The following is a 229,816-nucleotide window of genomic DNA, read 5'->3' on the forward strand; positions in this document are numbered from 1 at the left end:
GAGATCGCCAGTTCGGATCCCGGGTGCAGACATGGCACTGCTTAGCAAAAGCCATGCTGTGGTAGGCGTCCCCCGTATAAAGTAGAGGAAGATGGGCACGGATGTTAGGTCAGGGCCAGTCTTCCTCAGCAAAAAGAGGAGGATTGGCAACAGATGTTAGCTGAGGGCTAATCTTTCTCAAAAAAAAAAATGTTTTTCTTATTCAACCTGTGCCAAGACGTGTGTTCTAACATTCTTCTCTGATTTTAATAGTTACTTAGTATTGAGGGGTTGCATAATTTCACACTTCTGTTGCTAAATATCTTATGCAAACTAGATATGTCAACAAAATAGATATTTTTTCTGGCAATGCAGGCTAACAGATCTTGTTTCGCATGGTGGTGTTTTTCGGGGGGAGAGGATGAAATTTTAGGGAGAGGCTAAAAGGGTTGCTGACTGCTTTATCCCTAAAGTGGGGTCTAAATTCACTTCCTGTCAAACCTGCGTCTGCCGAGTGCAGGAGGAGAGCTAGGGCGTTTCTAATGTCACTTCGAGTTCTCACCATCTGATTCCTCTCTTAGGATGAACGTGGGACGCCTCAGGACCGGCAGGAGGAAGAGCCAGTGTCAGAAACCAGAATAGAAGTAGAGATTCCCAATATCAACTCTGATTTAGGAAATGAATTATACTTTGTTAAACTACCCAAATTTCTCAGCATAGAACCCAAGTAAGAGGCCTGAGGAAAGTTTTCTTTCCCAAGATATTTAATAAAAATATGTGGAATGTAAATTTTTTTCTGACCACGAAGATGGGAAACTTCTCATGTAACTCTGAAAAAATAAATTTAGGATGTGCTGTGGTGGAAAAATGATGGATTACTGGTGTGAGAGAGTTAATGCTAATAATTCTTCTAGCATTTGGCACCTTCTCATAAATAAACAGACATCACAGCTGATGAAGATATTTTTCACTAGTGTAAAGCTAAAAAATTGGAAAATGAGAGTGAGAAAGTTTGCTAGAGAAATCACAAATGTTCCATTGTCAATCTAGAAAAGACAATGATTTTGGACAACAGAACAATGTTGGTGGATATTATTCACAAAGGTGCAGGAGTACAAGCTCTTGTGCAATTAAACATGACACTTTTCTTAAAAAATGTGGAAAGATAGATCATGTGTCACCTGTATTTTAGAAGATGTATTTCATCAGACACAGAAGATTTTGATTAGTAGTCACATTTGGATTTCACTTCAGGTGATATGTTTTAAAATCAAATTTCAAGAAAGTACAGTAATTTGCACACTGCCTTGAAGTTTTACATGAAGTTATTTGTCCACTGTGATTTTTTTAGCATCTTGGTGCATGTTGTAAAGATTATTTTATAGTATTAATCATAGTCATTACTAAGTATGGCTGATACGACATTAAAAAACAATCTTTAGACCTTTTGATCCTCAGTATTATGAAGATGAATTTGCAGATGAGAAAGTGCTTGATGAGGAAGATAGAACCAGGTTAAAATTAAAGGTACCATTCCACACTTTATTCTTTTTTTTCTTTTAAGTTTTTCTTTTTATCAAGTGAAACACAAGGATAACAACTTGAGATGAGCTTATGAAATGCTCTTTTATGTTGACTATTCAATCGACAAATGACTGTTTAGAACAAGGCATTAAATGTCTTTTCAGAATACTTCGTTTTGCAGTTGTAGTTTTTCAACAGAAGTAAAGATAAAAATTCTTGAAAATTGTTAGCTCCTTCCTTCAGGATAAATGAGCGTGTGGCTGAGTATATGGAGCAGCCTCCACGTTTGATAGTGGATAGGTCCAAGCACCTTCCCACAGCAGAACTATCTCAGGCTCTTCGTGGAAGTTCAGAGTATGCATGAATAGAGGCCTTGTAGTTCCACGGTCCCTCCCGAGCAGGCCTGGGATGGCAGAGCACTACCATTGCCTTCTCAGGGATGTGCCTTCTTCATATGAGCCTCTGCCCGGGCCCCCAGTGGTGGCAGTGGGCAAGATCCCTGTTTATCCTCCTTTTGTGATTTGGAGTTCCCTATCATGTGGGTAGGGTAAATTTGAACTAAAAAACAGGGCAAAACACAAGTCTCAGGTTTTAATTTGCTATTAATTACTTAATTGTTTCTTCTTTTTTTTTTTAATTTCATGCCCAGAGCCTCCCTGTCTTACTAGGCCAATGGGCACTTTTCAGTCCTTCTGTCACTGGGTTCACACCCCCTCAAGGGGCCCTGCGATAGGCTGAGGTCTCCATCTTAAATGCCCACCTCGTGTGGACCCAGAGCCCGATCCTCTCTCCTATGGCGCTCCTACTGTGTCTGATAACCCTTCCATCCTGCACCGTATTTAGCTTCTGTTTCCACTGCCATGAACTGGAGCTCAGAAAAGATTTAAACAAAATGTCTGGTTAGGTCAGCCAATATCTCTGGGTATTTGTAGTAGGAGGGTTTCAGTGTTGCCTACTCAGCTATTTTTTTTATAAGCTTATTCTATCACGACCTGTGAATTCTTGGTACATGATTATAAGTCACTTGAGGGAAAAAAGAACATGCGGTTGGTTATACTGCTTTTCTAATGCCTTTGTGTTTTGAACCAGGTAGAAAACACTATACGCTGGAGGATGCGCCAGGATGAAGAAGGCAATAAAATTAAAGAAAGCAACACTCGGATGGTGAAGTGGTCAGATGGAAGGTGAGCCCAAAATGCCTGCAGAGGGTCAAACTACCCAGAGCGAGGCTGGGGAGGAGTGAAGTTCTCTCCGTAGGATCTTACTTTGGGGTCATCTTTCGGTAAAGAATTGACAAAATCCAGGCCTCTCGCATTACCTGGGAAACTTGAGAGAAATAGACAGGGTTGAGGTCACACTGCTGCGCTGGTGGGAGGCTTTCAAAATGGACCCCAGGCGTGATCAGGTTCATGGGGTCTACCTTATTGGGGTGAAAGCATGGTGTTAGATCCCAAAGTTGAGCTATTTGATATTATAAATTGATGTTTTTGAAAACAGTTTCTGTTTTACTAATAAAGTGGTAGAGATTGGGAAAATGACAAAATTCTGTTTGAAGTTGACAGGAGGATGGATTTTACCACCTTTTACTTTGAGGGGCGAGAGGCTGGTTATTGACAGTGTCTTTTCTTTGTCTTGTGAGTTCAGCACAGGGACAGTGTCCTGCATTCCACAGCGTCTTAAGTAAAGCTAACAGGGTGGAACAGAAGCTGTAGGATTCATTAAATATCCAGCCCCGTAACTGAACCGTTTCTCATTTCCAGCCTGTCCCTCCATCTGGGCAGTGAAGTGTTTGATGTCTACAAAGCGCCACTGCAGGACAATCACAGCCACCTGTTTGTCAGAGAGGACACTGGTCTACAGGGACAAGCCGTGTTTAAATCCAAACTCACCTTTAGGTAAGCATTCATATTGACTGGTTGTGCCTTGCCGGTAAAGAGCAACAAGGCAGAGAGGTTGTGCCAAATGCCCCACTCAGCCCTGGTGGACGTAGTGTGGAGGTGCGGCTCACTAGGGACCACGGTCTGGTTCCCATACTATCTTTTCCCCTTTACTACACGCTGCTGTTCCTCAGGGAGCCAGTCACGCTATCAGAACCCACCTGAGACCGCACCATGAACCAGAAGCAGGTGTCTTGATGTACATTGATCAGCGCACCTGGTAGGAGGCCCAGAAGAATCGTCTGTGCCACTCTGCTGGTCGGCGTGTCCCTTCCCTGTAAAGAAATCTCCCTGGGAAGCTGCCGGCCCTGAGAAGGCTGCGGTGTGTGCACGCAGTGGAGGAGAGGGAAGAGCTAGCTGATGTGACAGCTGTGGCCTGAGCCCAGTGCTGCGCGCATCCGCATCTGTGCTGCGGCCCCTTGTCTGCGCGCTGCCCGCTCCCCTTCTCCGCAGGGCCTCCGTCTGAGGGACCCAGCGCTGCCGTCCTCCATGCGGCCTTCCTGGAGGAGTGGAGCCCTTGAGACGCTGCACCACTGTGCACAAGGTTTCTTTTCGGGGTCAAGGAAATGTTCTAAAATCAGATTGTGGTCGTGGTTGCACAACTTTGTAAATTAAAAAAAATCATTTCCTTGTATGTTAAAAGGAGTGAATTTTATGGTGTGTGAGTTATGCTCAGTAAATGTCTTGGTCTGTCTTAGAGACTGTGGCGAACAGCTCCGAGGCTGTCTCCTTCTGTTTGTGTAAGCCTCAGCAAGAGTGTCAGTCTCACTCGCTTTTCGTTTCCTTATCTATAAGATGGAGATAATAACGTTTACCTCACAGGGATGTTGCCTCAATTAAGGCAAATAATACAGAAAACGTCCTGTAGTGCAGAGACTGGCACAGTGAAAGCTGCTCAAATCCACCCTCTTAATGGTTCTTCTAGAATCGCATCCTGCAAGATCATCGGTTCCAACCATGCTTTTCTGCACTGTGTGCCGTGCTGCACACTGAGATGACATTTGACTACCCAGCATAACTTACCCCCTTACGTCCCATCTCTCTGGCCTGGGCTCTCCTGAGGATCATCCTTTCCTCTCTCTGATGTACTTAAAATCCGCCTTCCTTGAGTCAGGAACCAGTGCTTTTTGCCCTGGGGCCTCCTGTTCTGTTATTGTCCCCCTGGGCTGTCATGAGGTACCCCTGCTACTGTGACCTGCCTCCTTGCTTTGACCTTCCAATTTTATTCAGACTCATCTTTAGCTCTTAACTTGTGCCTTCCGGCCTCTGCGCTACCCTCACGGAAATGAGAGTTCATAGCCCTTCTCTTCTCTCTCTGATTGCAGTCAGAGGTTTTCCTTGCAAAAGACCTTGCCCCTGCCACCTGCCTCCGCCTTCCGTTGCACTCCCACCTCACTGCCTCAGCTTTCCCCGGGACGTGGGGCAGAGGGAGGAACCTCTCGGGGCACCAGAGAAGGAGGAAGGTGCAGAAGTGCCAGGACCCGTGGCTGTACCTCCCTGCTCTGCTCAAGGGGAAGTGGTCCTTATCCATGGATGTTTGCTGTTGGGATGGATGACTGCCTCCAAATGTTCTGAGGAAACAGTGAGAGATTTTTGTCCATTCCCTGGCAGACCTCACTCTACAGACAGTGCCACACACAGAAAGATGACCCTGCCACTTGCTAATAGATGCTCAAGGACACAGATTAGAATCTTACCAATGGCCGGTCCTGATCCCGAATGCCATCGCACGGAAATGATTAAGGTATGTTGGCTAAGCTTTAGCCTGGGATTTTTTGGGATATAAAGAGCTGTGCTTTCCAGAATATTAACTCACCATTTCTTATTGCCACAGCCATTTTATTTCTTGTGATTATCAGGGAGCTCAGTTCACTTTCTAAGTGTGTGGTTAACCACAGTAACGTCAATGGCTGCTGGTGAGATATAGCAAACCAGACATGCAGCTGCTGTCTCTCCAATCTATGAGATTTCAGAAGAAAACTGATCATTTAAAAAATGTAACTTTTGACAGGTATCATAAAACCTTGTTAGCCAGATAGGACGTGATATACAAAGGTGAAAAGGACATTCCTGACTCCTTCAACGCTGGCCTGCCTTGTGAACCCCAATGTGTGGAATGCCAGGCAGATGGAGAGAAATGGAGTCTACTCTGGGTCTCAGGGAACCCCTGCTGTCGTCAGGAGCCATGGGGTGCTCTCTGGATCACGGGGCCCAGACAGGAACATCTGGGCACCATGGTAGTTTGGTGGAACCTGGGCAAGTCGGGTGTTATCCCGGGAGAGAACAGAAACGGCCTCCCTCAGGCGTCCGCTGGGCATGGTTGGCCTTCCTCAGGCTGGTCGCTGCTCTCTGGGCTCTGAGTGGCCGCATGGCATTCACTGCAGCTCTGGAGGCCGGGCCTGGGCCTGTTCTGATGGGCGGTGAGTGGGAGGGAGCCTCTGCCGCTTCCCCCGTGTGTTGCCTTCACACTTTGGAACTAAACAAGACCGTCACTGCGTGTGGTACCAGGTGTGGAGTGGAGAGAAGTGGGCTCTGAAGACAGGAAATAGGTGGTGTCCTGGGCCAGGTGTTTACGTGTTCTTGCTGGGAAAAGTAGGTGCACGTGGGCGCTAAACTAGTTCACTTGTGAAGTTAAATAGTTTGTCTGCTTCTTTACAGAAAGAAGAAGAACGTCTGAGAGCTTCTGCTCACCAGGAGACAGTCCATCCGCGGGCGAAGCAGACCCAGCAGGGGCCGAGTGTCCCCTACCAGGACCCCAGCAGTGACGAGGAGGAGGAGGAGGAAGGCGACGAAGCCGTTAAAAACCACGACCCAGGGGAACTCCGAGGTGAGTCGGGTGGAGGTGCCATGTCACCTCAGGGCCGCGGGCCCGCTCTTGCTCTGACAGGCTCTGACTCCCTGCCTGCTGTTGTTTACTTGGGACAACAGTACATTTTCATTTTGTTGTTGTTTGGGCCACTTTCCCACAGAAAAACTTAGTTGGGAAAGTAAGGCACCTGCAAATAAAATCAGTTAAGTAATTTATGTCCTTTTGGTGGAAAATATGTGATAGGCAGTTTACCTGCTTGCATAATTAAGGACCCAATATTTAAACTTTGTAGTTTTTAAAAAATGTGTGCATGAAGCTTCTTGGGTATTTAAAAGTGATCACACAGTCTATCTGAGAACAAAATCAAATTTAAGTCATTGCAGTATGTCCAAAAGTTATACACACCTTCTCATCAAAACTTAAAAAAAAAAAATTGTTGGCTCCTCTAGGGCCCACCTGGTGGTGTAGTGGTTAAGTTTGCGTGCTCTGCTTTGGTGGCTTGTGGCTCCTGGGTTCAGATCCTGGGAGCAGACCTACACACTGCTCATCAAGCCATGCTGTGGCAGTGTCCCACATACAAAATAGAGGAAGAGTGGCATAGATGTTAGCTGAGGACCAATCTTCCTCACCAAAAAATAATAATGATAAAAACATTATTGGTTCCTCAAGGAAAAATGTATGGTGGAAAGTAACAATATTCAGCAGAAGAAAAATTCAGGAATAAACAGGTCTTCATCTTTGAAGGTCAATCTCATGTCTCAGGTTCCTTTGCTTTCAGACAATCTTGAAGGACCAAAAAAGATAAGGCTCAAAGATTACTGAGAGCAAAGAAACTCACCAGTGATGAGGTAAAACCAAATTTATTCCATTCTAAGGGATTTGCCCTGTACCCGGGAGCCAACTCCTGGAATGCAGAGGAGCTCACAGCTCAGGGACACAACAGATGTCTACACATTTCGCTGAAACTCAGTGAGATAACTGCAGTGACAGGACTAGGATGGTCCCTGAGGAGGGTCTGACACCCGTGCTCGTGTGGGTGTTGGAAGGCTGTTCGGAGAAGGTGACCACACTGGGTGTTGAAGAAAGTGTTAGCACGCAGGGTACACTGGCCAGGGTGGGCATGCCAGGTGGATGGAAAGGCCTGTGAGAGAAGGCACAGGGCCCTGACACACCAAGGCCCCACTGGAGAAGGACAAACAGTTCAGTGTGGCAGAGCGAGGGGTCTGTCTGGTGCATCGTGGTGCTGGGAGTCTTTATTGTCTGGATCCAATGGTAGTTGAGGGTTATTTTATTTCTATGTCATTAAGATAGTTTTCCTTTAATTATTTCCTTTTCTACTTATAAGACCACAAGGGCAAAGAAATTTTAAGTCTCATTAGACATGAATCACCATTATTGCCCATGCGTCGTGTTAAGTCACTCAGCGCTTCACCCTGGGTTTCAGAGACGGCGGCGAACGTCGCAGTAGCAGAAATGTTCAATTACGCATTGGTCACCTGTGTAAGAGAGGCATTAATTTTTCATATAAAAAACTATATTTAAAACTTTAAAAGCATCCTGAAAAAGCACACAGAACACAAGCAGTCCTTTTTGAAAATGGACGGGCTCTAAAATATGGAATTTTAGGTAGAGAAAGTCAAGTACTGAGCAAGCAGAGGAACGTGTCTCAATTCAGATGCTGGGAACGTCAGTCAGCAGAGTGAGAAGGCCTCATCCCTTGGGCCCGGTCGCTCGCTGCCTGGCTTCTAGCGACAGTGTCTGCGGACACGGGTCACCGCTGGGGGTCGAGTTCTAGCAGGCAGGGCTGGCTCCCCGTCAGCTCAGAGCGCCTTGAGCGAAAGTTCCAGAAATTTTCCATATAAATTTTACACCTTCTCTATTAATCTTTTCAGGTGGCGAGCCCTCCAGAAAGAGGAAAGTGGAGGGGGAAGAGGAAGAGGACGACTGAGGCAGAAAATGTGCCCTCACTGGATATCTTGTTCTCAACAGTTTGTTTTAAAACAATGAAATGCCTTGTTTTGACTGAAATGAACTGAGTTGCTTTGGCATCATCCTAATTGTGAATAAAATATGTTCAGAAGCAAGTCTGTGGTTTAGAACATCCATTTCTCCCAAACGAGAAGTTTATTTTGATAACTTTGCTCTGGGTCTTCGGGGTTCATGCATTCCTGCTGCTCTGCCCTACCCTGTCCCCCTGGCCCCGCCCAGGTGAGCTGAGGTCCAGCTCAGGTATGACCTCCTCCAGGATGTCCTCCCTGACCTGCCTAGCTGGGTTTGGGGTCCTTCTGTGCTGTCATCTCCGTTGGCATGGTGCTAACTTTCCCGTGACCACATCGCCCTGCGACTTTGTCAGAGCAGGGCAGCATGGGAGGGCTGCCTGGATGCGGGGCGCTCTGCCACGTGCTGCACAGGCCTTACCAATTCTAAGCCTCAGAACAACTTGAGGGGCAGGTGCTATTATTCCCATTTTACAGACGGGGAAGCTGAGGTTTAACAAACTTAAGACCTCTGTCCAAAACTTTTTCTTCTCAAGTGAAAAAACAAGCATTTTTGAGACAAGGGTCAGGATCTTAGATGCACAGCAGTCACAATGCTGAGAAGGTACATCAGTGACCTTACAGAGAAAGACACCCAAAATACCCCCGAGTTATCAGGAGAAGAACAGTGGGAAACCAAATACTAGAGGTGACTGCTAGCTTTGTGGCTGGCGCAGTAGCAGGAACCTAAGAGGGCACTCTAGTCAATGTCTACTGAGCGAGCAGACCAATGGTCTAACCTTGGGCAAGTTACTCTACTGCTCTGAAGTCAGTTTCCTCGACTCAGTGGGGTCTGGGCTTGACCATGTAAATCCTTCATGATTTAATGTTTATACTTTACCTCTGAGAGTTGAATACTAATTAGACATGTTTTTAAATATGTTTTATTGTTAAATAGAAATGGTCAAAGAAAAAGAGATGGCCCATCATCTCGCCACGCAGAAAACCCAGATTTAAAGTGTATTTCCCTCCCTTTTATACTTTTAAAGTGTAATTTTATAGTCGTGTAGTAAACACATCCATAATTAGCACCAGCTCCTGAAAAGCAAGTTAGACGCATCCAGGACACTGCGAGGTACGAGCACAGTGGGATTGTGAGGTCGGCCCCCCTCATGGGGGCTGCTGGCCCCGAGGCTCTCCTCCGTCTGCAGAGGGGACAGGGGTGGGCGAGTCGGGCTGGGACCGCCAGGCCCTCAACCCTGCGGACAGGCGGGAGAGCGAAATGTGTGAAGGACAAAAGATGTTTGGTGATTTCAGACTGACTTGTCGTCAGCCACCCCGATTTTTTGGTACCTAAAAGAGCAAGGTGTCACTGGGCTAAGCATGATGGCACCGTCCCCATGGCCACAGTTGCTGGCACCACATCCACTCGGACTCATAGGAGCTGGAGTCACCTGACAACGCCAGCACCTAAGCCTGAGACTCACCCAAGGGGACAGACAGACATCAAGGCTTCCTGTACGTGAATGTACGCCCAACAGCCATCTTCGAAGGCCAGCCAACATTAAAGACTCACGGGGAATTTCTTCATTCCTTTGTTTCAGAACTCTAAAGATTTTAAATTATTTGAACTTATCTCTAAAAGTTTCCTCAACCCCATTACACGTTTCACTGATTTTCTCTTTCGGTTGGTGGGTATGGCTGATTGATAAGAGATGGCTTCGCTTTACTGTAAGAATAATCTCTAGTCCGTTGGCAGGACTGGCTCCCATCGGGTCGGGAATGGGCTGTATGACAGGAGCCGTTTCTTCACATTTGTCGGTTCAGTTCAATTTTGTGGACAGCCCTGACCGAGTGCTGATGGTATTAGATCGAACCATACGAAATTACTGTTTTTATGGGTAAAATTATGGTCAAGTATTGACAATTTTATATGGCTTAAAGGGTGGGACAGAATAACTCAGAAATTAATAAGCTTGTTCTTGAAGAGCTATGTAAGGAATGAACTTCAGAACGTAGGAACTAAAGGGATTTTTCAAAAAGTCCAAGTGCATAGGATATTTGATAAACTTTATTGAAATTATTTATTCCAGTATGAAGTGGTAAGTTCTAAATGCCAATAGTACATATTCTTCAAAAGGAACTTCACTGTGTTATTATGAACCAGGTTAATAATATTTTGTAATATTTAAATATCAGTATTATAAAATTCACTGCTTTTATATTTATAAAAACTGAAAAAATAGAGCATTTACAGCATTTTGGATATTTTAGCATTAAAAAATGTACTTAAATACCTGATTTCACGTGACAGAGAAAGATGCATTGTTACAAAGGTGATTTTCAACATAACCAAACATAACTAAAACCAAATATAATTCATCCAAAAGACTGGAAAAAAATTAAGTGGGCATTTATTTGAAATTACAAAAGTTTTTATGTGTGTGCAAGTGTATGCATGCAATTTTTTCTTACAAATTTTTACAATTCTTAAGCAGATAAAGCTAAAAAGTTGTAACAGCTGAATCAAAAACTTTATCTTTTTGAGTGAAGGTGAAATTTCAACTCCCAAAAATTGCCATGCATACCCACCAAGGAGAATCCAGAATTTGTTCTTAAACCTTACTCTCTGAATGTGTAACTATGGGCTACAATATCTGACAGAAAAATTTTAGGCCAGTCAATTGCTTTGCAGCAATGAAAACATCCTGACAGTCTGTAGAAAAGAGAATTAAACCTTACGTGTGTGGACTCTAAGGGTGTCTGATTACCCTAAAATTGTATGAGCTTGTACAGTGATGTTAAGAAAACATGGCTGGTGGTGTTTTACAATCGATTCTTTTCTAGCCACTAGAGTAGGTGTCCTAAGGAAAATTCTGTATATGTCAACCAAGACTAAAATACTCATTAATGGCTTACAAGTCGTTTACTTAGTAATGTCTTTTTTCCTAGGTAAGCCCTAAGATTGGCTCCTCTGAATGATCAAACTGCAAGTTAGAGTTTAATAAAATGCTCCAAATGTTTTATCATAAAAATTTTCCAATTTGTTTAGTTTTTCTAGGGGAGGATTTAGCGAACTGAATTATAATGCAGAAAAATCAATATGACACAGGAAGAATGACCAAATTAAAATGACAGAATATAAAAATCTTTGCTTATAAAGACAATTTTCTCAACCTAAAAATAATCAGTGAAGAGTTTCTTTGTTTGGTAAGCAAGTCTTATGATGAGAAATATCTAGAAACCGTGCTCAGTGAGAGCTCATGGAGAAGCCGGTTCTGTGGACATTCAGATCCGAGCGCGCACAGCCCTGGCCTGAGAGCAGCAGCAGGAGCTGCCCCGGCTCATGCACATGTTTGGGTCTCGCGGGTGCCATGTCTTCATTAAGACTATTCAAAAGTGAAGGGGCCTTGAGGGCATCAGGCTGAGCGAAATGTCAGACAGAGAAAGACAAATACTGTATGATCTCCCTCATATGAGAATCTAAAAAAACTGAACTCATAGAAACAGAGAACAGACTGGTGGTTGCCAAAGGCGGGGGTGGGGGGGTGGGGGGGGGGCGGCAGTGGGAGGTGGGGGCGGGTGGGTGAAGGGGGTCAAAAGGTACAAACTTCCAGTTACATGATCAATAAGTCGTGGGGATGTGATGTACAACATGGTGACTATAGTTAATACGACTGTACTGTATACTTGAGAATTGCTAAGAGTGTAGATCTTAAAAGTTCTCATCACAAGAAAAAAAAATTTTTTTTAACTATGTGAGGATGCTGACTAAACTTATGCTAATCATTTTGCAATATATACATATATCAAATCATTATGTTGGACGCCTTAAACTAATACAATGTTATATGTCAATTATATCTCAATAAAAGTAGAAAATTTTTTTTAAAAAAGTGAAGTGGCATTGTAATGAAAGAGCAAAGTTGGACAGTCCTGAACTTGCAGAGAATGGAAGTTGCTGTGGACTCTAGAAAAACCACGTTCCTCGGATCTGCTGGGAGGCAACGGGGGTTCGTGAGTTTATGAGGAAAAAGTGAGGCAGCCCTGGGAACTCAGAGCCGAAAATGTAAGATTTTATGAAACCTTGTGAATCTTTTCATCTTACTTTAATGGCGGCAAGGGTTAAATATAATGGACAAGAGAACATGACTAACATTTTATCAAAACATATTTTTTCTTTTGTAAGTTTTATTATGCCATGGGATCCCCTTTTTAAATGAAAACACACCAGATACTTCAATGAGCAAACAATTCACAAAGTTCTATTTACATGTAACTTTTCCAGAGCACACCTACTGTGCAAAGCAAGTGTGTGGGTTATTTCATTCAAATCACAAGAATTTGCAATTTAATGACCAAGATAATTCTCCCTGAAATCTCTAACAACCTGCTAATTTTTTTAAACACAAAATGTTTATTCGGTCTTTTAAATGACAGGCACCCTTAGAAAATGTATTTCACTTTAGATTTCTACTAGGTTTTAGCTACAAGTCTATAGCACCAAAATCCATTTTAATAATATCAATATTAGTTATTAATATTGATTTTTAATACATACAATTTCATGTAGATATACTGGAAAAATGAGAACTTCAGACAAATATGAATATCAAATTTTATAAAATGGGAAATTAAAAACAGCAATTTAAAAATGGAAAGAACATTCTTTGATTAGATAAGCAGATAAGTTTAAGTTGATTAGACTACAAAACTTAAGGTCTTAGAAAATCTTTGGTTTAAAAATCAAGACTATTTCACAACCCTAATCTATTATAAATTTTAGAGTGATATAGAAATACTGAAAGTTATAGAAGGTTATAAGGTGCCAGATTTTTAAAGATCAAAGTAAACACCAGTTTTCTCCCTTGTAATTACAATTCTTGAAAGATTTTCTGTACTCAATTGAATGAATGTTCATCTTTAAAGTTATTTATGAAGAAATCTTTTCTTCAATTATATAATGAAGTATCGTAGCTCAGAACTGGAATGGTACAAGCAAAACATTCAACTTCTTCACACTTTGATAAATAATAAGTGAAAAAGACATTATCAATAAGTATGACACAATTCTAGGGAGGGTCCCACCTACTTATTCTTAAAAAATTATGAGAGGAAGGGGTAACATTACTTAATTTATTGACTTACAGGACAGTGCAAGCAAGGAAGCCTTGCTCAGTGTGTAATGGAAGCCTTACAGACCTGCCATACTCGCTCCCCACCCTGCTGGAACCGTGCAGTCTCTAAAACCAAGTGCATTTCCAAAGCTGTATGTGAAAAGAAGAGAGAGAGAGAAAGAGACACTTGCTAATTTGAAAAAAAAAAACAAAACAAAACCAGTGACCTGTAACTGAAAGGGAATAGTGCAAAGTCAATCTTTGGCCCCTTTAAAAATACTGGATACTGATTCAAAAAAACAAATACACCCAGTTCTTATGAGGGCAGCGTTTGCCCATTAAGAAGGCTTATTACCGTCGTACACAAGAAGGTGCCTAGCTCATTAGAGGAGCTGTCCAGCCCAAGCTGAAGGAGCTGACATTTTGTAATTCAATTTCATAAAAGTTTTTAAAAAATTGACAGCAGACCTCTCCCCTACTCCGAAACAAGATTCTTCCCTCTAGAAAAATCCCCCTTGTAAATGATACAGCCAGGACTGAATTTTTGAGGCCAGGATTACTCAGATTCCTTCCCCCTACCCCGGCCCCAACTTCTGTAGCCCTGAAGCCTCTGCCAGCGCCTGCTCCAGGGGCCGCCCTGAAACAGGGCATGAATACAGAGGTCCAAATCCTCTCTTGCCCTCGGTTCTGGAGGCAGTCTTCCCACCCGCTGGTCAACTGTCCCCTTATTTTAATACTTTGACCAATAGGAAGATAACTTTTGTTATGAGAAATTACTCTTATACAATATGGGCAAAAAAGTACAAGATGAAAGGAAACAGATAATAAAAATGAGATTTATGAACAATAACAATTTCCTTACTGGTTGGAAAATTTGTAGTGAGTGGCGATTAAATACCGTTTCAGGAATTCTGCATTGCATATGGGAACTTCCCACTATACTGTGCAACACTTAATTTATACTCATGGCATTTTCTAAGTTACTTCACAGTAACCATCAGTTTAAATGACCGTTTTGCATGCTCCTCAGACTAAAACTCCATCGTGTTTATTATCTTTGATTTCATGTGTTTAATAACAGTTTTCTTTTCTCTTTTCCTCTAAGGAACTGACAGTTGGCTGTATGCCTTTTGCAGGCAGGGAAATTGCTTTCCCACTCAGATGCTCGTTCTATCAGCTTTCACAAAATTACTAATGCCCACATTATTCAAATAAAAAACTGTGATAAATTTAGACATACGTATACTTTTGAACAAAGCATGGAACCTGGCCAAGCTGACAACTTTGTTGAAAACAACTCTAGGTGTTGCTGAGACACATTGACAAGGGCAGTAACCTGGAATGTGCAGAAGACCCTTTTCTCTGTCCTTGAGATCTGCTTTTCCTCCTAAACAAATGACCAGATTTTGAGTCATCTGTTTTAAAATTCTGGTATTTTGCTTTCTGGATGGAAGCAAAAAGCACACTCTTGCCAAGTTTGTGTGTTCTAAAACATGGAAAAGTCTCCATGTCATGGAATAAGGAAAGCTCTGACGTGGCTTGTACCTAAGAGGTGCAACAGCAGTTCTGACATCCGCAATGTCCCTTTTTGATTTAAAAAAGATTGGTCCTTAAAATCTTCATATTATTCTGCAGAATGCAATTCTACAATTGCATTTTTTTAACCCAAGACTCATGATAAATCATTCAATTAAGCTAAATTAAAATTGATTTTCGCAGAAAGTAGAAATAATGCTTTAAAATACAAAATATCATCTACTTTTGATTTTACAATTGGAAACTGGTAACAACTTAAACTAGAAAAAAGATACATGTAGTTTAAAAAAAAAAAAGAAAAAGAAAGATTTCCAGTCTTTTCCCTTAGACCTAGGAAAATTTTACATCTGCTATCGCCAACACAAGCCCTCGGTGACCTTTCGAAGTCTTCCAAAGACTACAGCTTGGTGGCATTTATTGGTGGTCTCCTTCAACTCGTCTCTTGCGAACTACGAGAAAAATAAAAGAATGTTAGAAATCCCTGTTAGTTTGTACAATGTTAACTTGCTTGTAACAAACAAGTTTCTGTATAATCCAGTTACAGTTGTACAAAAATGAAATGTCCGTTTCTAGTCCACATGGCCATTAAAATAAAAAATTCACATCCTTGGAGAAAAGGGAACCCTCATCCACTGCTGGTGGGAATGCAAACTCACGCAGCCACTATGGAAAACAGTATGGAGATTTCTCAAAAAATTAAAAATAGAAATACCATACGACCCAGCTATCCCACTACTGGGTATTTATCCAAAGAACTTGAAATCAATAATTCAAAAAGATACATGCACCCCTATGTTCATTGCAGCATTATTCACAATAGCCAAGACGTGGAAGAAACCCAGTGCCCATTAATGAAGGAATGGATAAAGAAGATGTGGTATCTACTTAGAGCAGAATACTACTTAACTATAAAAAAGGACAAAATCGTGTCATTTGCAATAACATGAATGGACCTTGAGGGTATTACGCTAAGCAAAATAAGTCAGAGAAAGACAAATACCATGTGATTTCACTCATATGGGGAAGATAAACAAACACATAGAAAGGAGAATAGATTGGTGGTTAACAGAGGGGAATGGGGTGGGGGAGGGCAAAAGGAGTAAAGGGCGTATGTGTATAATGACATGAAAACTAGACTAATGGTGATGAACATGATGCATTCTATACAGAAACTGAAATATAGTGATGTACACCTTAAATTCACACAATGTTGGAGCCAAGGAGGTGGAGCAAAATGGCGGGGTGAGCTGACCCAGGACTCTCTCCCTTCCAAAGTACAACAAAGGACTGAAAAAAACACCTGAATTTTAGCTAATGAACCTAATGCCAGGACTCAGAGACCTACAGTATCAAAAGACAGAGGACGGAGCCCCTACTGCCCACCTCGGAGGAGCTGGAACCGGGTAGGAGAGAACACCGCTCCATCCCCTAGAAACCAGGATTGCTGCGTGGGTCCGGGAAGGAGTGGGGGAGGGGCTGTGTGACCAGGGGATTGTCTAGGACTCCTGTCGCTGGTACAGCGGAAACCTGCTGACAGGGGAAAGCTTCCGTGCGCGGGGACCTCATAAACCCAGGGCCCCGGGAGACCAGAGAACAGAACTGATCGAATCCAGATCAGTGTGCGAGAGAAGCCACCCGTGCCCCAGCAAAGAGCACTGGGTGCTGCCATCTTGCCCGAAGGCGGAGAGCTCAGAACGTGTGGCATTCGACCCCCATCTAGTGGCGACAGGCTGTAACTGCAACTGAATTCTACCACCATGTGGAAAAAACCATCTAGCAATTTATAAAAGCCCCAGACCAGAAGGAAAACAATAAAAACATAGAATTAAGTCCTGAGGACTTGGAATTAGGTAAACTAAGTGAAAATGAGTTCAGAGCAGCTACAATCAAAAAACTCAATGAGGTAGAGAGAAAGATAGAGAAACAAGCCGAGTTCTGGAGTTACTTCACAAAAGAGATTGAAATTATAAAGAAGAATCAAACAGAATTACTAGAGATGAAAAACACAATGGACCAGATAAAACAGAATACAGATTCCCTGAATGCCCGGGTAGACTCCATAGAAGAGCAAATTAGCATAATTGAAGATAGACAGGCTGAATAGCTCCAGACAGAAGAAGAAAGAGAACTAAGGATTAAAAGGAATGAGGAAAGTATTAGAGAGATAGCAGATTCAATGAGGAGAAAGAATTTAAGGATCATAGGAATTCCCGAGAACGTGGAAAAGGAAAATGGAGCAGAAAGTATGCTTAATGAAATTACAGAAGAGAACTTCCCAAATCTAGGGATTGATGGAGAAATGTGTGTAGAGGAAGCTTTCAGATCTCCTAGATTTGTCAATGTAAAAAGACCTACTGCAAGGCATATAGTAGTACAAATGGCAAAAATGAATGATAAAGAAAAAATACTCAGGGCTGCAAGACAAAAGAGAATTACCTACAAAGGAACCCCCATCAGACTTTCAGTGGATTTCTCTGCAGAAACCTTACAAGTTAGGAGAGAATGGAGTGACATATTCAAAGCTTTAAAAGATAAAAATCTTCAGCCAAGAATACTCTATCCAGCAAGAATATCCTTCAGATATGAGGGAGAAATTAAATCTTTTCCAGACAAACAAAAGTTAAGGGAATTTGTAACCAAAAGTCCTCCACTACAAGAAATCCTCAAGAAGGCTCTCATACCTGAAAAAAGAAAAAAGGGAGAAAGGGGTCACAAACCACAGAGTAGGGAGACAGATAAATAGAACCAGAATAGGATAGCAAATATTCAACTGTAGCATTAGGATAAAGGTAAGGAAACTACCAAAGCAAAGACGATCTTATCACTCTAACTACAAACTCATAACACAAGTTGGAACAAGAAGTGAAAATAATAATTTAGGAGGGGAAGAGCAAAGGGACTAAATTAGTCTAGCCCAAGTAAGTAAGAGACCACCAGAGAATAGACTATATTATACATGAGATTCTAAATATAAACTTCAGGGTAGCCACTAAACTAAAAAACAGAACAGAGACACAAATCATAAATAAGCAAAACTCTAAGAAACCCAGCTTAAGAAATTGCAGTATCAAATGGGTAGGATAAAGCACATAGGAAGAGAAAAGCAGGAAAGCCAGATAATGAGCAACAGATTGACAGCTTTAAGTCCACATGCATCAATAATCACTCTTAATGTAAACGGATTGAACTCTCCAATAAAAAGACACAGAGTGGCAAAATGGATTAAAGAACAAGATCCAACAATTTGTTGCCTCCAGGAAACACACCTCAGCCCCAAGGACAAACACAGGCTCAGAGTGAAGGGGCAGAGGACAATACTTCAAGCTAATAGCGAGGGGAAAAAAAGCAGGTGTTGCAATTCTTATATCAGACAAAGTGGATTTCAAAATAAGACAGGTAAAGAGAGACACATAGGGACAATATATAATGATCAAGGGGACACTTCATCAAGAAGAAATAATGCTTATAAATATCTATGCACCCAACATAGGAGCACCAAGGTTCATAAAGCAACTATTAATAGACCTAAAGGAAGATGTTAAAAACAACACGATAATAGTAGGGGACCTCAACACCCCACTCACATCAATAGACAGATCATCCAGACAGAAAATCAACAAAGAAATAGTGAAGCTAAATGAAAAACTAAAACAATTGGACTTAATAGACATATATAGATCACTTCATCCTAAGAAAAGCAGAATACTCATTCTTCTCAAGTGCACATGGAACATTCTCAAGGATAGACCATATGTTGGGAAACGAGGCAAGCCTCTACAAATTTAAAAAAATTGAAATAATAACAAGCATCTTCTCTGATCATAATGCTATAAGGCTAGAAATTAATTACAAGAAAAAAACTGAGAAAGGCACAAAGATGTGGAGACTAAACAATACACTACTGAACAAGCAATGGATCACTGAAGAAATTAAAGAAGAAATCAAAAATACCTGGAAACTAATGAAAATGATAACATACCACACCAACTCATATGGGATACAGCAAAAGCTGTATTAAGAGGAAAATTCATTGCAATACAGACACATCTTAACAAACAAGAAAAATCCCAAATAAGCAATCTTAAACCACACCTAACTGAACTAGAGAAAGAAGAACAAACAAAGCCCAAAGTCAGCAGAAGGAGAGAAATAATAAAAATCAGAGCAGAAATAAATACTATTGAAACGAAAAAGGCGGTAGAAAGGATCAATGAAACAAAGAGCTGGTTCTTTGAGAAGATAAATAAAATTGACAAACCCCTAGCCAGACTAACAAAGAAAAAAAGGGAGAAAGCTCAAATAAACAAAATCAGAAATGAAAGAGGAGAAATAACAACAGACTCTGCAGAAATACAACGGATTATAAGAGAATACTACGAAAAACTCTATGCTAACAGAATGGATAACCTAGAGGAAATGGATAAATTCTTGGACTCCTACAATCTCCCAAAGCTCACTCAAGAAGAGGCAGACAATTTGAACAGACCAATCACAAGGAAAGAGATTGAAACAGCCATCAAAAACATCCCAAAGAATAAAACCCCAGGACCAGATGGCTTCCCTGGGGAATTCTACCAAACTTTCAGAGAGGATTTAATACCTATCCTTTTCAAGCTATTCTAGAAAATTAGGGACGATGGAACACTTCCTAACACATTCTATGAGGCCAACATCACGCTGATACCAAAACCTGATAAGGACACCATGAAAAAAGAGAACTACAGGCCAATATCACTGATGAACATAGATGCAAAAATTCTAAACAGAATTTTGGCCACCAGAATTCAGAAATTCATCAAAAGGATCATACATCAGGATCAGGTGGGAATCATACCAGGGACACAGGGATGGTTCAACATCCACAAATCAATCAACGTGATACACCACATCAACAAACTGAGGAATAAAAACCACATGATCATCTCAATAGATGCAGAGAAAGCATTTGACAAGATCCAACAGCCATTTATATAAAAACTGTGAACAAAATGGGCATAGAAGGGAACTACCTCAACATAATAAAGGCCATATATGACAAACCCACAGCCAACATCATACTCAATGGGCAAAAACTGAGTGCCATCCCCCTGAAAACAGGAACGAGACAAGGATGCCTCTATCACCACTCTTATTTAACATAGTACTGGAGGTCCTGGCCAGAGCAATCAGGCAAGAAAAAGGAATAAAAGGAATCCAAATAGGGAGGGAAGAAGTGAAACTCTCACTGTTTGCAGACGACATGATCTTATATATAGGAAACCCCAAAGAATCCATTGGAAAACTCTTAGAAGTAATCAACAACTACAGCAAAGTTGCAGGATATAAAATCAATTTGCATAAATCAGTAGCATTTCTATATTCTATAATGAACTAACAGAAAAAGAACTCAAGAACACAATACCATTCACAATCGCAACAAAAAGACTAAAATACCTCAAGGTAAATTTAACTAAGGAAGTGAAGGACCTTTATAATGAAAATTACAAGGGTTTTCTGAGAGAATTGGATGACAACATAAGGAGATGGAAAGACATTCCATGTACATGGATTGGAGAATAAACACAGTTAAAATGTCCGTTCTACCAAAAGCAATCTACAGATTCAACGCTATCCCAATCAGAATCCCAATGACATTCTTTACAGAATTAGAAGAAAGAATCCAAAAATGTATATGGGGCAACAAAAGACCATGAATTGCTAAAGCGATCCTGAGAAAAAAGAACAAAACGGGAGGCATCACAATCCCTGACTTCAAAACATACTACAAAGCTACAGGAATCAAAACAGCATGGTACTGGTACAAAAACAGGTGCACAGATCAATGAAACAGAATTGAAAGCCCAGAAATAAAACCACACCTCTATGGACAGCTTATCTTCGACAAAGGAGCTGAGAGCATACAATGGAGAAAAGAAAGTCTTTTCAACAAATGGTGCTGGGAAAACTGGAAAGCCACATGTAAAAGAATGAAAATTGACCATTCTTTTTCACCATTCACCAAAATAAACTCAAAATGGATCAAAGACCTAAAGGTGAGACCTGAAACCATAAGGCTTCTAGAAGAAAACGTAGGCAGTACACTCTATGACATCAGTATTAAAAGGACCTTTTCAGACACCATGTCTTCTCAGAGAAGGGAAACAATAGAAAGAATAAACAAATGGGACTTCATCAGACTAAAGAGCTTCTTCAAGGCAAATGATAACAGGATTGAAACAAAAAGACAACCCACTAACTGGGAAAAAATATTTGCAAGTCATATATCTGACAAGGGCTTAATATCCATAATATATAAGGAACTCTCACAACTCAACAACAAAAAATCAAACAACCCGATCAAAAAATGGGCTGGAGACATCAACAGACATTTCTCCAAAGAAGATATATGGATGGCTAATAGGCACATGAAAAGATGCTCATCATCGCTGATCATCAGGGAAATGCAAATCAAAACTACACTAAGATATCACCTTACACACATTAGAATGACAAAAATATCTAAATCTAATAGTAACAAATGTTGAAGAGGTTGTGGAGAGAATGGAACCCTCATACACTGCTGGTCGGAATGCAAACTGGTGCAGCCACTATGGAAAACAGTATGGGGATTCCGCAAAAAATTAAAAATAGAACTACCATACGATCCAGCCATTCCACTACTGGGTATCTATCCAAAGAGCTTGAAGTCAGCAATTCCAGAAGTCCTATGCACCCCAATGTTCATTGCAGCATTATTTACAATAGCCAAGATATGGAAGCAACCTAAGTGCCCATCAACAGATGAATGGATAAAGAAGTTGTGGTATATATATACAATGGAATACTACTCAGCTGCAAAACAGAACAAAATCGTCCCATTTGCAACAACATGGATGGACCTTGAGGGAATTATGTTAAGTGAAATAAGCCAGTTAGAGAAGGATAATCTCTGTATGACTCCACTCATATGAGGAATTTAAACATGTGGACAAAGAGAACAGATTAGTGGCTACCAGGGGAAAGGTGGGGTGGGGGGTGGGCACAAAGGGTGAAATGGTGTACCTACAACACGAACAACAAACATTAATGTACAACTGAAATCACACAAGATTGTAACTTATCATTAACTCAATAATAAAAAAAAAATTCACACAATGTTGTAAGCCAATATGATCTCAATACAATAACTTTAAAAAAAAATTCGTATCCTTCATCACTGTCATCTACCTGTTGAAAACTGAGGAGCTTCAAAATGGGAACTACATGCCCTGAGCTCCCCTGTGCCGACCCAGCAGCAGTTGTTAGAAATCTAGAACAGAAAGGTCAACAATCGCCTTCGAGGCATTGTGCCTGTCTCATTTGTTTATTAAAGTAATTTATACTTCCCTTAAAAAAATGACTAATAAACTACTGTGTGAAATTTTGAAATGACATTCAGGCAGCTGGGATTAGAAAGTATTAAAGTAACTATTTGCGTGCTCTTCTGATTAGGCACTACGAGGTATTTCCCTAGTCTGTGAAAGAAGATAGTAAAAACGTTTTTGTCATTTTTACAGGCAAGGGACTTGCTATTGCTCTCCAAAATTTCCTTCTCTTGTCTCCTACGAGATGAACCGGTGCAGGGCTCTGAGAAAACCACAAATACAGAGTAATGAAAGTCTCAGACCCTGGCAATGTGGCGAGGTCACACTGGCCAGCGTCAACTTCAGCTGCCAGAGGGGCTAGCCCCCTCGTTCAGCTGATGAAGATGCGTGTCCATCTGAGGCCCCCGCCTCCTCAGGAACTGGGGACCCAGAACCACTAGGCTCACTGGCAGCAGGGCAAGGCCTCCAACTTCAGGATCTTGCTACCTTCCCTCTCACCGATCAGCCACACAGAGCATTTGCTGAGAGCCACCAGTCAGGCCTCCTCAGTGTTGTGGCCAACAACTATTTACAGAGGACAAAATGCACCAGTTCTGGAGTCAGTGACAGAGTGTGAATCACGGTTCTGCCCCTTTTTTGTAGTGTGTTCTTTGGTAGGTAAGCGAACCTCTCTGAGCCTCAACTCATCCTCTGTCATAGGAGAATAATGACATCTGTACCTCACAGCTGTGCAATTAAAGGCACGACATGCTGCCTAGTGCAGTACTGAGAACACATGAAGCATTCAGTAGAGTACTCAGCTTCATCACCCACCACAGCAGGGCTACGGGACGGTCAAAGGCCTGGTCAGCTATCATCTGGGGATGAGGAAAGCCCATTTAGCTTTTATAGAGGTTCTGCATTTACGTGTTATTGGTTTTGACACTCTTACCAGTAAGTTCCTCTGTGTAAGTTAGATTGTTGGTCTATTAATTTTACGCTCTCTTCTGTCTATGGAAGCGGTAGGAAGGCAACTGCCTTTGTTCAGCCTGAACTGGCTGTTTAACAGAGGAATGAAAAGCCAACAGGTGCACTGGCCCCCGGCCAGGCTGCAGATGCTCTGCTCTCCCGCTATTCTGATGCTGGCTTCTGTTTGTTGGCCTTCAGAAGCTGAGCCCAGACATTCAAGTGATGTGCACGAAAGCTTGTCCAGCCACTGGCTGGGTGCTAGCTAGAAAATACAAACCAGGAGGACTAAAGTATCAAGTTCCCAGGAACAATTTTATACTTATCAAATTAAGTACACCCCTGACTCTAATTTTGGTCCATGTTAACAAAGAACAAGTTTCATGTGTTTATTGAAATATTAAGGGAAAAAAATCAACTGGAGACTTGAGTCCTCAAATACAAACCTAATTCTTGTATACAGATTTCTGAAAAACAGAAATAACTGAAAGACAAAACAGATAATTCTTAAGGGAGAACATTTCTAAGACAATTTTGAATTGCAGAAGGGTTTGGATGTTATTGGCAGGCCATTTCAGATGTTAAAAATGCATGCTACAAAAAAATACGTGTTATAAACAAGACCTATAGGACAAACGAAAAAGGTGTAGAAAATTGAGTAAGAGGTTAGCAAGTGTAAAGATAGTAATATGAGACTCGAAGTTCAATGGCATATTGCATGGGGACCATATAACCTCTTTGCTGTTATAGCTGTGACGCTTCTTAGCTGGAAAGATGGTGAGTAGGTACGACTATTTCAATGAATAGTTGAGGCTAAGAAAACAACAGGAGAGGGAGAGACGTTGTCAGAATCAGAACACTAAAGATCTGATACGGCCCCATTTGCAAGGTGAAGAAAAATTATATGCCCAAGAAATTCTGTACAAGTTTCAGGTCTTGTTCTTTGATCTCTCTTTCTGGTGACCACATATTCAACTGCATGTAAGAAAACATGGTCTTCAGGCCCGCCCCCTTGATCTATAGGCAGAGATCAAAGCGTAGGGCTGACAAACAAGAATCAACCGGAGGGTGCTGTGAGCACGACACAGCAGAAGACGGGGCAAAGGGCCACTTCCAAGTCCTCTTTCTCACTCGGTGCCTACTCGTTACCTTCCAGCAATTCCTCAGTTCCCCCTCTAGAGGAGAGGCTTATAAATGTGGCCCATGAACAATTCTTTGGCAATTTCTTTCCAAAGCCCACGCCACCAACATAAGTTCTCAATGCTTCATGATCAGTCAACTGCGAGTCAGTCCTAGCTAACCTCACATCCTATCACTAGAGGAGTAATGAGAATAGTTTTCTTTTAAGCATCACTTTAATCATGCATTCAGTGGCCTACAATGGCTCTCAAATGCCTCCCACGTAAAATCCAAAGAGATCTAAGTTCTTTACCATGAAATTTTAGTGCCTTCTCCCAGCGTCCCCTCTGAATCTGCTGACAGCACATTTTTATTGTGTTAGCTTCAAGCAGCAAGTACTTACTGAAAGTTTATTCTGGAGGAATGTTTTGCTATGAGAGATAGTTCTCAAAATCTGGAGGCTGTCCTCAGCATAGAAATAACTTCCTTGCTCCCAAATTTGAGCTTTTATCCATGCAATTCCCTACTCCAGGAATGTCTTTATTTTCACTTCATGCCTGAGACCCACATCTGAAAGTCTAGTTTGGATCAGAATGAAACAACTTGGGGGGGGTGGTGGTGTCTAGAGAGTTCTCAGCACCAAGCTGTTTGCTTTCTCTCCATTCTGCTTCATGTCAGACCACAACTTCTGCAATGTGGCCTCCCCATCCTCGATTACGCGCTGCCGTGGACAGCTACTCCACTGCTCAGTGTCAGCATAAAGCAGCCTAGAGAGAGTTTTCGTCTGTCCCCTCATCTTCCATCTGCCAAAATCTCCCTTGCTCATTTCTTTTCTTACAGAAATCTGGGCAAAGTGCCTGCCACGATCAGCTCAGCAGAAGAGCACAAATGCTGTGGTCTTGCAAAACTTGGTGTCCCTGTCGCTGACATGGGCTCTCACTGTGCTGCTCGTGCAGGACAGCTGCTGGGAGGGACAAAGGTGTCACAGACAGTGGGGGCTACAAATCTGTGGGTGACATCCTGGGAAAGCTAAGGCAGTTTCAGAGGAGAGGAAAAATGGAGGATACTTCCGGTTTAAGTTTACGGCTAATCAGTTACCAGAAAATTGTAACTTTGAGCAGAGTTCAAATTCCATCACTTTCTTTATTCACTTAATAAATCTTTAAGTACCTCCTACTGTCAGGCATGGTTTTAAAAGCGTTGTGGATTCAACAGCTAGTTCTGGCCCCTGTCCTCAAATAGCTTGCAGTCTTTGAAAATAAATAATTACAATGAGGTATAACTTACTAAGTAAAACACTATTCTAGAGCCAGTAACCTATGTGTCCTTAAAACTTTCCAATTATTTGTCAAGTTCAGCCAGACGTGAGAAACATTGCTCTACAAAGCAAAATTAAATACGTGAAGGAAAAAAACAGAAGTCGAATAGTGACCCAATACTAAAACAATTAGCATGACTTTGCAGACTACCTCCAGAATCAGCAATACACTGAAACACACCAGTTTTCTCTTTTAAAGAGCAAGAGGCTAGATTCTTCTATGGGAAACTACAGTCATCAAAGGACAGAAGGGGTTTGAACTAATACTTTTCACAGGGACCTCAATTAAAGAATGGAGCTGTATTTTTTCTGCTCCAGAAACCTTTAAAGAACACAAACTCAAATATGGCTGAAGCTTCAAAGAACTGCATCACTTTGAAATGTTCCTCCCTTTAAGAAGTGTTATTTAAATTCTTGTCTAACTGCATCTTTTAAAATATTTCAGGGACAATCACCAAACTTAACTGAAGAGTCAATTTTTAGAAACAAAATGATAAGTATCATATTCTTTAATTCAGCCTTTGCTGGAAAATTTACTTCCAACAGAAGCCACAAGCCTCAGCAGTTCAACAGGACCCATGAAAGAACGGGAAACTACCGCCCAAGACGCCAGCGGAGAGAAGAGCGACACAGCGCAGCATGGCTGTGGCAGGCACACAGGTAGGCACGGCCAACATGCACGTACCACTGACTGCAGGCCTTCAGTTAAAACGATGCTTTTCTATATTTTATCGTATAAAATTAAATTTCCATCCACCGTTTGATAAAAAGGGCAAAACACTTTCCTGTAAATGTTGAAATCTTTGTTTTAATAGCTCCGAGGGGTGAGTTGTAACTGAGAACAAGTATGTGTTATAGGAAGGATTTGTTACAATGTTTGTTGTAGAAAAACGTTTGTTCACTGAAAACTGTGTTTGTGACAGGGAACAGATTTTACCCACTAAGTAATAATCACCAGAACCTCACTGAAACTGAACTGTAATTCAATCAGTATAAGAAGAACCGTGCAGGTTTCAGAAACCGAGGCTGAGTAACCGCTCTCTGTTAAAATTTATTTTAAAAGGACAAAAGGTCTGTCCTATACAGTAACTTAATGAGACAATTCAAAAATTCTATTTGATGCTGCATTTCTTACCTAAGTCGTTGTTTTTCGTTATGGCATTAGCTGCCCTGGTTCGGGGTCCCTGCTGTGTAAACTGATATCCAAATTTAAGGATATTTGTATTTTCCTCAAGCATCTTGGCCATTTCCAATTCTACAGCTGTCCCCAACTGCTGCCTCTGGAATAATTAGAAATAAAGAACAGTGTCAATAAACTAGATCAAAACATTTTTCAAGGTAAGTCAGAATAAGACATTCAGGTACATGCTGATTCTGTTGGTCTTTTTTAGATTTTCCCAAATTTTACAACATTCATAAAAGAAACAAAATTTTAGAGTTCGGTATATGATCATACAGACATCAAAAAGTGTGGATCATACCACTTCATACCCACAAGGATGACCATCATCAAAAAGACAGACAATAACAAGTATTGGCAAGAATGTGGAAAAACTGGGACCCTCAGACACACTGGCAGGAATGTAAAATGGTGTAATTGCTTTGGAAAATAATTTGGCCGTTCCTCAAAAAGTTAAACACAGAGTTACCATATGACCTAGCAATTCTACTCTTAAGTATATACCCATGAGAAATGAAAACCTAAGTCCATATAAGAACTTGCATATAAATGTTCTTAGCAGCATTATTCCTAACGTTCAAAAAGTAGAAAGAACACAAATGGAATACAACATTACTCAGCCATAAAAAAGAACAAGTATTGATATATGCTACAACATAGATGAACCTCCAGAACATTTTGCTAACTGAAAGAAGGCAGACACAAAAGACCACGTTACATAATTCCATTTATATCAACTACCCAAAATAGGCAAATGCATAGAGACAGAAAGTAGATTAGTGGTTGCTAGGGGCTAGTGGGATGGGTGAGTAGGGAGTGACTATTAATGGGTATGGAGTTTCTTTTTGGGGTGATGAAAATGTTCTGGAATTAGACAGTGGCGATGGTTGCATAACTATGAAAATACTAAAAACCTATGCTAAAAATATTAAGTTAATATTCTGGATCCTCAGGTGTCCCCTTATCCCTTTTCAGGCCCCCACCTTCCCAAAGGGCCCCCTGGAAGCCCTCCTCCCGCCCGCCTCCTGGGTCCCCACGCCCTACACAGCAGTGCGGGCTGTGCTTGGTCAAAGTCACCGCTGGAGAACACAGACCTGATTGTCAATCTTGAGCTCGGCCAGGGTTTCATTATCTCTTAAAGCATCAATCAGTGCTAGGATCCCAGCACCTGTAATAAAGTTCGACTCCATATTTAAGCTCTTCAAGTTTTTGTTCACTCTCAGCATATCTGCAAAAGCCTAAAAATTAAAGAAAGTATTTGGAGATTAAAATTTGACCGCACCATTATACAGTGTACATGCCATAAACAAATATACTAACCAACATAACTGGCTTAATGTTTCTCATTAGACTGTTTTAGTTTGACACTACCTCACAGGCCGCACATGTATCTACTTTTCACATGTACCTGTCACAATCTTTAGATTTTTTTGTTGCATGTAATTCTCTTTGTAACACTCTCTACAGCTAGTCACGTTCTTAAGTTCATTCATACTCTACTGCATGCTTCCTCCTCCTGTCTCTCTCAGACTTTCTCTCAGTTTCTTTGGAGGACTAACTTCATCAATGTCTCTTTGGAACATCTTTTCTTACTTGGGTCCGGCTGCAGCTGGGTTACCGTGAAGCCAAAATGAGGGTACATTAGGGACTAATTTCCAAGGCAGAGACCAAAAGGAATGCCTGAGGCAGAAGGCCAGAAAAGATCACAGATAACTAGACCTACAAGAGCACAAAGACCACAGAGAAGAAGGGCTAACTAAATATTAAATTCCTCAAGGGTTGTATGTCTTCAATCTGCTCCCATTACAGTTCTCACAGGGTATGGTAGTGCTAGGCATTCAACTCAGTGCTAAATAAACACCATATTAATTAATTAACAGATGCCTGCAAGTGAGCAGAGGGAGAAGAGGCGAGAGAGAGAGGGGAGGAAGAATATGAGTGCGAGTTTATATAAAACAGCCCTGTTGAGGGGTCAAAAGCAAGGTCAAACTCCAGAAAATACAGGTAAGATCAAGCCTAAAGGTAGGTCAAGATAAAGACAGGGCGGGGTCGGCCCCATCTCGGAGTGGTTAAGTTCCTGCGCTCCGCTGCGGCGGCCCAGGGTTTCGCTGGTTTGGATCCTGGACGTGGACATGGCACTGCTCGCCAGGCCACGTTGAGGCAGCGTCCCACATGCCACAACTAGAAGGACCTGCAACTAAGATATACAACTATGTACCAGGGAGATTTGGGGAGATAAAGCAGAAAAAAAAAAAAAGATTGGCAACGGTTCTTAGCTCAGGTGTCAATCTTTAAAGAAAAGAAAAAAAAGATAAAGGGCAATGGGGGCAGGGACACTAGAAAGAACTTGGGACAGGTATCTACACACCTGTACTTCCTACTGGCGACAACCAGCTATGTGGCCTGGAACAAATCCCTTACCCATCCATCTGCACACACATTTATTCAGATATTACTGATGGCCTATTATTTGACAAGTACTGCTCTGTAGATTCAGAAATAAAACCTACAAGTCCCCGCCTGATAGAACTTACATTCTAGTAGGGGCCGAGATAACGAACAAGTAAGAAAATGCAATGTCTGATGGTAAAAAAGGCTATGGAGGAAGAAAGGCAAAGTAGAGTAGATGGGGAGTGCTGGGGGTAAGGGTGGGGCTGCTATTGTACATGAAGGGCCGGGAAAGGCCTCACCAGAAAGGCTCATTCATTTCAGCAAAGACTCCAATAAAGTGATGACGTGAAACCATGTATAATATTTTTAGGGAGAAAGTTCTAGGCAAGAGGAACAAGTGTCGAGGCCCTGAGTTTGGAGCATGAGTGACATGTGTGAGGAGGAGCAAGAAGGCTGCATGGGTAAGAGTAGAAGGAAAGGGCAAGTAAAGGAGAGATCTGCTCAGGGAATGCCTTACGAGGCCACTAAAGACTTTGACTTTTACTCTTAGTGAGATAGGGAGCTGTGGAGGGTTCTGAGTATAGGAAGGAGGTCATTTAGCTTAAGTTTTAAAAGAATCACTTTTGATGCTGTGTAAAGAGTTGGCTTTGGGGTGGGTAAGACGGAAGGAAGCAGGCAGCTCAAGCGGGAGGCTGTTGCAATAATGCAGATGAGAGAAGATCGTGGCCTGGACCAGAGTGGTAGTTGTGCAAATGGTGAGAAGTGGTTGAATTCTAGAAATATTTTGAAGACAGGGCTGGATATACATTTAAGGTTGTGAGAAAGGGAAGTCAAGGATGACTCCAGTTTTTTGGGCTTAAACAAATGAAAGAATAAAGCTGCTATTTAGTGAGAAAGGAAAGAGTGTGAGGGAAGCAGGTATGGGATAGAAGCCAGGGGTTTGGCTTGGGACGTTGATTTGAGATGTCTGTGAGGCATCCAAGTAAAGCTGTTAAGTAGGGAGCTGGACATGAGTAGGAGTTTAGGAGAGAGGTATGAACTGGAGATAACGACACAGGGAGTCACCAGCATATACAGACAAGAGGCAGCAATAAAACAGAATGAGATCACCCAGGAAGTGAGTGTAGATAGAGAAAAGAAGAAGGCCTAGGACTGAGCCCTGGGCCATTCCAATGTTTGGAGACTGGGGAGATGAGGAAGAACCAGTGTAGGGACCAGAGAAGGGATGTCCAGTGAGGCAGGAGGAGAATCAAAGGGAGTGATGTGCTCAAAGCCAAGTGAAGGAAAAGGTTCATACCATCACTTACCCCAGGGATGCAAGGGTTGACTTAATACAAAAATTAATCAATGTAATATACCATATTGCTAGAATAAACGACAAAAACCACATGATCATCTCAACAGACACAGAAAAAGCATTTGACAAAAATTCAAGATGACAGATACACAAATGGAATCCTCTGCAGATGTTAAAAGAATGATGCAGAACTGAATGCGCTAAATGAAAAGATCTTTAAGATATGCTGTTGAGTGAAAAACTGAGTTGCAGAACAGCACGACTCCATTTATATTTTTAAAAATTCATAGGAAAAAATATACATAAAAGGGTAGGACATAATGAGCTAAACATCAATCGAAAAAAAGGAGTAAATCTTGTTCATAAAATCACAGTTTAGGCCCCTCTGTAACATACCTTGGTACGTAGTCATAATTTCAATATTATCAATAGTAGCTTACTTACAACAGCAACGGGGTCGTTGCTCCGGGTGGCTGCAAGACTGAAATGTTTCACATGTGTGTTGGTTTCCAAAGCCTTCGCAAAATCTTTTAGGGTTGGAATTGGGATATTCTTGAAAGACAAATGATGTGGAACATTATTACATTTTAGTTTTCAGGAGATTCAGTCCATTAATCAAATATATTTGTACTTACTTTTTTTCATTAAAATGTATTCAGAAATTACATGAACACACAACAGTTAGTCTACAAATGACAACAATTCAGCCTCCCCCATATCTATTTGACTTCTCCATTATGGTACGTCTGCACAAACTGTTGACCTAGAGCAGGGTATATATCACCATTTCTAGACTATTTAGGTTGAAGAAACTCTCACTATTCAACTTTTCATTATTCATAATATAAAGAAGTCAACGCTTGAGTGTTCAAAGTGGACCCACTTTTCTACAAAGAGAGATGGGGGAGCCCACCTCTAATGAGGGCAATTACTGAGGGCGATGAGTTATTGTTCTTAGTCACCTAATTTAAGCTACATGGTACTCAGAGAGATTAACCCTACACTACTTGAAATGTAGAAAGGTATAGTTCTAGAAGGCACTAATTTCTTCCTTTTTTAGTACCAAGACTTCAGTTCCCTGTAGCCTGGTTATTTTCAGATCATTACTGTTGATTCAGAGACAGAGATATATGAGGACCTAATTTTTAAAAAAAATGAAGATTAGTGATCAACGAGGGATATTAGCTTTCCCAAGGCTTTCTTTCCTCCACGTACAGGAAGGAACGCTCATTAAAGGAGCACAGAGGTCTTATTCCCTAGATTCTTGTAATTCAGATGCTCCCTCTACACCCAATTCAGACAAATCAAGATTTAAAATGAGGAATTTGTAATGAAGCTATGATACAATGGCCAATACCCAAGAGCTAATCTGAGATTACCCTTTGGTAATTAATTACCCCTCTGCTCTCCTAACTCATTTCTTCTTTATTTACTCCAAGGAAGCGTCACATTGTTTTAAAACCCAATAAGATCCAAGAAAGCCCACTTTTAGTGGTTTATTCAAGATAAATGAAAACGTATGTTCACACAAGACATATGACTGCGTGTGGATGTATACAGTGGCTTTCTCATAATCATCCCAAACTAGAAGGAACACAGAGGTCTACCAACTGGTGAGTGGAGAAACAAATTGCAGCAAACCCATACAACAGAATACCACTCAACAATACACAGGAACAGGCTACTGACACACACAACAACATGGATGAATCCCAAACGCATTATGCTAAGCAAAAGAAGCCACACTCAAAAGGCTACGTACTGCCACGTGATTCCATTCACACGACACTCTGGAGAAGGCAAAATGATGGGGAAAGGAGACACTTCAGGGGTTGTCAGGGGCTGGAGCTGGGGGCAGAAAATGATGACAAAGGGGTGTGACATGTTCTATATCTGATTGTGGTGGTCCTTGTTCAACTGTACGCATTTGTCAAAGTCCACAGAACTGTAGTACACTAAAAAGGGAGAATTTTACTATGTATAAATTATACTTCAGGAAATCTGATGGAAAAAATGAAACCCAAAAGACTGCATGCTGTTAAAAGCAGGCAGTACTCTGGAAGCCAGAGATTTACGCTGACAGCCTGTAGGGTTTATATTTTTATATGATACTCTTTAAAAAGCATGTCAGGAAAATACTACAATACTTTAATTTCTATAGTATGAAGGAATCTATGTTGGCATACTGTTAGGAGCAAAAACTTTACAGCCAAGTAGAAAGAATCATATGATATGAAAACTGCCCAGCTCGCATCCTAGATCCAACTGCCTGAAAGCAATTCGAAACTTTACCACGTGCCTAGCACACCTACCTTTATGTTATTCAAATTAACTTCAACAAGACGAACATCATTTTCTTTAATTCTCTTTAAACTCTCTTCAACGTTGGTTGGATTTGGGGGCTCATCAAATACTGGAAGAATCGTTTCACCTTTTACCACATCTGTAGTGACAAATGAAAAGAGCAAGAGTCTCACTGGTTGATACTACTACAGTGGCTGCATATATTAATGTGGTAACACATAGAAGACGTGTGCACACACACACACAGTAGAACTTTAAAAGTTTCTTCTCCACAATTTCTAAAAGATCTTTTATGCATTAACACATATACAAAGCACTCAAGTAAAATTTAATTGAACATATACCAAACACACTTCAACAATTCACTTGTTTGCAATGTATCAGCCTTCAAAAATAAATATTTTCACTACCTCTTCGTGTATTAGAAGATATCTTTACCACTAAAATAGACTGGATAACATGAGCTAATGATTCCATTGATTTTTAGCAATGTTTAAGATAAAGTTCTAATATGATCGAATCCAACATCTCCTTTCATTTTCTCTGAGATTTGATTAGTAACACTGTAAAGGCAGTAAGAATCACAGACGTGAAAGAATCCAGCCTCGATGAGAAGAGCAAGGTGACGGAAGGCCACATGACCGCCTCCTCTCATGGGGAGTACTGTGCAATGGGGAGACGGGGAGGACTAGCAGGAAGAAGAGAGGAACAGGGAATGGGGAGGCAGAGAGGTAACAGTGCACAGAAGAGTGACTGAGACAGAAATGCCACAAACTGATGCCCTCCTTCCTCCTACTCCCAATCCTTCACCGTACATCCTATCCGCACACACAGCTGAACACAACCACGCAAAGCTGAAAGAGGACCCGGAAGCCTTGACCCCCTCCAATGAGATCCAAGTGATGCGCTTTGATGTGTGTGGAGGTCTACGAATACCTATACCAGGCAACCTTTTAGGGATAAATTTTCTGGGGAGAACATCTTTAGCCTCAGATGTTTCAAAGAGGTGAACGGCCGCAAAAAAGTTAAGAGCAACTAACACGGAAAGACTGACAGGGTCACTATCTGGCTTAGTTCTTCCCTTCTGCCCTCCTCTAGCTTTCAGGAGCAAAGTTCATCTTAAGACAAGGTAAACTGACACTCATCCAATCAATTCCCTCTTAGAATACTGTGTTCTTTTCAAATATCACACATGTGCACTCGTGCGCGCGCACACACACACACACAGCATTCTGAGATCAACTTGGATGAAGGTCTGAAAATTATTTTCCTGAGGACAATTGAAAGATCTTGATATATTTAGCCTGGAAGTATATATTAAAAGAAAGTATGCTTGCTGTTTTCTGATTTATCTTGTAGAGAGAGAAGAGAGAAAGTTCATGTTGTTCTGAAAGGCTGGGTTGGAACAGGTGTACCTTGCCAGAAGGCAGAATTTCATTCAAAACAAGGAAAACCTTCCTAACAGAGCTCTGCTAAAAGGACAGGGGGGCTCCCTCTCACCTAAGTTCAGCAAGGCAATCTTCTTCTTCTTCTTTTTTTTTTGGTGAGGAAGACTGGCTCTGAGCTAACATCTGTTGCCAATCTTCCTCTTTTTTTTTTTCCTCTCCCCAAACCCCCAGCACATAGCTGTATATCCTAACTGTAAGTCATTCTAGTTCTTCTAGGTGGGATGCTGCCACACCATGGCTTGATGAGTGATGCGTAGGTCCCTGCTCAGGATCTGAACTGGCGAACCCCAGGCCTCCAAAGAGGAGCACGTGAACTTAACCACTTGGCCATGGGACCAGCCCCAAGGCAATCTGCTTCAAGACGGTAGATTATGAGCGTTGGCAAAGAGCTTCCTCACTGAATGGAAAATTGAGTGTTTCCTCAATTCTAAATTTTATAAAACCAAAAGCTTTCTTTCCCCTCTCCACAGAATGCATGTATTTAAAGAGCCTTGCTCCCTAATGAAATAATGGATCCAGTCAACAAATGGTGCTGAGACCATTAAGAAAGGTTCACAGGGAACTTTAAATGGAAGGATCAGGCTATGGACATTTGAACCCACTGATCAATATTAACACATTCCCCACAGAGGAATGACCAGACGTGATATGCTCCTAATGTGATTCAATCACCACCTGGGAAGCAATCCTGCCAAAAACCAAAAACCAAAAAGCCGCACCTGAATCTGATCAAGCCTCTAGAAAGTAACAGTTTACAGAAACACGGGAGATAGGGAAACATGTAAAATGATACCACAAGGTTGCAATCAGCCAAATCCAGAAGGTAGAAAATTCTACATGACAAATAATCCAGTCTCTTCAAGAAATAAATGGCATGAAGAGAGCAGGAAAGAGGTTGAGGAGAACTCTTAAGAAATTTAGAGGAACTGAAACCAAATGACAACCAAATGCAATATGTGACCCATACTTGAATCCTGATTTGAACCAACCGACTGTGAAATGTTTTTGAGAGAATAGGGGAAATCTGAACCCAGACTAGTTATTAGATGATACGAAGGAAGTATTGTTAATATTTAGGTTTGATAATGGCATTGTGGTTAGGTTAAAAGAATAGGCTTTATTTGTGAGAGACACATATGGAAATATTTATGGGTGAAGTAATACAAGTGAACAGGATTTGCTTTAAAATATTCCAGGAAAAAAAAGTGGAAGGGGTGGGGAGGGAGGCAGACAATGGATGAAATAAGGCTGGCAAAATGTCAAAAACAACTGAAGCTGGGTGATGAATACATTATTCTCTCTCCTATGTAGGTCTGAACGTTTCTGTAAAAAAAATAGGGAGAATGGCCAAATTATAGAACATTCATAAAATGGAATGTTATACAGATGTTTGAATGTGGTAGGTCCATATGTTCTAATTGGAAACCTGATTTATTGCTAAGTGATAAACTGTAAGGCATGGATTAAGGTCCTCACTACTGACTTTGTGTGATACTGAAGTTACTTACTTATTCATTCTAAAGCCTCAGCTCCCTCACATGCAAATTACGGATAACAATAACACCTATTTCATAGAACTGTTATGAGGATTAAATGAGAGCAATTCACATTCAAGAGCTGTGTACAGAACATGGCCCAAGTCAGCATTCAAAAAAATCTGCCAATAGTATTGTTACTGACGAATTAAGTTGCAAGAAATATTTATCATATGATCCCATTTCTGTAAAAAACAAAAGACTATTTATGTATAACATGTATACATATATAAGTTTGTACAAACATGGTACAATGTCTAGAAGGATCTATACCAAACTGTTAACAGTGAGGGGTGGGGGAGGGGGTACAGGAGCAGAAGGCACGTTGTCTGTGGATAGAAACACTTTTACTTCTGATCTTATACACTTAGGTATTGTTTAAATGTGCCACAAAAGTATGCATTGCTTTGGTAATTTTATAACATCCTATGAATAAATTTTTTAAAAAGCTTTGCTTTAGGCTATTTAATACTTGGCATCAACTAAAAGGATTAGGAGCTGAACAGTTCTGAGGTTTTTCCTGAATCTGATTTTATAATGTAGTTAGTCAGCACTGTTGTGGATTTCTTGAAAATCAGCTAACATTGAAAATAAAATGTCAACAAAAGCCAAGTCTGATTAGCTTTTGTACTGTTTAACCATCAGTATTGTTCAGTGAGGTGAGAGTTGTTTCTATTACATTCGCTGACACATTAAGCATAAAATATTCAATATTCTATTTGCAATGACTTTCTATGCCAATGTCATCTAACTGGAATCTGGGTTTCAACTATATATACATAACATTTTGTATGTATATACTGAAGTTTATATATAGAGAAAACAGAATATGTTTAACAAAGGATTGAAATTCACAAAGCATTGTAAGTACTCACTCGAAAAATGTTCCTGGTCCACACCATTACTACTTCCCACTATAGTACAGAACTGTGTATTCGTTATCAAATTGTGCATCCCAAGAATAGCTATAAATATAGAAAAAGAAAGTTATTTTTCATTTCCATCAGTTTTAAACATAAAGAATTAATTTTAAAACCAAATTTTCTATCAAGGATTTTAACATTCTCTGGACATTTTCCTACTTAATAAAATACAGATTCTGCAGCCAAAAAAAGGAGACAACATGACTAAAAACCACCTACAATCTCTTTCTCATCAACACCTTGTTATTTCCCCCACATTTCTGAATTTGGATTTCCTTGCATTTCTGAACTCAGACACACAGCTGGAGCCAGCCTAATCCTAAATTAAATCTATGCTTAGCTCCCTCTAGTGGCTAAGACAGAAAATTGAAATGATCTATTCTTGTTGATCGTTCTTTTCACAAGGCTTTTGGGAACATGATGTGACAAAAGGCAGATTTTCAAATTAACCTTCACGATTTTTACATCTGTTAACTTTCATATTAACTTACATTCGTATGTCAGCTGGGAGTAGAATACTAAAAGCATAGTTGACTTCTCATATTTAAGATTAAAGAAGCATCCCTCAAAAACAACACTTAGGAAAAACAAATTTGGTTTTGGTTTTTGATGCCCTTTTTCACAAATAGGGCGGAAGCTACAGTATGCCGCATCTTGGGGCTACAGTATGGCCCATTCCACGCTGATAAACGCACAACTTACAAATCCATCAGTCCTCGGCCTCCCAAGGAAAAAGACACCTGCTCTGGCTGTGGTACCACACCTTGATTGCCCCTTTCCAAAGAATCATCACTGCTCCTTTCAAACATGTTAGTTCTTGGGGTTACCTGGTACTAAGGTCTCCCCATGCAGCACATTTTTCTATCTAGGAAAATGGGTGTGTGTGGAGGTAGATGCGGAGATACTGGTCTGACGATGATGAAAATAACAGGGGGGTTTGGAGTGTTCCATATACACTTCAGGAAAGTTGGGAAAGTGGTGAGTACAGCTCATGACTGACAGCTGCATCTGCTTTCCAGTTACCCATCTTGGGGTCTCCTGATAAAATGGGACAGCAGTTGACCCTGGAGACCCTTTTTCAGTCCTCAGATGGGACAGCTTCCAGCTGAGCACCGGCTGATGAAAGATTTTTATACACTTTCAAATATGGCAACATGGAGAAAGATGTCAAATAATACAATAAATTCCATTAACATAAAAATTTTGCCATTGAGAGAACTTAAAGAAATGAAATCCTTTATGTCAGATCTATAGAGAAAAAAACAAAGTCAAATATGGGTCACTAACTCAGTGGCACTTCGCCAGGCAAAGGAAGCATCTGTATAACGTATGTAGGAGTGTGCTGGTGCCCGCTCCCCTCCACACTCACCCACAGATTAATTTGATTTAAGAGATACCTGCAAGGTCACACAATTCTGTATCAGAAGCACTTGTCAAAGCTTCTTCTAATTCCGGATCGAGAGAGACTTTTTCTTCTGTAAAAGTCTGTATTGGTTTCTGTTTAGGGATAAATATTTTCCCTGTAAAATAAAGCAGTTTATTAATTCCACTACTATTGCAATCAACTCATTACCATTTTACTCTAACAAAAATTATTAAAAATATATATAATTGAAACTGAGGAAAAAGTCAAGATAAATAGCTACAATAATTTTGTTTCATCTTCGATATGTATTTATAAGTTTCTTGGGCAATACTTTGCCATACAAGTTAGAACAAAGAAAAAAATCAACTGAGAAATTTTCCTACTTGTGGCAATAAAAATAGGCTCTTTTGGAGTAATTATGAATTGCTCTACAAATACTGAATTAAAAGACAAAAGAAGGAATGAATTTAAAAAATCTACAAAACTTCAAAGAGATTTAAAAAAACCGGAACCTACTTTCTTATTCTTAAGCAACAAACTCTTATGCTCACTTGGGAATAGCAGAGGCAATTATGATTCCAGAAATTCAAGTTCTAATTGCAAAAAAATTCCTCTATGTCCTGCGTGGTATTCTGAAACTTTTGATCACTGTTCCCCAAAGCCTCAATGAACACTAACAAGATTATCTGTTAAGAAATTAGTTATTCCAGAAACCTAAAATCTTTCTTAGGTGCAAATCAGTATTTTATTACCATATGTTCCATGCAAGATTGACAACACGAAGGAAAGGGAAAAGGTAATGATGCCACTGCAGCGCAAGCCCACCAAACAAGCACACGGAGCAGACGGGGGACTGAGACTGCCTCTGGGTTCTCTCTCTAGACAGGTGACAATTCTCAGTAAATGAGCTCAAAAGGCCTCCATATGGATTCCCAGAAGTGCCAATTATTTTCTCTTCTGTCAGGAAACAACTAGGGAAATATGAGAGAATATGTGGCCTGATGAATCTATGGAGTGCTCTATGAAAAGCAATGTTTGTGGGCGTATGAGGAGCGCATCAAGTGTGTGCACTTCCTGTTCAAGGTGAATATCAATCAGTGCAACCATACGAATCCATCCACAATACAGACTGCTCCCAGGAATCTGGCCGAGCTGGTCAAGCATGTTCTGCTAAGTCCATATAAAGGATCGTAAAATTTCTGATACTCCATTTTTTATTTTTAGCATTTCCATTTTGTTCTTTTTAAAAAAATAGTTTCTGCGTCTCTGCTGAAATTCTTCATCTCTTCACACATGCTGTGCACCTTGTCCACCAGATTCTTTGGTATTTTTGTCATAGTTATTTTCAAGTCCCTGACTGATAACACTGACATCTAAGTGATGTCTGAGTCTTCTATTGACTATTTTCTTGACTTAGGGTCACATGTGTCATAAGAAATATGACTGTGTGCTGGGCATTTTGTATTAAAGTATAGCAGAGAGTGGAGGAAAGGATATTTATTCCCAGAAAGGAGCTTGCCCCTTAGGTCAGGGCTGAATCAATATGCTCCACAGTTCAGCTGAATCTGGGCTTTGCTGCAACTTTAGTTTGATTCAGCTCCTCATTGGCTTCGAACATTCTGAGGGCAGGATCAGGACTCTCTCTCCAGCACGGCCTGGCATTAAACCCTCATGAGGTTCTGGAGATCTCCTGAGCTTCTTACCTTTTCGAACTGTGAAGTGGGAGAGATTTCTTCCCATGTGTAGCCCAGGCTGCCAGCTCTCTGAGGGACTGGGGAGCTCTCTTTGTTTTCTGGTCCCACCCCCTGAATTTTAGGCTTTGGCAGATCTTTCCGCCCCACTCTTGCCTTGTCTGCTCTCCACTCTGTGAAGTTGGGGATGCCCCGGGAGGGGTTTCTCTCAGCTCTCCTGCCTCTCCCTCAGTTCTCCCAGCTGAAAACCCAAGCCTCAGGAATTTCCTCTCGGCTCTGCACCATTGCCTCTGTTCTTGGAGTAGTACCCGAGCACTAAGGGAAGACCTGTAAAAAAGAATGGGGGGTAGTGCAGTCTCACTCTCTCTTGAGGGCTGCACTGTCCAATATGGTAGCCGCTACCACATGTGACTATTTAAATTAATTAAAATTAAAAATTCAGTTCCTCAGTCACACTAGGCACATTTCAAGTTCTCAACAGCCACATTTGGCTGGTAGCTACCAAACTGGTTAGCACAGATATTGAACAGTTCCATCACGGCAGAAAGTTCTAGGGGACAGCACTGGTCTAGGGCTTCTCTGGATTCTAATCTACCATGCCAGCCCATACATGGTCATTAAAAGTTTGTTAGCAGTTAGGCTGACTTCGCCTTCCTCCTCTCTATGGTGGTGTTCTCCTTTCCCCTACATTTCAGTCAGGAAAGAGAGCAGGAGTGGATCGCCTTTCTTATGGAGGGCTTGTCACCTTGTGGAGTCATTTTAGGTTTTATCCCTAAGCACTCTGACAGTTTTTTTAAAAAACTATGATTATGCACTTAGACTGCTTGTTTCAGCATTTACAGTGAGAATAATAGTCTCTTGCAACTTTCTAGATCTCAATCACAAGTCTTTCTGGTCAAGCATTCTCTTATTTAAAAAATGGCACGTGGTCAATCCACAACCTATTTGAATTAGTAAGGACATTTTTACCTGTATATAACAGAATATCCAATTAAAAGTGGTTTCAAGTGGTGCTTCTCCAGCTTTAACGTGCGTCTTACTCACCTGGCGATCTTACGAAAGTACAGACTCTGATGTGGTAGGTCTGACATGGGATCTGAGGTTCTGCAGTTCTAACCAATCTCCAGGGGATGCTGATCCTGCAGATCCACAGACCACTTTAAAGCAGCACGTGTTCAAACTACACATTTTTACGATCCCAATACGTCCACTGGTAGGTGGCTGTAGGGTGGTTCAGCAGCTCAATGCTGACATCAAGGATCCAGGCTCTTTCCATTATTCTCTCTGGCTATAATCAGCACGGAGGCCTTTGATTCTCAGGCCATCAGTCTCAAGATGACCTTTGTAACAATAAGTATCAAGTCTTCACTCAAGGTCAGGACAGGAAGGAAGGGCACTTTGTCAATTGTCAACTTTTATAGGGAAAACCGTCCAGGAGATTTCTCCTCGGGTCTCATGGACCAGCACTGGGTCACATGTCCATGCAGCTAGGAAAGCAAGCATCTGGCGTTTTCAGTCTACTTCAGGGATGGGTACTGCCGGTAAGGAAGAAGGGATTTGTGAACTGTTGCTGAACAGGCAACCATAGAGCTTGTCCCAGTCTTGAACCAGATGAAGGCCACTCTGTGCTCCCCTAATTCCCTGTGCATTCACTATAGCTACACTTACACATTCCGCACATCTGTCTTCTGTGAGCTTTTCAAGGGCAGGGTCCATGTTCTGTTCATCTCTGCATCCTTGCCTAGCACAACAGTAGGCAATCCAATTTGTCGAATAAATAATTTGGTGATCACCTCCACTTCAACTGCCTCATTTTATAAAATATAATTTAAATGCTCTGGTTCAAAGTTACACAGCAGAGTTAACACTAGAGCACGGATTCCTAAACTCTTAACCTAACGCTTCTTCCAATAAACTGGTGGTTTTCGAACTTAACATTTTAGCAGTGGACTTTTCCCCTCCAACAAATACCTATGTAAATGGTGGTATGCATAACTGATCTCCTTAGTACCAAATTTTGGCATTCTGATGATTATTAGATAATCTTTTATTATCGGTTCACAGACAAAGGCAAACCCAAATCATTACATCCTAATAATTCCATAGAACTTTTCTCAGTGGTTGATATTACCATTAAAGTGGCATAGAATCCAGGTGGCACGACTTTAATTGCTGTTTCAGGATAATTACACTTTCCTGAGTTCAGTCTTGCCTGCATTTTTCAACTGTCTATGGCAGTCGTTCTAAACATTGGCTGCACATCGGGTTCACCTGGGGAACCTTAAAAAAATTCTGACGTCCAAGTCCCACCCCCAGAGATTCTGATTTACTTGGTCTGGTGTGCTATATGGAGCATCTGGATTTCTGAAAAGCTCTCCAGGGATTCTAATGCACAGCAGCCAGGGTTGAGAACCACTGGATTATGCTATTCACTTACTAAACAAAACTATACAAGCTATCAAATAGCTGCCTGTGACTTATTCTCGGGACCAATGGAATCTAAAGCATTATAAAAATCTAAAATGTTTATTTTTGTAATCCTCATCTACATTCCATAAAGGCATTGTTCAAATCTAATTTTTGCCCATGCACAAACTTTTGCTAATACTTACAAATACAAAATGAATCTCATCAGAGAAAACAACAAAGCAAAACACAACAAAATGTTCAAGGGCTCATGCAAATTCTTCTGTGATTATAGAATTTTGCTCTATTTTATATAGCTTTGAAATAGCTGGGTATTTCACCTGGCACTCCTCTTTATGATAATTTCCCTGTATGTAGAGATTTTTATTGTAGAGGTATTTAGACTATACGATATTATGCTTTTAACAATATTAAAAGTACTTCATATTTCTTCATGGTCAGTTTAACACTAACACACTATCTGTGCATATACAAAACCTAGTTATAGAAAGCTAAAAGCAAGGAAATTAGTTTTGTAAGAAAGGATAAACTAGGCAGAATTAAGTTTAGTATTATGAGTACAAAACCTAAGGAGCTCTCCCCAAACTGATTTATAGATTCAAACAATCCCTTTGAAAATCTTAGCTGACTTTTTTTGCAAAAGTGACAAGGTGATGCTGAAATTCATATGGAAATCCAAGGGAACTAGAATAGCCATACAACCTTGACAAAGAAGAACAAAGTTGAAGGACTCACACTTCGCAAATTCAAAACTTAATACAAAGCCACTGTAATCGAGACAGTGTTATGGTGCATAAAGGAAGATATTTAGATCAATGGAATAGAATTGAGAGTCTCGAAATAAACCCTTATATTTATGGTCGATTGAATTTCTACAAGGGCACCAAGACAATTCAATGGAGAAAGAGCTGTCTTTTCAACAAATGGTGCTGGGACAACTGGTTAGCTACAGGCAAAAGAATGAAGTCAAACCCCTACCTCACATCATACACGAATATTAATTCAAAATGGATTATAGACCTAAATGTAAGAGCTAAAACTATAACATTCTTAGAAAAAAACCTAAGAGTAAATCTCCATGATCTTGAGTTAGGCAATGGTTTTTTAGATATAACATCAAAAGCACAAGTGACAAACAGAAATAAATAAATTGCACTATATAAATATATAAATTGGACTACATCAAAACCGAAAACTTTTGTGAGGTAAATGATACCATCAAGAAACTGAAAAGACAACCCACAATGGGAGAAAATCTTTTCAAATCATACATCCGATAAGGAACTTTTATCCAGAATATATAAAATTTATCAATAATAAATGAAATGACTGATTGAGGCAAATCAATAATTTTTAAAAACCCAATCTAAAAATGGGCAAAAGATTTGAAGAGACATTTCTCCAAAGAAGATATATAGATGTCTAATAGCACATGAAAAAATGCTTGCTATCACTAGTCATTAGGGAACAGCAAATCAAAGCCACAATGCATTATTATGCCTTTACATCTAATAAGATGGCTACAATCAAAAAGACAGACAAGTGTTGGTGAGGATGTGGAAAAATTGGAACCCTAATACACTGCCAGTGGGAATATAAAAGGGTGCAGCCACTTTGGAAAACAGTTTGGCAGTTCTTCAAATTGTTAAACATAGTTACCATGTGACCCAGCAATGCCACTCCTATGTATGTAACCTATATACCCAAGTGACATGAAAAATCTATCTCCACAACAACCTGTCTACAAATATTCATAGCACCATTATTCATAATAGCTAAAAAGTGGAAGCAATCCAAATGTCCATCAACAGATGAACAGATGAACAAAATGTGGTATATCCATACAATGAAATATGATTCAGCCATAAAAAGGAGACAAGCATTGATATGTGCTCCAACGTGGATGAAACTCCAAAACATTATGCTAAGTGAAAGAAGCCAATCATAAATATATGTTGTATGATTTCAATTATATGAAACGTCCAGAATAGGCAAATTTAGAGAGACAGAAAGTAGATTAGTGGTTTCCTAGGGCTGGGGGAATAGAGTGAGGAATGGAGATTAAGTGCTAATGGGTACAAGGTTTCTTTTGGGGATGATAAAATGTTCTAACCTAAAGATTGTGGTGATAGTTGCCAAACTCTGAGAATATACTAAAAATTGATGAATTGTATACTTTAAATGGGTAAATTTTATGATGTGGATTGCATCTTAATGACAATGTTCAAAAAACCCACTAAAAGGCTAATGTACTAAATATGGGCTTTTCTGTCTTCCTGAGTAAAATTTATAACTGCTCCCTAAAATGTAAAGAGAAAAAAAAGATAATTTTCTGAGACACATTGAGTCAGACAGCATGCTTGTGCTTCTTAGTCAAAATAGCTGTTTTCTGAGAAACACATAATTAGCAAACCGCTAGACTGATTCCATATAATGGAAAATGCCTTTCTAAATGTGTCCTAATTCAAGTTAGTCTTATATCAGTTAGATTTAAGTTAAAAATCTTCATGACATGAGATGCTGACAACTATAATAGATCTCCTTTATAACGGTTAGTTTAGTTTGTGCTCTCAGTGTCTTGCAGCATGAGTGAAATGTTAGGCTTCTGTTAGATATAGAGGTATTTTGTAGGGTGGTGTGTTTGTTTTTGAAGAAAGTAGGGAAATGCACAAATTTGACACTACTTTTATCCAAAATCATCTATTAACAAACTTATTAGTAGTTCACTTCATTATGATCATCTTGATTCTGATGTTTTTCTTTTTAATCACGGATTATTTATTTAAAGAAAACTCAATCTCATTCTGATAAAATGATTTAATATATAAAAGGAACTGGCATCTTGTAAACATAATAGATATGCATTAATTCTTTGTTCTTATTTCCCCTGGAATTTCCTGCATGTGTGTGTGTGTGTGTGTGTGCCTGTAAGAGAGAGACAGGCAGAGACAGAGAGAGAGACAGAGACAGGTAGAGAGACACAGAGAGAGTTTTCCAAAACAAACAACCCAAGAGATTGAAAACTACGTAGTCTCAAGTATCCACATCAGTGGTTCTTCAACTCAGGGAATGAGGATTGCCTAGACATGGATATTTTTGAAAAAGCTCCCTAGGTGTTTCTGATTCTTATCTACTCAGGTTGATAAACACTAATCTGTATAATCATAGTTCTGACAAGATTAGGATGAGTTATTCTGGACTGATTAATTTTACTTTTCTCCTTGAAATACGGTCAAAAAACCCTGACTTATAACTTTTAATTTTTGCATTTATTTGAAATAACATAATGTCTAAGAAAATAGCTACTCATTTTTATCCTTCAGTAGACAGCATTCTCTCAAATGACTTTAATTTCCTTATTTAACATAGCAAAGTCCAAAACTGGAATTTTTAAAAACTGAAATTAGAATTCTTCACATTGTAGCAAAATAAGCAATGACTAGATCAGGAAAAAAAATCTCTCAGACAAGTATGAAATGATGTGCCCACCCCCTCCCCCCATAGTGAAACAAGACAAACAGAAAGAGGGCTATGACTTTCGGCTGCTAAGAACGTTAAAATAGTTCAGTAATGTTTCTGAAACTATAAAATGGCAGCCTAAGGAAGTAGAAGAAACCAAGATAGGAATTCATATAACAGTACTTAAATGCATGGCACTTATCCAAACCCATGTTTGTGCCAAGAGGGGAAAAAAAAGAATATCTTGCCAACATCCTTGTTATCGCCACAAAATCAGTAAGAGGCATCGAGAACCATGTTAACGATTTTATTGCCAGAACCTTTCTTCACTGGTCCTTCTCTCTTTTCCTCTGATATTAAGTTACAGCTACTGAATATGTTAAGAATTATGTTAATCATAGATAATTCTTGCTGGAAAACTAAGGTAATTGTGAACAAATAACTTGGAAAGCATATGAGAAATCCTTAGTTTAAGGCAATCCAGTTAAATTCACCTTTATTAAGCAGGGTGGGGCATGTGAGGTTCACGGGAAGGAAACTCCAGGGCAGTCCTTTCTCAGAGAGGGGAAGGGAGAACAACACAAAACGCATAGTTGGCTCTAGCCCCAACCCCCACCCGGGGCCAACAGGGAGACCACTTCTGCAAGGAAGGGAAGAGCCCCGCCTGGGTGAGTCAGCAGCTCCAGTGGAATCCGCTGGCACACCTGAGTGCAGTGAATGAGGTGCAGCTCGGCTCTGGTCCATCCACAAAATAAGGGACACCCAGGAAAGAAACAACTTAGGCTAGGTAAAGAGGTAGTGTGATATTAGAAATGGGCAGGAAGCCTCCTGACACAGCAAAGCAAGAGGAGAGTCAACATGAAATATTAAAGACTGGGGCAAATTATTTCCCCAGTGTCAAATCCATGGCAAGGCTCTATGCCTTATCTGCTTGGAGAGAGAATATTCAAGATACATAAAAATATGATAGGAGATAATAATCAGCTATAGAGTCAGCACTCTGCATCTTCACTATCCTCAAGAATGAGAAAGAGGTGGATGAAGACTCTCCATCTTTGTCTTGGTCTATCCTTCAGTTAAATATTTTGCAAAATTTCAAGGAGAAAAAGGTAAAAAGCTTCCCAACATTTTAATATTACATCTTCAAGTAAAAGAAATGTATACTGGGATTATGTTATTGTTTTAATTTTCTCAAACATTTAGTTTCTCAACATTCTGAACATAGTAGATTCATAGGAAAGACATTTTCTTTAACTTTTGCCAAGATTACTCAATACCATGATACCATTCCTACCATGAGCTCATTGGATTTACACGAACTTAACAGATGTATATCATGGATTCCATTGTAAATAATGCACTTAAAAACAATCTTTAATAGATCTTTTGTCAGCTGTGCCTTACTAGCTGCCTAATTCCTTCTTTTTGCTGTTAATAAAACTACACCATTAAAAGGAGGACATTTACTAGTATAAAATATTCCCCCAAATGTATCGAAGACATAATGCCTTGAGCTTCACTTAATTAGGATTAATTCCTCCTTCTCAGATGTTTACATATGCTTTCAATTCTGTAACAGGTATAATTATAAACAATCATTTCACAAATCACAAAGTGAAATTACTAATCAACTCTCAAGTGTTCTTAGTCTGTCAGGTCTTTTTCAAACATTTCGAGATGATCTAGAAAGTTAAAATTTGGCATGAGTATACAGTTTTTATTCGAGGTCAAAAGGAAAAATCCTGAAATATCTAATTTTCAGTTTTATGTAGGATTCCCTCTGTCATGCCAATTCTATGTGATTTTAGCTCCAGAAAGAGGGTGTGCCTTCAAGTGAAAGAATAACAAATAACTAATCGTCATTTGATTAGTCTCAGAATATGAGATAGTAGTTGACTTTAATGAATGCATAACTATTCCTTTCAGTAGTTCCCAATTTTTTGCTTAAAAAAAAAATGAGCAGTCATCTGATTCATCTTTAAGAATAATTTCCAATGAGATCACTAAGTGATTTTGGCATATAACTTGGAAGGAGCTCAAGGAACTAAGTGACATCACTACAAAATTCCCTGGCACAGAAAGCTAATACTGCCATCAGTACTAAACTCCGAGACCAGATATCTTAGCATGAAAGTGATTTAGTTAGAAACCAATGGCACATTTTATAGGTTCTAACCAGTCCACGTACATCAAAAAAGTATAATTCTTTTATTTGTCAACAGAGGTAGGTTTGCAAACTGTTTTATGAAAAACTAGGAGAACCTCTACTGTCTGGAAGGGCATCCTCAGTATAAAAGTATACCGCCTCTGAAATAAGCTATTAAGTAAGAAATCTGGGGCTTGACCCTGGTGTTCAGGGTAAAGGGTCATGAGAGAGGCATCTTAAAAAAACAAGCTTCTAAAATTTCAGAGCTAAGGAGGGGATTCACATTTAGCTTAACTGGGAGGTATGCTAATAAGATGGAGACGAATTATTCTGTCCTTTGGAATGTGATCAAGATCTTGGGAATGAGACCCAAAGAAGGAAGGCATATTAGTGACTAAAAATAATCAAGACTAGGGGCCGGCCCATGGCCAAGTGGTTCAGTTTGCGCACTCCGCTTCAGTGGCCCAGGGTTTCACCGGTTCGGATCCCAGGCGCGGACATGGTACCACTCATCAGGCCATGCTGAGGCGGCGTCCGACGTGGCACAACTAGAAGGACCCACAACTAAAAATACACAACTATGTACCAGGGGACTTCGGGAAAGAAAAAGGAAAAATAAAATTGAAAAAAAAAAAAAAAATCAAGACTAACTGATTTAAGGATGAAAGCCTAGGGTGGAACTGAGAAGACTGGAGCTGGCTTTTAGCCTTATATCAAAGGAGAGCTCTACAACCAAAGTTCTCTAGTCGTTGAAGATGAATTTGCCCTTCTTCAGGTCTACGGTACTGTAACATGGCTTTTAAGGCTTGACCCCACCCAGGCTGGGCTGGTAGTATCTGCTTCCATCACCTGGATTGCTGAGACTCAAAAACTCATCTCCACTTCTGAACCACTCCTTCATGGCAGAGAATGGAGATGGCTTGTTTGGTAATAACTTCATCACATGATCCTTTACAAGGATTACACTGCAAAGGATTTTTACAGTGATTTCACCATATCCGTTAACAAATTTGATCCTCACAAAAACTGTATGAAGCAGACAAGGCAGATACTCAGACTGTATGATTCCATTTATATAAATTTGAAAACAGGCAGAACTAACCTATTGTATTAGAAGCTATTATGGTGGTTACCTTCAAGAAGAAGAAAGAGAAAAGTGACTGGAAGGAAGCATGACGGGACCTTCTGGAGGTGCTGATAATGTCTTGAACTGGGTGGTGATTACCTCTGCGTGCTTGTTATATATAATTCATTGGTCTGTATCCTTCTGACCTGTGTATTCTCTATAAGCACGTTACACTTCAATACAAAGTTCATTATTTTTAAAAACGCCATGGTCTTAATCACTACATCATAGCTGCTCGTACATAGTATTTAATAGGCATATAGAACTAAAAGAGGCAGTAAAAATACTCAATGTATTATAAAAAGAAAACCACTGATTGTGAATGCAAAATTACCTGCTTTTTAATTGAACTACTTCCACTTATTTCATTTCCATCTAAAACCTAAACTAAGAAAAAAAAAAAAATTACAGGCCGGCCCTGTGGCCAAGTGGTTAAGTTTGCGCGCTCCGCTTCAGTGGCCCAGGGTTTTGCCGGTTCGGATCCTGGCACAGACATGGCACTGCTCATTAAGCCATGCTGAGGCGGCATCCCACATGCCACATCTGGAGGGACCCACAACTAGAATATACAACTATGTACTGGGGCGATTTGGGGAGAAAAAACAGAAAAAAAAAAAAGAAGATTGGCAACAGCTGTTAGCTCAGGTGCCGATCTTAAAAAAAAATTAAATATATAAAAGGAAATAAAAACTATTATACAATAGTTAAGAATATGGCATTTCCCCCTTATTGTCACTCATATTCTTCACCTCTATTGTTCCCCCCTCTGATATTTTATTTCCCACAATTCTTCTCTACCTCCTCTCCTGCCTCCTCTAATCTTCCAACATCTTTTCCTAGGGAACTGATTATGAAACAAGAGCATCGCGGGAAGCTCCCCAGGTCATCTTAGGACACATGCAGCTCTCTCACATCACTTATTTTCTCTGCTTGTCCTTAAATTCCATATTTTTTCCTGCCATCTCTTTTTCTCACATCTCTCTCTCTGGTTTCTACCTCCATTTTTCTTCCTAATTATACCCCCAGGGTCCACCTGGAACATACATAATAGTAAAAGGTGGTCAACTAATATTTATTCTCATCAAATTATGTTTTCCTATATAAACAGGACTGAAACTATGAACACGGTGTTATAGGTATGGCTGTACAGATGGAAATATAGCCAGTATTCTTTTCTATGACAAATACTGAAGAATTGATGCTTTGCCTACCTTTGTGATTCTCTACACTTCAATAGCATGCATTGGTTTTCAGTCCTTTTTCCGGCCCCACACATCTGAGGGACATGTCACTCCCATCTCGAACAGTCATGTGATGGTTAATTTTATGTGCCAATTTGGCTGGGCATTGTGCCCAGATGTTTGGGCAAATATTATTCTAGATCTTTCTGTGAAGGTGTTTTTTAGGTGAGATTAACATTTAAATAAGTGGACTTTGAGTAAAGCCATAATGTGGTGGGCCTCATCCAATCAGCTGAAGGTCTTAACAGAACAAAGACTTACCTCCCCTGAGCAAGAAGGAACTCTGCCAGCAGACTGCCTTTGACTTGAATGGCAACTCTTCCCTAGGCCTCCAGCCGGCTGTCCTGTCCTGCTGATTTTAGACTTACTAAGCCTCCACAATCACATGAGCCAATTCCTTAAAATAAATCTCCCTCTCTCTATACACACACACATCCTTTTGGCTCTGTTTCTGTTTCTCTGGGGAACCCTGACTGATACAAGTAGCTAAGATGGTGATGCTCATCTAGAGATGAGGGGGAGAGGGGTTCTACAGAAAGAGCAGAGGGGTTGGGGATGCCAGACAATTTTGCAAAGGCCTGATGCAGACCTCGTAGAATACCCACTCAAAAGTCATTCCCTAGCCTTCCTCTAGTACAGAGGCCAGAACGCTAAAACAAATTTTCCAGCTTCCCTTACAACTAAGGGTAAGGTAAAATTTTATCAACTAAGGGGTCATCACGTGACAGAGTTGTGGCCAGATTCCTGAGAAGGGCTTCCTTCCTAAATAAAAAGCTGAACTCACCAGGAGAAAGCACTGTGCTCTACCTGTCTCCCTGCCTGGACTACTGCGGCCTCAGATGTAAAAACAGTACGTGGAAGAGCTGCTCTTCAGCTCTCCTGCTGCTGCCACGGTTCCTCGGTGCTCCAGGCATGACACCCCAAACAAGAGTGCGAGCGGAATCTGGCTTCTTAGGCCAAGCTGTACTGAAGGCTGAGAAACTTAACCGGCCTCACCTAAGTGTTATTATACGTGGAACTTTAAAAGACACAGCTGTACTCAGTCTCCACGGAGGCTACCTGAGGTCAAACTCTGCAATGGGAGGGACTTGGACTGAGAAATTTCCCAAACGCGATGACTATGAAGCATTGACGATTCTAAGTGTGAATTAGTACGGAAGGCTGTAGGATATCCTTTAAAGAGTCCTTGAAAATAGGGCCCGAGTTTTTTATGGCATTCCACTTTAAAGATAGGAGTTAGAACAAGCAGTGCTTCTATATCACTTGCATCCTGTAACCCACGAGTGAATTTAAAAATTTACCTCAGCACACTTTTAAATTGGTTACAGTAGAGAACTAGAGTGCTATATAAAATCACGGTGTAAGAAAACCTCACTAACAAATCATTAAGAAGGATGTTCTTGGCCAAGTTGATGAAAAATGTAAATGAAGTGCCAAATTACCTCACAAACTTTTTGAGTCAACAGTGTCATAATCTTTAAGGCTACCAATGATGCAACTCTAAAAATATTATTTTCTCCAGATCTACCCATAAAAAGAAAAATCAAGTGCTATCAAATAATGACTTCAAAATTCTGTGTTTACCTTTTTTTTCCCCAGTGTAGGGCACATAGTCTTCCCTGTCCTTATGCTCCAACGCTTCCTTCTCCAGATATGAAAGGAGGTGTTCTCTATCAAACGGCCCTGTGGCGGACTTTGACGTCTGGTTCTTCTGCCGGAATCCTGCAGGCAGAAGGGCATTCTGCCAAAGAGAATGAATCAGCCATTATGGCCACCAAGAATGCCAACGCTATATGCTTCCCAGATTACCCATTTAAGAAAGAATCACAGACTGGAAAGTGATACGGGCATTAAACACTTTGTTACAGGATTTTAGGGCAGCAATGGAAAAGTGTTCCAAACAAAGCTTTTTTTATTAGGTAGAATTCACTTATATTATTAAAATAAGCACATACACATTTTCTTCAGAAAGTATTCTACTAGGAGGAAACACTCTTTACTTTTTAAATGTCTTGGGATGGTAACAAAAAATAGTTTTCTTAACGCTTAATAACTGCTCAGCATACATGTATATACAGAAAATAATTCTATTACAAAGAATGTTAAATGACTGTATATGTCATATTCCTTCATAATGACTTCTATTTCATTGTAAAGACTTTCTCATGATAAAAACATGTATACCATACAGTAGGATATCAGGAGATTAATGTTTACTTTGTCTTTCAACACAATGTGAAAGGTTCAACTTGTATGTGTGTGTATGTATGAATACATCAGCACTGGGACATATTTGCAGCAACCACTGTCATTGCTCTTCATGCACCAAGGCATCCCGAGATACAGCAAGGGCTATGTCTCTGGGTTTCCACATGGGTACAGTCTTGTTTGAGTGTATGGAGTGACTGAGAGTGGGGAAATGGTGGGAAGTAATGGATTAAAGTTGTCTCCTGTGGTCCCTACTCTCTATTTTCACCAAGCCCAGGAAAAACAAGTGGTGACTAGACAATATGAGCTCCATCCTTTCTTCAAAAGCCAAAGAGGTGATCTTGCCTTGTCTCACTATTCCTAAGTATTTCTTCGCTTTGAAAATGGGAGGCAGCCAGAGAAGGCACACAAAAGGGCCAACCCTCTTTTGCAACACCTCCCAAGATTGGCAGTGATGCTGAATCTCATGGAGGTTATAATTTTTTATTATAAAAGGAGATCTTACATAGACAATAATAATAGGAAACTTTCATTTTATAACTAGAAAATATGGCACTTTAACTTTGGCCATTTGCTGAGATCCATAATAATTTTCATTAAATTTGCTTTCATGTTCTCCTCATGTAATAATTGTGTGCATTACACAGAAAATGCACCTATAAAGATGAAACACAAAAGAGGTCTGTTCCTAACCCTTCATCAAGAATGTTTTTCCGGGCTGGTCCTGTGGCCAAGTGGTTAAGTTTGCGCCCTCTGCTTCAGCGGTCCAAGGTTTCGCTGGTTCGGATCCTGGGTATAGACATAGCACCACTCATCAAGCCATGCTGAGGTGGCATCCTACATGCCAAAACTAGAAGGGCCCATAACCAAAACGTATACAACTATGTACTGGGGGGATTTAGGGAGAAAAAGCAGAAAAAAAAAAGGATTGGCAACAATTGTTAGCTCAGGTGCCAATCTTTAAAAAAAAAAAGAGAGAATGTTTTTATAACACAGAATTGTCTATTGATATTGTCTATAAAAAAGAAACACAAGATTTCTACCCACAGACTTTGAAATCAAGGTAAGAACTACACATGAAGAATCCATTCCCAATCAACCATCAAGTCCTACCTATTTTCACTTCCCAAAAAACTCATTAGTCTGTTTACTTCTCTTCATCTCCAACGCCAGCCATTCTCTGGTCCAAACTATGATCCAGGCTGGCATGGAATATTACATGAGCCTCCCAACTATTCTCCCTGGATCAGTTGCCTGATCCCCTGCTCCCACCCCACAATCTGTTATCCTAGCCTCATCTCACTCACGCTCTCCATTCTAGCCACACTCGCCCTTGTTCCTCCCTTGTGCTTGCCATAGACTTCCTTTGACCACGAGGCCTTCCTTCGAATGCTTTGCACATCCTTTTTTCTACTCATTTTTCAGACTGCAGCTCCATTCCCCCAAGGGAAGCTTTTTCTGACCTCCTATTATATGCTCATATTAAAATGGCATGATTATTTGATTAATGTCTAACTCCCCTCACTCCTACCAGCTGCATCACGAGGGCAAAGACCACATTTGTTTTGCTCATTCTCGTATCCCTAAGCCTAGCATAGTACCTGGGCTCTATAGATTGTCCCCCAAACATTTATTGAATAAATATTTGAGAATGCTTTTAAAGAAACATTCTCATTAAGGAAAATTAATATAAGTTACCTTCCTTCATCATCAATAAAGCATGTATGTACGTACTCCTATTTCACGGTGGTAGTGATGGAATTGCACCATTTCACCTGCCTGCTCAAGCCCATGTGAAACAGACAGGTTTGAAATGATATGTTAGCTGGAAACCTGGCTCCCTGAATGCAGCCTCTGACCACAAAATAAACGACAATTAACCCGCTTTGGAGGCTACAAACCCACGAATCAAGCATATATTAGAATCAAGGTATATATTACAAGTGTACCTTAATTAAGTTACCGGATCTTAATTACTTAACAAACAGATAAAAATCTAATTTAAACAACTGCCACTAAAAAATACATGTTTCTCCCTTGCAGTGGAGTTTCGACATAATAATATAGTCCCAGCCTTGGAAATGAAAAAATAGCTTTGTCTAGGTTGACTGTGTCTTGGAGATAGAAGTTTTGAGAGAATGCAGTCAGTTAGCAAATAAATATCCTGAGTGCAGCAGAAGGAAAGTACAACAGCCCTCCAAAATACAACAAGGCTCCAGAGACGACTGTCCCCTGCTCTCCTCTTAGCTCCCCTCGGAGACTCTGTCAGTGCAGTGGTGCTTCTCAGGCTAAAGCGCTGCTACTATCCTTGTCTCTTCTTTCCTGGTCCTTCACTGGTACTCTTTCCAAAAACTTCAGCCAACCAGTAGCACGCTGCCCATAAATATCACCCTTCTTCTAGTCTCAACTAAGAGTATCTGAGGTTGGGGGAATTGCAGCTGGGGTTGGGGAGCTGGCAAAATACATCCAGAGTTTAGAACGCGAACCTCCCCATACAAGAAGCACACCACAGATTTGTATGTAAGAAAATATACACCACCAACATTTAGATGTACAGCACAGTGCGTACGCTAAAAGGGGACTAAGTGAAGTTTAATAGAGAGACCACAGGACTCCACCAAGGATTGATCAGGCAGTGAGGAGTCTAGTCTCAATTTCTTCCCTAATTGTACTGGAGGCAAGTCACCTAACTTCTGTTTTCCATCTGTAAAACAGAGGGCAAGCACTTGATCAATGTTTCTCTACTAGGGGTATTCCCCCAGGGGACAATTGGCAATGTCTGGCAACATTTTTGGTTGTCACAACTGGGGAGAGAGGGTATCAATCATGTTTTTTACTTTCTGTATTTTCTGATGCTTTGGCATCTTGGGGGCCTTGCTAATCCCGGAAAGACTCCCCTCCCAGGACTAGCTAATTCCTAGGGATAGGAAACAACACCGCCTCCCCTCCCCCCGCCACGCCCCCACCACTGGTGTGCCTTTCCTATGAAAACCAACCAGTCCAGAACCCGTACCTCCTTTCTCCTTCACAGACCAAGCCAGTATTTGCCCTGCCCTAAATCACCCAGGGCCAGGTACTGGACATCTAGACATTCCTCCTGTAGCCCAGAACCCACCGAAATTATTCAAACTATCCAATCCTAAATTTGCTCACACTTGCCTATCCTGCCTTGCCCATTCCTTCCCTCAGAAACCACAATAAAGGTTCTGGGCGACACTTGCTCCTCACCCCTTCTGCTTCCAGACCAACTTGGGTGCTTCCCCTTGTGGGCCTACACGGCATGGTGTACTTCCTGCTCTTGGGAACCATAAGCAATAAACTCTTCTTTCAAGGCAGTTGTCTCCATGTCTGTAATCTTACCACACCTGATTAAAACAAAATCCACGGTACACTTTAAAACAGGTGGGAGGCCGGCCCGGTGGCACAGCGGTTAAGTTCGCACGTTCCACTTCTTGGTGGCCCGGGGTTCACTGGTTTGGATCCTGGGTGTGGACATGGCACCGCTTGGCAAAGCCATGCTGTGGTGGGTGTCCCACATATAAAGTAGAGGAAGATGGGCACGGATGTTAGCTCAGGGCCAGTCTTTGTGAGCAAAAAGAGGAGGATTGGCAGTAGTTAGCTCAGGGCTAATCTTCCTCAAAATAAATAAGTAAATAAATAAATTAAATAAATAAATAAAACAGGTGGGTGTGCTATTGGCATGTAGTGAGTACAGGTCAGGGATGCCGCTAAACAACCCACAATGCACAGGACAACCCCCACAACAAAAACCAATTCAGCCCCAGATGTCAATAGCACCAAGGTTAAGAAACTCTGGACTAGATGAGTTCTTATGCTCCTCGCAGTTCTACAATCACTTTTTTTTTAAATCTATCTTTTTTTTCTTTAAGATTGGCCTTGAATCCCAATGATATTCTTCACAGAAATAGAAAAAAGAATCCTAAAATTCATAGGGGGCAACAAAAGACCCTGAATAGCCAAAGCAATCCTGAGAAACAAGAACAAAGCTGGTGGCATCACAATCCCTGACTTCAAAATATATTACAAAGCTATAGTAATCAAAACAGCATGGTACTGGTACAAGTACAGACACACGGATCAATGGAACAGGACTGAAAGCCCAGAAACAAAACCATACATCAATGGACAGCCAATCTTCGACAAAGGAGCTAAGAGCATACAACGGAGAAAGGAAAGCCTCTTCAATAAATGGTGCTGGGAAAACTGGACAGCCACATGCAGAAGAATGAAAGTAGACCATTATCTTTCTTCATACACAAAAATAGACTCAAAACGGACCAAAGACTTGCAGGTAAGACCTGAAACCATAAAACTTCTGGAAGAAAATACAGGCAGTACACTCTTTGACATCAGACTTAAAAGGATCTCTTCGAATACCATGTCTACTCAGACAAGGGAAAAAAAAGAAAACATAAACAAGTGGAGCTTCATTAGACTAAAGAGCTTCTGGAAGGCAAAAGAAACCAAGGTCAAAATGAAAAAACATGGGGGCCGGCCCTGTGGCCGAGTGGTTAAGTTTGCGCGCTCTGCTTCAGTGGCCCAGGGTTTTGCCAGTTTGGATCCTGGGTGCGGACATGGCACCGCTCATCAGGCCATGCTGAGGCAGCATCCCACCTGCCACAACTCGAAGGATCCACAACTAAAAATACACAACTATGTACCAGGTGGCTTTGGGAGAAAAAGGAAAAATAAAATCTTTAAAAATGAGAAAACAACCCACCAAATGGGAGAAAATATTTGCAAATCATCTATCTGGTAAGTGGTTAATCTTCATAATATACAAAGAACTCACACAAATGAACTACAAAAAACCAAACAAACCAATCATAAAGTGGGCAGAGGATATGACCAGACATTTTTCCAAAGATATACAGATGGCCAATAGGCAGATGAAAAGATGCTCAACATCGCTAATCATCAGGGAAAAGCAAATCAAAACTATACTTAGATATTACCTTACACCCATTAGAATGGCTATAATCACCAAGACAAAAAACAACAAATGTTGGAGAGGTTGTGGTGAAAAGGGAACCCTCATCCACTGCTGGTGGGAAGGCAAACTGGTGCAGCCACTGTAGAAAACAGTACGGAGATTTCTCAAAAAATTAAAAATAGAAATACCATATGACCCAGCCATTCCACTACTGGGTATTTATCCAAAGAACTTGAAATCAACAATTCAAAGAAATTTATGCACCCCTATGTCCATTGCAGCATTATTCACAATAGCCAAGACGTGAAAGCAACCCAAGTGCCTACTGACTGATGATTGGATAAAGATGATGTGGTGTATATATAGACACAGACACACACACACAGAGTGGAATACTACTCAGCCATAAAAAAGACAAAATTGTCCCATCTGCAATCACATAGATAGACCTTGAGGGCATTATGTTAAGTGAAATAAGCCAGACAGAGAGAGACAAACACATATGATTTCACTCATATGTGGAATATAAACAAACTTATGGACAAAGAGAACAACTTAGTGGTTATGAAGGAGAAGGCGGATGGAGGGTAGGCTACAAGGGGTGAAGGGGCACACTTACATGGTGTCTGACAAATATTAATTTCACAATGTTATAAACTATTATACCACAATGTTATAAACTGAAATTTCACAATGTTATAAACTATTATGACCATGATAAAAAAAAAAAAAAGATTTATTGTCTCAAAAAAAAAAGGATTGGCCCTGAGCTAACATCTGTTGCCAATCTTTTTTTTTTTCTTCTTCTCCCCATAGTTCCTTCCGGTTGTGCTGTGTGGGACGCTGCTCAGCATGGCTTGGTGAACAGTGCTAGGTCTGTGCCCAGGATCCGAACCAGCGAAACCCTGGGCTGCTGAAGTGGAGCATGTGAACTTAACCACTTGGCCACGGGGCCGGCCCCCTCTACATCACTTGATTCACATAGGTCTAATAGGTTGAATAGCCTGTAGAAGATATTGCTGTAACATGATCAAAACAGCACTGTTAAAAAAAAAAACAAACAAAAAAAACAGCACTGTTACTCTGAGTTATCCCCCAGACTTAGGTGTACTGAAAACTTTTCCTTATAATAACAATTACAGTTAAGGGTTTTGATCTTAGTACAGACATTATTCAAGTGCTGAAGTAATGCTGAGAATTCGAATATAATTCTCAATAAAAATTCAAAAAACATTCCAGCGGGAAATAAATGTGTGGTAGTAACAAAAACAATTTTATTGAAAAAACTCTACTTCAATCCTTAAAAGCCACTAAAAATCAATGTCTCGGCATAAAGAAACGTGGTTAAAGAAAAGAAGTCTAGCAAACCACCATTGCCTTCAGGTTAAGTAGCCATAACCTTAGGGTTCTCCCCTTACTGCCTCCCCTCCCCGTATACATACCAGAGAATAACAATTCAAGGGTCAAGGGTCTCTACCTCAGCTTTGTGTAATTTATAAGACAAATAACATCCACTTTGAAAATTAAAACATATATACATATATTCAGGTCTACTCCACATGGATTGCAGTATTGCAGAGAGTTTACTTAGATCTATTCTACCAATGACTAGAAAGTTAGTCAGTTTGGTGAGCATCTTTCAGAAAGGTAATAATTAGATTTAAGGTCACAAAGAACCTTTTAGAGACACTCTACACTGCAGCCATCATGGTACAGAAGCTCTGAAGAGTCCAGAGGTTGACATCCAAGAGCTGATCATCTGCATTTTACTAAGAATGCTCCTCCCTTCCCAGACAGAAAAGATTTCTTATAGGACAGAAAATTTCAGGAGATGTTTGAAAATAAGGATGCTGGAGAAAATAGCTTAGAACAGGTATGCCAGTAGAGATAGGGAGGCAGAAGTGGGGGAATCAGGGAGGGAGACAAAGTTCATTTGGATAAAGAGGAGGAGGGGATGGGCATGCCAGGGAAAAGTCATGAAAAAGCTAACTGCTCAAAGGCAGCGACTTAGTTTCAAAGGGTTTGAAAAGTTACTTCATTTCTCTTCATTAGCTAGCACCTACCTCAGGGTCAAGATCATCCAGAACAGTCTCCAGTTGTTTCAGTTCCATTTCTGAGAGATTCCCAAGGAGCTCATCTTCATCCAGGTCCTTGTACTTTTCTAAGTCTTTCCGGAATGGTAGCGCCATGGTTTGCAGTGTAGGAAGTCACTTAACTTTCACTATTCAGTGCAGTGGGAAGTGATTTCTATTTCTTAAAGCTATGGAGGAAAGAAACAAACATATTTAAACATTAAGTCATCTCCCTCTACTTAGATCTATTATTAGGTTAAATGAAATGTAATTTCCATGTGTCGTATATTCTTTGACCATATATCCACACTACCCTTGTCTATGGAGCATTCAACACCTTTACCTTTTGTCTTTCGTTGACAGAAACAACAAAAAAAGTCAATTGGGAAAAAATAGGGGAGGAAAGACTAAAATTCAAATCCATTAAAACACCTACTTGGTAGAATTGAGAATTTCTGGTAACAGTGTTAGGGAGAGTGAACCTATAATATGTGTTTTTAAAGGAAAAAATACAGCATTCTGAAAATGTTTCAGTGAAATACTCAAAGCCAGGCTGGGAGATGTCACCCACGCTGACTGGCAAGGTGGGTCAGGAGGGTCCGACTACAGGAGAGGACCTTCCCCATTTCTTCACCACGTGGGTCTCTCCCAGACAGCCATGAGGTGACTCGACCAGCAGCATCTTTGCAGATAAAGTAGGACTATTCTATAGGAAAGGAGACTTAACTCAAGCCCCACCAAGAGCGTGAAGTAAAAATAAAGTATCTCTATAAATTCTAGCCATATACGTGGATCATCTGTTCCATAAAATGTTCCTATGTGAACGAGAAATAATCCTTAGACCCAGAGATTTGGCTCAATTTTTCTTGGCTGCAAAACACCCAGTTCTTCAAAGTTCGGATATATTTTCTTTACTACCCCCTTCTCCCGAGTTTTCCCAACTTAATATTTTAACTCATATATTTTCCTCCTCAAACCAGTAACATTTTATGGATCCCTTTATGTGTTTTCATCTTCTTAGAAGAAAGGAAGGTTCACCATAGGGGTCCGACAGCTAGTGATTTGACTAGCAACCACCTGGGTCCAATAACAAGCAAATTAACAGAATTGTGCTTCTGCAGACGTTAATTGCAGGCATCCTGTGTAACTGCCCAAGACAGGTCTGGCTTACACCTGTTCTACTTGGCATCTCATCTGGTTAGCAATTATCCCGGATTTTGGGGGTTTTTTATTTTTGACAAATTATCATTGTCATTATTTAGTCTGGTAAATCCCCACTTTTTACTTCCAACTTTAGGATAGTAAGCTTGCCAAGTATCCTGAGAGTGTATTTTTTCAATTAAAAATAATAGAGTCTGCAGAGAAGATTCAATAGAAGGTATCAGCATTTTCAAATATACTAACCATAAAATGCAATTTTAGAGAAGGTGGCAGACATTTTTAGGGGAAAAAAATTAAAAATAAGACTATTTTGAGAAAATAATCCCTTCATAAAAATACCAATGACATGGTATTTGAGACAGATAAGGGTAAGAAATTGATAAAAGTATATGGATATGTACCAAGAGTAATTATTTAGCTTATGCTATTTTTTAATGATTGGACAATCGATATAAAAAGTTTTTAATGTGGTTTAATATTTAGTTTTGAGGTTTACAGGATATAACAAAGCTAATTTCTTAGTTAATAAATACTGCAAAAAATATGTATGATTTTAATTATTTTGAGCATCCCCTTCCTTTACTCTCAAAAGTGTTCCAGTAGAGGCCATAATTTCAATGGTCATCCTACTAATAAGGCAGTATAATGGATAAGATGATAGGAATGAGATCTTGAAAGCAAAGGCAATGTGACATGCCATCCAGGTTCTATAGGTTTGGAGCATGAATTCCTTGGAGTGACTAAATAGCTTACTCCAACAGAGTGCTCTTTATCCCAAAGTAAAATCTGTCACACAAAGTGTGTTTATAGTTTTGCCATGAACACGCTGCCCAGCTACAGAAAGTTCATGTTCCCCTTTCCAACTGCATCTCCCTCCCCAAAAGAAGTAGCCATTGTACTTAACTTTGAATTAATCATTCTCTCACTTTCCTATACAATTTTACCTTAAATGTACATATCCTTAACAGTTTTAGTTTTGCCCTTTTTTTTGCCCTTTATGTAAATGGACTCATACAGTATGTATGACTTGCTTCTTGTCACTCAACATTGCTTTGTGTTTTTTTCCTTCCCAAAGCCCCCCGGTACATGGTTGTGTATTTTTTTTAGTTGTGGCATGTAGGATGCCACCTCAACATGGCCTGATGAGCAGTGCCATGCCCGCACCCAGGATCCGAACCGGCGAAACCCTGGGTTGCCGAAGCAGAGTGCATGAACTTAACCACTCGGCCACAGGGCCAGCCCCATAACACTGTTTTGAGTTGATGCTTAGAGCTATACTTCTCTCATTTTCATTTCTATATAGTCTTCCATTGTATAAATGAATATTTGAGTTACTTGTAGTCATTCCCTCTCTGTTTTTCTGCTACAAAAACAGAGTTACCTATTTTTCTTGTCACCTATTTCCTGGTATACATGTGCAAGAGTTTCTCCAAGTTGTTCAAACCTAGGAAGGGAATTGCTGTGAAAAGGGTACACTACTACCCAACTTTACTAGGTAATAAACTATTTTCAAAGTGGTTGTATCAATTTACATTCCTAGAAGATTCAGTACATGACAATTCTTGTTGCTCATCCTTGCTAATTGTTGGTATTATCAGAGTTTTTTATTTTTGGCCATTCTGGTGGATGTAAAATGTTATTTCACTGTGGTTTTAATTTGCATTTTGCTGAATGATGATGAGGTTGAGCATCTTTTCATATGTTCATTGGCCGATGGTGTTCCTTATTCTGTGAAGAATCTGTTGCCCATTTTACTATCGTGTTATTTATCTTTTTTTTTAATAGATGCTCTTACTATACTCTGGATACTAATCTTTGTCAGTTATATGTAAAAAATCTCTTCTTCCACTTTCTCCGAACTCCTACTAGTTTATTATGGTATTTTTCTAAGAGGAAATATTTCTATGTGTTTTTCATTTAATTTTTTAAGGAATTTACTTCCTTGGCTTATTTTTTCCTTTTCAAAGCAACAGAAAGGCATTTCCTTTAGATTCAGATTAGGAAATTTTGCCAAGAGGCAAGAACTTCCAGGCAATATACCAAAGTTTCCCCAAAGCTTCAATTCTGATGCGACAGAAAGCAAACACCTGGTGTTCACTCCACCTAATGTTGCTCAAAACTTACCAAGAGCATAATTATCATCATTCATCAACTTCATCAGGTGTCCACATCCTCTGAGTCTCTAACTTGAGTATACCTTCCCTCTCAATGCCCACCCTTTACTGAGGAATATCTGTATACTGACAATGTTCCAAGGGTCAGCAAGAGAAGCTCAGAAGCGCCAGAGGGAAGCTCTGGGAGCAGTGTTTTACTTTGCCTTCTGTCCTAGAGATAACAGGTCCTCTCCTGCTTGTCCTTTGACATCTGTGTACTGCAAGTGGAACAAATTCTGAACGGTGAAGAGGTGAAAACAGTGTGCTAGAAAAGTATTTTAAATCTATACTGTGTCTACAGGAATTTTTCTTAACCCCTAAGCTAATGTAAAATACATCTCAGAAAAAAGGGTAATTTACACAGCACAGGAATAGACTTTTTAAGCATGATGTTCTCATAGTCATAAAAAAAAAAGTTTGCATATAAGCAAAAGTTAGTTTGGCCAGATAAGTCAGGCAAACCTTAAGGAAGAAGTAGAAAAAATTTTAATTTGAAATTTTGGTATGATCAGACTGTTTACTTCTTCATCCTTAATTCACTTCTTAGAGCAGTGGTTTTCAAGTTTTGGAGAGAATCAAAATCCCCTGGAGAGCCTGTTAGCATACTGACCCCAGGGCCCCACCCCCAGTTTCCGGATTGAATAGCTCTGGGGTAGAGCTGAAAATTTGCATTTTTAACACGCTCCAGGGTGGTGCTGATGCAGCTGGCCAGGAAGCAGGCGTTGAGTGTCCCTGCTCTCATCTGCAGTCTATCTTGTCCTACTCACAGGCTGAAGAACTTTGTTAAGATAGTCCCCAAAGTCTACCGGGGCTGTTGCCATGATATGCTTTCCTTTTCACTCTGCCACTGCTTCACTGGACTTCAGTTAGCGGAGGCTATACTCAGGGAATCGGGAAACTCTTGGAATATTCTGGGGCAAAAGATTTCATTCCATTAACCAACCTCCTTTTCATTTATTGCTTATCTCTAGAATCCTCCTTAGATTTCACACTGGACTCCCAGGACCCTGCTAACTTTCAGATGGATTCTCAGCCATCTCATTTCATGAGATGCTTTATATTTCAGCTTTCTATTTGGATAATTTAAAAAAATTAATAGCCATATTCTAGAACTTTTGGATCACTTCAAACAAAGCACTGTCGTGAGATTTCAGATGCCATGTGTACATTTCTATTTGTTATTGCACCAGCACCAGGCAGAACTGCTTTAATTGTTCTAAACTAACACAGAGGCAGACTTAATACCTAAGTGATGCATTTGCACAAAATGGAGACAAGTCACTATGGAACCAAAAGTTTCCCCGAGATTCAAACAGAGGTAAGTGGTGGGAGAGTTAAGTTCGCAAATGGCAGATGGTAGGAGAGGCGCATTGACTTCAAAGAGAGCTCGCACGGAAGCAGTCAGTCCCATCTTCTCATCCAAGAGCAAGTTAGATTTTGTGAAATCATCAGTTAACACTACGATCCACAATAACTTTTTTCCGTTAAAAGGGTTCTATAAACTACATAAGGCTGAGAAACACTGCTCTACTCTATTTAACCAGTCTCCACTTGTTTTCTTCCAGTTTCACATTTTTTATAGAGAGAAAGGTCTCGACATTGACTATATTTTAAAAAACCAAATAAACCAACTGGAATTACATGATTCAGAGATATATTCTCTCAGTATATATATGAGGTGTTAACCCCCATTTCACCACTCTCTCAACAGGGTAGGCTCAGAGTCTTCAGACTTATCTGTTGTCTAATGCACACGTGGTCATGTTGTTCTCTGGCTCAAAAACCTTACACAGACTCATATTACCTACAGCAGGGCTAGGCAAAGTACAGTGTCAGCAGACCAAATTCAGCCTACTGCCTGCTTTTGTAAATAACGTGTTATTGGAACATAGTCATATTCATTCATTTATGTATTATTGTCCATGGTTGCTCTTGTGCTAAAACGGCAATGCTGAATAAGTGCAAGAGACCGGATGGTCTGTAAAACATAAAATATTTACTATCTGACTCTTCACAGGAAAAGTTTACCAACCTCTGACCTACAAGATAAAGTCTAAATTCCGCAGCATGAGATACACAGTTCACAACCTCATCCTAGCTAGCCTTTCAATATTATCTCCAGCTGTTCCCCATCACAGCCTAGACTCCAGAGAGGCCCCAAACGTTTAGGTCTCTATGCCTTTGCTTATTTTATTTCCTCTTTCTACAATGAAGGCATCCTTTCTCATCTACCTCTGTCCTCCACCAAGCCCCTATACATTCTTCAAGGCCGAGCTGAAATGTCACACATATCTTCCCTGAAAAATTCCCTCCCCATTCCCACTCCAGGCAAGATTAATGGTCTCCTTATATATGCTGCCATAATCCTTGTACGTGCCTCCCTTACAACCACAGGTTGTACATTAGTATCTTCAAAACTTAAGGGTGTAACTGGTAATATCAACACACAAAATGGTAAGAAAATGTTTCCCAAAGAAGCAGATAGAACAAATTAGTATGATGGGGACATAAGTAAAGAAAGAAGGCAGTAAGCATGCAGGTGTAAGAAAATGGGGTTCATCAAAAAAGATTTGGCTGTGTTCATTAAGCACAAGGGAGGCCTGGTGTCCTGACCAGCAGACGTGACTGGCTGGTTCCCACTGCAGGTGCACTCCTGGTATGAAGAAGCATCAGGTGACCAAAGTCTGATGTCACTCAACATTTACATCATCCAATTACTTCCTCTTATTCTTCTCCATGCTCACCAAGTAACCTTCTAATTAAAACTTGGCAAGCCACATAGCTTTGCTCACTGTAAATTAATAAATCGACATTCTGGCTTATGTACTAGTCTTTTATGAATGTGGTTAGTATGGGCCACTTTTTAAGAGATTAGGCACCTGCTGGTGGATTGAAATCAGGTCTCTGCCCAGGCAAAGCTGAGGATGTGAAATCCCATATCAGGGGTGGCCAGCCAGCTACTCCTAAAGAAACCTTCTATCTCACGTCAAACCAACAATGACACTGGATTAGAGGTCACTGTTCATCTGTCTCTCTTGCTAGACATTGTAAGCCCCTTGAAGAGCAGAGATTCTCTCCTAGATCTCATTCCTTACTGGGTTGCCATCACCAGGGTCAGTACCTGCTGGCACACAATTAAGCCAAATTTGATTTAATTGGATCATATCTCAGTCTCCCCTTTCCCTTCTTTGGCAGTTCCCTCTTCCTCCTCCCCCAACCCCGCCTCCATATCTAGTGTGCCTCTAGCTCCCTAACTCTATTCGCTTTATTGCAACAAGGCACTGAGAATTAGTCTTTGATACTTCTGCTAATCCTTTGCAGCCTCTGCACTAATCGTCTTTTCTTCTCTCAGTATCAATCCATTTTGGTTCAATATTCAGAGTTCTCTGCTGTCTAATTTTCCCCAGTTAAAACAAAACAAAAGAGGGCCAGCCCAGTGGCCGAGTGGTTAAATTCATGCACTCCACTTTGGCAGCCCAGGGTTTCACTGGTTTGGATCCTGGGTGCGGACATGGCATTGCTCACCAAGCCACGCTGAGGTGGCATCCCACATGCCACAACTAGAAGGACCCACAACTAAAATATACGGACATGTACTGGGGGGATTTGGGGAGAAAAAATAAAATAAAAAACTATAAATTATTTTTTAAAAAAGTCTGATTATCAGTCATCAGACCTCTGAAATTAAATACACGCTCCGATGGAAATTGGATTTTCTTTTGGGTAAAGAAATGAATGTCCTCCCCAGGAGACGCCAAGTCTCACTCTTCAGATGTGCTAGGCTCAAGACTGTGCGTCTCCTCACCGGCTTCTCCTAGGACCCCTGGCTATTGAACCGATCTGACCCACCAGATGAGACATTTTTTTTTCTGTCTCAAGATTCCCAGATGAATATCTGCTTTCCAATATATTTACTGTTCACTCAACAAATATTTTTGAACATCTTGTATACCAGGAATTGACCTGTTCCAGACAACAGGCATAAGCAGCATACAAGACAGACCAGTTCCTTGCTCTAATTTATTTTAAAGGTGGCATTCAGACAAAGAACAATGGATAAAGGAACAAGATAAAATCAGATAGCAATAAATACTACAAGAAAAAACCCAGGACAAAGCTATGGGGGAGGTGAGGGTCAGGAAGGCTACTATAAGTGGTTCAAAAAGACTGTTTTGAAAAGGTGACTTTGAGCCAGGACCTAAAGGTCCCTGGCAGCTCTCGGGCTCTGTGCTGAAGGTAGCAATCCAGGTGAGAAACAGTGGGGGCTCTGCCTGCAGCCGTAGCTGTGGAGAAGGAGAGAGTGGATAAACGTGTGATATATTTTGGAAGCAAAGCTAAAAGGGCTGGTTCACAGATTGGTTGTGAGGGGGTAAGGACAAGAGATGCACTAAGGGATGACTGCTACCTTAATTTGTTAGGATGTAATATTTCTTTGTTCCAGACCTATTTTTTCCTGAAGAGCTGAACATGGTCCTATGCCACTTATATTTCTACATTTGATTTTTTAAAAGTTTCTTAGTGTTTTCATAATGGTTTGTTTTGAGATCTGCAATGTGAAATGTTCTCATATGACAATTCTTGAATAAACCCCTAATGATAATAACCAATTAACTAAACAAATAAATAAACCAGTTAAAAATTACTAAATAAAACGCTGGGTGAGCCCTTTAATGTATTTGTAGGGTAAAGCACATTTCTTTGATAATACCATTTCCTGTATCATCTTTTGCAAAGAGCTGAGTCTAAAAAGTGAAACTAGCAAGTAATTTATCATAATTTTTTAAAACATGACACAATTACTGTTTCTAATTTACTTCCTTTGCAATATTTTCAATGCCTATAGTCAGACTGCTGAAGAAGAGATGGTCATGAATTCGGCACCCAGCAATCGCAGTGATTTCAAGATCCACAGGGCTGTCCTTTCCAACATCCAGTCTCTAGAGTTCCTGACCTTCTCTCTTCTGACAGTGCGGTCCTCAACCTACCTCAGCTCTACATCCCCACGGTTGTAACCTAGTCCTTATCATCATCAATAATTGTACCCCTCCATAACTCTTACCATCTTTGATCCTCTCTCTCTCTGGAAATTCCTCTGGCAAAACCTCAACCCTGGTTAAACCTCCCTTCTTACTCCTCACCTCCACCAGAGTGGCAGATGAAGTGGGAGAAAACCGCCCAAACAGACCGCCATATTTAAATTTACCGCCACTGACATCAGAGAGTGCTGCCTAGTAATCCTACTGCATTTCTCTAGTCCAGTCACTCTCCCCTTCCTTATTTGACTATTTTACCTCTTCTTTTCCCTCAAACCTTTAATATCTCTTACCCTTTACTCTCAGATGAAGACCCTATCTCACTATTTCACTGAGAATACAGAAGCAATCATAAAAGGAGATCTAAGCTACATCTACCAACTGAACTGCACCTGTACCCATATACTCTACCTTCCCTCTTGCTTTGATAGATAAACTATCCAGACTCTTATCTGAGGCCAATCCCACCTCTTGTGACCGGATCCCATCCCTGTTCATTTATACAAGATCGTTCCAGTAATTCTGCCTTTTCTCTACCGGATCATGCCCGTCAGCATACAGATTGTAATATAGCTCCCAAATTAAAAGCAAACTTTCCTTTGACTTAATAGTCCCCTCCAGACACTATCCTACTTCTTGGCTCCTCTTTACAGCAAAACTCCTTGAAAGGAAAATTCGGTACCCCAAGTCCTCGCCCTTTTTTTCTCTCAAAACTTCTCCAATGTGGCTTTTGTCTCCAGAATTCACTCCACCCAAAGAGATCTTGTCAGCAGTGACCTACACAGTGCCAAATCCAACTGTCAATTCTTAGCCCTCATCTTATGAGACCTATCAGAAGCAGCATTTGACAATAGATCACTCCTTTCATCTAAAACACTTTCCTCACTTGGCCTTAGGGACACTATTTTCTCTTGGTCCCCCTTATCTCTCTGGCTGCCACATCTCATTCTCCTCTGCTGGTTCCTCCTCATATTCCCTCTCTTGAAATGTCAGAGTGCCCCCAGGACTTAGGTCCTTGGACAGCTTCTCTTTCCATACCTCCTACTTGATCTCATACACTGACAACTCTTGGATTTATAACTCTAATCTGGACCTCTTTCCTGCACTCCAGACTTAAAAATAACTACCTATGTAACATCTCTACTTGGAGGGCTAACAGGTATCTCAAATGTAAATGTACAAAACAGACTCCTAATTTTCTCCCCTATACCTGCTCTTGCCTTGTCCTCCCCATTTAATAAATGGCAACTCCATTCTTTTAGTTGTGTGGGTCAAAAATCTTGGAGTTAACTTTGACTTTTCTCATGCTCTACATCTGAACCATCAAGCAAATCCTGTTGGCTCTACCTTTAAAACATCCTGTCTTACCATCCCCACTGCTTCCACACTGGTCCAAGTCATCATCACTTCTTACTTGGGCTATTCCAACAGCCACTTGACTGGGGACCCTCTCCCACTCTAATGCCTGTGGGGGTCTCTATTCCACAATATCAGAGCTATCTTACGTTTTCTAATTGAAGTTATTTGTTGTTTTTTTTTTTTAAAGATTTTTATTTTTCCTTTTTCTCCCAAAGCCCCCCGGTACATAGTTGTGTATTTTTAGTTGTGAGTCCTTCTAGCTGTGGCATATGGGATACCACCTCAGCATGGCTTGATGAGCAGTGCCATGTCCGCGCCCAGGATTCAAACCAGTGAAACTCTGGGCCCCCGATGCAGAGCACGTGAACTTAATCACTCGGCCACAGGGCTGGCCCCCTAATTGAAATTTTTATTGAGATAAGTATAGATTCCTATGCAGTTGTAAGAAATAATACAGAGGGATCCCTTGTATACTCTCCCGTTTTCCCCAATGGTAACATTTAGCGAAACTATTGTGTATCACAGTGAGCATATCGACAGTGATATAGTCCACTGATCTTATTCTGATTTTCCCAGTTTTACTTGTGCTCACATTTGTGTGTGTGTGTGTAGTAGGTTCCATACAATTTTATCACCAGTGTAGGTTTGTGTATCCACCACCACAGTCAAGATACTGATCCCACCACACCACAGGGGGTGTTGCCCTTTTATAACCAAGCCCACTTCCTTCTCTAATCCTGGCAAACAACAGATTTGCCCTCTATTTCTAAAACTTTTCAGAAATGTTATACACATAGATTCATACAATATGTAACCCTTAGGGAATGGCTTTTATTATTAAGCATAAATCCCCAGAGATTCATCCAAGGTGCTGTGTGTATCAATAGTTCATTCCTTTTCATTGTATTCCATGGTATGTATGTACCACAGCTTAACCATTCAGTTGTTGAAAGACATCCAGAATGATTCTAGTTATTGACTATTACAAATGAAGTGTCTATGAACATTTGTGTACAGATTTTTGTGTGAACATAACTAGTCAGATCCTGTTAATTCCACTACTCACAATCTTCTAATGGCAACTCATCTTAATCAGAATAAAAGCCAATGGTCTTATAATGGTCTACAAGGCTCTACGTGATCTCCTTCCAAGCCCCAGTTCATCTCCAACCATGCTCCCCCTGGCTCACAGCACTTCAGCAACACTGATCTTGTTCTTCTTCCAACAAACTAAGTACACTCCTGCCTCAGGGCCTTTGCACTTGATGTTCTTTCTGCCTGGAACACTCTCCCCTGAGACAGCAAAATGATCTGCTCCCTCACTTCCTTAAGGTCTCTATTTAAATGTCAACTGATTAGAGAGGACTTCCCTGTCCACTATATATAAAATATCAACCCCCACAGGGTCCCCCACTGCTGTAGTAGGCAATCTCTATTTTCTTCTATTTCCCTCTATATCATTATCCTACATGTTATATATTTCTTGATTCATTATGTTTCCTGTCACTAAAATATAAACTATATTCAAGCAGGGAGTTTTTTTGTTCACTACTGCATCCTCAACAGAGAACAGATTGTGGCACATACTCAGTACTAAAAATAGCAAATACAATCAATTTCAAGGCTAAGCATAAACTTATAAAAGTCACAAGTCAAACCGGAGTCATTCAAGATTATTGAAACACTAACCTCTTAACTTTATATGACAATAACTTTATTTAGGATGTTGCTCCCTAGATCATTCTAAGTTAGGAAGCTGTCTGAGAAATGAAAAATCACTAATATTTATTTCTTTTTTAGGCTAAGAATTAATAGGATAGTTAACACTCAATTAAGCTAACTCCCTATTTTTAAGTTTCTCATGTTAAATTGCTGAAGTAGCCTAGGTTTTTTTTTTTCCTTCAAAATTTGCCTTTTTAAAAATAAAGATATATATACCCACCATCGTGGCTAAAATGAAAAAGAATGACAATACCAAGTGCTGACAAGGACGTGGAGCAACTGACATTCTCACAAATCACTGGTGGAGTGTAAATTGACTCGACCACTTTGGAAAACCAACTGTCAGTATCTATTAAAACTAAACATACTTGTACCACAATGACACAGCAATTTCACTCCTCACTATACACCCGAGAGAAATGAGTGCTTATGTTCATAAAATAAGGTGTACACAAATGTTCACAGTAGCTTTATTCATAATATCCGCAAACAGGAGATGACCCAAATGTCCATTACCAGGAGAATACACAAATGAATTGTGTTACAGTCATAAAACAGAAAACTAAATAGTAATAAAGAGCAACTACTCATATATATATGTGCAAAAACATGAATGAATCTCATATGCATTCTGTTGAAAGGAATATAAAAAGTTAGACATAAAATAACATATACTATCTGCTTTCATGTATATGAAATTCAAGAACAGGCAAAACTAATCCATGGAGATGAAAATCAGAATAGCTGTCAACGAGTACTGATTAGGCAGGAACACCAGAGAATATTCTGGGGTGATGAAAATGTGCTATATCTTGAACTGGATGGTAGTTACAGGTATATACATATGGAGAAAATTCATTAAACTGTCCACTTAAGATTTTCTCCCATTACTCTAGATTATATCTCAAAAAGTTTAAAAATATATGCTTGCTTTGTGCAAGTAATTATACGTATTTCATGCTGACAATTAAAGTTTCCACAAACTTAGAAAAGACTGATTGTCCTATAGTCATAATAATTAGTAGTCATCAAAAAATGATCAACAATTTGCCTTTGCCAGCCCATCAATCACTGTCAGTCTCTCACTACTCAGCCAATGAGGAACAGACTCACTCCAGTAACACTCCTCTGAGTGCCAGCCAGTCAATCAACAGACTCACCCAAATATCATGCTTCTACAGATGATGTCACTATGGCCTCAGAAAGTTTGCCAGTCCCCAAATTCCATGCTTCCCAAAGGCCCTATGTAAGAAATTGGTCTCCTCTGCTCATAGAGACTGTGCCTTGCCAGCATAGCTCTCCCTTATTAAATTCCGCCCAGTTTTTTGTTTTGTTTTTTTCCTAAGGAAGATTTGCCCTGAGCTAACATCTGTTGCCAATCTTCCTTTTTTTTGTTGTTGTTTTTGCTTGAGGAAGATTAGCCCTGAGCTAACATCTGTGTCAACCTTCCTCTACTTTGTATGTGGGACACTGCCACAGTATGGCTGACAAGTGGTGTAGGTCTGAACCTGGGATCCGAATCTGTGAACCCAGGCCGCTGAAGCGGAGCATCCTGAACTTAACAACTACGCCACAGGGCCTGCCCCTTCAGCCCAGTCTTTTTGCTTCAGATGTTGACTGATAATCTCATCATTCTTCTAAGATGAAGAAAACTTTTAGTGATTACATGCATTTATTTTTAAATAAAAGTATTTTAAAGTTGCTACCTATTAGATAATAGTAGTTAGGATCAAAATATTCCCTCTGGATAAATAACCATGTAATCTTTTGAATTGGATATGGTTCACCATCCAATAACTTCATAAGCATTTGCTTTGGTTAAAAAACTCAAATCAACATTCTTTTTTCTTTTGTGGTTGGACCTGGCTTCTGAATCAAGCTAGAAACAATTTAAAACTAAGTTATCTCCACCGGAAGATTTTAATGTTTAGAGCATCTAAATGCTCTCTTATTTAATGTTAGGTTTGAGTATCATCTCTGCTGGTTTGAGAATCATTCTCTCTGATGGAGAAGGCAGAAATAAAGAAAGTCATCTATTTATTCCTGGTATTGTTAAAGCAGAAGCTGAGTATGAAAATCTGTCTGGGATGGTATGTGGCAGATTCTTCAACTGCAAGGGAGTTTTAGAAGTCTCATAGGGTCATTTCCTTTTTTATGAGCTCACGATTCTAGATAACACTAATTACAACCAAAAAATGTACTTAGTGTCCACCACATCCAAAGCACTATGCACACAGTATTTACCTTCTAAAGAATAAAAACCATGTTATCTTAGCTATATATAATGTACATTATGGTAAATAAGACTTTTTTTAAAAGGAAATAAATTGGATGCGAACTATATCCTTCCGTCCAGTTTACTGCCTCCTCTGTACAATGAGGCCTGAAAGTACCTTAAATAATGATTTTTGTGGAGTTCTTGGGCTGCTGCGGTTGACCCAGATGGGCGCAATCTGAGTGACGTAGCTGCTTTGCATATAGAAGTTTGAGAAAATGGTGGTTGATTATTCTGCGTATAAGTTCCACGGAAACTAACCAACCGGAGTATGAGATTAGATCAGTATCCATGTCTTTCCTGCCATTGCTACAATGCCATATTTAATTTTTAAAATGAGATCTATAGATCTCAAAAGCATAAGGGAAAAAAAGTCTGAGGGCAGCCCAGAAAAACTTGTTAGGGCCAGAACAAAGAAGAGTCTTAACTGGAAGCAGGTTACTGAGGGCAACCTTTAAGTAGAAAGCAGCCAGATCATTTCTGTGACTATTGCAAGAAAATACTTCATAAGTTACTCATACCCCTTCAAAAACAGTCTTTCAACAAGATTCTACTGAGGGACTTTGTGGCTCCCCTGTGAGGACCCCACTTCCTTTTCCGGCTCGAAGGAGCTAAACCAGCTCCCAGTTCTACCCCAACTCCTCTCTTTTCATTCTTCTTGGTGGAGGTGCAGCATCAGATACCAGGCAAGGGCAGAGCAGAACCCACTCTGTGCATACCAAAGATGAATCCACAACAGCCATGCCCTCAGCATACCCAGTTTCTCAGTACCAAATGTTTTTCAGTCTTCTTTTTGGTTTGTTTGTTTAATAAATTGGGTAGACTAGGAAATGTTGAAGCTTTTCTAAAAGTTGTTGCAAACTCAAAAAGTCTTAAAATGGAAATGACATCATATGAACAAGTCTCTCAGGGGAATAAGGTTACAGAGCTCTTTATCTCTTCTGGTTAACCTAAGAGACCCTTCTACCAGCCGTACTGTGGACACAACCAAATATAATATGAGGTGGCTGCATGGAAAGCTTATCAGTGCTCAGCCATCAATCAAAATGCTGAATCCATCCCAAGTGTATAATGGAGAGACCAATCTGAGGGTTTTATTTCTCTTTCTCTCCCATGGGGAAGTATCGCTGTGACTCATTCTTCCTCTTGCAAGAATTTTCTTAATCCACCAAGTTAGTAAGCACTGAACTATATACAAAATCCTAAAATAAACTAGGTTAGGACTAAAAGAAATCATGCTCAGAACAAGTAGAATTTTGTGCAGCGAAGAAAAGGTTAACAGTAATATCTTCCCTCAGTTTCATCCCTTCTGAATTTCCTAGGCTTCAGACCAGATTTTTTCCTTCATTCTGAAGAACTCTCCTTTTTCAACCTTACCAGCTTCCCCATCTTCAAATCAATATATATTTGTATACATTTATTAAGTGCCTATTACATTTAACGTAGTGTCCTGGGAGAAGGGGCATTGGACTAGAGGGGTAGGACATGGGGAGAAAAAAGGGACCATGGAAAGGAGAGGAAAAGAATTTGAGAAAATTGCATGGAACACATTCTTGTTCTCTCTCCCCACTTCGTAAATGGTTCTCAAACTGGAATTTAAGAGATCACAAGAATCAAAGATACAGCACAAATAGGGCACAGAGACTGTAACACTCAATTGTAGGTTTAATGTTAAATGTAGGTATAAATGAATACTTTTAATTTTCTTTTGATACGCTGTTGCTCTCTCTCAATTTACAAAAGTGGTGATGAGCAAAGTTAGGCATAGAACGAAAGTAAATCTTTTGCCACCTTCCATCATAAGAGTACAGTCCAAGCGGTGCACTGGAAGGAATCCATCACTGAGATGGCTCTTCTGTCTTTTTCCACTCCCTTTTTATATCCATGGTATGCAGAACCCTACCCTCTAGCAATGCTATATATCAACAATTGTGCCACCATAAAGATTAAGAAGTACATCACTGTTCAACTGAAAATTTAGATTTTATATTAAAAAAAACCTTCAAATGAGGAGACTATCTTGGGAGAAATCAACTATTCTCAAGAAAATGTGCCTAGAAGATGATGTATATGATTGTTCCCAGCAATACCTAAAGACCCACTGATGAACAGTTTAAGGCATCAGAATATTTTGTATGAAAGCTGTCTCAGCATTCTAGAAACTTTAAAAAGGTAAGGTTTTGATAAAACATGGAAAAAATGCTCTAAGGGATTACGAGAACTAATTTAAACCACCAAAATAGGCCCAAAAGATGTGGAAAATGTCAGAGACAATATTTTTTACATGAAGATTTCCCAAATCAATGATCAAAAAATAAATATTAACATACATGCAGTGTATAGGTACTACTGCTATTTGTGTTGCATATAGTGTTACTTGTATTTGTAATTGCAAAATAATGCAAGATCTTGGCCAAAACGTCAAACAGTACAGTGGATAAATGTTTAAAACAAAAAATTCTTGGGGCCGTCCCGTGGCCGAGTGGTTAAGTTGGCATGCTCCACTTTGGTGGCCCAGGGTTTCACTGGTTCGGATCCTGGATATGGACCTAGCGCCACTCATCAGGCCATGCTGAGGCGGCATCCCACATAGCAGAGCCAGAAGGACCTACAACTAGAATATACAACTATGTACTGCGGGGCTTTGGAGAGAAGAAGGAAAAAAAAAAAAAGAAGATTGGCAACAGATGTTAGCTCGGGTGCCAATCTTTAAAAACAAAAACACAAATAAAATAAAGTTCTTAAGGTGTCTTCCTACTCTGTCTCATTCTACTAGTGTTTAAATCCTTCCCGGCCAGATTTTGTTTCGAATCAACAATCTCTCTTCTAATACAATTCATTCTTTCTAATAAGATTCTACTTTTGCCCCCTTTTTTGGAGGGTAGGTCTGGTTGGATTGTAATGGGGATAAGATAGTAGCAAGTTTTTAAAATTTAATGGAAAAAGCTTCAGTTTAAAAAATGAATGTAAAGAAAGTTCTCAATTTTAGCTGGACTATGTAACTCAAGCCCTTTCCTTTGCTAGAACAAGGAGAATCCTCTATCTTTAGACCGCCTGATGGACACTTCTGAGCCTTTCCCAAAGATACAGCAAACTGTGACAAGTTTAAGCACCTAATAGAATTCAACTATCACTCGAGGAGGAAAAACAAACAAATCCCAGAAAAAACACCAGACTTCTCAGGGAGAAAAAGCCTAGCACTTAGCTGCTAGCACTGAACTGGAGGTCAGGAGATCCATGGACTTAAGGGCTCTGTTATTTTGAGGAAGTCACTTCACTTCTCAATGTCCTGGGCTAGGCAAGGAATAGCCAAAATATGGTGCTGGTTCTGACAGTGGACTCTTCCGTGTCCACGACAGACACTGCAAATCAAACAGCCTTTTCCCAGTGAGTGAGGATTCCCCCTCAGTGCTTATGCAGCCGCTACCAGCGGATCAGAAGTGAGGGGCAAAAGGGTGAAGCCTGTTCCCGTCATCCCTGGGCTCAGGGCCTCAGGTGCCTTCCAGCTCTATAGTTTATGATCTTAAGGAAATGCTGTTTAACCAGATTAACCCAACCTTGGGAAAAAATAGTAACTTGCCCTCATCACTGCCAAGATGAACAACGTATGAGTAGAAAGGAAAAATATGAAAGCTGAATCATTCTAGATAAGCACAAAAACAATAAAGTAAAATACTTCAGGAAAGTGACTTGAAAAACCAGAACAGATAGATTAAACAACAAAAAAAGTAAATAATGAAGTCAAACATGGGCCAATGTTGTTAAGTACTAGAGAAAAAAAAAGTTAAACTGGAATGACCATATTAATAAATGCTTTCCTGTAAAGTCACGGAAGAAAGCAAATTTCTACAGATCATTTCCTGTTTTCTCATAATAAAATTAGAATATTTCTATGAAGGCATGAATTTCCAATGCATCAGAAATCAGAGGAATAAATGCAAAAAAGTTTCAATCACAAAATTAAATAGAAGTTTTATTAATACAGTAAAAATACTAAAGTAGCACATTCATTTCTGCCTTGTTCTTTATTTCATTTTCTCTTTTTAAAATGAATTTTAAAGTATCTAACTATTGTCTCTTTTAATTAAATTTTAAAACCAAGACACTCAAGAGTAGGACAACACTGGAAGATATCAGCAAAAAGACTTTAGAATAAAGAAAACAGATTTGGAATTTAGGGGGCAGGCCTTTGGGAAACAGCCTTCATAAAGGCTTTCGTTGCAGATGGTGATATTAAGGGTCATCCAACCCCATTCTTCATCCTCATCCATTTCTCCAATCTGGCCCACTTTTCTCTGTTACCACAAGATACTGTAACGGTTAACAAACGACCCCTAAGGTCCTTCCGAATGTAAAAGTCTAAGATCACTCAACCTTGGGAATAACTCTGGAAGGATCCACAAGAGCCAGAGATAAACTGGAGGGTTGAATTGTTCACTATATATCCAGTGGTCCCTTTTGAGTTTTGTATCATATGCATTTACTTTATTTTTAAAGAACTCAGTCTCTTGTTGCATTTTGATACTGTGTATGAAAAAACAGTAACAAATATTGTCTCTGACTTATGAATTATGCATGGCATACCCAGGTAAAGCAAAAAGTGCTTTGGTGGAAAAGCAAAACAACAAGCATCAGCCATCAAAGAATTCTATTAAAAGAATTTCAGAACATTAATTTTTAAAAAAACTAACAATCTATGAGATCAATAGTGAAAATCATTTAAAGAGATATAATTACATGTTCTCCAAAGTTCCACAGGTTGGGACCAAAGGCCCTATATAATTGAAACTCTAAAACTGGGATTAGAGCCAGTTTTGGGGTGTTTTTTTCCTTTTCCCTAAGGAAACATCAAGAGAAACAACTTTAACTTTTCTGAAGTTCTGTGCAGGACTTCAAAGCCTTGCGTCTCTGGGCCCTGCCCTTTCCCAGGAAAGGTTCCAGTACCTAGAGAAATTTCTGGAGCCTCATAAAGAAAGTAAAAACATTGCTTTGCCAAGCCCTCGCTCCCAGGGTCGAGCAGCCGCCTTGTTTTCTGGCTCTAATGATCTTGCTTATAGTCACCTGACTATGCTTCCTGAAGCAGTGCTTTCAACATTTCATTCCTTTGCTTAGAAGGTTTTATTTGTCAGGTGTTTGTATTTTGACAGTTTCTCAGGTGATTTTGATAAAACTTTCCCTTCCTACTTTCGCTAAGAATTACTAGGAATCCTCCTCTCTAATCAAGCTGGCTTCCTCGGGGTCTCACAAATATCCTAAGTCCGCCTTCGCCTCTTTGCCTCATTTGTTTCTCACAGTGGTGTGCACTTCTCTTCAACAATCTCCCTTCCCCGGCCCCAAATTTCACTTCTCCATCCTCTCCAAACTCTGCACCTCCTTCAAAGACTAGCTCAAGGCCATCCTCTCCAAAGCCTTTCCTAGCTGCTCCAGCCCTACTTAGTCCCTTTCTCCTCTGATACTCAGGGTGCACCACACCATTTAGCCCCAAGACTTGCCATTGATTCAGGCATCTAGTGCCCCGACTGATATGGATGCATGCTCCCCAGTGGGCCATGCCGCATTCCTACGTGGTGAAGGCATTTCATGCAGACCCTCAGAGAAACAGCACATTTGTGACTTGTGACTTGGGATACCACTGCTTTTACTCTCCTCAATTTCAGGGGCCTGGGGACATAGCAAGCTTTGCGATAGCAATTACATTAATTCTCAGACTAACATGAAGAAGGAGTTAAAATGTTCAGAGGCACATGCCTACAATTTGCATAATGTGTCTTGATGTCTTAAGGGGGAGGTAGTGAATGTAGAACCCACCAAAAAGATGTGGTGGGCCCTGAGCCAGGAGCAACATCCACACAACGACCACAAGCAATCTTGGGAACAAAAAGGGAAAAGGGCAAGATGACTATCCTCTTACAGACCAAAGACAGCACTGAAGAGTTGGGGTTTTTTTTCCAGTTATTTTATTGAGGTCATATTTGTTTATAACATTGTGTAATTTCAGACGTATAAGAGTTTTTGATAGAAAAACATTTGGTATTATTGAATTGTACACTTAAAATGGATGAATTTTATGGTACGTAATTTATGCCTCGATAAAATTGTTACTTTTTTTAAAAAAAAAAAGGTAATTTGGTGACTTGAGCTGGAGTATTTGCATGTGGCAAAGCATCTGACAGTCCAATAAGGAAAGAGTATTCACAGGTTTTTACTGGAGTTTCAAGACAAAAGGCATAAAACTTCTAGTACAAAAACTAACATTTTTTACGACATTAAGATAGGAGAGTTCCCTATAAATGATAATGAAAACTACCAAAATATAGCCTTTGAAAAATACATATACACATACAGCAAACCATATAAATCTACTGAAATAATGAGAACCATACGGTTAGTGGGGATAGCTTCTAGGAAAGGAGAAATGGAAGGGGGTGGGGATGGAAAGAAAAACAAAATATTTAAGACTGGTGATAGTTGAAAAAAGCAGAACTGATGAAAGAAAGGAAGTCTTAGAAATCATTGCTATTGGTCAAGAAGCTTGGTTTACTGCCCAGGGTCATAAGGTCTGCCTTGGCATAGGTTCTTTAAAAAGGGCTGAAGGACATTTTTCCTTTAATAGCAAACAAGGGATATCGAGAGAGCCACAGAGAAGTAAAAACGACTTGATTTAATGCAGGGAAGGAAGGTGGTTGCTGAGAGCTTAGTGTAAGTACCCAAAACGGGAGTTCAGGAAAATATTTCTAAAATTAACACCTATGATACCAACTGTAAACTACTATTTTTAAGTGATAGAATAAAACTATTATCTTACTTACATCATAGAAACACATTTTCCCCATTTACTTGTGTTTCTCAGATTAATAAAGAGAAATGCCATATTCCAATATAATTATAGAAGAGAAAAAGAAAGGAATCAGTTTTTATTTGCCTACCTGTAATATGCCAGGGACTTTACTATTTCATCTCATATAATTCTGTAAAAATTACTACCTCACTCCAAAGATGAAGAAACTGAAGTTCAGAGAGGATAAAGAGCCTGCCCAAGGATATATAACTTCTTTCTTAACAGTAGATCTGAGTTTTGAAGCTGTCCCTAAAATTCATGCTTTTTACATATCACACAGCTTCTATAAAATACTCGCTTTCTACCATGTTTTCACTTTTATGTTACTACACATTACACATTAACAGAAGCAAATTATTGAAGTGACAGTAACTGGCAACAAGAAGCCACAGCTGGAGGCAAAAGAGAAGGCAAAACTATGAGGTAACTAAAACACAAAAGTGCAGAACAATTGAATGCAATTCCCAACAGCCTATAAACTGCAACAAGCTCTGAAGGCAGTTCAGTCGCACAGACTACCTGATGCGCACAATGAAAGCTAACTTCTACATCCTCCAAATCATCTTGCTTAAATCAAGTTCGGAGGGCTGCACTTAAGACCAGGAAAAACTTTATAATACATGTGACATTTAAAATAGCTTTAAAAAAAGATTTCAGTGAACTTTCTGTTGTCCTTCTGTTTTCTCATCTGTAAAATGAGAATAATAGTACCTATCGCATTGGGCTGATATACTAATTCATTAAATGAATAGTGATTATGGTGAATTATTACCATTATCAATAATGAATAAATTCATTATTATCATTAGTATCTTCAAATGTCATTTTTAAGGAATACTTCATTAGTTCATGCTAGGTAAATGAGACATTACTGTGATCCATACAATACAGACAATTAACTGCAGAGATTGGGTGAGACAGATGAAGACTAAGAGAATATAAAGGTGAGAGATGGATGTACACAAAACAGCAGAAGAAGAGAGGTGTTAAGTCACCACCCTGCCCACACTTCTATCAACACTTATCTCATGCATTATAATCCGTTGTGTAAATACCTACCTTCTCCACAGGCTGTGAGCACTTTGAGGGCAGGCACTTAATTTTATATCATCAGCCCAACACAGTGTCTGCAACATAGCACACACTAAATAAATGTATCATAAAATAACGAGGAGGGAGAATCAGTTAACTTTGAGATCAATGATGGGAGTACCCGATTTTACCATATCCTAACTGGGCGGCAGTAAAGACCTATTACCATTTTTTGTTTAATTGATTATCAATATTCTACTCCCCTATTTTCTCTGAACTAGGAAATAAATTTCAAAAACATTTAAAAAATTGTTAATTTGCTCTAAAATTAGAGATCTTTCAAATGATGATAAAACAAATTTTAGTAAATTATTTTAAATCTTAAAAGTATTGCTCTGATTTAACCTGTTATGCCCAGAAGTTAATTCTAATGGTCAAATGGTCAGAGTCATAGCAATAAACAGATACTAAACAAGAGACACACCTACTTTTTAGCTGTGAATCTGCTAGAAGCAATGCAGATACAAAAAAGATATGGCATGGTAATTTCCCTCTGACCTCTGGTACCAAAGTAAGCATATTTGGGAATGACCAAGCCTAAACCCCCTTGTCTGGGATCACCCTTACCCCAGGCTCTGTGAAGTACGCAGCCTAAGCAATCATAACAATGCCTCCCCACCCCGCAGACGTTTGCTCACGGGGTACCCATAGCTCAAGCAGGATAAATCAAATCCAATTATTCTCCAGGAGTTTGGAAAGCTGGGAAAGAAAACGTGAGTTGAGAAATCAAATATTATCCAGTCTGAAGGCAGCATCATAGCAAGTCAAAGTCACATTTAAGCTGAAGCTAAGGGCAAAGCAGACGCCCAGAGAAAGCCAGTCCATAAAGGAGAAAACGGAGCAGGGCAGGAGTTAGGGTGAGGGAGGGAGGCACTTAGCTCAGGTGTAAGATTTAAGAGGAGGCCCAAAAAACTCAGGAATCAAGACAGATAATATTGTAATGCACAATATTTTAAAAAATCAAAATTAATGTCCTGGAATGGAGCAGAGGCACAGCAAGAAGCAGAAGAGAGTCCTCGCAAGCTGCGGCCAGGGGAGGAAGGGCAGTGGCTCTCCAAGCGCCTGCTCTGGGTTCCAGCTGTAACTCATCACAGGGAGCGCAGTCGCCTTAGCATAACCACCCACTGCAGCTCCCAGCCCTGCCACCACACCCTCTCGTAGGCTAGCGTAAGTGGGTTGTGTTCCCTGAGACCTAAGAACCTTGACTAATACACTCTATTTGGGAAAATGAGACACGCAGACAAAGCTATTAAAAAAAATCAAGGTAATATATAATTAAGTGACAAAAGAATGGTACTGGCAATTAGTGCTGCAGAAGTTCAGAGATCACTGAGGGTGGTCAGAGAAGGACAGAGTTAGCTAGATAGAGGGGGGAGGAGAAGTATATACCAAGCAAAGAGATCAAAGTACATGCTAAATGGGGGCGGGGGGGGGGGCGGGGCGCGGGATGGGAAGGGAGCCAGGGAAAGGAGAGGAAGGAAGAAAGAAGAAGGAGCGCTCTTCACGCGCCCGGGATTCCAGCCAAGGAAGTAAACGCAGCTCCACGCTTTCCTGCTCCAGCCCTCAGATCACACTGCTCAGGACACCTGACAGAGCCTCTCTCCCTTTTTCTCATGTTCAGATCCTTTCACATCTTTCAGGGACCAGTTCAAACAACATTTCTTTGAAGAGGCTTCCCCAGTATCCTACTCAAAAGGAGAGATGGGCCAGAGCTAGGGTTTGGGCAGTGGGAAAAAATAGAAAGAGGCTCTGGCAGGCGGGAAGGCTAAGGGGCTGAACGCTGTGACAAGCGCTATTCTCCGGTGGAGAGCAGGACATGAGATCATTTAACAAGGAGGAGTAATAACGGGGGCTCAAAAAAAACTGGCAAAGGAGGGGCAGGTACAGAGGGTGTGCTGATGACTAACAGGGGTGGGGCTGCCTCAGATGCCTAGAGGAGAGAAGTGCCGATCTGTCACACATTTCTGTGTATGGTTCTGTGATTTTCTTCAAGAAACTGCAGATCTTAGGGACGAGGAGTCGAAAAACAGGGAGGCGGGGCTTGACTTCAAATAATCACATACTTGTTGATATTTCCCAATCAAATTGAGCTTTCTTCACCACTTCCCCACCCTTCATGCGACCCCCACCCACCCACTCCACCCGCCTGCCAAGCAGGTGCAGCACCCCAGTGGCTATTTTAAAGAGGAAACAAAACAAAACAGTTATTTAAGAATACTAACTTGGGTTAATAATCGCCCACTATGAAAAAAAAATCTTGGGGTGTATCAAATCTTGCCATGCTTGCCGTAGGGTAAAGGCTGCCTGAGTAGATGTCAGACTTATAATATATACGTTTGAGGGGCCTCCTCTCTTTTCACTGGTATGCATAGCAAAGAAATATTCCTTAATGACTCCTCATTAAAATGACAACACTATACCCAGGGAACCAAAATATTTTTGTTGGTTGTAATTTTCCATATGGAAGTCCCTTACCTTATAATTATGATTAATAGCATCCTGCACAAAAGGACTGCTACGCAATAGGTTAAGGAACTACAACAATCTTACCAAGTCTATATACATATTAAATAATATATAAATATCAGACAATTGGTACAGGTTAAAAAAACTTAACTAAAAGCTCTAGGAAGTGTTTTAAACACCAGGAGAATACACTTTAAAGAAACTCAACTTGCCATCACGTTCTCACTCTCTCTTGTCCACTCAGCCCTCAGTCCCTCCCAGCTCACTATATTTTCACTATTTTCTCACACATGCTTCAGGATGTGTGTACGCATTTGCAGTGATATCAGCACTTAGATAAACCTGGATATGAAGCTGTTTATTTGGAAAGTGTTATCTCTGCGATCAGTCACCTTAGCTGGTAAGTTTGTCTTGGTGTGTTTGTGTTCCTTCCTGAGTGAGCGGGTGGAGGTGTTTGAGCACATGTACCCAAGGGAGTGTATATCTTTACAGGTCAGAAGGTGCACACATCTCTGGAGGAACCTTGCCTGTATTTCAGTGACTCTCAAAATGAACTATTAAGATTATAAAGGTGGGGGCCAGCCCCGTGGCCGAGTGGTTACGTTCGCGCGCTCCGCTGCAGCGGCCCAGGGTTTCACTGGTTCGGATCCTGGGCGTGGACATGGCACTGCTCATCAAGCCACGCTGAGACAGCGTCCCACATGCCACAACTAGAAGGACCCACAACTAAAAATATACAACTATGTACCAGGGGGCTTTGGGGAGAAAAAGGAAAAATAACATCTTTAAATAAAAAAAAAAAGATTATAAAGGTGAAAGAAGCAAGTCACAAAAGACTACTTACTGTATAATTCCATTTATATGAAATGTCCAGAAAAAGCAAATCCATAAAGACAGAAAGCAGATTAATGGTTGCCTAGGGCTGGGGGAGGGCTTGGGGGGAGAGTGGGTAGTGACTGCTAATGGGTAAGGGGTTTCTTTTTGGTGTGATGAAAATATTCTAAAATGGATTGTGGTGATGGTTGCAAACTCTGTGAATACACTAAAATCCATTGACTTGTACACTTTAAATGGGTGACTCATATGGTATGTGAATTATACTTCAATAAAGCTGTTATAGGGGCCGGCCCAGTGGCGTGATGGTTAAGTTCGCACATTCCGCTTTGGCGGCCTGAGGTTCACCAGTTCGGATCCTGGGTGCAGACATGGCACCGCTTGGCAAGCCACGCTATGGTAGGCGTCCCACATATAAAGCAGAGGAAGATGGGCACGAATGTTAGCTCAGGGCCAGTCTTCCTCAGCAAAAAGAGGAGGATTGGTGGCAGATGTTAGCTCAGGGCTAATCTTGCTCAAAAAAAAAAAAATGCTGTTATATATTAAAGAGAGAGAGAATAACGAAACCAAAGTTGTCCTGCATTTCCATAGAAGGGAAACCCTATTTTTGAAAATCTCAACTTTGTTCTGATTCTATTTTTTTTTTTGAGATTTCTTTTTTTTTTTTAAGGTATGCTTTCCTTGGTGAGGAAAATTGGCCCTAAGCTAACATCTGTTGTCAATCTTCTCTTTTTTTTCCTCCCCAAAGCCCCAGTACATAGCTGTATATCCTAGTTGTAAGTCCTTCTAGTTCTACGTGGGATGCTGCCACAGCATGGCTAGATGAGCGGTGTGTAGGTCTGCGCCCAGGATCCAATCCAGCGAACCCTGGGCCGCCAAAGTGGAGTGCACGAACCTAACCACTCGGCCACTGGGCTGGCCCCTTGATTCTATTTTAATCAAGCTTTAGATTCACAATTTCCCACTGCTGATCCCCTAGTGGTCTCTCCTCTGTCTCCAGCCTTATTTGTCTTTCCTAACAAGGGTGACCCACATATGGGAAACAGCATTCACTGGGTACCACTCACTGTCTGAACAGAAAAGAACATGCACACTATGATTACAACCATATAAAGGTATGTATGTGGATGAACAAAGCCTGGAAGGAAATGAGGAAAAATTAGTTACATTAGAGTATGTAATATGGATGAGGTGACATTCTTTTAAAAATAATGTTCTCATTTTATTGTGTTATCAGCCAATAAAATCTGGAAGAAAAAATAACCAATCATTCTCCTTAGAAATTGTTCCAAGACTAATTCAGGATTCGTGCGTCATAAAGGATTGGACTGGAGTAGTGTAGAAGAAGATGGAAACTAAACTCATAGGTTATATATATTTACACCTATTTTGAACAAGTCATTAAACAAGAAAATATTAAGATCTCTAGAGCTTGCTCTAATAGAGGCCTGGGTGATCTTTCTGGGCTTGAATCTTCTTCCTTCTCCCCACTAGCTGCCTGGCTTATGGGCATGGTACAACTGTTATTGACGAGGTTGCCTTCATTAACTCAACCCACAGAAGAGCCACTTAAAATTCAAATTCATATTAGCTTTCCTCCATCTGGAAATACGTGGTAACCAGCCCTAGATCAGTCTCAGTCTAGTTGCAGTCTAGAAGGGGTGCATGAAAGTTTTTTGTTTCTTTCCTGAAGATCCAGTGTGGGTACTTAAGAAACTGACAATACAAGCACAACTAAAATACAAAGTAACTCAGCTGATTTTCAATTAAGATGCCAATGAATCTAATGGAGAAAGGAAAGTTTTTTTTAATCTGTGTTTCTGAAACCACTAGATATCCGTATGGAGGGAAAATGAACCTAAACTCCTACCTCCCATAAAAAAAAGTTAATTTGAGATGGCTCACAGACCTAAATGTGAAACCTACGACAAGAAAGCTTTTAGAAGAAAACCCTAAGTATAGGCATAAAAAACACCATAAAATAAAAAACTGATAAATGGACTTCACAAAATTAAAAATTTCTGCTCATCACAACATCACTAAGAAAACAAACAGAAAAGCCACAGACTGGGTAAAAAATATTGCCAACATATATCTGACAAAAGATGTGTACTCAGAATATTTAAAGAATTTCTAGAAACAGCAATAAAAAGACAAACCACCCAATGAAAAAACAGGCAAAAGTCTTCAAGAGATACTTCATGAAAGAAGATATAGTAGAGCCACTTAGCACACGAGAAAGCATTCAACATCCTTACTCACCAGGAAAATGCAAACTAAAACCATAATGAGTTACCATTTTACATCCTCTAGTGGGGCTAGGATAAAAAAGGCTGACAGCACTGAGACTTGGCAACATTAAAAATGTAGAGCAACTGGAACTCATATATAAACCACTCTGGAGAACTGTTTTGAAGGTTTTTTTAGACAAAGTTAAACATACGTCTACCCCATGACTCAGTAAGTCCACTCCTAGGTATTTATCAAGAGAAGGGAAAACATATATACAAGCGACTTATAAAAGAATGTTCATAACAACCTTATTCCTAATAGCTCAAACTTGAAAATAACCCAAATATCCATCGAGACGAAAACAGACAAACAAATTGGGGCATATTCATACAACGGAATACTATTCACCCATAAAAAAGGACAAACCACTGATATAAGCAAACAACACAGATGAATCTCAAAAACACTGTTACACAAAAGAAGCCAGACACCAAAAAGCACATACCACTGTATGATTCCATTTACATCAAGTCCAAGACAAGGCAAAACAAATCTACAGGGTCAGAACTATGGAGGCACAAAGCGGTTCCCATTGGAGGAGGGTGGGTGAGGGAAATGGCTGGAAAGGGGCATGAGAGAACTTTCTACGATGATAAAAATAGTTTCTCCCTTGTTTTGGTAGAAGTTACAGTACATAAAATTGCCAGAACTCCTTGAACTGGACACAAGATATGTACATTTCATTGAATGTTAATTATACCCTGATAAAAAAATATATAAACTAACACTCTGCTTCAAGACATAGGTTAATGATTTTGTTTCAGATGAAATTCTAGAATGCCACAAATACATTTTCAATTATTTGCCACTCTGGAGTATTCAGATCTCTAGTCCTTCATTACCATAAAGAACCTAATGGATTATCTATATATAGGTAGACAGATATGAGTATATGAGTTCATGTTTAATTTTTCGTAAATACCAAAGCAAGTTTGATTCTTCACAATTTTAATATGTACTTAATGGACTGTTGCAGGTCCAGTAGAATTTTCTGTTTTCTACACCATTTTCCTCTCGGTATGATTTTATAGTTGTGATTTTAGAGAATCTGAGATAAAATGAGAATAAGTAAGGCATGTAAATCAAATGTCAGCAAGGTAGGCTGATGACAGGAGGAAGACAGTGCTTTAGCCACTATTACAGCCTAGAGAATAATGCCCTCCTCAACTATTTGAATCAAGAGTGAGCCCATACATATTTAAATTTAAGAGAAACTGAAAAGGATGAAGAACAGTTTGCCAGCTAATTTGATCTTTAAAAGATGGTAACATAGCCAAAATAACAAGAGCAGTGTACATCAAACCAACAGCTGAAAACCTGAGCTCTTTTCTCCTCCTGTTTTCCTAGGTCCTCCTGTCTTCCTTCCTCTTCATCTTTTCCCCTCTCTCTGTTGGTTTCTATCCAGGTATATTTTTATGCCCACCAACTCTCCCCTTTCCTACGATACTGCTCAGATCTGATTTTCATTCACCCCAGGTTCCAAATAAATAAATTTATAAAATTGTACTGTATTCTATGTAAATATGTCATATATTCTCAAACAGAACAGAGAGTATAGCCTGGGGGTACAGAGATGTCCAGTGAGTGGAAAAAAGATGACTTCATTTGTTTCCCATCCCCAGAAATGTAAGAGACCTCTCCCTCTGAACTCCCGCTGCACGCTTGTATTCCCTCAGATGGCTCTGGCAGTGCTGTGAACTATAAACAAGCACGCACGCCTTATCTCAGAGAGACGAAGCGCCCAGACAAAACCCATGTCTTGTATGTCTGTATTCACCATGAGCCTAAGACAGTGTCTTGTACAGGACGGGGTAAAACACATGTTGAATTACTGAATAAACATGAATGAAAACAACTGAGGGTGGAAGAGGACAAGAAAAAAAAAAGCTGAGAGGAAACAGCAAAGAGAGAGGAAAGAAAGAGGAGAAAAAAGAAAACAAAAAACTTGCGCAGGCAATTATTTTTGTTAGAGTGAGTAGGATTATTTTTAAAAATTGAGAGTTGGAAAAAGCCAATCACTATGCATCTAACATCATAGCTATCAGCATCAGTCTCTAAACTGTCATTATAAACACCTTAAAACATCTCCCAACCCTTGATATTTAAAGTGTGGTCTCCCACAGCAATGACATCATTCCCTATCTGACTTGCAGATTCTGGGGCCCCACTTCAAACCTACGAGACCCTGGGTGATTTGTGTGTGTTGAAGTTTGAGAAGCACCGGCATACACCATTCAAGTTCTTTCTGTTGTACTGAAACTGTGTTTTATTCAAATGGACCAGTAGCTGAGACTTGAAAAATCTGATTAGAGTGAAACCGATCATTGCATTGGGGGATGTGACCTATACGTATTTCACTTTAGGCGAAGTTATTAATTAGAGGGTAATCTGGCCTGGAAAGTATACCACAAAACTTGGAATTAGTCATAAGAATATGTTGAAAAGAAACTGATCATTAGGTCACAAACACTCAAAAAATCATTTTTGTTCCTTCATGCCTAGTACAGGCTAGTACAGGGCTAGGAATGACAAATGTGGCTAATGTTTCCTGAATGAATAAAATAAGTCAATTTTAAAAATCAGAGATATTTAGAGGCTGGCCCCGGGGCCTAGTGGGTAAGTTCACATGCTCCACTTCGGAGGCCCAGGGTTTTGCCGGTTCGGATCTTGGATGCAGACATGGCACTGCTCATCAGGCCATGCTGAGGCGGCGTCCCACATAGCACAACTAGGAGGACCTGCAACTAAGAATATACAACTATGTACTGGGGGGGATTTGGGGAGAAAAAGCAGAAAAAAAAAAAAGAAGAGGAAGAAGATAGGCAACAGTTGTTAGCTCAGGTGACAATCTTTAAAAAAAAAAAATCAGAGATATTTAGAGCTGGAATAATCTCAGGGTCTCCTGGTCCAATAACCTCTTTTTAAAGATGAGCAAACTAGACATCTGAGAGGTTCAAAAGTAAGCAAGCTAAAACAGTTGGAATATATTGGATCTCACATTTTAATTCCGTTTTTGTTCCTTTCATAGGAATGCATTAGAAAGGGGATTCTAAGTCTAACAATAAAATGATTGCAGGCTCTTAAGCGATAGGATAAAAAGGTGCCAAGGACTAGGAAGAAGAGTCAAGCAAAGGTAAATGAGGCTGGACTAAACTATTTTTCTAAGCCTCGTATATATTTTTTTGACAGGCCAATTAATTAATCAACTTAATCTGCCGAAAAATTAATCTGAAGGATTCTCAGAAAAAGAAACAGGAGCTGCATGAAAATGTTACAGACCACGGAAGACCGCACATGCCGAACTTCAATCTCCACAGGCTTATTTCCTGTTCAAGAACGACCTCCTGGGATAAGTTTCACCGCCGTGTTCATTCCCAGACGACTTTTGGTTTTAAGAGAAGCCAAGGGCAAGCTGGAAATGTGATTCTTAACTAAACACGAAAAATAAATAAATAAATCTGCGGCTGTTTCCCATTTGTTTGTAATCAGAATGCAGGCTCGCAGAGGAAACACACCAACCCCTGTTAGCAAAAATAAAACGACCCAGTCACGTCCTCAAAACAAACCAGCACACAAACTTCACAGCCGGATCCAGCTGTGCTGCACGGCAGCCAGGAATTTATTCTAAGACAGAACAGAAAGATAAAAACGGCGAATGCAAGACAAGCTAGACTTCGATTTAAAAAAAAAAAAGGGTGTGCCCCTAAGATTTTGGGGTTTTTTTTTTTCCTTTCCAACTTTCAACAAGCACAAGTCTTTAAAGGAGACTTGGTGAGAAAACCCTTCAGACGATCGTGCCCCGAGCTGCGCCTCGGTGCGGTGGCAGGGCGGGCAGGCAGGGCGAGCTCCTCGGCCGCGGCCGGCGCGGGCTCCAGCGGGAGGGGAAGGGGCCGGTCCCGAACCCGGGGAGGCCGGGCCCCCGAGTGATTCATCAGCGGCTCGGGGTTCGCGTGCCTCCACCGCGGGCGACGCCCAGCGCGCCCCACGGCCCCCACCCGGGCCCGTCCGCCCCGAGGCAGCCCCCGGCGTCCCCTCGCTCCCCGGGAGGGACCGGTAAGAGGAGAGACCGGAGCCGGGCGGCTGGAAGGCAGCAACCTCTCCCTGCTCAGCCACCATGGCCCGTGCGACTCCCTGCCCGCGCTCGCAGACGGACTTCCTGGAAAGCACCGCGCTGGGCTTACCTGGCTGGCGCCTGCTGGGATCACCGACCTCCTTCACAGACCCGCGGGGACTGCCTGCCGCCCAGTTCCCAGCGCCCGTTCGTCTGCCCGCGCTTGCCTCCCAGGGAGTTGCCGGATCCACCCGCCTGCAGCTTCCCCAACCCGCCGGCGCTGTCCGTGCGGCTGGTTCCCCCTCCGCCACCGATGCGCATGCGCACTCCCGGGTCGTAGGGCATCCTGGGAGTTGTAGTTCGAGCGAGGAGAGCTAAGCTCAGTGCTGACCCTGGTCTTTACAATCTGCAGGATTTTGGAAGCGGCTGCGGATGCCAAACCTTACACCAGCCTGGGACGACGCTCTCTACTCGTGGAAATATTTACCCTCGACCCTCTGGGAGCTATAAACAGCAGCTGGAAGCTCTTTGGTATAGATTTCCTCTTTAGTTTGACATTTACTAAAGAGGCATACAAGGCAGGGCTTGTATTGTAGCCTTGGTTGCTAATGCGAGGACATCACGTCGAGCCCTTTAGACTTGTCAGGAAAAACCGAAAGAAAAGTAAGCAAATAAAGGCTAAGGCACAAGAGGGGCATAAATCAGGTAGATGTCACCTCAAAAGCGTAGTGACTTTAGTGATTTCCTTAGGCATGCAACCAGGGATGATGTCGCAGCAACAGCCCTTATGTTCCCTGGCAGTTTCGGCCTCATCCCATCCTCCCTTTCCAGCTTCAAGCTCTAGCTACACCAGGCGGTGGAGCTGGGCCAATGTAGGTGGGCGCTGCTCAAGGGAGGGGACTGAGGCAGATCAGTAGTCGGGAGGGGAGGATGGAGACCATGGGATTACCTAGGGGGACAGTTCAATGGCTGCCTTTTCTTCAGGGCTCTGAGGAGAGGGAACAGCGATGGCCTTCCATTCCTTCATTCAGTCACTCAGCGGCAATTTTCCTGGTCTGTCTTCAGGAGGAAACCATTCCCAGGAGTAATGCTCAGCTTTGAAACACCTTCTTTCCCAAAGGCAGCCAGGGAGTGGACTGAAGTGCCTGCTTGAGGTACATTCCAGCTACACCCAGTGTGGTAGCCAACTACGGTTAAACCTCTCTTGGCATCTACTTCTTCCCCTGAGAGCAAGGAGCACCCTAGGTAAACACTCTGGAATTTCATGCAACTGGCACCTACTAATCCCAGCAATGAAGGTCACTGATGATTCAGTTTTTAAGATAAAAACCCCTCCTACATGGCAAATACTTTTAGAAGATCATCAACATTAAATCTTGTGGCCATTGCATCTTATTTCCTATGGCAAATTAGCGTGAATCAATTTCTCAAATATTCTTGCAGATAGCTTTCTGAGAGCAACTTCCTAAAGAATTCAGGTTCAACTAATATTTATTGAGTACTTAATTCACACCAAGTACTGTGCCAACTCTTCATTTATAATATCTCATCCAATCCTCAGAGTAACCCTATAAGAATATATTAATATCCTCCACTTCTACAGATGAGAAAACTAAAACTCAGAAAAGTTAAGTAATTTGCACAAAGTCACAGAGCTAGTAATTGGAGATCCAGAAATAAAGCACAAGTAGCCTGACTCAAATTCTAGCATGCTTTTCACTGTTGATCAATGTGTCTCCTAAATCTCGTCAAATTCTTTAAAGTAAGATAATTTGTGGCCATGTCCATGGTACATGAAACAAATTCTCTAACTCTGACTGGATGAGATGAATATCTGGATTCATTTGATAGTTCTATATTTCATTATAAGTTAATATATAGGTATTCTGGCTTACCAGCAAGTCTCTTGTGAATTCCTGCTATACCTCTGAGGCATCACTCTTGGGGAAACTGACAAAATGGAGCTCCTGAACAAGCAGAACTGAGGACTACAGCCACCCAGATGTGGTTTGTTTTAAGAAGGATTTTCCTCCACAATGTGGCTTCTTTTGCTTTGCTTTTTAGGCAGAAAGTCTTTTAAATCAATGTCTGACTGATTTAATCTAAGACATGTTTCCTCCCTGACCTTTCAGTATGGGGTGTTAGGTGTACATTATTTTCTCTTTTAGCTATTCTTTATTTGTTTGTTTTCTTTTTTTTTTTAAGGAAGATAAGTCCTGAGCTAATATCCACTGCCAATCCTCCTCTTTTTGCTGAGGAAGACTGGCCCTGAGCTAACATCCGTGCCTATCCTCCTCTACTTTATATGTGGGACGCCTACCACAGCATGGCTTGCCAAGTGGTCCCATGTCCGCATCTGGGATCCGAACTGGTGAACCCCGGGCCACTGAAGCAGAATTTGCGAACTTACCTGCTGCACCACCAGGCTGGCCCCTCTCTTTTTCCTAACAAATGTCTGCATCTTATTTTAGTTCCTTTTTCTAAAATAAAGTACTTTGGTGCTGGATTTTTTTCCCTTTCTTCAAACAAATATTATCATTATGTAATCACAAGGCTTACAAACATGAATCTCCTAAACCCATGTACATTAAATACCATATATAGGACCAGAGATGTTAAGAATAACATCCTAATAGCATATAAAACTGTAAAAAATAGAACCTCCCTCACTGCTTCCTCTCTCTTGCTACAATCTAATCTCTACAGCAGCAGCCAGAATGATCTTTATAAAACAAATCAGATCTTGTCACCCTTCTGCCCCCAATCATTCATGGCTTCCCATGATATTTTAAATGAAACTCCAAGTTACCACCGCTCCAAGTCCTTACAGGACGATTTTATTTCCTACCACACTCTCTCTCACTCTGCTGCAGTCACACTGGCCTCTCTCAGGGTTCTCAGTCCTGCCAGGCATATTCCCCTCTCAAGATCTTTGCACTACATGGGACAATGCTCTTCCTCCCAAATACTCATGGCCCATGCCCTGGTATTAATGAAGGTTCTGCCCAAATGTCACATCTGAAAGGTCTTCTCTGATCACCTCACCCTGTCTTTCTCCCCTTTCTTTACTTTGTTTGTTTTCATAGCACTCGTCACTACCTGACATCATCTTGCTTATTAGCATAAGCTCAGGAGGACTTTGTATTGTTTACCTCTCTATCTCTAGCATCAGCAACAATGCCTGACACACTGTAGGTATCCAATAAATATTTGTAAATAAATGAATATTGAATCCTTCCCTTCCCCACCTCCTCTCATTTCAGGACACAAAACCAGAGGGTTTGCCTGTAAATGCCAGCCAGTGACCTGATTCGGATATAAACACCAGCTGCAACAGGGCTGGCTCCACAGGACAAGACCCAGTGAAACTCATTCTGAAATGGGGACAGAGCTCTCTTTTAAAAACACTATACTTCATGAGTTGCCATTATGAGTTTATAGTTAGAAGAACACAATTCTTGAAGAAAAAAAAACAAAAACGAAAAACCTGAAAATTGTATTTACATAAATAAGTGAAAAGGTAAATTCACTAAATACCTGTGGTGGACTGAAATATTGTCCCCAAGTACTTGCTCTCCTTTAGAGGAAAAGACAGCCCCACCCACTGTGCTGCACTGTCAGGCTTGGCTATGATCTGGTATGGTTTTCCTTCTTTCTTCACACAAACGTTGTATTGGAATCACAAAGCTTCCAAATATGAATCTTGCTTTGGCCAATGGAATGGGAGTGGAGGTGACACTAGGACAGCTCTGAGTGGAAGCTTTAAGGGCCATTGCTGTTTCCCATTAGTGTGCTTACTTTTTCCCTTCACCAAGAGAAGGGCATGTTCCAAATAGAGGCTGGTCCTTCTGCCTGGTCCTAGGGTGGGTCACATGGGTCAGTGCCTCAGCCAAACACAGCTACTGACATGTAATGTCAGCAAGAAGTAAACTGAGATTTAGGTTTGTTTGTTACTGTAGACTGACCAAGCAAAAGCTGACTACTGCAGTGACGGTTCAGTACAAGGCGATCCTCTGAAACAGAAGTGGCATGGCACCCCTCCCCCCGACCCCGTGCATTTAACCCCACCTCAAGTGATGGGAGACAGTTTAAGTTCAACATACCACAGAGAACAAATCTCTGACTGTTAGGTAAAATATTTGAATAAGGACAGACTATGGTTCTTATTAGTTTTCAGGCTTCGGTTAGAGTGAAAGTGATTGGTAAAATGACACTATAATTGTATTTAATGTATTACAACCCCTAATTAGTGTTATCTTTAAACTTCCAGCTAGAGTAACTCATAAAGCATGTCACACTGAATCATCACCTGCAAATTAAAGCCAGCAGCAATTTTCTTATTAAAGGGTTCCTTTAGGAAATAATTTCCTTCAAATGTTTAAGTTCAGTTTTTTTTCCTAGCCACGTATTTTATAGGAGAGCTGAGAAAACTTAAGCTGAAGATATAAACTTGAAACTAAAAGGTAAGGATTTCATCCTGGGAACCTGACATTGGTGAAAACAGTGGGAGGAAGAAACCAGAGAAGATAGCACCATGGCTGGGGCATGCAATTGTATAGAAAGGACTCAAGCAACCCCTGCGGCTTGAAATGGCCTTCCCTATCACCGTCTCTGTTAGAAGCCTCCTCATGTTTCACTGTCCATCTCAATCCCTACTTCTCATTCAAACTCCCGTAATGCCATCAGCTGGAATTAATTTTGCTGTTCCTCATGTTTTCATACTTTGTTATGACTTCACTGGAGGTGCACTGACTATACATTTCAGCCAAATGCCAAAGGGCTGAGAGTTTAAATTTTCAGCTGAAGCCAAGGTTGCTGACAAATACCACTATCAAAGAACAAACTTCTAGGATACACAAATAAACCTAACATTTTATACCAAAGTTCTAATTATTATTTTAAGTGTTAGTGCTGTATCACCTCACTCCTGTCAGAATGGCTATAATTAACAAGACAGGAAACAACAAGTGTTGGAGAGGATGTGGAGAGAAGGGAACCCTCATACACTGCTGGTGGGAGTGCAAACTGGTGCAGCCACTATGGGAAGCAGTATGGAGTATCCTCAGAAAATTAAGAATAGATCTACCATATGATCCAACTATTCCACTGCTGGGTATTTATCCAAAGAACATGAAAACACCAATGCATAAAGATACCTGCATCCCTATGTTCATTGCAGCATTATTCACAATAGCTAAGACTTGGAAGAAACCTAGATGCCCATCAAGGGACGAATGGATAAAGATGATGTGGTATATATACACAATGGAATACTACTCAGCTATAAGAGATGATGAAATCTGGCCATTTGTGACAACATGGATGGAACTTGAGGGTATTATACTAAGTAAAATAAGTCAGAGAGAGAAAGTCAAATACTGTATCATCTCACTCATAAGTAGAAGATAAAACCAACGACAGACACATAGCAACAGAGATTGGATTGGTGGTTACCAGAGGGGAAGTGGGGAGGGATGGGGGCGAAAAGGGTGATTAGGCACAGATCTGTGACCTAAATGGAATTGAATAAGAATTAAATTCTGGTTTTAAATCATAAATGCTAGGTACACCAAAGATTTCTATAAAGAATGGAATTATGATATGATATAATCTCTACTTATCCTTCCTTGTATTATTATTGTATTGTGTTATAATTTTTATAAACATTTATTGGCTAAAAAAGACATCCTGTTCTTCCTAAGTTATCTAGCTAACGCATTCTCTCCTTATATTTGTAGTAACTGTCAATCTCTTTTCCTATTTATCCACTTGAAAGTTCTTAATAATTTTTAATTATTTTGAATTGATTTTGAGCCTAAAATACACCTTTCACAATCAGCAATTATTACAGCATTTTATTATCCAATAATTTATATACATTTATACTTTTGATAGAATTTCAAAAAATAAATAACAGAGATTTTTCACTTGGGTTACATCTAGAATGCATGCCTGTATCTGAAAATAAATATTCATATAATAAAGCATGTCTAAATGACATACTTTGTTCTTTTCAGCAACAGCGTTGACTGATTGGATATAAGAATAACCTTTATAAACACCTAAACACCAACCATGCCAAAGGTCAAGGATGATGAAGATAATATTGAAGCAGGCATTTCAAAAGCTGAGGCCCACAGGGCCGGCCGGGTGGCACAGCAATTAAGTTCGCACGTTCTGCTTCAGCGGCCTGGGATTCACCAATTCGGACCCCGGGTGTGGACATGGCACCACTTGTCAGGCCATGCTGTGGCAGGCATCCCACATAGAAAGTAGAGGAAGATGGGCATGGATGTTAACTCAGGGCCAGTCTTCCTCAGCAAAAAGAGGAGGATTGGTGGCAGATGTTAGCTCAGGGCTGATCTTCCTCAAAAAAAAAAAAAAAAAAAGCTGAGGCCCAAAGCCCAGGCAAAATAGCAGATTTTTGGCCAAATACCAAGACTCTTTGTCTAACGTCACTTAATACAGAGTTAGCTTTTAGGCAGGCACATTCTACTTCTTATTCACAGTTAAGCTTTTGTCAACACCAAAGTCTTTATCCCTCCACACAGAGGGCAGTTAAGTCATATTTTTCCCATTCTATCTTTTGTGGATGTTTTTTTGGATTAAAAGTAGAAAGCTGTACTATAACTTCTACAGAATTTGATGTGATTAGATACAGGCTTGTCCTTTGGCCTGTCTGATATTTTTGAACCCGTCAAAATAATCCTTTTCCTTCCCAGTGCCCATCAACTAAAGACTCACTTGGTATTCCATCAGTATCACAACCAAATTGCTGATAAACTGCTGATCAAAACATGTCAAGGAAAGATCCCTTTGGTGGCTACTAAGCCCTTCTGGTTGAAATTCTTCTGTACATCAGCATAGACTTATGATCAAGAGTCAAAAAAGACTATATTAATTTTTCAAGATTGGCACCTGAGCTAACATCTGTTGCCAATCTTCTTCTTTTTTCCCCTTCTTCTTCTCCCCAAAGCCCCCCAGTACATAGTTGTATATTCTAGTTGTGAGTGCCTCTGGCTGTGCTATGTGGGACGCCGCCTCAGGATGGCCTGATGAGTAGTGCCATGTCCATGCCCAGGATTAGAACCAGTGAAACCCTTGGCCGCTGAAGCCGGGGGCATGAACTTAACCACTTGGCCATGGGGCCGGCCCCCAAAAAGACTGTTTAAATCAGTCATTTAACTATTTAGTTGCACCGTTACGGAGCCCACATTTCTCAAGCATGTTGTGAGATTTGTCAAACGTCTGGCTGAAATCCAGATACCGTGTGTTTTTTGACTGTATTCTCATGACTTCCGATCATTTATTCTAAGTGAATCTGTGCTGCCTCTTAGAGACCACTGCTTCACTTCTAAATGGTTACAAACCACTAAAGCAAAGAACACACTTTTCTAAAGTTTTACTCAGGATTGATAAGTTCAGTGGTCTACAGTTTGGAGAATTCCTCCCCTGTCCACCATCAAGCAAACTTTTGAGTCATGCACCCCGCCCCCTGGTTTTCCTACATCACCTCCCTTCTTAGGTTGGTTGGGTCCAAAGCACAGCCCTACCTCATTCGAGCATACATATATCCAGGTCCTACTGTGGTCCTGTGACATGTGGGACACTTGCTAAAGGCTGTGGGCATCTGCTCATGTTCCCTGACCAGTGGGACTGGAAGTGGGTTGGTAGCCGGGGCAGAGAGGGTATGGGAAACCAGTTCTTATAGCCACAGGGAAAGGCTGACTGAACAAATGGATAGACGTGGTCCATAACAGAGTCAAGTCTAACACACAACAGACCCTAAAGTCACGGAGTTGGTACTGAAGCCAGACTACCAAATCTAAAGGAGGGCACCGGGGCCAGCCCAGTGGCACGGCAGTTAAGTGTGCACGTTCCGCTTTGGCAGCCCTGGGTTCGTGGTTGGGATCCCTGGTGCGGACACGGCACCTCTTGGCAAGCCATGCTGTGGTAGGCATCCCACATATAAAGTAGAGGAAGATGGGCATGGATGTGAGCTCAGGGCCAGTCTTCCTCAGCAAAAAGAGGATGATTGGCAGCAGATGTTAGCTCAGGGCTAATCTTCCTCAAAAAAAAAAAAAAAAAGTAAATAGAGGAGGGCACCGAGAAAGCAGAACAAGAACAAACAAGTTGAAACATCAGGTCATGAAGAGCCAAGCTAAATGACAGGGTGGATCAGGAGAAACTCCTGGGTCAGCTCTATCTTGTTTATATTCAATTCTTGGAGTGACAGGGAGGGCCTGTCTGCCAGAAGGGAATGGACAGTGGAAACACGAAAATGAGTAACAGTCAGTCCTGCTTAAATTCCTGACATTGTCAGCATAAAATGGAGAACTTTGTTGGCATTAACATCCACGGATATTTATCTAAGTTGGAATTTTGGATAGTAATATCTAAAGTGCCTTCTATATGCCCGGCACTGATCTAAGTGTTTTACACATGAATCCTCATAATAGTACCACTGTGAACTATGATTACAATTCCTATTTTACAGACGAAGAAACTGAAGCTAGGTAATTTGCACAAATTCACACAACTAACAGAAGTGAGATTTGAACTGGGCAAGTCTGACCCCAAAGTGCGCACCAGTAACTCCTGTTCATGACAGCCCCAAAGACTGAAAGAAGGCTTTAAACAAAACAATTACTACATTTCCTCCCCCAGGAGAAGGCGTGAAACAGCAAATACAGAAATTACACATAGGCCTTCTAAGCTTCTTCTTGGACCTCATCATGAGTCTAAGTGACAAAGAGGGCAGAATTCAGAAAGAGAGCAGGAACAGTAGATTTTCTTGTTTTTCCAGGACAAACCATTACAATGTAACTTTATTATTTTTAGTATCTGTGTTATCAATCCTAGCACAGCTTTAAAAAAAAACGTAGGGGCTGTCCCTGTGAACTATGTTAAGTTCACGTGCTCCACATTGGCAGCTCAGGGTTTCGCCAGTTCGGATCTTGGGCGTGGACATGGCACCGCCCATCAGACCATGCTGAGGTGGTGTCCCACATGCCACAACTAGAACGACCCACAACTAAAATATACAACTATGTACTGGGGGGATTTGGGGAGAAAAAGCAGGAAAAAAAAAAAAGAAGATTGGCAACAGTTGTTAGCTCAGGCGCCAATCTTAAAAAACTAAAAAAAGTAAATCCAAAGTTCATATAAAAAACTCGAGGTAAAAAAGTTAACCAATTTGGGTTATCTGTATTCTTTCTCCCATTTATTCTAAAAAATTTTAACTGTTTAGCTGAATATGTGCATTTTTGTTTTAATAATGAGTTCTCTTTCTCCCTCTGGCTACTTCCTGTTGTCTGTTTACTTCTTATCTTCTTCATAATAAGGGCACTTTATTTATTTTATTATTTTATGTTTTTTTTGGTAAGGAAGATTGTTGCTGAGCTAACATCTGTGTTGCTCTTCCTTTATTTTGCATGTGGGATGCTGTCACAGCACAGCTTGATGGGTGGTATGTAGGTCCACACCCAGGATCCGAACCCGAGAACCCCAGGCTGCCGAAGCAGAGTGCGTGAAATTAACCACTATGCTACCAGGCCAGCCCCGAAGGGCACTTTATAGTCTTTTCTGCAAATATATTCACCTAATGTGAGAAACTGTGCCAACCATTTATTTTAAAGAGACAACATGTCTAAAAATTAGCCAGATTAAGTCAGTTTTTATTTTCATTTTAAATGGAAAGTTTATTCATTCCTAATGTTCTGTACATTTTCACTTGGAAACTGCATTCCAGACACAATGAATACATTATATCTTTGAAAGCAGAAAGACCTTGATTAATTAAAACAGTATACATTTATCTTAGCATTAAGTCTGGCTGGCTAATTTCAAAGAGTCAAACATTGCACCTATTTGTGCCAACTGGAATCCTTACGAAGCAGCAGGGTAAAAGTATTTCATGCTTCATCACACATTTATTTCCCGTACAATGTTCAATTTCACATTTAAAAGGCAAATTAGTCTTTAATTCCCTAATGAATATAATAAATGTTTACCTTTGATTGAAAAGTTTCAAAATGAAAAATGAAACTATGTAAAATTTTCCAATAACTGCTTAGCCAAATAAATGTTGCCAATATAAGTTCAAACCGTTTACAAAGTATTATTTCCTTTGTTCTCTTCAAAACAATACAAGTACACATAAAGTCACACATTACAGGCATCTGAACTCGTAAAATATTACAGATTGGTGGCATGCAAGTATTTTACACTTTTAAAAGCAATGAAAAATGCCGTTTGTTTTCTTTGAATAGATGAAATAGAATTAAGATAAAAGTTTAATTAAAATACGAATATTATTCCATGAATATGGTAGGGTGTTTTTTTTTTTTTTTTTTTAAACCAAAGTGGCAGAGATAAGAATTTTAGGTCAGAATAATTTCTTTCTTAACTAAAGATTGTCACTGGCAATGTTTGGTACTAAAATAAAATTCCCTTAAAAAGCACATTTTCTATCCATCTCATTTCACCACATGGCCAATTCCTATCTATCCACATTTAGCTTATCCATGGGAAATTTTTAATCCTGGGCCCGCTTTTCTCAATTACACAGTGTACTTCAGATTGGCTTCTCTCTATTATCCAGTCAATAAGTGCTCAGAAACACACACACACATTTGAAACAAAAGCCTATGAAAAACATGCTGTGTTTACTGTGCTCAGTTTCCTTCTCTGCATTTCCTCCTCTCCCTCTCCACCAATTGTGAGGAGAAAATATTCTATATTTTAAAATATCCTCTCAGAAAAGGCTGCTCCTCCAGAACTATTTTGAAGACAGTAAAAGCCGCTGAAGAGGAACAGATAACTCTGGAAGGTTGAGATCTCCTCCTCTGAACCAAGCCTTGAGAAGAGAGATGGGGCTGCGGTGGAGGCATTACTCACACATGTTCAGAGGCAATGGAAATACCTTAGAACCACAGGACTGAAACGTTTGGGAGCTGGAAGGGACCTTAGAGAGCATCTAATCCTCTCACTTCATTTTACAGATGAATGAAGACACAATAGATGGAAAGTCTTGCCCAAAGTCACACACAGCTGTCATCCAAATCAGCACTGTTTTCTAAAAATATCACATGGTGACAAATGGAGCATAATTCTTGTGAGGCTGAAGGACAATTCAATTCAAGCAACATTTATTAAGCACCTATTATGTACAAAGCACCTTACTAGAAGCTAGTGAAGACACAAAGATTGATGAGACAGTCGCTGCCTCCAAGTGTTTATGAAAGTCCTATGAGGCCATGTTTCAATAGCTTTCTTAGCAGAAAATAACACTGACTAGGGCTAAGGTTGCTGGTGATAACAGGGCAGCTGCTGCCATGAGAGCTGACCTCACAGGTGACCCTTTCGGCCCTTCTCTATCAGAACTCAAGCCTATTACACAGCTGCTGGAGTCCTAAGGACAGTCTTCTCTCTTAAGCCTCCAGTCACACCTCAAGTCATAGCCTTACCCCCCCCCCCCAGTGGTGACAGAGCTGGACAGGAGGGCAACAGGGCCCCAGACCCTCCCCTCAATTCTCAATCACCATTTGCTTCCCTTTTGTGTCCAGCCTTAGGCTCTCTGCAAGGGTCCTCACCATCCCAGGAAAATGCCCTACCACTTACATCACTGGTATATAACACCCACCACCCCCATCAGCCAACTCTCCTGCCTCTTTGTTGAAAGTAAAATAATTCCAGTCCTCTACGCCACACCCATGCTTCAATGCCCCAGACTCGACAAGATGTGAGAAATGTAATTGTTGGTCAGAAGAAAATAAAACAGATTCAGGAGGCAGCAGAAAACATTAGTGAATAGATAACAAAAATGATCTCCCACTTTTGTATAGCCCTTTCCAGTACAGTGTTTTCATCCCATTATCTGATTATATTCTCACCACAACTCTGTGAGGTAGTTAGTGAAGATATTATTCCCGTTATAATGCAGCTGGAGAACCTTAGGCTTGAGAGACTCAGTGGCTTGCCCCAAAGTCACCCAGCGAAGAAAGTGTGGAGCCAAGTGTCCAGGTTTCTTGACTCCAAATCCAGTGCTCTTTCCCCTATGTAGTCTATAATTGTCAGGCAATTGAATGAATTGCCCATGTTCATATACCTGCTAAGTGTTGGCGATGGGATTAGGAGTCGGTCTCCAAATCTGCTAGTATGGTGCCTTTCCACCATACCAACTAGCAGAACCAATGTGCTCAGATGACTACCACGGAAGACGTCAGAGAACAGTCTAGCCTCCTTCAGCCTCTCCCAAGTCAATGATGCATCACAAAACTCGGAGAACCTTTGGTAAGTGTACAGCCTCCCTTGAACAGTACCCAGAGGCAGGTTACAAATTTAAACCTTGGAACTCCTACTCCAACCATCTACTGAATGTTTAATCATTGCTGTTATGGGCAGATGGGAAAGAGGTAAGCTGAGCAGAGCTGGCTTCTGCCCTTAAGCAAATTAAAACCTTTCATTACCCTTTCCTTCCCCACCTCACTCAGCCTGAACCACTTTACTAAACTCCTGAACCACAAAACAAGATCCAATCTGATCTAAAGTTGGCAGCAAGGAAACATCCTTGCCGTTCTGGGCACTTTTCTCTTTCCAGCTTGTTACCTGGAGGCCTGATCATGTGATTTTCCAGGAGGCTCAGCCTGATGCTTCCAAGCATTCTCACACCTTTTTTGCATGTGGCTCAGTCCTTCAGCTTTCAGGTTGGCCTGGTGAGTGACAGGGACATTTGAAACGAGGAGCAGTTAAGGGGAAACTGCTACTGGAAGGCAGAGCTAAAACATTCCCTCTTAGTTCTCTGCTCAGTAAAATGAAAATAGCGATTATTGCATCATTAGTGGAAGAGAGGAAGCTTCAGGATCATGACTTAAAACCCGACTCCAGAAACAGTTATAACTGAGCATAGGTAACATACCACAGAACCCAGTGTTCTCAACTTACTGCCCCCTGCCCATTTTTGCTGATGCTATGGATACTTGAACTAAAGATGGTATCCACTTTGGAAAAGGCACTCTACCCCAGAAACACATATCAAATTACATCAATCCAGAGTTCTTATACTCCCTCTGTCTCCTTCACAGTGCCTAGAAGAGAGCTAAGCACATCATGGCCATGAAAAAAGGAAATACCTGCAAACTCTTGTAAATTTAAAGGGCTCTCTTACACTTAAAGCACGCTGATGCTTAACACCAGTTTCAAGAGTGAGTGTCTGAAATGTTCTCATGGCAGTTGTTCAGAGCACACTGGTTTCCCCCACACTGGTGCCCTGCCAGGGGCCATATTTCTGTCTGGAAGAGAAGCAGTTGTTCTTTTTGGTTTGGTGTGCCAGGCTCCCCTTAGGGAAATTGTTTTGAGGAGTATAGGCATTGGGATGATCTCTGAGTTTTTAAATGGAGATGGGCTTTTCTTGTAAGATGAAACTGCGTGCTCTAAGACGGGTGAGCTGCATGTGCCCCTCCAGGTTAGTGATTCTGTATCTAACCTAGGCCGGCAGCAACTCTGAAAGGGGTAAAGGAAGAGGGATGGGGAGACAGCATCTCCCTTCAATCAGTTGTCCAGCTTTAGCCAAATACCCGCTTATAGTATTTGGTGATCTCTAGGTACAAAATATTTATAATACAACATGCCCTACAAAGATGGAAGGAAGGACCTTAATCATGTTGATGAAGATGAAAGCACTTCTACTTATACACTTTAGGCATATGGAGAGATTCAGTGCTGGAACAATAGAAAGATCTCCAGGCTTCTAATATGTATTCCCTAAGAGTTATCCTCTATACGTGCTGTGTAATTTGGTGGTTGGTGACCTAAGCCGCAAACTCCAGGAAGTAATATCACATTTTACCTGGGCCTGCAGCAACTCTAAAAAGGATAAGGGAAATGGAGCTGGGGAGAGAGCATCTCCCTTCAATCAGTGGTCCAGATGTAGCCAAATACCTCTTTAGATATTTAGGTATTTGGCAAGACTCACGCACACATGCACACACACACACTTATTTACATTATGCTCTACAAAGATGAAAGGAAGGGATTTAATCATGCTGATGAGGATAAAACAGCTTCTATTATACACTTCAGGCAGATGGGGGATGTGGTGTGGACTAATTATATGATCTCTAGACTTGCAGAATTATCTCCTAAAAGTCATCTTCTACATATGCTGGGATGGGTGTTGGTGACAGAGCCTGCAAGTCCAGGGGAGTGACTGTACACTTAGTGTGGGCCTGTACAAGCCTCACAGGGGAAAGGAGGTGGTCTGGGGAGAGAAGATCTCCCTTCAGTCAGTTGTCCAGATGTTGTCAAATATCTCAACATAATATCTGGCGAAATGCATACACATAAAAATATTTTATGTACATTATGCCCCACCTTGATGGATGGTGAAGGATTAGTCCTGCTCATGATCATAAAGAGCTCCTACTGACACACTTTGGGCAGATGAGGAAATTAAGTCCTAGGCTAATTAAATGAGTCACAGGCTCCCAAAAACGTAAGTTTATCTCCTAATAGTTATCTTTAATATACGAGTACTCATGGAAACGCTACCTTTGAAGCTACTTTAAAAACACAGGTAATGATAAGATAAACCGATTAGTAATAAATATTTGATTTCACAGATACTACTATGTGACTCAACTATTTTACAAGCTAAAAACTGTTAAATTTTGATAAGGTCTCTATTTTGCTTTGATACTACCAACAACTGCAGCAGAGTCACTATCCAATTCTGATTTTTCTCCCCTCGCTTTCTGCCAGGGTTCGTTAGGTAGGAACTGCTTTAGCCCCAGTCCACAGCACCTTGGGGCTGCCAAGAATACTCTATAGGATCCAAGATTTCTTAGGAGTGAGGGCAAGGAAGAGAGTGAACCAGAAAAGAAAAGAAGTCTTACTTTGAGGGGCATGTCAGGGACTCAGGACTTAAACATATCTGCAACAAATCTAAAGCAGAGGAGAAAGACACATAACAGAAATGTTCTTCCCTTTGGCAACATGGTAACCAAAACATGTATACAAAAAAAGAATTGTACACATTTCACCCAGTGGTGTGCTAATGAATGTTTATCAACCAGCAACCTAGGGGGGAAGAAAGCCCTGATTTGTAACATTTGCTAATTTCCATGGTATAAATACTCCCACTACGGCCAATTTATAACTACCAATAAGAAGTTGTGAACTTCTGAGATGGAAGGAGATGTACAAGAGTATACCATCATATGGTATTTCTGCGATACAGACACAATAAGTGCAAATAATCCCAAGAGCACAGAAAACAGTAAAATGTATTTTTGAGTATTACTTTTGTTTTTAACCTAATGTATTTAATTGTAAGCATATGTCATTTAATTTTTAATAATGGCTGTGTTTACAGCCAGTTTGCAAAATTCTTGAAATTTAATAATTGATAAGCCTATACGAGTCAGCTCTAATATATCATACCTAACTGAGTAAGAGGGAAGGAAAAATCAGACTGAAACCATAAAATAATATTTACTATGATTTTTAAAAAATATATAGATAGAGAGATGTAGTAGAAAACGAATTAAAGAATTTTTAGGTTCCAAAATGTCAACATGTTCTGCTCATCCTTTCTTCAAAAAGTGTAAAATATTCTCAAGAAAATAAGATGTTTCAAAGGATTTTAGAGATACAGATGTGGGTACTTATAATATAGGCAAATATCCAATTTTATAAAGGCTATCTATCCTGAACAGTTTGCATGTGCTCTATAAGCTAACTAGAATAATATATGAACTATTTTCCTATTAACTTGTTTTACTGCTATGAAGCAACTCAGGAGCATTCAATTACTAAACAAATTCTGGATTGGGCCTCCCTTCTGCCTGAGTCAGGGATCTCTTTTGCTCCAGGTGTCACCAGCACAAGCGATGTCACCTTTACCAAGGCTTGGAATGACAGAGAAAAGAAGAAAAAAGAGAGAGGTGCAAGGAAGGGAAGGAAGAAGGGAGGAAGAAGTGATGAAGGCAGTGTCAGAGTGCCACCAATTACAGCCTCAGGTACGGACAGTTATCAAAGACATGTGAGCCTGAGGTGCAGGCTGCAGTCACGTTTCTTCACTGCTGCTCTGCTAGATGGAAAGATTACTGCATACTACCATACAATCATCTCGGTTGTACTTTCACAGGCTTTATCCTTGAGATGACAAACATCTGGATAAGCAATCATTCACATTTTTTACTGATGTTTGCACATATGTGGATGGCTCACGCCATGTGGGCAGAAATCTGTATAATTAACTTGAATGTTGACATTTCATCCTGTGATCTTGTTAACACACTAAAGATAAAGCAATAAATGCTTCTAAAATTTGCCAAAATAATGCAGTCATGTGAATCAGACAACCTTAACGCGCAATTATTGTTTTATTTAGGAATGTACTGTTTTAAAAGCCTCCCTCACTAAAATTTAAAAATTTCCCATCATGTCTGGAAAACTTGAAAACAGCTTTGTAAAAAGTTATCCATAGAGTGATGTCAAAGATCGAATTTATGCTGAATAATCAGTAACGGTAGGTGTGCTAATTCATTTTGCTACCGGTGAGTCTGGCTTAAAGCTATATTCGTGGGTTAATAAATATTTTATACTTCTTTGCTAATGCTGTGTTAAAGTATCATAATGCTGTCTAGCTTTTAGGAAGATAACACCACTGACCTTCAATCAGTGGGCCATGTGCACTGAGCGATTTTTCTGGAACTGAGGGAGAATTTGTGCTAAGTTGGTCACATTTTCTCACCCAGTGAAACATTGGCAATACTAACTTCTTACGTGGTCAGCAGAATACTTCTGACGTCTTTAGCCTAACTCAAAGCTATGTATGTAAACAGAGATAGGCCTCTATCATAATCACAGTTACAAAGACATTTACATACTAAATTCCTTGCAGTGGTTAAAAAAAAAAAAGTTCATGTAAGAAAGCAAGATAACCCAATATGACAAGTGGTTAAACAATTTCGATTGTTGTCACCCACTAAGATCTGCACAAGTCCACTGGTGCAAGGTGCCAGAGGTGCCCATGAGCAAATAAAACAATTATATATGTTAAAAAATCCAAGATAAATAAGTAGTGCTAAAAAAGAGTAACAATTAAATTATTAGTTGTGCAATTAACGGAAATGAACAACCTTTGATAAAATGGTCCCCATGGGGAAGGAGAAGAGTTTTTGTTTGTTTTTAAATTGCTGCCATGGTGAAACTTCGCCTCTTCTTGTGAAGTTTACCTTCTGTCTCCTTCAACTCGCTTTTTACGAACTAGGTAAGAAAGAAAGAAAGGTTTAAAAAGGCACAGTGAAGGAATATTCCTTAAATTTCAGACAAACAACATTAATCACAGAGAATAGCAATCCCGCACACTTGAGGATACAGTTATCTTAAATTTCAATACTCAATCACCCATGGCAATAGATGGAAATGAGAGAATAATCCAGCGTCTTTGGAATTTATATTTAAATAAAGCTATGTCAGATGGTTGGGAATTTGAATGTTAGAATTTGCTCATTTTCTAGGGAGTAAAAGGTCCAGAATAGGCCCACGAAACAGTGAACTTCTAAATATTATCATGGTCACTTATCCACAGAACATCTTCTCAGCTTCTGTGCAACCCCATCCCCAACTGGCCTTAACTCCCCAGGGTGACATGTGCACAATCTATTAATTCTGATGGTGGCTTGAAGACCAGGAGGAGATGCAAACAGAAGTTCCAAGTTTCTAAACTTGTTTTAAATAAAAACTCAGTATCACCCTCCGAGGAAGGCGTGATTCGGATGGCAAGCACACTCAGAGATTAAGGTTCTCTTAAGCAGATCCTTAAGATCAAAGAAGTGGCCTCCACTGCCCGTTCCCGGCTTCTGCAACCCTCTTCCTCTCCCTTCCACCTCCCCACCTGCAGGCTCTTCTGGTCAGTCTTCCGGCTACTCTTACCCTCCTGCATTTGGCAAAAATGGTGCCCTGGCTGTGGACCTGCCCCAACTCTCCACTATAAATAGCCCAGTCTGCTCCTACCTAGGCAGCAGAACGTTTGACTAAAGCTGTTGCCCATAGCTGTCGCTCATGGGCTCAGGATTGCCTCTCTGTTTACTTCAAACTTCCTGTCTTGCCTGTTTTTCCTTGGTCTCTGTGTTGTTCAGCTGTAGACTTAATGTGTTTTTCCTAGGAGCTTTCTGGCTGCTGCCTCCACCCTTTCCCAAAGCCCTGTGTGCTAGGCTGTCCCCTGACTTTCACCCTTTGCACCCCCAAGGCAAGCACTGCCATATGCCCAGCCAGCCTCCGGAGGCCACATACTGCACCTTCGCTGGGGCTCAGGGTCTTGCCTAAGCATGTCTGGGCAGGGAACTGGACACTAATCTTTACCTGCCCCCTTCTGGTTCTAACCCTTAGCTTCCATCTTTCCCACTATCTGAATCCTCCCCACGGCCAGCACTATACCTGGTGGACACTTTGCCCAGTTCCCCTGTCCAAGGCCTGGCATTTTGTCCCTGGACCTCAAACTGGGGACTGAGGTCTGCTATTGGCTGACTGCTTGCCAGTGGAGTGTCTGCTCCTGGATGTCCTTTTGCCATGCTGCTCCAGGCGGCTGGGATGTCCCCAGACCAAGCCTTCCTAACCTGTCTCATTCCTCTGTGCTGTGACTGACCAGGCCATGCCCCACCTCATCCTAACAGAAGAAATGCCATGGATCCTCAGCAAAGAGTGGGCAGCAGGAAAGATTAAAGAGGGGATAACTGAAAAAGCTACTTCTGAGTTTAACCCTCATAACATAGCTCCATTCATTTCACATGCAAATCACCAAGGTATGAGACATAACCATATTTGAAACCAAGCACAAAAGCACAGTCAGGAGTCAAACATAAGTGAAGTGGGAATTTCCACATCACCACAACCATCTTCTGGTGCAAATAACAACAGAGGGTGATTACATGTAAGAAATAAAGGAGAAGCAAATACACAAAGAAAATCAGGCGAAAATCAAAGGCTATCTGGAAAAAAGAACAAACAGCTCTTTTTGAGAGAATGCTACAATAAAACTGAAATATTGTGAAGACACTCAGGATTCCTATGACCACATAATAATGTGCCTTTCATGAAGAGCTGACACCAAAGGACAGGGGAATGGTATCTGGGAGGTGTTATATCTGTAGTGGAGAAGTTAACAGCCATCATGCTCTTCTAATTGCTAACAGCACATATTGTGGCTGCATTACCCAGGTCATTATTCTTTGTGATGGCAGCTGCCACCCTTGTTCGTGGTCCTTGCTTGGTAAACTGATATCCAAACTTGAGGATCCGTGAATTCTCCTCGAGCATCTGGGCAATTTCCATCTCTACGGCTGTTCCCAACTGCTGTCTCTGGTAGCAGGTGCGGACACATACACAGGACCACCAAGAGGGAAGAGGAAACAGTTACTTGCACGGGAAAGATGCATGGCTACTTGTTAGACAAAAAGGCAGAGGCAAAAGTCTCAGTCTGAAAGGGATAAAGTCACTTGAGCTATTTTCTCCCATACGGTCATTTGAGACCTGCTCCTTGCCTAGAAGCAAAATCCAACAGTAGTCTGTTGGCATGTTAAACTGAAAAGACTAAGCAAATTATTTATGAAGGAAAAAATGATTCCAGGTGTAAAATTAAAGCAAAACTAATATTTGGTGTTTCTAATTTACCCCAGTGTCTCTGGTTTAAACAAAGGATGCTTTTTAATAGTGCAACTGTTTTACAGAAATCAACCCAGTTACCGAATTTTCTATTCTGGCATCCATTTCCAAAAATAATTAAAGATCATCAACTGGATGGGCCATTCTCTCTCAGCAGAATCTCACCAGGAGATCCCCAAGAGGCTGCACTGTGGTTTACACCATGGCCAGGTGAATTATCAAACACTGAAGAGGTTATCGGGCTACAGAAAAATCCTGAAGTTTTTTAAGTTGGTGGAAAGAAGTTTTTTGTTTGTTTTTGAAATTGACATAAAATTTTTTAAAAATTAAATTTTTTTTAAAAAATGGGGCATGTAAATATAGGAATTTAAAATTAAATTTAAAGGACAGGGTATATTTTTTCATAATATATTCATTAAATTTTTTCAAGTAAAAAGTACAGGTTTGTCTAGAAAAAGCAAACAAGCAAGTGTATCAAATATAAAAGCTCGCTTCCCATTTCCCATAGAGAAAGCCAGTTTGGCAGGTAGTATGCAGTCTTTTACACATTTTCTATGCATTCATATGACTACATAATCACATGTACATCTATGCTTTTTTCACATAAATGGATTATACTAGCATATTGCTCTGAAACATGTTTTTAATTTTCATTTAGCATTAACATCTTGTCATGTAGGTAAATATATATTTATCTCATCCTTATAAACAGCTGCACAGCATTCCATTGTAGTCATGGAAAATAATTTATGTAGCTAGGCCCTACTGACTGATTTTACACTGCTTTCCATTCTTACTACTCCAAACAACGCTGCTGTGAGCTTCCCTTGCACACACAGTATATCCTGGGGGCGTTTCTGCAAGTGTTCCCTTAGAGCAAATTATAGCTGAGTTCAAGAGCAAGCATGTTTCAAATTCTGGTTTTTTTTTTAAAGTATGCATTTTTTTGGTGAGGAAGATTGGCCTTGAGCTAACATCTGTTGCCAATCTTCCTCTTTTTGTTTGTTTTCCTCCCCAAAGCCCCAGTACGTAGTTGTATAGCCTAGTTGTAGGTCATTCTGGTTCTTCTCTGTGGGATGCCACCACATCATGGTTTGATAAGAGGTGTGTTGGTACACGCCCAGGATCCAAACCAGCAAACCCCGGGCTGCTGAAGCAGAGTGCGTGAACTTAATCACATGACCACAGGGCTGGCCCCTCAAATTTTGATATATTACTGACTTACCCTCAAAGGTTATGACAACTTTTACTCCTAAAAGTGACTGAGAGTTACTGTTTGCCCTAACCTAGCCAACATGGGATATTATCATCTTTTTCATCTCTGTCAATCTAATAGGTGAAAATGTATATTTTACTTGTATTTATTTAATTGCTTTAACTTGCATTTCTCAAATTATGAATAAGAACAATTTTCCTATGCATTTGTATTTCTCTTTTTTGGAAACTACCAATCTCTGTCATGTGCCCATTTTTCTACCACCTTAGGGTTCCTGGTTTTTTAAAAAATTGATTTCTAAATTTCTTATATATTAAGAAATTAGCCCTATGTCAGATGTGCTGAAAATACTTTGCTCAGTTTGTCTTTTGACTTTCTTTTTGACGACTATAAAGAATTTCTTCATTTTCATGTGCTTAAATTTATCAACCTCCCAGATTTTATGTCGTGTTTAGGAAGCCTCTCTACTCCTTCTGATTTCTCCCATTTGTTTAATGATTTTGTATATTTTAGTATTTAAATCTTCATTTCATCTGGAATGAATTTCAGAATTCAGATAGAGTCCCAACTTAATTTTGTTCCAAAATGCTAGCAAATTGTCCCACCAACTTTGACTTCATTCTTCCTTCACTGATTTGAAATACTACTTCACTGAGAAATTCTCAGGTGTACTAGGATGTGTTTCTGGACTCTATTGCTCTGCCAAGTGTACTTCTGTGCCAGTACCATGCTGTTCTGAATACTTTATGATATGTATTTTAAAAATATGCCTTTTAAATTTGGAAATTTTAAGTCTTGAGTAGATGAAGGAGAAAAGTTTATGGAGGAACTTTTGTGTCCTAGGCAACTTCTAAGGCTTATTAACTCTGCTCTTCTTTCTTTTCATCCAGCAACCTGTCAAACAAGTCTCTCCTCAAGAAATTAGCAAAAATGTAGTATTTCCAGTCAGACAATAACAATTCTGGGTATCCACAGTGTAGAGATTAGCCTTATAAGCAATATAGGTCTATACAAAGGAGAGGCAGGAAAAAAGTAAGAGATACTGACCTCACAGTTTCATGAGAAACTCTAGCTCATGACACACTTTAGAACAGCAGGACTGTATTAAAGGACAGAGACCTGAGCTAAGCTCGGGCTGCCATAGCTATGGCTTATGCCCCTGGGGTTGGCCAAACTGGTGATCCGAGGGCCGAAGGAGCTCACGATGGATGCAGCTGACTGAGAGGAATGAGATAAAGGTCCCCTTACCTCCCCTCACTAATCTCAAGTATCTGGAATCCCACACTTGGGTAACATGCAGGATGGGCATGCTGTTGGCTATATAAAGGATGGAGGAGCTGCAGAAAATTATATTGGGAAGGGGGCATATAAAAGATGAGGACAAAGTAACATAACATAGGGCATCTTTCTTTCTCAGCTTGAGTCTTTTTTTTTTAATTTAAAGATTTTATTTTTCCTTTTTCTCCCCAAAGCCCCCTGGTACACAGTTGTACATTTTTTTAGTTGTGGGTCCTTCCAGTTGTGGCATGTGGGACGCCGCCTCAGCATGGCCCGATGAGTGGTGCCATGTCCACGCCCAGGATCTGAACTGGTGAAACCCTGGGCCACTGAAGTAGAGTGCGTGACCCTAACTACTCAGCCACGGAGCTGGCCCTTGAGTCTTTTTAAATTTGAGTTCTTATACGTTGTATAAAACCAGGGCACCAAATGGGCACCAAAATTTCTTACAATTTGGATACGTTTCTCTTTTTAATTTTAAGTCACTAAATACAAAGAAAAAAAGGAACCAAAATTTAAGCATATATTTCTTCAGATCATCTTCTTTTTTTAAAAGTAATCTCTTTACTCAAATTTATTTAGTAGTTACTCATCTGTTGTATTAATATGTATCACCGATTGTGCTTCTCACACACGGCGCCTGATGAAATCATTATGCATTTACCTGGAGCCCAGCCACAGTAGCCCACCCTAGTGAGGGATGCTCAGCGGGCCTTCACTTTGCTGCAGCTGCTGCTGCAATGATGCTAAATTGGTCTCAGCAGCTCTCCTGCCTGGCGAGACTGTCTTAGAGATCATTTTATTTCAAACCCTTCATTAGACAGATGAGGAAACTGAGGCTTACTTCTAATAGCCTGTGAGTCAGTGAACAAAATTTGGATGGAAGACAAGTTTTGCCTCTGAATTTCCCCATTCTCAGAATAAAGCAAAGAATTTTTCCAGTTGATCCAGAACTTAATCCTCTTTTTTTGTTACAAGAGAAGCCATTTCAGAGGCATATTGGGGGACTAAAGTTGAAAAATTACACAAATCCATTCCTAGATGACTGAGGAGGGCTGATGAGGATGATTTAGAGGGGATTTAAGAGAGCAAGTTCAGACTTTGCATTTCAGGGTCTTCTTTACTTGAATTATAAAAAGCTGTTCTACTCTAAATTTTCAGGATTTCAGCTCATTCACTAATATAAGGTTGCTACCTTTAGCAAACACAAATACAGGACACTCAGTTGAATTTGAATTTCAACAAATAAATAATTTTTTAGTATAAGTATGTCCCAAATATTTCATGGGACATACTTATACTAAAAATTATTCATTGTTTATCTGAAATTCAAGTTTAATTGTATTTTATTTGGCAACTCTAACTAGGTGGTATCTTACAAGGACCTAGGAACAGAGTGTCTGGAATATTATTTCAGATATGGGGTTTCACTATGGCCTAAACCAACACAAAAAGATAAATATATTTTGGAATAAGGTACCTACTTCTGTCTTAGATCTCCTGGAAATATTAACTAGGGGCCCTCAACTTCTTCCTGAAACTAGTCCATTCAATAAATAGCCCTGAGTTATCACCTCTGGTCACTCAGTTCATATTTCTCCCTAGCTTATTTTTCTACTCTCCCACTCCTTGATGACTCTTTCTTAGTTTACTAGCAGCTGGACTCACACCAGGGTACACAGCATCAAGCTTCCCCTGAGTGAGTATGGTCCTGGTAAGGCCTCCCTTCTAGGGAGGGTGTGTGAAGGAGCGTCTGTCTCCTCACCGGGGCCCCCTGCTCCCCTGGCCACAAGCCTCGGAAGGAGTCCAGGAACAGAGGACCTGCACTGAAAACTTGCTACTCCTTGTTAGAAAAATTGAGAGTAGAGCTGTTCATGGGACCTGCTGGGGGGGTCTCCAAGCTTAGGCAAAAGTCCAGGGTGGGAGTCAGGCTTTATTAGATCTTGGAGGGTCTAGACCAAGGAATTTCCCAGACATGCAGGGGGCACTCTCAACAGGCACTTCCCCAACTGTCACTGTCACAAGCCCACAGGGGAATGCTCACAGCACACGTCTCCTCGCTCTTCCCCATTTTAGGGCCCTTTCTTCCTACTATACAGTGTCTAGACCCCTCAGATTCACTGACTCCCACTGCAGACAATTCCCTGTAGTCAAAGGGGCAGGGCACAGCATGATGCTGAGAACTGAGACTTGCTGTCTGCGGGCAGGAGCCAGCTGAAGCCAGCAGAGCAATTCCAAAGGCACTGCAGGCTGATGCTGGGAAAAAGAAGTACAGGAGGTAGTGGCTCCAGGGAAAAGCAGCTTGCTTTGGCCATTGATGGGAACCAGAGAAACGTAGCAACAGAGCTGAGGTTGTGATGGTACTGTGGATGTGGCCTGCTACTCTAAGCCAGACCATCTTCTAGAACCGGATTCTTTGAAATACCCCATGAGGCCAGCATCAGACTGCAGGAGCCTGGGCCTGCTCTTTCTTTAGGCTCTGGCAGCCTGCACACAGACAAGGAATCTGTCTCTGGGCATGGCCACCGTGCTTTCTCCTTGTAGCCACAGTCCCAGTGAGAGGCCACAGCAAGGCTGGGACAGGACTGTGCTGAGATTCCTGCTAAGAGGCAACAGTGATGATGGCTGAACAACGCACCTGTCAACCCCTCTGGCCCCACCTTCTCTCCTTCTCCTCTGGTGCCTGACTAGCCCAGGGCTGTGGAACGCTGGCTTTCTCTGTCTCAGGCTGCCCCACTGTGCACTGTTTAATTATTAACATGCTCTCCCCAAAGCCTCCACAGGCCAGAAGCTGGTATAATATACAGGAAAGCCAGAGCATCAAATTGAATCATAGAACATTGTCTTTTAACTCACTCCATTGCGGCATCCCCGCTTTCACATGTACCCTGTAAGTCAGCTCACCTGGTTGTCGATCTTGATCTCTGTCAAGGTGTCATTTTCTCTCAGTGCCTCTACCAGGGCCAGGATCCCCGTTCCAGTGATAAAATTGGATTCTATGTTTAGACTTTTCAAGGTCTTGTTTACTTTCAACATATTTGCAAAAGCCTTATTATGCAAAAAAAGAAAGAACCATTAGGGTTTCTAAAGCTTTATTTACTGAACTCCCTACAACCAAATTAATTAGATATCTTTTACAGTACTTAAGAAAACCTTAGTTAAATCACACTTTCACCTCCAAGTAACAAAGATAATAATTTAAAACTGCAATAAAAATAGTTTAGTCCAGCAGCCTAGACTTAAGAATTGACATACCTGCAAAACTTAAAAAAAAAAAAAAAAGATCCTGACATAGGATGACCAACTTTGTTTTGTTACATAAGGACATTTAAACAAACCCCACTATCATCTGTTATCACTGTCAATTTTTTTTTTTTTTGAGAAAAGGCATCTTAACATTAGGAAAAATGTAGAAATGACATAATCTCAGAATTATTTTATTTTGTCCCTTTTACTATGAATGGATAAAAAAACTACCAGTGATGAGCATTTGGGCATTACTGATCTAGTCATATAATTTCAGGTCATTTATAAATCAGAATTCCTCAAAGACACCTTTGGAACATCACGCACTCAGAGTGGCAAACCCACTGCAGACTCCCAGTTCAAGATCGCAGACTGTACGCAGGTACCGGCACGCTCCCCTTGCTCCCCGAGTTTCCCACTTCATGAAGAAAAGATAGAATTTTTAAGTGACTGGAACTCTCAGAGTGCAAGGAAACAGAAAAGGAGGGCCATTATCCTGAAGAATTGCTAAAATGCAGAAAATAGAAAGATTGGTGGAGAAATTAGCACAAAGTTGCCTGAGATGCCAAAGGTAAGTCCCAATTGAGGCATTTCATTAAAGAACGGCCTGAGGAACAGATGGAAGAGCTAGGGCAGATGGAGAGCACCCCGCCCCGCCCTGCGGCTTCCTCAGAAAACAGCAACTGCGGGCACAATGATCAATGGAAGATCTCCCAGGAGGAGCCTCTTGAGAGGATGCTAGGACCTGAGAGAGAAGCAGTGCAGAAACGGAGGCACCTCTGGACCATCCACCAGATACAGTGAGCAAGAAAGGAGAGGAGAGGCAGCCACGACCAGGAATGAAATCTCACGCCCAGGAATGAAATCTGCTGAAATGTTCCCCGCAGAGGAAAGCCTTCCTAACAGGAGCATCGCCGGGACTCCCAGGCTGCCCACCAGCTCCTCACACACACGCTACCGGGAAGGCTGCAGGTCAACTCACGTGCCTGCTTACAAAAGCCCTCATTCTTTCATTTATTCACTCATTCAAAAAAGACTAATTATTGGGCTTCTACTGTGTGCCAGCAGCAGAGAAAACAGAATTTCCTGTCCTAGGGAGATTATATTTGAACAGGAGGGCAGAGTCAGTAGTTAATAAATAAAATATATGGCCTGTCAGATGGGGACAAATGGAGAAACATAAAGGGGCCTCCCTTTTGAGGGAGAGGAAGGACTGTTGGAGAAACAGACCTACAGAACTGCAGAGGAAATGATCCTGGTTTACACAAACCAACCTTGTTCTCTAGTCAGAAATAGGAACGGGCAACCAGTGATGGCCAGACATCTAGGAAAACTGGTATCATGACAGACAAAAGCTGAGTGGACCAAACAGAACTACATGCCATAGAGGGAACAGAAACAAATGGAAAAATTCTACCTGTTATTCTCCTTCCCACCCTCCCACTCCAAAAAAAGAAGGAAAAAGAAATAAAAGACATTGTATTCATAAAATAAGTACTATTATGAACAAAAAAAAGAATAAGAACGGGAAAACATTTTGAGGGGCTGGCCCGGTGGAGTAGTGGTTAAGTTTGCACACCCTACTTCGTCGGCCCAGGGTTTGCAGGTTCGGATCTCAGGCGAGGGCCTACACACCACTCATCAAGCCATGCCACAGCAGCATCCCACATAAAATAGAGGAAGATTGGCACAGACGTTAGTTTACAACAATCTTCCTCAAGCAAAAAGAGGAAGCTTGGCAATAGATGTTAGCTCAGGGAGAATCTCCCACACCAAAAAACTAAAAAAAGAAAACATTTTGAACATTTAAAACATTACAGTGAAATAAAAAAAAGTGACGGACATCCAGAATTATAAAATGAGCATGGCTGAAGACCAAGTTGGTGAGTTAGAAGAGAAACCTGAGCATATTTCCAAGAATGTAGAGTTAAGCGTCAATGAGATAAAAATATGAGAGAAACGTTAAGAAATATGGAGGAAAGATACAGAAGTTCAACATTCATCTAAGAGAGTTTCTGGGGGACAACAACAAAAAGACAACAGAAAGGAAGAAACTATAAAATAATAGGGAAAAATTTCCCCGAGTTAAAGAAAGCTGCAAGTCTTTATCTGAAAGAATCCACCGGATGCTCAGTGGAATGAATAAAAAAGACTCATAAGTGGGCACACACAAGTGAAATTTTACAACTCCAAGGGAAAAGAGAGGGTCCTAAAAGTTTCTGGCAAGAAAAAATAAGTTACTTACAAGGGAAAAAGAATCTGACCAGCGTTAGTCACTAGACCGTAAGGTCCCTGAGGAGAGAGATTTATGTATTCATAGAGCCAGATAATTGTAAATGCTGGTGCTAAGTTTTAATTTTTTGAACTCAATCTATATACATAACATAGAATATAATGACATAAAATGTATAACTCTCAAATGTGTGAAAATCACAAAATAACTACAACTTGGGGGTAGCAGAAGGACAGATAGAAAGTAGAGTGAGCACAGAACTGCGCTTATCTTTTCTAATGGAGAATCAAAAACTATCTAAGACGCTAAATTAAAAATTAAATTGTGTGCACATTAGCGTTTTTCTACCCTGGTTACATATTAGAATGACCTGGGAGCCTTCACAAATATACTAATGGTTGGGCCGCACCCAAGGTGAGTTAAATCAGAATCTCGGGCTGTGGCCTGGACAGCTGCATTTTTGAAAAGCTCTCTGGGTGACTAATGTTCAGCCAGTATTGACAGCCACTTTAATTAAAGTCAGAAAGACAACACCCAAAAGAATGAATAACAAACCGCCAATAGTGATTGCTCTGGGCAAGAGAATGAGGAACTTCTAAACTATTTCCATTGTGTTTGTGGTGGAAACACAATAAGGAGGAAGGAAAGAAGAAGGAATAGGAGAAGGAATCCAACTGGGAACAAGAACAGGGCTTTGCAACCTTAGCGCCATTTGAGGCCGGAGCATTCTCTGCTGTGGGAGGTTGCCCTGTGTGTTGTAGAAGGTTTAGCAGCCTGTGAGCCCCACTAAATGCCAGTAGTACCCCTCCCAGTCATGACAACCAAAAACATCTCCAGACACTGCCAAATGTCCCCTGGAGGGCAAACTCTCCCCTGAGTTGAGAACCACTGGACTAGAATAATCCTGTGTATTAGTCAAGCAGTTGCTTGAACTACACAGAAAGCTCAAAGATTTGGACTGACATTATTGTACACCATGTAAATTACAGTGCATTTCTTCAGTGCTAGGTCTTTAATTAGAATTAAATGTACACATTTTAATTAGAGCACCAGAAGGGGATGCATCGGGCCTTTCCTTATGGACGTTTCAAGCTTCGCGACTTACTTTCATTATTAGAATAGCAAAATGTCAGAGCAATTAGGCCTTTATAAAAAAAATTGCAGGACCTCCTGGCAAGTAGCCAGGACCTTGCCAATTTCTTTTAAACTTGAGAAAACACTTTTCTCATACTGAACAAAACAGGGGAGACCCAGCCAAACATAACCCTGGGCTGTCGGCCCAAGTTCATTTCAGTTCAGCAAATATTTAAGCATCCATTACATGTGCAGGGGATAACAACACTAGTAAAACAAAGACTAGATTTCTTAACTGTTATATAAATAATCAGAGTAGAAATACATTTTTAAAGAGAAGGTTTTGCTTTCTGTACTTTACAGTATTGTATGGAAGTGCAGTTTCCTGCAGTGTCTAGACCTGTGCTATTGGAATGGTAGTCACAAGAGACATGCGGCTATTGAGCCCTTGAAAAATGGCCAGTCTGAATTGAGACGTGCTGGAAATGTAACATGCACACGGGATTTCAAAGACGTAGTTCAAAAAAAGATAATGAAAATACCTCATGACACTTTCAAATTACATTTTGAAATGATAATATTTTGGATGTATTGGTTTAAATAAAGTATTCAACTTAATTTCACCTATTTCTTTTTGTTTTTTAACGCAGCTATTAGAAAATTTAAAATTATACATGTGGCTTGGGCCAGCCCAGTGGCGCAGCAGTTAAATTTGCATGTTCTGCTTCGGTGGCCCGGGGTTTGCTGGTTCAGATCCCAGGTGTGGACATGGCATGCCATGCCATGCTGTGGTAGGCATCCCACGTATAAAGCAGAGGAAGATGGGCATGGATGTCAGGTCAGGGCCAGTCTTTCTCAGCAAAAAATGAGGATTGGCAGCAGTAGCCCAGGGCTAATCTTCCTCAAAAAAAAAAATAATAATAATTTAAAAAATTATACACGTGGCTTACATTTGTGACTCTCATTTTATTTCTATTGGACACTGCTGTCCTAAACTCTTGACTTTTATGTGGCATGACTGCTAATAACGATAGCATTTTGTTTTACATATTTGGGCCTTTTTTCTACATTGGCATTCAGTGGGGGTAAGTGCCATTAATAGTCACTGCCATAGATGTGGTTATATGGAAGTGCTTGGGACATGATGAACTCAACTTGATTACAGGTCATTTCAATTTGCTTCCTGGCTAGGCTACATGCTGTACTGTAATCTTAGTTAAGTTACCTCTCTGAGCCTCAGTTGCCTCATCTGTAAAATGGGAATAATGCCATCTCACATACATATAGCTTGTCCACATTTACCATATCCCACAAGCAGGCTAGTTGAATCTGTTTCGGAACCTTAAATAGAAGAGTTTGAAGCTCTTTGCTTTAATGCTGATATTTACTTTGCAAAAGTGAGTCATTCAGCCATAAATACAGACTGAAGATCTCTATTACGTGAGGGGTAATGAACCCATTTTCAACCTACAGAAAGGTTCTTTCCTGACAATGGCATAGTGAAAGGGGAACCATCTGGGGGCAGCTAGGTGAGCACTGGACCATGTATGCATGAGGCCAAAAGAGGCTTTTCTCTTCACATCCTTAAGGATAGTATGGCATGGTGTGCTTGTCACATGTTATGCATTCAGCACACAGTAAATTAAAAACACAGTCACATTAAAAACAGTATCAAAGAGATTATTATATTTGGAATTTATTTAATTCACTTAGCAAGTTATCTATTTGACCTAGAGTAGACCGTAGATTATTTACTAGTAGTATCAATAATGGACAATTCCTATTCCTGCCATTTTACTGTAAATAATATATTAAATAGGAGTGACAAATCATTTCTTTAGCCATCCCTTTAGTCACTTACATACAAAAGGTATTGTGAATATTTTTGCTTTATTGAAAACAAATCTACTAAAAGGCAGTGATTATAAAAAATCATATACATACAGATAAGAATGTTTAAATTGCTAATTTCACATTACCAATGATCTGGTCCTGCTCTTTCTCTATTTTAATGATAGGTTTCAAATTCAAAACTGCTTTCAACCTACAAATTTAGATATGTAATAATTGTTGGTGAAAACATCAATTTTGTAGCTTAGTCCCTGTTTTACATGAGTGCTTATTTCAAATTTGCTATTGTCATCATGGAAATACTCTCTATTGCTGAGAGGTTGGAGGGCACATTCATTCATTCAACAAGTATTCTTCAAACATCTCTGTGCCAGCACTGTAATAGTTAGTCATGATCTTCATGTTGTCTGTTTTTGTGTTTTGTTTTTATTTTTTGAGGAAGATTAGCTCTGAGCTAACATCTGCCACCAATCCTCCTTTTTTTGCTGAGGAAGACTGGCCCTGAGCTAACATCTGTGCCCATCTTCCTCTCCTTTATATGTGGGACGCCTACCGCATAAGTGGTACGTAGGTCTACACCTGGGATCCAAACTGGCGAACCCCAGGCCACCGAAGCGGAACATGCGAACTTAACTGCTGGGCCACCAGGCCAGCCCCATCATGTTGTCTGTTTTTAACGGTATATTAGATCTTCCAAAGACATCTTACTTTAAATCATATCATAAGTCAAGAAAACTTTTGTTTTTCTAGCTTGACTCAAGGGCTGAGCATGAGATGCTGCAGAACCACAGGTTGATGCTCAGGCTCCTGATAACTGACATATTTTAGCAAATGTATGACAGTGAGTCACTGTGTGCAAATATAGCATACCTGGAACCAGAAAGACCTGGTGGTGAATCCTGCCTCTGCTGCTTACCTTGGAAAAGTTAATTAACCTCTCTGAGCCTCAGATTGCTAATTTGTTAAAGTGGGAACCAATAATAGTACACGCCTCATAGTATTATAGTGAGGATTAGGTGAGATGAGGTGTGTAAAGCACAGGGATCAGTGACGTCATTTACTAACTGCTCAAGAAATGTTAGCTATTAATAGGAGGAGTAACACTGACACTGATGCTGGTGACGGTAGTAGTATTAATGGGTCAATGGGCTTCCTTATTTAGCTGAATTATCTAAAAGGCATAGAAGGAACAGAGCTTTGGGTTGGTTATTTTTTTCATATTCTGGTTAACAGTGTCAAACAAAAAATGTTTCAAGATTTGGTCATTAAAATATTTTGAAACGTTAATCCATTTCAAAGATTAAAATGAAATATGCTTTAATACTTTTATATGTGCTGAGTTTCTGTAGGATTTGGGGGTTTTATAAAACACATTGTGACAGAATGTTACGGTAGATGCAAAAGTTTTAGGAAACTTGTACTAAGCGCAGAACAAAATCTAAATATTTATTTAGCTAAATGCCTAATCTAATATTGTTTCTTTCTCCTAAAAGCGTAGAGCTAACAAAATTCCAGTTAATTCAAAGTGCTTGGCAGTTGGGTTCTGTTCCACTGACCCATTATAACTAATTTTGTTGATTAACTGTGTAGAAAACGAATTTACCAGATCTAAAAATTATTAATTGATAAAACAAATTAGGAATAGATGCTAATGCATTAAATATTTTCATGCTATATTTCTAAGAATTTTACTCACGACGGCCACAGGGTCGTTGCTGCGGGTTGCAGCCAGGCTGAACTTCTTTACGTGAGTGTTGGTTTCCAGAGCCTTCGCAAACTCCTTCAGGGTCGGAATTGGAATGCTCTAAGACCAGGAAGACACAGAGAGTTGACGAAGCATTCTGCAGTGCCCCCACCCCAGGCTGAAGACCCACAGCTTTGAAATACTTTATCTGTTTAGATGGCTAATGATATGACATCCCCTCTAAGAGATATTCAGCACCCATCCTCCAGCAACCATGCCACCCTAGCCAATAGCACCACTTAGTGTCCAGTGAAGGAGTCTAACACAATGTGACATTCTGGCCTCACCTTTCTATTCACCCTGACCAAGAAATTATGCACATACCCTACTTCCCTCTTGTTCTCCAGCATTCTCTTTATCGTAGCCAGACTAACCGACCCACTATTCCTTTACTACACCGTGGTCTTTCTCTCCTCCATACCTTTAGATACACTTTTCCCCTTGCCTGGAAATTCCTTTGTACTTTTCTCTAATTCCTACTTATCTTTTAAGACCCAGCTGAAATATCACCTCCTTTGTTTACTGGTTCTCCTAGGCAGGATCAAAATTTTCCTTACTCACAATTCCATGACTTTTGGGGGTTTACCAAATGATGTTATAATTATTTGTTTAGTGTTTTTCTCCTAATACGAGTTCTTTAGAATAAAGACCAAATGAATCTTACTCCCTCTTCTACAGCACTTAGCACAGTACTGACCACTCGGGTGGGAGACGATATGGGGTACAGCTAGAGATTGATGTGGGTCCTAGATGTGCTACAGACTAGCTCTGTGACCACAGACAACTTAACCTCTTTAAGTTCCACTAAGGCTTAAATGAGAGAATGAATATCAAGTACTTAACAAAAGATGTAGCGAGTACTCAATAAAAGTCAGTTATTATTATTAAATGCTAGAAATTGTTCCAACGAGAATGAACAAAATAGATGTCAGGCAATGTGTCTTCTCTCTCTCTCTCACACACACACACACACACTTATTTCCTGTCCCTCTGAGAGTGATATGACTTACTGCCAAATAGAATAAAGTGGAAGTGACAATGTGTGACTTAAGAGAATAGGTCATAAAAGGCATTGTGGGTTTCTGCTTGCTCTCTTTTTCTCTTCAATCACTCGCTCTGGTGGAAGCCAGCTCTGGTGATGTGAGGACACTCAGGCAGCCCTCTGGAGAGGCCCATGTGGTGAGAAATCGAGGCTTCCTGCCAACAGCCACATGATGTGCTGTCTTGGAAGTGGATCCTCCTGCCCCACTCAAGCTTTCAGATGACTGCAGCTCTGGCTGACAGCTTTACTACAGCCTCATCTGACAGACAGCCACAACTACCCAGCTAAGTCACTTCCCAATTCCTGACACACAGAAACTGACAAATAACAAACGTTTCTTGTTTTTAAGTCCCTAAGTTTTGGAGTCATTTGATAGATAGATATCAATATCTATAGATATCAATAATATACCAATAGATAACTAATACACTATGTTTAACACAAGTGCTGTGATTCTTTTCAAAGAATTCTAAAAATCACTCTGTTTTTAAACCTACTTTTTCTTTTTTCTTTTTTTGAGGAAGATTAGCCCTGAGCTAACATCTACTGCCAATCCTCCTCTTTTTGCTGAGGAAGACTGGCCCTGAGCTAACATCCATGCCCATCTTCCTCCACTTTATATGTGGGACACCTACCACAGCATGGCTTGCCAAGTGGTGCCATGTCTGCACCCGGGATCCGAACAGGTGAACTGTGGGCTGCTGAAGTGGAATGTGCGAACTTAACTGCTGTGCCGCCAGGCCAGCCCCTAAATCTACTTTTTCTTTTTCTTTCTTTCTTATTTTTGGTGAGGAAGATTGGCCCTGAACTAACATTCATGCCAATCTTCCTCTATTCTGTATGTGGGATGCCACCACAGGATGGCTTGATGAGTGGTGTGCAGGTCCATGCCTTGGATCTGAACCTGCAGACCCTGGGCCACCAAAGTGGAGCATGTGAACCCAAGTGCTATGCCACTGGGCCAGCCCAAACCCACTTTTTCTTTTGAGTAGGATATCTCGCCTCAAAATCAGTGATGCAAAGGATTGTAAACAGGTGTGAAAGCAGGTAATCAATCATCTCCGGTAAGTTTTCTGAACTCATGCTAAATCAAGTGACTGACAACAATCATAATGAAATACCTTAATGTTGTTGAGGTTGACTTCTTGTAGGCTGGGATCATTGGCTTTCATCTGCTGCAGACTTACTTCCACATTTGTGGGGTTGGGTGGTTCCTCAAATACAGGCTTGACCTTTTCACCTTTGACCACATCTGAGACACAAGTTTTAATTTTAAAAAGAAAATGTAAGGGCTCTCCTGTCAAAATCAGAGATGATTTCCTCCAAAGTGATATGCTCTGATTCCAATAATACTCTGATATCAACGACAGTAAACTTCTCAACTAAGCAATCACGGGAATGGTATGGCTCTGAATTACAGTTTTAAAGGTTGATGTTTCTCAACCGCAGTGGGAAGTCTCAGTGGCTGAGACTGTATGGAGGAGGCCCTACAGCAAAATCAAACCCCGAAAAGAACATCTATGGGCAGGTATTGCTGCTCCCTATGGACCTCTTACAGACTATAATAACCAAACCACAGGATGTGAGATGCCAAAAAGAAATGATGAGCCTCTTAGTTTTCCAAACCCTAATACTCCTCTGGCTTCTTGACCATATGCCACTCTCCTCTGATTTCCATTTTGGAGCTTTAGTTTGGAGGAAGGTATGTGAAGAGAAAGGAATGGAAAAGAAGAATGGAAGGATTCTCAAAAGGACTTAACAGAAAATGTTTGCAACATATATTACATATAAAGAGTTAATATCTCAATATATACAGAGCTCCTACAAATCAATAAGACAACCCAATTAAAAATGAACAAGTTATATGATTGGAAGAATTTCTGTCACTCAACTAAAAAGTGTAGAGTAATTAAACTCTAAGATAAAAAATGAGGGGCCAGCCCGGTGGTGCAGCGGTTAAGTGCGCACATTCCCCTTTGGCAGCCTGGGGTTCGCCAGTTCAGATCCCGGGTGGGAACATGGCACTACTTGGCACACCATGCTGTGGTAGGCATCCCACATATAAAGTAGAGGAAGATGGGTATGGATGTTAGCTCAGGGCCAGTCTTCCTCAGTGAAAAGAGGAGGATTGGCAGCAGTTAGCTCAAGGGCTAATCTTCCTCAAAAAATAATAATAACAATAATAAAAAATACAGAAGAATTAAAAAAAAAACTTAAAAGAAACACCCCAGAAAGTTTTTTGTAGATACCAACAAACTGTAAAGTTTATATCAAGAGGCAAAATACCCAGAATAGCTAACAAAATATTGAAAGAGAAGAACAAAGTTGGAGAATTGACACTATCTGACTTCAAGATTTACTATAAAGCTACAGTAATCAAGATAGCATGGTATTGGTGGAAGAGTATACGAATAAATCAATGGAACAGAATAGAGAGCCCAGAAATAGATCCACACAAATACAGTCAACTGACCCTTGACAAATGAGCAAGGACAATACACTGAAGATAGTCTTTTCAACAAACAGTGCTGGAACAACTAGACATCCACAAGCAAAAAAACGAATTTAGACACAGACCTTACACCTTTACAAAAATTAACTCAAAATGGATCACAGACCTAAATGTAAAATGTAAAACTGTAAAACTCCTGGCAGAGAACAGAGGAGAAAATGTAGGTGTCCTTGGGTTAGGTGATGAATTTTTAGATACAACACCAAAAGTGTGATCCATGAAAGAAAGAACTGATAGGCTGGACTTCATTAAAATTATAAGTTTCTACTCTGTGAAAGATACTGGCCAAAGAATGGGGAGATGAGCCACAGATTGGGAGAAAATACTTGTAAAAGACACATCTGATAAAGGATTCTTATCCAAAATATACAAAGAACTCTTAAAACGCAACAATAAGAAAACAACCTGATTAAAAAAAATGGGTCAAAGACCTTAAACACTTCACCAAAGAAGATATACAGATGGCAAATAAACATGAAAAGATGATCCACATCATATGTCATCATGGAAATGCAAATTAAAACAATGAGATACCACTATACACCTATTAGATTGACCAAAATCTGGAACACTGACAAAAGCAAATGCTGGCAAAGGATGTGGAAGAACATGCTAGTGGGAATGCAAGATGGTACAGCCACTTTGGAAGACAGTTTGGCAATTTCTTACAAATCTAAACATACTCTTACCATATGATCAGTAGTCACATTCCTTGGTATTTACTCAAAGGAGTTGAAAACCTATGTCCACACAAAAATCTGCATATTATGTTTATAGCAGCTTTGTTCATAACTGCCAAAACTTGGAAGCAACCAAGATGTCCTTTAGTAGGTGAAGGGATAAAATAAACTGTGGTAGATCCAGTTAATGGAATATTATTCAGCACTAAAAAGAAATGAGCTATCAAGCCATGAAAAGACATAGAGGAAACTTAAATGCATATTACTAAGTGAAAGAAGCCAGTCTGAATAGGCTATATACTATATGATTCCAATATAAGACATTCTGGAAAAGCCAAAACTATGGAGATAGTAAAAAGATTAGTAGTTAGAGGGGGAAAGGGAGATGAAGAGGCAGAGCGCAGAGGAATTTTAGGGCAGTGAAACTACTCTGCATGATACTATAATGGTGGATACACGTCATTATACGTTTGTCCAAATCCATAGAATGTGCAACACCAAGAATTAACCCTAATGTAAACTATGTACTTAGGATGATAATGATGTGTCAATGTAGGTTCATCTATTCTAACATACATATCACTCTGCTGTAAGATGTTGATAATGGGGGAGGCTATCCTGGGGAGGTGCAGGAGGTATATGGGATATCTCTGTGCCTTCCTCTCAATTTTGCTGTGAACCTAAAACTGCTCTAAAAAACCAAGGCCTGAAAAAAAAGTTAATGATATGTATGTGTATGTATAAAAGCCTAGAAAGTTATGCACCAGACTTTTAATAGCAAACATGATGTCAGAATGTTACCCTTTGATACTAAAGTTAAAAAGAATGAACATTTTTCATCTGCACACATAAGAAACCAGAAAGAAAATAAAAGGAATGTTGCTTATTGTCTGGGTAAATTACCCAATGTAAATGATGGTTTATAAATACGTTGCTGAGACTAGAAAGCATCTCCAAAATCTCCGTCAAAGAGAATGAAACATAATTAACCTTAGAAAAGTTGTGATCTGGATTACACTGTACCGAAATTACCTGATTATTAGTCCATCCCTATCATGGATAAATAAGTTCCTCTGGGCAGGGATCATCTTTTATCTTTGTACCTAAGCCTAGAAAATTCTTGACACATAGTAGGTATTTAGTAGATGATGATGAATGAGTGAGAGAGTCTAATGAACCATACACTTCTCCAGGAAATGTTGACAAAGAAGATAGTAATCTGGAACTTTCTGTGCCAGCAAGTCCACGCCAGTGTGTCTTTTGTGCCCTCTAGAGGAAATGGGGATACAAATCCTAAAGATAAGCATCCATTATGGAGACAAAAAGATAGTCAAATAGAGAATGGAACTTATCTAAGATACAATATTGATTAAAACACTGCTAGGAACATGAATCTCTGTTTGTGTTCTGTGCTGACTACGTAACCTTTTAATCAGAAATTTTATCTTTTGACTGAACAGAACTACCAAGAGAGTGTGTTCTGGGCAAAACACACTGATTGGTACTAGTTACGTTGCCAGGCAGGGCTCCCACTCAGCTACTCTACTCTGGTTTGATTGCTCACATCCCAGTGATCCTTGGTGAACTGACAAAACCCATCTTCGAAGCCTGCAAGACAGTCTGGATTCACCAGGAGGCACAGTCAACAGGCCTCTCTCCTACCAGGAATACCTGGAGGCTCCTAAGTTTCACAGAACTACAGATTCCACGTCAACTTACTTCTCACAGGCCCTTTGCCACCTTTACTGTTGGCCGTTTCTTCATCAAACTTTGGATTGTTGAGCAAATTGTGTACTCCAAGAACAGCTGAAAGCAAAGAAAATCAGTGAATGAACATGAAGTTTGGGAGAGCATGTTAGGAGGTCCATGTTGTTAATTTGCCCCTCAAAGAACAATTCTTCATATCATAAAGATAAGTCTCCAGACCCCCCTTGCCTTTCACAGTGTGTGGTACATGTACAGTGTTAAATAGATTTAGTAAAAAGCTCCTCCTTCCAAGACCACTAGCAATCTTCACATGTCTTTCTACATCCTTACATGTGGAATCATTTAGGCTCTAAGTGACAATGCTCTAGGTTGTTAGTGTCATCAAGTGGATTCCAACTTCTACTGACCTGTGTACAGCAGAGTGGAACCCTGCCCAGTCTTTATGCGCCAACCTCTCACCTTCCTGCGCTCTATCAGACGATGCTCTCCTGCTATTCATAGGGTTTCCATGGCCAATCTTTTTGGAAGTGAGTGGCCAAGTCCATCCTAGTCTGGAAGCTCTGCCGAAACCTGTCCACCATGGGACTCTGCTCGTATATGAAATACTAGCGGCACAGCTTGCATAGCATCACAGCAACACACAGCTGCCCCAGTATGACAACCGACAGATGGGTGGGTGTGGTTCCCTGACTGGGAAACAACCCAAGCCACAGTGGTGAGAGCTCCAAATCTTAACCACTAGACCACCAGGGCTGGCTAACGGTCTAGTTACATCCTCAAATTACTGAAAATCTGCTTAGACCCCCTAGTTAGGTAGCTACAACCCTTCAGTTTTCTCATGTGTAAAGTGTGAGGGTAGGACCAAGTCTAACGGTATTTTAAGATCTAACATTATATAGATTATGGCATGGATTTTTCCAGAGGCACAGAGCAGAAAGATCACGGGCCTCTTTCAGTGTAAGAGGCCTCTCCCACCTCTCAGTCCCCAAAGGACTGTCCTTTCCCCATCTAGAGTATCCCAGGGTGGGAAATAAAAGAAGAGATGTCAGCAATAAAAGGTCAGAAAAGCAGGCTAAGATTTTGAGTCTCCTGTATTACATGGAACTTGCACCAGGAGGCAGCATACTATGCAAGAAACAGCACCGGGACAGAACGAACACTGGGCAGGCTAAAATTGCACTTGCTCACCCAGCTTTTCCTTTGCTGATGAAATTATAGGTGGCCACCTGGAGAAGGATCCCAGAACAGATAACCTGTCAATAGGTGGCAGAGGCGTACCTCTGAGCTCCTTATCAGCTGTCCTGTAATATACATTTTAGAAGGAGGGAGGCAGCCAGCCAGCACAAGAAAGGGCAAATGTCTAGGGCCAGCAAGTCTAGGGCTTAAGAGTGGCACTCAGGAGCAGTCAGCCAGAGTTTGAATCCTGACCATCACGTACCACCTATGTGACTTGAGAAGTTACTAAATGCCTCTAAGCCTCAGTTTCTCCATCTGTAAAATAAGGATAATTATCCTTTATGTATTACAAAGACTAAATAACTTCCTACATGTCAGGCACAATTCTAAGTGCTTGTTAGATAAATAAGAATTTGTCACTGTGTTTTTGGTATTGTCTAGGGAGAAGACACCCTGTTTGATGACCACAGGCCACTGAGACCATCCAACAAACATATCTTGCTTTGGCCCCAGACTCACTAAGCAACTTCTAATTATAATTTGGTTCCATTGCCAAGTTTTAATTTTTGTTTTATCTGTTTCCTGTGAATCTGATCATGCGGCCCCAGTCTGACTGCTTCCTATGTGCACTGACAAGATCAAATCTCTAGACCAGCAGAGCCGAGAACTAGACTCTAGGTGGTGACCATACTGAGAGATGGCCACTCTGGGAGGTGCTGTCTTAAGGGTCAACTGCTGCTCCCTTGGACTGTCTGTCTGCTCTCAATCTTCCCAGTAACATGAGCAGGGCGTTGACACTCTTTCTTTTCTAAACCTCAAAGCCTGTTGGCCCACCCACTCATGGGGCTGCTCTTAATCTTCTGGAAAGAGCCACCCTAGAGAAAATGCTGCCAGCCACCCCCAGCTGGGCCTCCTCCTGAGTTCTGAGGGAGCACCGGATGAAGGAGGGAGGACGAAGGAGGAGATGAACAAGACAGTTTTCTATTGAGATTATCCTCCTGGTTTTACTGTATGAATCTCAGGATCTACTATCTTCCAAATGATTGGTGATTTTCTCTTTCTCCTGTCTTAGTCATGTCCTGGGAATTCAAGCCCAGAGCTACATTCTCCCTTTGGGCAATTCCAGTAGCGATCACAAGGCAACCCTTGGGAGGAGCAGTAACCATAACAGATCCCTCCACAGTAACCACAAGGCTAAGAAGATAGGTCACCTCAAAGCACCTTCCTGTGTGTGATGCAGGTACCTCAACTCCTGCAGTGACTTCTGAGAGGGGTTCAAATATGTGAACTTCATCTCGACCACTGATATTATCATCACAGAAGGAATGAAAATGTAGCTGAGATGGTTGGCATGCTATTAGGATAAGGCATAGATGGTTCTCCTGGGAGGAAGGAGATTATTATTACATATGTCTTTCAATGGAATAAAAATGTGAGACTTCTTGCTAAAGCTGTGGACTCTTTCATAGCACCTCTATCCTGTGGTGAGCCAATGATCCTAATAATCCAAATTTCCATCCCATTTGGAAACAAATGCATCCCATTAATGCACAAATATGTTGGTATATGCACGGAATCTTTCTTGAAGGCTATACAAGAAATGGGAGGGGGGCTTGGGTAATTAGGGTGAGAGATTTTTCATTACACATTCTTTTGAATTATTTGGGCTTTTTCTCTCTTCATGTATAACCAATTCAAATAATAATAATTATTATATTGTTAATAAAACTGGGGGAAAAAATGAGCAGATTGAGCTGCATATGGATTTACCTTAGAGGGTGAATGTAACAGCGAATCACTCCTACTCCCTGGTTAGGCTAATGGACCTCTTAGTGGGAAGCAAAATGGAACAGTGACTGTGGGAAAGAGTGAGAACTTCATGGAAATTTTGTGATGATAAAATGCTAAATGTGAAAGCTCCTTAGAAAGCATAAGGGCTGTTATTTTATTATTTAAATTCTCCACACTCTATCTTTATTCTCTTTGATTTCTCAAACTCTTGAGTTTTGTAGGATGGGTATTATTTGGGCATTTTACAGCTGAGATGTGGTTTTACATTTTATACAGAGGCTAAGTCATCTGCATCAAGTCTTACAGCTACATGATGGCTGAAGTCCACTTGGTATTACGATAATCATCAGTAGTCACAGAGAAGCTCAAAGGCTGCTGCCATGGGTGCCAGTGCATGTCTAGAGGTCACAGAGCAAGACAGGATGGTTTCCCAGAGCCAAGGACTAACCTGCAAGATCGTAGAGTTCAGTGTCAGAAGCGCTGGCCAAAGCTTCTTCCAGTTCTGGGTCAAGGGTCACTTTTTCTTCTTTACGCGTTTCTATGGGCTTTTCTTTGGGAATAAAGACTCTCCCTTTAAATCAGAAGACAAACAAAACCATTGTGTGCTGCTGCCTTACTGTAGGGTGAGTAGACTGACTGGACGATGCAGCTCTGGCCATTAGGAGCCGAATCATTGCACCATTGCACATCCAATTGGGATTCCTTAATTGCTGGGATGATGCCAACATCAATAATCCACTATTAGACTATTAGAGGGAAGGAAAGTGAGAGGAGGAATCCTATATTCTGCAACACAGACATGAGGAGCACTGCCCTTAGACCTGGACAAGAGGGGCCTGCCATGGGCCCCACACTTTAAAGGGCCTGACTCCTGCCCTCCCCTGCTGCAATCTACGCCTCCCTGCACCCCCTGAGGAGGGAATCATGGGGCCAAATGGACATGCCCATCCAGAATACAGGCCCCCTGCCAGACCACACTCCAGGCACCTGGGACCCCGGAATTCCCTGTCCAGAGAGCCCTGAGCCTGCTTCCAGGACCTGCATGAGTCCCTTCTCCATGTCCATCCTCCTGGGGGCAGGTGACACAGCTGGGGTGTGGACCCCCAGGGCCAAGGGTAAGCTGTCTGTGGGGGATAGGGATGAAGCTTGGATATGTAGACTGGGATGTCAAACATGGGTGCCCCAGGAGTGTAGGACAGACCCATGTCCCTGCTTGGAACTTTGGAAGTCCAAGAATACTGGCCTTCTAGGTATATTCATAGGAGGATAGAACATAGTTTAACAGTTTGTTAGCTTTCAAATATTTATAAAAATTGGTATGTGGGCTTCTATTTGTGTTCTTGCTTTGGATCTTGCAAATATTGGGAGCAGATTCATCCACACTGCTCCAGGGGTTCCTGAGGGACAAACTGTGATTCCCCAGAGCTTTTCCCCTTAAACTGAGATTGTAGATCACTAAGATGCTATATCTAGGGTCACTTGGACCAGGGTAGTGATGTAGGGACAAAGCCACTTCTCTAAAGCATACCAAAGTAAGCTAATTTAAAAGGAAAAATGAGAGTTGTCATAGAGATTGTGGGGGCCTTTGAGCCGCAAGGCACTCTGTACTTCCCACATATGCATTCTGTGCCACCATCTCCCACTTCATCCTTTCACTCAGATTTCATTTATTTTGCCCCCTACTCACTTCGGAATATGTTGATATCCATGCCCTACCTCTCTAGCCCAAACTTCTGGACCAATGGTCACATGGCTGGGAGGATGGCACGAGGCATGTTACCTGCTCCTAACTTCTAGCCAGTCCACCACATGCACATCCCATACATGCAATGGCTGATAAAAGTAAACCCAGGACACTCCAGAGCCACTGTAGCAATACTCCAGACCTACTCATACACTTTTCCAATTCCCCCCAGCTTTTGACTCTTTGTTTCTCACTTTTTTGGAGCTGTTCTTACTTCTTGGCATGATCTTTGAAATTGATCTCCTCCATCTTTACCTTTGGAGTTCCCTAAAGACCCCTCCATTGCCTTCTCCTCTTTGTCACCTTGGGTAGAATAGACAGCTGGCTCCAGCTTTAGCCAATGGGGACCCAAACTCTGTCCAGGTCTCCCTGGCTAGCTTGCCCTTCCTCACTCCCATAGGAAAGGAAGACTCAAACCCAAAGTCAGTAACACTCTCTCATGAAAACTCTGCAGGAGATGTCCTGGTTACAGGGGCTGCCTGCTTCCTGATGGTTTACCAGATCTTCAAATGGCTGTACAAGTAAATGGGCCAGGCAAAGCTGAGCACCCCAAGAGGTGCCACTGCTTGTGGTCAGACTTGGATATCCTGGCCACAGAGTCGCCACCATTGACCATCATCCTGCTTCCTGCCTTGACATGACATAAGCTGCCACATTTCCCAGAAAGAAGGAAAATACACTGGGAAACAAACAGGAGAATGGCTAGAAAACAGAAAAATGAAAAAAAAAAAATCAACCAATCAATAACATCTCAGACACTGGGGTTCATTCCAGACTTAATTTTCATAGTGTATGTGGCCTGAAGCATTCTCTTTCTGGCTCAGATAATCTCGGGTCCAGAGTCAAAATAGGCTTCTAAGTTCCTCCTTCCTGGTACTGTTAGGATTACTCTAAACGCTGGGTGCACAGGTGGCCCACAGCAAACAGCATTCAAGACAACTGCTGCTGCACATCCGTTCCTGCGGGCCAATCAGACAGCAAGTTCTGAGTGAGCAGAGCTGCAGCGTAGAATCAAATATAGCCCAGGAACTGCGTGGCCAGGGCACACAGCATTCAGAACTGAGGTTGTGTGGCCCATCTCCCGAGGCCCTCACGATAGCCTCCCACTGCTCCGAGATCATCCGCTGGTCCTTCCAGGGGCCCTACAGACTCCTCACCCTAATCCCTCTGCTCTGTTTGGAAAACTTGCTCTCTGCTTATTTTGCTCAATTGTGTTACTTCTCAACCTTCTCTGAAGCTGCACTGTGCAACTGTACACACCCCTCTTTTCTATCCCTCATTTATTACTCAGACTGCTCCTGCATTCCTAACTCCCCCGTGAACCATCTGCAGATTAACCTAGATCCAGGGCTAATTTACCATTGCGGCTCCTCAGACCCCTACTCTGAGAACAGAAGACAACAGGTTTCCTCTTATTATTCTGTCACTATTCTAATACTGGATGCTAACTGGGATCTTATTGAAGATTTGACATTATAATTTATTTTTTCTTTCACAACTAAATTAGTCCAATAGCAACTAAGCTGCCATAGAAACAGCTCCATATTTCTATGGTAATCCTTGGTTATTTGCCCAACTTGTCACTGTTCAACTTTACTTTCTTAATAAGATGACACTATCAGTGGTGCACGATCCATTGAATGTGCATGATTCAGAGGAGAGCCAGGAGGTTGCATAAGAGAAGGCAGCAGCGCCCTGACTCATGCCAGCTGAGGAGCGGACCCTGCTCCCCAAGGCCACATATAGAAGCTCAGAGATGACATTCATTCAAACGCGTATTTATCGAGTGCCTCCCTGTGCCAGGATCCAAGAGAGATACAATCTCACTACACTCTAAGTATTCATTTAATTAGCCTACATATTCTGCCATGATGCGTTTTTTAGTTAATAAACTTTATTTTTTAGAGCAGTTTTAGGTTCACAGAGGAAAGTACAGAGTTCCCATATACCTCCTGCCCCTACACTTACAACCTCCCCCTCTAATGACACCCTGCAGCACACTGGTACATCTGTTACAATCGATGAACGTACATTCATATCATGCCCCAAGTCCATATTTAACATTAGAGTTCACTCTTGGTGCTGTACATTCTATGGGTCTGGACAAGTGTATACTGACATGTATCCACCAGCCATGATTCTTTTTAATAGCAAATCCAGTTCATGGGCTGATTTCCCACTTCCAGGTCACTTCCCTTGCTCCACCCTCCATTACAGTACAAGTACCTCTGTCGCAAGACCTACTCTCTGTGGTCCTTACCTTTCTTTTCTCCAGTGAAGGGCACAAAGTCTTCCCTGTCTTTCTGTTCCAAAGCCTCCTTCTCCAGGTACATGAGGAGGTGCTCACGATCAAATGGGCCAGTGGCTGCTTTCTGTGTCTGGTCTTTCTGTCGGAATCCAGCTGGCAGCATCGCACTCTGACAAGACAGGGGTGTGAGCAGGAAAGAAGGCGTCTGCCCAACTGATACTCTGTTACCTCCCTCCCTCTGCCTCCTCCCCTCCCTGCTGTATACGGGGGAGGCAGGGAGAAAGATACTTGTGCAGAGATGTGGGTGTGAGTTGAAGGCTGGGGTCTCTGAGGCCCTACTTGCTCTACCATCCTCTGCTGAAGAGAGGGCTCCCAATGAGCTCAGGCAGAACACAGATGGCTGGAGGAGCCTCTCAGTCTTCTGCAGCTGCCTTCTCAAATGTGGCAGCAACAGGCCAGCCACCCTTGACGGTCTCTTTCCTTGTAGATCACACTTAGGTTTGGCCAGGTCTGCACCCAAGGGGTTCCCAGGCTGGGAGACTCTATGGAGACTCTGAGAAGGAGCCAACATGGCTACACTCTCTTATTTCTAATCCCTCTCCTGGGGAAGCATCCAAGTAGGGTAGTGATTATTATGGTAAATGTTGATACCTGCTTGATTAAGCTTATAGATTCCTTGAGTTTAAAAGATTAAAAACAGAATACTTGTATTTTCTAAAATAAATACAATATCCAAAGTATCTGGCATATCAGAATATAATATAAGTAATTTTTAGAGACATTTTTATTTACAGTAAAATCAGTATTTTGGATGCCTCTGATTCTAAGTTTAAGACAATACCATCAGAGCTGAAGAAAGTGCTTGGGTAAACAAACACTGTAACAAGCTACTTAGTTTTTATAAAAGCTCCACTTAAATGTCCTTGATATTATGATTACAGTTATTGTAATCTATACATTGTTGTAGGACCACCAAAATTTCAAGTTATTTATGAATTTTAAAGAAACAAGATATAGGGGCTGGCCCGGTGGCGCATCAGTTAAGTTCGCATGTTCTGCTTCTCGGCGGCCCGGGGTTCACCGGTTTGGATCCTGGGTGTGAACATGGCACCGCTCAGCAAAAGCCATGCTATGGTAGGCATCCCATGTATAAAGTAGAGGAAGATGGGCATGGATGTTAGCTCAGGGCCAGTCTTCCTCAGCAAAAAGAGGAGGATTGGCAGCAGTTAGCTCAGGGCTAATCTTCCTCAAAAAAAAAAAAAAAAGAAACAAGATACTAAAAAGATCTGCTTCTGGGGTTAACAACCTGGTTTAAACATCATCTCTGACGTTTACTAGTATGGGGTCTTATGTACATTACTTCTCCTGGTCTGTCTCCTTATTTATGAAGTGGGGATAATACAATTCACCTCAAGGGCGTCTGTGCCCAGTAGACGTTTGACTCAGAAGAAGCTTGGTAAGATTTGTTCCCTTTTCCTCTTTCCTTCTTCTTCCCTACATGAGACTAGTCTTTCCCTAACTAGCGGAAAATGTTTTTCTCCATTTGCATTAAACTAGTATTTGGGAAATACATTTGCCATATCATATTATAGGTGTGGCTACTGAGGTTCTCCACGAATTTGTAAAATTCAGAGACCCAGAATCGATTAGGGGAAGAACCAGAAATTGCACTGGGAGCTAAGGGATTCCTACACTACTGTTTAAGGATCAAGCCACGTCATTTATCCCGTACCATTATTAACCGAGCTGCTCACTTCCAGGACACCAACCTCGGGATCTAGGTCATCAAGAACATTTTCCAACTGTTTCAGTTCCTCTTCTGAGAGTTTGCCAAGAAGCTCATCTTCGTCAATGTTCTTGTATTTCTCCAGCTCTTTCTGGAAAGGGAGTGCCATGGCTTCTTATGTGCCTTTCTCATGGGCCGTGAACATCTAAACGGGCCAGCTTCCCGAGACTTCAGAATACTACTAATAAGAAAGAAATACTGTTATCTCCTTTCTGGAAACAGCACTTATTAACAGGAGACAGGGCTATGCTATCCGCCAATGGTCTCTCTATTGGACGAATAATTCAATGAAAAGGTAATATTACCTTCCTTTGCAGGGCAGCCTGACAGCTTACAAAGTGTTTTCATATGTATTATTTCACCTGTTTAGATCTTTACAACCCGGAAAGGAAGCCTGGACAGATGTTAATGTCCCATTTTACAGATGAAGATTCTGGCAAAGGTGGCTAATTGCCTTGCTTGAAACCCCAGAGCTGGGACGTGCCAGGCCTTCTGATTCCCAGTGTAGTGGGCCTTTCCACCAGACTACTCTGCCTCCTCCAGCTTTCCACAGAAAACAAGAAAGAACAGAGCACTGATTGTAAGGCACTTGTAAGAAGCACACTTGGGGCTTTTCAGGGAGAGAGTGATGTGAAGAATACAAAACAGGGTTCATTCAAGAAAGAGGGTTGGAACGTCCATGTGAGAAAGTGCTGTCCAATAATTCCCCTGCAATTAAACTAAGGGAGAGTCTAAAATCCTGGCCACATAATCACTCTCTCCACTTCTCTCCTCTCTTTTCTTCTTTCCTCTTCTCCCATTCTCTTTCTAGCCCCATTTTCCTTTTTGTTTCTTTAGCCATTCTCCCTAATTCTTTATACTCCTAGTCCATCGTCCTTTCAACCCCCTCTTTTTATGTCACCTCTCTCCTAAATTTCCACTAAAATGAAACTTTTACTCCATCCTTTCTTCCTTGCATAGGATTTTACAGAGCTTCCCTGGAAGATCTACATTCAGGAAATAGCAATGTACTTAACTGATTGTGTTTCTCCTTTGGAGGCGTTAACATCCGTCAGACCTTTCAAGGCAATTAATATTGGCTGTGCACCTACTACTTGCCAAGCACAGTTCTAGAAACCGGAAATACAAAGATAAACAAGATATGACCCCTTTCTCAAGGAGATCACAGCTCAGTGAGACACACAAATAGGGATAAGACCATTTGATAAGTGTTATAGGAGAAGTAATGTATAAAGTAGGTTTAAAGACATATGAGGAAATAGTCATTGGATGGGGGGTTGATTTGAGGAGAAACTGAAAAAGAGGCTGAGTTTGAGCCTTGAAGGAAGAGGTCAGGACGTGGACATGGTGGGAAGGGTCATTCCAGGAAAAGGGCGCAGTGTAAACAAAGGCATAAGATAAGAAAGTACATGATATGTTGGTGAATGGTTGCTGTGGCTGGGGGGTGGGGGCAGGTGGAGAGAGGAAAGAACCAAAGACAAGGAAAAGATATCTGTGAAGGGTCTTCCGGATACGGCTTGCCAAGGAACTGGGGCTTTATTCTGCGCGAGATAGGGAGCTACCACAAGTTTTTCAAGTAGAGGAATGATCTGAGAAGCTCTGGTTTTTTGTTTTTTTATTTTTTCCTTTTTCTCCCCAAAGCCCCCCAGTACATAGTTGTATATTTTTAGCTGTGGGTCCTTCTAGTTGTGGCATGTGGGATGCTGCCTCAACGTGGCCTGCTGAGCGGTGCCATGTCCGTGCCCAGGATCCGAAATGGCGAAACCTTGGGCCACCGAAGCAGAGCGTGTGAACTTAACCACTTGGCCACGGGGCTGGCCCCCCATGTTTTTTAATAAGGTAATTCAAATGGTAAGAATGAAGAATGGGTTGGCATGTAAAGAGACTGGTCATAGTGGGCCACTGAAGGCCTATTAGAATGTTGCTCCCCTCCCCTTGTTAATTCAACTGCTTACCATGTTCAAGTTCGTGGTTTTCTATTTAGGTGTCTTTTCTACAATGCAACTCTCCTTTCCTTTCATCAGCCCACCATCTTTTAAGCTTCAATTGCTATAGTTCAGTAAAACAAACAAACAAAAAAACCATCCCACAAAAGTCAGAGAAACCAAGTGGATCAGATACACTTTGTTCTGGCCCGAGCCACTAATTCATCCTGTGACACTGGACAAGGAGCTCAATCTGCCAGGCTCTTAGCCATCAAGTGAACTGGTTGAACTAGCCTACGTAATGGATTGTAAGATGCAGTTTCCCACACTTAACATTCTGAAATTGAGATGTGTCTTACAATAGATGGTCCTATAATTACTGTTGGCCCAGTAGCAGTCAAAATGTACTTGTCATTGCCTACAAATGCGTAAAATATCAAAAGCACCAGCTTTAAAACTAGCAGAATGGGTATCAGGGATTTGGAAAAATCCCAGGAACTGTTAAAACGAGTGGCACACTCTTTTAAAACCCAGGGGGCAGGGAGTGGGGGAGGTGGCAACTCAGGTATGTTTAGCAACACTCTCAAAGGAAGGTCCAGATTCCACGTAAGGGAGCAGGCTGAAGAGCCCAGCATCAAGGCTTTCAGTTCTTTTACAGACTTTTTTTAAAATTACCACTCTTGATGGCAAAGAGGAGGTATTGTGTGGGGAAAAAACCAGACATTGATGACTATGAGTCATAAAGCGATTCAAAAACTTGGACTCTGAACGTGAAGAAGTTTTAAGAGTATTAACCAATTCATTTTACTTTCATTTCTCCTTTTTATGTACCCACAGGGGTGATATATGATTTTAAAAAATCAATGTATATTCATAGCAGCTTTATTTGTAACAGCCAAAAACTGTACACAACCTGAATGATCATCAGCAGGTGAATGGATAAACAAATTGTGGCATAATCACATAATGAGATCTACTCAGAAATAAAAAGGAACAGACTATTGACACACACCACATGGATGAACCTTAAAATAATTATACTGAATGAAAGAAGCCACACCAAAAAGAATGTATACAGTATGATTCCATTTATCTAAAATTCTAGAAAATGTAAACTGATCTATATGACAGAAAGAAAATCAGTAGTTGCTTAGGGATGGGATAGAGGTAGCGGGTGGCAGAGGGAGGGATTATGAAGAGGCCGGAGGAAACTTCTGGGGGTCATACATAGGTTCAGTACCTTGACTGTAGTAATGGTTTCACAAGTGCCTGCATATGTCGACACTTCTCAAACTGTACACTTTAAATATGTGCAATTCATTGTATGCCAATTAAAAGATTTCAAAACTCTACTGTAAGTCTAAAACAGCTCTTTCATAAAGTAAAAATTATATTTTTAAGAAGGCATGTGTCATATTTCCATTGGCAGCATTTTTCTTAGTAATACATAAAATATTGGTGTGTTTTAAAATTGATGGTGTCTTAGAGTTGATAAGATTCTATTTGTAGTTCTAGTCCAGGATTCTACAACTATACCCAGCTTCTCATCTCCCCCTGAAACAGACTCGCTCTCTTGATTTTCTAGACCATATCATTAATCTACTAGTCAGTCACTTCCAAAACTCAGACCACCCTTAGATTCTTCTCCTTCTTTCCAGGTCTAGTCGTTAGCACCTCCTGTAGATTCTTTCTGCATAGCACCTTTCACACCATCCCTTCCTGTCACTGGTTTTAGACCTCTGTTTCTTTGGGCCTGAACTACTCTAATTGCATCTCATAAGGTTTCTATTCTTCCCTCTAAACCACCCAGAGCACCACAATCAGATCGTCTTTTTCTTAACACTGCTAATAAGCCACTTGCCTGATTAAGGACTTACAATGGCTCCCTCTTGTTTACAGAATGAAATTCAGATAGGCTAGTATCCAAAACTCCCATAATTTGACTTTGATCTGCTCTGTTTTCTCTCTTCATTATTTTCCGAGGGAGCCCTCTGCTCCAGTCAAAATCGTTTATTCACTCTCTGTGGTAGGCAGAATAATAGCCCCCTAAATAAATCCTCATGCTAATCTCCAGAACCTGGGAATATGTTACTCTACATGGCAAAAGGGACCAGGTGTGATGAAGGATCTTAAAATACGAAGATTATCCTGGATTATCTGGGTCGGCCCAATGTAATCACAAAGACTCTTAAAAGATGGAAGAGGAAGGCAGAAGAGTTAAAGAACAAGATGTGACGACAGAAGCAGAGGGTCAGAGTGATGCCATGACTGGCTTGGAAGATAGAGAAAGGGGCCAAGAGCCAAGAAATGTGGGCGGCCTCTGAAGCTGGAAAAGGCAAGGAAACAGATTCCCCCCAGAGCCTTCAGAGAGGAATGCAGCCTGGCTGACATGTTGATTTTACCCTCATAAAACGTGTCTCGGACTAATAATCTCCAAAACTGTAACATAATAAATTGGAGTTGTTTTAAGCCACTGAACTTGTGACAGCAGCAACAGGAAACTAATATACTCTCTTACCCTTCCATTCTCCCAGATAACTGTTTTGGCTATCTTGTTTTCATCTCCATATCCACTCCCACCCTGCTCTGTGCCCCAGGAAGATGATCTATTTACACTGCATCAATAGGTTCCTTTGCTCTCTGGCTTCTGTTTGACCAACAGGAGGCACCAGCAGGACACTGGAGGACAGGAGGAGAGGGAGGCTGGGTCCTGAGGCCACACCTCCTCTTAGGCAGCCCTTTCTGTGCAGCTGCCCTCCCCTTGCTGACTTCAGGCCTGGGGGTGGTGAAGGGTCCCTGTGTGGCAGTGCCAGGTTTCTGCCTTGTTGGATTCCCTAAACCCTCCCTACATCTTTGTAAATAGCCTCTTTATTAAAATCCCCTCAAATTATTCAGTTTGAGTGTGTCCTCTGTTTCTTGTTGGGACCTTGGCCGAGACAGTAATATTTCTTGGAATGCCCTCCTCTATTCTCATGGCCTACCATGTGCTCTGCATCAGAGACCTGGCTCAGATCCCAGCTCTGCGGGGCCACAGAATATCAGAGCTGAGCGAGGCCTTAAAGATCATCCAGTCCAGCAACTTCGATGGTTTTCCTCCTACTTCTCTGATCACTCCTTCTTGGCCTCTTTTTGGCAATCCCTCTTCCTCCACCTTAAAGACTGGCACGCTGCAAGGTCCTGTCTACAACTTCATTTCTCACACTATATGTTCTCTCTGGGGAAACTCATCATCTCCAAAGTTTTAATTATAATCCATATCCTGAAGACCCCAAAATCCGTATCTTTATCCTAGACTTTGTCCCCGAGGGTTAGGTCCATATATTTCCAACTGTGGAACTGACATCTCTACTTGGCTGTCTCAGGCACCTGAAATGTCAGAGATACTCCCATCATCTTTTCTTCCAAACAGCATCTCCTCCTCTAGAATTTCCAGCTTCAGGAAACTGGCCAAGAAATCAGGGAGCCCCTCTTGACAGCTTCTCTTCCTTGTCTCCTCCCCACCCATCAATCACCACATCCCATCCTTACCCAAACTTGTTGAGAACCCACCTACTTCACTTCTCTGCACTGCCACATCCAGCCTCACTCCCTTTCCATCCATTCTCCATACAAATGGCCAAAGGGATCTTTTGAAACAACTTTTTTCTAGTTACTTAAAATTCCCATTGCCTTCAGGATACGGTTCAAATTCACAGTCTGGCCTCTGTCATTCTCATCAGCCTCATCCTGCACTGCACTCCCCATCTCCTCCTGGCTCCAGCCTCCTGGACCACTTCCAGTTCCTGGATCATGCCTTATGTTGTTCCCTCTGCTCAGAGCACTCTTACCCCCTCCTCCTTTGACTGACGGCTCACCTACTCATCTTTCGGTCTGAATGTAAGGTTCAATTCCTCATGGAGGCCTTGTTGGGACCCCCCAGATGAGGTGTGAGTCACTCCCTGGCCCCCAGGGCACACCCTTGATCAGAGCTCTCCTTGACTTTATTAAAATGACTTGCTTTATCTCTGTCTTCCTTGCTAATCTCTGTGAGGGTGGAGACTGTATCAGGTTTAGTCACTGTTAGAATCCTGGCTCTCAGCACAGGTCTTGACCCAGAGTAGGCATCCAACAAATATTGTTCAACAAACGTCACATGAAGGAAATGAGCTTAGAGAGGTGTGGTGACCCACTGGTCCAGAGCTCACTCCACCACATCCACTGTCTCCATCCTCTGTCATGGGACTTTCAGAGGCCACCAAAGCCCACGGAAGTTGCTCCCCTTCCTAAATTTGCATTGCCTACATCACCAGTTTGGTGTTTGTCCCTTGCTCTCTTATTATCTTTTTATGTATGTTCCATATATGGCTCTCTCTCCAACTACACCATAAACTCCCAGAGGACAGGGATGATGTCATAATCCTTTATTCAAGCTCGGGTTTGTACATTCATTCAACAAACATCTACTGAAAGCCCACCTTTCCAGACACTGCTGGGAGAATAGCAGTGAACAAAACATGAAGTCCTGTGCCCCATCTGAGCTTACAGTTTAGTAGCGTAAGAGAAATGAAGTAAGTAGTTACAATAATATGTTAATACTACGTAACAGTAGCTGTTAAAACAAATTGCACACGTTGTGACAACGTATGGCGGGGGGAGGGGGGGGCGGGGATCTCAAAGCCAGAGGAGAAGAAAAAAAATGGTGCATCCTTCTGGAGCACAGCTTTGACTTGAAGATTTGGGGGAAGTTAGTTATTATTATTATTTTTTATAACAAATAGAGATATACTGTGGAGAAGAATATGGCATTCACATAGCTTTTAAAGTCAAATTGCCGATTTCTGGCTCCTGGCTAGCCTGCTTTAGCCCCCACCCAGGTCCCACAAGGGTTCACGTTTGTTCTCTCCTCCTGTTAGCGAACCCCCAGTGGAAAGCCTGCAAAGCGCTGTTGCAGCCTCGCCTCCGGCAGAGTGCCCATCCCATGGCAAGCACTCAGCGTGCAACAAGATACTAATGTGCACATTAGAATGAAGCAAGTGCCAAACAAGGCTTCCAGGAGTCCAGGTGGGCAAGGACACCCAGCCAGTTAGGGAAATGGAAAATAGGAGAAAGGACTGGAGCTGAAGGACGGATGACATGACCTGGGCCCTCAAATAACTTCCTATTACCCAAAGATAGGAGCCCTGGGAAGGAAAACAAGGAGTGGGGCTTTCTTTGCTTCTCTTTCCACTACTTTATTTGTATAACTATGGTATGAAAGAGAAAAATCAGATACAACATGAAGTGCCCAGCCTTTGGCCCTGCCTACACACAGAGACTTAGAACCAAAGCCAAAACAAGCAGTCCTATTTATTGAACTCAAAACAAACAAGAGACTAATTTTTACAAAAGAGTAAACAAAAAATACTCTAGAAAAACCTAGTGAAAAGCTTTTTAAATGGGCAAAACAGTGCCATACATTGCTTTGGAGCACATACATATCTAGGAAAGCTACAAAGGACTCCTCACGGGAAGGACAGACACCACACTGGGAGGAGAGGGGCTGGACTGGAGATGGGGGACCCAGGTTCAACTACCCAAGTAGTGTAGCTGCTAAGTGATTTATTATATATAAATCTCCAATTATAAATTGAATTGTAAATCTCTTTTGAAAGGTGATGAGGAACAGATCATACCAGAATGAAGAGTTTGCATCTGAAACTATTTGTTCTTAATTTCCCAATCTCATAACACAAAAGTTGCCAGTGCTAAAATTGAGCTGGAAAATAGTCCCCTTTTAAAACAATGTGCCCACTAGTGACCACACCCCCTTCAGGTTCAGAAGAGCACAAAAGACTAAAACATGGGCCTTGGAGTCAGCCAGCCCCAGGTCTGATGGTTATAGACCCAGGTTGCGAGTGACAACCTCTCCAAGCCTCTGTTTTTCTCTGTAAAACAGGCAAAGAACAGTACCTCTCTCAGAAGGTGGAGGTGATGCTTAACGTGATAGTGTATGTGCTAGGCACACTGACTAGGACATACAAGCCCTCAGTCACAGCCATTTCTCTTTTGTCCTTGGTCTGGGAATAGTCTTCTATTTGGGTATTTGTTCCCTCTGTCATCCTTGTCAGAATCTGTTGAATATGGACAGGCGCATCCTCTAAGAGTCCTGGGTCAGGGTTGCCAGGTGTAGCAAGCCACCATGTGTAGGCTGGCCACAGCATGAGATAGGTTTCCACCTGGGCAGGCAGTAGCCAAGAAGCTCCTTGGCTTGAGCAGAAGCTCTTCCGCATGGAAGTCTTACCGTCTGCGCAGACTGCCACCTGGTTTCTAAGTCTCTTGGAGGGTCCTACTTCCTGCTGCCGCCTTATCCCTCTGTCTTGCCCTATGCTCTGTTTTCTGAGGCGTTCCTATTTCTTGACCTCTGTCTACCTCTTTACCTTCCTCTTGTGTATCTGTGTCTTTCTAGTTTTTAACTGTTTTGTTGGTTCTAGCCACGTCCCCTCCTCTTGCCTTCGGGAAGTGATGGGCTTCTCAATTCCTGACTGGCACCATGGGTTCCCTGCTCTCCCGCATTTGCTTTATGTGCCCTCCTGGCTTCTGCCTGCTTACATGCTCCTTGACCCACCTATCTTGTCTCATTGTCTAGCATCTGTATCCCAGCTAGGTTTTGATCAATGCTTTGTTATGACTTACAGGTGCTAAGGGCACCTTGACTCATGACTGCTTACCAAGACGACATGCCAAATATTTAGCAACTAGTATGGAGTGGGCACTGCCCAATCAGAATGGCTGTCAGCTATAAAAATGGGGATGGCTATCCCCCCACATGCTGGCTGAAGAGCAGCCCAGTTCACTAGACTCCAGACCCCTCCAATCACCCTCACAAGAAGCCTCCTGGTTCTTTCTTAGGTCTAGTGCCCCAGATTTGCTCCTTTCTCCTCATATCCAGGCTTGGCATGACTGGTCTTGTTTCCTGTTTTACGATCTCCTGTTACCCACAGTTCTAGAGCTGACCTTCTCATTTCCACTCCAGCTAGCTGTCACAAGGGAAATCCAGGAATACTGGCAACAAACATGAAAGAAATCATTATGGGGCAGCTTTGATGCCTAAACAGGAGGGCAAAACCTAAAAGCAGAAATATAGATATTCCAGGTATAACAAAAATACGCTGCAGCAAAACTTTCTGTATAAAATTCTTTATCTTAAGAGTTGATTCCATTTTCTTGGTCTGGTAAGAGGAAGTCTCTTTTGCACACGCCTTCTATACAACTCTTTGAACTACTTAGAGCATATACAGAAAACATTTGGTTGTTTGTGACTCACACGTAAAGGGAATGAGAGAAAACCCCACAACTTCTGTTCTGTCAAAAAGCTGGATCTCTTCTTTCCCCAACACTCCTCTAACTCAAAATGAAAAGAACCACCACCTGGAACTTCCTTCTACACTGACACAGATCTTGGACGGAGAGAGGAAGGGGACCAAATTTTGAGGATGGTTCTCACGTAGGGCTAGAAGTTCTAAAGTTTGGGAATTATTAACACTTTGACGTTGGAGTCAGGGGATGGAGTGTCTTATGAATAAATGATTGACAGTAGCCAAGAGGAACCAAACAAGGGAATTTCCCGGGCCCCACTCACATCTCCAATAGGATTCAAATTTCGGGAATCTGAAGCCACAGATTCACTGAGAGTTCCCCACAGATTCACTGCAGCTCTCTGTCACTAACCACACAGTCCTCCAACAATTCTTTCTCTTTATTTACTTATTTATTTTATTGATCTTCTGCCATTTTTTTTTTTTTAGTAGCCCTTCTTTATACCACGGACTCAGACCATAGTGCCCAGGCCACGGGGCAGCTAACATTGCAAGCGGGCAGCCCTTGGGGCCCCTGGCTCCCAGCAGCAGTGGCAGGGCTTGCAGGTCCCCGTGTGGACATTTCTCCTGTACTTTTAGAAAGAGCAGGCAATTAATTTCCCTTCACTCCCATTCATGCTGCTTCTTCTTCTTTTTCTTTTATTGCGGTTACATTGATCTATAATGTTGTATAAATTTCAGGGGTACATCACTATATTTTGCCTTCTGTACACTACATCGTGTTCCCCACCAAATGTCTAGCTGCCATCAAAAATATGGAAAGCTTCACGAATTTGTGTGTCATCCTTGCCCAAGGGCACGCTCAGCTTCTCTGTGTCGTTCTAATTTTAGTATATGTGCAGCTGAAGCAGGCACCCCAATTTTTTTATTTAAAAAGTTCAAATATATGGAAAAGGTAAGAGACTAGTACAATAAACACCTGTATACCATTCTTTTTGACTCACCAACTGTCATCATTTTGCTCCATTTCTCAGCTTGCCTCTACCTTAGACCTTTCTTTTCTTGAACCAGCTGAGCGTCGTAGACGTCATGACACATTGCCTCTAACACCCACAGCTCAAAAGAATAAGGACAGTGTCCTACATAATCACAGTACCACTACTGCACCTAAGAAAATGAACAGTAATTCCATAATATTATCTAATATGCAGTCCATATTCAAATTACTCCACTTGTCTCCAAATCACCTCTTATAGCTATTTTTTTCTGATCTAGGATCCAAAGTTGACACATTCTAACTGGTTGTTACATCACCTAAGTATTTTAATTTACAAAAGTCACCCCCCTCCCCCCCCAAGTCTTTTTGGCAGGCACACTACACAGGTGAAGTTATGACCTTCTTATTGCATCCCAATGGGAGACTCATACAGGTGCTGGCAAGCTTGACCACTAGGCTAAGATGATGACCTCTCATCTCTCCATTGTCAGGACACATTTTCCCTAGGTAATCTGTGTGACATACTTTGAAATAATGTGAAAATCCCGCTTTCCAACCACCTTTCACTCAAAGGTTTTGTACCCATGGATGAGTCCTTGCCTGAATCAGTTACGGCAGGGTTTGCAGAGCACGGTTTTCCTGGATCTCTCATTCCTTCTATTGTGTATTTCTGATTCAAACAATGACCCATCAGTGCCCCTCCTCTCTTTCTTCAGTGTATATACTCTCTGGTTACTTCCTGTCGGGGCTTCCTCCCCACCTCTTTGCCCACCCCATCTGCCCACTGCCGGCCAGCCCCGAGGAGCCATTTGCTTCTCCCTTTACCTGCTGATCACATCACTTCACCTTCAGCAAATTAAAAAAAAAAAAAAAAAAACCAAAAAGCACATGTTGTTGCCTACCAATTTACAGTAATTTACAAAGATTAAAACGATTGTAATGCATATTTATTGGGTGAGATTGAAGAGAGTATAGAGGAAATCAGTTTTATTTTTTAAAAAATCAGATTGCCCAAGCCCTGAAAAATCTTTCCTCCTCACTAAGGGAATGCCACTTGTTCTGTCACAATCGGGCTTTCTGTAACAATGTTCAAGAGAAGCATCCTCATCTCTTCAGTTCCCTGACATAAGAATCTTGGAAGAACGGGGGTTTAGAAATCATTTAGCCCAAAGGCCCCATTTTATATGGAGAAAGCAGCACAGAGAGGTGAAAGGACTTGCCTAGACTCCCTCAGCTCCTTAACGGTAGAGCTAGGACAGGAACCTGGTTTTAACCTCCCCCCCCCCCCCATGTTCTTTTCATTGCCTTCCCAAGTGCCTCGTGATTTGGATGTGTAACGGGCAAGATGAAGCCATAACATTCACGGTCTCCTTCATTGCTAATTTGCATGTTGCCTGCACTACCTTCCCACCTTTAAATACTTTAAGTAAAGATGCCCATTAGGAGTCTTTTATTATTATTTTAAAATAAATCTTCATTTCTGCAGGTCAACAGAGAAAAATGAGAAAGACTCAAAGCAGCACAGGCTACCATCACTTTAACCAGGAAAAAAAAAAAAAAAATGAGGATCTCGAGGACCTGCATCAGGCCGCTCTCTGAATGCCGCTTTCTCGGAGGCTGAGAAGCCCTGCGGGTGACAGCTTCAGGGATCTTAGAAAAAGATGCCAGCCAGAGTCCACCCTTTCTGTCGCCCGCTTTAACGATACAGTGAGGGGCATTAGGCTCCAGGAGCTTGTCAAACGTTCACAGGAGGAGAAAGGGGGGAACAAAGCCCAGCATGGAAAAACCTAGCCCCGCAGCTCGGGGAGGGCAGGAGACCGCGCCCTCGCTGCAGCGGCCCGGCGGGCTGCAGAGGCTGCGGAGCCGCAGTGCAGGGCGTGGGACCCACACCGGCGGGCGCCCCCCGCCCGCGCCGCCCTCTGCAGCGCTCTCCCCCGCGCCGCCCGCCGGGCCGGGGAGGCAGGAGGCAGCCCCTGCCCCGCGCGCCCGCCCCCCCGCCCGGCCGAGCGCCGACGCCGCGAGCATCCTCCAGCCCGCAGGGAGGGCGCGGGGCTGCAGACAGCGCCTCGCCCGGGCCGGCTCCCCCTCCCCGCCCGGCGCGCTCACCGGTCCGTGCGGCCATCCCGGAGCCGTCGGTGCGGGCCGTCCGTCCGTCAGCCCCGAGGGATCGGGGCCGGCCGAGCAGGGGCGGCGCCGCGGCCGGGGCGAGCGCAGCGATCAACAGGCGGCTCCCGGCCGGGCGCGGCGCCGGGGAGCGCGGCTGCAGCGGGGCAGGCTGGGAAGCGTAGTTCCGGGCGGCGCGCCGCGGCCGCGCGGAGGCGGGACCCCTCCCGGGCCGCCGCCGCCGCCCTGGGGCTCCTCATCCTCCGTGGCCCGCTCTCCCGGCAGGTGTCCTCGCCCGGAATCTGCGTGCCGACCCCGTGACCGCTCTGCCCGCGGGGCGGACCTCACCCTTGGGAAAAAGCCGTGCAGGCTCGTTTGAGAAACGCGGGGCTACTGATAGGGTGGGTGGCAAAGGCTTTTCAAGCTTGTGAGGAGCAGTTGGGTGAGTGAGCATCTTTATGTGGAAGCTTTAAGACCTAGCTTTTCCGCGGGCCTGGGGCTAGGGCTTGGGAAGGAGGAGTAGCTAGGGTAGATGCCCAGGGGGAGGGCGGTAAGCAAGGTGGGATTTAGCTGATTTAAAGTTTGGGGGTGGGGGTGTTGGAGAGCCCACGCACACGCTGTGGCTGCACTAGCTATGAGACTGGACAACTCAGCCTATCCGAGCCTTAGCATCCTCATCTGTAAAATAGGCTTACAGCTTGAAGACATGTTGTGAGGACTAAACACATATTAGGTACATACTTGAAAGCACCTCTGTGTGGCAGTTAGCAGATCCTCAATAAAGGTTCCTTCCTTGGGAGGTGCAAGGGCGTTCCCGGGCACACTTACAGCCTGGAAACTCCTACATAGACTGCTGAGCTAAAGATAACTGGGTCTCACTGGGCTGGGTGAATAATGTTAAGACCCACCAGGCTTGTTACTGTCAGCCATTTAGCCAGTTAATTTCATCTCTCAACACTGGGATGTCCTCTTCGCCAGGTTCTTGGGAGCTACAAAGATAGAGAATATACTATCTTGTCTCTGAAGCATGGAAGTGGGGTGGGGTGACATAGGACCAAGACGGAAATTACTAAAATACTTGGTGTAATGGGGTTACCTTCCAAATGCTTTTTCTAATTGCATGTGATCTCTCTGCTTTTTGAACCCTTGCTGCATGCTTCTAGTGTCACTCTTATAGCACTTATCTTGACAGTTTAAGGTATGTTGAGTTTTGTAAGTAGTTACGATGCAGTATTTCACACCGTGGTGAGCTTTGCGTCTTAGAGATGTGGTGGAAGGAAAATGAACCAAAGGAAGCGATGCAGCATTGCTGGTGTAATCTCTGTCTAGAACAGGCAAAGGGTGAACCGAGATGAAACAGCACCGTAATCTGGCATGATCTGTGCAGTAATCATGTGGCCAAAAAAAAAAGGTGCTGCAGAGGAAATTCCATATTTGAAAATAATAACACCACTTTGCATTTGTGCAAATACTTTCCTATTTACATTCTCACTTGATTTTTGCAACAACTTGTGAGACGCAGCGTGAGGATTTTTCTCCAGTCAGAGTTCTAAGAGGCACAGGGAGGGGAGATGACTCATTTAAGGTCATCCAGCTGGTCAGTAAGCCTATCTTGTCTCCTTCCATGCTGGGCACTGTGGGCCTTCCCCAAAGAGCTTTCTCAGCACCATGTTTGCTTTGTGCATTTCAAAACAGGGCCACACCTTCCCTAGTAGGTGGGCTGGATCAGAAAATAAAGTTAATACCCTAAGGTTCTTGGAACTAGCATAATGAACAGTGGTACACAGGAGCTGCTGACTGAGACACCAGTGTGGTTTCCACCGCCAACTGTGGTAATGGACCGAACCCTGGGCCTCCTCACCAGAATGACGCATCGGAGCTAGAAAGACTTAAATGAAATGGCGGTGTGGCCAAGCCAGGTTAAATCACATTCTCAAGTTTTCCTGTACATTTGTTATTCCAAATGTCCTGTATGACGGATACCATGTCTTTGACTTTTTTATGTCATGCATTTGTCACAGTCATAGCCTTCTGTTAAATAAGAATGGGTCTGCATGTAGATCAAGCCAGCAATTTTCCCAGAGAAAGCTGATGGTAGGTGTAAGCTGAGAATAATAAAGCAATTTTATTCTGATTGGAAGAAAGGGTAGCAAAGGTTTGATACAGCAAAAATGCTTGGTGGTGTGCTATCTTCTCTTTGCTTCCTTGTGGTTCCTCACAAGGAAAATGTCTGTGTGTGATGAAATGAATGTAGCGTTACTTCAGACAAAGACTGTGAAAGGAAGCAGGCAGAGAAATGATTTCTTAAGTTAAAATCATAGTTGGCAGCCAAAGCAGAGATACAAGAGCTATCTGACAGTCCCAGAGACATGTATAAGCTCCCGGAGGATGTTGATGCCAAACTGAAAAGGGAGTTGTGAAAAGGAACTTGTAATCGATCTCTGTCTGTACATCAGGGCTAGAAGCTAGGAGGTGTTAATGGATGAGTGAGGAAGGTAGAACACTTAACCTTTCTATTTTTGATCTTAAAACTTAATGGAGGGCCGCCTGGTGGTGCAGCGGCTAAGTTCACATGTTTGGCTTCTGCAGCCAGGGATTTGCCAGTTCGAATGCTGGGCGTGTACCTACACACTGCTTGTCAAGCCATGCTGTGACAGGCATCCCACATATAAAGTAGAGGAACATGGGCACAGATGTTAGCTCAGGGCAAGTCTTCCTCAGCAGAAAGAGGAGGATAGGCAGCAGATGTTAGCTCAGGGATAATCTTCCTAAAAAAACAAAAAAATTAATGGAAAGACATCAGTTCTAGTCTGTTGAGTTCTTTAAATCTAATGTCTATATCTAAAATCTTTTAAGGGAGGAAAGGATGACAGCCATACCTATGACTTATCAGTTGAAACTCATCATCATTTCTGAACCATACTTTGTAGGTTTGACTTTTCAACTTGCTTTTTGGAAAATGAGAATGTAAAATTGAAACAGAACTCCTAGAGCTGGAAGGGACCTTGCAGGCCATCTTGTCTAGTCTCTTCTTTGTGTAGATGAGGAAGCTGATACATTGACAGTAAATGTCACTTGGTAGAAAGTAGAATATTTGATGTGGCAGTTCTAATGAAGTATGTTCATTATTCACAATGGAAAGTGTAGCATACCTAATTAGGAATATGTGGTACTGTTGCTTGCCTGCTCAACATCCTTTCTACCCTCTTCCTTCCTCTTTGCAGAAGCCTATACAGGTGTTCACCCATTAGGGAAGGTGACCCTATTATAATTTCAGAGGTACACTCCTAAACCTATCATGGGCAAGGGGAATAGGATCCTCTTGACTGGCTGGTGGGAGATTAGGGGTGGGCACATGACCCAGTTTTGGCCAATGGCAAACAACCCATTTATTCAATAAATAAAAGCGAGAAAAATAAAAGGTATCATGTTATATATTTTTTTAAAGAGTCCGTATCTTTTGGAGAGATACTACTGAATATTACTAAAAAATGGAATATTTACAGAAGCAATAATATCTGGGTTTGCTTTTAAAATAACCCACTGTGAGAGTGGTGGCAGGTGGCAGTGTAGATGAAACAAGATTGGTCATGAGATGATAATGGTTGAAGCTGAGTGATACATCTTTATTAAGCCATTCTTCTACATCTTTTATACAGCTTAATTGAAATATATTTCATATACCGTAAATTCACCCTTTTAAAATGTACAATTCAATGATTTTTAGTATATTCACAGAGTTATGTAACTATCACCCAATGTAAATTTAGAACATTTTCAAAACCTGAAATAGAAACCCTGGGGCCGGCTGGTGGCATAGTGGTTAAATTGGCAGGCTCCACTTGGTGGCCGGGGTCTGCAGGTTCGGATCCCTGGGGGCAGACCTACGCACTGCTCATCAAGCCATGCTCTGGCTGTGACTGACATGCAAAGTAGAGGATGATGGGCGTAGATGTTGGCTCAGGTCCGGTCTTCCTCAGCAAAAAGAGGAAGGTTGGCAACAGATGTTAGCTCAGAGCTAATCTTCCTCACTAAAAAAAAAAAAGAAATCCTATACACATTAGCAGTCATTCCCCCCGTCCCCCACACTCCCAGACCCTGGCAACCACTAATCTATTTTCTCTCTTCTCTGGATTTGTTTCAGACATTTCACATAAAGGGAATCATACAACCTCTGGTCTTTTATGACTGTCTTCTTTCACTTAACATAATGTTTTCAAGGTTCGTCCATGTGGTAGCACGTATCAGTACTTTATTCTTTTTTATAGCCAAATAACATTCGTCTGTATGGATATACCACATTTTCTTTTTTTCTTTTTTAAAGAATTATTTTTCCTTTTTATCCCCAAAGCACCCCAGATATAGCTGTATATTTTTAGTTGTGGGTCCTTCTAGTTGTGGCATATGGGATGCTGCCTCAGCATGGCTTCATGAGTGGTGCCATGTCCGCGCCCAGGATCCAAACCGGCGAAGCAGAGTGCTCGAACTTAACTACTCGGCCACGGTGCTGGCCCCACGTTTTCTTTATTCAACACTTGATGGACATTTAGATTGTTTCCACATTTTGGCTGTTATGAATAATGCTGCTTTGCCCATTTGTGTACAAGTTTTTGTATAGACACGTTTCATTTTTCTCGGGTATATACCTAAGAATGGAACTGCTGGGTCATATGGTCACTTTATGTTTAGCACTTTGAAGAACAACCAAACTGTTTTTCAAGGTACCCACACTATTTTCCATTCTTACCAGTAATATATGAGGGTTCCAATTTCTCCATATCTTCTCCAGCACTTGTTAATGTCTGTCCTTTTTTTACATTATAGCCATCTTAGTAGATGTGAAGTGATAGCCTATTGTAGTTTTGATGCCTTTCTCTAATGACTAATGATGTTGAACATTTTTTCTTGTGCTTATCAGTAATTTTTTATATCTTCTTTGGAGAAATGTCTACTCAAATCTTTTGCCTAGTTTTTAACTGGGTTATTTGTCTTTTTATTATTGATCTTAAAATTTTTTGTATGTTCTGGTTATAAATCCCTTATCAGACATGTGATTTGCATACATTTTCTCCCATTCTGTGGGTGGTTCTCTTTTTCACTTTCTTGATGATATCCTTTTGTAAACACCCTTTGTCAGTTTGAGGAAGTTCCTGTCTATTCCTACTTTGTTGAATGCTTTTATCATGCAAGGATGTTGGATTTCCTCAAAGACCTTTTCTGTGTCTGTTAAGATGATCATGTGGATTTTTGTACTTTATTCTATCAATATGGTATATTACACTGATTCTTCAGATGTTAAGTATTCATTCCTGGGATAAATCTCATTTGGTCATGATGTATAATTCTTTTTATGTGTTGTTGGATTTGGTTTGCTAATATTTTGTTGAGAATTTTTGTGTTCATGTTCATAAGAAATATTGGTCTGTATGTTTTTTTCTTTTGATTTCTTTGACTAGTTTGGGTGTCAGTGTAATATTGGTCTTATAGACTAAGTTAGAAAGTGTTTCTTCTTCTTTTATCTTTTGAAAGTATTTGTGAAGGATTGGTATTAATTGTTTAAATGTTTGGTAGAATTTACCAATGAAGCCTCTGGGCCTTGGCTTTTCTTTGTTGAAAATTTTAAAATTACCAATTCAGAGTTTGCTTGCTCTCCATCTGTTCAGGTCATGTATTTCTTCTTGAGTCAGTTTTGCTAGTTCTTGTCTCTCTAAGAATTTATCTGTTTCATCTGAATTACCTAGTTTGTTGGCATACAGTTATTCATAATATTTCTTTATTATCCTTTTTATTTCTGTAAGGCCAATAGTGATGTCTCCTCTTTTGTTCCTAATTGTAGTAATTTGAGTCTTTTCTCTTTTTTTTCTTGGTCAGTCTAGCTAAAGGTTTGTGAATTTTGTTGATCTTTTCAAAGAACCAACCTTTGGTTTTGTTGACTTTCTGTTTTGTTTTTCTAGTCTCTATTTCCTTTATTTCTGCTCTAATCTTTATTAGCTTTACCATGGCCCAGCTGGTCTCACTGGTGAATTCTACCAAGGATTTAAGGAAGGAATTATACCATTTCTCTATAATATTCTAGAAAATAGAAGCAGATGGAACACTCCCTAACTCATTCTATGAGGCCAGCGTTACCATACCAAAATCAGACAAAGACATTACAAGAAAGGAAAATTGCAGACCAGTATATCTCAGGAAAATAGATGCAAAAGTCTTCAACAAAATATGAATAGGTTGAATTCAACAATGTATAAAAAGAGTTATCTTTTTTATCGTGGCTGAGTGGGATTTACTTCAGGTGTGCAAGGCTAGTTCAACATTCAAAAAATCAATTAATGTAATCTATCGTATCAATAGGCTAAAGAAGAAAAAAGTCATATGATCATATCAATAGAGACAGAAAAAGTATTTAATGAAAGTCAACATTAATTCATGATATAAAGCTCCCAGCAAACTAGGAATACAGTGGAGGGGAACTTTCTCAATACAATAGAGAACATCTATAAAAACTCTACAGCTTACATTATACATAATGATGAGAAACTAGATGCTTTCCCTTTAGGATCAAAAAAAAGTCAAGGATGTCTCCACTCACTATTCCTATTCAACATCATACTGGAAGTCCTAGTTAACACAATAAGACAGGAAGGGGAGGGGAGAGGTATATACACATTGGGAAGGAAAAAATAAACCTGTCTTTGTTCATAGATTACATGATTGTCTATGTAGAAAATCCCAAAGAACCATTAAAAAAACCTCATGGAACTAATCAGTGATCATAGCAAGGTTGTAGGATACAAGGTCAATATACGAAAGTCAGTTGCTTTTGGGTGGTGAACATGATGTAATCTACACAGAAGTCGAAATATATTACGATGTACACCTGGAGAAAAAAAGCATTATAACATTAGGAAAACCTAATAGACCTCTATTATATATTTTTAGTCAACCAAATGTTAATGAGGACATAACAGAATTACTACCAGGCAATAAGATTTTTTTTTTATAGATAAGTGTGTATTAAATGTTGATAACAATAAAAGAGGATTCTCTTTCTTTTCAAGAATATGTGTAACATTTGGGAAAAATAACAATATTAGCAAAAGATAGGATTTGAATACAGATAATAACACAAATTGTATTGTTTGGAAATAAATAACTTTTTTTTTTAAAAAAGTCAATTGCTTTCCCATTATTGGAATTTGAAATAAAAAATGCAACACTATTTACCTTAGCACCAAAAAACAAATAAAAAATACCTAGGTGTATGTATAATATCTATATGAAGGAAACAACAAAACTCTGATGAAAGAAATCAAAGAAAATCTAAATAAATGGAGAGAGATTTCATGTTCATGGATAAGAATACTCAATATTGTTAGGATGTCAGTTCTTCCCAACTTGACCTAAAGATTCAGTGTTGCCCCAATCAAAATCCCAGCAAGTTATTTTGTAGATATCAACAAACTGATTCCAAAGTTTACATGGAAAGGCAAAAGACCCAGAATAGCCAGTACAATACTGAAGAAGAACGAAGTCAGAGAACTTACACTTCCCAACTTCAAGACTTACTATAAAACTACAATAATCAAGACAGTGTGGTATTGATGAAGTAATAGACAAATAGATCAATGGGACAGAATAGAGAGCCCAGAAATAGACTCACATGAAATGTAGTTAACTTATCTTTGACAAAGAAGTGAAGACAATTCAATGGAGAAAGGATAGTCTTTTCAACTAATGGTGCTGAAACAACTGGACGTCCACATGCAAAAGAATGAATCCAAACACAGACTTTTCACTGTTCATGGAAATTAACTCAAGATGAATCAGAGACCTAAATGCAAACACAAACTATAAAACTTCTGGAAGATAACACGGGAAAAAGTCCAGGTGACTTTGGATTTGGCAATGACTTTTTAGATACAACACCAAAAGCGTGATCCATGAAAGAAAAAATTGATAAGCTGGACTTTATTAAACCTGAAAACTTCTGCTCTGAGAAAAACACTGTTAAAACAATGAAAAGGCAAGTCATAGACTGGGAAAAAAATATTTGTTGTCAAAGATGTGGAAAAATTGGGACCCTTGTACATTGCCAGTGGGAATATAAAATGCTACAGCTGCTATGGAAAATGATTTGGTGGTTCCTCAAAAAGCTAAACGTAGAGTTAGCATATGACCCAGAAATTCCACTCCTGGGTAGTATCTACCCAAGAAATTGAAAGCAAGAACTAGAACAGATACTTAATATGCCAGTGTTTATTACAGCATTATTTCCAAGAGCCAAAAGGTGGAAACAACCCAAATGTCCATCAACAGGTGAATGGACAAACAAAATGTGACATATCCATACAATGGAATATTATTCAACCATAAAAAGGAATGAAGTTCTGATACATACTACAATGTGGATGAACCTTGAGGACATTATGCTAAGTGAAATAAGCCAGACATGAAAGGCCAAATATTGTATGTTTGTACTTATATGAAATGTCTAGAATAGGCAAATTCACAGAGACAGAAAGTAGATTAGAAGTTACCAGGGGCTGGGGGAGGCAGGAATGGGATGTTATTGCTTAGTGATTACAGTTTCTGTTTGGAGTGATGAAAAAGTTTTGGAAATAGATAGTGGTGATGGCTGTACAACATTGCGAATGTCATTAATGCCACTAAGTTGTATACTTTAAAATGGTTAAAGTAGTTAATTTTATTATATATATTTTACCACAATTTTAAAAACAAATATTGTAATATAAGTATGCAAAAAAACATTGAATTGCATACTTTAAATGGATGAATTGTATGGTGTGTGCATTATTTCTCAATAAAGCTATTACAATGTGCAATTATATAGGTATAACAATTTACTTATCTATTCTGCTGTTGATGAATAATTGTTTCCAGTTTTTTGTTATTCTGAATGATGCTGTGTAGATTCTCACACATGTCTCCTGGTGTACAGGTACCAGATTTTCAACAGGGCATATGTAGTTTCTAGTACTGGAATTTCTAGTTTGTAGGGAACGCATAGGTAGTTTTGTAAGATAATGGCAGAATGTGTTTCTTTTTTTTTTAATGTACTCAAATACATCTCAACTTTATTAAGATCCTCTATGTACAAATTATTTGCTACTGAAGATTGAAATAATACCAAAAATTTTTATTACAATTCAAATTTTGAAAACTAGAAAATCTAGTTAATGCACCCTGCTCTAATCATACTTTAGCCAAACCACCCAATGTTTTCTTTACATTCTTCCCACACAAATTACTTTGCCTTCAATTCTTGATGTTGGGTTTCATCTTACTGACTTCAGCCTTCTAAAACACAGGCAACACTTGAGACATATTAGTGCTTCTTTGGGTCAAATCAGGAGTTAAACTAATGTATACTGAAGTCATTCAAATGCAAACTACATAGATTCCTTGTAAGTTAACTGGGATCAAGGTAGAAAAGAGATGCAAGAAAAAAAGATGTCATAGAACTCATATCATAGGTTATCAAAATACTAGTATACAGTCTGTCTCAGCATAGAGTAGCTTTCCCAAGCTCTTGCATAATGATCCTAAAATTACTGGAAAGAGTAAGATAAGGTTTATGGCTCAATCGACTGTGTCATAATTATTCTCCATTCTAGTATTCTCAGAAAGATCTCTATGATACACGCAATGATGTCAGCTACATCTAAATCTTTGAATTCTTGATTCAACCTCAATTTCCTTCTGTCTTGGTTCTCTTTGAAGTATAGGAAGTTGGTTGGGGTAGTAGCATTTAATAATTTGTGTCATTCTTTGCATTCTTTCTTTCTGAGCAGTTAACAATGTCCTCACGCCCCTCCTTCTGTAGAGTATGCCATCACTTAAGCCCTGGCATTTCTTTTCTCTGTCAGGCTGTTGGGGTGGATATTCTGGTAGAAGAGGAGGGAATTTGATGGTAGGGTTGAGTCAAGTTACTAAGGTTCTTTATTAGTGCTTCTGAAATAGGCGGAGAGGCAGCTCAATCTTCCTGGGAATTTTCTTCACTGGCCATCTGAGAGGACTCCAGGGTCCAGGTTAGGTTAAGCTTTGAGGAGTCCTTTGGAAGTTTAATCACAGCTTGAAGCTCTTCCCAGAACTTTGGGTTGAGAGGAAGGTGATGCTCAAGACTCTCAAATTGTTACAAAGTAGCCTGGCAAGAACTATATAGCCCAGAAAGATGGAGAAAAACCCAACTCCAACAAACTGTGGTGAGAGAAAGAACTAACCTGCGGAGTGTGTTTCAAAGTGGTTGTATCAAATTGTACTCTTCCTAGCAGTGCATAGAATTCCTATCTTTACTGATAACTGGTCTTGCCAAACTTCTTAATTTTTGCCAATCTCATGAGTGTAAAATGGTAACTTTCGGTGGTCATAACGTGAGTTTTTCTGATTATTAATGAGGCTGAATATCTTTTCATATGTTTATTCACCACTAAGACTTTTTTCTTCTTTACAATTCTAGTTATGTCGTTGGGTTATTTGTCTTTTTCTTATTTTTATGTAAGAAGTAGCTCTTTCAATATTCTAGATATTAATCTTCAGTTGGTTATATATATTACAAATAAAACATTCTTTGCTAGAAAAATTTATGCAGTTCCTGACTTCAGATAGCCAGAGTTCAAATAATGAAGAAAATCTAGTTTTCAGAATCTATTTGGTGACTGATTTTTATATAAAAATTAGCTAGAGTTTGGATAATGAAGTATAATTCAAACATTTTATTTAAATGTTTTTGGTTCCTGGGACGCTTGTTTCTTCTTTTAATTTCTAATTTATCTTTTCATTTTCTTTAAGGTATCTTTTTGTTAGCAGAAATTCTTAATTTTAATGTTGTCATGCTTATCAATTTTTTGTGAGTATTGCTTTTTTTGTCTTATTAAAGAAATCCTTCTTTATCCTGAGGTCATAAAGATATTTTTCTACAGATTCTTCTAAAAGCTTTAAAATTTTATCTTTCACATTTAAATCTATAATCCATTTGAAGTTAACTTTTGTATATGGTAGGAAGTAAGGATCCTACCATGTGGATAGCCAGTCATCCTGACATCATATATTGCATAGGTCATTCCCCAGTGATCTGCGATGCCGCCTTTGTCATAGATGAAGTTCTCATACATTTGTGATTCTGTTTCTGGGTGCCCTATTCTTATCCATTGCTCTCCCAGCCTCAATATCACCCTATCCTAACTATGAGCTTCATAGCAATTCTTGATATCTGGCAGGGCAGTTTCTCTTTCCTTGTTCTTCAGAAGTATCTTATTCTGTGGGTCTTTGCTCTTCCATGTCAACTTTAGAGTTAGCTTGTTATGTGTTTTGCAAACCCATATTGGGATATTAATTGCTGTTGCATAGAATATATAGAACAATTTGTAGAGTATTACATTTTTTTATAATATTGAGTCTTCCAGTCCATGAACATGGCATAGCTTTTTCATTTATTTAAGTCTTCTTTAATGTCTTTTACTAAAGTAAAACATTTTTTTTCTAGCTCATCCTTTCTTGCTCATCCTTTATTAGATTCATTCCTTGGTTCTATCCATTCTGCCATTTAAGTTATTAATATTAAAGCACCCTTGAATTTCTGGGATAAAGTCATCTTGTTCATGATGGGTTATCTTGGTATGCATCCTAGATTTGACTCAATAATATTTTAAGATTCTTATATCTATGTTCATGAATGGGATTAGTCCATAATTTTCCTTTTCATACCTTCATCAGTTGGTTTTGGTCATGGTTATGGGATGATACATATGGGATTGGATGTACGGTTATACCATGGGCTGAGTTGGGGATTGTTCCTGCAACTTCTGTTCTCTGAAAGGGTTTACATAAGATTGGATTGATACGTTCCTTGAAAGATTGAATCTTCTAACAAAATCTTCTGACAATGATATTTTCTTGGTAGCAAGATTTTTAACTCTAGTACTGATTTAATTTCTTGAAGGTAATAGGACTATTCAGATTTTTAATGTCTTTATATGTTATATTTTTTGCTAATCTCATGCCTATGAAATTGTAGTTTTAAATGCAATTTTTTCCACCTACTGGTGAGGTTGAGCTTCTTTCCTAGGTTTGTTGGCCATTTGGGTTTTATCTTCCATAAATTGTCTGCTCATATCTTTTGACCATTTTCCAGTGGGTGTTTTTTAATAATTTCTAGGCATTTTAATATATTCTGGATAGTAATACTTTGTCAGTTATATGTATTCAAGTATATTTTCCCATTTTATGCCTTGTCTGTTCAATTTCTTTTTTTTTTTATATAAAGTTAGGTTGTTTATTTGAGATCCTTCTTTCTTCTTTCTTCTTCTTCTTTTTTTCCCCTCTTTTTGGTGAGGAAGATCAGTCCTGAGCTAACATCTGTTGCCAATCCTCCTCTGTTTCTTGAAGAAGATTGTTGCTGAGCTAACATCTGTGCCAATCTTTCTCTATTTTGTATATGGGACACTGCCACAGCATCGCCTGATGAGCAGTGTATAGGTCCGTGCCCGGGATCCAAACCTGTGAACCCTGGGTCGCCAAAGTGGAGCAATGAACTCAACCTCTACACCACCAGGCCACCCCGATTCAAATTTTTAAGGTGCCTTTTGAGGCAAAGAATTTTTTAATGTTGATATATAGAATTTATCAGTCTTTTTTCTTTGTGGTTTATATTTTTGGTATCTTGCTTAAGAAATCTTTTGTAGTTCCAAAGTTATAAAGAAGTTGTTCTAAAAGTGTTAAAATTAGCTTTTCCCAATTATATCTTTACTCAATCTGTAATTGATTTGTATATATGGTACAAGGTAGAGATCTAACTTCATCTTTTTTTCACATGCATAGATAACTAATCGTGCCAGTACCATTTCTTGAATGTAATTCTACCTCTGTCATGGATTAACTTCTCTGATATGTATATGTCTGTTTCTGGGTTTTCTCCATTGTCCCTTTGTTATATTTGTCTATCCCAGCATCACTGCTGCAATGATTTAGTTCTCATTGCATTATTATAAGTCTTGATGACTATGAAGTTAAGTCCCCCTTCCTCATTCTTCTTCTTGAGGAATGTCTTTGCTGTTCTTAACCCTTTATCTTCCATATGAAATTTAAGATAAGCTTGGCATGTCCTTTGGTTGGAATTTTAATGAGTTGATATGTTAGTTTGGGAAGGAATTGATATTTTCATTATTTTACATCTTCTCATGAATAAACGTGGTATACCTCTCATTTTACTTTTACCTTCTTTTATATCCTTCCATAGGATTTCATTTTTCCATATAAAGCATGCTTCTCTTTTGCTAAGTTTATTCCTAAATATTTTGTTGATGTGTGGAATGTCATGTTTTCCACAATTATATTTTCTGATTGATTGATGCAATTGATATTGCATATTGGTCTTGTGTCTTATAGCATTGAGGTTTGAACAGTTCCAATAGTTCAAACAGATCCAATGTAGACATCATCTGTGTTGCCTGGAAACATTTTAGTATTGTCTATCATTGGTAAACAACAGTTTATTTCTTTTCAATCTTCGCTTCCCTTTCTCCTTCTTTAATGCTGGGACCTCCAGAACAAAATGAGTTAGAAGCAGTAATAGAAGGCTTCCTTTTCTTATTCTTGACTTCAAAAGAAATGCTTCTAATGTTTCACCATTAATTGTAAGGTTTGCTCTGTGTTGTGGGTAGACTCACATAAAACCAACTTTGAAGTTCTGGTTGAAGAAGGAAAAGCAAATATACAAAAAATTCCATCTGAGCCACAAATTCTAGATATTAACTTTTATTTTTTGGATTAAGGAGAAATAGCTATAAAATTCACAGGAAGATTAGATATTTGGAAATCGCTGAGATATCTAGGGGAAAACAACTTGTAAAGAATCCTAACTGTAAAATATCAAACAAGTATTAATTCAAGCTGATAAATTTCTGAGATCTAGAGAAAATTCTAGTGAAGATCACAAAAAGGAATCATGGAGAAAATTCTGAGAATTGTGTAGGACTTATTTCAGAGCATTTTACAGCTGTTCTGGAGGTGTTTTATGACCCAGGGGTTCTTATGGCTGGAGAAATTGAAGATAACTAGGGACAGCTTAGAAATTAGCTCTCAAAAGAGAGAAGAGGGACGGGTTTTGAATCTCTATACATTTTTGGTGGTAAATTTTTTCCTGCACTTTTACAGAGGCCTTGGTCATTTTGTAAAGGAATTAAGTGATTATGTAGCCTTTTTCCTACCTGGCTCATTTTTAGCTCCTTACTTTAGGTACCTACTGCACTTTCTTTTTTTTTTTTTTTTTCTGCTTTTATCTCCCCAAACCCCGCCTGTACACAGTTGTATATCTTAGTTGCAGGTCCTTCTAGTTGTGGGATGTGGGACGCTGCCTCAACGTGGCCTGACGAGCGGTGCCATGTCCACGCCCAGGAGCCGAACCCGCTGCAGCGGAGCGCGCAAATTTAACCACTCAGCCACGGAGCCGGCCCCTGCACTTTCTTTTGGTGACTTCTGCCTTCTCAAAGTCACCTTCCTGATTCCATATTTAGGCCTGTCTTCCTCCCCTTTAATTCAGTATTTCCCAACCTGTAGAAATTCTGAGGAAAAAAAAGTTTCCATGGTCCAATGAGTTTGGGAAATAAAGTGTTGAATCCAATAGCTTACTTACTGCAGGACTTCTAGAGCCTTCAGTATTCTGACGTGAATTGTGAATCTCCGAAAGAGAAATAGAGCTTGCAGTGTTTTCCCAATTAATTGATCATGGAGCCCGTTCAGAGAACATCTAATAACACCTCAATAATGCAGTTCATTACTCTTCAAATAAAAACTTCCACTTCTTCAGTAAACTTTTCCTTAGTGGAAGATGTGTTATATGCTGTCTCACTATTAGATTGTAAACTCTTTGAGAGCAATTTCTTGTATTGTCTTGAACTATTATCTAATCTCATTTATATATTTTAAGATCTGGGGTTCTACTTCTCTCTTAGGTCCGGGGATGGGCACAATGGATACCACCCAAGAGTTTATGCACGGCAGAGTCTTGTTAAATAATCTAATTTAGCTTTCAGGATCTTTTTACCACACCTCAATTCAACCACTTTTGATGCTTTACTCAAGGCACCGAGCCAGGCACTGCTGGAGCTAAAAAGATGAGTAAGATGTAGTTATACCTCCCAGGAGCATGTACAGAGCAGATAAGACAAGTACAAGACACAAAACACAAGTTAAATGCTAAACAAGGGGTATGAACCACTTTGGAGTTCAAAGGAGAAAGAAAAACAATTGCATAGTTGGGGTAGGGGGACAGGTGAGAAGAATCAAGAAAGATCTCATGGAGAATGTATCATTTGGGAGAGGCCTTACAATTTTTTAACATGCAGAGAGTACTGGAAGAGTGGCATTACAGGTGAAAGGTATAGCTTATGCAAGACATAAAGGTAGGAGTGAGGGGCAAGTTCAAGTGGCTGTGTTTGGCAGGAGCATATGGGGTGTACAGGATGAGTTGTAGATGGGGTACGGTCAGACCATGAGTCATAAAAAGGGAAACAAGAGCTTGAATGTCAGTGTGAGTTATGTTAACGCTGTCGTCCCCAGGGAGCCATTGAAGAATTTTTGAGTGGGAGGGTAATGCAGAGACCACCTGCTCCTCTCCCATGCTTTGTCCTGTCTGCTCAGTTCTAGTTCCTTTGCCTCTGTCCAGCACAGCAACATATTCAAACTCCAGCTAATGAGTCCAACTTCCAGTCTCCTAACCTGCCTATAGGGTACCTCTTCTTGGAGAGCTGTCCAGAGTACAGCAGAAACCCGGGCACTAGGTTCTAGGAAACGCTCGCCTACTGTGTAGAATACTATCGAAAGCTAGAAGGTTGAGGAGAGTGTTCAGACGAAGAATACAGATAAGAGGTCATTGGTGGATTTAATGATTATACTTCGGGGAGTTATGACTTCAGGGTATTAAAGAGGAAAATGATTAAAAAATAAAAAAAAGATGGGTACAGAGAGTAAATTCTAAGTAGTGAGCCAGGACAATGGACTAGCTGCTCAGACTTACAAGGCAGCCCAGGGCTAAAATTGGCACTAGCGTGCAATGCAGAGTGAAACCCAAACTGGAGGGTTAGCTGGAGGTCACCCACCAGGCCTTAGAAACAGTATCCCTCCCGGTGTAATGTTGAAAGGCGGGGACCCTCCAGGCGGTGGCGATGGGCCTGGAGAAGCTGTGTGTGTTTAATGGTCCTAGTGTTGTCTGTGATGTGGCCTTTGAGGTCATTGGGGTAATCGGGTAGGGGAGGAAGTCCCCTTGGCACGGGAGAGCTTGAAGGGCTGAGAGACCTGGCGCCTGCTGGGGAATCAGTAGAGGAGGCAGAGCACAGCCTGGGCGTTAGCTGCAGTCGGGCCAGGGTTCGAACCAGGCCCTGGCGGTGCGGCGCAGGCTGCCCCCGGGGCCGAGGACGCCGAAGGATGGGCTCCTCGTAGGCCCGCTCGTGCGCGCCTCCAGGTCCTCGCGGCGGAGGGCCTGGCGGCCGGCGGCTGCGGGAGCTCGTCTCGCTCTTCTCCCTGCAGGTGCGCCCGGGCAGGGCGGGACGCGGAGGAGGGAGGCGCCCGCCATGCCCGGCCCGCCGCCCGCGCAGCACGGCCCGCCGCAGCCCCTGTGAGGAGGAGGAAGCGGCGGCGGCGGCGGCGGAGGAGGCGCCGCCCCCTTGGCCGGCTGCCCGACCTGGCGGCCTCCGCAGGACCCATGGCGGATCCCGCGCCCTCGCCGGCCCTGCGGGAGGGCGGCCCCCGCGCGCCCCGGCCCTCGGCGTCCTCCCCGCCTCCGCGCCCGCGCGCCGGCTCCGAGGCCGAGGAGGCCGCGCTGTCGCTGAGCCTGGCCCGCACCAAGACCCGCTCGTACGGCAGCACGGCCAGCGTGCGGGCGCCGCTGGGCGCCGGCGTCTGCGAGCGCCATGTGGAGCACCGCGTCCGCGCCGGCGACACGCTGCAGGGCATCGCGCTCAAGTACGGAGTCACGGTGAGCAGGGCGCGCAGGGCCGGCGGCATCGGGCCGGGGGGCGGGGGAGGACGCGGCGCGGGCCGGGCGTCGGCGGAGTGGGGGTCGAGGGGGCAGCCACCTGTCCCCCCTCCGCCGGCTCAGCCCCCGGCGCTCGCTCAGCGCGCGCTCTGGCGACAGCAGTGGTCGCCAAAGCTGGGCCCCGAGCCAGAGGGGCGGGCGGCCCGACAAGGCTCCATCGCAAGTAGGTGCCTCAAGTTCCCGGTGCTCTGCCCAGGCTCCGACCAGATCTGTCGCGTGAGGAAGGCCAAGGAGGACCAGGGCTTTGGCACCACCGGGAGCCACGTATCCCCGAGTTTCAGTCCCATCCTACTATCATATATTTTCTCAAAGCTGTAAACGGAGGGCAGAGAATTTTGTTTTCTGTGTCAACAAGCGCTGTGATGAGTCAGGAACGTACAGTGGTTCCCGCAGGATGGTTCTGGTTCTGTTGATTATGCTTCTTTATTTAGAAGTGAAATTACACCCCTGGGCTCAGTGGCAACTGTGAATGTGACACCTGTCGCTAAGCAGCAGCTTAGAACTGTGGTCTAAGTGAGCTGGAGAGCTGTGTTTATTATAAATTTATAAGTGTTTGTGTCTTGGGTGTATTGCGTTACACCTCTGGGAAGAACATGGAAACCTGAGGGGACATATTGTTTCATTAAAGTTACTTGTAATTACCTGTGAGTGATGTGACGGCCTTTGTACATTTGAGTTCTGTATCAGTTTTCAGTGTTCTTTCCTGAAGCACCTTAGACAGCAGTGGGAAGAAAGGTGATCTTATCTGTATCTTTCTCTTAAAGCGAAACTCTGTCTGGCCCTTCAGAATGACAGAGACTGAGTAATCTATTTTTCACATTCAAGCTGTTACATGTTTACCCAGCAAGTCCTTCTCTCGTGTGAACATTTAGAGAGCAGGGATCTTGCTGTGCAGGCATGTACTGACTTATCATGCCATGGATAGTCCCATTCTGCCCTCTTGGGAGGTTCTAAATGTGGACATAGAATTACAGTTCTTATGTGCATTAATGGGGCCTGGTTTGAGTCAGAGCTAAGCAACATTGGGAAATATCAGTAGCTACCTTCTGCTGAATGCCTGCTGTGTGCCAGGCTTTGCATTTGTCCTGTTCCATCTTGTTCTTATTCGATATGATTTTCCTAATAAGCCTGGGAGATAGGTGTAATTAATCTCCTTTTTAAAACATGAAAAGATGGGTGAGAGGAAAGGATACTTTCCAAGTATGCTTATTCACGGAGACCAGCTTGAATTAGCACAGGGAAAAAAATTTGCTTTTTTCTAGATATTTCTTCTAATTTCCACGCTTAGTTTTATCCTAGTCCTATTGAGAGCTCTCTTAGCATCTTGGTTACTGAAGAAGGAAGGTCTTTTCGTCTGGTTTCTATGCGTCTTACATACTAGGCCAGGGTGACTGCACCTGGGAACCCATGATATCCGGAGAGGTGTTATTTCCCTGGTCCTCACCCACAGCAGTCTTTCTGCAACCTGCTGCCCTCCATGGTTTCACTTGAGTTGCTTAGAGCTCTAAACATCTGCTCACTACAGTTCTCTACCTTTGATCAAATGCTTTCTAATCCCTGTTTTCTCTATTATAGATCCTGTTACTCATAACCTTTCACCCCTTTCCATTAAAGTGTAAATCAGATTTTCGTTACTTTTATAAAGACTTGATTTTAAGATGTTAAGTTAAAATATAGTGAATTGGGAACTATAGTCTGTAGTCACAAATAGTCGGTTAGAGGATTTCTGAGCCTCAGCACTGTTGATATTATGGACTGGATCATTCTTTGTTGTGGGGGGTGGTGCTGTGCATTGTAGGATGTTTAGCAGCATCTCTGATCTCTGTCTACTAGTTGCCAGTAGCACCCCCCACCCCTATCCAGACATGGCCAAATGTTCCCTGGGAAGAAACTCACTCTTATTGAGAACCACTGGTTTGTTACATATATGTCATTTACTTTGGGTCCTGAACTCTAGTTAATGAAATTTTTAGAGACTCTTCCACTGCTTATATAAAACCAGTACAATGATAATACTTACTGTAACAGGGAAGAGGTATTCTTGCTTTAATTAATATCTCCAGGTATTAATTGAATTTACTTATTGTAAATTGAGATTTTACGTGCAAGCTAAAAAGGCAGAAAAGTTTTTTTCTTCCCATCACTGAACAGAAAGAAGTTGAGTGAGTTAAGTTTCTAATATTGACTGCCGAGATCGTTACAACGTATTTAAATTATTGTTTAAAGGAGTGGGTGATGGGATGTTGGAGACTGAGAGGCCCACGGCAGTGCACCTAGAAATTAAGAGTCAGTCCAGCCAGACAGCTGACTTGAACATCCCATGTCTGGCAAGAACAGAGCACAGATCTGCAGTCTTACTTAGGGGAGCAGGAGCTCTCAGGGAAGCCCGTCTGCCAATGGCAGCTCCCCAGCCACCCAGCTGGGGGTCCAGCAGGACTTCAGGCTTTTGATGGGGGAGACTGGGAGGAGCCAGTAGTATTTTAGGTACAAGGAGGTTCCCAGAACAGAGACTGTAATAGGGGTGAAGATGGAGACCTGGTTGCCAACCCTGGGCTACAGGGGAACGAGTGGGAATCTGGTTATGTGAAGTGGTGCTCAATGGTAGCAGCAGGGTACATCCCGAGATGTGAGAACAGATTGGTGGGCCTCAGACTTACCCAGATAGGAGAATGCCCTGGGACAGACTCAAAATAAAGGATCCTAGCTGACTTCGAACCTCCTGGATAGGAATATCCAGAAAAGGAGCCCAGGAATCTTCAGGTTTTACGAGCATGACCTCTGTGCTTGTTCCCAAAGTGCTATATTTTCTGCTTGTTTGTTTAGTGTTTCATCTGAGTGTCTCTGCCCTAGAGATCGGCCCAGGGATCCAGAAGGAGCCAAAGAAGAATGTGGATGTTTAAGAACCCGGCCAAGTCTGGCTCTTGATGAACCCCAGTTCTTCTGCCAGTGACTTAGAAAATATCTCTTCACCCTTGCCACTGTCCCTTTTAAAGCCATTCATAGTTATGGATAACTGGCTTTTGTGATTTTTTCACCTACTTTTCTTGAGCTTGGTTTGTTTGAGGCCTTGTGCTAGTGCTGGGGCTACGAGATAATGCATGCCGTCCTCTTTTTGTTCATGGTGAGTTTATCAGTTACTACTTTCCACTAGCTTGTAGCTACTTAAGAAGCCAGGTTGCTTGTCTGATTCATCTCTGTATATTCTGCACCTGGCCTGAGTCTGGCACATGGTGGGCCCTCCACACACATGTGGACTTAATCCACAGGAAAGCCTGACTGCTATGAAATCACTAGGCCCTGGAGTTGAGCAGACTCTGAAAGATGGGGCCCAGGGTGGGCGTTGAGTGAGGGAGTGCAGCCTGCTTGACTTGAATTGCCAAGTTCAATTCAAGGCTGGCTCTCCAATGTGCAAAAAAAAAGACCACCACTGCTTCTGGTGCTCGGTGCTTCTTTCCTCCCCTTCCACCAGCAGTGGGTCTTTCCATTGCATTAAATAAAGGTTTAGATTTGAGCATCTCTACCAGAGGAAGAGGCATTTGAGGAAGTGGGTCTGGGAAACTGAAACCATCTGGGCTGAGTTGAAGAACTGTTGAATACAGTTCAGATCTCAGGCATGAACTTGAACTTGCTTGGGCTGTATTTCCCTGGCTATGCTTATCTCTGGTGAGACGTTAAGGCCCCTTCCCTAACCCAGCGTTCTAGATTTAGCCATGACTTGTGTGGTGGTCCTAGCTCCTCTCAGTTGGGTTCCAGCCTCTGGAGGAAACTGACCAGCTCCAGGCAGCCATGTGAACTTTTTGTTTGGAAACTCTGGGAAAACGTGCAGAGAACAGGATAGAAACTGAAAGTGGATAGGAGGCAGCGAGGGGACCTATTATTTGCATAAACTTTTTCTTCGTGTCTTCACTACCCTCTGGCAACTTGCCTGTCCTCTCCCCTCTCCAGAGGCCACTGACCCCAGTGCCCTCAGTCGTATCCTGTCCATTCTGTTCCCAGGGTTTTCTCTTTCTCTTCCAATGAGATGTTAAGCCCAGTTGTTTCTTAACACTTCCCCTAACAGAAGTCACCTTGCTGAGAAATGGTGAAGTAATTGTTATTTTAAGGGGAACAAGTGTTGTGAGTTAGAAATGTATGTGTATGTAAATCTTTCATGTTGATAACTTTAGCCCCTGCTGCTGGGGACATTGTTGACTTGCTGGTCCAGGGAAGAGAACCCTAAATAACTAGTGCCACCTGTAGTGAGAGGTGTGGTAAAGAGCCTTCAGTAGTTTGGGGTTTTAATAGAGGCTCATGTATTCTTTACTTAAAAACAGCTTTATTGAGTTATCATTTACATACCACTCAATTCACCCATCTTAAGCGTACAATTCAAGGACTGTTAGTAAATTTGCAGAGTTGTGCAAGTTTCACCATAATCCATTTTTAGAACAGTTTCATCTCCTGGAAAAATCCCTGTGCCGTTGCTCTTACTCCCTGTTCCCTTCTCCAGTCTCAGGCAACCACAAATCTCTTTCTAATCTATAGATTTGCCTTTTCTGGACGTTTCATAGAAATGGCATCTCATATATTCTTCTGCGATAATGTGGAGAAGAAATTAATCCTTTTTCCCATTAGTACATGGGAATGGAGGAGTCTGATTGCCACCAACCCCTAGAATTTAATGGGAGACAGTCAGGGGTGGGGGTGGGGGTGAATACAGCACTTACTGAAAAATGATCTTGAGAGACTCTTGAGAGAATATCTTAGTCTGTTTTATTTAAAATGATAATCAAATGAGAGTTGTGTGTGTCTATTTTGATATACATTCTGAAAGCTGCCCAGGGCTGTGTAAATGTTAGTATTATGTATCCTGAAATGTTTTTGGAAGAGTTTATCGTTTTTAAGGAATGGAAAGGAAGAAAGGAAATTTTGAATGTTACATTCACAGGCAGGCCGGTGGCCTTATGAAGCTGACCAGACTAGCCTTTGGGGAGGCTTCTCAGCCATGCCCAGCGGCTGCTGTTGAGTTACATTTTAGGAGGGGGAAGTTCAGAGTTCAGAGCGAATTCACCTTTACAAAATATGTTTACAGAGGAGTCACTTTAAATAAGTTGTTTTAAAGTTATCGATGGTGCTTATTCTACCTAATTTCATCATGGTCGACCTTGTGGCCATCCTGTTAGCTTTTTTTATTCTGTCATCTCTCTCTTAGTGACCAGATAGTAAATTTCACTGAGTCATGCTGTTCGGTCCTGATTAGGAGATTTCTGAAATGAAAGCATTTGATTGCTCTTCTTCCCTCTACTCACCCGCCTCCAAGAGATAGAGGGTAGTTCTGCGTCACAGAAAAGGTCGCAGTCTATTCTCAGCATTAATTGGGTATTAGGAAATGCCGAACAGAGGGCAGCTGGGAAAGCTGTCGAGTTTTCCAGCTCTTCCTTGGATCGGGTCAGTACTTTTCTTAATTTTAAGAGAGGTGAAATTCATAGAACATTAGACCCATCTATGTTCAGATAAAACTATAAAACATTCCTGAAACACCGGTTCACTGTTTGGGATTGTCTACAGTCTCTTGTCTGTGCTGCTGTGGTTTCCTCCGTAACTGGGCTGCTTCTTCCACTAATGCCTCTTTCTTGCTAATCCATTTTCCACAAAGCTGCTAGAATGATCTTTTTTTTTTTTTTGAGGAAGATTAGCCCTGAGCTAACATCTGCCACCAATCCTCCTCTTTTTTTCTTTGCTGAGGAAGACTGGCCCTGAGCTGACATTTGTGCCCATCTTCCTCTACTTTATATGTGGGACGCCTACCACAGCATGGCTTACCAAGCAGTGCCATGTCTGCATCTGGGATCCAAACTGGCGAACCCCGGGCCGCCAAAGTGGAATGTGCACCCTTAACTGCTGCACCACCGGGCCGGCCCCCAGAATTATTTTTAACTGTCATCAGATCATGTTACTCCCTTCTCTCACCTCCACTGGCTTCTTGTCACATTTAAGGTAAAAATCCAGATTCCTTACCTTGGCATCCAAGGCCCCGTGTGGCCTGGAGCTTGCTTACTCCTCCCTGCACTTCAGCCACACCAGTTTTTCGTGCTCTGGGACACTGCAGCTGTTCTTTCTGGCTGGAATGCTTTTTTCGGGCTTTTTGCATGGCTGGTTTCATTTCTGAACTTTACTACAGGTAACAGAGTTTGGAGCCTGTGCAGTTGGTTCAAACCATTGCTTATAAAGGAGAAGTTAAGATCAAATTAATTACCTTTTGGAAAAAAACTTAAAGGTCACACCTCAGGGCAGTGACAACATATAATGGCATTCCTCTGGGCTTGTTTATATGAAATTCTCTTTATATATTCTTGGTTTGTGGGAGAAATATTTTTTTTCTGGGAGAAAAGTCCTACCTCCTTCCTTCTCATTTGCTGAATACAGGTGAGGATTTGCCTTTAGCTGTTGCCTTCTCTCTTTTAACCAAATTGAATGATAATAGTTGCTGACATTTTTGAGTGCTTCCTTGTGTCCTGCGCATTGTTCTCAATGCTTTATATGAACGAATTCATTTAATCCTCACAATAATCATGTTCCATGGAAGGTGCTGTTATTATCCTTACTTTACAGAAAAGAAAACAGACATAGAGAATGGTAAGAAAGTGGCAAAGCTAGGATTTGAGCCCAGAAAGTGTGGCCCCAGAGCCCCTGTTTCTACTTACTACCTTTCATTAAACTCATTTACCTGTTTTCACCTTCAGACTCCAATCTGCTTGTCTTTAGATTGGTTCCCACCTTGATGCTAACTGTGTCTGGACATCCCCGATGTCCTTGATGCTGGCACCTCGTGTCTCATCTTAGAGTCTAGAACATAAGGGTCCACGTCACCTTAAATGCTTGCTGACGATGCTGGGCTGGAGACAGCTCAGGCCCGTACTTCAGGAAGCTCGTAGAGCAGTTAAAGAGGCCTTTCTATCGGTGAGTCAGTGGTACAGCAGCACGTGCAAGAGCTGTGGGCGCCCTGCCCTGCACTCCCTGAGGACTCCCTGACCACACCCCGTCTTTGACTCAGTCACCTTGTCTTGTGCTCGCTGTCATTGGCCCCTTGCCTGGCTGTGATGGCTTCTCTTGCTCTGAATGATAGACGTATCAGTTACACTCCTGGCAGGAAATATATAGTGGGCTCAAAGGGTGTGGCCCAAGAGAGTTTAATGAAGGGACATTTACAGAGGTGTGAGCAGGGTTAAGGGAACCAACCAGGGATGGTGAAGCACCTGAGGCTAGCAACAGCAGGGAGACATTCCTCTAGGCGTGAAGGGCCAGGGAGGAGTGATGTACCCAACACTGATGAGCGCTGGAGCCTTGGACGATGGGCTGCCTGGCAGGAACTCTGCCATGAAGGAACACAGCCACTGGAGTCATGGTGTAGTCGTTCTGCTGGTGCCTTCCTTTGGAACTCTAACTGGAATTCCAAAGACAAGGGGACTTGGGTAGTACAGTTCTTAATCAGCCTCTTGGAGTTCAGGGCAGGCTCAAGAAGAGTGGGAGATGGATTGGGAGGTCAGAGTGGGCCTATAGGGAGAGGAGCCAACACAATAGATAACTTACTACCCCTTTCTGGTTACTCCTCTGGGTTCGTGTTTTATGCCTGTTCCTCTGACCTATGTTAATTCATCCATCCATCCATCCATCCATCCATCCATCCATCCATCGTACCTAGTGTGTGTATAAGGTCTTTGTTAGACACTGGGAAGCTATAGAAATAACAGTTCTTGGGGCTGGCTCCGTGGCCGAGTGGTTAAGTTCGTGTGCTCCGCTGCAGTGGCCCAGGGTTTGGATCCTGGGTGCGGACATGGCACCGCTCGTCAGGCCACATTGAGGTGACACCCCACATCCCACAACTAGAAGGACCTGCAACTAGGATATACAACTATGTACGGGGGCGGGGGTGGGGGGCGGTTTGGGGAGATAAAGCAGAAAAAAAAAAAAAAGATTGGCAACAGTTGTTAGCCCTGGTGCCAATCTAAAAAAAAGAAATAACAGTTCTTGTCCTGAAGGAATTCAATTTACGGTTGATGCTCCCGTCCTTGCCTCACCAGTCAGATCCTGGTGTTCCTGTCTGTTTCTGTCCTCCATCATTATTCCCAGAGAACAATGACTGTTAGCAATTGTAGGCCCTTGCTAATAAGCATTTCAGAGGGCACTATTTCATTGAGGGCCCTTTCGTTATAGGTGACAGAAAACCTAACTCAAATTGGCCCAAGAAAAACACACAAAAAAACAAGACACCAAACCAAAAATGGCATTTATTGGCTCAAGGATCTGAAAGGTCCTAGGGTGTTTGGCTTCAGGCTTTGATTCAGAGGTCTGATTGCTCTCCCCCAAGGTGACCTTGTCAGGTGCCATGAGGTGGCAGGATGGCTGCCAGAAGCTGCAGGCCCATCTTCTTCCAGCAGAAAACAATAGAGGACCTTTCCCCTCCCAGACCCAGCAAAAGTCTCCTTGCATCTCTGAATGTTTCTGAGATGAGGCTGTGACCTCTCATGAAAGCTGTGATGCTCCAAAGGGCAGGAATGAGTCATGTGCTCACCCTGGGGCCAGAGGAGGACTCAGTGCCATCGGAAGCCCACGTTTCAAGAGAGACGGAGGGAAGTGGATGCTAGGTGGTAAAAACATAGGGTACTGAAGGCTGATTAGAATATACCTGAACCTGCTGGGGATAAAGTCTTCACATTATTTAAATCTCTCAAATCTAAGCCTCAGCTAGACCAGAGAGACTTAGGATTTTCAGGTTTTCATTTCGTCTCTACAATGCCCCTGCCTGTTCATCTTCTCTCTCTCACCCTTGCCTCCTCTCCTCTAACTAGAAACTAGAGCACTAAAGACCACTCTACTCTACACAAAAGATGCCTTCATGTAGTGTCTTTAAAAGAAAAAAAGAAAGTTTTACGTGCACCATTTGTGTGGCCTCAGCTTATAGTTAGACAGCAGGAGGAACGGGGTCTATTATTTGACTGCTATTTTTTCAGGCTCTTTGAAGTAGAAATCTAAGTTTTTCGCTCATAATGAATTTGGTATTGATCCTCGTAATTTGGTCCCATTAGTCATGCGCTTTTATCCTGGGGTTGTATGGACTTTAGAGTCGGACAGAAATTCCAGCTCCTACGTTTCAAGAGCCACGTGCACTTGGGCAAATCAGTCATCTCTTGTGTGCCTTAATTTCTTCAAAAATGGAGAATAGTAAGTACCATCTACTGCCAGGTCCTCTGCTAAATATTCTCTCTCACGTATACCCTATAGCTCTATCTGTCTGTCTGTCTGACTGTCTATCTATCTATCTCCTCTATACATGTGTGTGTATAAACTCTCATTTTAATCCTTCCGACAACCCTGTGAAGGGTAAATAATACCTTTTTTACACATGAGGAAACAGGCTCAATCGAGAGAAGTAACAAGGTCATGTTCAGACAGTTCATGTGGGTGGAGCTGGGACATGAAGCAGGTCTGTCAGATTCCCAACCTATGCGCTTGGCTATTGTACCAAACCGTCTCCGTTACGTACCTCACAGGAAAGAATTTAGATGGGATAGTGCACGTGAAGAGCCTAGCATGTGTGAGTTCCCAGGCTAATTGGGTAAAGTCTGCAGCTATATTTTAGTACGGTGTGATGAACACAGGAGCAGGCATTTCTCAAACACGCTCCAAACCGGCCGAGTTTGAGTCCTGTCTGCACTTACCAGCATTATGGACTTAGACATGCCACTTAACTCCTCCAGTCTGTTTCTTTATTTGTAAAAACTGGATGATGAAATCGACATTGCAGAACGGTCATGGAGGTTAAATGAGATAATGGATGTAAATTCTATTCCCTCTTTCCCCTCCACCTCCCCTCCCCTTCTCTGTGGTTGGAGTTTGAGGTTATAGAAACCTGTATTAAATTCCAGCTTCTTCCTTGGCTAGTTGTATGATGATTCCATGGTACATAATCTCTATGAGTTTTGTTTCTTTTATTTGTGAAGTGGATCTTCAAATACCTACTCCATAGGGTAGCAAAAATGAGCTATTGTGTGTAAAGTGCTCCCCACCTCCTTTCCTTCCCTGTCCCATTTCTACTCATTCTTTGAAGCCCATCTAAATTCAAAAGAATCAAAATCAGAACCTCACCTTCTCCAAGAGGGCTTTCTTAATGACTGCAGCCCCGGTCTACGCCATTCTTCCAAATTCTCATTGTACTTACTCTGGATCACCTCCTGTGTCCATTGTGTTTTCCAAACACTGTTCTAGAGACACAGGAAGCACTCCATAAGTAAAATAGCAGCTCTAGTGAGTTTGTAAAAAAATCAGTTAATAGAAATGTTAAAATAAGAATGGACTTTATTAAACGAGTGCTAAAAATTCTACGTTTTTTAACTTCGGAGATTTAAGACTGCTTGGTAAAAGCTGCTGTGTAGGGGAAATAATATAGAGGGGAAAACTTAGTCTTTCTTTTTTTTAAATTCGGAAACATAATTTCCTGACATCTCTTGAAATATCTGGGGAGGTGGCTAAACCTGAATTAAGAATCTTGAACCGAAAGAAAGCATTGCACACATTTTGCTCGTAAATATTTCTCTGTGTTGTGTAATAAGCCCTGCTTCTGGGTTTATTTATATGTAACTCTGTGTTTCCTTTTCTGTATTTTAGATGGAGCAGATTAAAAGGGCAAATAAACTGTTTACCAATGATTGTATATTTCTGAAGAAGACTTTGAACATCCCAGTTATATCAGAGAAGCCTTTGTTGTTTAATGGACTTAACTCAATAGATTCTCCAGAAAAGGAAACTGTTGATAGTTTTTCTCCTGAAGAAGAGCCAGTAGCAGCTGGGGAAGACCTCTCTCCTCCCAGTCCTCAGGAATCCGACGTTCAGCCTGTGCAGCCTGAGGAAGTGTCGGCCAGAGATTTCCTGCACAGACTAGACTTGCAGATTAAGTTATCAACACAGGCAGCCAAGAGACTAAAAGAAGAGAGCAGGTAAGAATACGCTGGTATAATGTCAGAAGCAGAATAAATTACTCGTAAGATGTCCTTGTGTGGCCAAATATTTTTCTTTGCTTTAAAAACTATGTTTTAGGGGCCAGCCCCATGGCCGAGTGGTTAAGTTCGCGCACTCCACTTCGGTGGCCCAGGGTTTTTGGGGTTTGGATCCTGGGCACGGACGTGGCACCGCTTGTCAGGCCACGCTGAGGCGGCATCCCACACAGCACAACCAGAGGCGCTCACAACCAGAATATACAGCTATGTACTAGGGGGCTTTGGGGAGATGATGAAGGAAAAAAACCTATATTTTAATTCTAGAAAGGCATTTTTAATATATGAAGTCTAAACAGAGCTACTGCATTCCACATAAGGCTTTATCTGTCTCAATGTTTTTGTCTCTGTTATTTATTATGAAAAGTTTGCTTCTTTGCCTTAGTAGCATAACTGTCTAGTTAGCAATTCTAGAGAGCAGCCAAGCAGAGACGTCTAGTTGACCCCCTCAAAGGAAGCAGTGCCATAGAGAATACTTGTAAAATATTGATCCTTATAAAATTTGTCAAAGACATTGTTCATTATTTGTTACCGGGTGTTTCCTACATGAGATCTTATGTGAGCTTTTTTCTTTTCTTTGTTCTTTAAGTTGGTGTTAAGGCAAACCTTTCTCTCCCCTGTAAAATTGATTTCCTTCCTCCTTTATGATTCTAAGAATGGCACAACCTACCGTTATCTTTTTTTGACCTGGCTACCAGGAAGCTTGCAACTGATGCTTCATTCAACTATAGTACTAGAATATTTCTTTTAGTTAATATATTTGTATCCTTCTCCTTTCCTTAGTCCTGATTTTTTTATTTCTATTTTATTCCTTTTATTATATGTATGCCCTTTGTGGTAGGCACCTCAAATCCTTTTGAGGAAGAGGTGGACTATAAAACATATAAACAAATATAAAGATGAATACAATCATTTCTTAATTTAATATACTTTATTTAAATGTCATATAAAATATAAATGTATAACAAGTACCATACTTTATTCCAGTAACTGAGGCACCAATAAAATGGAGACAGTAAGGTACACCTTAATGAGTATATGCATTTCATATAACTTTCAAGGCGTGCACCATATTGTAAGTTGATACATTCCTGCACTGCTTTGGCACGTGGATACTAAGTTGTATAATAAGTATATGTGTTAGTTTCCTGAATACAGTATCTAAACACTGATTTATATTGTATTTCTTTTTTTCAGAGATGAAGAAAGTCCCTATGCAGCTTCCCTCTATCACAGTTAGATGATCGGGGGCACAGTCTAACCTGGGTTAAGAGATGGTTGGATCATAAAGAAACTAACAACTGAAGATTCAAGAGCATCCCTTTGGAGTCTCATAGCGTCCATCTTTAAATCTCTGTTAAGTAGTTCCGCCTACTGCAATTGCACTGAAGTGGTTAGCTCCTTCTGCCTTTCTGTAATGTTGAGTCTTTGTTATGGCATGATAGCAGAATTGTCTCCTAAAGTTCATCACTTTTGTGGGTGGTGGTAGTTTTAGACTAGCTTTTGTAAACACTAGTTGACATAAAGCATCAAAGACTATTTACATATTCAAGCTAAAAACAATGTTTATCTCCTGAGAAATCCTAATTATGTGAAAAACATGGTTGCTGTTTAAGTGATGCTGATTTTGCTATGTGTTTATAACTTAAGTGCTATATATATATTTCAATATATATTACATATTCTGTATTAATATAAAGAACCAAATTTTGTCTGCTATTTTGTAAAAATAAACTATAAAAGCCTGAATGAGAAAATAAACTATGTTTTCATATTTGAGTCTTCAATTTCTTTCAACCAATGGGAAAATAAAATTTATTTTTAAATTATATTTTTGAAATAGTGACAGCTTCTCCATTTTAATGGTTTTTATTATTATAATTGTAATTTTGAAAAAAGTTTCAGTAATCTAAAAGAAAATCAATTTTGGTTACTAGTAACTTTTGCATTTTCATAATATTTGACCTGATGTGTTTCAGACGTAGAGAAAACATGGAATATGATCAAAAGAAGAAATAAGCAATACCGCGATCTGACACAGTGGTGAATTCTAGTTTAGATTTCATTAAGCCCCTTTATGGTGTTTTGTAGTCACTGTGCTCATTTGAATTGAGGGTTAGGTTTTTATTCACATAATTTGATTTGTCTTACTTTTATTATATGTATAGGTTACAGCAAGAAACATTACGGCAGCAATATATTACTTACAATTAAATTTTTTTGATCTCAATTTCTGTTCAAGTGCCAGGTTAAATAAATCTTTAAGCTTCCACAGAAATTCTCCATATTTATCCCTCCCCAACATCGCCAAAGGAGTCTGCTTTCTGTGGAGCAGAAAGGACCTTTGTTTCCCTTCTTCTCTCCCCTTCTCTTCTCCTCCCTATCTTGCTCCTGCAGGTCTCCCATTAAGTGGGAAACTAGTGTGCTTGGGTGTTAAGGTGGCAGAGCTTGCAGACCCGGAACCCCACAGATTCAGCCGCTGAGGCTAACCAACTGGTGCACGGATGGGAAACAGTAGCTGTTTGCCTTGTCTTGAATTTCTTGTTTGTTTATAATGTACATAATCCCTTGTGTTTTGTTTTCTTTTCATGATAATAAGATCTCATGGTTTTATTGCTCATGTTATTATCATCTTTCATACAGGGTGAACTCTTGATCATGCTTTGCTGTTTTCTTGTTTCCACTACACCTGAACTATGGGGAGTTTCCATTGAACTAAAAAACGAAAAGAAAAAAATAAAGGAAGTGAAACGGTTATGTATGTAAGCAAAGGCCCAAGCTTCTGTGGAGGCCCAGGAACTTTAAAAAATGTAGTTAGTGGGGCTGGCCCCGTGGCGCAGTGGTTAAGTGCACATGTTCCGCTTTGGCGGCCTGGGGTTCACCAGTTCAGATCCCGGGCACAGACATGGCACCACTTGGCAAGCCATGCTGTGGTAGGCGTCCCACATATAAAGTAGAGGAAGATGGGCACGAATGTCAGCTCAGGGCCAGTCTTCCTCAGCAAAAAAAAAAAAAGAGGATTGGTGGCAGATGTTAGCTCAGGGCTAATCTTCCTCAAAAAAAAAAAAGTAGTTATCACGTGGTTTCACATAAAATAATCTGAAATTTGAGAGTAATCCAAAAACTCTATCCCAAAGACATAAGCTCAAATTTGAAATTAAGACCACAATGTCAAAAACACTTTTCTGAATATTTTATTTGTGCCTAAGATCTCTCTCAGCAATTTCTAGCCCAAACATCTCTCCCTTTCTTTGTTATGAAAGACTTTGAATTTGTCGTGGCCACTGTTGAACTGTCCTGGACTAGAGTACTTGCGCCTAAAATAACTGTGGTGGCGTGGGCTGTGAGACCAGAACCCTGGGTTCTAGTCCCGGCTTTGCCACTTCTTGGCCACCCAAGTTGGAGCATGTCCTGTGCCCCGTCCTTTTTGCAAACCCAGTTTCCTTATTTATAAAACAGGACAGATGATCTCCCTCCCTCTTGTCCTGGGTATCAGTAGGAGCCAATGAATGTCAGTATGCTCAGAAAGCTACAATAAACTCCCTAAGTAAATTTCTTATTTTAAAAAATACTATAGATATTTAGATAAATTAAAAGCGAATGGATAAACTGCTTTAGTCATCCCCAGTTTTTTCTCTCTGATGTAGAAGCAGCCTGTTTGAAGAACAGGACATGAGTGAAGTGGAGTCGGTCTCGTTAGCAAAGATAACTCGTTAAACAGTCTGACTCACGGCGCTCTGACAGGTGCAGTTCGGGCACAGGTGTTTTAGTTCCCTCTCACTGCTCACCAGTGAGTACTGGCTGCTCTAGAACATCCTAAGTGAGCTTAGTTTGTGTGTGTCAGGCTTTGGTTTTTGTGTCTGCCACTCCAGAGGGACAGGGAGGAGCAGCAGTGGTCTCCTCCCCGTGAAGACAGCCTCTGACAGCTTCTCTGTAAGTCCCCCAGCCCTCATCAAGAAGTGAGTACCAGGTGGGGGCATTCGAGACAGGAATCCGAAGGCCCCTGGAAGTAGTGACGTCTAATATACAAAGCATTATAATTTTTAAAATTTCCAACTGAAATATATAGAGAAATGTTTGCGTAATTAATTTACACTGAATAATACATTTTCAAAGCATTCTTTGGTCTGGGAACATTGCCCATTAACATTTCAGGGGGACCTTGGGCCGCTGTGTTGTTCCCAGGGCTGTGTTTGTGGTTGGCTGAGGGAGAGGAGTTGCAGGGTCCCAAAGTTCATTTACCTTTCCTTTCAGGGACGCTCAACTCCCAGCTTTGGTTCACAGAGAAGCGAATGATTTTTTCTCTACTTCTACCCTCCTGCCTGGCCCTTTTGCCCAACCTCAGTCTGGATCAAATTCAGTGTAGATAACAGACCTGGCATATAATTTTACCCTGCTTTATGTAGTGTTTATGATCTCATTTTGCTTCTGGGAGAGTACATGGGTATCCCTCTTAAACAAGCTCAATGTCTGAAAACTCACTAATAGAAAATGTTAAGAGTCAGGGAAAATTGTTAATAAATCCAGCAAATCCTATGCCCATTTTTCAGCTTCCTTTTTGTGCCATTGGGCCTGATAAAGAGCCGGCAGGAGCGGTCAACAAAGCAGATAGCTATCCTTTAAGCTCTAGAGGCTTTGACGAAAGGTGAATTTATTTTAACTCCCCAAATGGAACTGGTAGGGAAAACAACATCTTGTAACAGAGATATTCTATGAGGTGCTTTGTAACCCAGCATGCCTTGAAAACAGAACCCCGCAATTCTTCAGGGGGTGCTTGTGAGTGTAACACAGCAGGAGTTTCACTTTTAAGTTCAGCCCATTATAGGCTTTTCCAAAGCAACGTATCTCTGACTATAAATCTATAAGGAAATAAGGATTCTATATACAACTCTTAGCTTACATACTTTACTTTTCAGATAGTTTTTATGGCAAGAAAGCTATGTTTTAACCACTTCTAAAAGGTTAACTACTGTAAATTCAGCACTTTCTAATAATCCTTGGGTCAAAATAACTTTAATCACAGAATTAGAAGTGTTTTCAGCTATATTATGTTTTCTGAAACGGTCGAAAGACTCCTGGATCTTTTGCCACTTTTACAGGCTGCTGTAAATACGCTTGATGGCATCAGCTTCTTCTTTATCAAGGATGCCTTTCTCCACGTAGGCATCCGCTTGTTGGTTGATGAAGTCCCTCATCTTTGAAAGGTCATAATCTGGAAAATATCAGTAGAGTATCGTGAGCAAAGATCAGGAAAGAACAATCCCGTTACAGTGATTACCATTGGCTAGGAAGCACTTTGCACAACATGACTGCCGTCTATTTTCTTTTGCATTGGAACATTTTAGTTCTTGACCTTTGCACAGTACTTTGCAGTTTCAAACCATGTTTACTTACATTATATTACCTCACCTGCTCTTCACCACAACCCTGTGAGGTGTTCAGGTGGGGAGTACCACCTCATTTGACCACAGAGGAAGCAGGCTCATAGACCAGGGCTTCAAAACTATTTATTTGAGGAAGATTAGCCCTGAGCTAACATCTGCTGCCAATCCTCCTCTTTTTGCTGAGGAAGACTGGCCCTGAGCTAACAACCAAGCCCATCTTCCTCTACTTTATATGGAGGACGCCTGCCACAGCGTGGCTTGCCAAGCGGTGCTATGTCCGCACCTGGGATCCGAACTGGCGAACCCTGGGCCGCCGAAGTGGAACGTGCGAACTTAACTGCTGCACCACCAGGCCGTCCCTATGAAAACTTTAATGTTTATACCAATCACCTGGGGCTCTTGGGAGGCTGTGGATTTGTATTCAGTAGGTCTGAGGTGGGGCCCCAGATTCTGCATTTTAAACAAGCTCCCAGGAGATGGTGATGCTGCTGGTCCAGGAATCACACTTGGGATAACAAGATCCTAAGACTTATGTGGCTTGTTCAAGGTCACACAGGTAGTAAAAGTTACAATCAGAACCAGTGTTTTGACTTCCTGAACTTGTTAGGCTGGTTAAGTCCATGTTGATGTGACAACCCACTTTTTATTTTCATATTAAGAATTATCTTGATTTTCATGCTGTTTGAATTGTATGCATGGAGTAAAAAGCCAAACCATAAGCTCTTTATGGTTCCTCTGTTCTACTTAAACAAAAAATTCATGTAAACCGTCAAACCACCCACCAAAAACAAAGAGATCCCCAAGTAAGGAGGCTGCTAGTGGCATCTTTCTGGAGGCTTAAAAAAAAAAAGCACCCACATCTTCCCTTGAGGCTGTAAGTATTATATGCTTATCATTTTAAAAAATAGAAAACACAGAAACATGAAAGTAAAATTTAAATTACCTGAATTCTCTTAATCATAGATAACTACAGCTGATATTTTGTTCTGTTTCCTTTTAGCTTTTCAATGTATCTATCTCAACCCAGAATTGAGATCATAGTGTATATGCAACATATAACTAGCTCCTTTCATTAAGTTTACACAGTGAGCATTAATATTCTTCAGAAACACCATTTTTAATGGCTACATACAATGCATTCTATGGAGGTGCCACAATTTATGACCCTCATCCCCCACGGTCTGACATGTAGGTCTTCTGTGCCATAGAGTAAGTGGGTAGACCTCTGCAGATTGTGAGTTGCCCGAGGCTGAGTTCCTTGAGGATGGTGCCATTCGTGTTGGCTGGTGGAAGCCCCTGGAACAGAGCCCTCCCTCCTGTCGGTTTGTAAAGAGTAGAGAAATGGGAGAGTGAAGTGCAAAATCTCAGAGCATTCCACGGCCACCTATAGCCAGCCTGAATGTAATCTGAATCTGGGTCACTTGGGCATCTTTAAGCCCCTGCATGAAAGGAAAACTAAGCATGAAGGACCTCTACAGGCACCAGGTGTTTAGCATATAAAGGTGAGCTGCTGCTTAGAGAGTGCTTGTTTCCTCTGCACCAAGGAGGGCACTCGCTCCTCATTATGGCACGGCCCTGAGAAGTAAAGAGGCACCTCCCAGCATCGAGCCCGTTACAGCCATCATCTTATCTGCTCCTCCCAAAACCCCATGGGCTAAGCATTGGTATCCCCATTTCAGAGATGAAGAAACAGGACAGAGGAGGTAAGTCACTTGCTCGGGTCGTGGCAGAGTCAGGTTCTGAACCCCAGGTGCGCCTGGAGTCACTTCTTTGACCACTCTGCGGCCTCCAGGTAGTGCGTGTGAAGCATCCGACAAGTGCAGAGCACAGGTTCAATAAGCGCTTGGGTGTCTTGTTTTGTTTTGTTGACTTTCCCTTTCCCTCAGGCACAAAATAGAGAATCAGGCTGAACGGACATTTTGTGTGCACCGCACGAGCTGATTCCTGACTGACTCAGGGGCAGAAAGAGGCGCGTCTTGATTATCTCTGGTTCAGATTAATATTGGCTCTTCAGAATCGGATGCAGGGTCAACACTTTTAGCGGGACAAAAGGCAGACTCCCAAGGACAGACGTGAAGAGGTCCAGGTGATTTGAATGGACAAACAGGAAAATGTTTTGCTTTCTTTTGAAATGGAAAAACTGTATCTTTATGACATAGCTGTCAGTGTGTGCCGTGGGAAAACCAGCATGGTGCAGCGGAAAGGCTGCTGGAGTCTTTCCCAGCTCTGCCCTAGCGGGCTGTTAGGGTACACAAGTCAGTGGCCACCCTGCTAACCTTAAAAGAGATTTTAAGATTGTAAGGCTCAAAAGAGACAAGGGCTGTGATTCACTTTCTTTTACATTACAAACTTCTGTTTTAAGGCCACATAAGATTTAATCATCATCCTCACTATCACGTCACATGGACCTCCCTTTCCTGGCTTTGGGAAGGAGATTCAGGTCACTCAGTTCCCTGTCAAACAAAGGGCATCAGCAGAGGTTAAGGAAGGTCAGAACTAACACACTTCCTGCCCACACAGCTGCAGCCACTGCATGGCCCTAGGACCTAGATCCCCGCAGGCTTTGAGAGATGACCCCAGTCAAGCAGAACACCTGTGAAGGCAGTGGAGGAAAAGCTGTTTCTGACTTCAAGAGAGTGTATTGCCTGTCACCCTCACTTCCTGGAGGCGGAAGGCGGCATCGACCCCAATATTGTCGTTCTGAAGTCTGCTCACAGAGCCTTTGATATGCGAGCACCAGAGCTCCATGCTTCACTAGATGGTCGTTTCTGGAACTAGAAGATTGAATTGCAGTATGTTGCTGGTTACGACCAGGAGTCTGATTCATATGTTGATCAGTGAAAGAAATAACATAAATACCAAACTGTTGGACCATAGAATTTACGAATGCATTTTGGTACACACTGTATTACATGGACTCTAACAGAAACATTTTTTTAAAGTCTTTGCAGTCATTGATGGTTTGCTATAATTTTTCTTCCTTAGTGGTACCTGAAACAATGGCGCATTTTTCAATCAATGACAGATTTGATGAAATACAGCTCATGTGAATTTTAATGGAGCTGACAGCCTGGAAAGTCACATCATTTTGAATCAAATAAAATGAAGTATGTGTGAAGACCTGTTAACTGTTTGCATCTCGCTCAACTTACATGATCACAGGCTACAGGGATGCTGAAAATACATCTTCCTCGCACTATGCTCTTGTCTCAGAGCGGTTCTCAAACCTGGCTGCACAATGGACTCGGGGGGGCGTTTAAAACTACTGACGCCTGGGTCCTGCCCCTCAAGTTGAATTTAGTGGTCCTGTGGGCATCAAGATATTTAGAAGCCCCATAGGCGATGTGAATGCACTTTCAAAGTTGAAAAGCACTGCTTGTCTCATTCTGAAAGGATCGCTTTGCAACTGCTCTGGCCAGACACCAGGGAATCATACTGGAATCTTCTCTCTCCACGTAGCTCTTGGGTTTCTCTCTTCTTCTTTATTTTCTCTGCCTTGCCTTGGTTTAAGCCCCATATTTCTTTTTTGTCTTTTTTTTTCTTTTGAGGAAGATTAGCCCTGAGCTAACTACTGCCAGTCCTCCTCTTTTTGCTGAGGAAGCCTAGCCCTGAGCTAACATCCATGCCCATCTTCCTCTACTTTATATGTGGGGCGCCTACCACAGCACAGCGTGCCAAGCTGTGTCATGTCCGCACTGGGGATTCGAACCAGCGAACCCCAGGCCACTGACAAGCGGAACGTGCAAACTTAACCGCTGTGCCACCAGGCCGGCCCTAAGCCCCATCATTTCTGCACCAGACCCTTGCCTCTTCTCTCTCTCCCGACCTCTGGGTCTTATTTTTTCAATCTGTAACTACACTGCTGCCAGATAGATTTCTCAGTTCTTAAGTTAATTAAGCCCTAATTTAGGCTCCTCTGGCTAAAACTAACCTCCTTTGAAGGGTATGCAAGCCTCTTCCTGAATGGCTGCCCACCTTCCCAGCCCTGTCTGTTGGTCCTCCCCACAGACGCCCAGTGTTCCTGGGAAACTGAATGGCTCCAGTTCTCAGAATGTGTCACTCTCTTTTGTCCCTTTATGTCTTTGCATCCAGTGTTCCCTCTGCCTCCATCTCTCCTCACTTACCTTTCCAGCAAAGGCTTTCCGGTGGCTCTTTTGTCCAGTGGTCTCTGTCCCTGTAAGGAGATATGCCCCCTCCTCTCCCCATCACACTTATCTATGATAGCACTGAACAGGGCTGACTGTAGCTTTACTGATGCTGTGAGCGACTTGGTAGGGAGTGTGGGGGGCTGCATCTTATTGTCCTTGTCATTTCTGTACTCAGAACAGAGCCAGTTCTGTGTTTTGTTTTAAGGAAGTGAGTGACTGCAAGGTGCACCTAATATGTGCTCAGAAATGCCTTTGTTTAGTATATTCCAAGACCAGGGGGGAAGGTAGACAGAGCAAGATTGGCAAAGTGTTAATAATTATTGAAGGTGGGTGATGGATACATGGGGATTCGTTATACTATTCTCTCTACTTTTGCTTGATGTTTTCATAATAAACTAGGAAAGAAAAGACAATGCCTTTGCTTGAAAGGCTGAGGTGAAAAATAAGAGAAATGGAGGTTCTGTTCCCTTCTGCATCTGACTGGTGCCTGGAGTCTTTTGGGCTCTGAGAGGAGACTTTAGCCCAACTTGACTGTGGGAATCTTTAACAAGAGCCACTAACAAATGGGTGAAGTCTGTAATTTATAATCACACTAAATCCTTACCTTCTTTATTTCCTTTTTTGTCGTGTTTCTTCAACCATTCGATATTTTTTCTGATGGCTTCCAAATAGGCTTCTGTTTTCCCTGGAAAAGTCAAGAAACCCATATTAAACACTCATAAAAATATCACTGCGTCTCTTTTTAAAGACCGCACTTAAGTTTGAAACCATAAACAAATATTGGACTTACCGAGCACTTGCAAGGTGGTGTCCCTAAGGAGGTGGTGTGCATATTTGTGGGGAGGGTGGGTGGGGATAAGACTCCAGGCTACAGGACCAGGCTGGTAGGTGTCAAGGAGCCATTATCCCCACACACAAATAACTACAGTTTGATATCCTGGCAGAGAACAGTTTGGATTCAGTTCACTGGATATGTGGGTACCTACAATCCTTACACTGTCATTTCTGGTTAGGGTGGTAGGTGGGTACCTACAATCCTTACACTCGCTCATTTCTGGTTAGGGGTGGTAGGTGGGTACCTACAGTTCTTACACTGGTTCATTTCTGGTTAGGGGTGGTAGGTGGGTACCTCCAATCCTTACACTGGCTCATTTCTGGTTAGCGGTGGTTCTTCCAAACTGAGGAGCATTGTCAGGTCAAGAACTGAATCAGAATGGCAGATACTTAAAAGACCCAATTACCAAATAAGCGATTTTAAGTCAGTCCCAAAATGTGGTTTCGTGTAAGTCTTCTGCCCAGTCTGGTAGGGAGTGTGTAAAAACTCAAGTGAGGAGGTGATCTGGGCCTCATTTCAAGGTTTGCATGGTGAACCTTAGAACTTGGGCTAGTAAAACTCCCCTGGATGTAAACACTCTCCGATGGGCCTCAGGTGTGGCCAGAGGATGCCATGTGTCACTGAAGCACCTGCTCTGTGATGCCCTTTACATACATTGTTGTCTGCAAGTGGGTATTATCATCAACTTAGAGATGAGGAAGCTAAGGCTCAGAGAGGCAAAGTGACATGGTGGAGGCCACACAGGAAATAACAGAGGTGGAATTCGGACTCTAGTCTTGCCAAGTTTCTGCTTCCTGCACTATCCGAAAGACAAGACCTGTCTTCAGACATGACACTGATGTAGCCTTGTTCTGTCTCAGAGAAATCAACCATCCCCTTAACCAGGTGAGGTCCCTAGTGCCCAGTGTCTGCACTAAGAGACCAGGGGATCTGGAGGGTACTTGATGGCCTAAGAAGAGAGGCCTTCAAAGTCCAGGGCCTCTGCAGACGCAGTGGCTGCCAAAGCTCAGTGTGGTGACCACCATACTGAGCCCTGTCACCTCTAGTCTACTGCCCAGACCTCTTGGCTGAGTGGCCTGTCTTGTGTGCTTATTGTGTGCCAGGGCTGTGCTTTGTGCTCCAAAATGCATGACCTCTTTTTTTTTTTTTTTTTTGAGGGGAATATCTATCTTTATTACCATATTAGAAGCAAGTAAACTGAGGCTTGAATTTGAGACAAGATTTCTCTAAACTGGTACGAAGCAGATTATGAAAATATCAGCAGTGAGGAGGGTGTGTTCCCTTGCCAGGCACACCTAACCTCACACTTTTCCCTGAGGCTGCCCTGCTCTCCCTCACCTTGGGGTTCGAGGTCAGTGCACATGGGATTGCCCAAGAGCTTGTTAGAAGATGTAGGTTCTGGGGTTTCATTCTATTTAGACTCCGATGGCCTAAGCGATCTGATACAGTGGGCTGGAAACCCAACTTGAGAAAGACCGACACTGAAAACGGAAGAATGGGAAACCAAAACTGTTGTACCCACAACTGCATGACCTCTCTTACTCTTCACAACAACCTTTCGAGGCAGTCCTCTTTCACCCCCGTTTTACAGGTGAAGAAACTGAAGCATACAGAGACAAAGTAATATGCCAAAGATCATGTGGCTAGTAAGTAGTAGACCCAGGCTTGAATCTGGGTACACCTGACTACAGTCCATGAACAACAACATTGTCTTAAGCTTTGCTGATGTTCCAATTTCCACCCTTGCATTTATCTAAGTGACTTCCTGAGCATCTTTCTTCCTGATATCATAAGCCCACTCTTGCCTCACCACTGGGGTTCCATGTTATCTGGTCCCAAAGAAGCGCAGAGAAGCTCCTGTGCAAAAACGGTTGGGTGGAGAAGAGAAGAGATCCACTAATTTCAGCCCCTACTCACTTCAATCACCTGTGTAAAAACAGTCTGATTTCAGTGCTTTGTTTTTAAGAGTGTTAGAGCATGTGAAACACCCATGTCACCCTGGCTGAAATAACACTACGGCACAACGAGTATAGAGAGAGCATCGTCTGTTGTCCATTTGCTGAGAAGGCCAACTGGATTTGGTAACATAAAAACAGCATTCTCTATTTCAAATTAATTCAGTTAGAAAAGGGTTTTTGCACAAGGGAAGAAATCTTAGTGTAGACTATTTCTAAAGAATGCAACATCATATTTTTGAAGGGTTTAAATCAAATTAGTGTGTCTCAGGGCTTGCTTTAACGAATAGATAATAATTTGTCACTAGCACATTAGGGAATCAGGGCTTCTGAAACTTTTGAGAATGTGTGAAGATAGTTTTGTTCTTTAAATAAGTTTAAGCATTCTTCCCACAATCTTATCCATGATATGATATCATAATGTGGACAGCTTATTTGAGAAAAGGAAAACCAGAGTTAGTCTCTGTTTACATACTGTATTAAAAATTCTGAATTAGGAGAGTAAAAAATAAATAAGAAGTTTTGCCCTAGTGTAGCAGACATTGTTGATCCCCCACCCTCATGCTTCCCTGTTCCTGATATGCTCATAGAGAAGCGCTCAACCAATGATGGGCAAAATTGGTAGGTCAACACCTCACTTCCTTAAACATCTTCCACACAGTTTCCCAGAGGTCCTCGGTGGGACGGAGCCCCAGTTGCCCACAGCTGAAGCCGGCTCATTAACCCACTTTGTATTAGCTTCTTTCCCTTCCAGGCCTCATGGACCTATTCCGTTAGGGTGCTTCCTGGGGTCACCTCCCAATTAAACTACTCAACCTCAAATCCTTCTCTCAGGATCTGCTTTGGAGGGAACCCAACCTAAGACAATTTGAAACAGGGGACTCAGCATCATCTTGTTAGGTTGCTTTTTGCTCAGGAATCAATTACCCATAATAAAAATAGTGTTTGAATTTAAAAAGTATGAAGTGCATTAAAAGTAATTTTATTCACTATCTTGACATATCAACCCATAATAGAGAACGGGTTTACTGCAGCTTAAAGAAAACTAGACTGCAATCCATTAAAAGACTATCTTGTGGATCATAACATCTATGATTAGGACAGTTTCTCTCATTTAAAATAGACCCCCCATCCCCTCCACCCACCTTTTCTGCTTTATTTTTACCCATAGTGGTTACAACTTTCTGCCATATCATATAATTTATTTAAGTTTATTGTTTGTCTCCCTCCCTTAGAAATATTTCTTGTTTTCTGATGTACTCCCATGCCTAGAAAAAAGCCTGACACATAGCAGGCTCTCAGGAAATATTTGCCGAATGAGTGAATGGACGAAGCCTTCGTATATAGAAGACAATCGTAATCAGAAGATTGCTCAGTGAGCATGGAGCAGAAACAAGAGAAATGACAATTTTTGAAAGTATAAATGGTATAGATTTCCTTCTGTTCTTTTTATGAAGAAATTGTTTATTTGAAAGACTTGAAATTTAGTGGATTCTGAATTGAAATGTTATATCAGAAACAATTGAAAGCACCTACAAATGTGCTAGACATACTATATCCATATGTCATTTAATCTTCACAGAGCTCTGTGAAATAAGCACTATTATTCCCATTCTGCTCATGAGGGAACTAAGGCTCAGAGAGGTTAAGTGATGTACCCAAGGGGGCACAGCTGAGTAAGGGTCAGAGCCTGCTCTTGAATGAGAATGAGTCTGGAGATTCTGACAGTGGAGCTGGGTAGAATTCACCTTTTAGACAAGAGTTGTTTAATCTCTATTGGTTCTTACCAAACTGGCCAAAAAGGCCGTGGTTCTCAAACTTGGCTGAGTGTTAGAATCACTTAGGGGAGCTTTAAAATATCTTGATGCCCGGGTTACTCTTTATGCCAATTAAATCAGAATATCTGGAGGTAGGGAGAAAGCATCAGTATTTGTTAACAATCCTGAGGTGATTCCAACGCTGGGCAAAGTTTAGGAACCACTGCCGCCGGTATCGGGGGCTCCACACACTTTCTGGAACGCTGGTAACGACCGGAATGAATAAAATCAGGTGTCCCTCCGCTCTTGGAGAGATGCAGCTGGTTCCTATTTACATTTTCTCTTCTCGGGAGCTGTGAAGCAAATCTTTTATTTACACAGTGTGCACCGAAAGCCCAGGAGAGGCCACTTTGGAAAGCTGGCCTATTTTTTTCAAATTTATTTTAGCTTCCTTTGGAAAAAAATAGCTCATGGCTGAGGTAACATAGCACAAGCCTTAAAACATATGCTGAAGCAGATGGGCAGAGGGCCAGAGGCAGACGCAGCCCTGCTTTTCTGGCTGTTCTGGTTTTCAGCATTGCAAGAGGAATGTCCTTTTTCATACAGGAATTTGTCCCGACCCTGATAACTATCCTGATCCTCACCCCCAACCCCTTAAAAACACTATAGAAATCAGTAGAGTTAACCTATTGAATGCTGGATATACTAAAGATACTGGACCTCTTAAAAGAGTTTTTATAAAAATTGTTTGATATAATGCTTAAAATTCTGTAAAGATTATATGATTAGTTTTTTTTTAAGATTTTTAATTTTTTTTCTTTTTCTCCCCAAAGCTCCCCAGTACCTAGTTGTGTATTTTTAGTTGTGAGCCTTCTAGTTGTGGCATGTGGAACGCAGGCTCAGCATGGCCTGATGAGCAGTGCCATGTCTGTGCCCAGGATCGGAACGGGTGAAACCCTGGGCCACCAAAGTGGAGCGCGTGAACTTAACCACTCGACCACAGGGCTGGCCCCTGATTACAGTTTTGAACTGCACAAAACAGAGCAACTGATACCACTTCAGCTCTCATGGATGCCAACATGGGCCCCACAGCCATTCAATTAAAGAATTCCTGCAAAACGATGACATTTTACCTGCACATATGATACGGCATGGACTAGAGGGATGAGCACTGAATGGTAGTCAAGAGACATAAGTCCAAGGCCCCGCTCTGCCACTCTTTGGCTATGAGATCTTGGATGCGTCACTTCATCTCCTGAGCCTTGGTTTACTTATTTGCTAATTGAGGGGTGAATTTTAAAATGAAGGTTCCTGGTTTCTGTGTACGGGAAGAAATTTTCCTTTGCTGTCCTTGGAGAACCTGTGTTGGTGGAAGGTCTCTGGTCTGTGCTTAGCTCCTGGCACACTTGCTGACTCGCAAGGCAGAAGACTGGACTCACTATTTTTGGACATTTCTAGCAGAATGCCTTGGGGCTTGAATAAAGGCATGAATTTTCTTCTCTTATGTTGCTTTAAAAATAAGAGCATCCATATAAGTTAGTCAATTTATTATCAATTTATTAATTATAGGCTACCTTCTCTTCTGGCTTCTATAAAGAAGCTATGGGAAGGATATCCTTTGGGAAGGATAGGACATTTAGGTGAAAGATCTTAGAGATCATCTTTTCAACCTAATTCCATGATCTAGCCATAAATTTGACAAATAATGGCATTGAAATAAGTTTATGGGTGTTATAATGCTTATCTCATCCTTTGGATGATTTTAAAAAAAGATTTTCAGTGACTCATAGAGCAGAAGTGAATGAGTAAACACCGAACTGGCAAAAAGAGCCACACTTAGATCATGGAATAAAGTTTTCAAGCACTTTGTTTCCAGAGAGCAATTTACTTGAAAAATTAAGCAACTTTGTGGATATGGTCGACATCAGAATAAATTCAATTTCATTGGCATATCCCCAAATTTAGGAATAATTATCAAATCATTCAAATGACTGCACCAATTAGAAACCAATATTTTAAAATATTATTCTTAGGGGCCGGCCCCATGGCAGAGTGGTTAAGTTCGTGCGCTCCACTTTGGCGGCCCAGGGTTTTGCTGGTTTGAATCCTGGGCGGGGACATGGCACAACTCATCAAGCCATGCTGAGGCGGCATCCCACATGCCACAACTAGAAGGACCCACAACTAAAAATACACAACTATGTACCAGGGGGTTTTGGAGAGAAAAAGGAAAAATAAAATCTTTAAAAAAATTTAAAAAAGAAATAAATAAAATATTATTCTTAATGAGTCCCACTAGAAAGCAAGAGTTTAAATAGTCTAAGTAAACTATATTCCAATTCATTTTTCATCATTGGTATTTAAATTAGATTTTTTTACTTTAAACCTGAAATGAGATGCATGTAAACAGGCTTTGTAATTTGAAGAGTGATATAAATGTAGGGTATCATTGTTATTGTTATTATTATCCCTGTCCCTCACAGGCCCCAGGACGTGCTTGGCATGGTTAATAAGTATTTGCTGTCGTTAGATGGGGCCATCACCTCACATTGCAAGACCAAAACAGACTCTCTGCAGATACTCCTGCCAATGCATCCTGCTCATAATTATTTCCTTAAGTGGTTCTGGCTGGGCCATTACCTCATCCCTTGCTCTGCTCTGTGATGCCTCCAGCTTTCTTTCCGCAGGGAGCCTGTCCTACACCCTCCTGACTCATCAATAAGACAGATATGCACGCACGTATGTGGCTTGTGTTACACTTGCCTACTTGTGGGAAGAACTATTCTCATTTCAAAGCTTCCCCGAGTCCTCAGAGGCGGGCACTGGTTCTTAGGTTCCTTCTGTAGCTCCACTTCTGGGGCACAGTGCCAGGCAGGCCATCGGAATAAATGTTTACTTATTGTTGACTGAATGTCTCAGGAAACTCAGTCAACCCGGCCTTCACCCACACGGATGCTTTTATTTTTCTGCCCAGAGACAACAGGTGTTTTCTTATTGGGTTTTATAACAGAGAAGCAGAATAGCCTTGGAAAAAAGTGCAAATAAGGCAACTGTGAATACAAAGCGATATGTCATAATACGTCCTTTTGGGGATTAATTACATTTTTTCCAAGAAATTTTGGCCCTTGACTTAAGCTTAGTTTGGTGTTTTCTAAACTGTGGTAGAATCAGTTTTCCTTATCCCAGAGTAATGGGGGACCGGGGGAAGCATGAATAAATTAAATCTGTAACTAATGAAGGGAGGGGAACTAACTTTAGCCCCAAATCCCTACCCTCTTCCAAATGTTTCAGTAAACCCATCACAAAGAGTAACACCAAATGGACGGAGTTTCACTCTTTTCTCTCCCCGTTATTATCTGATGGAAATCCTAATGAGAAAAGAAATCTGACCTCATCGTTAGTCTCCAAACACTCACGTCCTAAATAGGCAATAGTGGGTACCAAGAATCGACTCCTTCATGTTCCTTTTTTACATCTTGTTTTCCTAAAACAAGCAGAGACCCGTCAGCACCCATTCCTAGGAATGCTTGCACAGCCGTATAAGGTGTTGTCTCAAGCACTGAGCACGCTGCCTCAGCAAATCGGAGGGCCTGGATGATGGCTTGCTGTGCTCTAGGAAAATAGAATCATTACGCATGGGTCACACTCAGAAGAGATGATGTGGCCATGCTGGGTTGCGGTTGGGGTGAGCTGAAGTGCCTTGTAGTGCCCAGTTCCTGGCTCTCTATCTCAGGCCACGGGACTAGTCTTTTCCTGGTTAGCTAGCTTTCCAAAGTTTACCATTCATCCTCCACTTGACATCCATTAGGATGGCTACCATCAAAAAAAATGCAGAAAATAAGAAGTGTTGGTGAGGATGTGGAGAAATCGGGACTCTTGCACTTGTTGGTGGGAACGTAAAAGGGTGTAGCTGCTGTGGAAAACAGTGCCGTGGTTCCTCAAAAATAGAACTATGATATGATCTAGCAATTCCACTTCGGGGAATAGTCCCCACAAAAGTGAATGCAGGGTCTCGAGATATTTGTACACCTATGTTCAGAGCAGCATTATTCACAACAGCCAAAAAGTGGAAGCAACCCGAGTGTCTGTAGACAAGTGGATGGATAAACAAAATGTGGTATACACATTCAATGGAATATTATTCAGCCTTAAAGAGGAAGGACCTTCTGACACTTGCTACAACATGGATGAACTCTGAGGACATTATGCTAAGTGAGATAAGCCATTTGCAAAAGGATAAATACAGTGTCATTCCACTTAAATTAGGTACCTAGAGTAGTCAGATTCATCGAGACAGAAAGTAGCATGGTGGTTGCCAGGGCCTGGGGGGAGAGGGGGAATGGGAAGTTACTTTTAATGAATACGGAGTTTCAGTTTTGCAAGATGAAAAGAGTTCTGGAAATGGATGGCGGTGATGGTAGCGCAATAATACAAATGTACTTAATGCCACTGAACTGTACACTTAAACGTGGTTAAGATGGTAAATTTTAGGAGCCGGCCGGGTGGCACAATAGTAGAATGCGCATGTTTTGCTTCTGCGGCCGGGGTTCGCTGGTTCGGATCCCGGGTGCAGACATGGCACTACTTGGCATGCCATGCTGTGGTAGGCGTCCCACATATAAAGTAGAGGAAGATGGGCACGGATGTTAGCTCAGGGCCAGTCTTCCTCAACAAAAGGAGGAGGATTGGCAGCAGACGTTAGCTCAGGGCTAATCTCCCTCCAAAGAAAAAAAGAAAAAAAAAGAAGATTGGCAACAGATGTTAGCTCAGGTGCCAATCTTAAAAAAAAAAGATGGTAAATTTTATGTTATATGTATTTTACCACAATTAAAAAACATACATATTTTTTAAAAGTTTACCACTCATCCAAAGTGAGCCTAGGGTTGAGTGGAAGTATCAACGCAGCATGACCGGTCAGCCAACAAGGCAGGCACGTCACCGTTTCCACTTTCCCTGTCCATGACAAACACTGTTAATTAATCATCCCAACATTCTTTCCTCCTGAGTCCAGATGCAAGATCATAACCTTTCTCAACATAGGCCACCACCAAACAGCCAGAGTTATGTCAGCTGTGTCAGTGTAGGAGAAAACTGTGACAGTCTATGAAGTGAATGCTAGAGAAAAGTGTACAAAAATACAAAACTTCATAAGATAGGAAAAATCAACATAAACTTGATATATTAAGAAAAATTTCTTTTTCAGCTCTGCCTCAAAAAAGTCCCAATAACTGAAATAGAAGCAGTACTTTTGACCAACATTACCACTCATTTGAACTCATGTAACCCAGGTTCAATTTTCTATATTTTCTACAAAAACTCTTCTTCAGAACTCTTTGAAGGGGAATTGATTTCAAGTCTTGGGACAGAAAAATTCAGAGGGAGTCTAGAATATCCTGGTGTTGCCAGAGAGCAAAGATGCTTTAGAAACCACTGGGCGCAGTACTGAAAGGACAAAGGAGAAACTTAGGGGGGCTCCTACTGCCTGGGCTGTACCAATTGAGGCATAATATCATAGTCAACTGGAACAGCTTACGTAACTGGAAAAAGTTAATACATATAAAGTGTTAATATAGTAATAATATAAAATGGAGATAGTTTGCAATTTTATTGCTAAGTTATTAAGTACATAGCTAGTCTGTTCTTTTCTACTTAATGCACAGACGCTGTTAAGCATGGGTCTGTTATTAAGTATAAATGTGAACCTGTTTCTATCTGCATGAGCAGGAGAAATTAGGAACCTGTATGTGGGCCAAGCAGTCTCTTGAAAATTAAGAGCTATCCCATGAACTTGGTCAGCCTTTGTGGTCTCATATCATATTACAGCAAGAAATAAGCAAAGCCCATCAGCCACTCATGAGTATACATAATAAACAATGAAAAGAGAGCCCAAGGGTGTGTTTTCAGGTGATGAATTAGCAGAATGTCAGTCTCCACTCCCCTGTCCCAAGAGAGCAATGACTCACTCCCTCGGCTGCCAGGGAAAAATTCTCTAGATGACTCTACAGATGAGTCACTGATAAGACATAAGTAAGGTTCCAGTTATATCAAAGCATCCTAAGGACAGAAAGATAAGGTAGGTTTAAGCCACCTGTTCACAACTTCTGGTAAAGACACTGAGTTTCAGAAAAAGAATATCTATCTGAGGAGAGAGGTAAATTTTCCGTGATGTCACTAGCACACTTTGTAATGAAAAGGGCTTGAAGCCCTGGATTATGCGACCAGATCCCACATCCTGACCTCAAATCAGAGGGTTAACAACTTGGAACTTGCAGCCTCATGGAGTCTTTTTCTTGGAGGGTATGATAAAGTTTCTGAAATCTTAGGAAGATGTAAATTTCATATCATTTAGACTTACTAAGGCAGAGCAAAAATTGGACCCCAGGAATGTGTGAGAATAAGGATAAATACGTTAGTTTGGTAATTATTGGGCTACTTTAATGTATGCTTTTTTGATCTTTAAGGCTTGTAGGTTATTTGAAGAGATTTGATATATTGGATTTGTGATTTTTAATCAAGTCCTTAGAAGTGTTTGTCAGGTTGCAATCACTATAAGTAATTAAGGAAATTTCCTTTAAATCCGTACATGTAGATGACTTTGTTGAATAAGTAGTATGTGAGTATGTAGATTAGTGTTGATTATGTTTAAAGAAATATTGCTTAATAAATTCATAAGATCAAAATTTGGACCTTAAACAATATCCAAACAGTCAAGAGTATTCTTCCCCAAGCAGAAAAACCCATTGAACACTAAGGACCATCAAAACATGAAACCAACTTGCCATCCCAAAAGACTCAAGACCATTAAAAAAAGATTGCTATTCAAATAAAGGTACCACATGCTGAATCTTTTCTATACAGATGGTGCTAATTTCTCAGAGATGGTGGGGTTTGCCTTTTGAATCACGCTTCCTGGTGTGGTGAAAGTTTTTGCTTCCCCAATTTCATTGCCAACCTACAGCTGTCAATTCCATACCTTTTGGCTCATCTGTCTTTCCTCTTGGGTTGGAGTTATCATTTTTTGTTGTATCCTTCAAGGTTCCATATTCCTTTTCCATCTTAGCTGCTTCTTCCTTGGTACTATCTGTTTCTTCATGACTCTTTTCTGATGGCACTGTAATCAGATTATGCACTGTTGTTATAATCCTATTTCCTATCTATTAATTAACTCCTAATGTAGAAATAAACTTTATGGAAAAGATACAGTTTGAGGTCAGATCATTTTTTGAACTAAAAGGGATCTGAGTGATTATCTAGTCCAGCTCCTTCCCCCCATTTCACAGAAAAGGAAACTGAGGCCCAGAGAGGAGAGAGGCCTAAGGTCACCCACTGAATTAGCAGAAGAGCTGGGTCAACCCCCAGCTTCCTGGGCTCTGGCTTAGCGTTCTTTCCCTTCTGCCATACTGTGTCATCAGAGAGTAGATTATTTTCCTTTCCTTAATCAACGTAGGCAATCAGGTGGGATGTGTCAGGTCCAAAAGTAAATTTGAGTCTTGATTCGAAGTGAAAATAACTCTGTAGTTGCCCAATGTCTCCTTGACATTGTGTCTTTGAAGAAGACACTGTCACTCAGAGTGGCACGGAGGATTTGGGGCTCCGACAGGACTTCTCTCCTCTGCCTCCTTCTCCATGCTCCCTTACCCCTGGTCCTACCAATGGGGAGAAGAGAACTGGACCCTTGCTGTCAAGAAGGCATAACCTTGCTCACTTCTCACTTAAAACTAACTAGATTTCTAGCAATCTTATATTAAATCTTTTTTTTAAAGATTAAAAAAAAATTTTATTTTATTTTTCTTTTTTCTCCCAAAGCCCCCCAGTACATAGTTGTGTATTTTTTTTCTTTTTTAGTTGTGGATCCTTCTAGTTGTAGCATGTGGGACACCGCCTCAGCATGGCCTGATGAGCAGTCATGTCTGCACCCAGGATTCGAACTTGTGAAACCCTGGGCCGCCGAAGCGGAGTGCACGAACTTAACAACTCGGCCACGGGGCCGGCCCCTGTATTAAATTTTAAAAATCATATACCTTAATGAAGGTAACCCCTTAAAAAGAATGGTAATGCATCCCTGTTGTCAATAAAATAGGGAACCTCAAGCAGTCTAACAATAGGCTTTTTTATTTTCAATAAATGGGTTACTACTATAGAAAAAGGAAAGGAGAAAAAAAGAAACCACTTATTTTTTCATTATGTAAAGTATTCACTACTAGTGCTATGGTCTATGTATATTTTTTGATGCATATTTTTCTCATAGTTGTGGTATACTCTTGTTCCTTTCTTTTGTCGTTGTCATCATTATGGAAGGATATTTCCAGGTTATTAAAAAACTACTTGAAAACATCATTTTAAAGGGCTGCATAATATACAGCCCTCAAATATATGTACATAACTTCTGAGATCAGGACACAGCATTAAAGTTTAGGAACTTGTGACCTTGACTCTTTGCTCCTCCATCCCCCTGGAAGGAGGCTCGTTTGCACAGCTGTGCTCCGTGGTGTTTGCCGTGGTGAGCAGGGTAATGAGAGATGGAGAAGTGAAGAAACTGAGAGAAGGGGCAAAATCACACCAGAGAGGAGCACAGACTATCCCAGAGGAGAGAGAAGACCCCGGAGGGAAGAGTAAGCGGATGGGGCAGAGAGAGTGGACAGATGACCAGGGACAGTAGTCTGGACATGTCGTGATCTGGGGAGAGAAAGAGACACCTAAAGGAGAATTTTAGGACGGATTGCTCAGTTTTGTGACATTGCCCTCTCCTTTCCCCAACAGCCACTTTCTACGAATCTTCAGCAAAGACTTACATTTCTTTTCTATACTTCTTGGGGTCAGATTTCTGTGCTGAGACTGGCCACAAAATAGCCAAGGTGACAGTTGCTTAATCCCATGGTTAGATTTCAGATTTTAAAACTTTCTGAATTCTGTAATTCTTTATCAATGTTTCTTAAAGATCATTATTTACCACTCAAAAGGGTTATTGCACTAAAAGCTGGAAAAATAGTAAAATAAATCATACCTGGGAAAAGCTTGCTTTTATTGTCAGTGACATTTTTTTCTAGCTTGTTCTTGGTCTGAAGAGCAATTGTTTCATCCAAGTTTTCTGGAGGGAGGAGGGAAAGAAATAAAATTTTATTTCTTGAAAGATGATATCAAACTTCTAAAAATGTTTAAATCTCATCAGAAATATCACAATAGCAATCCCACAATATGAACACTGCTAATAAGATGCTTTGACATGGATTTTATTTCTAGGAATCACAGACTTTCAGGATGGAAAGGCATGCTATTTGAGATCCCCAAGTTCAGCCTCCTACTCCGTTAACTGCAGAAGTCCCTTCCATCTCTCTGTGGTCACTGCTAGAACACCTCCAGGGTTGGGGCCTATGATGGACAGCTGTGGTTTTGGCCTACTCAACACCTTCTAGTAACTACATCTTGATTTTCCTCTGGAGAACCCAGACCTCTCCTATTCTCAGCACATTTGGCTCAAGAGGAGGCTGAATAACCCAGGCCTGGCTCCTCAGGGTCTTCTTCCTTTCAAGGAGGAGCACAGGATTCAAGCCAGGCCAATGAGAGTCAACGCTAGGACCAATGGGAGAAAGAGGCTCTCTTCCCACCAGGAGTACTGTGAGGATGTGAGATTGGGGCTATGCCAGCCATCTTGTTCCCCATAAGGGAGCAGCTTGTCTGGAATGAATTAACATATGGAAAGTCAGAGCTGTGAGATGGGGAAGGATAGATTCCTCACACCACTGGTGGACTTCACAAACCTGAAGCCAGACCACCCCCAGCCCTGGACTTTTCAGTTATATGAGGCAATGAACCCCCTTTTCACTAAAGCCAAACAGTTGGATTTCCATCATTCAAGTTCCTCCCTAATTCAGGAGGCAGCCACTTCTACCGTAGGCTTAAGGGTGAGAATTTCCCTCCGCTTATTAAGCTGAAATCTGTATCCTTGTCTTTGTCCTAATTTTGCTTTTTGGAGTAACATCGTTTAGGTCTTACTAGACAGGAATCTAGACTATGACCACCTCAAAGTAGTCAATGAATTAGAATCCACACTCTTTTTATTCAGTTGTTCAACCAGCCACATACCTAACTCACTAATAAGGCAGGCCTTTTTTTGCTATTTGCAAACAAGCATTTCTTTGCAATTAGTCTATAAAGATTCCATTATTACTTTGTATTATTTCTTGCAGGTAAACTCCTTCCACCCTACCCCAACCCTCTTTTGAGAAGAAAATCAGTAGATCCTATTGAGTGACGCATTCTGTTTTCTTCTTTGAAATAGTGGCCTTGGCTGGCAACCTTCGTAGTCACCACACTGTTGGGACCAGAACAGAAAAGTAGGTAACTGGTCGTTGTTTGTCACTCACCAAGAAGGGAGGAGAGGAGGCTGATCAATCCTCTCTATTCTACCCATGGTGCCCCTGAGCCCTCGGGGGCCTGAGGGTGGACCTCCACAGCAGCAGAAGTCAAAGCCAACGCGCTTACAGAGAAAATTCTCTAAACATAACTCATTTTGTGATTGTGAAAGTTACACATGCATATATGTATGAGAAAATGATGAAAACAGAAAATTATAGAGAAAAAAATAACACGTTATGTCCAGATCATGTTTTGGTATATTTCCTTCCAATTTTCTATACATATATTCATTTTTTTTAATTAAAAAAATTTTTTTCTAACTTTTCCTTTTTCTCCCAAAGCCCCCCAGTACATAGTTGTGTATTTTTAGTTGTGGGTCCTTCTCATTGTGGCATGTGGGATGCCGCCTCAGCATGGCTCGATGAGTGGTGCCATGTCTGTGCCCAGGATCCAAACCAGTGAAACCCTGGGCCACCAAAGTGGAGTGCGCGAACTTAACTATTTGGCCACGGGACCGGCCCCCATATATTTATTTTTTAACACCAAAATTGAGGTCATATTCTAAATGGCTCTAAGCATTCAACAGTATACCATGAACATTTCCCCCTATCGTTAGTCTTTATAAACAATATTTATGTTGTATATGTAATATTTAGAATTATTAAAAACACATTTGAAAATAAAATTCAGATTAGTCTATCATAAGAATAAATAAATAATTTTAGATACTCTCCTCTTGTGGAGTATCTAGGTTATTTCCACTGTTTCGTTTTGTTCCTATAAACCACTGCTGTCCGATAGAACTTTCTGCACTGATGGAAATACTAATTTCTGTTGTCTTCAACATGGTAGCCACATGTGGCAAGTGAGCGCTTGAAATGTGCCTAGTGTAACTGAGAAACTAATTTTTAATTTTGCTTTATTTCAATTATTTTTAATTTAAATAGCAACATGTGGTTAGTGGCTGCCATATTGGACAGAACAGCCACAAACGGTAGTGAAACACATCCCTTGCACGTTAGCCTTGTGGCATCTCTAACTCATTTCCATAGAATAAATGACTTCATGTGGAATTTCTGATCACAGGGTATTGGTATGGAAAGACGACTGATTTGAAAAATGTCTTTGATCTACTGTTAAGTGAATAAAGTAGGCCATAAAGCACTATGAGTAACATGAGCCCATTTTTTTGTTAAATAAACTCAGAGAAAGAAACTACATAGGTATATATGCGTGAGTGCATGCACACGCGCAAACACACACACACATAGAAAAACATCTGGAGAGAGATAACCCAGAATGTTTACCTGAGTGCTGGATTATGAGTAATTTTTCACTTCCCTTTTAACATCTTTTTGTATAGACTGATTTTTTGAAAATAAATATGCTTTTTTTTATAATGAAATAAACCTCAGCAAAACTATTTTCATGTAGAAAAAAATGGAATTCATACAGAATAATTCTGGATTACTGTGAGATTTTCTCTTGTTTACTTCTCCCTGCCCCATCAAAGATTAGAGTGAGGGGCCGGAGGTCATCTGCCCAAAGGACGTCAGGGATGAAGGTATTTGTTGATCGACTAAACCAAACAAGAAAGAGAGGCTTTTTTTTTTTTTAAACAACCAACATGTAGAATTGAAGAAATGTGCAAGCCTATCTATAAAGTTCAAGGAATCAGGGGTCAGCAAACTTTTCTGTTAAGGTCCAGTTAGCAAATATTTTTGGCTTTGCGGGTCACATGGTCTCTGTCGCAACTACTCACCTCTGCCACTGTAACACAAAAGCAGCCACAGATAACACTGAAACCAATAAGCACTGCTGTGCTCCAATACAACTTCATTTATGGACACTGAAATTTGAATTTTATGTACTTTTTTGTGTCACGAAGTACTATTCTTCTTTTGATTTTTTTTCAACCATTTAAAAATGCAAAAGCCATTCTTAGCTTGTGTGCTATACAGAAATAGGCAACAGGCCACACTTGGCCCAAGGGCAGTAGTGTACAGGCCCTTTGATTTTACAGATGCAGACACTGAGGCCCAGCAAGGTGAACGCCTCCCACCACCCCCCCAACCCCCCACGCTTCCCCCACCCCACGGACAGAGCTGGTTGGCGGCAGAGCTGGGACCAGGAGGTAGAACTTCCCAGCCCTGGTCCAATACTCTTTCCTTCTCGCCACAAACAGACTTCCTGGTTAAAATCAAGACTTTTTTGTCCTGACCATCAAACACAATTGAAAAAAAAAGAAAGTCAAATTTTAAGTAAATTGTCTCCTGGAGATTATCAGAAAGTGTTAATTAGGCAAAATACGATAAATGTGAAATGTTTGTACTTGAGCTGGATCTATTTCAATACAGAGTTGAAAATTTCCGGGGACCTTTGTTTGTGTGCATGGTCAAGCTGGGCCATTCTGTTTACTCCGATGATTCAGGCTATTTGGGCGTAAATGATCAGGTTAGTGAAGTAATTATTGCCGAGTCCCTAATTCCCTTTGGACAGTGAAAACCATCGGCGTGGAAAACCAAATAGACAGGCCTCTCACCAAGGTAGGAGACGCCTTCTTCTGGGGATATGGTGCCATACTTCACCATCATCTTCACAAAGTCAATCAACGTTTTCATGATGGTAATCAGCGTTTCTTTCTCTTTTGCCTCTTTTTCTATACAAAAGGACAAAATAATTTTAAAAAACTAGTGGAGTATAGCTTCATCTGTCAATGTTAATTTATGAAATACAACATCTTATTGAAATATTTCTCCCTGCGTTTACAGCTAAAATCACATATACAGACATCTGGTCCCGGACTTAAGATGGTTCAACTTACGATTTTTCAACTTTACAATGGTGCAAAAATGATATGCATTTCAGTAGAAACTGTACTTTGAATTTTGATCTTTTCCCAGCACCTTTTCGTGATGCTGGGCAGCGGCAGCGAGCGCATCTCCCAGTCAGCCCCGGGATCACAAGGGTAAACAAATGATACACTTACAACCACTCTGGGTCCATACAACCGCTCTGTTTTTCACTTTCAGTACTGTATTCAATAAATTACATAAGATAGTCAACACTTTATTACAAAATAGGCTTTGTGTTGGATGATTTTGCCCAACTATAGGCTGTGCGTGTCCTGAACACATTTAGGGTAGGCTAGGCTAAGCTATGATGTTGAGGAGGTTAGGTGTATTAAATGCATTTTCTTTCGTTTTTTCTTTTTAAAGATTTTATTTTTCCTTTTTATTCCAAAGCGCCCTGGTATATAGCCGTGTATTTTTAGTTGTGGGTCCTTCTAGTTGTGGCATGTGGGACGCTGCCTTAGCATGGCCTGACGAGTGGTGCCATGTCCGCAGACAGGATTCGAACCAGAGAAACCCTGGGCCTCCAAAGAAGAGCGCGGGAACTTAACCACTTGGCCACGCGGCCGGCCCCCTTAAATGCATTTCTGAGTTACAATATTTTCAACTTACTGACAGGTTTATCAGGACGTAACCCCATCGTAAGTCAAGGAAGATCTGTATTTAATCTACAAAATACTTAAACTTGATTGGGAGTACAGGACAATGTATAGGTGTACCGAACTTTTTCAGAAACGGGCAATTATAACTTCTCTAAAAAGGTTTACTTTATTTGAAAATATTTTATTAATAGAGTAGATATAAAGAGACAGTTTGCAACCCAAGGTAGTATGAACTCAAAAGGAAAGTTAGAAGATTGATGACCCAACAACTATTCTTTATTTAGACTATGTTTTTGATGGTAAGAATGACCTCTTTTCATTAATCAAACTTAATATTTGAAACAAGAACACACATGTATCTTTATTTTTTAAATGTAAGGTTGATTTTTTAACAATGGTATATATTGTTTCCTAAACTTTATTTCATTTAACAGTATTTGTGCATATTGTAAAAATATTCCAACAGTTCAGAAGTAAATAATAGTGAACGTAACATTCTTTCCCTCCCTGCCCACTCCTACTGTGTATAGGTAACCACCATTAACAGTCTCTTGGGAACTCTTCATAGCTAACATACTGTTCCGCATCTTGATAAAAAAAGATGGCCAATGATTTCATAGTAGTTCAGTAGATGTATCAATTCTAAAATCAGAAAAAAATTTATTTCCATTATTGAAGAAAAGAAAAACCAAGGGGGCCAACTCTGTGGCCCAGTGGTCAAGTTCGTGTGCTCCGCTTCAGTGGCCCTGGGGTCGCTGGTTCAGATCCTGGACTGGGATCTATACACCGCTCATCAAGCCATGCTGTGGCGGCATCCCACATAGAAGAACTAGAATGACCTACAACTAAGATATACAACTATATACTGGGGCATTGGGGAGGAAAAAAGGGAAGATTGGCAATAGATGTTAATTCAGGGCTATGCTTTTTTTCACTAAAAAGCATAACAAAAAAAGGAAGAAAAACTAAGATGCGAAAGGAGAGCCCATTTTCTCTATTCTTTTAGCTGCCATGAAGGATTTCTCTAAATACTCCTAGCCCTTGCCCCATCTTTTCATCCTCCCCATAGATGTGGTTGGTAGGCAATAGCCATTAGTCTACATTTCTCAACTGATTTGATTTGGGATTTTTCTTCTTTCCACTCCCCTGGAACAGTAGAAGGTAGAGATCTGAGAAAAGTGCCTGCTTTGCAGATTCGAATGATCCCTGAGATCAGCTGTTCCAGGAGCTAAATTGAGGAGTAGGGAGTGAGCAAGCCCATTGTTGGCTCTTACGCTAAGCTACATTCTACGACTCAGTCTTTTTTATCAGTATTAGAGATATTTTGGTTTCCTACCCACTTTATTATTTCCCAATTGGTTCAGACCTTAGGTGAGAAAGACAAGTACTATCAAAGAGCTCAGTGTAAGTATTTAAATTAAAATTCTATAAAAATAAAGGCAATTAAGAATGAAATGAAGGAAACTGAAAGATAAAAACAAATAAAGAACATTCCATATAGTGGAATCCTAAAAATGCCATAAAAGTCACATAGTTGGGAGAGAAGAAAGGTGGCGGAAGAGATTCTGGACAAGGGTTGGTAAATAACTTCAGCCATCACATTATTTGCTCAAGGTCACATCCAAATAGGTATTTGGTAACAGGCTGATGCTCTTCACTGACAAGAAGTGACTCACCAGGATGACAGAGGTTCTGAGCTGCACATCTGCCAACCAATGGGGCAAGATAGCTCAGAAGGGACCCTCAAGATGTACAAGCCCTGCAGACACCAGCAGAAGGGCCAGTGCCATCTGGCCAGTGTCTAGAATTGAAAGACAAGGATGTTCTGCAGAAATGAAAGCACGCTCTAAGGTCACTTCTTGGGGAAATGTTACCATTACAGAAATCTTTATTACAAATGTTCAATCTGGAGCTGAATCTTTGAACAAGAGGAAAAGCCATAAAGCAGTGTGGGGCATCTGTCTGGACGATAAAAACAACAGAAAATTTGCCTGTTATTTTCCTCCTTGCAGATTAACCAAAAATAAACATGAACTGAAATCTTCAGTTAACTTATTTTGGTGCATATATAAGAGAAAAGAGCAAGACACATTAAGGACTTTCTGGGTTTTTTTGGTGAGGAAGATTTGCTCTGAGCTAACATCTGTTGCCAATCTCTCTCTTTTTTTGCTTGAGGAGGATTAACCCTGAGCTAACATCTGTGCCAATCTTCCTCTATTTTGTGTGTGGGTCGCCACCACAGCATGGCTTAATGAGCAGTGTAGGGCTGCGCCCGGGATCCAGACCCAGGAACCTGGGCTGCCAAAGTGAAGCATGCCAGACTTATAACACTATGCCATGGGGCTGTCCCCAGGACTTTGTTTTTTAAAAAACATCATTTCCCAAGTGTGTTTTGCCCTCCTGACCTCCTTTAGTCCAAGGTTCATTTCACTTTCATTCATTTGAAGACTGAAGATGAAAATGTCTAAAGAGCAATTTCTGAATCACTTAAAAAATGATAAATTATGTTCCATTCACTGTTCACATTCACCCACTAAGAGAGGATAATGAATAAAGCCTTTGTAAAAAAAGATTTGCAATAAGAGTCAAGGCTGAACTGGGTCAGCCCAGGAATACTGATTCATCTCCACAGCTGCAGAGGTTCTTTCCAATACCATGGACACAGCACATATTCCATAACTGTTTGTTGAACAAACAAATGAACCCTCTGGTAACAAGAAGATTAAATTATTCAGAAACTCCACCTTTCCTGGTTAGACTTTGCTAAATATTTCCATGACTAGTACACTTGAAAAACATCGATGTGAACTCTTTTCCCCAAGGCCACAATATATGTCATTGAGGATTGCATTTGGAAACTGAAAACAGGAAGAAAAAGAAACCCACCCACACATTTCCTGGAATGATGGTTTCTATTCCATATGGTTGGAAAACACAGTGTTTACCTGAATCAATACTTTTCAGGAGTGCATAGAAGTTTGGGAAATATTGAAGTTCCTCGAAATTGTCTTCATTGTAGATTTTAGTTCTCCTTTCCAAGCCATTCGTCAAGGTTAAGGTATTAGATACTGTTTCATCATTTTCTCCATTAGTAAAACCATCTTGAATTGCTGCCATTGGAGTCTCCAGTGGGGGTAAAAAATAAATAAAAAAATAAACATTGTGTTAGAACTAATGACACTCCAGCTTGATTCTTTCCTCTGTGGTGCCCTTGAATGTGAAGTGCAAGAATACCTCCTCCTTCGCAAGCTCCTGAAGGCATGTGGGCATCTAGTCACATGGAAAGGTCACTGGGACTTACAGACAGGTACTTCACCTGAAGAGCCTGGCGCCTGCTCACAGGAGACTAGACAGGGAATTCCTGCTCTGGTCAAGTTCCGCTGCAACAGTTCTCATGAGTGTCTCCTTGTAAAACTGCCTTTCACCCAAGGAGGGGAGCTTTGAAGTCATAATCTGCGGTGCTGAGCTACAGGAAAGCCTGTCAGAATATCTAACACTAGCAGAGCAGTCTCACCTTGAGGACTTCTCAGTGACATTTTAAGGACTGTCTGGAAAAGTGCATAAGACTCTTTCCCCCAGACCTGATCCATGTCCAGTGTTCCCCACCTGAGTTAATGATCCGTTGTCCGTTCAGCGAACTAGACAGAAATCTAAGAACCTTTCTTGCCTCTTCCTCTTCCTTTCCCCCATCCAATCTATCGGTAGCCTTGTTGACCCTACTTTCAAAATTCATCCCAAATTTGTACATTTCTCTCTTTCTCTACTGCCCTACTCTAGTCCAAGCTGCCTTCATCTCTTACCTTCTAACTGGTACACAACCCACCTCCAATCTATTCCCAGCACTGCCTTTTCCACATTGTAGTGAGTTATCTTTTTAAAAGTATGATCATTTAACTCCTTTGCTTAAAACCCTTTAGTGTTTCTCATTGCTCTTATGATAAAGATCACTATCCATATATGGCTCAGAAGGCCCTGCCTGGCCTGGCCCGGGTTCACTCCCCCAGTTTCATCTCTCTTGCTCTCCCTGCATGCCAGCCACCCAGTCCTTGTTTAGTTACTTGATACTGCACACATCCTCCTCCACGTACTGCCTTTCATGTTCACAAATTAACTCCTAATTCAGCCTTTGGTTTTTGGCTCAAATCACTTCCTCAGGGAAGCCTTTTCTGAGCCCAAGTCCGGGACAGGTTCCTTTTTTATGAGGTCTCGTAGAACCATGCTTCTTTCCTCGGAGCACTTAATGCAGTTGTAATTAAAACACACGACTACTTGAAGACCACCTTCCTCCTTCATTAGACCATAAGCTTCCGGAGAGCAGGGATTATGTCTGTTTAAATGAGCATTGTATTCCCAGTGCTTGCTACGTAGTTGGTACCTCAATAAACATTTATTGAAGGAATATTTAATTCGCATTGATACATTTAGATAACATGAATGAACAGGTTAAGCATTCGGACATTTTAGAGATGGGCAAATAAGGAGTACCCAACGGGAGCGAAGCATCATGAAAGTAGCTATGTCAGTTTCAGTTCCGACTGGAAAGCTTGAGTGAAAGTCATAAGTTCTTTGATAAATTTAGAAAGTTTTCTTAGAGTGGGTGGTTCTTCAAAAGCTGTTTAGAAAGATAAAAGCTGGTGGGGATTGGAAGTAGAGAGAGTAAAGGAGAGCTTTTAAGCTATCTGGTAAAAAAAAAAAAAAAATCCAGACCCAATTTCTGTTTTTTAGGCTCTTCTGAAACGACCATAAGCCTACATACTCTTTTCTCTTGTATTTGGAATAGGATGTTGGAGAAAATGAGGAGAGATGGGGTCTGGGTGCTCTGGTAGAAAAAAACCAAAGGACAGGTGAGGAGTTTGATATGTTCCTGTTTCCTTCTATGGTCAGCTTCATTTAGAGTTTCAAAGGAATTCAAGGAAGGGATAAAGATTTCAGTAGCTTGGCTGATGCCAAGGAAAAGATGAAGAGGCACGGAGCCCAGCAGGGAGAAGGAAGGAGGAATGACTAGTCCAAGTAAAGGATGAAAGGTAAGCCTCTGAACCAATGAAAAGAGGAAGGAGCAGGTGGAAGAGCACAGGGTGAAACCAGCAACTGGCTCTGGGGAAAAGAAAAGCTGGTGTGGCAGAGGATCAAATCAACCGAGTTTCTGTTTTTGGGTTCTGGGGGCAGATGATGACATTCACTGTGAACAGAAGTTAGATACCAAAAGAGCTATGAAATATTTGGTTCCAGGACATTGGAATTAGGCAAAGAGTTGTTATGTGAAATAACCATTTCACATAATATTATGTATTATTTTACTGTGGGGTATAAAACATAATCTTTACTATCTAATACAATGTAACATGTATCTTGAAATTATTTTCAAAGCAGAATTCATTTGTATCTTTTAACTTATTGGTATTTCATGAATATATTTTAAGTGGGCTAAAAATGTCACATATCCCAAATCTTCTTTAGGACCAAGTAAGGTACTAATTATATGCAGGTTGTATTAATTATATGCAAATACAAGTAGACACACACATGTCCATGCACATGCATATATACACATCCATAACATACACATATACATACCACTTTCTCTGGGATTTTTCCAGCTTGACTCTCGGTCCTGCTTGTGGGTTTACTGGGTTCCTCCTCATAATTGTTGGCTTCCTTTGAGATCAATTTTTGTAAAACCTCAGCTACTTCATCTTCCAGTGTGTGTGCTTGGCTTTCTGTGATCTGTTATAAAGAGTCAAAACACATAACTGTTATTTCCATTTATGTGATTAAAAAATCTAGACTAAAGTCTGTAGTCGAAAACGTGTTTTTAGAGAACCTTCTGGTCCCTTTTTCTGGACAACCTTTGTTTATGCCTCTACTAGTTGCTGGCTGTTATAGTGACTGCCCAGCACTCTTTGGGCTCACCATGCCAGTGGTCAGTCCTGTCTGTTGGAACCCATGGAACACTTATTTTGAGAAACATCTTGAGAGTTGTTTCTTAATCCTCAGTGGCAGGTTGAGGTCAGGTAATGGAAACATGGAAATTCAGTTCCTGAATAAAGCCTGTCAGGGCTGGGAGCCAAGAGGAACAGGGTCAAAGTGGATTGCTTCGAATTTCCCAGATATTGCTTCCCTTTGCTCATGTTATTTCCTCCTCACATCACACACGTCTTTTACTTCTGCTGGTTAAATCCCATCTATCCTTTTAAGCTAGCTTCAAACACCTCCTTCTCTGAAGCTTTTCCTTACTGCCCAACTGGGTATAGTCCATCCTCTGGCCTGCTGAACTACTCTTACGATTCTTATGCTGCTTTCACCATGGGCACGTGTGTACTTGTCTAGTTCCTCTGATGGACTAAACTCCTAGAGGGAAAGAATATTGCCTTACTTGTCCTCAAAACCTAAAGTGCCCAGTAGAAACTAGATGCATAGCAAACATTTGGCTACTTGAATTGAGTGGCTTGGCTTCTTAGCATCTTCCAAACTGGATTAAGAATTTGTGTTTATTCTCACGCGCAACTTACCAGGCCAAGATTCAGCAGTTTAGAAACGATCTTGTCAAAAACCCCTCTGTCATTTTCCTCATAAATCCTGGTAGCAATCTTCTGGACAATGTCTTCTGCAGTTAAAGGAGTTCCATCTAGTTGGTGAAGGCCATCTGGATCATCTAGACAGAGCAATCACAGTTTCACATCGTACTGATCACAGAACTATTTCATGGATCATATTACAGTCATGTGTCACTTAACCATGGGGTTATGTTCTGAGAAAGGCATCGTTAGGCGATTTTGTCCTTGTGTGAACATCATAGAGTAGACTTACACAAATCTAGATGGTATAGCCACTACACACCTAGGCTATACGGTACTAATTTTATGGGGCCACTGTTGTACATATGGTCCATCACTGACCCTGTCATTATGCAGTGCATGACTGTATATAATCTATACTTGCTCTTGCACACTCAGATATGTTTGGAATATATTTATGGTGCAGCTTGGTTCACATGAACTCTTGGTTTGGAATAAAATTTGACTTGAAGTTAAGAACCAAGTGTGAGGGGCCGGCCCCGTGGCAGAGTGGTTAAGTTCGGGCACTCCACTTTGGTGGCCCAGGGTTTCACCGGTTTGGATCCTGGGCACAGATGTGGCACCGTTCATCAAGCCATGCTGAGGCGGCATCCCACACGCCACAACTAGAAGGACCCACAACTAAAAACACACAACTATGTACCAGGGGGCTTTGGGGAGAAAAAGGAAAAATAAAATCTTTAAAAAAAAAAGAACCAAGGGTGATAATGGAAATTCTGAAAGCTTCTTATCCGATTATAAGAGGAAGATCTGAAGACACCACAAAGGGTCACTCCAGTTTTTATTCTCACCAAAAATACAAACAATAATGTACTTTTAATTATTATCATATGCCGTATTTATGTAGTATGTCATACTGTTCAAAGCACCCTTGTATTATATAATTTGATATTCCATTTCCACACGGAGAGTAGATTGGGAATATCTGTACACGTATTCCCTTTGCTGGCACATTCCTGGGCTGAGGGTGGGGGAACCTGCCTCACACCTAGAATCAGAGAGTGTTCTAAAGATTTTATGACTTACCTGGAAGAAATATTTAATTCTAACTGAACATGAGTCAGAGTGCCTTTATGTAAGAGAGATTAATGTGACAAGCCCCTTTCTCCAGAGAATGGGGAACTTATTTTAAGTGCCTGGAATTTAAACTTTTAAAATGTGACAACAGATTTGCACAAAGTAATGTGTAAATTTCTGCAGAGAAACTTGCAAATCTGTATCCTTGGCTTTCTTGGGAATCCATTTGGCAGCACTACTTCAGACTAAAGCAAGGGCCCATCCTGAAGGAAGGGGAGGATGCAGTAGGGTTGGTGGCCAGGAAGCATTGCACCACATCCATGGAGAACTCCCAGGAATCAATGTTTTTTTTCCTCACCTATACCACGTGGAGCAATATATTAATACATGCAACTTACAAGGTGCTCTCCCTGTCACCTCTAGGCAGATTGGAAAGATTAGAATTTTAGCCCCAGTGATACCACCTGTTATCTCTGCATCCTTGGACCACTCTACAAAAAGATAATAGGATTACCTATTTCATGGGATTGTTGTAAGGATCAGAGGAAATAAGATGTAAACGCACCCTTGAAATTGCAAAGTAGTATATGAAAGCTAATGTTCAATATTATATGAAAGCTCATTATTATCTACAGTGGATTTGTACCTGACATAAAGGAACAGCAATTATCTTCTAGAGAAAATAGAAATTGAGTCCCTGGCCAGATTCTGCCCAAATAATTCTGGTCATATTCATTCACTCTAAGAGAGAAGAACTTAGTATTTCTATTCTGTTTCTGTCCTTTTCTTCCATGGCTTTTGGGGGGTTCAAATATGGAATTTCTCTCACAGCCTTTCTTCCAGACCCTATGGAGATGGAGGTAGATGCAGCCTCAGGCAGAACATCTTCTTGTTGTTTGAAAGGAGGTGCAGGAAAATGAGTAGAGTGACTACACACAGAGGACTGGAAGTTCCCTGACAGTATATTATTGCCGAGCTGTCAGCCAGTCCTTGAGATGTGAGCCCTTTGAGCTCCTGTGTACCAGAGTGACAAGCAGAAGAGCCCCTAAGAAAAAACCACAGATCAGTTCCCCTGCTGGCTGACTGACAATTGGGCTCAGCATCCATTTTTTCCAGAGCAGGGACTCACTATCATTTAGGTCTGATTTTTCCATTCGTGGGTTGCAACACAGACTCTTGGGAATATGTGAAGCAGAAGCTGCCAGGGTCTATGCAGAGGTGGAAGAATTTATTTCCCTTCCCACTTATCCCTCAGGATCTGAAAAAGGAAGAATATCGGTTGCCTGCTGGAGCTGGAAAATAACTGAGATGACTGTTTTTCAGTTCATTTACTTCACATCGAGGAGGACATTAGCAATGCTCTGAAGAAATAGCCTCTTTCCTCTGCTGTACTGTTCTATTCTCTTGAGCCAGGATCTTAGGCATCCCCAAGAAGAGCTTTGCTAGATGGGGTTAATAGTTGAGCACTTGGGCATTGCTCCTTACCTTCCACTGATTTCTCCTGGCTCCTCTAAAATGGACGGAGTTACTCAGAACGACTTCTCTACTGCTCATGAAGGGGTATTTCACCCTCCCATATAGACCCTCAGAGGAAAGCCAAACATGAGTTCAACATTTATAACTTTTAAAAATCAGCAACAACCTTCTAAGTGGATGTAAAAGGGCCATGTTCCAAGTCATCATCTTCCCAGTTATGTTTTGAATCCTCAGCATGTAATATGGCACTTGACATTCATTTGTTCAATACATTTTATTAAAGTCTTAATATGGGCCAAAACTAGAAATAGAGTAATAAATAGTTGAGGCATGGTCCCTAACTGCACAGAGCTTATTGTCTTGTTCATAGTCAGAAACAGCAATTGCTCAATGAATATTTGTTTGGTGAATGCACACAGGAACCCAAAAGCACTACTTCACAAAAGAAACTTGGAAAAGTCCCGAATCACACATACTGTAGAAAGCACCGAAAAAGAGAATTGATGGGCCCTATAGCACAAGCCCGCTTGGAGGTTTCCTAAAGGCGAGAAAGTACCCTGCAGAAGTTAGGCTCCCTCGCCCTCCCTTCTGGGATGTAAATCTGCATGCCTCTCAGGTCCTAGTCACCTTGGTGGTCCCAAACCCTTCAGTACCAAGATTTTCAGGGTAGGAGGGGAGACCTCATAAATGATATGATTTATATCATAAATCATATGATTCACTCATAAATCATTTTCTCTAAGAATCTTCTCTGTAATGTCAAGTGGACTTAAAATGACTCATAGGATAAACCTAGAGCCATCAGGATAAGTACTTGGTATTTCTGAGGCCGTTTGGGATGATAATAAAACATTGAACAATTTAAAAGTAAGTTACTCAAGTTAGCGGTCCGATCACAAACAGATCTGTGCCTCTGCTGGCACGTGCAACCAGTTTGACCAAAAAGATTCAGTCAAACAAACATTAGACTATTTTTTAATTTTGTTAAATGAAATGGTCAGTTCAGAGTGGTTGAATCTGTTTTGTATGCAGCTATGCCCAGTGTCTATTTATTTCTAGTCCAAATATTTTAGGTTAAAAAGTAGAATTCAAGGGGAAAAAACCCTAAATTTCCTCAAGTAGTATGCAATATGAAATGTTTCAAAATATAAACCATCTCCCCCACCCCATATATGGACAAAACACTTCTGAACTCTCTTCAGGCTATGATATCCAATGAAAGACAATTTTAATTGGTAGTTGTTTTCTGGCAGAAATAATCAGCATAATTCTCTTGTGGACACAGAACAGAATAAGGACATACAAGAAAATCTATAGTCACTCCTAAGCACTGGTTCTCAGAATGGGAAACACACTCTCTTCCTCAATGCCAAGGTACAATAGTTTGTTTATTCCCTCATGTATTCTTTTACTTGTTCATTCATTCATTCATCAATTCATGCAATGAATTCATGAGCATCCAGACACTGGGGCTACAATGTCTCTGTTTTCATAAAGTTTTCAATTTAGTTGAGGAGAAGGACATAAGTCATAACTAGTCACACTTAGGAATGTAAAATTATGACCTGCATTAAGCGCAATGAAGGAAAGGAACAAGGTTTCTATCAGATTGTGAGTGCTGGATGAACTGAGAAAAGCAGAGAGAAACCAGTCCTTGAAGGACTGTGGAAGCCACATTAAGAATTTTGGTTTTTATTCCAAGAGATATGGGAATCTATGAATGGGTTTTATGCAAAAGAGTGACATGTTCATATTTATGTGTTAAAAAGATCACTCTGGCTGCTATTGGAGTTGGAGAGGGGCAGAACAGATGCTGGAAGATCTGGTAGAAGATTTTGCTGTGGTTCGAGTAAGACATTATTGGAGCTTGGACAAGGCTGGTGGTGATTGTGGATAGAGAAAAAACATCTGAGAGATACATGGTGGGTAAAGTCTGGTGGATTAGAATTTGAGAAATGAGGAAAAAGAGGAATAGTTGGATTCCTAGATTTCTGTCTTAAAATATTGGATGGGTAGTAGTGCCTTTCCTAGAGAAAGAGCCCTCTAAGAGGGCGACGTTGTAAGGTGGACAGAGATTATGAGTTTAATCTTGGACATGTTAAATTTGAGGTGCCTCTGAGACTTTCAAGGGAAGATGTTGAGTAGATATACATATATATATAAATTATAGATAGATAGATTGATTGATCGATCTCAGAGAAGTCTAGGCTAGTGATATGAGACATCAGGATATAGATGGCAGTTGAAGCCATGGAAGGTTAGAAGGACCTAGAAAGAAAGGATATGGCTAGGAAGAGAGCACTGAAAAGGAAGTAATGGATATTTCACCTTTGGGGAAGGGTATTTTATTGATTTAATTATTTGAGAATTATGATATTTTGTTTGTACTAATAGTTAAAATAAATTGGAATGTTAAAATGAACTCAAAACATAAAATATAGATAGTAGATTTAAATTTTTTTCCAAAAAATCAGTAAGGGAAGCTTTGAAGAGAAAAGAAAATTTGGGCTTCTGTGGAGCTGGGACATCACATATTATCAGTAACTTTGGACTTCATCTCAGTTTTGGTCCTGACTAACAAAGGATTAAGTGTATAAGAGGTATTTTGAAAATATAGGACTTTCTCTTAACCCATAATGGGAAACTTCAAGTTAGAGAAAATGGGAAGCAAAGTTCTTTTTCCCCATTTACCTTGAAATTTATGATCCAGTCCACTCTTAGTAGAATCATAATCATCAATCAGTCTTCGATTCTTGGTTGAATCGACGTCTTCCACATTCAATTTATTATCATATGGGGAGCTTCCTATGGATTGTCTTTCCTTCTCATTTTTTTCCTTTTCTGTTATTGCCTTTAGTAGGTTCAGGTTGTCAACAAAGGAATAATTGCTTTCACTTGGCTTGTTTTCTGGAAGAAAAGTCCCCAAACTCAAGACATCCATTTTAGTTAAGATTCTGATAGCCTACATCATTTAAATTAATATCAATACAATTTCTTTTTACCTGGAGGGTATGTCTTTTTAATCTTGTCTGCTTCTGCTTCAGCAATCTGTGAAACAAACAGGAGATAGACCTGGTTTTAAATCATTGCTTCACCACTTACCAAATATGAGAGCTAAATGATTTAATCTCTATGGGATTTAGTTTTCTTGTTTGTGAAATATAGATAATTTCTATCTCAAAGCATTGTCATAGGATTAAATGAGATTTTTAAAAGGGAAGATGGTCTATAAATATTAATTCCCTTGTCTTATAAGATTGGTGAAAGAAAAAGCTCTGATAAATTAAACAATATCACAATAGAGTGGATGTGATGTTGAGCTCACTGGGTTATTAATACAGCCAGCTCTGTGTATTATACAAAACTCTGTGTATATAACTGTCAGGACAGAGAAATTACCAAAACTATATTTCCCATCCTATATTTCCCAATTTATTATTAAGCTCCTGAGGTTTGTGAATTCAAAATGGCTAAAATGTCACAGTATAATTACATTAAATAATAACAACTAAAATAAAATGAAGTAACATTTATGATTTTACTTTTGACCTACCTGTTCATTCAAAGGCCTTTCTGCACTCAATTCTCTATTATGTAGGGGGTTGTCTAGAATAAACACACACAAATATAAATTTAATTGTGCATCGGAAAGATACACTATGTCTCATTACATAAAATCTCCAAAAAAGAAAAACAAACAGGAGAAATAGTTTTGGATGACTGTGAAACAAAAATATATATTAACAAAGATTATCAAGATTATACAATAACAGTGATTATCAATGTTGCCTTGCTTATAGAATTACACTTTTTTTCTAACTAGAAACCTAACATATAGTTCCAATACTTGGTTTACCAGCTGTTTTCAACTACAGAGCATAATTTGAATTGGCGTTATTAGCACATTAAAAGCTCTTTTATCATACACTGCACATGTTATGAAGAGAACATCTGAGAAAGATTGTAAGACAATTAGGGAAAAAAAGCCATTTTATTAGGGGTAAAAGCCACCCCCCACCCCCAGTCCCCAGTTTCAAAATAAGATCTTTCAAAACAACCCTGCTATTGCACTACCATTTAAAAAGTAGGGGAGAAAAATCTGTCTTCTGTCTCTGAATTCAAACTGATTTCTTTGTCAATATGCACGGATATGATTTGATCCGAAAATGAGGCAAGGTGATTTACAGCTCACGGATTATGCCAAGCTTTACGTTTTCGTGGCGAAATAAAAGAGATGGGAAGGAAAACGTCCGCGTACCTTGGCTGCCTCCCGGTTTGGGGAAAGCTTGAAGTGGGCTGCTGTGGAGCACCAACACCAGAATCCAAGTGCCGGTCCAAAGGAACCCCATTCTTCCACGCTTGGCTCAGAAACAGCCTGGCGCCGGGCTCCTGGAGCTGGAGCTTTTGTTATGAATGAAAAGGAGGAGTGAAAACAGGAAGAGCTAGGAGGGCGGACGCAGGGAGGGAGAGTGGCGGGGACCGGGCGGTCGGTGGAGCTCCGCGCCCTTTGGGAGTAAAGGGATTAGAAAGGCTCAGGGCGCTCGGGAGGCAGGTCCTCAGGTGGAGGAGAGCGCTGTCCGCGCCGTGAGTGCTGAAGTTCCTGTCACGCGGAGCCGGCCGCGGGTCGGCTAGGGCGTAGCCTTACTCGGGCTCCCTCCTTCAGAGGAAGTGAGGAAGAAAGCGCATGCTCGCTGAAAGCCAGAGGCGGGAAGGGATGGCGTCAGCGACTTCAAAGCTACTCCAATCTCCCGGGAATGGAAGGGGGAGGGGCGACAGACGGGCTGGCGTATTTTCGTGCCGCAGTCCTAGGGGTGCTCCTGCGCTCAGGGTCACCCGGGTTGCCGTAGGCTTGGACATCATTGTCGTAACCTCCCAAGGAAACGCTGCCTCAAGGACCCAATGCCTTCCCTGTCTGTGCACCTGTCAAGGAGAGTTAGATAACCTCGTGTGAAGGGTTCTGTTTTGGGGTTTTTCTGGGATAGCTGCCCCAGAATCCCTTCTTTCCATTCCCCCTTCTGCACGCAAAAGGTAGACATAATTCTTATATCCTTAGAAAAGCCCTGCCTTTTGTGATTTGGGTTGACATACCAAGCGTCCTTTGGTGCTCTTCATTGTGTCTCAGCTCTATGAAGTCTTTTGAATTGGGAAATTCAAGGAATATTCTTTCAAATAGTCAGATTGCTACAACACACTCTCACTCTCCTAGATGCTGAAACAGAACTGAAAAATCGCTACATCTTCCCCTAAGAGTGAATGTCATCATCAGTCCTGGGTAGGTGAGCAGCAAGAGCCAGTTTCATTCTAAAATATCCCCTTCCCCACCAAGGGGAAAACTTCCCCTTCACCACTACCAAAAAACAAACAACAACAACAAAAACTGTACTTTTGTAACATTCTTCTCCAGAATTCAATTATGCCTACGGACCTGGCTGTTCCAGGGGTCCTTGAAGAGAAGGGATAGTCAGGAAAAGAATTTTACATCATAACTAGGTCAGGGAGGTGCTGCTTATATTCTGAAAATATTTCCAGAAGCCTAAGATTATCACATAAAAGCAGCTATCAAAAGACTTTTAATGATGAATACAAGCAACACTAATGTGAGCAGGGTGCTGAGTAAGTTCTTTAGTCTCTGATTTTTAAGCAGAGCTTGGATCCTTTCCTTTGGACTGTGGCATGCTGGGAACCAGTCTGAATAAAGACCAAAGAGAAGGATTCAGCACAATCAGGCCTTTGATTTCTGTGCCTCTGCTTTTCAAGGAGCAGGTTAGTCATTCAAGTCCCTAAAAACAAACAAACAAACAAGCTAACAAACAAATCCCTCTCTTTCTGGAGGTTTTTGAGTTTGGAAGTCATTCAAATACTTTGCTTAAGAACCTAAAGAGTACTTTTAATCTAACAGCTACTTCAAAACAAATAGTTGTTTCTTGGCAGTGATAACACAGCATTATTATCCCAGTATACTGTGTTTTAAAAAATTGTCACAATTTAAAATCCCAGCTGAGTGAAGGGTAAATTTCCTCTTCTTGAAAACAGAGATGGCAGGCTCTGCTTACCTCATAATGTTATTGTGGAGTTCAAATGGGTATGTGTTTTGATCAAATCATTTTGATGCCAGGAATATTTTGACACAGGCTAAAAGTAAGTCATGAAATGTTTTCAGCTTTTAAGAAACATCACCCAGTATTGTGTGAAATAGCCATTCACCAATCCTAAGACTCACTCTATTGCTGACCTAATCCCTCAGCCTCACTCTATTCTTTGTTGTGTTCCTGACTCATTTCTCTCTGCCCCATACGTTTGCAGTTGGGAGAGGCTCAGGATGAAATTAACATAAGGGATGGCTATTGAGCACATTGCATTACTCACAAAAATAAAAACGGTATTTGATCATTCTCTGCCATTTGGACTCAAAGTGACTGTGTTAAATGGCCATTAAATCTAGGAACATGTTAGGTTTCTGATCAAACGAGCTGTGGAGCACTAAGTAAACTGTAGGGCATGAATTAGTGTACATTCCTTAGTCTTATGGATGTTTCTGCTCGACTTAGCATAGGTCTATGAATGGAACAATCCTAAGTTTCATTTGTTCATTAGTTCATTTAACAGATGTTTACTGAGCACCAGAAATGTACCAGGTATTGAGATAATTGCTGGGTATACAAAGACAAGTAAGATATGCTTACTGCTGGTCTTATAGCCTAATAGAAAGGACTGTGATTATAACAACAACAATAACAACAACAACCGCAACTATTTACTGGGTAAGTTTCATATGCTGCACATTGATCTCATTTAAATATAAGAGAATAATAAGCACAAGAGTGTATTATGGGTCCCTGTTATATGTGCAGAGTTCAAGTGAGGTACAAATAGTGGAATGGATAGTCAGAAAAGGTTTCAAAGAGGAGATGTCTCTTTTCATAATAAAAAAAGTTTAAATATTTTATTATTTTGTGTAAGCACACTATAAACTGAATAATATAAAAAATATGTTGAAATTATAAAAACAAGTGTCATTGACAGATCAGGTTATCATGAAACAGACTACTTACAATGTACAGTGAGTTTGTTAATGATGCTTGTGCACATGTCAACACACACATAGATTGATTGTCATGTGCTCATTCACTGGTGGAGAAGATGCTTTTTGAGCTGAGTCCTGAAGATAGAGATATTTGAGGGATGTTTTTATTTACTATAGAAAAATTGTTGTATTAATTATTATTGCATATTTTATTATAGAGTTTCAAACAAACACAAATGCAGAGAAAATATTGCAGTGAGCTCTCATGAATTCATTACCCAACTTCAATAATCATTAACTCATGACCACCTTTTTTATTTTATATCCCCAACCACTTTGCAACCCCAACGGATTATTTACCTGTAAAAATCCCAGATTTCATACCATTTCATCCATAAGTAGTCAGAATGTTTACCTAAAAGATAAGGATTCTTTTTTTCCAACATTACTGTAATAGCTTTATCATTCTTCATAATAATAATACTATCTTATTATCATCAAATATCCAGTCACAGTCCATATTTCCCAACTTGCCTTATAAATATTTTCACAGTTGGTTTGCTTGGATCAGGATCCAAATAAAGCCATGAATTGCATTTGGTTGGCACGTGAGGGACACATATGAGTGTAAGACTAGAAAGGTAGATGTTGCAAGCTTTTCTTTGACTTCCTCATACAAGTTAGTGGCTTCCTTAGAGTACAGCACACACTTCCAATATAGCATCTATCCCATTGTGCTGCTTTTTGTACACCCTTCTCTTCTCCTTATTTCAAAAATAATAAATACACATTGAAGGAAAAATTCTGGAAATGCGAATAAACAAAAAGGGGGAAAATCATCTGATAGAGATAACCACTACGAATTTCTGGTATATGTCCTTTTGGTGCATGTTTTTTAAAAGAAAGTATTTTATACATATATTTATAAGATTGTGTCTTTCAGTGTAATTATCTGCTTATGTATTTAGCTGTCTATCCAACTAAATTGTGAATTCCTCAGGGAAAAGATATTGTGTTACTCATCTTTCATTTCTCAGCCCTTCTTACAACATCTGGAAATCTATTTGCTTAAATAAATGAATGAAGTGATGGAGGGTTGCCTGTTTACTTTTAGTCTTCAAATGCCAAGACTGTGATGGCTGTCCCACATTGGAAGATCATGACAGTCTTGCAGTGCCAGGAGCTGTCAGTTCCTTAAAGAGCTGTTATCCACTCTGTCATTATGATTCTCCGCTCAACATTTTCTTTACAAAAAGAGTAGTCTTGCAGAAGAAGTGTTCATGAAAGGCCTAAGAATAGACAGCCAGAGCTGGCGAAGGCCCCCACAGCTACTGTTATAGTTATGGATCTGTCGCTCTTAAAGAGACTGACACAGAATGCCAGCACTGGAGATGGCTGCTGATATAACTCAAAGGAGAAGTAGATGTGGAATCTGGAAAGTCACCATCAGAAGAAAGTTACAATAACCAAGGATAATGGAAGTGAGCAGTTAAAAAGACTAAAATAATCAAGCAAAGTGAAGGCGTGGAAATGAAAACAGTATATGAGTAAAGAAATTGGGCCCAAATGATAAGATGTTATGGGCTACCTCCAGAGTGGAAAGAGCCAGAACTGAATCTGAGAGTGGGTAGGAGGAGAAGGTAGCTGGATGGCTAATTTTCTTCTTGTTGCTTACCTTGCTTGTCCCATGGTTGAACCAGACTGGGTCAATCACCTGTGCAAAGGGCCATGGGAGGAAGATGTGAGGTGCTACGACTGAGGGCTCCCTCCAGAACTACAAGGATAGAGCAGTTACCTAGAAGGAATCAGGGTAAGGGAATAAGGCAGACAAAAATAACAGACACTCACTACACCAGGGAATACAGTATTTAAGATGGACCAAGCATTATTGAGTGAAAAACATCAGATTGCCTATTAGCAGTATGGTTCCTATGATAAAAATTGTGTGTGTGTGTGCGTGTGTGTGAATGTATGTGCACACATGAATAGAGAGTTATCAGAAAAATCTGTTTCTCATAATTTTTACAGTGGTTGCCAGGTTAGGGTTTTTTTCTTTGTTAATTAGGCAGTCCTGAATTCCCTGAAACATGAGTTGAAAACATGGACATGTATTGGTTTTATTATCAGAAAAACCAATGAAGCAATATACTCTATATAAATAATTTTATATACTAAAACATATTCCATTATGTTTCAGACAATTGTAATGAATTATTTTCTTCTGCCATATGAGAATAGATTGTAATAAGTTCGGCAAAGGGGAAACTAAAATCTGGTGGGAGGGTTTTTTGTTTTCTCTGACACTCTGCTGCTACTTGAATCCATTCTAAACAATTTTCACTCTGCATTGTCATTGCTTGTATGTCTTTTTTATTGTGACTTCTTTGGGGGGTTGAGCTAGTGAGGATTCATCTTTTTATCTTGGTGCCTAGCATATAGTAAAGAGGTCAGTAACTGTTTGTTGAATGGAATTTTATCATCTTATGAATCTACTCAAAACAGTTCTCTTGGCACTGGCCTGGTGGCACAGTGGTTGAGTTTGCACGTTCTGCTTTGGCGGCCTGGGATTCAATGGTTCGGATCCCGGGTGTGGACCTACACACTGCTTGTCAAGCCATGCTATGGTAGGCATCCCACATATAAAGTAGAGGAAGATGGGCACAGATGTTAGCTCAGGGCTAATATTCCTAAAAAAAAAAAATACTTATAAAAGTAAAAAATAAAACAGTTCTCTTACGCAAAACTTGGTACCTTTTTTCCAAACCACAGATGTACCTCAAGTCGCCAAACTGCACCAGACACCATCCCTCCCCATCAGCTCTGCCCATCCCCTCCCTTTCCAGGGGCAAGCTTGAGGGGGGCTAAGGCATCCCAAGGGGTCTTCAGGTTAGTAACCACCCTCCACCCTGCTAGGCCCTGTGGCTGGCCTCTGTGGCACTGGGAATTAGGAAAAGGGGATCATTCCAGTTCTTCTCCCTGTTCAATGGTGCAGATATGGGGTTGAGGGAGACGGGAGACAAAGGGTGCAAACTGGGATCATTTTGTGTAGGATCCAGCCTTGGAGGATTTGCTAAAATACTGAAGACATGTGCTCCCTTGTGGATCTTCACAAGGTACTAGCCATACAAGGTATGTTCAGCTTGCATGAGGTCAAGGTTGTTCTTGACTTCCTTAGTTAGTGTGGCAGTCAGTGTGACTTTGAGTGAGCTATTCCAAAGCCTTAGAAATGTGGATCAAGATCATTTACGTTTCCCAGGAGGAGAAGTTAAGAGAGTATGCAGCAGAAGCTTGACCTTGAGCTGCTGGAGGTCATCCCTCTCCAGTTTGTGTAGAGATGGCAGAGCAGCAGGTACCCCAGTTGTCTTGTCTGGGCATCTGAAGTCAGGTAGAGGACAAAGCTGACATGGGCACCCACTCACCCCCTTACACATGTCCAGAAGGTCATGCGGGACACTGATCAATAGCACAGGACTGTGACAGGGCTAAGGAAGTTAGTGACTCTGTCCAAGGTAAGGGGCTCCAAGAAATCATTGCTGTCTGGGCCTCTTTTGACTGTTCAGTGTGACAGGAATTCAAATCTCTTTCTTATTAGGTGTCATGGACTTGGGGCATGAGCTGTTTCTGACCCACAGTTACCATGAGTGGAGATGATGGGCAAGTACCAAGAATCACGCCCTAAAGGCGGGCATGATTAGAGTTATGGTAAATAGTATAAATCAGGCCACCAGACTAAGGGATCCAAAAGCAGGAACCAGAGCTCAGAGCTGAAAAGGGCAGGGAAACCCAGAGAACTGATGAACCAGAGTGCTAAGAAGGAGGCCAGTCTGGCAGAATTTCTCACATGGTGTACAGGCACGTACAGTGGCTTTTTATGCTGTTCTTTTTCTGGTTTCTCTGGTTGTGCCAGGTAAATTAAAGGAACTAAAGTGGACTGGTCAGGGACTTGTGGAAATGGGCACTAGTCTTTAAGTGTAACCATAGGAATCATGGCAGAACTTAGCTCTCCATTCCTCTTCTATATGAACAAGATGAGAGGGCTCCATAGGGTAGGTGAATTCCCATTTTAAGTTCTCATTTATGGATTCTAAGAAGGTCTAAGTCTTCTCAATTTCATCCTCTATGATGGAGTATATCCTTAGGTCAGTATCTGAGGCCTGAATGAGAGGCTTCCAAGAGATCTCCCTAGAGGTCAACCCAACCATGGACAATGGAAGCACCTTCTACCTAGTTGTATCAGGCTCTACCTGACCATGAACTATACCAAGGGACTGAGGTATCAATATCTAGATGCATGTGTCTACTCTCCAATGAACTAAGGCGACAGTCAGTTCTATTTGTTCCTTGCCTTGGCCGCATGTTAGGTTGCCCTAGAGGAGACTTCCTAAGACTTTCCCTACATGGTGGCTTAGAGGCTGATGGGACCTTGGCCCAGTGGACCTAAAGCATTGTCCAAAGCTGGGCTCTCGTATGCCTGGTAATGATGGCTTAGGAGTTCCATCTAGGTATGTGGGCTGGGGACTTCCTTGCTGGTTGTGAGTTTATTTATCTGAGTCATGCATCTGGAAGGAGACGAGGAATATCTGGAAATCTTGTCTAGAGAGTTAAGTCTTTCGAGGCAGCTTGGGGCAGCAAGGGGGTGACAGGTATCTTTTGGGAAATTCTCAAGTTCTCTACTTCACTCTGAGAAAAAGCCTAGACCTTAAATAGCCTGTACATCTCTACACTGTTTGGCTTCCCACTACATCTCTGATTCAATCTTTCATTACTGCCCCCCTTGCTCTTTCTAATCCAACCACATTCCATTCCTTGCTATTCCTCAAACACAGCAGGCCCACTTCTACCTCAGGGCCTTTGCATTGTGGTTCTCTCTTCCTGGAACACTCTTCCTTCAGATACTCCCAGGGCTCAGTCCCTTACATACATCATATCTTTGCTAAAACGTCCTGTTCTTAGGGAGGCCTACTGTCTCAGGTCATGTGCCCCAGGAAGCAGACTCTGCAATGGAGGTTAGCATGCAGGAAGTTGATTAGGGTATGCTCTTGAATCAACACTATGGAAGGCAAGGGATGGGAAGGAGGCAGGGTTTGGCAGAAGGAGAAGTTGAGCTGCAATGCGGTCTCAGTGGAAGCTTTAACCAATCCTACGAGGAGTTCTAAAGATGAGATGACCCTCTGGAGCTGTCCTGAGTTGCCGTGAGAGGTGTAGGCCTTCACACTCCTGCATAGATCAGTCATTGGGTGTAGGCCTTTCCAGGAAGGAGTCGTGACCTTGGATGAAGTGGTTCTTTTTAGTAGCTGGAGGAGTAAGTCCTTTGGTCCTGAAGTGGGATCTGACTAGTGCATCCCAGTGTTCACCACACATACCCTGACCCCCTTATTTAAAGTTGTAACCCCTGCCCCTCATACCCCCCCCCACTTTATATTTCTCCATTGCACTTATCACCTAACATACTGCACAATTTTCTTATTGTTTTTATTTCTCTCTCTCCCCCCAACTAGATTGTGAGACTTTTGTGGACATGAATTTTTATCTGTATACTTTTTTTAAATTCCTGTATTTTGAGCATCTAGAATAGTGTCTGACATATAGTAAGCACTCAACAAATATTGATGCCTGGGATATGCTTTAAAATACCCCAGAAAAAAAATGTCTCTAGATAAATAGAAAAAATCAGATTGGCCGTTAGATGATAATTTCTGAATCTGGGTAAGAGTACAGAGAGATTCAGTATACTCTCCTCTCTAATTTTGTATATACTTTAAATTTTTCATAAGGAAAAGCATTGGAAAAAAAGGTTTATTTTAAATTTACTGCTCACCAGTGCAGAGAGTAGTAAGAGAGACTGTTTTTCTTTTCTCTTCTTTCTCCCAGAGGTAATCTGAAAATACAATTAAACATCTTCCTCAGTGGAACAGAAAATCGATAGCTCTGCTCTGGTGCTCCACAGCCGTCCTCCAGCCATCCCTGGGGGAGTGCTGCTGCCATGGGGACCCCAAGTGACTTAACTGCCAATGCCCCTGCAGGGTTAGTGATGCAATTTCAGTTTCCTTCTCTTAGGATGTCAACATTTTGTAGACATTGGAGAATCAGGCCAGCATTTCTTGCTAGACATTGTATAGATATAATTAAACAGGACCAATGCATTCTGAGGAACTAAGAGCGATTACTGGGTTCCCCCTCCCATTAGTCATTGTGAGGGTACTCACCTCTCCCGAAAGTGCAGGTGGCTTGACCCACGCAGAGAGGTAGTTCTCTCTTCTCAGCTGCCTCTGCTCCAAACAAATTCCTAAGAAAAGCCCCAGATGATACAGCTCCAGTGGCTTCTCCCACCCCATTTCCTTCCACTCGCCCTCAGGCCCCTGAGCACCAATGACACTGGCCTCTGCTGCTCCTGACATGGCCAGACATGCCCTCACATTGGTGTCTTTACAGTGACCTCTTTGTCTGCCTGGGACAGTCTCTATATGGCTCGTTCTCTCACCTCCTCCAAACCTTAGCTCAAACGTCACCTTCTCAGAGATGGATTATTTAAAATTATACCCACCTCTGCCACCCCTGTACTCCCAACTCTATTACCTTGCTCTGCTTTTTCATTATCCCTTGCCACTTACCTTTTTCAAACATACTGTATAATTTACTTATCTTTCTATCCTGAGTGCCTATAATAGTGCCTGGCACATAAATAGTTATTGAAAAAAATTGAATGAAGGAATGGAGCTCAGAGACTTGTGTTTCTCGGACGGTGTTCACACATTCAAGATTTTTTAAGTCAGTCCTGATTGTAAGTCTGCTGCTGTCAGTATCTTTCTGCTTCCCTTCCTCTTGCCCTATATCTCCATCCCTCTGGTTCATACTTTAAAACAACCAGAGTGATCTTTAAAAAGTGTAAGTCTGATCAAAGGTAAGGGTGGAGCTTGGGCAAAGCAACAAGGAAAGATGGAGCACACTGTTCCTGGCCACAGCTGGAAGCCATTACCACCTGAGGCCCGAGCCTCGTGAGAGCTGTACCAGAGGGCCAGGTGATGGGAGCTGCAGGCTTCAGTAGAGGATGCAGCCAACAGGAGACAGCCTAACAGGGAGGGAGCCAAGCAAATAAATCTCCTCACTCCACTCTCCTCTCTTCCTCTCATCTCCTATCAGTGGGCCCCAGTGGCTGAACTCAACCAGAAACTAGAGGGCAAGGGAGCCACTGATGCAGCCTTTAGAAGTCAGCCTTCTTGGGGCACAAGGTGACACGAATAGCGGATTTGGGGGGAGGGTGAAAATTGAAGCTATCCACTTATTCTCTTCTTTCATGCTGCTCCACTCCCACGGCGCTTCAAATCATTCCCAGAATATGACAAGCTTTCCGTCAACCCAGGACTTCTGCATTTGCTCTTCCTGCTGCCTGGACTGTTCCTTCACATAGCTATCTCCTTCTTATCCTGGTATGTGTCCCCTCCGTCTCCGCCCCAGACAGGCCTTCCCTGATCAGCATCGTCACTCAATTACCTTCTATGACATTATCCTGTTTCTTTCTTTCTTAGCGTTTATCACAACCTTTAGTAAATTTATTTCATTGTTCATCTCCTCCTCTAGACTATGCAAGCTCTCTAAGGGCAAGAACTTGTCCTTTTTTTGATCCCAACTCCTGGAACAGAATCTAGCATCTAGTAGATGCTCAATAAATATTTTTTGAATGAATGAACAAATAAATGAATAAACAAGAAAATTCTAAAAGAAAATGAAGGGGACTTTCCTACCGGACATTAAGCTACAAAGAAACAGTAACAAAAATATTTCAACCCTGGCAGAGGAATAGAATACCACAGTC

General features: G+C 41.2%; 5 protein-coding genes, 2 long non-coding RNA genes and 1 other non-coding gene across 14 annotated transcripts; 3 read left to right on the forward strand and 5 right to left on the reverse strand.

The window, feature by feature from the left end:
• Nucleotides 1–4,722: 4,722 nt before the first annotated feature.
• On the forward strand, nt 4,723–8,334 carry LOC106837156 (another transcription unit protein-like). Its single transcript, XM_014850546.3, has 3 exons — nt 4,723–5,184; nt 6,099–6,267; nt 8,142–8,334. The coding sequence occupies exons 1-3, from the start codon at nt 4,726–4,728 to the stop codon at nt 8,195–8,197; spliced, it is 684 nt and encodes a 227-aa protein (XP_014706032.3). The 5' UTR covers nt 4,723–4,725; the 3' UTR covers nt 8,198–8,334.
• A 1,944-nt stretch (nt 8,335–10,278) lies between these two features.
• Nucleotides 10,279–90,977, reverse strand: TMOD3 (tropomodulin 3). The gene is made up of 10 exons (XM_014850517.3): nt 90,778–90,977; nt 59,363–59,559; nt 51,722–51,878; nt 38,079–38,201; nt 36,634–36,723; nt 32,784–32,914; nt 30,916–31,023; nt 27,878–28,021; nt 26,739–26,883; nt 10,279–15,327 (listed from the first exon to the last, which is right to left on the reverse strand). Exons 2-10 carry the CDS (start codon nt 59,486–59,488, stop codon nt 15,293–15,295), a joined length of 1,059 nt encoding a protein of 352 aa, XP_014706003.1. The 5' UTR covers nt 59,489–59,559; nt 90,778–90,977; the 3' UTR covers nt 10,279–15,292.
• Nucleotides 90,978–91,058: 81 nt separating this feature from the next.
• Nucleotides 91,059–93,152, forward strand: LOC139042558 (uncharacterized). Its single transcript, XR_011499406.1, has 3 exons — nt 91,059–91,178; nt 91,713–91,801; nt 92,853–93,152. It is a non-coding gene; the product is annotated as an uncharacterized lncRNA (long non-coding RNA).
• Nucleotides 93,153–105,143: 11,991 nt separating this feature from the next.
• TMOD2 (tropomodulin 2) lies at nt 105,144–150,103 on the reverse strand. 5 transcript variants are annotated; one of them, XM_044764885.2, is made up of 10 exons: nt 149,946–150,103; nt 137,627–137,824; nt 135,870–136,026; nt 132,314–132,436; nt 128,911–128,997; nt 125,121–125,251; nt 122,910–123,017; nt 115,714–115,857; nt 109,868–110,012; nt 105,144–107,918 (listed from the first exon to the last, which is right to left on the reverse strand). In XM_044764885.2, exons 2-10 carry the CDS (start codon nt 137,750–137,752, stop codon nt 107,884–107,886), a joined length of 1,056 nt encoding a protein of 351 aa, XP_044620820.1. In that variant the 5' UTR covers nt 137,753–137,824; nt 149,946–150,103; the 3' UTR covers nt 105,144–107,883. The 5 variants fall into 5 exon arrangements, with proteins under 5 accessions (XP_044620820.1, XP_044620818.1, XP_070357674.1 ...); XM_044764883.2 differs by having other exon boundaries at nt 137,627–137,821; nt 149,946–150,098; XM_070501573.1 differs by having other exon boundaries at nt 137,590–137,821; nt 149,946–150,061.
• Nucleotides 147,652–147,757, reverse strand: LOC123283583 (U6 spliceosomal RNA). The gene has a single exon (XR_006524266.1). It is a non-coding gene; the product is annotated as a U6 spliceosomal RNA (small nuclear RNA).
• Nucleotides 150,104–150,258: 155 nt separating the features above from the next.
• Nucleotides 150,259–179,796, forward strand: LYSMD2 (LysM domain containing 2). Of its 2 annotated transcripts, none has more exons than XM_044764889.2 (3): nt 150,259–150,384; nt 177,637–177,965; nt 179,220–179,796. In XM_044764889.2, the coding sequence occupies exons 2-3, from the start codon at nt 177,637–177,639 to the stop codon at nt 179,260–179,262; spliced, it is 372 nt and encodes a 123-aa protein (XP_044620824.1). In that variant the 5' UTR covers nt 150,259–150,384; the 3' UTR covers nt 179,263–179,796. The 2 variants fall into 2 exon arrangements, with proteins under 2 accessions (XP_044620824.1, XP_044620823.1); XM_044764888.2 differs by lacking the exon at nt 150,259–150,384 and adding an exon at nt 166,323–166,932.
• Nucleotides 179,797–182,062: 2,266 nt separating this feature from the next.
• Nucleotides 182,063–219,845, reverse strand: SCG3 (secretogranin III). 2 transcript variants are annotated; one of them, XM_014852280.3, is made up of 12 exons: nt 219,238–219,845; nt 218,533–218,585; nt 217,982–218,027; nt 217,671–217,886; nt 212,421–212,563; nt 211,486–211,635; nt 208,857–209,034; nt 205,000–205,116; nt 201,106–201,189; nt 199,075–199,212; nt 188,159–188,239; nt 182,063–183,234 (listed from the first exon to the last, which is right to left on the reverse strand). In XM_014852280.3, the coding sequence occupies exons 1-12, from the start codon at nt 219,326–219,328 to the stop codon at nt 183,116–183,118; spliced, it is 1,416 nt and encodes a 471-aa protein (XP_014707766.3). In that variant the 5' UTR covers nt 219,329–219,845; the 3' UTR covers nt 182,063–183,115. The 2 variants fall into 2 exon arrangements, with proteins under 2 accessions (XP_014707766.3, XP_044620817.1); XM_044764882.2 differs by having other exon boundaries at nt 219,191–219,381.
• Nucleotides 219,846–223,676: 3,831 nt separating this feature from the next.
• LOC123283483 (uncharacterized) lies at nt 223,677–228,444 on the reverse strand. Its single transcript, XR_006524152.2, has 3 exons — nt 228,210–228,444; nt 227,822–227,881; nt 223,677–223,798 (listed from the first exon to the last, which is right to left on the reverse strand). It is a non-coding gene; the product is annotated as an uncharacterized lncRNA (long non-coding RNA).
• Between the last annotated feature and the right edge of the window lie 1,372 nt (nt 228,445–229,816).

The sequence above is a fragment of the Equus asinus genome, chromosome 2 (genome assembly GCF_041296235.1).
Source record: "Equus asinus isolate D_3611 breed Donkey chromosome 2, EquAss-T2T_v2, whole genome shotgun sequence".
Lineage (NCBI taxonomy): Eukaryota > Metazoa > Chordata > Mammalia > Perissodactyla > Equidae > Equus > Equus asinus.

Excerpts from the sequence above, each read along its gene's own strand:
- LOC106837156 (XM_014850546.3), top strand. The coding sequence starts at position 4,726 with ATGAGAGTTCATAGCCCTTCTCTTCTCTCTCTGATTGCAGTCAGAGGT. Across the intron at positions 5,185-6,098 it reads ATCGCACGGAAATGATTAAG|AAAGAAGAAGAACGTCTGAG; the intron begins GTATGTTGGCTA and ends GCTTCTTTACAG. Across the intron at positions 6,268-8,141 it reads CGACCCAGGGGAACTCCGAG|GTGGCGAGCCCTCCAGAAAG; the intron begins GTGAGTCGGGTG and ends TAATCTTTTCAG.
- LYSMD2 (XM_044764888.2), top strand. The coding sequence starts at position 166,660 with ATGGCGGATCCCGCGCCCTCGCCGGCCCTGCGGGAGGGCGGCCCCCGC. Across the intron at positions 166,933-177,636 it reads CGCTCAAGTACGGAGTCACG|ATGGAGCAGATTAAAAGGGC; the intron begins GTGAGCAGGGCG and ends TCTGTATTTTAG. Across the intron at positions 177,966-179,219 it reads AGACTAAAAGAAGAGAGCAG|AGATGAAGAAAGTCCCTATG; the intron begins GTAAGAATACGC and ends TCTTTTTTTCAG.
- TMOD2 (XM_044764885.2), bottom strand. The coding sequence starts at position 137,752 with ATGGCACTCCCTTTCCAGAAAGAGCTGGAGAAATACAAGAACATTGAC. Across the intron at positions 125,252-128,910 it reads TGGCAAAGGGCCTGTGAGAA|ATGTGGTCAAAGGTGAAAAG; the intron begins GTAAGTTGACGT and ends CTTGTGTCTCAG. Across the intron at positions 123,018-125,120 it reads TCAACCTCAACAACATTAAG|AGCATTCCAATTCCGACCCT; the intron begins GTATTTCATTAT and ends TCCTGGTCTTAG.
- TMOD3 (XM_014850517.3), bottom strand. The coding sequence starts at position 59,488 with ATGGCGCTACCATTCCGGAAAGACTTAGAAAAGTACAAGGACCTGGAT. Across the intron at positions 38,202-51,721 it reads CTACACTGGGGAAAAAAAAG|GGAAAATATTTATCCCTAAA; the intron begins GTAAACACAGAA and ends TTTATTTTACAG. Across the intron at positions 28,022-30,915 it reads GCAACGACCCCGTTGCTGTT|GCTTTTGCAGATATGCTGAG; the intron begins GTAAGTAAGCTA and ends TTTAATTTTTAG.
- SCG3 (XM_014852280.3), bottom strand. The coding sequence starts at position 219,328 with ATGGGGTTCCTTTGGACCGGCACTTGGATTCTGGTGTTGGTGCTCCAC. Across the intron at positions 218,028-218,532 it reads AAAGGCCTTTGAATGAACAG|ATTGCTGAAGCAGAAGCAGA; the intron begins GTAGGTCAAAAG and ends TTTGTTTCACAG. Across the intron at positions 205,117-208,856 it reads CCTGAAAAGTATTGATTCAG|AAAAAGAGGCAAAAGAGAAA; the intron begins GTAAACACTGTG and ends CCTTTTGTATAG.